The following is a 288,358-nucleotide window of genomic DNA, read 5'->3' on the forward strand; positions in this document are numbered from 1 at the left end:
GATAAGTATTTCTTCTTTTGGGGGTGAGGGAGGGGAGAAATTTGCACTGAACCTGTCTGCCAGAATGTTGGCAATATCTGTGGGTTCAGTGAATTTTTTGTCATTGTGTACTAACTCTGAGCATATCTGAGGGTTTCCGCCCAGGTTTCTAACATAACTGAAGAATGCCTTGTGGTTATCTTTAGTGTCCTTGGCGAGTTTTCTCTCAAAGTTGGCCTTGAATGTTTTTATGAGAGAACATAGCTTTCTACTAGTGCTGATCAGAGATGCCTTCCCTTTATGGGATTTTGCTCTGTCTTGCAGTAGCTTCCTTCTTTTGTTATACAATTTGTTTATGGCTGGGGTCCACCAGACAGGACGCTTTCCCTTGGTGGAGAGGGTCTTGGTTTTATTTGGGATTGCACGATCCATGCACTCTTGGAGATTTCCGTAGAAAGCATTTGTGAAGGATTCAGCATTGTGGGATGTGGTTTCCATTGGCCCAGTGGGCTTAAATGATACCATCTCAGTCTTATGAAGTGTAAAGTCAGCTTTTGAGAAGTTTTTCACTGTAGTCTTTTGTGCTGGAGGTGGAGGTGGAATATGTATATCCAGGGTGATTAGTTTGTGGTCAGATCTCACTAGTGAGGGGAATACTTCCGGTGTGGAACATTTTGTCCCCATGTTTGTGATGATCAGGTCTAGTATATTATCTTCCCTTTTGGGAGAGGTGACTAGCTGTTCCATTGCATTTGAGTTTATGAATTTCAGGAACCTTTGGGCTAGGGTGTTAGGGCTAGAATAGTGCACCCAGTCTATGTTAGGGTAGTTGAAGTCTCCCAATATGATGGTATTTTGTGAGACATTCATATCTTCCAATGTCTTCAGGAAGGCTGAATGGGGTTCTTGAGATTGGGAGGGTGGTCTGTAACATGCAACCAGTTGTATAGCAGTTTTGCCTATGGTTAGTTGCACCTGGATGGTCTCCGATGCTTCATGAGTTGCCACTAACCTGGAGGTGTGCCAGGTATCATTTGCATGATGCCTGGCACTGTGCATCAATGGTAACTTACGGTGAATGACAGTTTTTGTCTTACAGCAAAACTTGGTAAGTTTTTGCCTTTGGCTGCATTAACCTGCTTCCCCTGCACTACTGTGCTTGGCCTTGCTCTGCTATGGAAAGAAACACTGATATTACCGTGAGCAGACAGTTATCATATATTGAACTGGCTGTAGAGCTAACTGTATAACAAATGGGATGTTTCAGTTGTAACTGCAGTTATGAAGTATGCTGCACAAAAACTCCCTTGCTTCATAGTGTTTAAATAGTCCCTTAAATGTGTGCACTTTAGGCCCTGATATTTGCCTTTTTGTGGTGTGATCAACTAATGATCACATGTATAGACTGCCAGTGTGGATTGGCAGGGTAAGAAGCCAACATCAGGTCTAAAATTATGAACATAACCATTTCACATTATATGTTCTCCTATTCATTCATGGATACATCTGCTATTCCACCAGCGGGAATATGCTTGGTCCTTTACATGGTTCATCATCATCCCAAGATGCTCATACCTTCCCAGCAATAAGTGCATAACATTTGACTAAATCTGAGATTTATGGGGTAACAATTATACAACACTAGGCCCAATGAAAAAGTATTTCTGCTACACACACAGAAGGTTGTAGGCTTAATTATTTAGCATTGCCATGCATCTTATGAAGTATCTGAAGTAATACATATGTTTATGTTATCATGTAGTAATTGTAGTACTCGGTGATGTCTTACAAACAAATACAATTGCATAAGGAACAGTATACTATGGTGTAAATACATGGTCACTCACCAGAAATTAGGACAATCAAAGTATGCACCTGTATCATCCACAAAATGAATAGCTTACTATAATGATCCTGGCACATGTGTAAATGATGACATAGAAAACATTAACATGACACACATATGTTTTGAAATGAGTCAGAATCAGATGTGTGTATACATCTGCACTCTTTATTTGCACAAAGCTGTGCATGGAGCTCCAAGACCATTGATAATTCCTGTTCTAAGTTCAAAACCTCAAAAAATAATTATGCATGTGCTAATAATTTGCTTTCGGCCATGTAACCTGGACCAGAACACCAAAGGCGGAGGTGTGTCCATATTCATTAAGGATATCCACAACTCCAGGCTAGTTGCTAAGCATAATGCAGCTGAAGTTATCCAAGTGCAACTAACTCTGGGCAAAACTGCAATCCAAATTGTAGCTTGCTACAGATCACCCAGCATGCCCCAGGATTCCCACTCCTCTTTTCTTGATGTACTGGAAAATAATAGGGTTCAACCAAATACCCTAATAATGGATGATTTCAACTACCCCACTGTTAACTGGGAAAATTACCCATGTACCAACTCCTTCACTCAACGCCTTCTGGAATTCATAAACTCCAATGCCCTGGATCAACTTATCCACACCCCCACCAGGGGCAACAATATCATAGATCTAGTCATTACCAACGTGAGTGACCAGTGTTCTCCGCCTGAAGTCAATGCCTCATTGGTTCGATCCGACCATAAGCCAATTACCCTAGATATCCACATCCTGCCCCCACCCCCCATTAAGGAAACCATGGTAAAAAATTTCTCCAAAGCCAACTTCATGCTTCTTAAGACAGAAGTGGTGAACTTCATGACACCCATGCAGATGGACAATACAGTTATGACTACTGAATCCTACACAATTGCACTTTATAAGCACTTACATGAGTGCATGGATTGTGCTATCCCAAACAGAACCAAGACGCTATCCTCCAAAAAAGGAAGACAATCTGGTGGTCCTCTGCCATAAACAAATTATGCAACAGAAGGAAGAAACTGTTGTAAAAGAGAGTAAAATCACATGAGTGGAGGAGCTCCCTGGTCAGCCTCAGTAAGAAACTGTGATCCCTGATAAAATCCTCCAAAGCTAGTTACGAAAACAAAATCACCACTGATTCTAAAGACAACCACAAAGCATTCTATAGCTATGTCAAGTATCTCAATGGCAACACTAAGATCTGCTCTGAGTTACAGCACAATGGCACTAAATATACAGAAATAACTGATATTGCCAACATCCTGGCAGATAGGTTCAGTGCTAACTTTACCCAACTCTCACCTCCTAAAGAGCCTATCTCTATACTGGAAGAATGCAAAGTTCCTGTAATCACGGCTACACAGGTAAAAACCACACTCTCCAAAGCCAAGAACACAGCATCCATGGGACCAGACAACATCCCAGGCTGCGTTCTACATGAACTACAGAATGAACTGGCACCCCACCTAAGTACCATGTTCAGTCATAGCCTCACCTCAGGCTTTGTGCCTGCTGAATGGCACACAGCGACGGTTACCCCACTCCACAAGGGGGGAGCAATCACGGACCCCGGGAGCTACCGCCCCATTAGCCTGACGAGCCTGGTCTGCAAGGCCATGGAATGTATTATTATGGAACTTATAAACAAAGACATTGGTAATCTCCAAACTCTGGACCCCACCCAGTTCAGGTTTGTAAAAGGCAGATCATGCCTCCTAAACCTGATAGACTTCTTTGAAGCAGTCACCAAAGCCGTTGACAAGGGTAAGGTGGTTCACACAGCCTATCTAGATCTTGCCAAGGATTTCAACACCATCCCCCACTCTGGAATTATAGATAAACTCACTAAACTTGGTATAAATCTCTATGTCACAAGATGGGTTGCCAACTGGCTCACTGACAGAACCCACACTGTGAAAGTAGCAGACTCCAAATCCGACTTCAGACCAGTGACAAGTGGAGTACCACAGGGTTCAGTCCTGGGTCCTCTCCTGTTTGGTATCTACTTCTCTGAAGTACAGGCTAGCACAGAAGGTCTTTGGCTAATGAAGTTCGCAGATGACTGCAAACTAAGAGCCATAATCGAAACTCCTAACGATGTGGACATCCTACAAAAGAGCCTCACTGAGACAGATGCCTGGTGTCAAAGCCATGGCCTCAAGCTCATTACCAAAAAGTGCATCGTCATCCCCTTTGGTAAAAACTCTGTACCCATGAACTACAACATAGGCGGTAGTATACTTAACACCGAAAGTGTGATAAGAGACTTTGATACACAGGCGGACAGTAGTCTCTCCTTTGATAATCACATCGCCACAGTAGTCAGGAAATCCTTCTACATGGCACACCTCATCAGAAAAGGTTCCTCGTCTAGAAAAAAAGAGGTCATTGTTCCCCTCTACTCATCACTCATTAGACCCATTATAGAGTACAATGCCCCTTTTGGTATGTACCTCACAAAACATCTACAACAACTGGAAAGGCCGCAGAAATACCTCACAAAGAGGATTACCGGCCTCAAACAGATGCCCTACGCAGACCATCTAAAAAAACTCCAGCTTTACTCCTTCGCATATCACCTACTCAGAGGTGATCTCTGTCTAACATACAAAGCTATGTCAAACCCAGAGCTGTTGGACATGCTCCACTTAAAGAAATCCCTCCGAGCTACACACTCTAGGGACCTAAACCTTGTCACCACAATAAACAGAACATGCCGGAGGGATAGATTCCTGTCCCAGTGACTTCCCATACTCTGGAATAAACTACCTATCTATATCAAACAAAGCTCCTCATTAGCACTCTTCAAGAAAAATCTTGATGATTGGATGGGAAAAACGAAATTTACCCCGGGGATCACCTCTGTGGGTCTGCTCGACAGTGGCACAGGAAAATAATTTTCTTGGGTGGCAAAAGCCAGGGTACCTTTTTGGCTGGGCTTGTATAGGCCCCAGGGCCGATAACCTAGTACCTACCTATGAACCTATGAACCTATCTCATGCAAATGATCTTGCTAGTGGTGCATTTCATGAATCAAATTTCACCACATAAAAAATACTCCTAGGGATTCATTAACATGCGTGTACACACTGAGCTAAGCCTATACACTTTGTTCAGATTAGAGTGGCAAGTAGCAGTGCTTCCTGTATATGTAAGCTGATACGCAAGCCTATACATTCAGCAGCACATGTTCATGGGCAGAGCACCTTCTAGTGGTCACAAACAGGTTCATAGAGGCACAAGCACACAATGTAAATAACAGGATGTATATACACGCAACCCCCAGTAAGTGAGCATATGCGTGGGCAGCACAATACATGGCAAGGGCAACTTGAATGACATAACAAACAGGCAGAGGAAACTTAACAAGGAAAGTGAAGTTACATATAAGTAGGTTACTGTATAAACAACAGTATTTAAATTTATTTTCATCAATATAAGTAATTCTGTCCACATAAGTTCACATGTACATAACAAGAAGGAATGCTGGCAAAGGATGTGAGAGGGACACATCTACAGTGGAACAAAGAGGAATAAATGTGATGCAAGCAAAATATATTTCAAGCACAGATTTCAGATAACAGCAAGGACAGTAGATACATTATGGGATGTTTCATACACTGGAGATATTACACATCAGGTGTGTATCCAGAAAGTTATATGTTGTAACCAACATTATTCTGTAGTCTCTGTCTATTGTATGTGTCATGTCAGTACACTCATATTATGTTGCCCTTTTCTAGAGTCAATCAGCCACCTATATAAGTCTACAGTCTACAGAACTGGGTATTAACTGCACATGCCACAGAACATATCTGAAGGCATGACATTATTGAGATGCAAAGCAGTTATTTTAGCTAAAAGTAATGGAGAAGCTCTCTTCCACTGTAATTGTACACAGTACAACAGTGGTGGATGTAATTCATGCATAGCAGTATACTGACTCACACTCCTACTATTTAGTTACTGCAGGTTTTGAACCTCTACTTGTGAAAGTATACAAGTTATAAGATAGTGTCTCAACTGCACTCTCCATAGAAGTCTTAACTATAAATGTGAGACAGGGTCTGTTTGAAAGGCATCAAGTCATTTTAATGCTGCAAGGCATATATGTGTCCTTAAATGCATAGAAGGAGTGATGTTGTCCAAAAATATTGCATGATGGTAGGACTATCCAACCAAATGTGTTGAATAATGCAGTCATTCTCCCTGTGATGGTAGAAGCACAATATGTAGATAATGCCAAATTCAATCTCATGGATTACTAAGCCAACAAGTTATAAAACATTGTACTATTTCTTCACACCACAGCAGAAAGATCGCTACCAGGCTGAGATAAGGTACATTTTAACAAATGGCCTCATTAGTGTTTAACAAAGCAATTGCCTGTGCTAAAATGGACAGAAAGTAGTGAATGAGACCTCTATGGCTATACATGCACACTTTGGATATGTGAGTGACAACATTCCTACTAACATGTACATTCACACACACACACACACACACACACACACACACACACACACACACACACACACACACACACACACACACACACACACACACACACACACACCACACTTGTATAAGTTTCACAGTGTTGGTTTTGCACCATCTACCTATCTAGGTACACAATCTAGAATAAAACATTATCAGCAGCAAGCACCACAGAAGAAGTCTGATTACAGCACTGAGATAGTGCATATTTGAATGGATTACCTTATCAGTGTCTTGCACACTATGTGTTTTGGCTAAAAATTCAACAGATCGGTGAGGAGACCTCTGTCATTGTGAATATGTCTTCCAAGTGGAAGTGTACACAATGGATCTTTTAATGAAGCCAAAACAGTACAGACACATACACTCACTCATAATATTTATGCAGTGCCGGATTCAAACTGCCTCCCTATCTAGTTACCCAGTCTAGCGAACACAGTATCAACAGCACAAGTGCTATAAGATAAGTCTGACTACAGTAATGACAGAATGCACTTTTGAAAGGATTACCTCATCCATGTGTTGCGGAGAGGATGTTTGTGATAAAAGTGAAAGAAATTGATGTAGGATCCCTCTCCCAGCTTAAATGTATTGCCTAAGTGGAAATGTACACATCAGTTCTGTTAAGCCATACTTACCTGACACTAGAAACACACACACACAGTATTTCATCAATGTTGGATTTGAACCACCTACCTATTTAGAGTACACAGTACCCACTAGTGCCACAGCAGAAGTCTGGCTACAGTAGTTAGACAGTGCACTTTTGAAAGGATTACCTTATCAGTGTGCTGCACAGAAGATGTTTGTACCATTTGTATGACATCTCTAGCCATGTCTCCTTTTTAGGTGATTGCATGGACACTTTGTTCCTTTATTTTATTTATTTATTTATTTGCAGTTGGTATACCAGGATAGTCCATTGGGCCAAAAAGAACCCGTTTTCAATGGAGTCCTGGGGAGAAAAGCTCCAAATACAAGCAAGGTTACAGTTATGGCTTTAGGTTACATTAAGTACAAATACTACAGAATACTAAAAACAGTTACATTAGAAAGACTTTGTATTATCGAATAATAAAAAAACATTTCATTTTAGAGAACATTGCATTTTAAGGTAATTTTTTCTGAAGAGAAATACACTTTATAGTTTCTAAGTAGTTTGTTGCTCGTGAGTTAGTATACGCTAGGGCTGAGAGTATGAATTAGAGAATGAAGAGAAGCAGATGGTGCAAGTGTAAAGTGGAGAAGAGATTATGTGGGGGTGGGAGCAGGAGCATTCCCACAGGGATATTAGATGTGAGCAAAGTGATTTTTTGAATAAAGAGTGATTTGTGGTGGTGCATATGGAAGGTGGTAGGGAGTTCCAGAGGCGTGCAAGGGTAAAGGATAGGAGATTTTTACCTGGGGGACGAGTTATACAGTTGTATTAGGTTTTGATTGTTAGATCTTAGTAGTCTATCTGGGAGGTGCACTTTGAAGGTAGAGGAGAGGGAGGGACAGAGGGCGGGGTTAAAGATGAGCTTGTGAGCAAGAGTGAGTTGAGTGTAGGTGAGATGATTGGATAGTTCTAACCAATTTAGTTTGTGGAGGGATACACTGTGGTGAGTGGATGACTTATGGCTGGTAGCGAATTTGGCAATTTTGTTGTAACATGAGGAGAGTCGTGTCTTGAGAGAGGATTGTAGGTTAGTTAGGAGTGGGGCACCATAGAGGAGAGAGGGGATGAGAAATGTGGTAGAGAGGTTAAATTTAGTGGAAGGGGTAAGGTAGCAATAGCGGTAGGTTCCTAGTGGATGTTTTATTCTGGAGGTTCTTTTTACATACGTTTGAGTATTTATTAGCTCTTGTACTGTACAGGACTGTTCTATTATTATTTTTTAAAGAATTGTTTTATATTTTGCATATTTATACAATTGTTTTGGAGCTACACTATGTTCCCAGTATATGTGACTTCTGCTTTATACTGCAGCTGTGTCTGTGCCACCCTCTCGTCTTTTTGTTTTTGGACCCTTTTCTAAAGATCACACTTTCTGTTCTTTTATCTGTGTTATAATGGGAAAAAGGGTGGGTGGGTTTGGCATAATGGTTAAAGTCTTCATCTTTTAAACACATATTACAGGATTTGATTCTGACCTCGGGTTATTAGCTGAGCTTAAAATAACCCTTCTGGGCAGTTAGCCTAATATTCATCTATAAACTTCTTTAAGTATGGTTGGTTAAGACTTTGATTTCCATTTTCCAGTAATTGCTTTTTTGGCAGTGACCAGAATTAAACTCAGATTTTACTATGTCTAATCAATTCAGATTAAGTATCCCAGCTCAAAAAGTTATTTCCTTAGATACACTCATTTGCTCACCAAATATTCCTGACAAAGTACTCTGTAGGGATTTTTTAAAGTTGCTCGCTCATTATACACCGAGAACTAATGCTCCCAGGTTTCTCTTTCTTCCCCATTACACCTCCAACATTTGCCATCTATCTGAGGAAAAATTCTTTGGAGTCTGCTTGGAGTATAAAAGTACCTGTGAAAACGCTTCCAGGCAAAATCCTAAATCTTCTAGATATTGTTGCATATTTAGGAGCCATACATATGCCCTCTCATTGTCTCTTTGTGAATTGCTTAGCTAATCTCTCTTCCCAATCTTTTCTGATCTCCTCTGATTAATTCTTATACTTATTGTCAATATCTATATGCTCTACTAATTAATCCTTTTTAACAGCAACCTCTGTTCTAGATTCAGCTAAAATCTCAACCAGTATCGGCCTTTCATTTAGGATTCCCCTGTTCCTTTCTCTTTGCCTATACTTTGATATCAGTCCCTAAAAGGGAAGCCAGTCTGTAGCCTGCAGTCCAAATGTCTTCTTGCCTCTTCCCATTCTATTATCTTTCTCTCTCTAATTATTTGTTCCCAATTCTTGGCTTCTTTGCCTGCTTCCTCCAGTAAATTCCAGCCACCTCTTGTGTATTCTCTGTACCTGATTGCAGTCATCCCTATCGGCAGAATCTCCTTTCTCCATTGCCATGTTGGCTTAGTTGAAAGTATACTTTCTGCTACTTTATGAATATAATATTTAATATGACTGTTGCTATCCTTCTTAAGGATCTATGTCCAAAATTCCACTCTTTCCTTATTTCTTGAGTTACTTCCCTGCTTCATCATCATCCCTTTTCACTTTGAATTGTAGCTTTCTACTAGTGTTATTTATGACAGTCTTAACTGCAAAATCTCTCTTAAAATCTGGTAATCCTAAACCTCTTTTTTCTGTTGGCAGGATCAACTTATCACACTTGACTCTTGCCCTCTTCCCCCGCCCAGATGAAATCCTTCAACTCTTTACCAATTACTATCTACAACTTCTCCTCTGGTTGCTAAAATATGCTTGATGCTGGTAATCATTTCTATCCCTTCATTGCATGTTCACCAGTTGCAATGCTAATGCCACAAATTGTGTCTTCTGGTGTTGACTGTCTGATGCTCACAGAATACAACCATTAGAAGTGTAAGTAAAGTTTGCTAACTTTGCAGGCATCAATATTACTGTTTGTATGTGCTTAGTTTTTAAGGTTTTCACTTATGTATTGAGTGTGTGTGTGTGTGTGTGTGTGTGTGTGTGTGTGTGTGTGTGTGTGTGTGTGTGTGTGTGTGTGTGTGTGTGCGTGCGTGCTATCCTCTGCCTCTTAGCCATGTCCATAGCATACTGTGCACACCTACATCTTCCAGGATTATCCACGACTGCTGATTATTCCTCAAACTCCTCATCTGTATCTTTTGGTCCTGCTGACCCTACCTGGGTTGCTGGGAACTCAGTCCTTGTTGCAGTTGTTTCCTGACAATTATATTGTGCAACATGCCACAGACTATGAATATTTTGCTGAGGTGGCTGTGTCATACAGCAGGACACCACCAGAAGTGTCAAGACATCTAAACCTTGATTTGAGCAAGCAAGCTATACACTCAATAATATTCTTTGAGCGTGGGCATTGTATCCTTGCTCAGTGGATTTGTGTGGGTTTCCCATGGGTGTCATCAGCCATGGTCCCAGTGAATAACCCATGTCCCTACTAGATGCCCCTGTGGAAATTCTCCCCCTAACAAACTTTCCATATGGGTCACAGGTGTGCTTTATATGTGAGTCATGAAAACTGTCAGGGTTACCTGCATACACATTGTAGATGATCCGTTGGGCATTACACACTACCTGACAGTTGAGTGGTATTCTTTTCTATATATTTATCTACTTTTCTGTTCCCCAAGTGGGGCATTTGTTTCAATGTGTATGCAGTCTATGGTCCCCAGAACCTCAGGGACGTGTGCTATGGCAAAGACATTTTGCATAGTTGTAGCTCTCTTCTCTGGGGTATGTGTAAACTAGATGTGATTCCTTACATATTGTAGCATTGCATGTATAAAGTAATATAATATTCTGGAGGTTGAGGCCTGTGACACCTCTAAAATATCCCCTGCAACTCTGTAGAAAGTGTCTGTAGCTAGTATATATAATGTTACACATACCTTGGTTTCCACTGAGGTGGATTCTCCACGATTTCCCTGGCACCTCAGGTGACGATAGCAGAGGTTGCATATTTCCTCTAAGGTATCCCTGTCTACCCTGTAGTGCTCTACATTTTCTCTATAATGAAGTCTATAATAAGTCAAATGGAGTCTCCTGACTGTTCCCTTTCTAGGATGATGTCTGGCAGCAGCACCGTCTATTAATGCCTGTTGCAAATACAGGTTGATAATAGCAGCAACCCCTAACACGTTCTTCTAAGTGTGCATTTGTGGCTGTATTCTAAAGAGTATTGGAATTAAGCCCAGTAGAAAGCATGGTATATACACAGGCATTTCATATGTTACTGAATTGCTTCCTCATGTTGAATTGCTTCATTAGCATTTCACTTACGTATGCCTTCATTAGCATATTCTGCCACTTTGTTTTGAAGGTGGGCATGGCATGCAAAGCTGTTTAATATGAATCAGTTGTTGGTATCTCTGCTTCACGATGTGCACATGCTGGTAGCATGAAGTGTAGGCATTCATCGATCTAGGCCACTGTCTGTGACTTAAAACACTTGTGCATGTCTTAATAGTTTCTTGTATTCAAGATATGATGAGTTCACTGTGATGTTGTCTAAACACTACATTATGTAAATAATACTTGCACTCCAGTACATTATATTTGCAAATGATGCACAGTGACTTGGGACCTTTTCACACATACTTACTGAGTAGTCTTAAATAGTGCACTTTCTTACATTTGACCTGTATGTTTTCTGTTTACATTGCACATTGCCCAAACATTAGGAAATATTGATAATGACACATGAAATAATAAAGATTTGCATACAATGCTCCTGGGCTGAACAGTCAGGAATGTTTGGTTGTTATTCCACTGTGTAACAATTGTGATCGTCATTCATGTTATTGACATGGCCATCTCACACTATCACAATGTCCTTAAATGAAGGGATATGTAACTTATCTGAGCAGTATGTAATTACTTGTCATCAACACATAGCTGTTTTACTATTTGTCAAGTCACATTTCTTTCCTCCCAAACAAGTGACACACACTATCTGCTCTGCACCACACTGATGATGTCATCCTTTCAAATGTGGACTATCTCTCTCTTGTAATTAGGACTTCTTCCATGGCACTTGCAGTTGATGCTGTGTACTTTTGATTGTGTAACTAGATAGGTAAGTGGTTCAAATTCAGCAGTGACTGACTAGTATGTGTGTGTGTGTGTGTGTGTGTGTGTGTGTGTGTGTGTGTGTGTGTGTGTGTGTGTGTGTGTGTGTGTGTGTCTCTAGTCCTAGGTAGGATTGATTTCAACCAAAGATCACATGTGTACCCTGCCACTTAGAAGAAACATTTATCTTGGGGAAGGGATCATTAAACAGTTCTTCCCCATTTAACAGAAGCAATTGTTCTGCAACACACAGACAATGTCATCCTTTCAAATGTGCACTGTCTCAATGCTTTAATCCTCTCCTGTGAATTGTGTAACTAGGTAGGTAGGTGGTTTAAATCCAAAAGTGACTAGTATGATTGTGTATGCCTCTAGTGCTAGGTAGGAATGATTTCATACATTTATCTGATGTTTACACTTAGAATAGGAGACAGCTCTCTCATCACTTTCAGTTCCTTTTAGCACACACACTTCCTTTACCAATACATGGTGATGTCATCCTTAGAAATATACTCTATGTCGCACTTGTAATTAAACATCTCATGTGCTGCGTGTGATTAATGCAATGTCCTCTAGCTTATGGCCCTAGCTAGGCAGGCAATTCAAATGCAAACATTAATTCATGGACTCAGTTGTCTCAGTGTGTGTGTGTAAATGTATATGTAGGTAGGAATGGCATCACCCACATACCTGATGTGTAGATATATAGCCAGAGAGGGCTCTTCCACTACCTTTTGTATATTTTAGCCCAGGCAATTGCTTTATTAATCAACAATGAGCCCATTTTTTGAAATGTGATTTATCTCACCCTTATGGTAAGACTTTTCCTGTGGCGTCAGGAAATGACACAGTGTTCTCTAGCTTGCAGACTTAGTAAGGCATGCGTTTGAATGTGGAATTCTCTTAGTACTGTGCACATGTGTGCTTCTACAGTCAGAGGAATGACTGGATTATGCAACACGTGTTTGTGTACACCTACTGTTGTGCAAGATATTGACTCAAAGAGGCAAATCACAGCACTTTTCAATGAGATTTAAGCACTATATGTCTTGCATTGCTATGATGATGTCACATCTACAAATATGTTCTATGTCACATCTGCAGTAAGACTTCTCCTATGTCCTGTGCAGTCAATACAATAGCCTGTAGCTTGTGTATTTAGGTAGGTGCTCCAAATTAGCTGAGTATGTGTGACTCTAGTGCTAGCGATGAATGACATGCATCACAGTTCGAATCTGTACAGTTATCATGGGAGAGGGTTCATCCATTGCATTCCGTCCCTTTTAGCCCAAGCAACTTCTCTGCAACTTAGTGATGATGTCATGCCTTTAAATATTTTGTCTCACAGTTGTGGTAAAACTTCATCTTTTGCTTGTGCAGTTAATGCACAGTTTTGTGGACTGCGGACTTACATAGGCAACTGTACAAATGCAGCAAAGGACAGCATAATGTGCATAGTGATGTGAAATAGTGACACATAGAACATAGTAGCACAATCATTCTATCCCTTTTAGTTCTAACATCGTCCTTTCAACACATCAGTGATTTCATGCCATTCAAATAGGTGTTCTGTGATTCTTGTGGTGAGAGTTCTCGTGGTGCATGAAGTTAACACTAATCTCAATAGCATGTGTAGCCAGATAGGCATTGGTTCAAATCTGGGAATGTGTATGTGAAAACCAATATGGACCGACAAGAGTGGCTTACCCAACAAACAGTGATATGGCTAAATCACCCTTGTGTAAACAGTGACATTGCTACATCCTTTTTATCCCCAAGAATACGTTGTATTGGATAAATGTACATCAAAAGCCTTTCTTACTATACACATTGAAGTGTGTTCTTTGTGACACATGTCATTACTATATCCTGCTGCAGATTCAGTTAATATATAGCTCTATAGAATGTAGGGCAGGATATGCAGGGATTGTAATCTGTTAAGGTATGTCTGTCAAATAATTGTGACAGGCAAAAGTGACTTAGTCAAAGCATGGTGATATGGTATAGTAAAAGGTCCATATTCTTTTAGCTGTCAGACTCCATGTTAGGGGAGCCATAGATATTCCAAAAGGAAAGTGTATTTCATGAGTCTGCAGATGTGCTTCTTTCTGTGGTGTCACACTGGTTGATACAACGCTTTCTGAGGTCTGACCAAAGGCATGTGTACAAGTCTGGCAAGATGTAACTGCTGAGTATGCCAGATAATGCTTACAGACATTATTTATTTCACCAAAATACTGATCTATATTCCTTGATTTAATGCAAGCATATATATACCTGTTATTACTATATAGTGGTTTAAAGGCAGTTATGGCTTATTCATCATTTCTTGATTTGTGCCATGCTGCAAAGTTGCCAAAAAGTATGAGTGGCCTTGTGTTATGATACTTCATTGTTGTTTTACTGTGTGTCACTGATGTTACTGTAGTCATTGCTGTACTTCTTTATGAGCATGCTCAGTATAATGATGTAGTAGATGCATACTGTTTAGTGCAAAGTGCTTTAAGTAATCAATGTTATGAGATAGTTCTTCTCATTTGTTCTTTGTCAAAAAGTAATAGACTTAGCCTCTAGAAAGTTGGCTTTGCCAGTGTCCGCCCAATGGAGTTATTGACCTACACATAGAGGATAACAAGATTTGTTACAGGCCAGTGTTCAGTTGATGTATGTGAAAAGTAAATGGTCACCAGTTCACTTACTAATACACATTAATGTTTCACCAGGCTGCGATTTATGCTACTGTACTGTCATACTGTCATGCAGGTATTACTAATGTGTTTAACAAGGCTCACTTCAAGGATAAATATGATGTACAAAATTATGCTGTCTTGCATTCAAATGTGTACTTTGATAGACTTTTAGATTTCAATGTTTATGGTGTGGTAGTTGCAACATGAAGGACACATGTAAGATGACTGAGTACACTCACACAAATGCATCATATTCAATTGATTACAAAATGACAGTTGATACTTTTTCCCTATAGCTGATGTCATTATACAATACTGCTGGCACATACGTTTGTTTGGCCTAGTCTTGCATGGCCAATTTATGCATTTGTGTTACGTGTACCACACACATATACATCTTTGCATAATGATATACCAACATTCCTACACACCCAACCCACTTGTCTAGCAACTGAGTACACATGACATTTGACTTGATTTATGTGCATGTTAGTGTATGTCACATGATCACACCCCTCATTTTGCAAGTATGTACATCTCACACCAACTATCGTTAGAAAACTCTCATTATGGATCTCAGAACAGTCTGTTGATATGCTGGCCAAAGTACTGTGTATGTGTCATGTCGTTCTGGATTGCAGTGCATACGTACATACATACATACATACATACATACATACATACATACATACGTACACCACATGAATGAACAGCCACACTTTCTACCATTTACAACATACAGGCTGCTGTCACAAATGCTTATTTTCTGAATTGCTATTATTATTGGAAAGATTTCACAGGTGTCAGTGTTTCTTATTATTATTTCTGCATTGTTATAGGTGTCTACACTGCTATTACATTATTGTTTCCTTTAGACACATAAGGCGATGAAAGGGTTACAATTGTTTAAACTGTATGTCTGTTCTAACACCAGTCATGTGTATGCAAATTATTTCCTTTGATTACTCTCACAGTATACATTACAATGAGAGTGCAGGCTCATACATGTGCACCATGGGTGTAGCTAGGAATACTCAATGTATTCCTGTGAGTGAACATTTTTCTGATCATGTCTCTGAAAATGTATAGTAGGGAAACAGTACATATTTTTTTATGACTTGTCAAAAATATGGTATAATGTATATTCCTATACAATGCACGCTTTCCTAAGACAATTTTACCAATAACATAGCCTTTTATTCCATACAAGTACCAGCAATTGACAATGAATAATCCCTTTTTGAAGTGCATGAGGCAACAGTAAGAGAGTTGAGCACGTTTTTTACATAATAGGTGGGTGGTGGGTGCAACAACATTCTCTTTGTTACAACATATAACTGGGCGGTATATCCAATATCACCTAATGTTTCTGCTTTCCTTGCCAACTGTTATCTCTACATTATCATTGTTTTACACATATCACATTTACTCCCTTTGTTATAGTGTAGCTGTGTCTCTCTCAGGTCATTTTGTCAAGATTTCCTTTTTATTATATAGATGTGTCCCTAAGTTGACAGGATTACTTCTATAGTTACCAATAATTTTAATTAGTGGTGTTTGTACATGAATCTACTTATATTTCACTACATATTCCTCTTAATTATGTATGTCCGTGTCTGCTCACTAACTGAAGTTGAACTTATTTTCAACCTGTTGTTTATACTTTGTGTTCAAGCCTATCTGCATCTCAACATGGCTGCTAGCAGGTGCACTGACCACTAACTGGTGCTGCCTAATGTATACAGTTGCTTAGTAGCTTGCATATTCTATAAACATTGCTGCTCGTCTCACTAACATGAACGAACCATGTAGGCTTAGCATGATATGTGCATGCTTGTTAATGAATCCCATGGCTTGTGAAACTTAATCACAAATCTTCAATGTCTTTGTTACTTGCCTATTATCCTGACCAGTATCCACAAATGACCTAAAATTTAGAGCATGTGGTCTAGTATTTTCTGGCTTAATTCTCTACCAGGAAAATTCCTGTTATGCTCTATCCCATCCCAACTTTCTCATGTTCAGACACAGTATCTTCAGTTTTCCAGGTCTGTAGCCTGACTAAAGACCAGTGTACAGGCCAATTGTTTACATTTTTCTTTGCTATGATCAGGCACGTCACAAAGATTTTTTTTTTATTGCAGTGGGACAAAATACAAAAAAAAGCAGGCATTCATAATATCACTGCACACTGCATTATGGCAACACACCTTTGCAAGAGATGGGTAATTTATTTTACTCATCTTGGGGCATTCATCAAGACACTTCAGTGATCAGTATGCTCCCCCCCTCATTGCAGATAGGGGTCTGAATGGAGAGATGATAAGTCAGCAAGCATAGGAAAGTAGTGTTGTAGAAATTGAATTCATCCTCAATTCAAGTCCTGGTGAGTACCTTCACAAGGTGGACCCTGCTTTTCACAAAATCTCACCAAGAAGACACTGATATATAGACTGTATTTATAGAGCATGTATTGTGGACAGAAGTAGGTCAAAAATTAAAAAAGATAGCTGGGTGCACAAGACCCAGAATAAAAAGTGCACAATCCTGGTAGGTGCACTGGTGCCAGGATTGGAAAAAGTGACAATGTAGAATCCTCAGAATATGGAAACATTCCTGCAATGGGGCCAGGCCCGGGGGAGGATGGCCCCCCTGTTGTAGAAGGAAGTAGCAGTCCACAAAAAAAAAATCACAAAAACTGATAAGCTAAAGAAGAGCCATGAAGACAGTAGAGTGGACTATTGAGGATAAAAAGGAAAGTATGCATTGTTACTATTATGCAAAAAGCCCAGAATTTCCAGACAGAACATAAACAAAAAGATCAAGAGAGAAATTAGAGGAAAGAAAAATTCTTCCACAAGAAAAATTTTAAGAAGCTTCAAATAAAAATCTGTGTTCATTAATACAACAGATTTGTGAAAAACAGTATATAGACCAAGAAAATTTGATCTGTTTGGAAAAAGAAGCATCTGAGGAAGTGTGAAAGTATAAACAACAAAGCCTAGAGATTTTTGAAAAGTATAACAAAGAAATATGGACATGGGAAAGAAAGATTTGATATGGTGCAATACTTATGCAAAGGCGAAAACCAAATTAATCAATATAAAGAAGGCAGCCCAATGATATTCAAAGAGAAATACAGGCAAAGGCATCCAGATGTGGAACATTTCACAATAAAAAATAATATCACAAAGAGGGACTGTAGAAAAGAAGATCAGTAAAGTAGAAGCTAAAAAAACAGAAGTTGAAGTTATGGAGTGCCTGCGAAGTGAAGGATTTGGTGTAGAAGGTCTAACACAGATTGCATCACAGCATGATGGAACAAGTCCCCAGAGTAAGGAGAAACAGGAAGATCAGGATACATCTAAAGTAGAAATATGGACATGGGAAAGAAAAAGAGATTTAATATGGTATAATATCCATGCAAAGGAGAAAGCAAAACTAATCAATACAAAAAGAGCAGCACCAAAGTTATTTGAAGAGAAATACAGGCAAAGGAATACAGACATGGAAAACTTTACAATACAAAAAATAAGACAAAGAGGAAAAGCAGAAAAAGAGATTACTAATGGAGAAGTTAAAGAAATAGAAACTGAGGTTATTGAGTGCCTGCAAAGTGAAGGATTCAGTATAGAAAATCTAATTCAGAAAGCACCACAACAAGATAGAGCAATGGACATCCAAATTAAGGGGAAACCAGTGGAATGAGAAGCAACTGGTCAGATGCCATGTAAAGATATTTTGGAGCCTTCCACAGGAAACTAGTATAAATGTTCACTTGAAGTTGGACAGCAAGAAAAGGAACAGGAAATTGTGGAAACCCTGATGTTGCACAGACAATGTTGAGGAGTGATAGGCCACTGAGTTCCCATATGATAGAACAACGGATGGCATGGGATGAAATTGAAGAGAATGTGCCACAGGAAGATGATATAGAACTTTCTATAGAATACCCACAGGAAATGAAATGGAAAATAAAAAATGTGTCCTAAGTTTAGAAAAAAATGAGCTAAAAAAGAGTTGCTTGATTTGGTAGAGATGGATAGACATGTTAAGATCAAAGAAAGAAATGGACTGCAGAAGGTCAATAAAACCCCAAAAGTTAGAAGTTTGATAAAACAAATGAACTCAGTAATTAAGACTGCCCATAGAGATCCATGCAATATGACAGACAAAGTAAACAGGATATATTACTGTGCAGCTAAGTTGATAACTGATAAAGTTCTACCACAAGAACACAGGGTAGTGAGGGAAAGGAAGGGGAGAAATTGAATACCATCATGGAAGTATCAAACAGAGAAAACTATAAAGCAACTAAGACAAGAAGTGTCACTGTTAGAGGAGTACAGAAGAGGGAACAGATGAACAAAAATACTTAGAAAGATAGATGTGATAAAGGGAATGCGCAGTATTAGAACAGATCAAGATCTATCATGTACTATCTCAAATAAACTAAAAATCTCAGCACAGGCAGAAAAACTTAGAAGATATGCAGATAAATATAAAGGAAAAGTACAAAATAAGCAATTTATTGATAACCCAAAAAGGTTTTATACAGAATTGGGAAACAAGGTAAAAGGAATTGAAAGACCACCAAAAAAAAAGAAAAAAATAGACACATTTTGGAGAAGTATTTATGAAGATCCTGTGGAACATAACAAAGATGTTCAATGGATAGAAGAAGTAAAAGAAAGAATAAGAAGTTTAAAGGTACAGGATATGAAATGGGATGAAGTAACAGCCAGAGAGATTGAAACAAAGTTAAGAAAAGCCTCTAATTGGAAAACCCCAGGCCCAGATGCAATGCCTAACTTCTGCTTAGAAGTATTAACATCTCTGCATGAAGATTTAGCCATGAGTAAGAACTATTTATATGCGCACCCCAAATAGACACCGACCTGGCAAACAACAGGAAAAACAATGCTCCTATTTAAGAATGAAACTGCATGCTACCCTAAAAATTAGAGACCAACAACTTGCCTTCCAATGACGTATAAACTGCACGCTGGAACTGATGCTGACAGAGTTAGTCATTTAGAAGAAAATTCAATTATGGCAGTAGAAAAAAAGGACAGTAAAAGAAAGTCATATGGAACAAATGATCATTTGTTGTTAAATAAAGTCATAGTGGAGAACTGTAAAAAGGGGAAGAATCTAAGCTTGGCATGGATTGACTACAAAAATGCATTTAATAGTATCCCACAATCATGGATAAAAGAATGCTTAACAATGTATAAGATACACTCTACACTGATCGACTACATAACAGTGACCATGAAACAGTGGCAGATCACTTTGCAATTAAGCAATGATAAAGGACAACTTATTATTCCAGGGATAAAAATTCAATGGGGGGTATTCTAGGGTGACTCTCTGTCACAGGTGCTATTCTGCCTTGCCCTTAACCCATTAAGCTGGCTGTCTACTTAACAGCTTAGGCCATGGCTATAATTTGGCTCCTAGAAAGCAACAGAGTGTAAAGACCTCTCATATTCCCTTTGTCAATGATTTAAAACTGTATAGCTCACCAGATGAGGAACTGAAAGCACAACTGCAAGTTGTCAAAACTTTTTTCAGATGATATAAAATGTCATTTGGTCTTGACAAATGTGCAAAAGCAACCTTCAAAGCAGGAAAACTGCAGCATCAAGAAAACATCAGTTTGGGACAAGAATGTGATATAAAAGAACTTGCGCAAGAGGGAGTGCAGGGAGTGCATAAATATTTGGGAATTGATGAAGGATAAACAGTAAAACATGAACAAATGCGAATAAATCTTAGTAAGGAATATTTTAGAATACTTAAATTAATCCTGAAAGCAGCATTGACATCTAGGAACAAAATTCAAGCTATAAACCAGTTTGCTCTTCCTGTCCTAACTTACAGCTTTGGAGTGATTGATTGGCCCCAAAACGTGTTGAATAAATTAGACAGGAAAACTAGAAGGATGCTTCATGCTCACCAAATGATTTATAAAAGTCAGTGCATACCAAGATTATAATAATCCCCATTCTGAAGAAGGTATGGGCCTCATTGAAATTGATTACATACATACATCTGCAATCGTGGGACTGCACACATATCTGCTGACCTCACAAGACCCAAATGTAATGAAAGTTTGAAACATGAGGAGGATAAATCTAAGATGACTTCCCTCCTTAGACTAGCAGAAGCATATCGGCATCAAGCAGGAATGGAAATCAGACCAAAAGTAAATAAAAAACAGGCAGCAAGTGAATGTGCCAAATAACAAAAGAAAGAATATAAGGTGAAGGATCAGATGTGAATGCAAGAAATATGGAAAATGCATAAATATAGTTGCAAGTATAGAAAACTTCTGGAAGAACCTCGTGTTGATCTGGATCAAACATAGGAATGGTTAAGGAGAGGTGAATTCAAACCAAGAGATGAAAGGTTAATACTGGCGGCCCAAGACAGTGGGCTACGGACACGTTGGTTTACAAAGTCCATTGAACATGTGGGAGAAACAGACAAATGTAAGTTTTGTAAAACAGAATTGGAAACAGTCACACACCTCATTGTTGGTTGTGACATACTAATGGCAGAAGGACTGTATACTGAAAGGCATAATAATGTGGCAAGACTGTTGCACTGGGGATTGTGCAAACATTATAATACTGAAGTAGTTGAAAAACACTGGAAACATGAGTCACACAGCATCATAGAAAATTATGAAGTCTACATCACATGGGATCACTCATTACCAACAGTTCAAAAATAAGATGCTAGAAAACTGGATATAGTGGTTCATGAAAAGAAGACAAAAGTAGCATTGATCATTGAAGTTGCCACACCCAGTGACTACAGTGTCTTGCTTACAGAAAAGCATAAAAGTCATAAAATATCAGGATTTGCAGGCAGAAATGAGAGCAATGTGGAAGGAAGATACCCAGACAGTTCCAACAGTAGTAGGAGCAAAGGGTCTTATAAAAAAGAATCTACAAGCTTATTTAGATGTGTTAGCAATACATGTGATGCCATATAAACTGCAGAAGGAGTCATTACTGGGCACATTGTGGCCCTTTGCAGGTGCTGTGTAGAGAAAATTCTGGCTGACATCAAAGATTTAAACAATTTCATGAACTTTTATCATACTATGACTTAGGAATAGAGTCCATTCCCGTCATGGTATTAGAAACCCAAAAGATTTGGAGAAATTAAGAACAGATAAATTTATAAATTATTTACAACCCCACCATAGTGTATTACTATTCTACAGTTACATTATTTGAAAATAATTGTCTATACCTTTTTTAAAGTAATGCCACTGCACAATCTGCATTTCATTCTTCTTTAATTTCTTTCTGCTGGTGTTAGTCAGCAGAGGCAGCTTTAAAATGTACTGTACATGTACGTGCCAGTGAAAAATGACACTGCATTCATAGTGCACTAAGCTATTGGAGTATGTCCTTCTGGAAGTGTTGCAACAAAGAAATGAAAGGGCAAGTTAATAATCCAGTGGATGGATTTGTTTTGAAAAAAAAAAGAAGCAAAATAAACAGCGCTACTATACTAGTAAATTTATCTGAAGTGAGGATTACATTAAAATAAATATTTTAATATGTTTTACTATATAACATTGACAGCAAAAGATGCCAAGAGTTATTTTAAAGGTGTATAATAGTTGCACTGGTCTGTATTTCAGTATGCATTCAGAATTTATTGTGAGGTATATCAGGTTTTATCACGAGAGTAGAGAGCAGTGCACTTCATTGAGAGGAAAAGCTTTGGTAGTTTGTAATTCTCTATTTGGCACACTTAAATTCTCCTCCTAAATGCTTCTTTTTATTTACTGTACATAGATGTCAAACAGCAGGGCAGCCATTAATGACATAAATATCTTGCCATTACTCATCAGATAAGTTGTGCCAGTTTACAAGATAGTAAAATAATTTAAATGGACTTGACTGGTTTTCAGATTCAGTATCACAAAGAAAAATGAACCACAAAATAAGGCACTACCAAGGATCACCAACACTGCTGTGTCACACGAAAACACATTCACGGCAGAGAAAAATAATTTATTCCTGCTTATAATGTCATCGTCACTGTCAAATTAATATTTTTATTTTGTTTATTTGACATTTGTACAGGGAAAGCTAGGGAGAAGACCTCCAGCGGCGAATTTGTATTCTTATAAGTTAAATACAATCCAAACATACACACACACAGGAACACATTTACAAGTTCATAGGTTGGATTTCAAAGGATAAGACATTACATAAAAACAATCACATCAAAAACAGTGCTGTACACATTCACTACGAATAGAAATCCGCATATTCTCTCCACTTTCTATAGAGGTGTAGTAGAGAGCATCCTCACCTGTAACTTCACGTGTGGTTTAGAAGCTGGACAGTTACAGAAAGGAAGGAGCTACAAAGAGTGGTGAGGGCTGCAGAGAAGGTAACAGGTTCCATTCTCACACTGATACATCTTTATTCTGCAAAAAGCATCTGAAAGCCACCAGAATAATACAGGACAACACACATCCAGCGCATGGACTGTTTAAGCATCTGGCATCAGGCAGGAGATATTGCCGCATCTGCTGCAGGGCTACAAGATTCAGTAACATTTTCTACCCTACAGTGATTAGACTTCTGAACTCTGGCACTAGTCCCAGGGGTCTGGACAGATAATAAGTCATTTTTTATTTATTTGTGCAATATATATACCTACATATATTCCAAGAAAATGCAATATTTATTATATTCATAGTCAGTATTATTTAACTCACTCAAGTGCAATATTAGACAAATAAGTTAGGCATTTCAAAAGTTATTTTGTTTTACTTTAAATAGGGTAGTTAATTTAACTCAAGGGAGGGTATTCTTTTCATATATGAGTGTTGTTAAATGTCTTTGCTCTTTCTTGCATGTATTGGGGGTAGTATTGTATTTGTTAGTTATGCTTATTCCTTTACTTGTATGTGTTGTTTCACTTCTTTGTAATCTCAAAAACTGAGCAGATGCACGAAATTTAGTTTAGGCTACACATATGCAGTTCTAAATGAAAATAAAGTTTACTTTGACTTTGAAATCCTGACAACCTGAAATTTATATATAACTTCACTAGGAGAATGAGACAAGTATGCAGGAGAATAATTTTTATGATATAAACAGCCATTTGAGAAAGATGGTTTAAGTCATGCTTATGCATTATAGTTAGCTGAGGGTTTTTAGGATCACAGAAAGAACAATTTAGGGGAAATGTATGGATTAGTAAAGAGTGTGGTTTAAGTTACTGTAGAACAGGAATCTATCACAAGCTTAAAGCCAAACAGAGAAGTAGGTAAGAAGGTATACAACAGATAGCAGTATGAGAGTATAGATAAAATGGAGTTAGATTGGAGGAGATGTACTAATCAGGATGCTGGGTGATAATTTCAGCCAAGAGTGGGTTATATTCTCCCTGTGCCATAAGATGCAGATGGAGAAAATAAATAGTAATGATACACTGCTAAGTATATACAAGCTTCAATCAAATGGTATCTGTGATGGTATAGGCTTTAAATCTGCACTGCTAACATAACAAAAATTTGATGAGCTGAGGCATGGTCTTTCAATATGCAATATTATAAGCTAATTAATATCTCACGGTAGACTGGCCTTAAGGACATACACCAAAGGTGAACTGCTTCCTCAGATAATATCCAATATCTGTCACACTTATATAAGTTTCACCCTGTGCAGCTGCACATCAAAGTTATAATTCCTGACTCCCAGGAATTTCAACCAACATAGACTGTGCCCAGTGCATCCCAGTGTCATTTTATCAATAGCACTTCAAATTTGTCAAAAATTATTTTGTGTACACACACACACACACACACACACACACACACACACACACACACACACACACACACACACACAAAGACAGACAGACAGATACACTTTCCAGAAATGAGGATGAAAATGATAACTTTCCTTTAGTCACAGTCTGGTCACCAATTTATGGGGATACACCAGTTACTTCTTAGTTCGATATATGGCAGCAGAGGGTACTGAGTACCCTTACTTTGGAATACCCTTTGCTTAGATCTTTACCAATAAAGGAAGAAAAGTTAGAAGCAGATGTCACTTGTTAGAGTAGTGTGCAATGTTCAAAAGGCCCTAAGTGATGTCATGTTGTTGGGTGAGGCCATGCTGCTATTCATATATGGTTTGTATGCTGGCTTTTTTGGCCTGATGCACACAATAAACTGCATTAATGCAAACAGCAGTCACTTTTCAGAGTCACACTCCTTCACCTGACTCTTACACATGGTTTGTATGCTATTAGCATAGCTGCAGCAAAGAAGTGTGGGAACAGAGTTATTGTGAACATGGAGGCTCAGTGACACCCTTTCAACTCATGTAAGTATTGAGCAAGAGGTTGCAAATGTGTGGTGTTCATACATCACACAATTAGAGGAATCTTATAATCCACTATAAAAAAACTTATTTCTTTCTCGCTATACAGATATCAATTGATTTTGGGCACTTGTTGACATCCATTAATAGAAACGCCCAATACTAATTTGATTAGCAGAATTTAATATTAGGAAAATTACAAGTGAGTGACATCATAAATCGCAAGGAATCATGCAAAGTTCTAAAGGGGAATTTTGGGTAATTCTGCTGGGGAATCCCAAGGGCTAAGGGAAATTATAAACACAATGTAAAAAATACTCTTGGGATTTAGAATAAGGTTAGATAGTATGTCAAAAACATCCTCCTGAATTGTTCACAGTATGACTGTACTACTGATTATATTAATGTTTTGTATTTAGTTTAGCTGCTGTTTTAATTTTATTAAGATTTATTTTGTTTGAAATTTGGCATGATTCCATGTTGCAATGTGAGTGTGAATGCTTTTTTTTCAGCACTGAGTCCTGAAAGAACTGCAGAACATTTATTGGAAGCCCCCCTTTCAAAGAACTCCAAAGGGCTTAATTAAATGGAAAATGTGATCTAGTTCCTTTCCTCCATTTCTATTTTCTCTCTCTCTCTCTTTTTCACTGAAACAATCTTGAATGCATCAAGTAAAACCATAGCATCTCCTATGCTGTTCTCTCTGTTTTATATTAATGTTACACTGATGGAAATCGTGTATGTGTGCGTATTCGAAAAAAGCTTCATATATGGCCATATGGGTGTAGATTGGCTCTGCATATGTAGTGAGGTTATTTAGTTCTTTATTCACAGAACTGTGCTTTGACATTCGACTTTCTGATTGCTATTAGCCACAACCTTAAAAAGTATCATATCAGAGTTATTTTATCTTAGAAATCTAAAGCATTATATATTTTATTTACAAGGTGGCCGTATGAGTCTAGGTCAGTTGTAGTGTAGATTATTTTCCATTTGGATGTGCAACGGGGATAGGGAAAAATAACATACAGAATATAAACATTGCATTTTTGGTAAGAAAAAAATAAGTGATGACAGTCCTCTTACAGGCATTATTTAGGACGTATTCAGCCTTTAGAGAAATGGAGAAAACAACATCAGCAAAAGGAAAAAAGTATTGCTGGAAGTGAATTCATCCTCAAGTCTTGGTGTGTACTTTCATGAGGCATACTTTCACAAAATCTCAACAAGACGACACTGATATGTAGACTGTATTTTATATAGCATATATCATGGACAGAAGTAGGTTAAAAATAAAGAAGACAGCTGGGTGCACAAGTCCCAGGATAAAAAAGTGCCTGATCTTGGTAGGCGCACTGGTACCAGGACTGGAAAAGATAACAGTGTAGAATCCTCAAGACATGGAAATATTTCTACAATGGGGTTAGACCAGGCCTAGGGGGAGGATGGCTCCCCTGTTGTAGAAGGAAGTAGCAGTCCACAAAAATCACAAAGAATGATAGGCCAAAAAAGAGCCATACAGACGACAGAGTGGACTGTTGAGGATAAGAAAGAAATTATGTATTGCTACTATTATGCAAGAAGCCCAGAATTTCCAGACAAAAGATACATAAAAAGATTAAGAGAGAAATTAGAGGAAAGAAAAATACTTGCACAAGAAAAACTGTCAAAAGCTTCAAATAAAAAATTGTGTTTATTAATACAACAGATCCATGAAAAACACTATACAGACCAAGAAACCTGTGCCATTTAAAAAAGAAGTGACTGAGGAAGTGCAAAAATTTAAAGAACAAAATTTAGAGATGTTTGAAGGGTATAAAAATGAATTATGGACATGGGAAAGAAAGAGAGATCTGATATGATGCAATATTTATGCAAAGGAGAAAGCCAAATTAATCAACACAAAAAAGACAGCCCCAAAGATATTTGAAGAGAAATATAGGCAAAGGCATCCAGATATGGAAAATGTCACAATTAAAAAAATGAGATCACAAAGAGATAATGTAGATCAGAAGATTCGTCAAGTAGAAGTTAAAAAAAATAGATGCTGAAGTTATGGAATATTTGTGAGGTGAAGGATTCAGTGTAGAAAGTCTAACACAGGTCATACCACAGCATGATGAAACAAGAGGAGCAGGAGACATCTGAAGAAGAAATATGGACCTGGGAAAAAAGAGATTTAGTATGGTGCAATAGTTATGCAAAGGGGAAAGCAAAACTAATCAATGCAAAAAGAGGGGCATCAAAGATATTTGAAGAGATCCAGATATGGAACATTTTACCATACAAAAACTAAAAAAAACAAAGAGGAAAAGTAGAAAAGAGGATTAGTAATGGAGAGGTTAAAGAAATAGAAACTGAGGTTATGGATTACCTGCAAAGTGAAGGATTTAGTGTAGAAAATTTAACTCGGATAACAACACAGCAGGATAGAGCAATGGACACCCAAATTAAGGAACAACCAGTGGAGCAGGAAGCATCTAATCAGTTGATATATGAAGATACTTTGGAGCTTCCCATAGGAAACCAGTACAAATGTTCAGTTGGAGCTATACAGCAAGGGAAAGAACAGGAAACTGAGGCAACTCAGACACAGTCAATGTCGTGGAGTGATAGGCCAGTGAGTTCCCCTATGAAAGAGCAACAGATGACACAGGGTGAAACTGAAGAGAACGTGGCACAGGAAGAAGCTCTGGAGCTTTCTACAGAATGCCCGCAGGTAATGGCGGACAAAGAATGTGCCCTTGGTTTGGAAGAAAATCTAAGAAAAGAGTTGCTTGATTTAATAGAGATAGATAGATATATTAAGATCAATGAAAGAACTAGACTGCAGAAAGTCAATAAAACCCCAAAAGGTAGAAGTTTGATAAAACAAATGAACACAGTAATTAGGATTGTCCATTGAGATTCATGAGATATAACAGAAGTAAATAGGATACATTACTGTGTAGCCAAATTAATAACAGATGAAGTCCTACCAAAAGAACACAGGATAGTAAGAGAAAGGACGGTGAAAAATTGAATGCCATCATGGAAGTATCAATTAGAGAAAACTATAAAGCAAATAAGACAAGAAGTGTCACTGTTAGAAGAGTATAGAAGTGCAAACAGATCAATCATCCTTACCATTGATCCCACAGTGAAGGAAATTGTGGGTGATACACCCAGCTTTAGGTTTAAAAATAGGTGTAATTCAAATAGATTATTATGTTCTGATAGAAGTAAGGGAGATGAGTTGACCACGACACAGCCCCTAACTGAGGCTTGTGGACATTGTAACTCTTGCCAATACATTGATCAGACAGGGAGTTTTAAACACCCTGACACAGGGCAACATTTTAGGTTCACCGTTTCTGGAAATTGTGGGTCCCAACACGTGGTTTATTTGGCATCCTGTGTGTCTTGCCAATCATTTTATGTTGGCAAGACAGATAGAACCCTGAGACAAAGGATTAGAGAGCATTATTATAATATTAGGATAGGAAATAATAACAATGCTCTGTCTAAACATGTTAATTCACAGGATGACACACACTATTTTACTTTTATGGTGATAGACCATGGTATACCAAGTTCTAGGGGTGGAGACATTAGAAATAATACAGAAAGCAGAGAAGCAAAATGGATCCGTAGGCTTACAGCAGATAGAGGCAATTCCTCAATGAAAGGGGATCTTTAAAACCTTACTTGAAATCTTGGAGACTAACAATTAAATAAATAACTGAATACATTACTGTCTTGATTTATTATAGTCAGTGTATGCTATTTTATTTGTAGATATGTTGTATGCATTTTTATATTTCATTCTGTTTTAGGACTGATATATAGTTGTTTCTTAAGTTTTAATATATTATTGATTAGCATAAGCTATTAGGAATGCATTTAATTGATTTGGTTGAGAGCCCATATCTGATTGGATGTTTTTTAACTTGTTGGAGTATAAAAAGTTTTTTTATGGATGCATTTTAATGGTCTGATGAAGATCTATGCGGAAGCGCTTACAGATTTTTATTGCAATAATTTATGGTTTATATACTATAGACTGAACATGATTGTTTCACTATCATAGTGATCATTTACATTTGTCTTTGGACTGTCTTTGGTAGTGAAACATTTACTGCATGGATTATCCATATTTTTACAGATCAACAAAAATACTTAGAAAGATAGATATGATTAAAGCAATGCACAGAATTATAATAAATCAGGATTTATCATGCACTATCACAGATAATAAATTAAAAATATCAGTACAGGCAGAAAAACTTAGAAGAGACACAGATAAATATAAAGGAAAGGTACAAATAAAGAAGTTTATTGATGACCCAAAAAAGCTTTACAGAGAATTGGGAAACAAGGTAAAAGGAATTGAAAAACCACAAAAAAAAAAGAAGAAATAGATACATTTTGGAGAAATATTTATGAAGATCCTATGGAACATAACAAAGATGTTAAATGGATAGAAGAAGTAAAAAAAAATTATAAGAAGTTCAAATGTACAGGACATGAAATGGGATGAAGTAATGGACATAGACTAAAAAAAAAACGTTAAGAAAAAGCCTCTAATTGGAAAACCCCAGGCCCAGATGCATTACCTAACTTTTGGCTAAAAGTATTAACATCTTAACAAGAAGATTTATCCATGAGTAAGAATTACTTATATGCACACCTGAAACAGACACCAACCTGGCTAACAACAGGAAAATCAATGCTCCTACTTAAGAGTGAATCTGCAAGCTACCCTAAAAATTATACACCAATAACTTGCCTTCCGACAACATATAAACTATATACTGGAATTGATCCTGACAGAGTTTATAGTCATTTAGAAAAAAACTCAATTATGGCAATAGAATAAAAGGGTAATAAAGGAAAGTCATATGGAACAAAGGATCATTTGTTGTTAAATACCGTCATAGTGGTAGTGGAGAACTGTAAAAGGGGAAGAATCTAAGTATGGCATGGATTGACTACAAAAATGCATTTGACAGTATGCCACATTCATGGATAAAAGAGTGCTTAAAATGTATAAGATACACCCTACATTGATAAACTACATCACAGTGACCATGAAACATTGGCAAACCACTTTCCAGTTAAGCCATGATAAAGGACAAATTATTATTCCAGGGATAAAAATCCAAAGTCGGATATTCCAGGGTGACTCTCTGTCACTGCTGCTCTTTTGTCTTGCCCTTAACCCATTACGCTCTCTGTTTAACATATTAGGTCATGACTATAATTTGGCTCTCAGAAAGCAACAAAATATAAAGACTTATCTTCTCTTTGTTGATGATTTAAACTGTATAATTCATCAGATGAGGAACTGAAAGCACAACTGCAAGTAGTCAAAATGTTTTCAGATGATATAAGAATGTCATTTGGTCTTGATAAATGTGCAAAAGCAACCTTTAAAGCAGGAAAGCTGCAGAACCAAGAAAACATCAGTTTGGAACAAGAATGTGATATAAAAGAAATTGAGCAAGAGGCAATGTATAAATATTTGGGAATTGATGAAGGATCAACAATAAAACATGCACAAGTGTGAATAAAACTCAGTTAGGAATATTTTAGACAACTTAAATTAATCCCGAAAACAGTGTTGACATCTAGGAACAAAGTTCAAGCTATAAACCAATTTGCTCTTCATGTTCTAACTTACAGTTTTGGAGTGATTGACTGGCCCAAAAGGTATTGGATAGATTAGACAGGAAAACAAGAAGGATGCTTCATGCTCATCAAATGATTTATAAAAATCAGTGTATACCAAGATTATATATTCCTCGTTCCAAAGGTATGGGCCTCCATGAAATTCATCACATGTATAGATCTAAATCTAAGATGATGTCCCTGTTTAGTCTAGCAGAAACGGGAGCCGTTTATAATATCAAAATACTGACATTTCGAATTTCAGTATCTCGAGACTATAAACCCAAATGTTTAAAAAAGCGAAAGTTCATAATCGCGAATTCGAATATCTCGAATTCATGGTTATGACCTTAAGCTACGTGATGTCCGGGATTGTGTGTTTATGGTGCGTGGTGCCATGTGTGGATCTAGGTGTTTTGTCAGGTAAGTGAGTGTTTTGTAAGGGATTTGAGTGGGGGTTAGAGTGTGTTTGAGTGTGCTGATATGTTTGATGTGTGTGTGAGGGACTGGAGAATGTGCGTGTGTGAGTTTGCTTTTGTTTCCTGTTTGTGCGATCTCGAAGTTAGTATATATATATATATATATATATATATATATATATATATATATATATATATATAAGTAGGGGGTGTGCAGGGAGCTTGCCCCCCTTCTTATGTGTGTATGAGTTGTGTATGTGTGTAGTTTTTGTTTGTTTATGTTGTGATGTGGGTGTTGTGGTGTATGTATGGTGTAGTGTATGCGGTTTGTTCGGTGTTTTGAATTTTGCGGTTTTGGGCTTGGGTTTTGTAGTTCCAGTGTTTTGTGGATTCGGTTTCATAGTTTCGAAATACTGAAATTCGATGTTTCAGTACTTCAAGACTATGAAGTGAATCCAGCAGAAATATATCAGTGTCAAGTGGGAATGGAAATCAAACCAGAAGTAGATAAAGATCAGGCAGCAAATTAATGTGTCAAAAAACAAAGGAAAGAATATAAGGTGAAGGATCAGATGAGAAGGCAAGAAGTGTGGAAAAATGCATAAATATAGTTGTAAGTATAGAAAACCTTCATACCAACACCACTACGTAAACCAACAAAATAAGAACACTCTCTGTGTTCCTTATGGTTCCCAACAATTCACTCCCTATATCAGTTCAATTAAATCCACAAAATGCATGTATTCTCAAAGCCCTATTCACAAGTGAAGATTAAAAATCCACTTTAATGAGCAAACAGTTTATACATCCAATAAGTGCTTTCCTCTCAAACGTCTGAAACGTCATCAGATAGTATTACATGCTTCACAAGAAGTTTTTAAGCAAAGAACAATCACATGACCACCTTCTGCAATGACATCACTTCCCTTAGACACCCTCCCAGCACTTTGGGCTCCCAGGTAGTGATCTATGCAAGTACTAACCAAGGCAACCCTGCTCAGCTTAAAAAAAAAACTCCATTTCATATAATATGATATCTAATATAAACTAGTGTTTATCTATTTTGACACGTATAAAATACATATAACCCCCACAAAAATATATGTAATTGAATTCATTTAAGATAAATAAATTAAAATTTCAAAAACTTAAATGCATGTTGAAAAATTCCAGCAGTAACATAATAACAGACCACCAAACAATAACAATTAGACAGTTTTTATGAGGTTGAAGCAAAGAGAAAATGTTTTCAGATATAAATAAAATATTTTAAAATATTAAAACTTTTTACAAAGGTGTATGCAATGGAAATAACTAATTTCTAGAGCTTTTAATTTTAATATGCAAGATATAGATAGTTGTTCATTTAATCCAGGCCAGGATGTTGCATTTAGCCACAACTGCCAACTCAATTCACATTTTTCTAGTAGGAGTGTCCAAGCCCCCCCTCTTCTTTCAGAGATGTCTAAAGCCTCTATAACAAAAAAATTTAAGGAATGGGTAACAAATTCAGCACAGTGTTTGGCTAAAGAATTAGTGTATTTTCCCATTCTTAAATCCCTTAAATGTTCATATATATATATATATATATATATATATATATATATATATATATATATATATATATATATATATATATATATATATATATATATATATATATATATATATATATATATATATATATATATATATATATATATATATATATATATATATATATATATATACGATTCTTAAACTTTCTATCCATCTTCCCTATACAGAAGACTAGGCACTGAGTACAGATTGCGCAATAAACTACACTTTCTGTATCACAGTAATATTTACCTACTATCCTAATCCAAGTATTGTTAACATGCATCTCGAACACAGGAATGGTTAAGGAGAGGCAAATTTAAACCATAAGATGAAAAGTTAATACTGGCAGCCCAAGACAGTGCACTACATACATGTTAGTTTACAAATTCCATTGAACATTTGGGAAAAACAGATAATTGTAGGTTTTGTAAAACAGAATTGGAAACAGTTGCACACCTTGTTGCTGGTTGTGACATACTAGTGCCAGAAGGATTGTATACTGAAAGGAAAATAATGTGGCAAGACGGTAGCACTGGGGATTGTGCAAACATTATAATACTGAAGAAGCTGAAAAACACTGGAAACATGAGCCACTAAGCATCATAGAAAATGATGAAGTCTATATCACATGGGATCACCCATTACCAACAGTTCATAAGACAGATGCGAGGAAACCAGATACAGTGGTCCATGAAAAGAAGACAAAAGTAGCATTAATCATTGAAATCACTACACCCAGTGACCACAGTGTCTTGTATACAGGGAGACACAAAGTCTTAAAATACCAGGAGTTATAGGCAGAAATTAGAGCAATATGGAAGAAAGATAGACAGTTCCAATAGTAGTAGGAGCAAAGTGTCTTATGAAAAAGAATATATAATCGTATTTACATATGTTACCAATACATGTAACTCTGTATGAATTGCAGAAGGAGTCATTACTGTGCAGATTGCCGGTGCTGCAAAGAGCACGTCTGGCTGACATTACAGACCGACTTTGACTTAGGAATGGGGTCTTAGGAATGGGGTCCATTCCTGTCATGGTATTAGAAACCCAAAAGATTTGGAGAAATTAAACAAAAAAAGTGGTGCTATGGTTTTACTTGATGCATCTAAGAGAGTTGCAGTGAAAAGAGAGAAACAGAATAGAAAATGGAGGAAAGGAACTAGGTAGCACAAAAAAGGAACTCTTTGTATTAGAGGTATGAAATGCGTGTTGTTGAAGAGATTAAGACTGCAGAATCTTGGCAAGTATATTAATGGGTCGGTGGGCAGAAAGTAGATGATGTGTTTTAGGAAGGACAGTAACAGGAGTGTAGGCAGAAAGAAGGGGAGGAGAAGTAGTGGCTATGAGACAGGAAGCTGCAGGAGTGAAGAAAAGAGTGAATAGGAAGAGTGTGTAGGAACAGTGATAAGAACAGAGGTGGTACTAGCAGTGTTGTGGGTGTGGGTGGGAGCAGTAAGTGGAGTTCAGGAAGAGCTATACAAGAATGAAAGAGACATTTGGCATTTGGGATTGAGAGTAGGTTGGATAGGTTGTAGGTTGTGTCCACAGAGTTAGTATATGGGTGAGACCAGTATGAAGTAGAAAAATAGTTCATTTAGCTGACTCTTAATGTCATCCAGACAGAGACTGAACACAAAGAAAATGAGGGTGGAATTAAAACTATTGTTAGTGGCATCCTTGGCTTCTATTTCTGGGAAGTAATGGCAGTGCCCACTGATTCCATCATTATTTGTATTGAGGAATCAATAAATGTGTCTCTTCACAGACAAAATGGTTATGAAATGTAGAGAACGGACATCTGCAAATTTATGGTTGGGAACAACATCAGAGGGATTCATTAGTGAGTCTTCTAAGGTGTTAGCTGTGCGCCTGACCCACTGGTCTTAGCAGTAGTGAACACGCCTGCAATGAACAGTATATTATGACATTTACTGATTTTGTTACACTGGGCCTTGTAAAAATTGTAGTATCTTGTGTTGCATATAGACTCTTTACTACTCATTTCAAAGTGGAAGTAATTGATACTGTTATATTGTATACAGTCTCAAATCCTAAATAATTTTCCTGGCTGGAAATATAATTTGCCCAACAACTTCTGATGAAGTGCAGGTCCTGGTATGTCTGTTCATCTTGATAGGGCCTTACTTCGCAAAGGAACGTGGTTTCATAGCCATTGTCAATTCTGTCTCATAATATATTCTGGTCTTGAAATCCCACCACAGTATTTCATGTGAAGAAAGTCTATCCATGGATATGCCAAACGAGAGGTCCCACCTTGAGCATTTTGTCATTTTAAATGACCATTTTCATGATTCTATACTAATTTTTACTTGTGGTGAAATGTGGTGAAACTGTTGTATTACTGTGGTATTTGTCACTGTTCTTTGCTTGGGAAAGTATATGAAATGTTAGTATCCTCCTATTCTGTTAAAACTGCTACCATGATTATGCTGGTCGAATTATAGCCGTTTTCGGCTACTTGCTTTATTTTGCCCTAGTAAAGTGTTTAACTGTTACCTTGTTGATATCTGCTCTTACTGCTACCAGTAATGTTTGTTGTCTCAACCGGTGCTATTGGTACTAATTTCCTGGGTGAATCACATTAGCTTATGCAGACAAAGCAGGTCTGGTACTAATTTCCTGGGTGGATTGCATTAGTTAATGCTGACAACGCAAGTCTGCATAGTGTGGTTGGCTTAGTTACCACTCCTACGATATTTTTTCTATTTAGCCATATAAGCTCTTTTAGCTATCCTAAGTGCACTGGTCTAGCTCTTCCCAGCAAGCGACCGTTTGGTTAAGCGTGGACCACGAGGAATTGCTGTACGCTGTCCTAACCTTAGCCACTTTTGTGCTTATTATTTTCTTTCACTAAAACCGTCAATTAGAACTAGTGTTTGTCACATTTAAACTGCCTTTATATCGCTCTACTTTTTCAACCCTCTTTCATGGTGTTTTTCACTCTTTCAGCTACCCTAAGTGCACTAGTCTGGCTCTTCGCAGCAAACGACCATTTGGCTAAGCATGTACCACGAGGAACTGTTGCACGCTGTCCTAACCATAGCCACTTTTGTGCATATTCTTCACTTTCATTCAAACCGCCAAGTAGAACTAGCGACTGTTACTTTTAAACAGCCTTTAACAATGCTCCATTATCTTTTCATTTACTGAACCCTCTTTCATGGTGTTTTACATTCTTATAGCTATCCAAAGTGCACTGGTCTAGCTCTTCATAGCAAGCGACCATTTAGTTAAGCGTGGTCCACCTGGAACTGTTGCACGCTGTCCTACTAAGTTTACTTTCACTAAAACCACCAAGTAGAACTAGCGATTGTAACTTTGAAACAGCCGTTAACAACGCTGTATTTTTACATTTAGTGATCCCTCTTTCATTGTGTTTTACACAGTGAGTTCCTCACGCTACACTAATGAGTCTTATTTGACGCTTAGCGTGCTATAAGAGTTACACTATCTCCCAGTCCTACATTTAAACCACATCAGTCTATGTACAATACAATGCTGTGGTAGTTTATCGGAAAGATTATATAGTTTATTTGGAGGTGCCTCACTTCTTTATTAGCATTCCTGGTGTTAGTATGACATAGTAATTGGCCTAAGAAACTTGTCAAATAAATCACTTGGTTTTGTTTTTAAATTGGTAGAATGCTTTTTTCTAGACTATAACTGTCCAAAGTAAATCACTTTGTTTTGTTTTTAAATTGGTAGAATGCATTTCTCTAGCCTGTAACTGTCATATTTATTTTGTACTTTTGTTAAATTATTAATTGAACTATCTAAAGTATATATGTGCTCACTATCACTTGATTTGAACTTTTGCATTCTAAGTATGTCAGTCCATTTTTGTTCTACTGTTTTTCTCACTAGGACCAGTTTTTACTTGCTTAACTGTTAACTGTATGTTTTCTTCTCTACTTTGTCTTCTCTCTCTCCCTCATCTATCCAGCCTTTCAAACCGCCTGTCCTGCAGTAGAGTTAAGAACCTGCCCTACCTGACGACCTGGACTCTCTATTTTAAAATTTGCACCTGCTGTCTCTTCCTATTCTAGGAATAGAGGCTAACCTCTCCCCAAACTCACCCCCTCAAGGAATCAAGAAAGTATGTTATCTGCTATATGCTAATGTTACTTTGTCTAGATAATTAATGCATATTTTATCTTTCCCTGCCAGGACAACCAGCAGCCTTACACCTCTTCTCTTTACCTCCTCCCCTTCCCCCTTATTGGCTTCACTATTTCTCTCCTGTACTACCAGATCTACTCTTTACCTTCCAAGAACCACTGTAGCTGGATAGTTTTTGCCCTCTAGATGGCACCCTTTTCCCATCTAAATCTTTCCTACTGACTCACATTAGTAATTCTTAGGAAATTGTTTTACACTACTTATTACATTGTAGACCCACTTTAACCTTCCATATTCACTATACCTCACTTAACTACCCTACCTCCTCTCACCATTATTAAACCTATCACCTCCTTTAACTACCTCTACCTAAACTCACTTCTAATAGTAAGCATTCCACAGGTTTTCCTCCTCATTTGGCTCTTCCCGCTCCTTTCGCCCTGCGGGCAAACTCCGCTCCCCTACCCTACTCCCAAATTCCACCCACCCCCAGTGCATCTATCCTTATACCTATCTAACCACTCCCACTTCCTCCATCATTAAATCAAATCCTATAACACATTAAGGTTATACCTGTCTAACCACTCCCACTTCCTCCATCATCAAATCGAATCCCATCCCATAACACATTAAAGTTTTTCCATCTTATTCACCACTCCTCCTTCCACATTATATAAATCTTACCAACCCCCAGTGCATCTATTCTTATACCTCTCTAACCACTCCCACTTCCTCTATAATCAAATCAAATTGCATCCCATCACACATTAAATTTTTCCATCTTATTCATCACTCATCCTGCTAAATTACACTACCTCACCTTCCTACACTCCACTCCCAACTTCTTCAGCATCATGTCTCCTTTACCCATATCACCTTACCTCATATCCCTACTTCTCTTCTCAATTCTTCCTTTCCTTCTCCTTCCCTACTTCTTAACTGCCTATGAACATTTTCATTACTCTAACTCCCACCAACCCTCTAAACAAATATCCCTTCCTGCTCTACCATCCACCTTGAAACACATAAACATAACATCTACCACCAGCTATTTCCTCTCACAGTATCATAGAGTCTCCCATATTACCTATCAACACTATCATGTTAAGAGAACACATAATATACTAAATATTCTCTTATTCACACAGACTACACCTTCACCTCCTACTAGATGGTGGCATTCACCCCAACCCTGGCCCTACCAATAACAGCCTCACCTTCCCAACCATACCCTCTCCCCCTCATACCCCTACAAGGCCTCCTAACTCCCTCTTCCTAGCCCACTTAAACATTCACAGTATTAATAATAAAGTAACACACCTTCATGCCCTATTGGATGTACATAACTTTGATGTTCTATGTTTAACTGAAACATGGTTAAAACCATCTACCCCAGACTACAAAATCACCCCTCCAGGATATAGTATTTTAAGACAAGATCGCCTTCACAAGAAGAGAGGGGGCACAGCCTTAATATACAAAGCAGGGCTCCAAATTACACTACTTGATACATACCCTCCATCTGATACCAATTCTGAAACTATTTTTGCTAAGCTACAACTAAACACTTGTAAGTCCATCTACATTTTATGCTCATATCTTCCCCCAGGAAATAATATCAACTCCCTTGAAAATATCCTAAGCTGGCAGTCCACTAACTTTCCTCAAGAAACCATTGTACTAGGCGACATTAATATCAACTGGAATACCTGCAATTCTGATAACCCTACCAACCACATAAACCTACATGGCTTCTCTCAACCTATCACCTTACCTACTAGAATTCATAAGCCCACTAACAAAGAATCCACCCTAGATTGGATCCTTATAAATACTCACTCCGCAATCTATATGGCAGTCATCCTCCCTGATGACATTAGTGTTCACTCACTAACCTATTTAATTAGACAAAAAACCTACACACCAAGCCTTTCAACCTTCAGAACTACTCGCTCCAATAAACATTTTAACCCTGAACACTTCCAAAATGAACTGAGAGTTTGTAATTGGTCACCCTTAAAATACCTCCAACTAGAGGAAGCAGTGGCATACTTCAATACTAAGTTCCTTGAAATCCTAGACTACCATGCCCCTTCTCGTATCCTTAGGAATAGCACCAAAACTGCATCTTGGCTCACAAAGAAAACTAAACAAAAAATCTTGCTACGAAACAAACTTTGGGCCAAATGGCGCTCTTCCAGAGACCCATCTGAGTGCTTAAAATTTCAACAGCTCAGAAACTCTACTAAAACTTCTATACTACTAGACAAAAAAAAACTTCTTCTTTCGACTTCAACAAGCTAATCAACAAAATCCTCAGAAATTTTGGTCAGGAATCAATAGACTCCTTCATCCAGGCTGCTCTAAGACACCTACCCCATCCGGAATTACTCAAGACACCCCCTAACATATTGCTGACTCCTTTAATAACTTCTTTACTGAAGCTATCCAGTCTCTTGCTAACTCACTACCCCCGGTATCCTCTATTTCACCCCCATCCTCCCATACCTCCCCACCCACTTTCCAACTCCAACCCATCCCTACATCCCTCATCTGTACCCTCCTTCAGAAACTCAAACCCTCTACCCCTTCAGCTGACCTCTTACCTGCTAAGTATCTTCAAATAGCAGCCAGAGCTATTGCTTATCCTATTTCAATCCTAATAAACAAAACCATTAAAGAAAGTACCATCCCATCTATCTGGAAAGTCTCACACATTATCCCCTACATAAGGGTGGCAACTCAACTGAACTTTCCAACTATCATCCTATTGCCCTACTCTCACACATAGCTAAAATCATGGAAAAATGTATCCACCTCCATCTACTAGACCACCTTCTCCTAAATGGCCTACTAGCCAACTCTCAGCATGGCTTTTGACCCTTCCATATCACCACTACTGCCCTCCTGTCATTTTCTGACCACATTAGCAAAAACCGTAACAACTACACACTGTCCTCTGCTATCTTTATTGATCTTTCAAAAGCATTTGACATGGTTAACCATCAACTACTCTTGAATCTTCTCAAGTCCCTCTCACTAGATACTCAAGCACTACAGTGGTTCAAGTCCTACTTAGATAACAGGCAACAAGCAGTGCTTTGGAAAAACACTTTATCTGCCCCTCTTCCTGTCACCCTTGGCGTACCACAAGGATCTATTTTAGGCCCTCTTCTATTTTCCATCTTTATAAACAATCTATCCATTAGTATCCCTCAAGCTGTAACTATACAATACCCTGATGATTCCACATTAATATCCTCAGCTACAGTGCCTTCTAAACTGCAGTCCATTACCCAAAATGTCTTTGAGCTTGCAGAAGATTGTTTTTTACAACATAGTCTCCTCCTCAACGCAAAAAAGACTAAACTTCTAATATTTACTCCTACACAAAAATCTACCTCATTTCACTTCTCTATCAAATCCAAAAATGGCACAGTCATTTCTCCTGATACTTCTACCAAACTCTTAGGAGTCACTATTGATAACAACCTTAATTATGATACTCATATCAACTCCACAATAAAATCAGTTAACCGTAAACTAGGCTCCGTCTACAAAATCAAACCCTTCCTCACTCCCTCAGCCAGAACTACTATTGCCCACACCCACCTTATCTTTACTCTCTTTTATGCCTCTCCTATATACACCAGTCTATCTAAAACTAACCTCAACAAGCTTGCAATCTCCTATAATAGCATAGCCAGATTTGCTACCGGCTCCCTTTTTAGAACCCACCACTGCCAAAATCTGAAACAACTGGGTTGGCTTGAACTGCACAATCAGATTTTATTTCAACAAGTAGTTATAACCCACAAAACTCTTTATTATCCAGGTAAAACACCAATTCTTACAAATCTTATCACCTCATACAACAATCTTAGAAATCTACGCTCAGCCCACAAACTACTGTTTTCTGTACATATACCCTACAATAAAGCAGGTGACTACCCTCTTCTTTAATGCAGTGGGTAAAAGCTGGAACCTACTGTCCTCTGAACTTACCTCTCTCTCCTCTACTACACTTTTCAAAAAGAAACTTAAAGTATTCCTAACTAGCCATTGGCTATGTCCCTGTACTAACCCAGACTAATATTTCTCTCATCCAATTATCTTTATTATATATTTCTTTCTTTGCCTTTCCACCGCTATTTAGTTTTTTTCTTAAAGCCCACTTCCTCTAGGACAGACTTATTCTTCCCAAGATATACAAATGAACTTCTCCCCTGTTGCTCTGAGAATCTACCCCTCAACCAATTTTCTCCCAACTCTCTTCTCTTAAACTACAGTCTCTTGCTGCTCCTTACGTATAACTTTGTCTGGAATCTCCACATCCTTCTAAATACTTCCTTCCCTTAGTGATTTGCTATGGGGGGGGGGGGGGGGGCGCACACACAAAAAAAAAAAAAAATATGTGATATCTTATTTTTTTCCCTACTGTCTTATATCACATATGCTTATTTACTTTGTACCACATGTTTTGTATAATTAGTATCTTTAATTGAAGTTTGTCTTGAAACTGAATTATTAATGTGCTGTATATTTTATGTGGAGCTTTTCTCCCCGGGCCTCTACTGAAAATGGACATATATCCAGTTAGACTAGCCCGGTCAACAAATGTAAAATAAATCAAAAATAAAAAAATAATTCTTTACAGGACCATTTTTTTTACTTTTCTGTGCTCATTCAGGCCTATATACACCCAGGGGCATTAAGGTACTTTTTCACACTCCAGTCACAAACTAAGCTATCTGGCCGTCTATATTCACTCTTTATTTTGACACCACAGTGCCCAATACCTCAGCTTTGTAAGTTAATTCTGAGCTTCCCAACCTCATATTGCATACCTCTCAACTTCTCTGAGCAAGAAACTTGGACAAAGCCAGAAATAATGGGGGGACAAAGGCCCAAAACTAGGGACAGATTTTAAATATTGCTTCTATAAACTTAGAAAGCTGCTAAAATGACAGATTTTGCAATATTATACATTTCCTAAAGGATATGAAGTCTGAAACTCAAATGTCTGTTATTATTTAGTATAATGTAGTGACTCCAATACTTTGCCAGAAAACCACAAATTTTATGAGGAACAGACTAAAAATAAAATTCAAAAATCGGGACATTTGGTGAAAATCTGGACAGTTCAGAGGTAGGTCATGTTGTGTGGTTTAACGCACTGTGACATGCTTACTACCCAAGTTACAGCTGAAGCTGTTAACAGAACCTGGTGCCTCCCTGTAGTGTCAGAAATGGTTGATTTGTGCTGTTTTGCTTCTGTTTGTTGTGGAAGAAAATAGCCCAGAAATGGATGTTAACACCCCAGCACTTTTTTCCTCCAGCTTGTCCCACACCAGTAGATAATAAACCTATAAGCTGTGACATAGATTAATTAATACACCATTTTGTGCAGACTTGTTACATTGATGAACAGAATTTCATGGCATCATATGATAGCAGCAAACAGCTCTTGGAAGCGAAAGGCGTGAGGGTTCTGCAAAATGTTTTGATACACTACATAGTATATCTGCAGTATATGGTATAGTGCAGCAAGATTTTACAAAATGTTTCAACACACTCCCTAGTATATCTGCAGTGTTTGGTATAGTGCAGCAGGGTTTTACAAAATGTTTCAACACACTCCCTAGTATATCTGCAGTGTTTGGTATAGTGCAGCAGGGTTTTACAAAATGTTTTGACACACTCCCTAGTATATCTGCAGTGTTTGGTATAGTGCAGCAGGGTTTTACAAAATGTTTCGACACACTCCCTAGTATATCTGCAGTGTTTGGTATAGTGCAGCAGGGTTTTACAAAATGTTTCAACGCACTCCCTAGTATATCTGCAGTGTTTGGTATAGTGCAGCAGGGTTTTACAAAATGTTTCAACACACTCCCTAGTATATCTGCAGTGTTTGGTATAGTGCAGCAGGGTTTTACAAAATGTTTTGACACACTCCCTAGTATATCTGCAGTGTTTGGTATAGTGCAGCAGGGTTTTACAAAATGTTTTGACACACTCCCTAGTATATCTGCAGTGTTTGGTATAGTGCAGCAGGGTTTTACAAAATGTTTCGACACACTCCCTAGTATATCTGCAGTGTTTGGTATAGTGCAGCAGGGTTTTACAAAATGTTTTGACACACTCCCTAGTATATCTGCAGAGTCTGGCACAGTGCAGCAGGGTTTTACAAAATGTTTCAACACACTCCCTAGTATATCTGCAATGTCTGGTATAGTGCAGCGGGGATTTACAAAATGTTTCAACACACTCCCTAGTATATCTGCAGTGTTTGGTATAGTACAGCAGGGTTTTACAAAATGTTTTGACACACTTCCTAGTATATCTGCAATGTCTGGTATAGTGCAGCGGGGATTTACAAAATGTTTTGACACACTCTCTAGTATATCTGCAGTGTCTGGTATAGAGCAGCAGAAAGGGTTATCATTGTGGGCCTTGAAAATGTGCCCTTATACAGTTACTACAAGGACCAATGACACAGCACTTAAAGATAAACTATGAGGGTTGCAGAAGTGGCTCTCCAAGAGAAGGCACAGCTGTATGTATCAGACAGTTGAAGAGTGCTACTACAGGGTGTTTCTGAAGCTGTGTGACTGCCTGCAACTTCAGTGTATAAAACCACTACAAGATGGAAAGTTGGGTGTATTCAGTCATACTTTAATTTCAGGTGAGGCAATATATGACACTTTAATGGAAATAAATCAGTTGGAATGCATCTTGAAGGAGCTGTACAGTGTATATGCACAGCTAAGTGCTATGTTATGGGCACTCAGTGAAGAAGCTGACTCAATTGGCAGCCATAAAAATATTTTAAAAACATTATGTGGAAAAGCAGCCGGCTGTACTTTATATTTGTGTAGCAGGGAACTTCTGGTGAGGAGTACTGTGGTACCCTGTGATGACTATTAAGATGGGTAGCTTGCTGGTAATGTTATCAATCATTTCCTAAAATCCATAAATAAATGTAAACCTTCTGAAGAATATGAGCTGTGCAGCTTACTGGCAATGCCCTCCAAAACTGACCTAAAATATGCTTTACACAGAGTGCGATGAATGAAAGTAATACAAGTCACACGTGTGCGCGCATATGTGTGTGTGTGTGTGTGTGTGTGTGTGTGTGTGTGTGTGTGTGTGTGTGCAGGTGTGTGTGTGTGTGTCTACTGACCTCGTGTATTAACAGTGATCTATCAGAAATTGTAAAAACTGCTCTGCATTTATTATTTAATGAACCGAACAAATATGGTACAGGGTCATGTACTGGTAGAACTGACATAACTGCTGATATCTGCTGTTACAATTTAAAGCACCAGCCACAAACATATGTTATATATGTGTACTGGACATTGCAGCTATATTTTGGTTATGCAGCATGATAAGGATTATTATTTTTTGTTGTGAAATAAAAAAGTATGTTGTATTGTAAAAAAAAAAAAACATTATGACAAGTTGAGCATATTTTTGTGATGCAGAGCAAGCATATCTTTCTGTAGTCACATTCTTTGATTTCCTGTCCTTGCCTATTTAAGTGGTACAGTGTGAAATATTTTCTGCTTAAAAACCTCAGCTTTGGCCGGCTAAGAACTTGCTGTATTCAACTGGACGTATAAGAGAATTTAAGTACCTTTATCTGCACTTTTTTTTTCAAAAAAAATACAGTATTTAAATTGACTTTAACTGTGTGGAAGGAATATTAACTGAACTGGAAGTTTTGACTCTGCTCTTCAGTTAGTCCCACCCACTCTCCCTGTTTTTGTTTTGGTGTTAATCTTAGTGGCCTTGCAACTGCCCGCCCCTCTTGTAAATTTGTGTTTGGATACTCCTTCTGGGCCCATCTCATTTGCTCACTCAACTGAGTGCAGTGAGATCATATTCTGATTTCAGGCACTCCTACTGTGTACAAAGAAAGCATCTGGGAAACAAAAAAAAAAAAAATTTAAGCTTGTTTCCTGCCTTTCCTGTTAAGTGGTATAGACTATTTGTAGGCTTCTGAGCCCCCAAGCCCTTCTGTGTTGGAGGGAAGCCTTCTAGCTTAGTTTTTTTTTCTTATAACTAGCCAGTTTTCTAGTTTCAGCACTCAAATCTGTTTCTTTGATCTCAGCACTTGTTCAGAAAAAAAAAAAAAAAAATTCATCTGCTTTTACTGTACTTGTGTTACTACCTACTTTTTTTACTTTTGCATCATCTTAAAAGTACTCAATTGTATTCATTACTGATTGGTGTAACTCATTCTAAGCCTTTTGGTTTAAACACTTGGGCTTCGGACCAGTTGTTTTGCACTGAGAGGGTTTGTGGTCTGCACTGTAGTGGCAGAACAGGTAGCTTACATCCTTCTAGGTTGGAAACTGCTGATTGAGGGCTCAGTGTCTGTTATTCTAAAAGTGTATTAATTCTGGTTTAAGCACTTGGGCTTTCAGGCCAGTTATTTTACATTAAGAGGGTTCGTGGTCTGCATTCTTGTGGGAGGAGAGGCTGGACTCTGCCCTTCTGAGCTGGGAATTTCTGGTTAAAGGCTTATAGTGCATGCATATCTGAACTGCTTCTTACTGAAGTTGGTGCGCCTTGTTTGCTGTGGCATAGACTGGATTCGGGCCTGCTGGATCTAGCTTTGTTTGTGTAACTTGAGCACTAATCCAGGCATTCTCTAAAGTATTCAATTGTATTTATTACTGCTTGGTAGTAACTTGATTAAAGTGTAGCTATCATTCTAAGTCTTTTGGATTAAGCACTTGGGCTTCAGACCAGTTGTTTTACATTAGGAAGGATTGTGGCATGCACTGTGGTGGCAGGACAGGTAGCTTTCATCCTTCTAAGTTGGGAACTGCTGATTGAGAGCCCAGTGTCTGTTATTCTTAAAGTGTATTAGTTCTGGTTTAAGCACTTGGGCTTCAGGCCAGTTATTTTACATTAAGAAGGTTTGTGGTCTGCACTCTTGTGGGAGAAGAGGCTGGACTCTGCCCTTCTGAGCTGGGAATTTCTGGTTAAATGTTTATAGTGCCTGAATATTTGAACTGTATCTTACTGAAATTGGTACACCTTGTTTGCTGTAGCATAGACTAGATCCAGGCCTGCTGATTCTAGCTTTGTTTATATGCTTGTTGTTTGTTTGCTTGCTATTTCCCTGGAATGCTAATTCCACCTAATATGCGGCTTCTCAGTGCTTCTGTGGATCACTAGTGATATCTGCATTGCTTACTGCACTTATTTCCTTATTTCACTTGAAAGAAAGTTACTGTTTGTCATTTTTGCATTTAAGTTACCTGTAACACATTGCACTTAAGTTACCTGGCACTTGCTCACTAAAGCAATTATATAAGTCAGCACTAAAAATTAAAAGCACTACACCCTCACTCCCCACTGGCCCTTGTTTTCAATTATTAAGGAATTCCCAGTATTATTCTAGCATGTCCAAAGGTCAGTTGTCAATCTCCTCTCCGGTCCAGCTGGTGAATCTGGGAATCTTGAGGCAATGTTACAACTGCCTCATGTACACAGACAACCCTCTCCTCCTCCCAACAAATTCCAACACATGTGAGAGATGCAACCATATAGCCAAACTGGAGGCTAAGCTCTCTCAACTCAGTACTGGCATAACCAGTCAGGAGGAGAAGGAAACCACACTCACTACAATTCCAGTCTCACATAGACCTACCACGACAACAAACCAAACACATAATCACACAAAAACATACTCGGAGGCTCTAAATAAAGATCTGCCGAAGCAGCAGAGACCTCCAAAGCAGACACCCAAGCAGCCGCTACCCCAAAACAAAACACGTGCAACACATATCTCACAAAGCCAGTGTGCCAAACAGTCACAGCCCTTAAGACTAAACAACACACCTGATACACTTGTAATAGGTGACTCTATCGTCAGGCACACTGACGTCCCGCTCACCAGGCTGAACAAGGAGAGGGTCATGGTGAGCAGCCTGACGGGCGCTAGGATCCACTACATAACACAAGCACTCAGGTCACTCCAAGGCAAGTACAAATATGACTCAGTCATTGTCCATGCTGGTGTGAATGACCTCAGACGTACCTCCCTGGACTACATGAAAATAGACATAAAGGAGCTCTCTGAGCATGTAGCCCAGGCCGGTATGACCCTGACCTTGAGTAGCATCTTACCCTCACCAAGAATGATGCCACAATATGAAGACAAGATGATCAATTTCAACAATTGGCTTAAGTACTGGTGTCATTCAAAGGGGATCCAATGCCTGTCAGCTTGGGATGATATGCTCGACAAGCCACGATGCTTCGCTAGGGACGGCTTGCACCTGTCATCCCTGGGCTTTTGGATATTGGCAAAGGCTCTTGCTACCCCCATAGTGCCTTTTTTAGGCAAGGCTCAAAAGACAAACCCACCTCCATAGGTATCACAAGGGATAAGAAACTAAGAGTAATGCTACTCAATGCCAGAAGTCTAAACCTCAAGATGCACGCACTTGAAACTCTCGTTAGCATGGAGAACATCGATATCTGTGCAGTAACAGAAACCTGGTTCAGGGCTCCCGAGAGCACCCCAGCACTACCAGGTTATACCTCATACCATGCTTTTCGCCCCCAAAACTTGGACTGAACCACAAAAGGAGGGGGAGTATCGATATTCATCAAAGATACCCACACCTCCAGGTTGGTGGCAAAGCAAGAAGCATCAGAGACTATCCATGTGCAACTAACAGTGGGTAAAACTGCCTTCCAGTTTATAGCTTGCTACAGACCACCCTCGCAAATCCAGGAACCCCACTCGGCCTTCCTGAGAACACTGGAAAATATGAAGGTCTCTCCAAACACCATTATATTGGGCGACTTCAACTACCCAAACATAGACTGGGAGCATTACTCTAGCTCCAACACCCTAGCCCAAAGGTTCCTAGAATTTATAAACTCAAATGCTATGGAACAACTTGTTACCACTCCCACAAGAGGGGAAAACATACTGGACCTGATCATCACCAACATGGGGACTCTATGCTCCAGACCAGAAGTGTATCCCTCACTGGTAAGATCAGACCATAAACTAATCTCCCTGGATATTCACATCCCGACCCCACCCCCTGCCCAGAAAACCACAGTGAAAAACTTCTCTAAAGCAAATTTCACACTCCTCAAAACCGAGGTGGAATCCTTCAAAGCCCCCAGGCCTGTGGAAAATACGGCCCAGACCGCAGAATCCTTTATAAACGCATTCTATGAACACCTTCAGGAATGCATGGATCATGCGATCCCAAATAAAACCAAGACCCAATCCTCCAAAGGCAGACGTCCTGTCTGGTGGACCCCAGCCATAAACAAAATATACAATAGAAGGAGGAAGCTACTAAATGATAGAGCAAAATCCCTAAAAGGGAAGGCATCACTGATCAGTATTAGCAAAAAACTACGGGCACACATAAAATTGTCTAAGGCCAGCTTCGAGAGAAATATTGCACAGTACACTAAGGATAATCACAAGGCTTTCTTTAGTTATGTTAGGAACCTGGGTGGTAATTCCCAGATATGCTCAGAATTAGTCCAAAATGACAAAAAATACACTGAACCCACAGACATTGCCAACATCCTAGCTGACAGGTTCAGCGCAAACTTCTCCCCACCCTCCCCACCAAAAGGGCAAATATCTATCCCAGCAGAGTGCTGCCCCCTTGACATCTCAGATGTTCAGGTAAGAGCCGCCCTCTTCAAAGCAAAAAACTCAGCATCAATGGGACCAGACGGTGTCCCGGGCTGCGTCCTACATGAACTCCAAGAAGAGCTAAACCCAAACATAAAACTACTGTTCAATCTCAGCCTTACTACAGGATATGTGCCCAAAGAGTGGCATACAGCAACAGTGGTCCCTCTCCATAAAGGTGGTACCTCAACGGATCCTGGAAACTATCACCCCATAAGCCTGACTAGCTTGGTCTGCAAAGCTATGGAAAGGATCATCATGGACCTCATAAATAAAGATATTGGGGACCTACAAACACTGGATCCTACCCAGTTTGGCTTTGTTAAGGGCAGATCCTGCCTCTTAAACCTGGTTGATTTCTTTGAAACAGTCACCAAGGCCATTGACAAGGGGAAGGTGGTCCACACAGCCTACCTGGACCTCGCAAAAGCCTTCGATACAATACCCCACTCGGGCATTATAGATAAGCTCACCAGTTTAAATATAAACCCCTATGTCACTAGATGGATTGCAAACTGGCTCAAGGACAGAACCCACATGGTTAGAATTGCTGGAGCCATGTCAGACTCCAAACCAGTTACAAGTGGTGTCCCACAAGGCTCAGTCCTGGGACCTCTCTTGTTCGGTGTATATTTCTCGGAGGTACAGGCCAACACAGAAGGACTGTGGCTGACCAAGTTCGCAGATGACTGCAAACTGGGCGCCATAATCGACTCTCCAGCCGACACAAGCATCCTCCAAACGGGCCTCATAGAAACAGACAACTGGTGCCAGAGCCATGGCCTCAAGCTAAATGCCAAAAAGTGTATAGTCATCCCCTTTGGCAAAAACAAAGTGCCCATAAATTACCACATAGGTGGTAATCCATTAAGTACAGAAGAAGTAATTAGGGACCTGGGGACCCAAGTTGATAGCAATCTCTCATTTGACAACCACATGGCCAAAGTGGTTAGAAAAACATTTTATATAGTCCACCTAATCATGAAGGGATTCACATCTAGATCAGGGGAGGTCATTGTGCCTCTTTACTCATCCCTCATCAGGCCCATAATTGAGTACAATGCCCCTTTTGGGATGTACCTTACCAGACACCTGCAGCAACTGGAAAGACCCCAAAAGTACCTCACCAAGAGGATCAAAGGGCTCAAACAGATGCCATATGCTGCCTGGTTAAAGAAACTCCAGCTCTACTCAGTGGCATACCGCCTGTTCAGAGGCGATCTGTGCCTGACATATAAAGCCATGTCCAACCCGGAATTAATGGACATGCTGCACCTCAGAAAATCCAAATCCCATCGAGCCACGCTCGAGAGACTTGAACCTCAGCACTGAAATAAATAGGACATACTGGAGGGACAGATTCATAACTCAGAGGCTCCCTTCACTCTGGAATAAAATCCCAGTCCAGGTTAGGCAGAGTCCCTCATTGACTCTCTTCAAGAGGAATCTTGACGAGTGGATGGGAGATCGTAGGTTTACCCCGGGTATCACTTCTGTGTCACTGTTAGACAGAGGCACAGTATACTAACCTCGAAAAAGGGCATAGCAAAATAAATTTAAAATGGGTGGCGAAAGCCAAACACATTCTGGCTAGGCTTATAAATGCCCTAGGGCAGATAGTCTAGTATGAACCTATGAACCTATGAACCTATATGAGTCAAAATAAAATGTTACACAATTGAAAAGACTTGCATTTTATTCAGTACCGTGTTTAAATCAAGAATTAAAATATGCAGAAAAAATACATTATAACTATAAATACTGGACAGCTTTGGAGGTGTGCAGATTTGATATGATGCTGCCATAAGAATTAGAAAAAATTTATCCACAGTCAGGTATTAATACAGTCATCTTTATAAGATGTTTAAATCATGAACAAACCAATAAGGAAATGTCTTCTTAGAAACAGAGTGGTTGTGAACTCTACTGATGTGCAATGACAGTGATAATTCTTGTCATATCAGATGTTTCAAAGCTCAATGATGGATTTTTGATTTATTTTAAGAGTTATTGACATCCTGTCCAAATGTGAAGGTACTGAGGCATTAAACATGTCTGCTAAAGTGTCACAAAGGCTTTTAAAAATTACGATTTTCAAAGAGTTTCATGGGAGTAGGGTGTTACATGCTCCCCAAAAAATAAAATAAAAAATACAAACAGATCAACTCTGAGTTTCTTAATGCCAGTTTTCAGGCACTTTTAAAAAAAGCAAAATATACAGCATTTTACAACTGTTAATGAAGATAAGGCCTCTGTTATGGAATGATTCAGCAACACCCTAAAATAAGCAAGATTTCACTGCTTTTATGTAATATATATGGGTATACATACATATTACAATTATAAGTATTAACAAAATCCTAAAATGAGAGCCATCAAAATAAGGTCCCATTCATGTGACTGCTTTAAATTTTGTCTGTTTTGGGAAAACATTGTACAGACAGTGGTCTTAAATCCTGAGTAGAAAAGCCCTTTGAATTTTGTGTAGGGGATAACGTAGATGTGTCATGAATAAAGAACATGTATGATAAAGGATATGAACAAAATTTTACAAATTAAATGTTTATTTCTGAATTTGTAGCTAAGCATATATCAATGTACAAATCAGTAGCTTATGATGGTAATGAAATAAGAGTTTAATTTTATGAATAAGAGCTGGTAAAACCCAAATGTTCATTTCCTCCAAAAAAGAAAGGAAATAAACACTGTTATAGTGATATGGCTTGAGTGGCCACTGAAATGTGACAGTTGGGTAGATGTTACACAGCTAAAGACTGTGTGCCAGATTCCAAAAGCTATTTGCAGACAGTGAGGCTCACTGAAGGAAGACTTCAGTGCACCAGCTACAGACACGATTTCATAAAGCACCCTGGAAGCAGTCTGAGTACTTAGCTATTCAGTGCAGGATAATTACAGATTCCATGCACACCTGTCGGATTCCTAAACAGATCATGCATGCCCATTGCAACTTAAATACGACAAACTCTGTTTCCAAAATTCTTGGTGTATGCTATATGGCATCACAAAGAATGGAAGTTACTACTACTCCAGATTCCGTCATATTCCATAATAATACTGTCAAAAAAAACAAATAAATAAAAATGCAACCTGCAGTGAATGAACCGCAACAGGCTGGCTGCAGTACTATAAGGCTTGGATGAGGATGTTACTATGCATCCTAGAAGGCAGCCAGCTAGATTGAGAGCAAGGATGCAACTAAACCAACTGTCAGATCAACAAATAATTGACAGGTATCACCTAGACAGACAGCTGGTGTAGGCTGTGTGCAAAATGTGTGGACATCGAGAGGCAACCCATCCATCTGGAAACCAAAGTGTTTCTCAGCCTGGGCGTACTTGCATCTGGGATATACTAAGGACACATTGGGGATGCTGTATGAATGTCACAGATAGCTGCCAGTCATATCCTAGCAAAATTCCTTACAGCAATGACCAACAAGGTGGACAACTACAGATACTTCCCAACAACCCCCATGCAGAGGAGAATCGTAATGCACCAGTTCTATAACCTTGCAAACTTCTCACATGTACTTGGCACAATAGATTGCGCCCACATCCCTATCAAGACCCCAGTACATCAAGAATAAGATCAATACATTAACAGAAAGGGCTATCCATCCCTGAACTGCCAGTTTGTGTATGCAGCAGATGGTAGCATAACAAACATCATGGCAACACACTCTGGAAGTGTCCATGATGCTGCCATATGGAGGAAAAGTGGCCTGAGGGCCGCATTTCAGCAAGGTGAAATACTTGAAGGACTACTATTGGGTAAGTATAGGAATACAGCTAGGATGTAAGCTAAGGACATCCCTGCCAACAATATCCATGCTAGCAAGATATGTGTTCACTCCCAAAGCTGGTGACTGCTGTTATCTGCTTGAGCTGTGGCTAATGTACAGTAGAGCATACGCAAGAACAAGAAATACCAAAGGACATGTATTCAGTGTACTAAAAGGTAGGTTCAGATGTCTGGATACATCTAGGGTTTAGTGCAATACATACCTGAGAAGGCAGCATAGATAATAACGGTGCGCGCCATGGTAAACAACATGCTAACAAGAGCACATGGAGGTTTTCCAGCTGTAGGTGTGGGTGAAATAAGACCCTCACATGTCTGAAGATGACATTCCACAGGTATCAGACGAGGAGCAGGAGGACATGGGGGCAGAAGGCACAGGTATATGGCTCTTCTACATTTCTTTCCTTCTCATTTCATCTTTGTTTTATTCTTTCTTTTGTTTTTGGCACATTCACTTGCTGTCTGATTTGATTTTCATTCCCGCTTGACACCAAAATGCTTCTACTAAACTAAACTGAGAGGTCATCTTAGACTTCCTCTCCATGTTTTAAAACTTTCACTAGGTTTTGATCTGATGAGTCAGCAGACATGTATGCAGTCCCATGGCTGCGGATCTGTACATGTAATCAGTTTTGAGAAGGCCCATACCTACTTTAGAGTGAGGAATATGTACTATAGGCATACACTGATTTTTTTTTACATTGTTTGATAAGTGTGAAGCATTTTTCTTGTTTTCCTGTCCAAGTGATCCAATACCTTTTGGGGCCAGTCAGTAACACCAAACCTGCAAGTTAGAACAGAAAGATCAAATTGGTTTATAGCTTGGACTTTATTCCTAGATGCCAAGGCTGTTTTCAGAATTAGTTATGGTCTAATGAGGTATTCCTTACTGAGTTTTACTTGCATTTATTCATGTTTTATTGCCAATCATTTATCAGTTACCAAATATTTATACACTCCCTCCTGCCCAAGTTCCTTTATATAAACATTTCTATCCCGCACTGATATTTCCATGATACTGCAAGTTTCCTGCTTTAAATGTTGCATCTTCACATTTATCAAGACCAAATGGCATTCTTATATCATCTGAGAAAGTTTTAACCATTTGCAGTTGGGTTTTTAACTCCTGATATGATGAACTATACAATTTTAAATCATCCACAAAAACTAGATGAGAAGTCTTTAAGCTAGGTTATTTTCTGGGAGTCAAATTTAACCATGACCTAATCTGTTAAATAAACAGCTTAATGGGTTAAGGGCAAGAGAAAAGAGCAGGGGTGACAAAGAGTCATCCTGGAATATCCCCCTTTACATTTTCAGCCCTGGTATAATAATTTTCTCTTTGTCATGGCTTGTCTGTACAGTGGTTTGCCACTATTTCCTGGTCACTGAATTGTAATTGATGAATGCAGGATGTATCTTATACACCCCTTTAGCACTCCGTTATCCCTGAATGTGGGATGCTGTCAAATGCTTTTTTTATACTCCATCCATGTCATACTTAGATTCTTCCCCTTTTTACAATTCTCTATTATGGCTTTATTTAGCAACAAATGTTCCATATGATGTTACCCTTTTGTTCTATTGCCATGATTGAACTCTGTATCAATTTCAGTATATGGTTTGTACATCATCGGAAGGCAAGTTATTGGTCTATAGTTTTTAGGATGGCTTACAGGTTCACACTTAAGGAGGGGTATTGTTTTTCCTGTTGTTAACCAGGCTGGTGTCTGTTTGGGATGTGCATATAAGTAATTCTTACTTGGCTAAATCTTTGTGTGAACATATTAATACTTTTAGCCAGAAATTAGATATTGCATTTGGGCCTGGGCTTTTCCATTTAGGAACTTTTTAAATTTTGTTTCAGTTTCTCTGGCCATTACTTCATCCCATTTATATCCTGTATGTTTGAACTCCTTCTTCTAATTTTTTTCTGTCCATTCAGCATCTTTGTTGTGTGCCACAGGATCTTCATAGATATTTCTCCAAAATCTGCCTGTCTCTTCAATTTTTGGTGGTGATTCTATTCCTTTTGCTTTATTTCCCACTTCGCTATAAAACTTTTTTGAGTCATCAATGAAAATACTTACTCCGTACTTTTCCTTTATATTTATCTGCCTGTCTTCTAAGTTTTTCTGCATGCACTGATATATTTACTGTATTATTTGCAATTGCAATAGTGTATGATAGATCCTAGTCTGTTGTGATACTATGCATTGCTTTTAACATATCTACGTAATTTTGCTGATCTGTTCCTTCTTCTATATTCTTTCTAACAATGACACTTTTGGTCTTAATTGCTTTATAGTTTTCTCTATTCAATACTGCCATGATAGCATTTGATTTCTTTGCCTCCTTTCCCTTATTGCTCTATGCTTTTGTGGTAAGACATTCCCCAGGATTTACTAATCTTCCGTGTAAGACTAGATTAGTCTTACACGGACGTGCCAGTCTAAGAGTATGATGGCAGCGTGGCATGCATATTAATGAGGGCACGCTGCCTCAACTCTAAAGCTTACACAGAGCATGTATGAGTGTAGGGGGCGTGTTGGACTGCCGAGCAGGCCAAAAATCCACACCCCTGCAATGAAGAAATGCCGCAATTTCAAGTTACATGAGCGAGTCCGCTCCCATGTGCACAATGTAACACTACACTCCCCCATATGTTAAACAACTGACAAAATTAATTAAAAATATATTTTTTATTTCATCCGATATAGCTGCCTGTATTTGCATGTGTTTGCACAGGTTTGCCCATTGCTTAGCTACAGTTAGCAGCTTAGACACCAGAAGAGGATAATAAGAAAAATATATGCAAATTAAGCAAAACAGTGATAGCGTAGTGGTTAGAGCCTTCGCACAAAGAGGAGGCATTCCCAGTTCAAGTCCCACTACTGCACGTTCCATTTTCTGTTGGAAATCTGTATACAAAAATATTTCCTGACATTTTTTATGTATAGGTTTTGTAAAAAGCATTGAAAAGTTAAATGTAGTAGTGAACAAATTATATATATATATATATATATATATATATATATGAAGGTGAAATGGTTATGCATTCTGAGGCATGAGTACCCTATTTTAAGCAATATAAAGTACTGCTAAGCACATTTTACCAGTACTGAGCATATCTAAATCCAATTGCTCGTAGCTGCGCATTGCATTAAACAACGCAATGTCTTTGCACGTAGCTGTGCACCACACTAACCAGTGCAACAACAACATATTTGCACATAGCTGCGCACCGCGCTAACCAGCGCAACGTTGGGCAAAGTCGGGCAAAGTAGAGCAAAGTCGGTTAAACACGGCCACACCTCCTTTACTGTACCTTAACCAGTCAGGTCTGCCCAGTAGGAAAATAAAAAGCAGTGACCGGGCTCAAACTCAGGATACTGTGCACTATAGTCACAGTACTTAACCACTAAGCCATGACAGCATTTCCTAAACATGAACTTTCAACAGACACATATCTATCAAAGGAATTTTAAACATTGCCAACATCAGCTAAGCAGGCGTACCTACAGCTGAGTTTCTCCAAAAGTGGCCAATCACAAATAAGTGCGGGAAATTAGGCATATTTAAGCTCCACAGGCGTGAATACTTGCTATAACTGGTTGTAGCTTCCTTCTGCAGTCAGCATGGCCGGTGTTGGAGAAGGCACTCAATTTAGAGCGCAACGCTGGGCCATTAGAAGTCCAAAGTAATGGTTTGGCTCCTTGTCCACAATTATGAGGAAAGACTCCTGCGGGGCCAGTACCAGGGTACCCAATATAAAACGGAGGCCTGGAACAGTCTTGCCCATGATTTCACCAGTGCCACTGGTGTTCCTCAGACTGGTGAGCAGGTCAGGCACCATTATTCTGACCTGAAGTGACGTAGGAAGGATCAACTGGACCAGTGGATCCAGGAATCCCGTGCAATGCCTAATGCCCCAGTACTGAGTAAGTAGCCATTGTATTAAGTAGTTAAGAATTGCTATGCTTGTCTATACTATGGATAGGTATGTCTCAATATCACTGCATTTACTTCACAGCTGCAGGTGTCCGGGCTATGAACCAGCAAGCCCATGAAGATAGGCTGCAAAGGCTGCATCATCAGGCAGGTTAGTAATTATTCTGCATGTAGTGTTATATAAAATAAATGAGAGAGCCTTCAAAAAGTGTTTTAACCCAATAAATAAAGGTGTAATAATCCTTTAATAAATGTATAATTCCTGGAGTGTGTCTGTGTCATTTCCTTTGAAATGTTGTTGTACTGTTGCATTCTACAAATAGTAGTGTTGTATTAAGCAGTGTCAACCCACATTTGGGTAGGCCCATATAACATGGATGAAGGGAGTGTCAGTAGCGTTTATGCATATTTACAGCCCTCAACTGTTGGTTCATGCCCAGCATGTACAGGTTAATCTGGCACATGAGTTGCTTGGTATTGTGTTCTCCAGAAATGTCAGTGTGCTGCCAGAAATGTAGGGAGCTGTTAACATATAACTGATACTTTCACCTGAACATATCTGGATAATTATATGAAAGTAGAGCTGTCAGTGTACCATTTTAGCAGTAGTGTGTGTGAGCAACTCTCAAAATATGTTGCAGTAACATCTGCATCTTGGATAGTTTGTATGTAAGATACAGCTCATATATATATATATATATATACTGATCTAACAAAATCCAATTGCACAATATAAGGACATTGGGTAGTGTAATAATACATTTAAGGGACATATAACTGCAGTTAACAGGAATGTAATGAAAACTAGAAGGATATATAAGTTGTTAATTGAGCTATCTTTTTCCACCCTACTGTATGTGCATAAAAAATGCAATTCCACACCTCAATCGGTATGTCTAATCTCAAAACATTTGTTGGGACATATGTCCTATTGGTTTATAAATATTTGCATTTATTTCTATGCATGTGCCCTGTTAAAATACCACAATATTGGTGGCCTGTTGCCATCAATTCAACCTGCATGCTGTTGTAATGTCCACTATTATTCTATATATGCATGTGTTATGCTTGCTTTTCAACTGTTGAAAATCTGGTGTGTTGGGTTAATGGGAATACTTCTGCATGCTGTTATAACTAATTGGGAATGCTGTTGACTGTTACTAACCCATATCTTTATTAAACTCTCCAAAACATAGTTCGTATGGGAAGGCCAGTCCCAGCGGACCCACCTGTCCCACCTCAGCTGGCCATGGTACCTGGCACCAACAGATCTGGTGCCCAGCCTGGGACCTCCTCCTCCATTGGCCCTGTGCCACCTTCAGGTGGAAGCACTGCAGGGGATGGGGCTCAGCCCCCCATGCAAGCGTGGGTGGAGGAGGGGCACCTATCACCCTTCAAACGGCCTGGGCTGTGGTGCGTAGAAAGATTGAGTGTTCTGTTGCAGAACCTCTACGCCAGCTTGAGGCCTGAGTGGCGCAACTCCTGGGTAAGCCTGCCCCTCCTACACAGCCCCAGCACAGCCACCCTCTGGGCTGTGAAGGTGCAGTGGTGACTGCCCATGGGTGGGGACCTCAGTCCCACTGTTTCCATCTGGGGGCTCATGGGCTTGCGATTTCCAAACATCTCTCCCCGTCAAAGGTGTTCACCCACCACATGTGTCTTGTTTGTCTTGTCTGTTTACCTCCCCAACCTACCTCCCCAAATATACCTACTTCCCCTACCCCACATTCCACTCTCAGCCGAAAAAAAGGGCAATCTGCTCCCAAAAAAATAAATTACGCCCTATACATAGCTGCCCATTTTGCACACATGTCCACTAGACACATGAAATGTTATTTAATTGGCATTACAACATACTTTGTTGTCCTCACCCCCTCTCTCAGGGGTTGAAGGTTTCATATCTACCTCCAAATTTATTGCATATGCACAGCTGTTGCTGTTGAAGAAATGGGCAGCTATGGACCTTCCCTACACCCGTCCTGCACATCCTGAGCTATTTTCCATACTGTCTTTCCCTCTTTCCCCCTTTTTCACCACCTTCCTATCTCCCCATTTTTCTTTTCTTTCAAAGAAATGAGCATGGGGTTAGTGGGAGTAAGCACTATTAAGCAGTAGTTAGTGGGTTTGCGCGAGTTTGCGCTTGGCTAAGCAATGCGCAGCAATGTGCAAACCCATGCAAACCCGCTTACAACTGCTTAAAAGTGCCTTAGTCACTCTGTATGTGAGGGCCCTTGTTCTGCTCAGGAGCAAAATAAAACACTTATGTAAGTCTCAAACCCCGGACCTTGCACACACTACACAACATGAAATACCACTAAGCCATGGTAGATATACATCAAGTTGGTGCTTAAATAAATATATCATGCATCAGAATGAGTGAATGTAAAGGAAAAATAGGAATACCATACCACACAACTTGTTATGTGGATGTTGACCAACAGTTGTTGTGGGATTACATTACATGACTGTGATAAGAGAAGCAGCCATTCTAGCAGGAAATAATGTTACACCATCACTTTACAACCCCACACAGTATCACAGCAGGACAAACACTGGCATATCTGTTTAGGGCAGAGGCCATACCTCCCAACTGTCACTAATTTTCAGGGATGTCTCTGATTTTGAAACAAATTTTAGCTCTGTCCCTCTGAATCCCTACAAAAACTACTGACTTTGGCCAGAAAGGTGGTGAATTATACTTAATGAATAATGACAATAATTAAGAGTTAGACACTTCTTTTACTTCAGAAAAGGTGTATTAATTCATATACTCTGATTCTCTCAATGTCTCAACTTAATGGCACTAATATTTTAAAGGTGTCCCTGACTGTCCCTGACTTTTTCTTTACTTTTCCCTGAGTCTGTTCAAATATGTACCTGAGTGCTTGAGAGGTCTGGCAGAGGCAGAAACACAGAGGCATATCAACCTTTCTGCTGTTACACACTGTGCAAATAGCTTTGGAAGGAGTTTCGGAAGAATACCCTTATGTAGGAATACAACACTGAAATACAAATGGATGTAGCCATGTACTGGTAGCAACCAACTGTAAGAATGCCAGTGCTCTATTGCTGAAAAGACCTGTGTGGTGCACAGACAAAAATAACAGGCTATTCTCTGGCTACCATGTGGATAGGTCCACAGTTGGGAGTTACACAGACAGACTACTTGCCTTAATAAACTAACATGTACACAGAAACCCTGTAAGTCCAGCAAGATAAAATCCACACAGTACTACTTACGCTCTCTGTACTTCTGCACCCCTACCCAAATGTAGAATATACCTGTGTGTGCAGGGTCTACCAAGGATGTAGGTAAGCATACTCACAGAACTGAAATGTGTCCAGTGTTTCTGAGCAGCTTATGCTAATGTCAACACTAAAAAAACACAAACTGTTTAGAACTGAGTAAATGAATATTCACAGTATAGCAGTTCACAAACAATTCTTGTGCCAAAGGAATACATCTCAATAACTAGCTTTGTATGGCAGTTAATTGTAACAGTTGAAAAGAAAATACTTCTTTCCATGTATCTTGGGGTAGCATTTTGAGGGGTGAGTACATTTCTACACTGAGAAGTAGGTATTGGAAGCAGCAACATTAGGTCTGAGTACAAAATGTAAATCTCTGGCTACACCCCTGGCTTCGGATATAAGAACTATACAAACCTTCTGTCTTAATGATGTCCACAGCAAACAATGATGATCTCCATCTTGGAAAGCTGAAAGGGCCACGCCTGCATGAGTCAGCAATTTATAGTACTGGGTTGCTATGACAGTGATTACTGCAATTACTACACAGCAGGCTGCATGCAATTAGCAAGTGGTGGCCACTAACTGGTGCAGAGGCCATCACATGCTCATGTGCAAATTCCTACAAAAGCAGGCTGCAATCTCTGCCAACAAACTCAATCACTCTATTGCAGAAACTGACAAAGAGAGAGACATAGAGAGAGAGAGAGAGAGAGAGACAGAGAAAAGGAAAAATAAATATTACCAAATCATACAAAGGAAAGGTATGTGACACATATGTATTTACTGGCATGTAGTAGTTATTGAAGAATAGTCTACATAATGTGAACCATTCGTATGTGGCAGCAGTACTTCTTTATGCACAGATGTTCTGCTTAACTACTGCTATGGACAATACTGTGTGTACCTGTGGACAGTGGGACATACCTGTGAAATGTGTAGCTCAGCATTAAATGTCAAAGATCTGATCCATGTTATCTGTGTTCTGTACAGTAGTGTGGCCAATGGCTGCTGTGGGGATTAGCACTGATATTATATAAACATGAGTGTGACAGAACAACACATGCATGATAGTCCTATTAAAGGGTAGCTTAGCATTGGCAACTGCTGTAACAGTCTAGTATGCTTATCTAGCATTTGTAGCCATATATATCCCCCTAATGTTAGTATGTGTTCATATGTGACACCTGTTTGTGTTGCAGCAAAGCCCAACAGTTCAGCTGTGAGGTCCAGGGACTTACAACAGTGTGGACCTTGTCTGTGTATCACGAAGTAATAAGGCTCAGGAAAACAGGACCTCTTTAAAATACAAAGGCTGCTCGATCTTGTTTCAAAACTTTTATTGTAGAAACATAAAACTCGACCAAAATCCACCAAGCGCTTTCACTCGGGTAAATCCGAGCTTTATCAAGGAAGTAGTGAGTCTGTGATTTACTACATTAAAGCCGTCACCTGATACTTAATGCTAAAAAAACTAAAATGCTGCTGTTTCTACCTACACAAAGGTCTAGCCCCATCTGCTTTTTGATCCATTCCAAGGATGGGACCATAATCTCACCGGACCTCTCTACTAAATTACTAGGGGTAATTATTGACAACAACCTAAAATTTGATATACATGTAAACCAAATGATCAAAACCATCAATAAGAAATTAGGCTCAAGTATATAGAATAAAAAGGTTTTGACCCCCAAGCCAAAACTGCCATTGCCCAAACTCACCTTCTCTCCACACTCTTGTATTCGTCCCCTCTACTTCACAATATTAGTAAAACTGTCATGAACAAACTTTCCATCTGCTACAATCATATTGCCAGGTTTGTTACTGGGTCACCTTTCAGGACCCATCATTGCACCAATCTAACCCAGCTTAACTGGCTTGAGCTACCAAACCTAATTTCTTATAACCTACTAGTTCTGACACACAAAATAATATACAACCCCGACTACACTCCTTCGCTCAAAAAAACTGGTTACCCCTTGTAATAACCCTCGACCTCTGAGGTCACCCAGCTGACTCCTTATCCAGACATGCAAAACTAAAAATATAGCTGGTGATTCCCTCCTCACCAACTCTGCAGGGAGAACTTGGAACAAACTTCCCCCTGATATTACCTCGCTCTCCTCTTTAAATCAGTTTAAAGCTAAACTTAAACCATACCTGGCATCAATACGGAGTTGCCATTGTCTAAACCCTGGCTAGCTAATTCTCTGTTTCACATAGTTTTTAGGTACCTGGCTGTCACTGCATATTTCTTTATTATGTCTATTCTCGATCATCCTGAACAATAATTATGGAATAAGTAATATTTTTTGTGCTGTGAATTGTAAATGAATCTGTGACTTTATTAAAATGTTGTACTGGTTTGGAGCTTTTCTCCCTGGGCCTCCACTGAAAATGGACATGTATCCAGTCGGACTATCCCGGTTAACAAATGTAAAATAAATAAAATAAAATAAAAATAAATTAAATAGTTTCCATTAAATCACATGACTATTTAAACAATTATGTTATATTTACCTTTTACAAAAATAAAAATGTTTAAAAAACAAATATTTTAAACTGTAGTATTAAATGCTGTTTTTTCAATTGTAAAACTGTATGCCATCCTTGTGTAAAATAACTTTTACAAAGGGCTTGTCCCATAAAATTTTGATGTCCCCATAAGTTTGGGAACTAAATATCAAACCAGGTGTAACCAATAAAAACCTAATGTTGTAAATGGGTTTTAATTATTGAGAGTTCTGCAATGCATATCATTTAAAACCAAAAATATAAAGGTCCTTAGTAAAAAATGTATAAAAACATAGTTGACACACTAACCTACAGTCTAAAATAATAACCCAAGACTTTCTGTTTAAAAAGTCTTTGGTTTAAATAAACCAGAAAATGTTCAGTAAAAACTCTCTAATCAATCTATGATTTAATGAGTGAAAATAGCCTGCACAATCTTCTTTCCTATAGGCGGGCATGCCTCAGTTTTAAAACACTACTAATGTTGAGACTGTCATTCTGTCATTGAACCACTGCAGTGATCTTCTCAGACATGTCTGTCAGCATGCTGCTGATGTGCGTGGACAACAGCTTGCAACAGGAGGTGGTGTTATTATCCATCCCTCCCTTCCTCACCAGAGTGGAGGAGCTGCTCCTGAGCCTGGTGGCACCTGCCCAACAACAACAGCAGCAGACATACACCATGATGGAGGTTGGAGCCACCCAGCAAGCACACATGGAGCATGCAGGTATAATCGCATATCTGTAGACTACTGTTATCTGTATTGGTAGATCATGCATATGTGAGATGTGGAGTTTGTCGTTCAAAGATGTGGAGCCTGTTGTTGTGCAATATTGATAATTTGGAACATAATCTGTAGCCCTGTAAATGTAAACTGTTGTTGTACTGTAAGATTGCAAACACACAGTAGCAATGCCACAGCTGTGGCCACTGACAAACTGTCTCATCTCTATGTAGGTCCCTCTGGGGTGACATCAAGGCAGTGGACAGATGCTGGTGAGTGTGTTCTACATTTATTATTGTAAATAAAAAGTGCATGTCATAGTTAAGGTGTAGGCCATGTACACATGTAACACACCTACCCATAATACATACTGTACATGTTTGGTGTTAGAGCACGCACATCTCACTAATGTGATTAGCTGCCTCAAACACATGCAATACCCAGACCATTTCAAACAAATGTGGCTAGACTGTAGTGACCATTGGATAGGCACAGTTGATACTAAGCATGAACATAACATACACATCTATGTCATACACAGAGCATTTTAACATGCTACACATAAAGGATTCCCAAACCCTCTGTAAAGACACACTCCAGTATCCAAAATCTCATCCACACATTACACATAATATACCTGAGGGGTAGAGGCCTATCATGGGGCATTTAAACACTCTGTAACACACTACACATTCATGTCAGGGAATGCTCCTTATTGGCCTCCTTACAAACTCACGTAACAACTGGTTGTGAAATGGTGAATTTATCCAAGGTAGTACAATTCCGGAACAGCATGATTAGTGCTGGTTTGGGAAACATTTGTAGCCTTGAGTGACACATAATGCTTCATGATGATGGCCTATGGTACTATACCCCATCCAGTTATTGTAACCACAGTACTACACATAGCTTTCATTGTTATACACCTTAATGCTGCGTGTGTGCACACATATGCACCTCTAAACAGTATGCATACCAATCACCATTTGCATAACTGACACATATATGTCTTATGATGCTATTGAGTGGCTAGGTCATATGACACACATTGGGTATGTATAGTGTTTAAATATGCAGTTGTGTTTTAGCATGCCATGTCATGGATGAGATTGGCATGTCCATATTATGATCTACACTCACCATAAGTACCGTACATTGGGTATGTGGCCGAATGGTATTCCATCAATTACCCATGCACTACTGATAATGTTGTGTGAATACTCATCATGCATGTGCTAAAAATGTGTCCACAATTATTTGCTAAAGACACAGATGCTGTAATCAGCATTGGATACCTATCTGACACACAGATACACATCCAGAAATGGTATGTACACCTGTGAGTTATGGTGCACAGTACATTACAGGGTTATGAATACCTGCACAGCAATGTTGTGTCCATGTATGCATTGTGTTCCAGGGGGAGGGCCATCACCTAATAAAAAAACACATGCATCAAAGCCATGTATACTGTTAGTAACAATGACTGACTACACTTGCACTGCATGCTGACATGTGTGATATGACTGTTTTGCTTGTGATACTGTACCTCAGCATCACCTGCTATTGTGTATGTTAGGTGATTGCTGGTGTTGTGTGTGTCTGCTTTAGGGAGGAGTGTGTTTTGTGTGTGTGTGTGCATGTGTGCTTGTGTTGCCAACCGGGTCCCTATGGCTCGAACAAAAACAGGACAGGAAACAGAAAACAGCCAATACTGTCTCCAAAGTTGCACCAATAATCAAAACACAGCCGATAGTAAAAACACAGGTTTAATTCCACAGGAATCCACAGTACAGGTTGAGCGCTTTCATCTACATCAAGTAGACTTCTTCAGAACCAATACATCAGCTTATTTAAAGCAATTTTGGCGCCAAAAATAAATGTAATGCATTAAAATATACATAAAAATACATATAAAAAAACATATACATATAAATACTACTTCTCCCTGCAATATTGAAAATATTTAAATATAATATATTAAAGACAAGTAGATCTAATAATACTTGGAGTAAACCACTAACTTAATTAAAAAATGTATATAAATGTATATAAAAAATGTATATAAAAATACACTTATTCTACTATAAACATATAAGTGAATGTATATATGTGAATATAGAAAATAATAAATAAAAAATAATAATAATAAATAAAAAATAATGTAATTGTGATAACAAATTTTGTTAAAGAGACAATTATATGTGTAATATAAAATGCTAACCAACCACATTTGGGGAAGGGGCAGGGTGGAAAGAAGGTATAATTGTGCGTGAAAATCCTAGCCACGGTCCAAAAGTAAAAAAGGTTTAATGCTAATACTTTCATTTAGACCTGGCCATGATGAAGTCGCACAAAATCTGCCATTTGGTCTCAAGGCATGCCAATCCTACCTTCCAATTACCTCCATGTTCACTCACCCCTATCTGATCTATTATGGAGAATGTAAAGCTGTGGTGGGAACCTTTTTCACTAATATGCTTGCTAAGAGCATTGTTCATATCAACCTTTTTAATTTTGTATAGGTGTTCATATATGCGGGTTTTGAGCTTCCTTTCTGTCTTCCCAATGTAGTATCCTTGACAGCTGGAGCAAGTAGCCAAATAAACCACCCGCATAGAGTTACAATTTCCTTTCTTGCCATAACATATAGTTCTATTTTTATTGCTTAATTTAATGATGTTGCTCTCGTTAATGAATTGGCAGTATCTACATCTACCACATTTGTGAGTGTGTTCGTCTTTGGATTTTTTCGAATCCTTTTTCTTTCCCCCCTCAACAATCCTCTTAATATTTACCGAAGTCTTATATACACTAGTGGGATGTGTACCCACTACTGAGGCAATGTCCTCAGAACTCAAAAAGATGTCCCAATGTCTGTTCAAAATCTCCTTGACCAAATTGGAGAATGGATTAAACATAATAACACACACATTCATTCTGTCACCTATCGCTTGCCTTTGGGTATTCTTCCCTACGAATGAACTTCCTAACAGGGGAATGTATTTGTTACCCCATGATCTAATTACAAATTGCGTCACATCCAATACCATCTCCGGAGGGTATCCTCTGGCCAAAAATATTTTTGAAACAGTGTCCATCTGTTCCTCCATATCCTGTCTCATTGAACACATTCTGGCTACTCGAATGCATTGTCCCTTGAGAACATTGCGGAAAATGTGCGGGGGATGACAACTGCCATATTGTATATAATCATTAGAGAAGGTAGATTTCCTAAAAATTTTTGACTGAAAGCCATCATCCGTGGTACTGATGTAAGTGTCTAAATAGGGAATTCCAACCTTCTCCATCTTGTATGTAAATCTTAAAAAATTGGTCGTACTATTGATGTATGCTATAAAATTGGGTATATCTTCTATTGGCCCCTTCCAGATGATAAATAGGTCGTCCAAAAAACGTGTGTAAAGAGCAATATGTTTAAAAAATTCACTAGATTTGACATAAACATCCTCCCACTCAAGCATGACGAGATTTGAAAAAATGGGGGCACAAGACGCCCCCATTGCAACCCCTCGAATTTGTTTGAAATATTCTCCTTGGAACTGGATGTAATTATGTGAAAGTACCAGTCCCATCATATCCAATATCAAGCAAATTTTATCCCATGTAAGGTCAGAGTATTTCCTTAAGCTATTTTCAAAATATTCAAGACCTGTTGTATAGGGAATGCAGGAGAATAAATCCTGAACATCTATCGTGAGAAATGTTAGGTCACATGACCATATGTCATGTTTTAAAGTACTCAAAAAATCCCAAGAGTCTTTAGTTAAATGAGGGACTTTGTTGTAAATATGTTTACACCAAAAATCAATAGCTACCCCTAAATTGAAAGTTTTTTACCTAGAACCAGAAATAATGGGTCTAAAGGGGGGTTTTCAACACTTTTGTGAATTTTAGGTATCCCAACTATTCTGGCCATTATTGGATATTCAGTTCTAACAAATCCATATTCCTCATTAGTAATACGGTTATCCAAGAGATATTCCTCTATTGCTAGATCTATTCTATGATAACCAATATTGATCTGGTTGAGGGATGTCTGTTCATAGTTACCAGAATTGAATAAAATGTCTTGAATGGCTTTATGATACACATTTGTGTCATATACCACTAAGCCACCCCCTTTGTCCGGTTTCATGATTCGAATATCACTGTTAGTAACAATCTGGTCCAAACATTCCCTTTCGCCCTTGGTTAAATTATCACAAAAACGTGAAAAATGACCAGCATCTCTCCGGATATTTCCGTACAAATGGTGAATGTCCTTACAAACCATACGCTCGTAATTATTAATTTGTACGTTGTTTGTGGGGATGTAGGTACTTTTTCTCACTAATGTTCTAGGTGCTTCAAGTCTAACATTATCTTTAAACTGTAATGCTAATTGAAGTCTTCGGCAATACAGCTTAACTTCTTTGATGGTGTCAACCAAATTGAACTTGGCAGATGGAATAAACTTCATTCCCTTACTAAACAAACTAAAAAAATCTTGAGAAATATACATATCAGTGAAATTGTACACCTTGAAACCTTTAAAAGTGTAAACAAAAACTGTGTTGGTGTTGTCCACCACAGCATTAGACTTATACTCGTCACTTACATTTCCTTCACTAGCTCCATGTTTTTGAATGGAAAATAAATCATATGGGTAAATACAAGGTGAACCATGTAGGTCCCTACCATCTGGCAGAATTTCCTCTAAATTCACTATCTCCTTTTGCGGTGTATGGGGGCCTGATGGAACCTTCCCCCCTGAAAATTTTCATCTTCCTCTATTCTTCTATTTCCACCCCTTTTCCATCCATAATTAGGTTCACTAATTCTCGTCCTGTTCTGGGTAGAATGTGGCCAGATGTATGCCCTGTGGGCCTTATAAGCCTTTAGGTCCCTTTCCAGTTTATCCAGCTTTCTATTGTATATTTCATATGCCTTGGCTTTGGCCACTCTAAACTGTTTCTCATACAGTTTAAGAGGATTGTTGAGGGGGGAAAGAAAAAGGATTCGAAAAAATCCAAAGACGAACACACTCACAAATGTGGTAGATGTAGATACTGCCAATTCATTAACGAGAGCAACATCATTAAATTAAGCAATAAAAATAGAACTATATGTTATGGCAAGAAAGGAAATTGTAACTCTATGCGGGTGGTTTATTTGGCTACTTGCTCCAGCTGTCAAGGATACTACATTGGGAAGACAGAAAGGAAGCTCAAAACCCGCATATATGAACACCTATACAAAATTAAAAAGGTTGATATGAACAATGCTCTTAGCAAGCATATTAGTGAAAAAGGTTCCCACCACAGCTTTACATTCTCCATAATAGATCAGATAGGGGTGAGTGAACATGGAGGTAATTGGAAGGTAGGATTGGCATGCCTTGAGACCAAATGGCAGATTTTGTGCGACGCTACTTCATGGCCAGGTCTAAATGAAAGTATTAGCATTAAACCTTTTTTACTTTTGGACCGTGGCTAGGATTTTCACGCACAATTATACCTTCTTTCCACCCTGCCCCTTCCCCAAATGTGGTTGGTTAGCATTTTATATTACACATATAATTGTCTCTTTAACAAAATTTGTTATCACAATTACATTATTTTTTATTTATTATTATTATTTTTTATTTATTATTTTCTATATTCACATATATACATTCACTTATATGTTTATAGTAGAATAAGTGTATTTTTATATACATTTTTTATATACATTTATATACATTTTTTAATTAAGTTAGTGGTTTACTCCAAGTATTATTAGAGCTACTTGTCTTTAATATATTATATTTAAATATTTTCAATATTGCAGGGAGAAGTAGTATTTATATGTATATGTTTTTTGTATATGTATTTTTATGTATATTTTAATGCATTACATTTATTTTTGGCGCCAAAATTGCTTTAAATAAGCTGATGTAATGGGTTATTATTGGTTCTGAAGAAGTCTACTTGATGTAGATGAAAGCGCTCAACCTGTACTGTGGATTCCTGTGGAATTAAACCTGTGTTTTTACTATCGGCTGTGTTTTGATTATTGGTGCAACTTTGGAGACAGTATTGGCTGTTTTCTGTTTCCTGTCCTGTTTTTGTTCGAGCCATAGGGACCCGGTTGGCAAGACTGTGTTATTTGTTGGTTTTATATTTCGTTCATGTGTGCTTGTGTGCCTGTGTGCATGTGCGCATGTGGTCTGAAGTCATGTTCAGGTCTTAAAGTGTGTTTCCTGTTTTCCTCTCACAGGTGCCGAGGTGGGGTTGGTTCAATAAAGCAGGGAACCTGATATCACTGAGACAGACAGTGATGATAAGGATAGGTGTTCTGAGGCACAGGCAGGTTTGCCAGGGTCTGTTGTTGGGCCACCAATTGACAGTACACAAGTCTCCACCCCATCCATGCACACAGTCATACTGCTTGTATATCCATCATCACCATTGCCCTTAACTGAGAGACAGTGTACGGTCGGCACTGGCCAGGACAGTGTGGTATCTATGACACATGTATCAGGACACAGCAGCCATAGCCAGATGTCTGGAATGGTACCACATAGGCAGTTGCCCAGGGGTTTTCGTCAGAGCACTGCTGGTCATCATGCCCCTGGCAGACATGCCACACCTCTTTCTACCACACACATGTTTCAGGCTGTCACGGAGGCACAGACACGAATGGAGCGGTACACCAGACAGGGACTAAGGGCACAGAGGGCTCATAACACCTCTGTAAATGACAGTATCCATGACCTAGCAGGTGCGATACGTAACTACACTGAGATCATTGATAGACGTTGGGGTGAGGCATTGGATGTCCTCCACAATGTCATGTCCATGTGTCAGGACAGTGCAGGATGGTTGAAACGTCGACGTGGACATATGCCAGCAACATCAGCAGCTGGAGGTTGCCGTGGACATCTAGCAAGTCACAGTAGCTCTCATAGTGCCAGTACCAGCCCCAGCAATATTGGGGGGGCTGTCCATAGACCATCCTATCAGACCACGTGCACGTGGCTCTGGCCAGTCTCAGCAGGGACCTGGAACCCGTGGACATATGTCAACTCTTCGGATAGTACCCAATCTGGATTAGTACCTGATACTGTCTGTAGCACCCCTGCCAGGCACAGGTTCCGTATCTGTGGCCAGAGACAGTGATCTGTCAAGCCTGCCAGGTACAGACTGTAGCTGTCCCCCAAATCCCCATATATGGCAGCCACATGGTGGAACTGTGTGCATGCAGACACACACACACACATAAACCAGAAACCTAGGGCAAACACATACCCGCACACATGACATCAACATTGGCCCATAACAGTACTCATGGCCCTCACACACACACTCACACACACATGTCGATTGTAAGTCTCAGTGTAGGCCTCTGGCAAACCAACAACACACCCTGTGCATATGATGAAACCTGTGCCACCTCCTGTCATCTGTAACATTGATGCAGGAACAGGCTAACATGGTGCTGATGCACAGGGTGACTTTAATAAAGTATAGCAATGGTTGGGTGTGTAGCATGTTGCCAGCAGTAAAGTGTAATGATATCCTTGAAGGTGTAGCTGTGCAGGTATGATGCATTAAAGCTGTAATTAGCAATGTTTTATTGTTTTCACCAGTGTTTATTCCAATTCTGTTTTGTTTGCCCATGTGCCACTTGGCTGATATGTGTAGTTGTGTCAGCATGCGTTATACAGTGGACAGTAAGTGTAGGGTGTGTGCAACACAGGTTTGCAGGTGTCCATTTGTGAACATGGTGGAGGTGCACTGTCTGCATGTCCATGCATATTGGACACATGGGCAGGGTGACATGTCCTGTACTGGCCAGTGTTAACACTCCATAGTTTCTATTGGTGGCCAGTATGCATTGTACTACACACATTTTGGAACTTGAGTACAAATGTGTGTGTATGACATGGGTTGACACTGTGCTGTGGGTGATGCTGTTGTTGCTATCTGTCAGTGGTTTGCATTACTAATGTTAACACTGTCCCAGCTGCATAATACTTTTGTAATGCACACTGTTCACCTACAGGGTTGCATGGACCATGCTATCACAAACACAAGAAATTCTCACTTATACAGTAAAAGTGCATTAGTCTAATGGACCCCTGCCGTAAACTAAATATATAATAGAAGGTGTGAAGCTGTACCAAAAAAGAGTTACATACCAAGAAGGGATAACCACTCTGGTCAGTATCATTGGGAAAATACAATCCCTCAATAAACATACAAGAAAAATACAAAATGGCAAGGATTCCAAAGACAACACTAAAGCTTTCTTTAGTGTTGTTTATAATCTACAGGGGAAATCTCAGATCGGGTCACAGTTAATGTAAATGGTCACAAAGTACACTTATCTGACTGACATTACCAATTTTTTGTCAGACTGTTTAAATGCGGATTTCACCACCCTGTCATTACACAAGGGCCACATTTCCAGACCTGAAGAATGTAAAACCTGATGATTCACAGACACTCTAGTTAAAATATCTCTTTACCAAAGTCCAAACCACAATGGCAATGGTACTGGACAGTGTCCCTGGCTGTGTCATACACAAGCTGACATATGAAGTCACCACTCACCTAAACACTCTGTCCAGATGCAGCCTCTATACAGGTTACATACTTGTGGAATGACGCATGGTAATGGTGTTCATAGTCCACAAGGGTTGAGCTACAATGTCTTCTTCTTCTTCTCCTTTCAGATGCTCCCATTAGGGGTCGCCACAGTAGATCCTCGGTTTCCATTTCTTCCTGCCCTCTGCATCTTGTGCTGTCACACCATTCACCTACATGTCCTCTCTCACCACAGCCATACACCTCATCTTAGGCATTCCTCTTTTCCTGTTACCTGGCAGCTTCATCCTTAGCATCTATTTCACAATATACTCTGTATCCCTCCTCAGCACATGTACAAACCAACTTAATCCTGCCTATCTGGCTTGGTCTACTAACCTTCAAATCTGGGCTGACCCTCTAATATACTTATTCCTAAACCTGTCCACCCTCGTCACACCTAGTGAAAATGTTAACACAAATTGATTAAGGGTAGAACTATAACAGATCCTGGAAACTCTCACTCTATAGGCCAGACAAATGTTATCTGGAAGGCTATGGAGCACAGCATTATGGAACTCATTAACAGAGACATTATGAACCTGTAAACACTGCACCATACCCACTTAGGTTCTCTAAAGGCCAGATCATGGCTCCTACACCTAGTAGACTTCAAGCCAGTTAACAAGGCTATAGGTGAGGGAGGGGAGGTCCACACAGCCAAGCTATAGCTCACCAGCAATTCATACACATCCCACATTCTGGTATTATACATAACCTCAACAGACTGACCATAAACAATTGTTAGATGATAGACTGACAACTGACGCACAGATGTAGGACACACAGTAACATTTGCAGCCTCCATGTACAATTCTATACCAGTAACAAGTGGTATTCACCTGCACTCAGTCCTAGGACCACTCCTGTTTGGCATTTAGCTTTCTTAGGTACAAGCAAACACAGTAGGGATATGTCTGCCCACATTTGATGAAAATGCATACTGTGGGCTATACCTTATTCTCCAGATGACACACACATCCTCCAAAAGGGTATCATAGAGACAGATGCCTGGTGTCAAACTCATGCTGTAAAGCTATAAGCCAAAGAAAGCATAGTTATCCACTTTTAGAAAACAAAGCATCCCCAGAGTACCACATAGGTAGTAGCCCTCAGAATGTGGAACAGGTACTAATGTATACATAGAGCCATGTGTTTAGTCATCTCTCCTTTGATAATCACATTACCAAAGGGTTTTGAAAATCCCTCTGTAGAGCACATAAGCAATAAAGGGTTTGCATGCAGATCCATAGAGGTTGTTGCACACCTATAATGATTAGTCATATTTGCCAGACTTTGCTTGCTTTGGAACAGGATTCAGATATACCTCAAGCATAAATACTCACTCACACTCTTCAAAAGAAACCATGATGAGTGGATGTGAAACAGAAGACGTAGCCCAGGGATCACTGCAGTGGCTAAGCTTGTCACAAGCATACAGAAGTGACCTAAGGTTTGGAAAGTGCCAGCACGCTCTGGCAAAGATAACAGATGTGTTCATGGAGAAAACAGAGTACCCACCTATGAAATAATTGAGGTCACATGTATGTATATGGCTTTGCCCCACAGCTACCTTACATGTGTAATGCACATACAGTTGTCATTGTAATATGTCATACACTAGAAAAATCAAAACCCACTCCACATTGGCCAATGGTGTCACACACCTGGAACACACACACAGTCAGCAAGTGTGAGATTCAAACTCCTTCCTAAGTACATTATTATTACATTACAGCAGTATGCATTTACACGATGCGCTATACACATTACTGGGATTTCATTTTTCCACAGGTATATTTGTAGGATGGTGACATCATCAGACTTGACAAAGATAAGTATACCACTTTTAAGGTGTGTGAGTAGTCTCCAAAAAGGCTGCTCTGCCCCAGGGAGACACACACACTTGGCAATTGCAGGATTCGAACCCCCACTTACATACATTATAATACTACAGCAGTACGCATTTATATGACATGCTATACACATTATTGGGGTATCTCCTTTCCACAGGTATATCTGTAGGATGGTGACATCATCAGACTTGACAAAGATGAGTATACCACTTTTAAGGGGTGTGAGTAGTCTCCGAAAAGCTTGCTTTCTCCCATAGAGACACTCACACGCAGTTGGCATGTGCAGGATTAAAACCCCTTCCTAGCTATATTAGGCTACTACAGCAGTACACATTTACATGACGTGCTATACACATTATTGGGATTTCGCCTTTCCACAGGTATATTTGTAGGATGGTGACATCTTGACAAAGATGAGTATACCACTTTTAAGGGGTGTGAGTAGTCTCCAAAAAGGTTGCTCTCTCCCCAGGGAGAGACAGACACACACACACACACACACACACACACACACACACACACACACACACACACACACACACACACACACACACACACACAGTTGGCAAGTACGGGGTTCTTAATCCAAACTAAGTACATCTTTACACTTCAGCAAGCAATATGGAGTTACAGGGTGCAATACAGACATTACTTGCTGACAGTTTACCCAAAGGTTTTTTTCACATTTGCTATCCTCAGCAGGCTTATCATACTAGGTGTATTGTGAGTGTATTGTATGCATAGGCCATGACCATATCATATATGGGTTGATGCACCACATGCTGGCACACACAGGGTCAAACCGGTGGCTAAGCTCTGTCAACCCAGTACTGGAAAATACAGTCAGGAGGAGTAGGGTCATACAACCACAACACCAACTGTCTCACATAGACCTACAATATAAGCACCAGCAAAACACACACATAAATACACATTACCATACTCGGAGAATACAAATATTAATCTGAAAAAGATAGAGTGTCCTCCTAAGCAGACAAGCAAGCAACATGCACCTCCAAGCACACGCCAGAAAACACACAATACACCAAAGCAGTGTGCCTCACAACAGGCCCTAAGGCAAAACAACATATCCAACACACTAGTAATAGGTGACTTCATAGTCAGGCACACAGATGTTCCACTCACTCGGCTGGACAAGGGGAAGGTTACTGTCAGTTGTCGGTCAGGTGCTATGATCCACCACATAACACAAACACTTACATCACTCCAGAACAGGTACATATATGACGTGTTCTTTGTACATGTCAGTGTGAATGATCTGAGACATACCTCCCAGGACAACATGACAAGAGATATATATTAGCTCTATGATCATGTAGCCCAGGCTGGTATGACCCTGACCTTGAGTAGCATCTTACCTTCACCTACATGATACTTCAATATAACAGAAAGACGATAAACTTCAACAATTGGCTGAGCTTCTGGTGTCATTCAAAGGGGATCCAGTCTCTGTCTGCCTGTGATGGCATGATAGACTAGCCTCTTTGCTTCACTACAGATGGTTTACACCTGTCGCCCCTATGCTTCTGAATACTGGCCAAGGCTCTTGCTGTCCCCATATTACCTTTTTTAGGCAAGGCTCATAGGTTCATAGGTTCATAGGTAGGTACTAGGCTATCGGCCCTGGGGCCTATACAGAGGTGGGCAGATATTCTATTCCAGAGCGAGGGAAGTCTCTGGGACAGCAATCTATCCCTCCAGCACATCCTGTTTATTGCTGTGCTTAGGTTTAATTCACTGGAGCATGTGGCTGTAAGAGATTTTGTTTTCTTGAGGTAGAGCATGTCCATTAATTCCAGGTTGGACATGGCCTTATACGCCAGGCATAGATCACCTCTGAGCCCAGCCAAAAAGGTACCCTGGCTTTTGCCACCCAAGAAATTTATTTTCCTGTGTCACTGTTAAGCAGAGACACAGAAGTGATCCCTGGGGTGAATTTCCTATTTCCCATCCAATCATCAAGATTTTTCTTGAAGAGTGCTAATGAGGAGCTTTGTTTGATATAGATAGGTAGTTTATTCTGGAGTATGGGAAGTCTCTGGGACAGGAATCTATCCTTCCAGCATGTTCTGTTTATTGTGGTGACAAGGTTTAGGTCCCTAGAGTGTGTAGGTTCATAGGTTTATAGGTAGGTACTAGGCTATCTGCCCAAGGGCATTTATAAGCCTAGCCAGAATGTGTTGGCTTTCGCCTCCCTTTTAAATTAGTTTCCTGGGCCTCTGTCTAGCAGGGCCACTGAAGTGATCCCAGGGGTAAATTTATGATTTCCCATCCACTCGTCAAGATTCCTCTTGAAGAGAGTCAGCGAGGGGCTCTGCCTTACATAAACTGGGATTCTATTCCAGAGCGAGGGAAGTCTCTGGGACAGCAATCTATCCCTCCAGCACATCCTGTTTATTGCTGTGCTTAGGTTTAATTCACTGGAGCATGTGGCTGTAAGAGATTTTGTTTTCTTGAGGTAGAGCATGTCCATTAATTCCGGGTTGGACATGGCCTTATACGCCAGGCATAGATCACCTCTGAGCAGGCAGTAAGCAACCGAGTAGAGCTGGAGTTTCTTTAGTCGAGCTGCAAACGGCATCTCTTTGAGGCCCATGATCCTCTTGGTGAGGTACTTCTGTGGTCTTTCCAGCTGTTGCATGTGCCTTAAGGTACATACCAAATGGGACACTGTACTCTATTATGGGCCTAATGAGTGATGAGTAGAGGGGCACAATGACCTCTCTTGATCTAGAGGTGAACCCTTTCGTGATTAGGTGGGCTACATAGAAGGAATTTCTAACCACTTTGGCAATGTGATTATCAAAGGAGAGGTTGCTATCTACCTGGGTCCCCAGGTCCCTAATTACATTTTCCATACCTAGTGGATTACCACCTATGTGGTAATTCATGGGCACTTTGTTTTTTCCAAAGGGGATGACTATGCATTTTTTGGCATTCAGCTTGAGGCCATGGTTTTGACACCAGGTATCTGTCTCTGTAAGACCCTTCTGGAGGATGTCTGTGTCAGCCAGAGAGTCGATTATGGCCCCCAGTTTGCAGTCATCTGTGAATGTGGTAAGCCATAGCCCTCCTGTGCTTGCCTGTACCTCAGAGAAGTATATACTGAACAGGAGAGGTCCCAGGACCGAGCCCTGTGGGACACCACTTGTGATTGGTTTAGAGTCGGACATGGCACCCGCAACGCTGACCATGTGTGTTTTATCTGTGAGCCAGTTGGCCACCCATCTCGTGACATAGGGGTTAATGTTCAAGCTGGTAAGCTTGTCTATGATGCCAAAGTGGGGAATGGTGTTGAAGGCCTTAGCGAGGTCGAGGTAGGCTGTGTGGACTACCTTCCCTTCATCTATGGCCTTGGTAACTGTTTCAAATAAGTCAACTAGGTTTAGGAGGCAGGATCTACCTTTAACAAAGCTGAATTGGGTAGGGTCCAGTGTCTGGAGGTTCCCAATGTCTCTGTTTATGAGTTCCATGATAATTCACTCCATAGCTTTGCAGACCAGGCTGGTCAGGCTTATAGGGCAATAGTTTCCAGGTTCTGTTGTGGCACCACCTTTGTGGAGTGGGATGACTGTTGCTGTACGCCATTCTTTGGGTACATAGCCTGTGGTAAGGCTGAGTCTGAACAGTGAATTTAGGTGAGGGTTTAGTTCCTTTTGGAGCTCGTGTAAGACAAAGCCTGGGACACCATCTAGTCCCATTGATGCTGTGTTCTTAGCTTTGGAGAGGGCTGTTTTTACCTGCATGTCCATGATGTTTGGGGCTCTGAATTCTTCTGGGATGGACACGGGCCCTTTTGGGGGTGAGGGGGGGGGTGAAGTTTGCACTGAACTTGTCCGCCAGGATGTTGGCAATGTCAGTTGTTTCAGTGTATTTTTTTGCCATTTTGCAGTAGCTCAGAGCATACCTGAGAGTTGCCACCTACATTTTTGATATAGCTAAAGAAGGCTTTGTCATTATCTTTAGATTCCTTGGCAATTTTTCTTTAGAAACTGGCCTTGGATGATTTTATGAGCGACCATAGTTTCTTGCTAATAATGATCAGTGATGCCTTTCCTTTTTGGAATTTTGCTCTATCATGTAGTAGTTTCCTCCTTCTGTTCCAGGGACCACCAGACTGGTTTCCTCTTTTTTTTGGAGGAGTGATTCTTGGTTTTACTTGGGATGGCTCGATCCATGCATCCTTGTAGATGCTCATAGAATGCACTTGTAAAAGATTCTGTGAATTGGATAGCATTATCCTGTAGCAAGCGGGCTTTGAAACTTTCCACTTCGGTCTTGAGAAGTGTGAAGTTTGCTTTTGAAAAGTTTTTCACAGTGGTTTACCTGACTGGGGATGGGGTCAGGATGTGGATGTCCAGTGTGATTACTTTATGATCTGATCTTACCAGTGAGGGGTTTAACTCTGGTGTGGAACACTGATCACCCATGTTGGTGATGATCAGGTCCAGTATATTGTCACCTCTAGTGGGCATGGTGACCAGCTGTTCTAGGGCGTTTGAGTTTATAAACTCTAGGAAGTGTCGGGCAAAGGAGTTTGTACTTGCATAATTCTCCCAGTTAATGTTTGGATAGTTGAAATCTCCTAATATCATGGTGTTTGGTAGGACCTTTATATTTTCCAGTGTTCTCAGGAATGCTGAGTGAGGGTCTTGAGACAAGGTAGGTGATCTGTAGCAGGCTACGATCTGATAAGCACCTTTGCCCACTGTTAGTTGCACTTGGATGGTCTCTGAGGCCTCGTGCTGTGCCACTAACCTGGAGGTGTGGGTATCCTTTATGAAAATGGATACACCCCTCCTTTTGTATTTCGGTCCGGGTTTTGGGGCCGAAGCTTGGAGGGATTGGGATTTCTTTAAGTGGAGCATGTCCAACAGCTCTGTGTTTGACATAGCTTTGTATGTTAGGCAGAGATCACCTCTGAGTAGGTGATATGCGACAGAGTAAAGCTGGAGTGTTTTGAGACGGTCTGTGTAGGGCATGTATTTGAGGCTGGTAATCCTTTTTGTGAGGTATTTCTGCGGGCTTTCCAGTTGTTCTTGTGAGGTACATACCAAAAGGGGCATTGTACTCTATAATGGATCTAATGAGTGATGAGTAGAGGGGAACAATGACCTCTTTTTTTCTGCATGAGAAACCTTTTGTGATGTGGTGTGCCACGTAGAAAGATTTCCTGACTACTGTGGCAATGTGATTATCAAAGGAGAAACTACTATCCACCTGTGTCCCAAGGTCTCTTATCACACTTTCAGTGTTAAGTATACTACCGCCTATGTTGTACTTCAAGGGTACAGAGTTTTTACCATTGATGACAATGCACTTTTTAGCATTGAGCTTGAGGCCATGGCTTTGACACTAGGCATCTGTCTCAGTGAGGCCCTTTTGTAGGATGTCCACATTGTTAGTAGTTTCAATTATGGCTCCTAGTTTGCAGTCATCTGGAAACTTCATTAGCCAAAGACCTTCTGTGTTAGCCTGTACTTCAGAGAAGTAGATACTAAACAGGACAGGACACAGGACTGAACCCTGTGGTACTCCACTTGTCACTGGTCTGAAGTCGGATTTAGAGTCTGCTACTTTCACAGTGTGGGTTCTGTCAGTGAGCCAGTTGGCAACCCATCTTGTGACATTGGGATTTATACCTAGTTTAGTGAGTTTATCTATAATTCCAGAGTGGGGGATAGTGTCAAAAGCCTTGGCAAGATCTAGATAGGCTGTGTGAACCACTTTATCCTTGTCTACGGCTTTGGTGACTGCTTCAAAGAAGTCTATCAAGTTTAGGAGACATGATCTGCCTTTTACAAACCTGAACTGGTTGTGGTCCAGAGTTTGGAGATTACCAATGACTTTGTTTATAAGTCCCATGATGATACATTCCATGGTCTTGCAGACCAGGCTCATCAGGCTAATGGGGCACTAGTTCCTGGGGTCCGTGGTGGCTCCCCCCTTGTGTAGTGGGATAACCATCGCTGTGCGCCATTCAGCAGGCACAAAGCCTGAGGTGAGGTTATGATTGAACATGGTAGTTAGGTGTGGTGCCAGTTCATTCTATAGTTCATGTAGAACGCAGCCTGGGATGTTGTCTGGTCCCATGGATGCTGTGTTCCTGGCTTTGGAGAGTGTTTTTTACCTGTGCAACCGTGATGACAGCAACTTTGCATTCTTCCAGTATAGAGATGGGCTCTTTTATGGGTGAGAGGGAGGTAAAGTTAGCACTGATCCTATCTACCAGGATGTTGGCAATATCAGTTGGGTCTGTATATTTAGTGCCATTGTGCTGTAACTCAGAGCAGATCTGAGTGTTGCCATTGAGATTCTTGACATAGCTATAGAATGCTTTGTGGTTGTCTTTAGAATCAGTGGCGATTTTGTTTTCGTAACTAGCTTTGGAGGATTTTATCAGGGATCACAGCTTTTTACTGAGGCTGACCAGGGAGCTCCTCCACTCATGGGATTTTACCCTCTTTTACAACAGTTTCTTCCTTCTGTTGTACAATTTGTTTATGGCAGGGGACCACCAGATTGGCTTCCTTTTCTTGGAGGATAGCATCTTGGTTCTGTTTGGGATAGCACGATCCATGCACTCATGTAAGTGCTTATAAAGTGCAATTGTGTAGGATTCAGTAGTCGTAACTGTATTGTCCATCTGCATGGGTGTCCTGAAGTTCACCACTTCTGTCTTAAGAAGCATGAAGTTGGCTTTGGATACATTTTTTTAACATGGTTTCCTTAATGGGGGGTGGGGGCAGAATGTGGATATGTAGGGTAATTAGCTTATGGTCAGATTGGACCAATGAGGCATTGACTTCAGGTGTGGAACACCGGTCACTCAGGACAAACCAAACCCCGTAACCAACACAAATAACCACAACGTGAGCTAAATGCTACTCATTGCCAGAAGTCTCAGCCTCCAGATGCACACACTCGAGGCACTTCTCGGTATGGAGAATACTGATATCTGAGCAGTAACAGAAACCTAGTTCAAGGCTCGAGAGAGCATACCAGCACTACCAGGATACTACTCATTCCATACCTTCCAGAATCAGAACCTGGATCATAGCACATAAGGTGGGGATGCATCCATATTCATAAAGGATACCTACACCTCTCTCTACATCCTCTCTACAGGATATGTACCCATAGAATGTTGCACAGCAACATTCTTCCAACTCCACAGGGGTGGGGCCACAAAAGACCCTTGGCATTCATGCTCCATGAGCCTGATGAGTCTGATCTGCAAGGCAATGGAGCCAATCATAATGGAAGTCAACAATAAAGACATTGGGAACCTTTACACAGTTGAGCACACCCAGTTTGGCTTAGTCAAATGCAGACCATGCCTCCTGAACTGGGTGGATTTCTTTGAGACAGTTACCCAGGCTACAGATGATTGAAATGAGCTCCACACAGCCTACCTATACCTTGCTAAGGCCTTTGACACCATTCCCCAGTCAGGTATCATAGATGAACTCATCAACCTGGGCACGAATCCATACATCACAAGATGGATTCCAAACTGGCTCACAGATAGATCCCAGAAATTAAGAGTCACTGGCTACATGCCAGACTCTACACCGGTAACAACTGGTGTCCCCCAAGGTTCAGTCCTGGGGTCCCTCCTGTTTGGTATAGACTTCTCAAAAGTACATGCCAACACAGGAGGGTTGTGGTTGACTAAGTTTGCTGGAAACTGTAAAGTGTTTGCCATAATAGATTCCCCGGATGACACAAATATTCTCCAGAAGGGACTCTATGAGACAGATTTGTGGTGTCAGAATCATGGCCTCAAGCTCAATGTGGAAGCATGCATAGTAATCCCCTTTGTTGAACACAAAGTACCCACAAACTACCACATAGGTGTTACCCCCTAAAAACTGACAAGGTAATAAGGGATCTGGGGACACAAGTAGATAGTCATCTTTCCTTTGATTAGGAAATCCTATGTGGCCCATCTAATCAACAAAGGGTTTGCATCAGGATCAAAAGAGGTAGTGGTGGCCCTCTACTCTTAAGTCATCAGACCCATCATTGAGTACAATCCACCATTTTGGATGTACTCAACTAAGCATATCCAGCAGCTGTAGAGATCACAGAGGTACCTCACCAAGAGGATTACTGGCCTCAAACAGTTGTGTTATGCAACACAACTGGTAAAACTAAATATGTTCTCCATTGTGTACCGCCTACTCAAAGGCACACTCTGCCTAACATACAGAGCCATGTTCAACACATAACTGTTGAACATGCTCCATCTACGGATAACAAAATTGAGTCACACTACACACTCCAGGGATATGAATCTCATCATAACAATGAATACAACATGCTGGTGGGATAGAGTACCATCCCAGACACTTGCCTTACTGTGGAACAGAGTCCCAATGTACATCAGACAGAGCCCCTCACTGACACTCTTCAATAGGAACCTTGATGAGTGGATGGGAAACAGACAATTCATGCCATGCATCACATCAGCAGCCCCACTAGAAAGGGGCTTAGGGTACTAACTATTAGAACTAGGGATTTGGGGACTACCAAATGGAGTGGTGAAAGCTGCACAACTTGCCTAGGCTAATATATGCCTTGTGAAGATAGTCTACTACATACCTATGAACCTATGTGACAGGTACATGTCTACAGATAGTAGATGTGTACTTCATTGTACAGTCATGTTGTACAGCAGGCACATGGACCACATACACTGTAATGCTTACAGATACTGGTGGCTGTTATGTACAGTGAGTGAGATGTGCACCTCATGTCTTTTGTGCCATTGGGATGTGTGCTGGGTGGGACAGTCCTGGATGTCTCCCTGTCATGGTCATCCTCTTACACACATCTCTGCAAATCCATCTTTGGCTTATTATACTGTGTTCCCCCTACATATATATAGGTACATAGGTAGGTAATAGGCTACCTGCCTGAAGGCATATATTAGTATGGCCAGAGTGTGCAGCTATCACCACACATGGGGTTAGTTCCCTAGGCCACTGTGTAGTAGAGCTGATGAAGTGATCCATGGTGTGACAGTTCAGTTTCACATACACTCATCAAGGCTCCTCTGGAAGAGTGTTAGTGAGGGACTCAGCTTAATGTAGGTTGGGAGCCTGTTCCAAAGCAAGGGAAGTCTGTGAGTTAGTAATGTATCCCTCCAACATGTTCTATTTATTGTTGTGATGATGATATCCCTAGAACATGTGGTACAGTGAGCTTGGGTTTACTTCAGATAGCGCATGTACATCAGTTCTGCATTGGACATGGACCTGTCTGTTGGGCAGAGATCGCCTGAGTAGACAGTATGCAACAGAGTACAGATTGAGTTAAATTCAGTCTTGTTGCATGGGGCAACTGTTTGAGGCCAGTAATCCTCTTGTTGAGGTACTTCAGTGGTCTTTCCAGCTGCTGAAGGTGCCTAGTCAGATTCATCGCGTGTGCTGTGATACTCTCTGATGGGTCTGATGACTGATGAGTAGAGGGAACCTCCTTTGACCTACATGCAAAGACCTTGGCAATTTGTGGGAACACATAGCATGATTTTCTAACCACTTTGTGAATGTGTTTCTGGAAGTAGAGATGACTATCCACATGTGTCCATAGATCCCTTATTATTACCTCCATATTTAGGGTGTTGGCACCTATGTGGTATTTGTAGGAATGTAGCTCGAGGCCATAATTTTGACACCACATCTGTCTGACTGAGACCCTTTTAAAGGATGTCTCTGTTGTCCCAAACATCGATTATGACAACCTTTTTGCAGTCATCCACAAACTTTACTAACCATAGCCCTCGTGTGTTTGACTGTATTTCTGAAAAGTATACACCTGACAGGAGGGGTCCCAGGACTGAGCCATGGGGGACAGCAGTTGTTACCAGCTTACAGTCCAACAGGGAGACCACAATTCTTACCTTGTGGGATCTATCTGTGCCTCAGTTGGCAATCCATCAGATGACATACGTGTTTATGCACAGGTTGTTGATTTTGTGGATACGACATGTGTGTGGGATGTTGGAAAAGGGCTTTTCAAGGTCTATGTAGGCCGTGTATAGCTCATTTCATTGATGTATGTCCTAGGTAACTGCCTTGAAAACTGTCTAGCAGGTTTAGGAACCATGATCTGCCCCTAACCAAACCAAAATGTGTAGGGTTGGGTGTTTGTAGGCTCCCACTAGCTTTGTTTATGAGTTCCATAATGATGGACTCCATGGCCTTGCAGATCAGGCTTATTAGGCTTATAAGACAATAGTTCCCATGGTCTGTTGTGCACCAACACTTGTGGAGTGTGCCAAATGTTGCTGTAACCCATTCAACAGTTTCATATCCTGTACAGCGGGTGAGTCTCAACAGACTGTTCAGGTGCAGGGTCTGTTTGTTTTGAGCTGTTTAACCATTGTATATGACAATCTCCAGGTATGGTAATGGGCCCTTGAGGGGGGGGGGGTAAATATGTATAAACCTGTCTGACAAGATGTTGGCAATGTCAGTCATGTACATTTGCACTGACTCAGAACATATATGAGTTTACATTGATATTTATGACATAGCGAAAGAAAGCTTCATGGTTCTCTATGGACTCTTTGGCAATATTTTTGCCAGAACATGGCTTGGATAATGTTAGGAGTGTTCATTGTTTCTTGATGATACTGATCAGAGATTTATTGATCTTCTTTGGATTTTCACTTTCTTTGAACAACTTAAGTAGTTGTAGTACATAGTTTGGTTATGACAGGGGTCCAATATATTATATGGGTCTGTTTTCATATCACTGTGTGCGCAAAGCAAGATTGGTGAATAGTGACAAGTGTCTGGAGTAAGAACTGCAACTGCCAGATATGTGTGGCCCACTGCTGTACTCAGACATGGCCTAAGTGTGTGAGCATGCCCAGTATGACCTTTCAGTATGTTGTTGACTGACATTTGCTTCGTTTGTTTGTGTGTGAGCATGCCCAGTATCACCTTTCAGTATGTTGTTGACTGACATTTGCTTCGTTTGTTTGTGTGTGAGCATGCCCAGTATGACCTTTCAGTATGTTTCTGACTGAAATTTTCTAAATTTGTTTAAGTGTGTGAGCATTCCCACTATGGGCATATATACTATATGTGTGTGAAAAATCAAGCTGGTTTTTACTTCAGGGCTCACCTTTGTGTTGTACATCAACAGGAAGCACACTGTGCCTACAGGGCTTCCATGAGTCAATTTGCATAGACTTATCAACATTTCTACATACAGGGGGGACAGCTATTATTTGTACATTTCTACCTGGGGGGGCACACCTGATTGTTACTGTGGGTGTACATAGGATGAGGGATACACCTGACACTTATACACATTTGCTAGGCCTGCACTGCTATGTCAGGTACTCCATTTCAGTCTATACTGTTGCCTATCATACTGGCTTGAGGCATACCACTGTACTACAGACCTTAGCTTCCAATTACACACATATTAGTTTGTGACTTCATAGCCTACCCAACCCACATCACACTGCCTGGCCTGTTGTTATCTGTCTGCAAAGGCCTGGGGGGAGGTTACTCATATGCCTCTTCAGAGGGCATGATACAGAATTTGTTTGTGTTTGTGTTTGTCTACAATTGTCCTGCTGGCTGTGACTGTTAGGTATGTGACCCCCCCAAACTGGTATGTCTGAGTGACTTAAGTTGTGTCTATGCCAGTGAAATGCTGTCATGGCTTAGTGGTTCAGTACTGTGACTATAGTGCACAGTATCCTGAGTTTGAGCCCTGTCACTGCTTTTTATTTTCCTGCTAAGCAGACCTGACTGGTTAAGGAACAGTAAAGCAGGTGTGAGCGTGTTTACTCGACTTTGCTCAAATTTGCCCAATATTGCTCAACTTTGCCCGACGTTGCATGACGTTGCGCTGGTTAGCGTGGTGCGCAGCTACACCCAATTGTATTTAAATATGCTCAATACTGGTAAAATGCACTTAGCAGTGCTTTATATTGTTTAAACTAGGGCACTCATGCCTCAGGTGGTGCTGCAGGGCTGCTTATGTCGGATACACATAGTACACTCTCTATACATGTTTGAAAACAGGTAGTGTCAAGTTAGGCATCCCTTTTACTGTATGTGCGAGTCAGAGAGAGGTGTCATTTCCAGGGTTCCTACTGAGTCAGTGCATGTGCTATGCATTGCCAATTTGCCAAGGCCAGAGCATACTGGGCATGCCTCGTTCTGCCTACTGGGGCAGGCTCAGGTTGTTTCTCCTCCAAGTCATACTGTGCCTGTGCAGGCCTTGGCAATGGTGGGGGGCTGTTTGGCCCTGCCTCATTCTGTTCCTGCTGCAGCTGTTTCCGCAGGATCATACTGTGTAGCATGGCACATACCATAACAATTTGGGTATATGTAGTTGGTGAGTACTGTCCAGGCACAGTAACTGTGACTTGAGCATCCCAAACACACTCTCAATTATGTTTCTTGTTTGTGCATGTGCATCATTATGGAGTTCTTGTTCAGGTGTGTGTGCATTTCTGATGGGTGTCATCAGCCACGGCTCCAGTGCGTATCCAGCATCCCCCACTAGGTGACCATCAGGGATGTCCCCATTGGCAAAACTCTGGTACAGCTGCATCAGATGACAGATGTGGGAATCGTGATAGCTTCCAGGGCAACCAGCACACACATTCATTATTATACCCTGGGCATCGTACACAACCTGGCAGTTGATGGAAGGGAAGCCCTTGTGGTTGATGTAGACCCTACCCCACTCACTGGGTGGTGCTTTGATGCATATGTGCATGCAGTCCATTGCACCCACTACCTCTGGGTATTCTGCTATTTGGTGGAAAAGACACATATTGCTGGCCAATGCCTCATGGGAATTGAGGAAATACACGTGGTCACCAACATGTGCTGACATGGCATCCAGGAACTGGTGGAGTACCCTGGATGCTGATGCCTGTGAAATCCCCATCATATCACCAGTTGGTCTCTGGATGGTACCTGTAGCTAGTATTCTTATGCTAACACATACCTTGGTATCCACTGGGATGGGTTCCTCTCTGTTGGTTCTGTGTGTGAGGCGTGGCTGGCACAGCTCAACAATTTGCTGCAGGAGGTCTCTGTCCACTCTATAGCGCTCCACTATCTCCAGCTCATGTAGACCCTGGTAGGTTACCTTGGGTCAGTACACTCTTCTCCGTCTCCTCACTGTGGGCTGATCAACAGCATTCACAACATCACCACCCTCAGCACATGGCACATGTTGGTTTATGATAGCAAGAACAGCCCCTAACATTTTGTCTGACTTAAGCTTTTTAAGCTTTCCCTCTTTGTATACTGCAGTGTTGCAGAGTTCTTGGGAAAAAAACAGGGGGGAATGCTGTTTGCAGAGTTTAAAGTGCTGGGCTGGGCTGGGATAGTCTGCTGCCTGTGTAATTGCCTGATTCTGATATATTTCACCTGGCAGCTCTGCTAGTTCTCCTTGGTTAACTTCCTACTACTTATTTTCCTTCCTTTTCCCTTGCTGTTTCCACCTGGGGCAGCGCCGCGCAAAGATGTGCACATGTGCGCACACGAGCACACACGAGCGCACACGTTGTGTGCATGTTTGCAAGAAATTTCTGATCTTTTAACAGTGTGCACCTTTGGTTTCAGGTTTTCAAATAGGACAACTGCAGGCACGCCTCTTGCATTCCAGAGCAACTCAGGGCAAACACAAGCCACTGTGCTTCCAATTAGCTTACGCCTTTCTGACATACGCCCTCATGATGTCACCTATATTCTACTCTTCTACTCACCTACACCTACTCTTACACTCTAGGGACATGGCTCAAATGCTGAGGAAAATTGGGATTCACTATCCTTATCCTCATTTGCATAGGATTGCCTACTAATGCATGGTTACATCTCTCACACTGAGCTTCCCCCCTTAGCAACCACTACTCAGTGGCCATGTTGTCTTCAGCCTGCCATTCACCTGCATGGCAGGATAAACTTTTTAGTGAAAATGCCTATTTTTGTCTATTTTTAAATTATTTTCTTGTTTTTTAAAGCGCCGCACGTTTGTGCGGTGCTGCGCTATGCTTAAACATCGGAGATCGGGGGGAAAAAGTTAGATTTTAATAATTTTAAACATTTATAAATGCCAATGGCCTTCTAGTTGGCCATTGGCATGCTTCCTCAACTGTATGCATCGTTTATTTGGAGCTGTCATAGCTCCATTTAGCTATTTGTAGAACGGCACTCCGTTACCAACGGAGTACATTTCTGCAGATAACACTAATCTTCCATGGACAGGTTAGTGTTTCCTGGATTGCAAATTTACCTAATTTGCATAGCTTTCAGCAGCAAATGAGGTAATTTGCATACCATGACGCTGTCCGTGCAAGAGTAGCTTTAGCAGCTCTCGTGCACGCCCCTGCTGGCTGTTCCTGGATCGCACGGCAGACATATTGCCTGTTTGACATCTTACACTACTCTACAACTCCGTGCAAGCTTTCATAAATCCGGCCCATTATCTATTATTAATTTAGTTGTGCAGTAATATGTCCTATTTAATTCTGTTATATCACATGCATTTCTGTTAATAGCCTTGAGTACTGTGTTCATTTGTTTTACCAGACTTAGGTTCATAGGTTCATAGATTAGTACTAAGCTAACTGCCCTTGCGAGCCATTTTAAGCTTAGCCAATTATCCCTTGTGACTGTGTTTGTAAGGCAAACACCTTAACCATTAGGCCACCCTCCCTTCATTTTGGATTGTATTTACTTTTTATAATCTATTTATTTAATCAGTTTTAATATGTCTAAACATCTCTAATAAATCAAATAACACTTCACTTAAATAATTTTCTTCTAAACTGAGAGAACATACAATGCTGTCTGTTTCCTGTGGGCATTTTTACAGTAAATTCCAGAACATCTTCCTGTGACATATCCTCTTTAGCTGCATCCTGCATCATCTGCTGCTCCTTTAAATGGGAACAAATTAACCCATCAATCCACAATATTGCCTGTGTCAGAGCTGCCACTGCTTCCTGCCCCTTCTCTTGCTGTGCAACTCCGAACCAACTTTTGTTCTGCTTTCCAACCTAAGACTCCAGGGCGTCATCATGTGGTAAGTCATTAGATGCTCCTCTTCCACCTGTTTCTCCTTACTCTGGGGACTCACTGTTCCATTATGCTGTGGTATTACTTGTGTTGGACTTCCTACACTAAATCTTTCACTTCACAGGTAGTCCATAACTTCTGTTTATATAACGTGCCCATTACTACTCCTCTTTTCTACTTTTCCACATTGTTTTATTTTTTTTTTTATTGTGAAATTTTCCAAATTTGGTACCTTTGCATGTATTTCTCTGCAAACATTTGATGATGCTTTTTTGTATTGATTAGTTTTGCTTTCTGCATAAATATTGCACCATATCAACTGTCTTTTCTTTGCCATGTCCATATGATAAGGAATAATCAACAAGAGTATCCAGATCCCTTACAACAGTGTCTGATTGGAGGGGTGCATCTCCAATATGGTAAGTGAAAGTGTGTTGTTTACCAAAATGAACTATGCTGCATTTTTTTTTACATTTACATTTGAGACCATTGTTCTTGGAGCAATTGTGCGTCAGTTGAAGACCAAATAACACCACCCAATTTACAGTCATCTGCAAACTTAGTTAATCATAAGCCAAAAGTGCTGGCTTGAAGGTCTGAGAAATATATGACAAATAGGAGAGGGCTCAAAACTGAGCCCAGTGGTATACCACTATTAACTGTTTGGCTTTCAGAAGTGGCACCTGCTACTCTAACCACATAGGTTCTGTCAGACAGCCAGTTAGCTATCCATCTCACAACGTAAGTATTTATATTCAGATTTACATGTCTATCAGTAATGCCTGCATGGGGAATGGTGTCAAAGGCTTGAACCACATCTAGATATACTATATGCACTATATAGCTACTAAACACTGCTTCAGTTACTTTTTCAAAGAAATTAATGGGGTTAAAGAGGCAGGACATTCCTTCGATAAAGTCAAATTGGTGAGGGTCCAGGATTAAGAGATTTTCAATGTCCAGATTAATAAAGTCTGAAATAATGCACTGCATAGCTTTACATAGATGCTATTGAGACTACTAAGTCTATTGTTACCAGTGTGTGTAATGGTATTGCAATGGCTACTTTCCAGGTTTCAGGAAAGCAACCCGAGGATAGACTTAAATTGAAGAGGATAAGTCGGGGTTCAGAAAGGCCATATTTGACACTGATAATCAGGGAATCTTATATGTTGTCACGGCCTATGGATGAAGTATGCTTAGTTTTATTTATTTATTTTTGTTAGCTTAGTCAGTCAGGGAGAGGAGGCAAGGATGTCAGCAGAGGGTTATGGCAAGCTGACATGGAACCAGTTGGTTACGTTGTGCCAAGCCAAAGGACTGGTGCATGCCAACCTGACTAAATGGGAAATGACTGCAGCCTTAATCACAGCTGCAGCACAGACCAGCAACCAGAAAGACAACCAGTCTAGCATTGGGGATGTACAGCTCTCAGAAACTGGACAGTTCAACTTTTCCTCAGAGGACTTAAAATCTGCCTGGAGTTAAACAGACTTGAACTGGAGGCCAAATGTTTGGAACTAGAATCGTCAGGAGAGACTGCGTCATTTGGAGGCTGAAGAAAATGAGAGACTGCGATGTTTGAAGGCTGAAAGAAAAGGAGAATCAGAGTCAACATGAGAGAGAGATGCTGACTCTTCGTCAGGGTCATGGAGGTAATGGGGAGGGGAATAACCGAACCCCAAAAGCAACAAAGGTCAGTAAATTTCTTCCTACAATTTACATAGGGTGATAATTTTGATAGTTGTATTCATATATTTGAAAGGGTATGTAAACAGTATAATGTTGACTAAGGGCTCTTGGTACGGTTCTTGACCCCTTTTCTCCATGGTAAATCTGTAAATACTGTTTCAAAATTGTCTGACACGTATTGCTTAAACCATGATATAGTTAAAAATGTTTATTGGAATGTTTTAAGTTAACACCTGCAGCTTACATGAAAAAAGTTTCATGAGCACAGATGCAAGGCAGATGAAAGTGTGTGTGATTATATTGCTGATTTAAGCACTTATTTTCATAGGTGGGTGAGTGGGTGTCAGGTCGCCACGTTTCAAAGGCTGGCAGACCTTTGGTGAAGAAACAAGCTCTTAGTACTTTGCCTGAGGACATGAGAATCTGGTTGGCAGACAGGGAATGCAGCTCTGAAGATGAGCTGTGGTAAAAAAGGGGATCTCCACTTAGCAAGCAGGCCATCACTGCACAGGAAATGGATACCCAGTGCTGCACATAGACATGAGGGAACCCATGGTGGGCAGACTAAACTGCTCTATCAGAGTCTGCCAGAAAAAAGGGAAGCCACTAGTTCAGGTACATGTTCAGGATAAAGGGTAAAATGTTTTAAATGTAACCAGTTGGGCCTTGTAGAATATAGATGTCCATGGAGGCAAGGTGGGGAAGAAAAGGTGGGGGAGCCAGCACGTGGGAATAACAAAATGCCAGTGGTAAGTTGTCTGGAGAAAACAGGAGTATCAAACTACTAACCTGAGTTTGTTATCCTATCTTGGTGGACTAAAACAGGCCACTGCCAAGAGAAACACAGCCTCTGATATAACCATTGTGAAGCCTGCATTGGTTAATGAGAAGCAGTACTTGCCTGGACAGTCCACTCAAGTCAGAGCTTTAGGAGGGACCCCATTCCAAATGCCTTTGGCCAGGGTTCACCCTGACTGAGAGGGTGGAAAAGAAAGAAAGCAAGTAGGTGTGTCTGATGACATTCCTGCAGATGTCAAGATAGGGAATGATATTGATAATGCAGTACCTTGTGCACCTTCACACAGCATAATTAGATACCCTTTTAAGAGCCTTTAGTAACTGACTGGTGGCAGTGAATCTACCTTAGAGTCTGGTCAAAGTTGGTAGAGCGGGTAATCTGTGCCAGCATTTCCCAGGTGTGTGTGTGTGTGTGTGTGTGTGTGTGTGTGTGTGTGTGTGTGTGTGTGCGTGCGTGCGTGCGTGCGTGTGTGTGTGTGTGTGTGTGTGTGTGTGTGTGTGTGTGTGTGAAAATTAAATCTCAAAGAGTGTGTGTGTCAGTTACTTGGGGCAGGGACACAAAGCACTTGTTTCACAATGCCAGTAGGGAGCCTTATTGGGGATCTGGGGAGAGACAGACAGAGACACTCAGCTAATGGGCTGATTGTGTGCCCTGTATGCTCTTAAGGGAAATTGTGCTTGATGCAGAGAGGTCTGCATCTGAAAGTACCGAGTGTATCCATTTGTATTCTGAGTGCACGTCCCTCTCCAGTGTTAGTGGTGAGGATTCAGGCTCCTTGATTACTGGCCCAGTGTGGGGATGTCACAGGAAACGGGAACTAGTTTTAAAAGAAAAACATCACTAAATTATGGTCTGATTTAACAAGACATGATGGTAAATAAGGAGACGTGCAAGAAGTGGCCATATTTGTGAGGACTAGATTCAGGATATCGAGGCCCCTAATAGGATGGTTGACAATTTATGAAAGAGAGTTAGCACTTATAATATGAAAGAAGCACTGGGCATGCTGACCATTGGCAGTTTAGGTCAACCATTTTATAAATGAATAGTTGAAGTCCCCTAGTAGAAAGGTCTTGGGTTTAATGGGAATTTCAGCTAATTTGTTACAATAGCTACTGTGCTCAAAAGAGGAATAGAAGGTGTTCCATAGCTAGCTATGAAGTGGTAATTAGTTTTATTTATGGCGATTTGGACTTCTATAAGTTCACACGTGGTATCCTAAGGAATATGCTGTGGCATGAGGATATTCTTGACAAATACTGATACTCCTTCACAATTGCCAGTGAGTCTGATAACTTGATAAGCATTATACCTAGGAATAGAGGGAGTGCTTTCATTGCTCTGAAACCATGTTTCTGTAGCTACACATACATGAATGTGTTCAAGTTGCAGGAGACCCTCAAGTTCAGGCATTTGTGTTAAGACTCCTGGCATTGAGTAGAGCCACAATAATGTTCCAAATTAGAATTTACTAGGTTGGAATGTCCATCAGATGGACTCTGCCTAAAAAGGCACTATGGAACAGCAAAAGCTTTAGCCAGAATGATTGGTAAGAGAGGTATAGGCCATCCCTGGCAAAGCAAGAAGACTTGTCAGCCATCACAACCCAAGCTGACACATACTGGATCCCCCTAGAATGACTCCTACTACACAGCCAATTATTAAAGCTAACTGTCTTGTCCTTGAATCTCTGCATCATTCTGATTGATGGCAAAATACCACTCAAGACCTGTGTCTTTCCTGCCTCAGACACATGCACGTGGACCACTATCAAACCTTAATTATATTTGTCAGATGGGAGGGATTGAAGAGCTCTTGTTACATCTTGGATCCTGGCTCCAGAAAGAATGCTAACTATCACCCTATTCTTACTTCACCTGGTGAGCATGGTGTCTGTATGCCTTACAATAGTCACCTATTCCTAAAACATTGCCACAGTTTGAAGTAGTCTCAGTGGGCCATAAGGGATTGGAGTCTGCACCCTTGTGACTCTTAGAGGTATGAGTCTTAGGTGTGGGCATGAAGGGTGAAGGTGGGTGTGTTGCTGTGTATAGTAATGTCTGAGGTTTCTTAGTCTTTAGCCTGGGAGGCTTAGGCAGTGTTCTCTTAACAGCCTCACCATAAGCTGGTTTAGTGGAAGTGCTTTGTGCTGTATGTGTATATGTGTTGGGCTTACTGAATGTGTTCTGATGTGAAAAGGCAGCCTCCAGGTTAAGTAAATACTTACACGTTTCATGTATTGAATCATTGTGAGGTAACAATACTTTTCTGTAAGCATGAGGCAGCTACAACATTGCCTCAAAATACCCAATGCTACCAGGCTGGTTGCAAAATGGAAAACAACTGATTGTGATTCCATACTCTTCTGCACAGATGAAGGTGTATAGGATAGGTTAAGAGGAAAACTGACTGGGCTAGAAAAAGGTAATACACTAGGATATGAGTAACAGATAAAAGAATGAGCTGTGACTACTGTAGTAGTCACAGTGTGAAAAAAAAGAAACGTAAAAGTGACACACTATGTAGGTTCAATAAAGAAATTAATAGTAAGGGCAAATTCAACTAAACAGTTTTATCTAACAGGCTAATGTATTTTTTTTTTACCTAACCAGTAAAAAGAATGAACAATGTGTAGTCTAACTCAATGGGTCTGGATGCAGTGACAGTAACAGCTACAGATAATGTAAATATTTAGTTTCAAGTGCAGTAACAGTGCAGAATCAGACAAGTAACAAATGTTTATCACAAAGGTAACCTTGTCCTCTCTACTGTTGTACTGCATAGCATTAACACTATAGTAATTAGAACAAGCAGAACTTCAACAATACCAGTGATGAAAAAGTACAGTCAGTAACTGAGACAGTAAGTACATTTGTTTATATACCTTGTATGAGCAACAGACAACACTGCAGTATTATCTTAAATAATGCCAGTAGTAACAGTACCAAAGCAACAAGGTGCAATTGTGCAGTATTTAAACTTAATACCACTACAGTCAGCAAATCAAGGAGCAAAAGTGCTATGCTGTTTAAAGCCGACAACATAACTGCAAAACAAAAATTCTAATTTCAGCATGTGTTTACAAGAAGTGCAGTTAGTAAGTTAATGAGAGACAGTGATCTCCCTGCATGAAATAAGGCAGTATAAAAATTAGTTACAGTACTACAAGACTGTGAAAAAGAAGACAATGAAATTTATATCGCATAGAACAAGGATGAGTGGTTCCCTTATCTGTTATAAACTAGGCTTTCTAGTTTGTTACGTAACAGGCACAGCAGTGCACTGAATTGTGTAAACCCCTTGGTATTTAAAACCTGCAGAAGCTGGTCAATCAAACTGCAATCAACATTCCAACAGAAACCGTCCAATCAAAATCAAGCACTCCAATTCCTCATTGGAACCCAAGCTAAGTTAGCTGTTACGTGGAAGCCACTGCTCTCACCAAAGGCTGGAAAATTCCAGACCTAGTACTAGGAAGCTGATGAAGTCTTGGTATATGATAAATCAGCAGGAACCCAGATGGAAAAGGGCTTTGTAGTCTTCTTCTCCTTTTCTGTAGCCTTCTTGTCTTCTGACTAGCCCAGCACTAAAGAGCACTGAACTTAAGAAGTCTTCTGATATGTAAAGCTTGTTAGGCTCCGACCCTGCAGAAACTAGCCAATCAAAATGCAGACAACATCCCCAGAGAAACTGGTCAATCAAAATCAAGCTGTACTATCCCTCCCTGGAAGCAAACTCAGGATAGGGCTAAAGGACATGCCCCTACTCTCACCAAAGACTGGAACACTGCGGACTTGGTCCTAGGAAGCTGATGAAGTCCTTGCAGTGCAATGAATCACCAGAATCCCAGATGGAAAATGGCTTTGTAGTCTTCTCCTCCTTCTCTGTAGTATTCTTGTCTTTGGAGTAACCCAGCACTACAGAGCCCTTTTTCCTTCTTCTGTGGATTCATTCTCTATAGCTGCACAAAGTACATTGTTTTCTGTCTGGCTCTTATTGAAATTCAATTCAAATAACTTATCTGGTGGTCAGCTGGGTCATTATGATTTGCATCAGCATTCTGTTGTGAAGTGGAAACTGTGGCTTCTTCTCCTATAAGTACAGGTACAGACTACTAGTAAACTCTCTGTAAAAGGTAACACATGGAATCATTTCTTTTTCATCAGGTCCTGAGAGATGGCAACTTTTCAACATGGACGGCTTCTACTCCTTTAACTGCCAAGTGGTTTGTAATGCCCAGGGTATTATGTATAATGTATCTGTGTGCCACCTGGACAGTTACCATGGTTCTCAAATCTGATACATAGCTGCAGAGGCATAGCAAATGTGGGGTAAAGGGACCATCCACCTAGGTGCAAAGTCATGGGGTTATGATCTGCTGATATCGATCAGTCTTGAGTGCATGCTGATATTGCATTTGCAGTCAGGACTGAAGCACATCAGCACTTCAGGTGTCATTTTAAACTGTAGGAAGCTGCCTGCTACAAATGTAGCAATCACAGAGTTCTGTGCTGGGAACTGTACTGTATGGTATCTACTTCTCTGAAGTAAAAGCCAATAGCAAAGGTCTCTGGCTGACTACGTTTGCAGATGACTGCAAGCTAGGAGCAGCCATTGAATCTCCAAATGACTCAGCTAACCTGCAGAAAGATTTGCCTCAAATAAATAACTGGTACCAAGATCATAGACTGAAACTAAATGCCAATAAATCCATTACTGTATCTTTTGGGAAGTCATCTACCCCAGGGAACTACCACATTGACAATACTCCCCTAAGAGTTGACCCAGTTCAGGATTTAGGAACTTATGCAGACAGTGACCTAAAATTTTGTCTGTTGCTGTAAGAAAGTCCTTCTATAGTGCATAGCTTATAAACAAAGGGATTGTGTCTTGATATAGGGCTTGGTTCCACAGTTATTTAACCAAATGCCAGCAAGCTGTTAGATGGCAACAGGAGCTATCATCTTTGCTCCCTGTTAACATTAAAAAAACACACACCAAACTAGGCTCTCTTTACCGAATTAATCCTTTCCTAACTAGCCAATCTAGACTCAGCATCGCTAGGACTCATCTCTTATCTACTGTTCTCTGTGCTTCTCCCATCTTTACAAACCTTAACAAAAGTGACCTTACCAGACTTGAATCAGCCTACAATAAAATTGCCAAGTTCGCCATTAGCTCCCCATATAGGTCCCACCACTACTCTGCCCTACAACAAATAAATTGGCTAGAACTCCCACAATAACTAACCTATACCCAACTTGTCTTTACCCACCAACTAATATACTAGCCAAACAGAACCCCAGCCCTACAACAATTACTCCAACCATATGCCAACACTTGGCAACTCTGATTCTCACACAAAACAGTCCTTCAAGTATCCAAAAGCAACAACAAAGCCGGGGATGCCCTCGACTCCAACCACATTTCTAAACTTTGGAACTCAATCCCCCAACACATTCTAAATGCTACCAAACTACACCAATTCAAAACTCTGCTCAAAGACCACCTCACTAACAACTGGCTCTGCTTCTGCACCATGCCAGGCTAATACCACATAATCCCACATCAAATTTCATCCCTTAAATTTTCTAATCTCCACGTATACCCCACTCCCACTTGTTAACAACTATCAGCTACCTACAATAAGAGTATAATTTGATAATTCAGTTTCTTTTGTAAGGGTATACATACGTGCACGTATTAAAGTATACTCAAATGATCAACTAAAGATGGACTCCTGCCCTCAAAAAAAATAGATATATACAACTTTAATATATTGTAATAACCTTCTTTTTTTTCACTAGTGTGCCTATTGTATATTGTACTTTCTTTGTTGTCTCTAAATATTTCTGTTAAATTCTATGTAAAACTGACACTGTACCTGTCAATGTTGTTCTTGTTTTATTGGAGCTTTTCTCCCCAGGCCTCTGCTGAAAATGGGCTCACACCCAGATGGACTATCCCGGTCAACAAATAAAATGAATAAATAAATGTCATTGTCCCCCTTCACTCATCATTGAATATAATGCCTCCTTTGGCATGTATCTGAACAGACACTGCAACAACTGGAATGCCCACAGAGATACCTTATTAAAATGATACAGGGCCTAAACTACATGCCCCACATGGACTAACTAAAAGTCCTGTCACTATACTCAGTATCCTACATACTGCTAAGAGGTGACCTGTGTCTAGCAACCAAGGCATCCTCTGACCCATTACTGATGGATTTATTGCACATCAGCAAGTCACATAGCATCAGAAATATTAGGTCTAGGGATCTAAACCTCTTTTGCAGCATCAACAGAAAGGTTTGGAGGGATAAGTATATCTTGCAGAGGATACAGCTGCTGTGGAACAGACTCCCTGTCCACATAAAACAAAGCTCATCCCTGTCCATTTTCAAGAGCAATTTAGATCTATGGATGGAAACAGAAGCGTTACCCCAGGACCGCCCCTGTACTAATAATGGACAGAGTCAGCTCCCAAATGCTTTATCCCATGCATGGCTCCCCTCAAATTATCTATGGTATGAGCCTAGTTATTCTTCTTAGGGGTAATATATAAGTATTGACCATGGGATTGGTGAGGCCAATCAATAAACAAATAGGATAGGTTATTTCAAATACAAAATGGGAAATTGTCTAGGCTTAAATGGCCTGCAAGGGCAGGTAGCCTAGTACTGATCTGTGAACCTATGAACTTGGTACAGTTTAAAGGAAAGAATTGTTATGTATATCTTTGCAATGCTGACCTACACCAAAGGTTCTGGTAGAGGCATTTTCCACCGGGTCACTTAGTTGCTTGGTGTACACACAGGCTAGATAGGTCTGTACAAACAGGTATCATGCAGAAAGGGTGCAATCCGCATATCATTTATATGGTATTCCCACATATGCATCGCTAGAGGACTAGAAAATGCCTTATTTTTAATAACATGTGCATGTTTTTGAATTCATAAACTTCCGCTTACTCTAACCTGTGATATTTTGCATTCATCTTATTAAGCAGACTCTAGTCATTGCCATCTAACTTAGCTTTGCCTCTGTGTGTTTATTTCTTGCACATGCACTTTGCTGATATTTATTCTGACTGTAAATGATAAAGTAACAAATGACGAAAGGCACTTAGCCATGATTCAATTATAGTCATAGGTGCTAACTCAGACAGCATGTTAAACAATTAACACAGTATATCATACTGATTAAATAGCTATTCTTAGTTACTGAGTAAAATGTTGTCAAAATCAGTAGCAGCTGTACTCACCTCCAGTTTGTTGTTCTTGTGAGGTATAGCAGACTGGGATAACCATGTAAATAAGGTATTGGTAAATATAGGTCCTTCACATACCTCTCAATCTTTTAGTGCAAGAAATCTGGACAAAACATGAAATAATGGCAGGACAAACTCCCAGAAATAGGGACATAGTTTAAACATTGCTCTTATAAACTTAGAAAGTTGTTAAGTTATGGAGACTTGTGTTAGTGTGCATTTTCTAAAGGATACAAAGTCGGAAACTCAAATGTATGTCATTATTTAGTGACTTCTGTCCTCAGTGATTTGACAGAATTAGACCAAATATATGATCCAAATATGTGTACATTCTGTACAGATTTGGACAGTTGAGATGTTTGGTCCTTTATAAGATCTGTATTGCTCATTTCTCAGCAGCTTTTTTTTCTGATTACAGGGACAGAGTACTACTTGGAGAGGAAATGCAAGCAGTGGTTATTTGTTTATACTTCCTTGTCAGGCTGTATTGAAGTTTTAAAAACACAGCTGCTATTCTTTTATTATGAGGGATTAAGGAGCTCATTCAAGGTTAAGATGTGTTTCAGCCAGTTACTTTAATTAAATGTCCTATGTTCTCTCATTCATCATTCATTTTCTTACCTCTCTCTCCTGCAACTTAATTCAGATTTTTTTCTTTCTTTCCTCTATTTCTCTGTCTTCTACATTTGCATTGTATTATTCTTCTTCACTCTGTTCATGCTGTTCATTTTCCTACAATTATTTTACAATGTATTATTTTTCTACACTGACACTGTACCATTCTTCTCTGTTCTTTTTACACACTGCAGTTTTCTCATGTTGCGTCTTATTCTTCCCCAGTCTTTTCACATTATTCATTCTTTCCACCCATTCATTCCACCTTTCTTGCTCTTATCATATGTATTTGTTTTTACGAGTGATTTTTGCTGTTTTTGAAGCTGTCTGTGGTCATAGCTTCATTTCGTTCTCTAGTATATTTTTTACAGTATTTCTGATTTTATTTACTAATTTCTTATCTATCTAACATGTTTTTACTATGAATTTTAGCATACTGTCAGATATATTTAAACGTGGGTATATCAGGATTTTCCCATGGCTGGAGTGGACTGATCACGAGGGCGAAGCACAGTCATGGACTATTGCTTTTATACAATGACATTATTTTAGATATAAATTGTCTACCTTTCTTAAATAATGTCTTTGTATAACAGCACTTCAGTCTTCTTCCACATTGTCTTCTTTGGGCTGAAATACTATGCATGCATATGGGACTTGCATTCCCACGATTACCAGGGGCGGCTCGTCCTATCAGACTGCCGGACTGCAGCCCTCCCACCTAGAAAAAAACAAAAAAATATCTGTTAAACAAAAAATTCACGACTGCCTTACCAGCAGTCCAGATAGGGACAAACAGGTACCCAGCAATCATTGCTGTGAGATACCAGGATTCTGTGTGTTGACAACCGCACCACATAGAGGAGCTCCGGACTGCTTCAGCCGCAGTCAGAGCCAATGAGAGGACTGAGCTGCTATCGCAGGACTTGTGAAACTTTTTCAGTGCGCGGGCTTCGGTCACAGAATTCTGGTAGGTGAAGAAGCATGCAGGAATACTGGGTCACTGATCGGTCATTTGGGCTGATGGATTTAGTAGCATACTAGGTCGCTGAAGGAGCATGCAGGATTACTGTAGTACCGAGGAGCTGATCGTTGGGCTGAATGTAGTAGCAGGTCGCTGAAGGAGCTGACAGGAGTGTGCAGGTCGCTGAAGGAGCTGATCGTTGGGCTGGTAGGAGTGTGCAGGTCGCTGAAGGAGCTGATAGGAGTGTGCAGGTCACTGAAGGAGCTGATCATTGGGCTGGTAGGAGTGTGCAGGTCGCTGAAGGAGCTGATAGGAGTGTGCAGGTTGCTGAAGGAGCTGATTGTTGGGCTGGTAGGAGTGTGCAGATCACTGAAGGAGCTGATTGTTGCGACCTGATCGTTGGGCTGGTAGGAGTGTGCAGGTCACTGAAGGAGCTGATCGTTGGGCTGGTAGGAGTGTGCAGGTCGCTGAAGGTTGTGTGTGTGTGTGTGTGTGTGTGTGTGTGTGTGTGTGTGTGTGTGTGTGTGTGTGTAATGCCCCAGTTACTATATACTGGTGGCTAGAAAGAACAAATGGTGGTGGGTAGAGATACCCAGGCTTGAACCCTGTACCTTGTATGCAGGTGTTAAGGACCTGAATTCCCTACCCACCACCATTTATAAAATAAATTGCAGATTTTTGCCTCATATTTGATCTGATCTGTTCCTCATAATATCTGTGGTTTCTAAATGTTGCAATGCTTGATATTTGATGGTGCAGTGGTAGTATTGTTGCTTCACAGCTGCAGGTTCTCAGGTTTGATTCTTTGCTGGGGTGCCTTTTGTGTGGGGTCTGCATCTTCTCCCTATATTTGTGTGGGTTTGCTTTTGTGTCCTATGTTACTTACAAAGACATGTCTGCATTATTTCTTCCTGGGCCTCTGCTGAAAATTGTTTTTTTGTTCTAAGTCAGATTGTCCTGATTAACAAATGTTAAATAAAATTGACAGGCATTTGAAATTCAGACTTCAGGTTTCTGAATGTTTAATTCTATACATATTTGATGGTGCAGTGGTAGAATTTTTGCCTCACAGCTATAGGTTTTCTGGTTTTATTCTTGGCTGGGGTGCCTTCTGTGTGGAGTCTGCATCTCATCCCTGTGTTTGTGTGGATTTGCTCTGGTGTCCTGCCATTTTACAAAGACATGTGTCTGCAGTATTTCTCCCTGCTCCTCTGCTGAAAATTGTTTTTGTTCCGTCAGAAGTAGAATTCACAGGGATTTGTATTTCAAACTTCATATTCTTCAGAAAATACATAGTAACACAACCTTCTATTCTAGCAGTTTTGTAAGTTTATAAGATGAATATTTAAAATTTGTCCTTATTTCTGGGACTGTATTACCCCATTATTGGCTTTGTCCAGGTTTTTGTGCTAAGGTTGACAGCTATGGCAAGAACTGAATTCACTGAATGTTTGAGGGCTGTATTTCCTCATTACTGAGTTTGTCCAGGTGTTTTGTGCTAAGAGGTTGACAGCTATGGTGAGAACTGAATTCATTAAATGATAGCCATTTAAGTTTCAGTCTTCCTCTCTCACAAAGCAGCTGATTTGGCGTAGTGGTATGCTGCTCTGACTCTTTTGCACAGGGACCTTGGCAGTAAAATGTATGGTGGTAACACAGCATTTTATTCTAGCAACTGTCCAAGATTATACAAGCAATGTTTAATGTGTCCCTGGTTTTTGGGCTTTTGACCCCCCCCCCCCAATAAATTTGACTTTTTCCAGATTTCTTGTGTTGCAAAGTTGAGATGCAGTTGAGTATTGAGTAGATTTTACAAGGAGCTGAGAGCTGCAGGGGAAGAGAAGTTTAGTGCTGCTTACGGTAAGTCAGCTTGCATTGTTAATAGCACAACAGGTTGTGTACTTGCTTTTGATGCAGATGGTTGTTGTTTCTACTCCCACAAGGGGTGAATGCTGCCGTACTGAAAAAGTTAAGATACTAACTATGAGCCTGTTATCGGTTTGCTATCCATTTCCTATTGCAATATTACTAGCTTATTATTTTTAATGTAATATTGGCAATTTATTCCTCAGGTGCATCAGACACTTTATTTTTCAATGAAACCATGAAATATAAAGGTGTTTGCTAGCAGCAACCTCTTCATTAGTTACAGATTTATTTAATGTGGAATTATTTTGATGACTTTTTTACTTCTTCAGAGATTGTGCATATTTACTGATAATGGTGGACTGTAGAACTGTGCATATTTACTGATAATAGTGGACTGTAGAATTGTGCATATTTAATGATAATGGTGGACTGTAGAAGTTTGAGTAGACTTTTATGATGGAAATGTTCTGAACTGGCAGTTTTGTCATTATGGATGCATGCATTTTGTTTCATTGTTTACTGGAAAGATGTTCTGAATTGGGCAGTTCTGCCACTGGTAAAATGTATTTTCTTTGAATGTGGGTTTCAATGCTGTTTCAATGAATGTGAGTTTCAAGGGCAGAGAAGTTTTAATGCTAAGTTTGTTTAGCAGATGTCTTAGTGTTTGTGCTGTAAAATGCAAAATAAAACTTTCAAATGAAGTCCAAATCATCATAGAAGTAAATCAGTATGCACATTAGTGTTTATGGTAAATGGAGTGAAATAGCCAAGTAATGGATCATTGGAATGGCTGCAGGGGGAGGCTCCATTCGACCATGATTTTGTGAGGGGGAAGGGTGGCAAACTTAAAGACAGCCCCAGCTGAACTATACCTCCCAAATGTCCAGTTTTTCAAAGAATGAATAGATTTTTGCTTCTTATTTTTGGTTTGTTCCTCATAAAATTTGTGGTTTTCTGGCAAATCATTTAGGAATTAAGCCACTAAATAATGACACACTGAGTTTCAGACTTCATAACCTTCAGAATAATGCATGCTAAAGTAAGACCTGTTGTTCTATCAACTGTCTCAGTTTATACAAGATCAATTTTTAGTACTGTTTATATGTTCTCCCAATATATTTGGCCTTGTCCAGAATTATTGCATTAACAGGTTGAGAGGTGCATGCAAATAAATTGCTTTATAGAATTAGGCATAGCCAATCCTCTCAACTGTCCCTGATTTTGGCTCAAAATGTTCAAAGATTCGTCAATGCCATATAGTTTCATGACATTTCACACCTTGCCAGTGTTCTCCCTCAGGCTACACCTCCTTCCTCCAGGAGGCTATGTTGGTCAACCCTGGAGAAAATTTATGGATATCTGTCCAGTCATCTAGTTTATTTTTAAATGAAGATAGTAAGTCACACTGCTTAATATGCAGAAGGGATCTTTTCCAGATGTTTTGAAGGCACTGGATTATAAACCTGCCCTTCCACTGTGCCCTATTTATCTGTTGCTCAAGATTTTTGTCCATAATTGTAGTACTGGTAGCAAGACTGGACTTGTGGAAAACAGGAAATTAAGGACAATTGGGTGTCTAATAACATGATAAATGAGGCAGAGATCTCTTTTCAAAAGTCTGTAAGGCACTAAGTATAAAGGATAGAGCTATCAGACTCTTTTGGTAGCTCAGGGACTTTAGACCTGTGATCATTGTGGTTAGGAACCTACTGAAGTCTTTCGAACTGCTTAACATGCTTAATGAAGTACATCCCAAGAAGACCATTGCACTCAGTAACTGACCTGATCAATACTGAGTACAAGGGGGTGATTATCTTTTTAGACTTTAATGATATTCCTTTGGTGAATAGATGGCATAAATAAAACGATTTCCTGACACATGTCACATGATGGTTAAAAGACTGGGAACTATCAATCCAGTGACCTTGGTCCCTAACTAGATTTTCATTTGTAATGGTGTGCTGTATAGACGATATGGTGAGGCGATAGTTGTCTACAAAAATATATAATACTACACTTTTTTAGCATTCAGTTTGAACCCATTTTAGTACACCAGTGTCTCTGTATTTCTCAATAGTATGAGTGTTTTTTTAGTTAAAAGCAAACCATATAAACTCCTATATATTTGAACAAGCTCTCAGTATTTATACAGTCCAAGGTGCTTTTCCTCCTCTGTGCTCACTGCAAACACATAACCAGACTTCTCCAGGTTATTCTACAATGTCTTCTTTGCTAAAAAAAAACATTTCACAAAAATGCTGTTACAACCCCCCACCCCACACACACATTGAGGGCCAACTCTGATTATGAAAGAATTATCTCTTTCTATGCACTACTCTGACAGAATAATTGGCTTATTTGTTTCACTCTCTAACATAACAAGTACATCTGTGCACCTTAAAGGAATATGCCTATTTACAATATTCACAACATATGTACAATGCTTTGGTTATGGCAGTATTGTTACAGCTTTTCAGTTCAGGTTTACTTCATTTTGGCATATCATTCAGTGAGACTACCCCAGCTTGAAATCCTCGGTTTCAGGCCCACTAAATGGGCTGTGAGCCCTAGACAAGCCATATGCACTGTGCTAAGTCAGTCTGACTAATGGTTTACAGTGAACTTAGCTTGATGTAAACAGTGTCTATGTACAAAGCTTAGTATTCCCATTCTCTTGGTTGTGCAGCCATATTGGGGGTGGTGGTCTGCAACCAATATAAAATCCATGCCAAGAAGATAATATTTAGTGGCAACAGCTTATAGTTGATTGCCAAGCATTCCCTCTTCATAGATGAATATCTGGTCTCTACTCTACTTAGCTTGTAGCTTAAAAAGTGTGTAGGGTGTTTTATCCTCTCAACGTCCCATGAAAGCACTACATCTGATGCATTAGTATAAACTATGAAGGGTCTACCAAAATCTGAGGATGCTGAAATAGGCTGTGTAGGTAATACTTCCTTCAACTGTTTAAAAGCATCATCTGTCTGTAGTGTTATCTTACTTTAAGAAGCATCTTCCACCTTTATGAAGTGTGCAAGGCTATTATGGCAAAAAGGGGTACAAATTTTTGCTAACATCCAGCTAATCCCAAGAATGCCTTCACTTGCTTCTTAGTACCTAGTATAGGCCAGTTTCTCACTGCTTCCAACTTTTCCTTTGGGGTGCCTGACAATTACTCTCCCTATTCCATATCCTAAATATTTTACCTCTGTCGTGCCTAACTTGCTTTCGGATGCATTGAATAACAACCTGTTATTTTTAACTAAAAACCTGGCTTGTCTTGGGCAGTCTGTTACAACTTATGCCTTAGTTAGATAGGAGTGTATTATGACAACACTGAGGAAAGTGGCAGCATGGGGCATGGTCTCTGAAAGGTTACTAGGACATCATTTAGACCAAAGGAAGGACAGTATACCAGAACATGCTCTATGCATAAAAAGGCTGTCTTTTCCCTGACTTTATTTGATAGACAGAATTTGTGGTACCTCTTTGTCTGGTCTAGTCTGATTAAGAATCTTGCCTTCCCCAACTGCTCTATGACACTGGGCATTGGGTGGAGGTCAAATTAATGTTCAGCTTCCTAAAGTCATTACAGAATCTGATTGTTTGATTTGACTGACACTGTGAGGCTGTTCTGTTTGCTTTTTACTCCTCTGTCACGCCTCCCATCAGAATTGGCCTGTATTTTTTCCTACACAACTATTCTCTGTGATCCTGGTGTTCTGTGAGGTCTTAAATTAATCTTTTCTCCTGGAATGGTCTCGGTATGGGGTTGAACCATTTTTCTTCTGCCAGGCAGTTCTGAAAATATTTTATTTCTTAAATGGATCTTCCTTATCTCGTGTGTCTATGACTTAAAGAACGTGTCATCTAGCAAGCACTGTGGTTAGTTTTCTTTCTCCACAACTTCCTTCAGTTTCTGCTATTAATCAAACTACAGAAGTCTACACTTCTGTCTATGGTTTCAGAACATTGATATTGTATATCTGTTCTGACCTTCTTTTACCAATCTAACTGTAGAAATCATTTAATTTTTCTGTTATTTCAAATGGATCCTGGCATTCAGTCAAATGATTTTGCAGAAAGGTCTGAAAACTAAGACCTTTCTCCAGCTTACAAATCTTTAGTCTTTGCATTTATGCTATATTCTCTTTGTTATATAGACTGGCTTATTTCCATGTATTCCTGTTTGCTGGGTACCACCATTTTCAGCTTACCTTGTAAGTTAGTATAGTGTTCTATGACTTTTTTTAAAATGCTGTTTTCTTTCTAAGCTTCTCTGACAATATCTAGCAGTTCACAAATGTCATATTATAACTCAAAATAACTTAATCCTGTTGAGAATAGTGGTACTTCTATGTTAGCAAAGGTGAGATGTACTAACTGGTCCAGGTTTTTACCATCATCTTTAATATTTTTTTCAGGATGGATTTTAATGTTTGGTTAACATGTTCCACTAAATCCATATGTATGGGAATGATACATTAAAATTTAAATTGCTTGACCTTAAAGTATCAGCAAGTTTGTACATTATTCTGGGCATAAATAGAGTTCACTGATCAGTGGATATTTTCTTAGGTATCCCTACTATTGAAAATTACCAGACTAAGTCACTAGTTACAGATTTAGAATAGTCTTACATCCAGCTCTGGAGTTTATAGCATCCTTTCCTATCAACAGAGACACTGGGTTCTCAGTGTCTAACTCTTCTCCTAAGAAAGGCATCTTATACCATTAGCCTTTGGTGTCTGTTGCTGTCTCTACATTACTTTTTTTCTAGTCCCCTTCCTTTCAAGACCCGATGCCTAGAACTGCCCTTCTTCTGTTTAGGGTTTTGTATTTTAGTGCAATAGAAATATCATTAGAGATGTATTCAGGTTTGTCCTGATTCTCATTGTACAATACCATTTCAGTTTACTTCTCTTTGTTTTTCTGCTCTGTCAATAGTTTGCCCCAGTTTTACAGTTTTCCTTACTTACTGATACCTGTTGCCTAAATTCTTTCTTTATTTAATATTTCTGGCTTAGACTAAGAGAAATGGAGTTAGAAATCTGATCAGGCACTGTTTCTTACTCCTTAAATAAATTAGAATAGATTTTGTTATTGCTACATTTCTCTTATCAACCTGTTGGTTAGAATTCTTCATTTCTGGGAACTTAGCTTAAAATTCTATTTTGGTTATGTGTCTTCTATATATTCTAACTTTATGGCACTAGAATACATCATTTAAGAGAGTGATTCCTTCTCTTTAGATCTTTTAGTTAGTTATTTCTACTTCATGCTGTGGAACACTTTCAGGCTGCAATGACTCTTTTACTTTCTGCTTTGTAACAGTTTCAGGTTGTAGTATTTTAAAGTGTAACTCCTCTACTTTTACTGTTTCTGGTCTTGTAAGCTGCACTTGTATAGGTGTTGTGCTGACATGCCTCTTTAAATGGCATAAATGATTCCTCTTTCTATCTCCTTAGCCAATTTTTGTACTGTTAGAACTTTCTAACACAATGCGGTTACTCACCATTTTTTAGGTTAGGCAAAACTGAATCTGCAGGCTTATTCACTTGTTGGCGCAGGTTTATTAACTTGTTGGTTTGCCTCCCCCAACTGATAAGGTGGTCTGCCAAAAGGGTCATCATCTTCCCACTGCCTCCACAAATCTTTAAAGTGGGCAAAGGTTTTCTGCTATTGTTATATTGTGTACTAGGCTGGGCACTGCAGAAACAGGATGAGTTACTTTTCAAATAGACTTTGTATTATGAATCATATATTAGGATCTATTTCCTAGCTCCATGAATAGACTACTTCAATTGCTTTTTTTACAAAGGCTCTTCCTTTTACATGTATACTGTGTCTTTATAAGCATAACCATACAGCCTGAGAATAATAGACTTTCCATTTATTTGCTATCAGATAAGACATTGTACTTAATTAATTTTGCAATAGCACAATTGCAGAAGGTTGACTCAATTATTCTGGCAGATAATTTAATACATTATGTAAGCGGTGGTGCTGCGGTAGCGTTGTCGCCTCACAGTAAGACGCTGTCTGGTTCGATTCTCAGCTAGAGTGTCTTCTGTGTAAAGACATGCGCGAATGGGCGTGCCTTCGTTTAAGGTTGTGTGTCAGGGCTGGTAACTCGGCATGTAAAAATCAACTACCAATCATTAGCAGACCGGAGTTCCGCTGTGGCGACCCCTAACTGGGAAAAGTCGAAAGACGCAACATCTAAGTTTAACATTATTAGCAGCATGCATTTTCACTAGTTACAGTGTTCACAGGTAGAACAGTGTTATTATTAGTAAATAAAATCCTGCTATATGACATTTTTCCACACTTAAAACAGGGTATATCTATAGCTTCATAGGTTGTTACTAGGCTAACTACCATTAAGGCCCTTACAAACCTTGCCATGCACCCCAAACCATTTGAGTCCTGAGTATCATGGGGATTTATATGGTGGGGCATGTTAGTAGGGATTTAACTAAGGATTTGTAGAACAGGAGTTAGGATAATACTAACTGGATAACTTAGTTGATGTTTTCTGTTTGATAGTAGAATTTGAAGCACATAGGCTTTACAATAGGTTTAGACTAGTTGGCTTTAGATATAGTTTCATTGCATGACAATCTTTACCAATAAAATAATTTTTTTTGAATCCTTTGTGCAGTTGCAAATTCTTACTTACTTAGAGTAGTAGGCCAAGACTTTTTAAGCTTATTAATGGCTAACAGTTCTAACATTTTATTTTTAGTATGTTGACAGTCAACATCTAACTGTAATTGAGATCTTTCCATTTTGTAAGGAGGAAATGTCTAGTTGTATCATAGTTTGTATGCTCAGTCCTTTCCATGTCTATGAATCACCTGCAGGACAAGACAGTGTTGCATGCTGCTCATTTTTTCCATCTTTTGTTCATGCATCTATTTCCCTGATTATCTTCTATGTTTTCTCTTCCTTCTGACTTCTTCTTCTTCCCCATACCCCTAAACTGCTCCACCTTTAGATGAGTGCTCCCATTTCACTTCCTGATTTAGGTCCACTCCACTGTTCCACTTTGAAATGAGATGGTTGCAGTTTCATCTCTTTCATTTGCTTCATTTAAGAGACAGTGAGAGAAAGACGTCATAAGCTTGCCATGGTGAAAACAGACCAGTAGCAGATAAGGTCACTAGCACTGCATGGTCTTTCTAAAATGAGAAATGGTACAGCACAGTGCAGCAGAGGAGATGTGTGTGTATGGGTCTGGCTGTCAGCTCTCCTTGTTTTTTAGAACTTCCTTTAATTTTGGCTCATTTTTCACTCTGCCCTTCATAAGTTTTATGATAAATTGCTGATGACTACAGCCAGCCAGTAATGCCAGTAATTAACAGCTTCATAGCCTTTACTGTTCAGAAAATGCATGTTGATGCAGCACCTGTTACTCCATTACATTTCAAGTGAATTAGTGTAATATTTAAAAAATGTTGTTTTTTGGACTTTTGTCTCATTATTTGTACAAAGAAGTTGAGAGGTATTTTGGTCTGTTCATCATAAAATATTTCTTTATCTGGCAAGCTGTTGGAGATTGCAATCATTAAATAATGATAGACTTTATAACCTTCAGAAAATGTTAGCTAATGCAAAGCTTGCTATTCTAACAATTTTCTAAGTATGTAAGAACAGTGGTTCAACTGTGTTCCTGAGGTTTGGGTGTTTTTCTGTGATTCTTGAGCTAAGTTGCTGGGGTGGGGTGAGGGGGGCGCTGTATGGTTTCAAAAGGCATAGTTTATGTGGCAGCGTGCCAGGAATGCCTAGGTTTCTATATTGGGAAGTTATTATAACCTTTGTATTTTATACTTTGGGCACACTTTTTTTTAAAACAATAAATATCATTCTTAAATCATCATGTATGACAAAGGCAGTCACAGATTTATATAAATTAAAACAAACCATACTGACATAATTTTAATTGCAAACATTATACATCACTTATAATCTATCCAGTCATTGTCAGGCAAACATTGCATAGCTTATTCAAATCCTGTCTTCTTTTAAAACTCATTCCTCCTCTGCAAGCATTATTCCCACAATTTCCATTTTTTTTCTACGTAATTTACTCCTACCCTTGACCAGTTCCAGTTGTTTTATCTCTGTTGCTATATTCACTACTTCTACTACAGTTGGTTTAGACTTTCATTTCTATTTTCTAGTAATTGCTTTTTTTGGCATTTACTATAATTAGACTCAGCAAAGCCTTGCTGTGACTAGGGAATTCTGGTTCTGTATCTTAGCTCAAAAAAATCATTTCCTTAGTTACTCCAATTTGCTCACCCAGTATATCTGACAGAGAAGTCTACAGGGAATCATTAGAGTCTGCCAGCGTATTACACTCCTAGAAAACATGTTGCCAGTTACCACTTTCGTCCCCATCACACCTCCAACATTTGCTGTCTATCTGAGGAAAAATTCTCTGGAGTCTATTCCAGATTTATAGTCTTTGTGTTCCCAAAATATCTTTTACACTGCTAGCCTACGCATAGGTTACTGTAGTCCTGGTTGAAGTATTTACCCCCTTTATACTGTTTTTCTATTCATTACATCACGATTCCAGTTGCTACTCACCACCAAGCTTGCTTATGTAAAATAAGCTTTTCTGTGTACGTCACTATAACTCTTCAAAATACTCCCAGAAGCTATTCCTGCTTTTAGTAGCTGTAATGCATGCTGTAAAGAACAATTACCATTAATGCCCTTGAGAATGGTCTCATATACTGTTAATTTATGGTCTCATATACTGTCAATTTGCTTTGGGGGCTTTCTGCCCTTGATAGGTCTTGCAGTCTTATATCCACTGACATTACTTTTGGTTGGAGTATCCATAAACATAATGTATAGTCCCATAAGAGAGTTCTATGCAGTGTGTGTCATATATCGACTGTAAGATAGCCTGATACATAAAAGTACATTGTGTTACTATTCCACTATATACTGAAGTATGTGCATTACTTGCACACAGTTATGTGGAATGCAATATTTAACAGATACACGTAACTGTTTTTTCCATGGGAGTGCAGTCTTGCTCACACACTACATCAAGTAGTTTCTGGCTTGTGGAAGTGGGAATGGAGGCCCCTGATATTACAAAATTCTGTTAGGTCCAGTATTTACCACTGCAGTTGTGCATATAGTTATTTTATTGTTTGTTGACATTGGTTGTACTGTAACTGATTGTTAATCACATGTATCAAACTGGTACTACTGGACAGTGGAAACATATTTTTTCATGTGTATATCGCTTTGAAAGTATGAGATCCATTTAAGTGAAACATCAGTCCATTAGCCACTGGGAAAAAGGTGGTTTTATGTTTCCTGCAGATGTACAATCATTGCTTGTAGCAGTGCACATTTCCCCCTTCTTGGCCATGACTGTTGATGACTGCTATATGCTAATGCCAGGACGTGGTTCTGGCTAACTTTCATTGTGGGGTCATTTGATACATCACAGTACTGAGGATGGATGAACTAATATGGTTATTTGCATGGAAATCTGCTACTATGTGCAGCATTGCCCACTGTTATTTTTGTGTATCATTCCCTTTTATGCACTGATATGCTGACGGTGTAGCGCAGCCATGTTGTGGTGAGTGACACATTAGTATTTTAGGTAGACTGGGATATTTATCCGTAGTTATGTGACAGTAATCTGCACTTGCTCTTTCATAAGTGCTTCCTCTTGTGAGGAGCTGGAGGCATATAACTTGTCCTTCTGCACTTTATGAATCATGGGTATGACTGCTCTTCTTTATGTGTACATATATTGTTAATACCAAAACTGTTCCAGATACACAGTGCATTGCATGTGAACACTGATAGACATAGGTCTCATGAATTGCATAGAGCTCTAATATTAGTATTTTCACATGGACCTGGCCTACAGGACTGCGGAGCATGCTTATGAATCCTGGCAACGGTCTCCTGGCTTTAATGTCTTTCTGCACTTAATCCCAATTTCCTTTCTTCCTGATATATCTGCCACATGCTTCCAGAAGCCACAGTCAATTAAATATAATTTAAATGCTAAAAAGCTGTGAAATAAATTGATATATTCTTGTGCTGTTGTGGTAGAAACACCATTCTTTATATAGCAGACCTTTTACCTTCTTTGATGGTTTTAATTACAGCATGGAATGCCTTGCATTTGCTTCATTCTGTTTTGGAATACAGGGTGTGTCATATAGTTGATCTTAATCGAACAGACTTCTTTGGAAGTCAGAGTACAATTCAACAGTAATGGATTGAAAGAAACAGGAAGTTCTGTTTATAGAAAAGGGAAATGAGTAAGTGCCATAGGGTTTGTCAGAAGGCAGAAGAATGGAAAGAAAACAAACATAGAAGATAAAATGGGAAAAACATGTGGTCCGTGTTGGTCAGCTGAATGATACAAAATAACATATTTTCCATTCACATTTATCCTATTGCACATTCAGACTTTGTTGCTTTCTTCTCCAAGAGCATTGGGCGATATCACTAAAGGCACTCATCTGGTAGCTGAAGATATTAATGCACATCTCATTTACGAATAGAGAAAATAGCTACAATGTGCATGAGCTTGTACCAGGAAAATTCTGAAAAGCATGTAGTAAAAGAACTATAAGCAGACTAGAGAATATTTTTACAACAGGATATCTGGCTGTTAGAATCTACATAAGTGGACAAAATATTTGTAAATGGATCAGGGTATGATACTGCAAAACTGATGAAATGTCTGGCAAAAATAGAGGAACAATAACTACACACACACACACACACACACACACACACACACACACACACACACACACACACACACACACATCTCATTTGTTTTTCTGTCTCTCTCTCTCTGTATGTGTATATGTATGTGTGTGTGTGTGTGTATATATATATATATATATATATATATATATATATATATATATATATATATATATATATATATATACACACACACATACATATATACATATATATATATATATATATATATATATATATACACACACACACACACACACACACACACATATATATATATATATATATATATATATATATATATATATATATATATATATTATTTTATTTGTTGGCTTTTGTCAGCAAGTATATGGCTGGAAAAGGTTAATACATAAACAGATATATTAAAAACAGTCAATAGGTGACAACTGGTTGTATGAAATAGCTTGTTTGTCATTTGAACTAAGTTAATAAGATGGCAAAGAGTTCTGAAATGTGATATATACTTTGGTATTTTGAAAAAAAATGTCTACCATATTAGCTATAGTGTTACTATTGTGTTTTGACAGAGCAATCATATTTTCTGGTCATACTGAAAATATACTTTCATTATAACTGTTAAGATCCATTTCTCTGCTTTTTTGCCCACAAAGAATGCATTTAAAAATACGTTTCTGATGAGTCCGAGAAAAATGCAGTATTGTTTAAAGTGATTCAAACTAACCATGGGATCTTTTATATCTTTGATAAAACATCTTAGCATGGCACGCTAAATGTTCTGATATAAAGTTTCCATTTTAGTTCTGGTTTTCCATTTCCTCTTTTACCAATTTTAATGAAAGAATTGAAAACTACTGGCAAAGACTTCAACTGCATATATAGGTATGAGTCTGTGTGTGAATATGTGTGGGTATGAGGTTGTGTGGAATCTGACCTTTCTGATAAAATTAAGTTCTGATTTTTTTAGCTGAGAGAGAAATACTTATTTAAAATAACCTGGTTCCTTATCTAGAAATGTTAAGTATACACTTGCTACACTGATTTGTAGATACATTTAATTTTATTTATATTTATCTGACTAAATGGTCTCACTGGACCCAACAGTTTATTATTATGTTTTCTTTCTATAGTTGCTTGAGAAAATGTGACTACATTATAGTTGCTAGGTGGTAAGATAGGACTGATTGGCATGTTTTAGATATTAATGATATCTAAAGTGCTCAGTTTGATGGCAGCATATTTCTGTGCAAGATTAAAATAAACTATCCCATTCTGTCTGTTTATTTTACTTGTAAGGGTCACACAATAAAGGATGTCATCACATCAGAATAACGTCCTTTTCTTTATTATGTCACAGGAATTAGCCATGTATGCATCCTTTTCCATCTGCGGCATCTACAGGTGCAGATGGATATGCTCTAGTATGCAGTTGGTACTAACTTACCAGTATGATTTACAAAAAATTAAGCACTGACTAATATCTGATATTCAGGACATTGAGGTTATGTTGTGGTTCAGTGAAAAGTAAAGCTTCTTAGTAATTTCTATATCTGTCCTGGAAATGCCTACAAAAGTGTTTTTTTTTAATGTCTGGACAAAGTCCCCTATATCCCTCATGCAGGAAGATATTTAGCCTGTGCCACTGCAATGAACATAATCTACTCCAGGGTGTTGCACATTGGGGGTATGGAGGAATCCCCCTTACAGTGATGCATTTTCAAAGTGCCAAATAAAAGTGATTCAGTAAAGTGATAACTCTCTAAACTGTCTACTCGTAATTCCTGGACTTGTAGAATCTGCCCTCTTAAAAGGGGCTTTATATCTTAGAGGACCAGGGCAACTGTCATCCAGAGACACAATACCTAATCTTATATGCAGCCAAGCTATTGCTAAGCAATTATTATTGTAGAAGGACATGTGACGAAAGCAATATCACTTAGATTGTTTTCAAACTTTGTTTACACACGTATGTTGCAGCTGGATATATACTTTTGTTTGGCATTTGCAAGAGATTAGCAGTTGCATGTGGAATAAGTTTTATTTGTGAACTGAAGAAATTAAATATGCAGCTCATTACCAGTGAGAAACTGTGGAACCTAAGTAAGGGCAGTTACTATCATAACACAGGTAATTCTAAATGAATGCCATGGCTACACAACAATACTTATCAGCTAACAGAGTCACCAGATCAGCATGATCTGATTTTTTTTATAGATGTATATTCATCTGGGAGGGGGCATATGAAGTGGGCTAAGTTCCCTCATCTTGTATGTTGAATTTCTTTTTTTTTTTTTTTTTATATGGTTTGTGAGTTACAAGTCTCTACTGATCTACTTTGTCAATATTTTTTTTTCTATACATTGTTATTCCTTTTGGTTGGACATCATCCATATGACTGTTAATATTTTTGAAAAAAAAAGTTCCCTCATCTTTGTGGGAAATTCTACCTTACCATATCAATTGTAATCCAAATTCCTGCACCTTTTTCTCTCTTTTTAAACAATTATTTTTGCCACTTGCTTTAGAAGACAAGTATTAGCTGTGCAAGAAATGACTCTGCTGACTTACCTTACAAAATAACTTTTAAGATCTTTACCATATAGTTTACCATATGCTGCACCACTCATTATTGTTCTTTATGAAACTAAATTTCAAGATTGAGTTGCTACAACATGAAAGCTGATCATTCAGGCTTCCTGCAGCAACTTGACTTTCCAATATCTTCAGCTCAGTAAACAAATCACTGTTTGTTATCAGGCTGACCTTAAATCTACTCTCTAGGACAGAGAATGTATGCCAGTCACATTCCAGCAGAACATGCCTAACTAACTGCAGTCAGACAATGGTGGATCATTATCCTTTTCCTAAAGAGGATATCTAATTTGTTTTGCTCTTTTCTTTCTTCTTTATGTACATATATATATTTTTTCTAAGGGGCAAGAAAACACTATTTCATGGGGAAGTGAATTATTTGGACTTATTTTCAAACTGGTTCATATGATTTAACATATGATGTAGCAGCCCTGTCTAATGTGTAAGCATTCAAAAACTAAAGTCACTACCTGTATAGGAAACAAATTAATTCTTTCTAGTTGCTAGGCCCTGATGGCCTGTCTAGAATGACAAGGGCATGCTTGTGGCAAAAGGATGGTTGCTGTTATAATGATCCCAGGTATAGCACAGGATATACATAATACTAACCATTCTATAAGAATTTACAAGACACTGCTGATTGGTACACCCCTATGTTAGGATGTGAGGGGACTTTGCTGGGTAATGCTGAGGCATGCCCAAGATTATACTGCTGGGGAGGGTCTAATAGAAAAGTGCGTAACAATTATCTGAGGGATGCATTAATTAGGATGATGTATGAAGAGCCAGAGGAAGAGTTAAGGTGAAAAGATTCTTCTCTGAAAAAATGAGATTGAACAGAGGAGTGAGTAAGGGGTGTCCTCATTCCCCATTTCTTATTTCCTTTATATTTAGAGCCACTGGCAAAGTAATTAAGGGACTCTTAAATTCTAGGATATAGATGGTAGGGTAATCAAGAAATGTTAGCTCTATTTGCAGATGATTTTATTTTATACTTGATCAATCCAGAAAAGGACATTTTGGCAGTTTCATTTTTTTTTCAAAATATTAAATAAATGAAGATAAAAGCAAAAGCTATAGCAGTAAATTATCTACCCACACATCAACCGGTTCATCAATACTCACATTTATGAGGACATGATAAGATTAAGTATTTAGATGTATTGATTAAAAAGGAATCCACCATGGTAGCTAAGGATATGTAGCAAGAGACTAAGCAAAACATTTGAGAAATTGAGACATTGAAAACAATTGATTATGGATATGAACGTGAGATGCAAGCAGTGAAAATGTTAGTCCTTTAGTTTTGTGTATATGTCAGGTGTAGTTTTATTAAGCAGAGGACAATTTGGGGAAGATAATAAAGAGTTAAAGGAATTTATTTGGGAGGAGAAGAGGACAAGAGTTAAGAAGAATAAGTTGATTCTCCCCATAGAGCAAAGTGGTTTAAGATTACCTGATTAGAAGGGATACCTTAAAGCTATGGAGTTAAGGTTTATATACATAGCACAATCAGAAGATTATAAATGAAACTGGAAAAAGACGATGATACAACAGAGGAGGGAATTCAAGAAATAAGGATAGAGTAGGAATTTTGGATACAAGTTCTTAAAGAAAATAGCAGTGGAGACATAGAATATTACATTATATTTGTGACAATTTGAGGTATTGCCAGCTATGCCAGGAGAAGTAGGGCAATGGATGTGTAACATACGCCAGTATAGCTAGCTGGTGTTTTATAAAGAATTATAGTCATTTGTATATCAAGCTGATTTGTACAAATAACAAATCCAATGCAGAAAAGCAGACGTACGGAGGCAAGAACCAGCGTGTAAAAAATATAGTAAATCCCAAAATCCAAAGGCATGCACGCTGTTCAACAGGCTATGAAACGCTAGGTACCTAACAGTCACAGAACAGTCTCCACGAACCAAAGATGAAACTTCTCGATAAAAAATAAAACTTTAATACTCACATTTATGAGGACATGATAAGATTAAGTATTTAGATGTATTGATTAAAAAGGAATCCACCATGGTAGCTAAGGATATGTAGGAAGAGACTAAGCAAAACATTTGAGAAATTGAGACATTGAAAACAATTGATTATGGATATGAACGTGAGATGCAAGCAGTGAAAATGTTAGTCCTTTAGTTTTGTGTATATGTCAGGTGTAGTTTTATTAAGCAGAGGACAAATTGGGGAAGATAATAAAGAGTTAAAGGAATTTATTTGGGAGGAGAAGAGGACAAGAGTTAAGAAGAATAAGTTGATTCTCCCCATAGAGCAAAGTGGTTTAAGATTACCTGATTAGAAGGGATACCTTAAAGCTGTGGAGTTAAGGTTTATATACATAGCACAATCAGAAAATTATAAATGAAACTGGAAAAAGACGATGATACAACAGAGGAGGGAATTCAAGAAATAAGGATAGAGTAGGAATTTTGGATACAAGTTCTTAAAGAAAATAGCAGTGGAGACATAGAATATTACATTATATTTGTGACAATTTGAGGTATTGCCAGCTATGCCAGGAGAAGTAGGGCAATGGATGTGTAACATACGCCAGTATAGCTAGCTGGTGTTTTATAAAGAATTATAGTCATTTGTATATCAAGCTGATTTGTACAAATGCTTGTGTTGAAAAATGTATTTGTAAAGCTGCTTGTGTTAAAAATGTATCAACAGTGTGTCCTGCTGGACAGAAAAGAAATATACATGTGTAGCAGACTATACTGTTGTAACTGTGAAAATGAATACATTGTGACAGGGGATGCTGGAAGAGAAGAGGTTAAGCTTGGCTCCAGCTAACTTTGAAAAAATAATATGAAATTAAATTACTTAATTTAGGCCATAAAGATTGTATCTTACAGTTCTGATTGCAGTCAGGGATGAAATGTCTGTACCAGAGAATGGTTTATTAGCTCCTGTAGGAAGAGTGGAAGTGTTTTATTGTTTTATGATTTCCAGAAGCTGCAAAAGATCTTAGCAAAGCTCCATGTGTGTGTATAATTGACACATGTGTGAGAGATTCTGGGACATTTGCTAGGAAAGGTGGTGGTATGGGAACCAGAAGTCAGAAAACCAGATGTATGTGATGTTATTCTGTAATCCAGGGCAAAATGATGTTTTAATACTAGACAAGACTGAAGTCTCAGAGCAGTCTTTTTTTAACCTGACAAAGAAGGATCTCTCACCCACTTCATTTTTCCTTGCTCTAGTAAGTCACCAGGGAATAGTAATTCTTTAGATCAGTCAGGAAAATATAGTGAGATTAGTTAAGTACTGTTTTTCTGCATCTGTATAAATCTATTCATATGTGTTATTTTATTATTCCCATGATTGAAACTGGTATTTATTGTAGATAGATATTCCATATTTTCATGTTCTTTTATTATTTACTATTAACTATGTTTAAACTTTTCATTGTGGCTGGTCCTTTAGAGAATATTTTAACCTTTGAGGGTACTCATATCAATTTGGTGATTATGTGGCCACTCCTGAAAGCCTTACTGCATTGCTCAAATACTATCATTAGTATTAATATTAATTTAATTCAGTATAATTGGGTACCCTTATAGCAGCCTTAAAGTAGCTGGCTTTGGAGTGTCTGGTGGCAGTGTAACTACCTTATCATCTGAACAGATGGGAGCATAGCTAGTATATCTGTGCCAGCCTTTCCCAGGTGTGTGTGTGTGTGTGTGTGTGTGTGTGTGTGTGTGTGTGTGTGTGTGTGTGTGTGTGTGTGTGTGTGTGTGTGTGTGTGTGTGTGTGTGTGTGTGTGTGTGTGTGTGTGTGTGTGTGTGTTTGCAAATCAAATCTCAAAGAGTGTGTGTGTCAGCTACTTGGAGCAGAGACATGAAGCGCTGGTTTCACAGAGAGAGTGCTGGAGGACTTGGCTTGGACACTCAGCTGAGGACTCAACTCTATACCTGTGCCATTAGGGAGTCCTTACTGGGGGCCAGCAGGGAGACAGAGAGAGAAACCCAGACCCCGGACTGAGTGCGTTCCCTGTGTGCTCTTAATGGAAGTTGTGCTTGTTGCACAGAGCTGCATCTGGAAATAATGTGTCGGTATATTTTTGTTCCAAGTAAACGTCCCTCTCCAGTGTCAGTGGTAAGGATTCAGGCTCTTTGATTATTGGCCCAGAAAGGGGACATCACAATATTCCTAAATTAGCAGAAAGTGTTCTGAGAACATGTGATGATATGGGCTAGTGCCAGCATAGCCATCTGGAGTTCTGTAAAGAATGATATGCCCTTTGAATAACAAATTGATGTATACAATATGCTTATGTTACAAATATATTAGAATTGTATGGCATTTGAATATCAAACTGATTTGCACAAATGCATATGTTACAAATGTATTACAAATGTATGGCATTTGAATATCAAAATGATTTGTACATATGCTTATGCTACAAATGTATTAGAACTGTATGGCATTTGAAAATCTAAATGTGTTTGTAAAGTTTCTAGTGTTAAAAATGCATCACCATTGGGTCCTACTGGACAGAGAAGAAATATACATGTGACACTGTATGTATATATGTTAGCAAAGGGCACTGAAAGAGAAGCGGTTAACCTCAGTCCAGTAAGTTCTGGAAAATTCTTGAAATTAAATTAGCTGTTAAGCTATAAACACAACACCGAACTGTGCTGAATAGGACTGGCGATGGTAGGTTTGGAAGACATCTTTATTCATTAGCTCAGTAAAAAGAGGGGAAGCCCCAGGCACTGCCATAAACATTTAAATGTGTATTGTAGCCATCTATGCTAAATTCCTGTCTCAGCTTCAAAGGGGGATACTGTGAGGAGTTAGAGTCAGGTGACCAGATGAAGTCATTCTACCAGCCATTTTAGAAATTATGTTTTAGATATTACAGAGATTGTTCTCTCAGTGTTGAGTATTCTGTTTGGGAGCCTGACTAGAAAGACTGGTCTCATATTTCATCTTGCCTTGCCCAAGTAAGTTATTAGGGAACAGTAATTTCTTTAGTTCAGTCAGGAATATATAGTAAGCTTAGTTTACTTATTGTTTTCTTTATTTGTCTGTCTGTCCATCAATGTTATTTTCAGTATTTCCTGTGGTTTGAACTTTGTTGATCAACTGTAAATATATACTCAGTATTTTCATGTTCTTTTATTGTTTATTATTGAATATATTTAAAACTTTTATTGTGGCTGAACCTTTTAGAAAGTATTTAACCTTTGAGAGTGCCTATATTTTTTGGTGACACTGTGTGGGTCACTCCTGAAGGCCTAGCTATCTTGGTCAACTACTACCATTTGTATTAGTATTAATATTGCACAGTATAATTGGACACCCTTTGTTAAAGGCCTTTGAGTAGCTGATTGTGGAGGGTCTGGTGGCAGTAATAACTACCTTATACTCAAAAGGGGGCACAGCAGGTAAATCTGTGCCAGCCTTTCCCAGGTGTGTGTGTGTGTGTGTGTGTGTGTGTGTGTGTGTGTGTGTGTGTGTGTGTGTGTGTGTGTGTGAAAAATCAAATCTGACAGTGTGTGTGTATGCCAGCAACTTGGAGGAGGGACACAAAAAAGAAGTTATGTTCTTACCTTAACATTCCATTTGTGTTGCTGATCTTCATTCATTCATGATGAGTGGGTTTCGGTTCCATCCTCGGAACCGACTCGACTGATATGCAAGCTTTTGCCAGCCAAAAACTCTGGGGCTAAGAATACCCATGGTGTCCCTCTCCTTATCTCCTCAGATCGAGTTTGCCCATAAGAAGAAGAAAGGGGAGGCTTTGTCTGAGCAAATTCCCTATTAAGTAACCAGGACCAGGTCCAAACCTCCAGGAGTCTTTTGGAGGGGGTAGGAGGGTGGGATGTCATGAATGAATGAAGGTCAACAACATAGATGGAATGTTATGGTAAGAACATAACTTCTTTATCTGATGTTGTTAATCTTCATTCATTCATGATGAGTGGGACAGAGTACCTAGCTACTATGTCCCTGGAAGACCCAATGGAAGGATATTCCTGAGCACCATTGAGTCAAAGGATGCTCTCCCCCTGGAGACCAAGTTCAATTTGTAATGAATGATAAAGGTATGAGGGCTAGCCCAGGTAGCTGCTGCACAAATATCATCCATATAAGCTCTGGAGTGGAAAGCTACTGAAGTAGTCAATGATCTAGTAGAATGAGCTTTGATTCTAGTGGTTAGATGCATTTTGTTCTGTTGATAAACAAAGGAAATGCAGTCTCTCAGCCATTTTGCCAACATGACTGCAAACAGATTTTCCCAATTTGGGTCCTGAGAAGGACAGGAACAATTGATCAGATTTTCGGAAGGACTTAGTTCTGTCTAAATAAAAATGTAATTGCCTATATACATCCAATAAATGCAAACAATATTCTCCTTTATTAGAAAAATTTGGAAAGAAGACTGGTAGGTCAATGGATTGATTCATATGTAGATAAACTTAGGTAAAAAAGAGGGATTAGTCCGGAGTGGTACTCTCTCTTTATAAACTATATAAGGACGTTTTGCACACAAGGCCTGTAATTCAGAAATCCTTTCCGCTGAGGTAATGGCTACCAGGAATAAAGTTTTCCAAGACAGGAATTTCATACCACAAGTGGCAGAAGGCTCAAAGGGATGATGAGTCAGAGTTTGTAGGACTAGAGTCAAATTCCAAGGTTCAATGTGGTCTTTGAAGGGTGGTTTAATATGTATGACTCCTTTCAAAAAGGTTTTACAGAGGCGGTGGGACATCAAAGAGGAGTCTTCAAAGCCATTGTGGAAATTTGAGATAGCTGGCAAATGAACTCGAATGGTAGGAGCTGATGCTCCCGAATGAAGTAAAGTTGATAAATACTCCAACACTGAATTAACCAGAGTGGGGAAAGGCTCCAGTTCCATTTCTTGAGACCAAAGGACAGACCTATTCCATTTACTATAATAAATATTTCTGGTGGAGGGTTTATGAGAAGCCAGAAGTATTTTATGGACAGGAGAAGATAAATTATTATGCCTGGCAATTACAGGAAGTGGAGGTACCAATCTGTCAGCTTGAGGCTCGGTAGGTTTGTGTGGCTCAACCCTTGAGGGTGCGACAGTAGTCCCAGAGTTGTGAACCAGATGAGGCCAAAGGAAAGGGAACCAGACTTGTTGGGGCCAATACGGTGCAATGAGGAGCACTTTGCTTCTTAACCAAAGTGCTTTCTTTAGGAATTGTGGAATCAGAGGAAAGGAAGGAAAGGTATAAAGCAGTCTCAGGGACCAATTGTGTACTAGAACATCCCTTGGGGACTTCCCCTGGGGGGGGTAGGGCAAAGTAGCTGCTGGATTTGTGGTTGAAGGGAAAGGTGAATAGATCGCGGCAAGGCTGATCCCAGTGGTGGAAAATCTCTGTCACTACTTCTAGGTTGAGGGACCACTCATGAGGCAGGAGAACACATCTGCTCAGTTTGTCTGCAATCATGTTGGAATTTCCAGGAATGTGCATTGCTATCAGAAAATGGTTGGAAGCTATCACCGATTACCAAACTCACATGGCTTCCTGACACAAGGGTAGGATCTGGTTCCCCCGTGTTTGTTGATGTAACAGATGAATGACATGGATAGCAGTTGTCCTGGATGGAAGGACATATTGAAATGCCTGCAATGCCAGAAGCACTGCCTGCAGTTCTAGGACATTGATATGCACATTGGCCTCTAAGGGGGACCAGGTGCCTTGGACTGTCTGTCCCTGAAAATGCCCCCCCCCACTCCATCAGGGATGCATTCATGGTTGCTACAGCCTTGGCCTGAGGGAATAAGAAGGGACAGTTCCATAGCTCCATTTCTGGCCTCATCCACCAGTTCATATCCTGTTTGCAGTGGTTTGTTATGTGAATTAGAAAGGACATGGGGTGTGTCAATAGGGACCACTATGACGCTAGGAGTCACTGTAGTAATCTCATGTGGAGTCTTGCTATAGGGACTATAGTAATCATTGCTGTCATAGAACCCAGTAGTTGCAGGACCAAATGAGCTGGGACTTTGTCTTGAGAAAGTATCACTCGGAGTTGGGATCTGAGTCTCTGAAGCCTGTGAAGAGGGAGGGAGACCAAACAAGAACTTGTGTCGAGTTTTACTCTATTGAATTCTAGACATTGAGTGGGCTCTTGTTTTGATTTCTTTTTGTTTATAGAGATCCTTAGGAGTCGTACTATTTTGGGTCATGTGTTGTAATAGAAACATGATATAGATGTATATATATGTACAGAATAATAATTCTGTCTTCCTATTCAGGCTTAAATGTTTTGTTTAAATAACTATATGTGTGCATGCAGGAGAATTGTAGAGTACATTTCTTGCTAGTTTAAAAAATTAACTTGTTATACCTATGTCAGTAAGTAAAGTACATTGTATATGGACACAATCCTCCAAATGATTAACTTGTTGCATTCCAGCACAAACTGATTCTGTTCTGAAAACTTAACCACTGTAGAAGATGCATACATGGGTGATATTTGTAGATTGTTTTCAGTGACAAACCATACATGTTTGATTAAAATGCAGGTAAAATGCACTTGGCAAAGTACTTGTAGCATGCAACAAGACAAGTAGAAGTCACTGTATAAGATCCCAGTAATTTTTCTTTACATTTTTTGATCTCACTAGTAGATGTTTTCTAGTAAAGTGTGTTTGCTTATGAAGTTAAAATATGGATGCAAGCACATTTAGTAGCCCAGCAGTTCTAAGCTTCTAATTTGCTGGCTATGGAGGGAGACTTCTTACTTTTTACCTGTTTAATTTTTGGATACTGCTCTTTTAAATGTAAGAAATATCTCTTAACTATACAATTCATAGTGTTACAGTTTTCTATTTTTCTGATTGACTCATTTATTTATTTTGGGATTGATAGGTGAAATGTGTTTTTTAAGGTATAGGCATGTCTGTTTCTAGAATCATATTTCATATGTTTAAGCTGTGAGTTAGATTTTTCTGTCATAGTTATTCACAACATCACTAAAGTGAAGCATGATGTATTTTACTGTATGATTATCTGCTTAAATTTATTCATCTTGTTTTGCTATATATATGGTTATTTCTTACACAACCAAAACATTATTTTATGCTTGATATAATCAATATTTATTTATTTTATTTATTTATTTTATTTTACATTTGTTTACCGGGTTAGTCCAACTGGATACATATCCCTTTTCAGCAGAGACCCGGGGAGAAAAGCTCCACAGTACAAAAGGTTTTGAGTTACATTTCAACAATTTCAAAATAACATGGTAAGGTAATCAAAAAGTTTAAACATAACAGTTGCAAGAAAGTTCAAGGAAAAAAAGAAAAACATATTCATAATTGAGACAAGGTTTAGGTTTGCATTACATAGTAACAGTTTTTGGATATCATAGTAAGAAGAGACATCAAGTTAAAAATTAGCTATAACTTAAGTAATTCATATGATAAGTGGATTAATGAAAACATAGGATCTTTGGACACTATTAAAGATGATATTATAGGCTCCAAGAGATAGGTAAAGAAATATCGAGTATAATGCTCATAGGGATTCATAAATAGAGGGGTGTTACAGTGAGCTAGAGATCCTGTACTATAGTTTAGTAGGGCAGTAGTAGAATAAGAGAGAGAAAAATGGCATCGGGAGATAGCATGGATAGTATTGGGATTTTTAGGACTAGTTTTTCAGAAGGTATTATATGTATAGGGTAATGTTAAATTTATCTTCCTTATACTTTTCATACACAGTAATTTATACAAATTTGATTCATTTTAATATTTAGAATGTGATGTTGAGGAAATTCTTTAAATTGCTGTATATTTTACTTAAAATTGGAGTCAGATACTAAAATATGAGTAGGGATTGAGTATGTTGGACATCTTGAATTTAGTTAGTTATGTAAATATGTTTGATATTGTTATAACAAGGTTCTTTTGTGCAGTTAGGTTTTTATACAAAGTTTATTACACTAATTTGATGCAATCGATATTGATAGTGTTAACCAAAATCACTTACTTGATTCACTTATACCTTTCTTCTCTAGCAGGTGGGTGGTTAGGCACCGGGGTATTTGGGAAGGAATATCGATCTTTAAAGCAATCTGAGACATCAAGATACATTATAATAACTATAAGGAACTGAGGTTTATAGTTAATATTACATTTTGTCAAACCTTAGATATACGTTATATATTTATTTTTATTTAATAGTATGACCTTAAATATTGACTCATGGAATGTGAGAGGATTACAAAATAAAAACAAGAGATCCCTACTATTTCATCTTCTATTTAAATCCCAGGCTAATATTTGCTTCCTACAAGAGACACACCTAAACAGAGAAGACCTTGATAAAGAAAAAAATAAGAAATGGATTAAAATGATAGTAGCAGCTGGTAATAGTACAAAATCAGGGTGGCCATTATAATTAAAAACAATTTTCAGGGAACTATTTCGGATGTGAAATATGACGTGAACGGAAGATGGTGTTACATTATCTCCTGTTTCCCTAACATTGATAAACCAATTATATTTTTTAATCTTCCTTGTGAACAACAACATATCTTCTTTATACAAATTTATAATATTCTCTCCTCTTTTAAAGATCATTATTTTATTTTAGGGGGGGACTGGAATGCTATCATTAATCCTGACACTGACCGTACTAGTAGATCCTCCTCGTATAATCTCCAAGCATCCATTGCTCTGGAAGAAATAATAATGGACCTCAACCTCACAGACCCTATTTCTCTCATAACACAAAGACATCTTCACATATTACTCAAAATGTTATAAGTCATGGTCAAGATTAGATTTTTTTCTTATTTCCAACTTCCTTACTCATAGGAAAATTAGCTACTCTCTTGAACCCAGATTTTTTTCTGACCACTCTAGAATAGCTATTGGAATTAGTTTGGCTTCAAATACACTAGATTCATCTTTATACAATAGTTGGACACTGAATAACAATTTACTTTCAAACGAAAATACACATAAACTAATAACTGAAACATTAAAAGAAACATATCTTAATTTAGTCGAATCAGATATTCCTTTAGATATACAATGGGCTGCATGTAAGGCAACCCTTAGAGGTATATTAATTAACAAAGCATCATATTTTAAAAAACAATATAGAAATAAAGAACTACAGTTAAAAACAAAAATTCAGATTTTAGAAAATCAATACAGAATGTGTCCTAATTTCTCTGCATATGATCTATTATTAAGTTCCCAAAAAGAGCTATTGCTTCTACATCAACATAATCTTACCATATCAGAGCAAAGGCTCTTAGCTACATACTCTGAATGGGCACAGGTTCCTTCTAAAGTGCTAGCCAGAATAATTAAAGGTAACCAATCCCTTCCTAGAATTTCGTCACTAAAATATAACAATAAGATTTATAATACTGATTTGGAAATTATGCAGCTCTTTACATCATTGTTCTCAGAGATATACTCAAAGGAAAATAAACCTAGGGGTAAACAGCATATAGTGAACTTTGTGTCCTCTATTAAATTTCCTAGGTTAAACGATCAACAAAAGAATATACTCTCTGCCCCGTTGACTGTTAAAGAAATATCAGAAGCCATTAGTAGACTTAAGACTAGTAAATCTCCGGGACCAGATGGCTTCACACCTGAATTTTTTAAAATTTACTCATCTGAGCTTTCACCCCTTCTTTTTGAAATCTTTAATTACATAATGATCTATGGTATATCCGACCTGTATTGGAACACCTCAAAAAACATCTTAATTTTGAAAAGGGACAAAGAAAAAACTGATCCTAATAATTATAGACCTATTTCTCTGATCAACATTGATATCAAAATCTTAGCTTCTTTACTTGCTTTTAGACTAAAAAATGTCTTACCATTCTTGATTTCTTGGGCTTTATGTCACATAGACATTCATGGGGTAATACCTTGACAATTGATTCTCTTATACACTTTGCTAAAAAAGACTCAAACCCAATGTATGCACTGATCCTTGATGAAGGCTTTTGATAGGGTTAATTGGGATTTTCTTTTTCACATTATGTCTTGCTTTAATATACCATCTTCTTATATAGACTTTATTAAAATTTTATATAAAAATTCCTATACCTTTCTTTATATTAATAGGAAAATATCCAAAAGTATAAAGATCATTAATGGCACAAAGCAAGGATGCCCGTTATCTCCTTTTTTATTTAATCTATATGTAGAGCCTTTATTATTATATATAACACAAATTACCTTCCATAAGATTCCTAGAATTCTTAACACTAAAGTTTGTTTGTTTTTTTTTGCAGATGATCTTGTAATATATTTTCAAACACCTTGCTCAGACCTTTCAAAACTAATTGGTTCTATTGAAAGATTCTCTGAGGCCTCAGGATATCAGATTAACACTCAAAAAACACATATTCTCCCCATAAATCCACTTGCTCACAAATCATATTTGTTTCCAGACTCCGCTTTCCAGATAGTTCAGAATTTTAAATATTTGGGGATTCTTATAAATCATAATGGTCTCTCCACATTTCAAAATAATCTAGCTAAAGTATGGTTGTCTATTATACTTGATTTAAATAGATGGAAATTGCTTAATTTATCACTTCTATCAAAAGCAGCAATAATAAAAATGAATATTCTCCCCAGACTGCTTTTTCAATTCAATGCTGTGGATCAGTTGATTCTGAAATCTTTTTTTTCAAAAATTAATAAAGTCCTGGCTAATTTTTTATGGTTTCCCAAATCAGTGAGAATTTCTTACATTAAGTTAATCTCTCCTAAAAATAAGGGAGGACTTGGTCTTCCGGATTTTCATCTCTATTATTTGATTACCTCGCCAATAAACTATTATCTATTTTGAATATAAACACTGGGAAATATAATCAATACCCTATTTGGACAAAATTATGGTATCAACACATTTTAACTAAAAATATTAATCCATTAGCTCTTCCTTTTCTTTCATTAGATGTCATGAATAAGTTAAAATTCCTAACTCTTTAAAACAAAAATTATTGCTTTTCAAGAACTGTTAAAACTTGTCAATTTAGAAAATATATTTCAATTAATGCAACCTCTCCATTTAAATCCTAATATTAACTTAGATAATGTTTCTATTAATCTTTCAAACTTTCAGGTGACCAAAGATCTCACTGTTTGGGATCTGATACAGTACAAAATGAAACTCTCACTAATATATAAAATTCTTAAGGTTAGTGCTAATTATTTAACCATTTTACGTCAAATGAGAGATATTGTCAATGCTAAGTTTCTATACACCAAAGTAGACAACACAGATATCACTAATTATAAAGTGATTATACAAGTCCTTACTCTTCCAGAGAAAATGTTATCTAAATCTTATAATCTTATAAATCAGATAATTCATAATACAGTTTGTCTCTTTTCTAATTATTGGGACAAACACAATTCTCATATATCTATAAATCAGAAACTCTCAGCTATTAAAAATACACTAGAATACTCGCCTTTCAAAAAACTCTTCTACACCCAACTAATGATTAACAATAATGCATATTTCACTCCTTCTAAACTTAACAAATTTGACGCTAATAAATCGGCCTCATGTTCTTGTTGTTTTCACCCTAACGCAGATCTTCTACATATTTTTTGGTCTTGCTATCATTCACATAAACTTTGGACTTCCCTAAAAGTCCGTTTACAGAAAATGGGTTATCATAAATCCACCCTATCCTGGGAGACTGCATTACTACACATACCAAATATTTATCTTTCCAAATTGGATACACAAGTACTAATATACATATGTTCACTTATAAAACTCTATATCACCCAAAATTGGCTAGATCGTACTAAACTGAATTGGAATAATTTTAAAATTCTAGCCTGTACATATATTAGTGCACAGAAAATGATAGTGAAAAGTCCCAAGAAGTCGGCACATATCAACAAAGCTATAGAAAAGGTGTTACATATTATTAATAGTGTATAGTTGGCCACTCTCCTTTTGGGATTCATAGACCTCAGTCTCCTTTATATCTTCATACCTGCTTTATTTTAGATCTATACCTACTTTGATATATTCTTTGGTTAACATTAGTATATGATGTAAATAGTTATTGTATGTTCTCAGACTGCATTGAGATATAAACATTTATCATACAAAATTGTGTTATCATAAATATCTCCTAACTTTTCATTTTTTTTTTGTCTCAATATGTATTTTAATCTTGTTGTTGTTGTATTTTTATTTCAATGTTTTAAAATTCAATAAAAAGTTTTTTGAAAAAAAAAAAGGAGTCGTACTAGCTGTAAAGTGTAGTGTAAGGCCTGAAGCAGTAGATGCTTGGTGGAGGCGGAAAGGATCCAATCGTCCAGATGTGGAAACACCCAGAATCCATGTAATCTCAAGTGAGTTGTTACTACTGCCATGCATTTGGTGAACACTCTGGGGAGTGTGAAGAGACCAAAGGGCAGCGCACTAAATTGGTAGTGTTTGTCTCCCAGCTGGAAGTGGAGATATCTTCTGGAGTGTTTGTCCATTTTGATGAGGTAATATGCATCCTGAAGCTCTATTGAACACATCCAGTCATCTTTTTCCAAAAATGGAAGGATAGACTGAACCTAACCATCTGGAATTTGGTCTGTTTGACGAATTTGTTTAGGAGGCTGAGGTCTAAAATTGGCCTCCAGTCCCCTGTCTTTTTTTGGCACTAAAAAGAATCTTGAGTAGAATCCGGATTCTATCTGGCCTGGTGGGACTGTCTGGATGATGCCTTTTTGCAGCAGCTTACAGATTTCTTGTGCTACTGTGTCCCTCTGACATGGTGGAACATCAGGAATTTGTTTTTGTAGCCTCCGCTAAAGGTTGAAAGGGATGTGATAACCTCTGGTCATTATCTTCTGCACCCAAGAATCCATTGTTATGGAATGACAGGCTAAATGGTGCAGAGAGAATCTTCCTCCGACTGCTTCCAGAGGTAAGCAATCAAACCACTCTTCAGGAGCCCTGGTAGGGCTTCCCAGAGAAGGATTCCCTGGACCCCAATTTATGCAGGCCCCCCTGCCTCGAGGAGGGTGTCTTCCTGATGAACTCCCCCCTCTGCCCCAGGGGGGGAATCAACATGTGTGTCATAGAAAGGCCCTTGAAACATCTTGAACTACATCCTTCTGCTCCTCTGATTCCTACAGTAGGATAATTGGGGAGTGGAAAAATGTACCCCCATGGCAGAAAGGGTCTTGCCATCCTTCTCACACCTGGCTAGCATGTACTTAACGTTTGGCCCAAAAAGAGAGGAAGTGCCAATGGAAGCACTGACGAAGGAAGACTTAAAGGGGTCCACAGAATTACACAAGTGCATCCAGGTGTGAAGTCTCATAACAATGCCTGCACCTGCTGCTCTGGATGCCCCTTCAATTGTGTGTGCAATCAACTGTCTTGACGAATTAGAAATGGACTCCAGGGTAGCAAGCTGTGAGGCAACTTTGTCATGTACCTTGTCAGACACTGCTCCTGTAATGATCTTGAGAGTTCTGTGATCAGGTCTCTCTGGAGGCAGGTGAAATGTGCCAAATAGTTCAATGACTGTATGGTAAAGGTCATTGAGGCATAAACCCATTTCACTAGTCTGTCCATCATCTGAGACTCCCTGTTTGGAGGATGGACAGCAGGACTCTCCTCTGTGAGTTCTTTCCTTGTTGTTCCCACCGCCACCATATCATCTGCTGCCAAGCCTTTGGACCAATGGGCTTGATCCTCTGGGGTGATAGTATTTTGTCTGGTCTCCAGGAGATAGGCTCAGCAGTGGTGTCAAGGGCCTTCCAAGCACATTGCATGATGGGCTTAACTAGCTCTTCCACAGGCGGGGTCACCCAGGAAGTAGAGGGTCGAGGACGGAATGCCTGCAAAAATAGAGATTCCTCAGTGGAAGGGTTGGTGGCCTTCCAATCACCCCTCTGTTTCAGGATCTCCAATATGTCTCCAAAGGAGACATCTTCAGGGGGTGACCTTGGGGAACCTTCCCCCTCATCGTAATCTGTATCTTCCATGAGGGATTCCTCAGGGGAATCAATGTGCTTCCTCTTTCACAGTCTCTTACTGGGTGGTTCCTCAGGGGGAACATCTGAAGAGGACTCCATAGAGAGGGTGCCCTGCAGTAGGGTATCTTGCTGCTCAAATGCTCGATGTCCTGATATAGTGGAATGTGTCAGCTCTGGCCTAGAGGACATGCATAAGTGACATTCCGTTGCCAAAGGAGCCAGCTGTGAGGCCGCTGAGATGAGTGCCCTCTCCATAACCTGGAAGGCAGGCCCACCTGAAGAGGGATGGGATCCCGGAACCGAGAAGGACAACCTTGGAACCGGGATCACACCCTGCCCTGATGAGCTTACTTCCAGGAGAGGAGCAGCGAGAGGACTCAGAGCCATCAGAGCAACTGGAACCATAGATGGTACCATAGAAAAAAAACTGGCACCATACTAGGGATCATTGTGCCAACAGACCAGTCACAGTCTCGAGGGTGGATCAACTACGACTGAGCTGAGTTCCACAGGGTAGGATCCAGAACCCCGGTAAGATCTATCAGTGGAACCAAGGAAGCTGGTACTGGGATAGATGTCAGTATTGAGGGCTCCAATACCTGTGGAGAGGTTGAAGGAGGAGCATAGTTGGGAGTCTGTGGAGAAAACCCCTCATCTCTGTGTGGGAGGGAGGTTCTAGATGGAGTCGGGATGCCTCTGGCCACTAGGAGCTGATCCACAAGTCTCACTACGTCGAACTCTGAAAGGCATCTGGTGGAATGGGTTGACATCCCCGATGGAAATTCAGGTTGGTCAAGGAATGGACTCAGTTTTTGTCCAGCAAAGGGGTCGACTGAAGGGGAATATCGGGTCCTGGCCAATGTCTTGATCTTCGGCACTGTGGTCGTAAGATCAGATAATGAGGGGAGGGAAGTGATCATTTTTAAGGGGGAGACTATTGTTGGTGCCGAGAAGGTCTGCAGTACTCTGGGAGGTGTCAGTATTGTGGAGGTAGTAGATGTAGTCGATTCTATAGACAAGGACGGCACCATGGTTGGAGTTTTGGACTCTGGTGCTGTAGAAGGAGTAGAAGTCATTTTCATGAGCTTCTCTTTTGGTTCCTTGTGAACTTGGGCCTTAACAGTTTTAGATTCATGGATTTGAGGAGATGAAGGCAAAGAGTGTATCCTCTTCTTTGACTCTTTAGGAGGGTTTGAGACCTCCGCCTCAGATAAAGCCTCCGAAAAAGAGGTTTTCAAGAGATCCTTAAAATTCAATTTATTTTTGCGTTCAGCCAGGGTGCGGGCACTAAAGCCCTTTCAAAGCTCACAAGGTGGTTGAATCTTCAAGTGCGCAACTCCAAGACGATAAACACAGGACATATGTCCATCAGAATTTGGCATTTTCCTCCCACACTTATCACACTGCTTAAATCCTGTAGTGCCCTTTTTATCAGACATTATGGAAAGGCATTCTCAACAGACAGCAAAATATCAACAAAAATATCAGCAATTTTGCAGGAGAATCTATCATAAATAATATGCTGATGCACACCCAACAATAAGGAAACCACACATGTCAAAGAGGGAAAGAAAGTTTTTTTTTCTTTATTTTGTTACCAACAATGGTAAAGGAAGTATACCCAAAGGTTAAAGAAAGGAGGGGAAGATAATTCCAACAATGGTAATAAAAAATACCAAAGGGTAGAAGGGAAGGACCTGTACCAACAATGGAACAAAGAAATACCAAAAGGTAAAGGTAAAAAAGGGGAAGAAATTCACTCACACAGTAAATAAACTATCGCTAACTATAGACTACTATGTTTAAGGGCTAAAAATAGTTTTTGACTGAAAAGGTTAAAGTATTTTTAAATAAAAGGAAGCACTTAGCTTGAGAACTAGCCTGACATGTCTTGAACTCTACATGGCAAATGAGATCTGAGGAGATAAGGAGAGGGGCACTATGGGTATTCTTAGCTCAAGAGTTTTTGGCTGGTGTGAGCTTGTATATCGGCTGAGTCAGTTCCAAGGACGGAACCGAAACCCACTCATCATGAATGAATGAATATTAACAACATCAAATGCACTGGTGTTACAGTGAGGGTACTGGAGGACTTGACTTGGATACTCAGCTGAGAACCTAACCCTACAGCTGTACCAGTAAGGAGTCTTACTGGGGACCTGGAGGGATGCAGACAGAGAGATAAAGCCCCCGGACTGAGTGTGTTCCCTGTGTGCTCTTAAGATAAATTGTGCTTGACGCAGAGAGTTCTGCATCTGGAAATACTGTGTGCATCCATTTGTATTCCAAGTGAACATCCCTCTCCAGTGTCAGTGGTGAGGATGCAGGCTCCGTGATTACTAGCCCAGTGTCAGGATGTCACAGAATGAATCTGATGCAGGAATAGAGAAATGAGACTTTACCAATAGGGATGACTGCAAGTAATGGTACAGATAATGGGCAAGATGGAGTCTGGAATTTAATGGGGAAACTTAATAGAGGAACCAAGATAATGGGAGCAACTAATTGGAGAGGGAAGGTAATAAAGTGGGATGAGGCCAAACAATAGTCTGAATTGCTGGTTAAAGACTACCTTTCCTGCCACAGATTGATAGCAGAGTATAGACAAAGAGAAAGGTATTGGAGAATTCTAAGTGATAGGCCAGCTCTGGTAGAGTTTTAGTTGAATTTAGAACAGAAGCTGCTGTTAAAAAAAATAATTAGTAGGCCATATAAAATATGGGTCTATGTTTAGCCATTGAAAGGAACTTCCATTGAATGGCTGAACAGTGAACCCTATCCATCAAATGTTCATTCTGTGGACATTCATTTCATTGATGGGAAAAGTAACTAGTTGGCCACCACTTCACTGTCTGCCCTTTTTCCTACTGTGTGAGGTCTCAGAGTTGGTATATATAGTTGGGGGTGTGGGGGGTCTGGGGGTGAAGCCCCCCACCTGGGTGAGTTTAAACTACTACTGTGGGGCACACGAGAAACTGGTGACCAACTAGTTACTTTCCCCATTGATGAAATGAATGTTGGCTGAATGAATGTTCGATGGATAAGGTTCGATGTTCAGCTGTTCAATGTAAGTTCCATTTGATGGCTGAACATAGACCCATAAAATATTGGATTACAACTGTAGAAATCAATCAGAGGAGGTCAGAAAAGAATGGGAAGAAAGAATGGCAAGACAGTTTACAAAAGAACAATGGGAGGGCATCTGTATGGTACCTGCGTGTGGCTTCAGTGTTTGCACAGGTATTTGCATAACCCAAGCAGACTTCAAAGAATTTTTCCTCAAGTAGATAAAAATACTGGAGGGGTGATGGGAAAGAGGCAGGTAATTCAGAACATGTTTTTTTTGGAATGGAATGAGTTGGAAGATGCTAAATATTCCCTAGAGAGTACTTTATCAGAAATATGGGGAGAACACATGGACGTAACTAAGGAAATTTTTCTTTAGAGCTGGGATAGAGGATCTGAAATATTCAGACATAGTAAGACCTTACAGAGTTTAATGGTATTGGCTGCCAAAAAATGCAATTACTAGAAAATGGAAATCAAAATCTAAACCAACTGAAATTGAAATACTGAATATTGTAAAAGAAGTAAAAGAACTTGAGGTGGGATCTTTTGAAAAGGAAAGGGGCAAATTACATTGAAAGAAATGGAATTTGTTGGAACAATACATGCAGACTAATGTTCAGAAGGAGGAGTGAGGTTTGAAGGAAGGCAGGAATTGATCAATTTTATGTGAAGTTGGAATGAATGATCATTGTAAAAAGGAAACATGTACAGTGCATGAAAACAATGAAAACTTTTACTATGGTTTGTTTTGTTTTCTGTTAATATATGTGCACCTATATCCTTGTTTAAATTATGAGGATATAATAAATGTGTTTAGAAAAAAAGTGTCTGAGGGTAAGAAATAATACATTTTTTGGTTAACATGGTAGATGTGTTGGCCAACTTATTGCCCATCTGAAGCAAGAATTGCACCAATACATGAATGGTAACACAAGACAAGGTAATGGAAGTGCATATTCAAAGTATTTTTTCAGTTGAGCAAGCATCCTGCTTAATCTTAAGAGTTGCAAATTGAAGTATGGCATGAAAGACATGTCTAGTCATGCTAAAATAAATAAATAATTAGTAAAAGTTCCATTTTGATGGCACTCACTAGAAGTTTTATGTTGTAACATCAATAACATAAACAGTGCAGAGTAAAACCAATTCTAAAACAACCACTGGATTCTCATATTTGTGCATTTCATATGAAAGGCACAGTACTCTGAAATGTTAGATATCCTACATAGATGGACAGTATAGTAGTCATTATATTATATAAGTGAGTTGTTTACATTGAGTTAGATACACACAAACAGGTAAACAGATTTTTTGCTACAAAACAAGTACAACAGATATAACAACTTCAACTAGCTAATACAGGAACAATAACAAAATGACACCATAACAGAACTTACTGACAAAGACTCATGAAGAACTGTATTTGCTGTCAGCATTTAAAGAAATAGGTCCAATTCAGAAATTAATGCACAAAATGTAAACCTGGTGCAGACCTCTCAGTAATCACTTCAAATTAGTGCAGCACTGTGGCAGTCTGCCTCTGCTGCCTACCGCAAATGCTAATAAGACATGGGGGAATGGTTTGTGCTAATTAGTCATATGTACTGACCCCTGGAAATACCTGTGGTAACGCATTTATACAGCCGAGTAAATCACCACCACCGGCCATGATAATGAATGCAGCCAAAAGCTCACATTACGCTTTAGCTTCCAATGGGTGAAATCACATTAGAAGTAAGTGTCAGGGGCTGTGTCCATGTGGGGACGGCTTTGGGACAAAACCAGAAGGAACCCTAGACAACTGTGTACTAAACTACACTGTGTACTAAACTACACTGTTGTCCTGCTGTTGTCTACTTTATTGTGCCTGTTAAATCTAATTTTAATGCTGTTTTCACTGTTTACAAAGCTTTTTTGTTAGTTTCACTGTTGTATTTTTCATTGTTTTTAAGCTATCTGTTCTGCTTGTTCTGGTTTTCCAGTCAAACAAGTGTTTAAATAACTGATCAGTTCACTGTTTAAACCATTCTTTATAGCCTCCTTGCTGATTCTTTGCTGTTTTAAACATTTTTAGTATCTCACTGTTATTTTTCTGCTGTTTTAAACATTCTCTAGTGCTTCCCGCTGAAACTAGGGTAGCTAGTAGCTGTAGCATAGTCCAGATACAGGCTTGCTGCTTCTGGAACTGTTTGTAGTGGTTTGTTTGTTCTGAACATGTACTTTTGTGAGAGAATTGTGCTGATTGGGACCTGTCTGGTAAAGGGAGGCAGGTACAGGTCTAGGAAAAAGCATCCTCATTGGTCCTTTTGAATCTTTTTAAATTTGTTTTTAAAGTTTTTAGCTTCTGGTATTTAGGCCCTCCATTTCAGCAGGTTTCTGCTTGTTTACATGTTGCATAGCACTGTGCACTCTCACACGGTTGTGTGCCAAAGCCAGACAGTTAAATTCAACACATTTTCCCTAAAACCCAGGCAGAAATATCCATCCACTGAGCTCCTTTGTGATCGATTCTGACTAGATACCCCTAGTGACAACAGTCTTCAATCTAGCATTATGGACAGTTGGACTACCCCTGTTTTTCCAGTCAGCCTTGTTGACTTGGGTCTCTTGAGGCAGTGTATCAATTGCCTCATGTACACAGAGAATCCTATACTGATGAAACACACTAGTACAGACTGCGAGAAATGTATTTACACAAAGACTCTAGAATCTATCCTCTCTCTTACTCAAAACAGTAACACAGAGAAGGTTGTCAATTCACCCACTACTACATATGCTCATAGTACCATTACTCATACACATAATATACATCAAACACATAAATCCACATATGCAGAGGTTCTCTTGAAAAACTTACCAAAACACCAGACACCTCCAAAACACAAGACTGCTATAACTAACACAGTTCCCACAGCACCCATGACAAATAGCAACACCAGTGTCTCACTCACCAAGCCAGTAAGGCGTAACACTCAAAAAACAAATTTTCTTGTCATTGGAGACTCAGTAGTGAGACACACAGATGTCCCATTCACCAGGTTGGACAAGGAAAAGTCAAGGACATCTGTCTGTCTGGTTCCAGGATCCGTCAGATCACGCATGCACTCAGGTCTCTCAGCAACAAGTACTATTATGACTCTGATATAGTTCATGTTGATGTGAATAACTTGAGATGTACCTCACCGGATTATATGAAGACAGACATGGTTGAGCTCTCTGAGTATGTGTTCCAGGCAGGTATGTTCCTAGCCTTGAGCAGCATACTACCCTCACCTAGCCTGATGCCACAATATAAAGAAAAAATATTGATTTCAACAACTGGCTCAGTTTTTGATGTCATTCAAAGGGGATCCAGTTCCTGTCAACCTGGGAAGCCATGGTTGACAAACCTTGCTGCTTTTCCAGAGATGGTTTGCACCTGGCACCTCTAGGCTTTTGGCTGCTGACAAAGGCTCTTGCCTCCTCATAGTGCCTTTTTTAGGCAAGGTCTTGAAAACAACATTACAGATGTGAAATTAAACATTCAGGACAAAATAAGGGTAATGCTCCAAAAAACTCCACTGCCTGGAAGCATTTCTATCACTAGAAGATGTAGATGTCTCTGCAGTCACAGAAACCTGGTTCAAGGCCTCAGAGAGTACCCCAACATTGGAAGGCTACAATGCCTTCCACACCTTTAGACTGCAAAATGAACATGTGAAAACCAAAAGAGGCAGTGTTTCAGTCTATATTAGAGATAAATTCACCTCCCGTCTAGTTAGACAGGACAACTCCATGGAGTTATTCCAGGTCCAGGTTATGGTGGGTAAGACCCCCATTCAAGCCATAGCCTTTTATAAATCCCCTTACATGGGTCATGATGCCCATGAAGCCTACTTGACCAAATTGGAGACAATCCAAATTTTACTGACCACACTGGTTATGGCGGATTTCAATTATCGACCATTAACCGGGAAACCTATGCTAGCCCTAATTCACTTGGGCAAAAGTTCCTTGACTTTGTTAATTCAAATGCAATGGAACAAACTGTCCATACCCTGACAATGGGAACAAACATTCTGGATCTGCTCCTCACCAACATGTCAAACAGATGCAGTACTGCAACTGTTGGACCCCCATTAGTTAGAACTGACCACAAATCAGTCACCCTTGAGCTTTCACTAATACCAGAACTCACAAAGGGTGAAATCAGACTAAAAAACTTCACCAAGGCAAACTATACCCTTCTAGATGAAGGTATAAATGCATTCCAAGCCCCACCCCAAGCTGGAAGGGATAACTACACCGAAGCTTACAATAAAGCCTTGTACAATCGCTTGCATAAGTGTATAAACTCAACTGTGCTAGAAAAAACATACCCAGAGCCCCAGGCAAAACCAAGCTGCCATGGTGGACATGCAGTATCAAGAAACTTTACAATAAATGCAAAAAGTTGCTGTCCAAGAAAACAAAGGCAAGGCCCAAACAATGGAAAAGCACCCTCCCCAACCTCAACAGGCAAATAAAATAAGTTGTCAAATGCTCCAAGGGCTCCTTTTGGAGAAACTTAGCAAGTACAGACAAAGATAACCATAGGGCCTTTTACAGCTATGTACATAACCAAAAGGGTAGGACCCAAGCATATGCAGAACTAGTGGCCAACCATATCACACACACTGACCCCATATAGGTAGTAAACCTGCTAGCAGATAGGTTTGGCAAACATTTCACTCCCGTATCCCCTCTTAACTTACAACAAACCTTCCCCCAAACTCCCCCCTCCACCCTAAATATCTAAAGAGCAAGCCCTCAAAGCTTTGTCCAGGGCAAAAAAAACACAGCCTCTATGGTACCAGATGACATCCCTGGCTGTCTTCTAAACTGGATAAAACATGAACTAGCATCACCTCTAAGTACCCTTTTCAATAATAGCCTAACAACAGGCTTTGTTCCTGTGGAATGGAGAACAGCAACAGTTATTCCCCTCCACAAAGGTGGCCTAACAACAGACCTGGGCAATTACAGACCCATAAGCCTGTCCAGCCACATCTGTAAGGCCATGGCACGGATCATTATAGACTTCATAAATAAAGATGTAGGTGATCTCCAAACACTGGATCCTACCCAATTCGGCTTCATGAAGGGCATATCCTGCCTATTAAATCTGGTGGATTTCTTTGAAAATGTGACCAAGGTCATTGACGAGGGCAAATCTGTGCACACAGCATATCTCAACCTGGCAAAGGCTTTTGACACAATCCCACATTCAGGCATTACCGATAATTAGCAAACTGAATATAAATCTTTTCATTGTAAGATGGGTTGCCAACTGGCTCACAAACCGGACACACCCTATCAAAGTGGGTGACTCCACATCAACCAGCAGACCTGTTACCAGTGGGGTGCCACAGGTGGTCAGTGCTGTCCACCCTATTCTTTGGTATATACTTTTCAGACGTTCAGGTCAAAAATAAGGGGTTGTGAATGACCAAGTTTGCAGATGACTGCAAACTAGGTGCAATCACTGAATCCCCAAATGATGTCAGTATACTCCAGGAGGTTCTCACACAGACCAACGACTGGTGTATTAGTCATGGTCTCAAACTGAATGCAAAGAAATGCATCATCATTCCCTTTGGCACAAACAATGTCCCCTCGCACTATTAAATCAACAACAATACCCTAAGTACCCCTGAAATGGTAAGGGACCTGTGATCACAAGTTGACTGCAACCTTAACTTTGACCACCATGTGTGTACTGTAGTAAGGAAAACTTTCTATGTAGCACACTTGATTAGTAAAGGCATCACCTCGAGAGTAAAAGAAGTTATAACCCCCCTATATTTTGCAGTTATCCATCCCATAACTGAGTATAATGCCCCATTTGGCATGTACCATGCTAAGTACCTGCATCAATTAGAGGAACCTCAGAGGTTTCTAACAAAGAAGATTAAGGGGCTCCAGCATGTGCCTTACACAGACAGACTAAAGTCCCTGTCACTATACTCTGTATCATATAGACTTCTTAGGGGAGACTTACGCCTGGCCTACAGTACAATCCAAGACCCAAACCTAATGAACTTGCTGCATATCTGTAAATCAAATGGAATTAGGGCAACCCATTCCAGGGACCTAAATATGTATTGTGACTTAAATAGGACATGCTGGAGGGACACATTTATCTCCCAGTGACTGCCACATTTTTGGATTAGGCTACCAATTCATGTGAAACAAAGTACCTCTATGACACTGTTCAAGAGGAACCTGGATGAGTGGATGAGGCAATGTAAATTGTTATTGGGTGTAGAGCCCATAACCATTCTGGACATGGGCAGTCATCACTAAATGCAATCTTGAGTATTGACTAGCATTTCTATGGTATTACATTGGGATGCCAGGCTTAAAATGACCTCTGGGAAGATAGCCTAGTAATCTCCTGTCATCCTATGATCATATGAATTGCAAACCATTAGTTGGACTCACTGAGAAAGTGAAGAGAGCAACAGATCTAGCATCATAATGCACTTTACCAACATTAAGAAGAAGGAAACTCTAATGTCTGGTATTACTGACTGACTAAAAGGATTTGTCATTTATGAGGGCTTGGACAAAAAAAATGAGATACATTAGGGGTGTTCTGTCAACTCTGAGGTAAGAGGTAAGTCAGTGAGTGTTTGAAAATGTCCATGTGTGTGGGAGACTGAATGAGAGGTGCCTGTGCCAACACGATTCTTGGGCCTCCAGTAATGACTCCTGCAAGAAAGTGATGATGTGCACTTGCAGTAGTTACAGGCGATTGTGAGACATGCAAATTAGCCGATAATGAGGTCTTACCTCATTGCAGCTAACATGTCTTGGACTTGCATTTTCCTGCAGTCCCTTTTGATTGCAGTTTTTACCACATACAGTGGCATTCTTTTGAATCACTGGGATAGAGTTTATTTGTTAAAGATCACATCTAAAAGTGCATGTGTCACATTGCATATGAAATGGAGTAGATATGTAAGCCCAAAACTTGGCACACATTGCATATACGTGATGAGGGTGCTTTTTAAATATGAATTTACTGTCAGTCTTTCCAAAGTCTTACAAAACTTAAGAACTTATGAGTACTCCCTCAGTGGTCCTAAAATTAACACTAACAGTATAACTTTGAGCTTAGTAAGCTGGGATACCCAAAGCAAATCTGTGTTACGCTGTTCAAGACAGATCGTTTGTGGCTTTTCCAATCCAGCACAATATGATAACACTTGACAACTGTAATAACCAAATGCCTTGGTTTTAATACATTAACATCTGGAAAATCCAAAAGAATTCAGCTAACAGGGTCCACTGAAAAATCAACACAATGCAGCCTGCTGGCAGTCATGGTTATGAAACTCCATACTGGTCTAACCTGTACACAGTCCAAAATGTATGAAAACATTTTGATATGAGAGTGACACAGCTGATGCAGATGACATTATCACTGTAACCTACTTAACATCTTCCCTTTGTGTGAAGTTTGATTAAGGAAATTTTTTTAACTGATGGTACAATAGCTTGGAAGTAAAACTTGTTGATCTGAAATGTTGAAGCTGCCTTCCTATTAAAGTTATAAAATTATTGTTACTGAACACAGAAGATTGGTTAACAGAAATGATCTGGTTACTTTGAAGTGCATTTCAAAGAGCAAGTTGTAAAACTAAGAAGTTTTACATTCCAAATATCCTGATTTAGATAAATTGCTCTTCATATATGAGTGCATGACAAATATCAGATTTATTTGAGCAATTGTTTGTAGATGATGGGACATGATCACATGGCATAACTGATAATGCTTCCAGCAGTCTATAGGTGGTATATAATCCACCCATTTTTGAATTAACTGAATCGGTGATAGTATCATTTTAGCTTTCTATGTTGGTCACCACAAGGGTTTGTTGTTTATCTTTAAACTCAGGCACTACTAGACTGACATATCTACAATGCAGATAAATGGATTGTTTTGTATTTTTCAGAGCTAACCAAACAAGAAGAGTAATAAAAATATACTTCCATAGTTTAAGATGAGCTAGAATGCTTTAATTCTGGGAAGGAGGGAAGATTATACTAATCAACAGTCTAATCTGTTATGTGATGATCCACTGGCCATTGAGAAAATATATACTAGATCTTTAAAGCTTAATAACCTCTAAGGACCATGCTTTGCTGTGCTGCATGCTGTCTTTCAGGATATTCTGTGTTCTAATGTGTTTTTCTGTCTTTGGGTTCAGTCTGTCAAGAAGACATTCTTGCCAGGACAGAGAGGTTTTTATTTTTTGTTAAAACTGCAAAATTTGTAAAAAGAATTTGACAAAGATTGTTGTGCTGTGATTATTGGGGCCATATAGAGCACTGGTTATTATCATAATTCATTGTTCATTGCCAATATACACTATTGATTACATTGCACAACCTGGTGTTCCATTCTATCTTATCATTTAGAAATATGCCATCTCCTCCTCTATTAGGGAATACAATGAAGTTGCAGTATACCAGAGGGGCAAAAATCTGTTTAGTACATCTTCTGTGTTTTTTTATTGTTGTCTTTAATTCCTGCAGCAAAATCACATGCTTCTAAATATAATTTTAAATCTTTATGCTTCATGTTACAATTTATATCTCTGTCATTATACTGAACAATTGCTTCTCATTCTTTTGATAATAAAGCCCATGGAGAGACTTTGTCAGTGAATTCTTTTCCAATGCTCCAAAGGAAAATGCTTGAGAAACAGAAAAAACAAAAAACTCAGGAGTTGACTAGAAGACTCAGGAGTACCTTAGACCTGAAACAGAGATGGGAGATGGAGATGAACAGGAAGACCAGCAGCACTGAAATTAGGGAATCAATGTGAGACTATAAAGCATCGGTCAAATATATGAAATACGGTTTTACAAGAAAAAGTGGCAGAGAAAGATTGGAGTTTTCTAACTTTGTTAATCATGTGGAGGACTGCAAGTCATATATGCTACTTCATATCCTTAATGTTTGGAAGGGCACTAAGAGGAAAAAAGAAGAAACAATGAGAAAATATAAATAAAACAATTCTTGTTTTTAACAGTATTTATATAAAACATTTCATGGTATAAACTGTATGTTATGTAGTAAAGCATTTTCAGTGATTATTGTATGTGATAAAGATACTAAAGTAAACAAATACCATTTATATAGTTTTAAAAAAATGTAGGCATTACAATGTAGAAAGAGAAGAAAGGCTGGACAAAAGCATGTTCAAGTTAATGTGCTGTGAACTTGGGATGGGGGATGGGGTGTAAAATGCACTGATTATAATATCTGTAGAGCTGAGATGTTTTCTCTTACTTTTGCTTAGGCGAATGTCTGGACTAATGACCTTGGGTTAATCTAATAATTTTTTGTGTAAGCATGTGTGCTAATAAAATAAAAGAACAACTTGACTGTAATGAAATTCTTTCCTTTAACAAATAAATGTTCAGGAGGATTTGAGAAGCCTGAATCTGGGGACAGCTGTATATTCTGTTCCTATGTTTCCATATAGACAAACTAATTACAGGTCCAGGTAATAAATTTCAAAAGCTCTGGATATTGTTTGCTGAGAGAAATCTGAAATTAAAAGGTACAAGGGTAACCAGCTTAGTAAAAAATAGAATTTGAAATTATTGTAAGTGAATAAGAGATAGCAGTTTTCTTGGTACCTAAATACCTCAGTGCATTTACTAGAACAGTGTAAAATTTTGTTTTATTTAAAGATAGCCAATGCTCTTTTTCCTTAAGGCTAAAAGTTAATGTTTTCTGAAACCATATATCTGGGAAGGGAATAGAAGTAAGACAAGAACAGCCAGCAATTAGTGTAAGTAGGAGCACAGGCTGTAACACGCACTTTAGCATGGATAACCTTAATTTTAGGTTAGATAATGCCTGTTGGTATAGCTGTCAATCTGAGACAATTCTTCCTTTTATGAGGGTTAAACTTCATTATTTGAAGATACACATAATTGTTTTGTGTCTTTGTTTTTAGCTAAAAGGTTATAGGGGTATTTTGTTTTTTTTTTATTTGACAGTTTTCATTAAAACGAAAGTCTAGTACAATGTGATATAGGTTCAAATGGAGATGACAAGAAACAACTGTATAAGGGATCAACTGTCAAACATCAGTGGGTGAATATAACACAAAAGCTGGAAACAGACATTTAAAATAATATAAATAATAGGTGGGTATAATAACTTCTTATTAGGATACTTTCACCATGCATATTATTTTGAAGCATGAATGGCCTCACAGGTATTGACAAACAGTAAGAGTATTAAATTATATGAAGAAATGCAGAGTGCAAATAGCAGTGCTACAGTTAACACATTTAGAAAGAAGTGAGCATGTGAATATCACAAAGAAAAGAAATAAAATTTCAAGTTTCATTTATTTATGGGCTACCGAAAATACATAAATCTGTGACCCATCCCCCTATGAGACCGATTTTCTTGGGTAGGGGATGGGGTCACAGAACCTTTGTCAATTTATCTTCAGAATTTTTTTAAGTAAATATTTGAAACTTTGTTGTAGCTTTATTAAGGACACAGGTGACTTTTTATCTAAATTATATGAGTGGCATGATGGGAATACAAGTGGTGACTATTGGTCACATTAGATATTAATTCTCTTTACACTGTTATTCCCAATGACTATGGGATAAATGTTATTCATCAATTTCTCCACTCAAATGCTAGTATGGGAGGCAGAGATATTGAAGATATTGAAAATATATGTCAATTGATTGAAGCAGTCCAAATTAACAATATGTTTATTTTTGAAAAACAAACTTTTCTTCAGGTGTCAGGTGCTGCCATAAGTACTCCCATGGCAAACACTTATGCAACTTTGGTGTTAAATCAATGAAAAAATGAGTTTGTTTTCAGTACTAATTATTGCCTGAATGTGGATGTTTTATGGTATAAATGCTTCGTGAATGACTGCTTTTAAATTTGGAAGGGGAATGAGGAAACAATAAATCAACATGTTGAAAATTTAAATAATACCACAGATTTTTTAAAGTTTAAAATGAGCTGTTCCATTGATCAAATTAACTTCTTGGATGTTACGTTAACCAAGTACGTATATAGTATATAGGAAGCCAGTGCATGCAAATAAATATATACATAGAAGTAGCATGCACGTCCCACGTATTTTTAAGAAAATTATGAAAAGTCAATTTCTTAGGGTTAGTAGATTGAATACTGAGATATTTCAGTGTGAAGAGAAGATGAGAGAAATGGCTTTGGAATTTAAAGAAAGAGGGTATAATGAAAAAATAATAGCTGAAGTAATAAAAGAAGTTTTGGATGCAAGAAGTCAAACAACAAAATCCTTGCTTGCTGAAACTGTGGATGGTGAGGTATATATTGGTAAGCAACAAAAGGATGGTAAAAATAAAAATAAAATTAGATATGTGACCACGTAAAATAGGAGAATGAATGATGTTAAGAAAATTATTCAAAAAAATTGGGGTATTTTAACCGCAATCCCTGAATTAAAATCTTTGTTAGATGACAAGCCTAGTTTTGCATACAGAAATTGTAAAAAAATTAAAAAGAAGGTTATGCTATAAAGACTTTCAGATGGCAGTCAATAATAGGATAAGTAATAAGCATGGCACTTTTTCATGCCATGGGCGCAGTTGCTGTAGAGATATTTTTAATGATATTACCTTTACACATCCACTAAAGAAAAAGATATATTATTTTAAATGTTATACTAATTGCAACACTGCCTACATTGTATATCTAGCTACATGTTGTAAATGCTCATGCTTCTATGTTGGCAAATGCAGTCGGAAATTTAAAGAGAGTGTCACTGAGCACAAGTCTTACATACATAGAAATCTTTGGACGAATGCCTTAGCTAAACATATCATAGATACTGATTCTGCACATTTTTTTAAGTTTAGAGTTATTGATGTAATAAGTAGTAGTATCAGAGGTGGTGATATGAATAATCTTTTACAGTTGTGGGAATATAATTGGATATTAAGGATTGAAGCAGATGTTTGCCCTGGTTTGCATAGCGCAATTAGTATTAACCTTGCTTTAGTTAGAAAACAAATGCAATATTGTTAATTGTTTGTATGTCTTTATTGAATGGCTGTCATATGACTGAATTAGGTTTGATATAATTATTTTTAAATTACAAAGTAAAATTAAAAATTCACACAGAAAAACACTGCTGTATAGTAACGAACCAAGAGAATGACAGCAAAAACCACTTCCAGCAGCTCATGGCAAAGTCTCCAAATATACAAAATCTAAAGTATTTCTTAAAAACGTTTATTAGGTAAGCGCTTTCACAAACAATAAGTTTGCTTCCTCAGACCTTAATAAAAACAGCGATAACAATCATGCTTTTAACCCCCCCTGCATACATTTTAAACCAGCCTATCACTAGTCATTCCTTATTAACAGCAAGTAACCCATTCATTACCAAATTGCATAGAGAAAATACAAGCAGTAAAAGTTATATCAAATACAGACATAATAAAAAATTGGTTTATAAGCAACTCCAAATTATTTCATTAGTCTTCTATTTTTCAGCTTAGATGTAATAGTTATGTGATCATTAAGCCCCTTCCCTAGATGTGCACTACATTTTATTATCCATTTTGGTTCTCTCTCTTCAGTAATGTTAGTGATACTCCCTAACCTAATGTTTTCATGCAAAATCTCTAAGACACTGAACTTAAAATAGTGACGACTGCCTGACTCCAAAATATGTTTGGCTACAGCACTGTATACATGCCCCCTCCTCAGACAATACATGTGGTCCCTAATCCTCTCTCTTAATCTTCTGTTTGTCTTCCCAATGTAAAAAGATGCACAAATGCAACAGCGGGCGAGGTATACCAAATTCTTGGAGTTACAGTTAGCATCTACCTCTAGCACATAAGATCTTCCAGTGTCAGGGTGTATAAACTCTGTCCCTTCATGAATATATTCACAGAAATTACATTGACCACATTTAACTGTATCTATACACTTCAGTATGGTAACTAACTGTGAGTCCATCTTAGGATAGCATAACCTACGCCTCAAGTTCTACGTGTTTTTATATACCATCCATGGTTTATTCCCCACGCTGCTTTGCGTTGGTATATGCTTTTATAATAAATTTTAGTGTGAATTACATCATTTTTTATTTTTGTCTCTTTACATCGGTGGTGTAGAAGTTAGCGTTGTCACCTCACAGCAAGAGGTTCTCCGGTTCGATTCTCGGCTGGGGTGACTTCTATGCAAAGTCAGCATGTCCTCCCTGAGGTTGCGTGGGTTTCCTTCGGGTGCTCCGTTTTCCTCCCACATCCCAAAGACATGTAGTAGGTAGATTGGACACTCTAAATTGGCCCTAGGTGTGAGTGTGTGTGTGTGTGTGTGTGTGTGTGTGTGTGTGTGTGTGTGTGTGTGTGTGTGTGTGTGTGTGTGTGTGTGTGTGTGTGTGTGTGTGTGTGCCTTCTGTGGAAGGTTGGGTGCTGAGCTGGCAACTCAACACCATTAAACTCCACTGCCAATCATGAGCGGACAGATGATCCATTGTGGCGACCCCTAACCGGGAATAGCCAAAAGAAGAAGAAGAAGAAGACATATCCATCATTTCCTTATTAACCTTCCCGTCAATATCTGTATTTGAAACATCAAATATAGATATTACAGTCCTTGTAGAAAATTTGATAGTCAAGTTTATTTTATTGCAATACTTCAACTTATATCTGGGATTTGGATATAGAATTATGCTACCATCTTCTCCTTGGATGGCTTTTCATCCTCAACAGGAAAAAAGCAAAATAATTTAGGAGAAACATGAATGATTGTGGTGGGACAGGGAGAAAAGGAAAATGAGCTGCAATTGTTGGTATTTGGAAATACTATGATGTGTGGGTTGCTTTGGCTGATTGTCACTGAACTGCTGCGGTGGTGCTGCGGTAGCGTTGTTGCCTCACAGTAAGATGCTGTCCGGTTCAATTCTCAGCTAGAGCGTCTTCTGCGTGGAGACATGCGTGAATGGGCGTACCTTCATTGAAGGTTGTGCGCCAGGCCTGGCAAGCCAGTACGTAAAAATCAACTGCCAATCATTAGCAGACTGGAGTTCCGCTGTGGCGACCCCTAACCAGGAAAAGCCAAAAGACACAAACAATTAAAAATATGGCTTTATGATCTAAGCATCAGGTTGGTATATTCTCAAAAATGTTTCAAAATTCCATGCCAAGATTATATCAGAGAAAAGGTGCCAAAACTATTTCTACCTTCCACTCCATAGATAATTAAATTGCGTTGATATTATACAACATTTGCACAGACATTGAACTGGCTAGACAGGAACTGTTAATTTGTGTTGCTGGTATTTTCCCCTGCAGTCTGTCTAAAAGGTGTAAAGTGTGCACAAATTCCTTGTAATCTAAAATCAACTGACATAAAGGAAACCAGAATAAGATAGGGTGCATATTTTATGTCCTGAGACTTGTGCCTTCTTTCATCAAATTGCAATAACAACATCCCTCAACATTGGATAGGAATTCAAAACACACCATTTTAAAATTGCCCAAGATGTAAATCTGCAAACAATATGTCTTGAGAGGTCTTTGTGGGGAGCCTATGAAAAGAAAGTAAGTAAGGAAAACAATTCACAGCCAAGTTAAGCTGCGTGATAATACATGTGTTCTGCAGAGACATCATTTCATAGAGCACTGTTTAAGAAAGTTTATAATGGTTTTATGTTATACTATGTTTAGGGAATCTCACAGAGGAATACCTTGCCCCCTGGTACCCTTGCTTTTATTACCTTTTCAGTGCTAGCACTTAAAAAAGTTGGGCAATGTAGATGTATTGCAAAACTAGGATCATAGGTTCATAGGCTTGGTGATCAAGCTCAAGGTCTACTGCCTGTTGTGGAGATGGATGCCCTTCATTCCATGGAGGAACTTGAAGGTGCTCATATAGTCATCCAGTTTCTTCTTGAGGATATGGATTAATAGGGGAGTCTAGCCAAAAGGAAGAACTTATTATGTAGGTATAGAATTCTTTGAGATTTTAAATTGTCATGGCTGTGAATAGAATGATGGCCTGCCATGAGATAATTCCATATATTTGACCTGCTCTGCCACAAAACTTAGTCTGAAAAGTGAACTATTACGGACACAAGTCACTCTTTTGTTAACTCTCTTATCTTAAAACTATGACAATATAGGATAGTAGACCAAAAATTCTACTGAAACTAAGATCTTTTCTACATACAAACCTACCAAACACAGACCCAATGATTTGAAGAGACTGACTGACTCCTAAAGCTGTTGGTCATAACTGAATTACACTAATTGATGCTGTTAGCTTGCATGCATTCCTGATATCAGGTTAGGTACATAATACTTTTTTGCTACAGTCATTCTTTTTTGTTTATTGTTTGTAGTGTTTTCAAATACTTAGTTAGTGGACGTGCTGGTATTAGTTTATTGGAAAATAATAGCCTTAGTTCATTTTGTGTGTATATATATATATATATATATATATATATATATATATATATATATATATATATATATATATATATATATATATATATATATATATATATATATATACACACATATGGGTCTATATAATTTTCTCAAAGTGACAGTTCAGCAAACAGCGCTTCATCGGAAATGCTGTTTATCGAAATCTGCTCTTGTGGTGGCTGTTCTCCCCACACCCCCACTAATTATATATACCAACTCTGAGATCGCACTACAGTGGGGAAAGAGCAAATGTTCTAATCCTAGCTGTACCGCAATCTCAATATGAACAGTTTGACGAATAGCATGTTCGATGTAAATGAATCGAAAATGCCATTCACTGAACTGAATTTTCGCTGAACTGATCTAGATCATATATATATATCAGTCTGAAGCTGTGTATGTATATATATATATATATATATATATATATATATATATATATATATATATATGTGAATATGTATATATATATATATATATATATATATGTATATATATATATATATATATATATATATATATATATATATATATGAATATGTATATATATATATATATATATATGTATATATATATATAGGTTCCTATTGCGTTATCGAATTGCTGAAACTTCGAACCTGAAAACATTGAACACAAATGTTGGAAGTTGCAGCAATTCGAATTAAAAACAAAAAAAACCCCCAAAAAAACCCCAGCTCAATAACTGTTGTAAGCAGGGGGCAAGCCCCCCTGCACCCCCCATGTGGGGAGCTGCACCCCCATGCCCTTTTAATATACCAACTCCGAGATAGCACTACAGTGCAGTAAAGGGAAATATTTCCTTTCCACACTGTAGTGCGATCTTGGAGTTGGTGTAATTAAAGTGCGGGGGGTGTGGGGGGGTTCAGCTTATGACAGTTGCTTACTGTCCGTTGTTTTTTTTTTTTTTTTTTGTGTTTGAAATTATAAAACTTCGAACATACAAGTTTGATCTTGTGGTATTCAAAGTTTTATTATTTCGATCACACAATAGGAACCCTATATATATATATATATATATATATATATATATATATATATATATATACATATATATATATATATATATATATATATATATATATATATATATATAATATATATATATCAGTCTGAAACTGTGCAGACTATGACCTATTTTTAAATAACAGTGGCAAAGCACTCCGAAACTGCTTACCACTTAAAACTTTGTAAACAGTAAACCAGAAATTGTGATTGGAAGGTTTTAGGTTATACTGCTGTTTGTAAATGTATAGCTATGCTTACATCTTATCCAGTGAGCGGTTTAGTTTATGTTATTCTATTAGCAACATTTTGCTAGGTTTAGGAATAATTTAATTAGAGGAATGTGACTATTTCAATATCTAGGTATCTGCTCAGAAAACTACTCTATAAACTAGCATATTATAATACGAATGAAAGGAACAGTGAATTAGCACTGGATAGAAGCACAACAGGAAAGGTAGAAAGTACTCTAATAATACACTTATGTTTTACCTTGGCTTTGGGAGAAACATGAACATTTGTCTTTCTCTGCATAGGCCATTGGCTATATGTTTCAGAAAAAAATTCAGTGCTGTTAAACTTCAGGTTTATTCACAAGTGTAAAGCATGTTGCACACTGTGGACCTAAAATTTATAACTGAAACCTGGCAAGGTGAACATTTTGGGACTCACTTACTGCCAGCAATTCCACCTGAGTTCTTCTTCAGACTGCTAGATATGAAATGAAGTAGATGGACAGCAGAACTACCATCACCTCTGAGTGTCACTGGGGCAGGACTGCATTGCATATTTTTCTAGATTCACAATACACTCAGTTATCTTGTGACTCTTTTTTAAGAGATCACATATTTTCCTAAACAATGCAGTGCTTCAGCATTCAAGCTATAACACTTTTATGCCTGGTTCTTTGATGATTCCAAGTGGGTGGCAGGAACTGTTCTAGATTTTGGAGACGTTCTGCTTTGCTCAGGTGGTTTCCATTGCTTCCCATATTTATGGACACTCATTAGACTTGATATACTAGCTTGGTATGGTTATCACTGGACTAGTGGTAGACCCAATCTCTTGGACTACCACTAAATGGTCCATTTTTCTGGAAATCCAAGTGTGTTTGTCATGTAATATTGAGCTGGTCTGATACAGGGATCTAGGAAATATCACTGGTGGGGGTGACACAATGCCTGTGTTGTAGGATAATACATATATTCTTGGATTCTTTGGCCCCATTTATAACTGAGCAGTTATTGTGGCTCTAAATTATATCATTGCACTGTCTATATGCCCTAGATCTATCTTAACCAGAGACAGCTGGAATCAGTGGCTGTGTGAATGGTGTAGACTAAGGTGGAGGTTGAACATATTTGGAGAAGGCTGCACATGCTTGAATACAGACATATAGTGTAAAATCATGAAGCTATGTACCACACTTAGGTTTCCCATAAGAAGGTGGTATTCTTAAATAGTGAAATCTCTATTGCATTGAATGAACCCCATCCCCTTCACTCTTCTACACAGTGAACATATGATGCAGCTCATCTTGTCCTACTGTTCAGAGATCATTAACCTCCTCTAGGTCTGAGGAACTTGCATACTTCTTTGCAGATATGAAGTCCTCAATCAGGAGCTACTTTCTTTATGATATATCCAATAAGCTTAGTAGAATAGTGAATATAATGCAAACTGTCCTGATTTTTTTGTGGATAGAATATAAATATCCTGACCATAAATGTATCATTAATCTAGTTTTAATCTAATGCAGAATTAATCCGAGTTCTGTTAGGCTAATTAAATCTTTTCTGAAATTACTGGTTCTGATTATTTTAGGTTTTACAGACATCTTTGATGCTGGGGAGTTTTTCTGACCTAATTTATGAAGCTGTAATAATCAACAGCCTTAGGAATTCATGGATAATTTCCACACTGTATTTAACCTTTCATTGTGATGGAGTTAACAAAAAAGTAATTTATGTACAGCTGTATTTCTAACTTGTACTTCAAAATATTGTTGGTTAATGTCAGCTCAATTTTTAATCAGGACATAGCACTAATACTCTATTGTGAAGGTGATAAATTACATTCTCATGGTGGGAGATTAATGACTGTATTGATCTCCATGCTGCATTTGACACCCCTAATTATAGAATCTTGTTTGACCACCTTCATACCTACTGTAGTTTGCCTACTGCTGTACTTGAGTGGTTTGCCTCTTACCTCTCAAGTCATTCTAAGTGGGTTACCTCCTGGATTAATACCACTGAGAGTCACCCCCTGGAGTGGATGCCGCAGGGTTCCATTCATTGTTAACAAAGGCTGGTCATGCACGCCAGAGGGGTCTGCTATCATTGTCATTTAGAGAATATCTAACTGTACTTTTCTTTTTCTCAGGACAAGCTGTCCAACTTTAACAACTCAAAGGACTCTTTGAATTCCTTCCTTTCTTTGATGAATATTAATTAGCTTGAACATCCTGTAAAACAGAGGCAGTATCAATACATTTCACTTTTGCAAAAGTCTTAATTAACTCCCATTATTTTTATGTGGCTAATAAGGTATATTTCATAATGAAGATAAAAGTCTGAGTGCATTGCTTAACAATGCACTGACAATTAAAGACTGTTTTGGCTTCAGTCATTCATGTAGTGAGGCTATCTTGCATGGATCAGTGCATGGGACTTTAACCAGTGTCTTTTATCCATCTCTTGCCTGCTTAGAGTGAGTCCAAATTTTGCAGCACTGGTACTGACAACATCTTTCAGGTTTATCACATTATCTCAAGGGTACTTGTAATGGTTTATTCTGTTTTATAAGATCATTATTTTTATTATCAAGCAATATATAATCACTGTAAAGCTTATTTAAAGAAACTTTTAGACCTTATGTTCCAGTGGGCCTACCTACATCACCAAGTGAAGGGCTTCTTGGTGGGTCTTCATCAAGAACGGATGCACTAGGCAGATGTTGTTTTGCCTACTTTCCACAGTTATGTACAATAAACTATCATCCCTGAGTCAAGAAAGTGGCTCAGGAAGCCTCTATTAGTTGGCCCCTCAATAATCATCTCTTTAGGTGGGTATTTTAATTCCTAGAAAAATGTTAATGCTTCTTTTATTAATGTTCAATTTTAATATTTATTGTAATGATTTTAAGTGATAATAGTATCTGCTACTATTTATGTTCATTGCATATTGTTTGCTTATTTGTTTTTATATACAATGTTTAGAAGGTAAGGAATCTATTGATTTGCTGTATCTAACATTACTTAAGCATATCATGCTTAAACAATAATACATTAACCATACCCAATATTTAAGATGTACTGTTCTAAGCTGTGATACTGAAGTACCAAAGCTTCTCATTTTTACAAGACTATTTTCCTTCACGGGGACAATTTAAAAAACATATGCAAAATATGCAGATTGAAACTGTTGCATAATGAGCAAGTAGGGAGGAAATCTGGGTAAAAGAAGCTTTTTTGGAATAAATTAAAACTGAGTATTTTCCTTAAATGTAGCAATACTTTGTCATTCTTCAGTGAGAAATCATTATCAGTCCAATAAGACAAAAGAAAAGCTTAGTTTTTAGAATTTAAGTCTAGTATCAACTTATACGTAGAAGCAACTATTTTGGGAAATAGTAATTTCACTTTAAAAGATAAAGAAAAAACAGACTTTTGATTATTAAGTTACAAATGAGTAAACAAAACATTTAAAATTCATCAAATAATGTTAACATTAGCCACATCGTTTTTGGGAAGAGATAATATTAACAAATTTCAAATGTAGGCATAATGTTCCTGACAGATAGCCTACCAAAAATATATTAAAAAGTGAGATGTCTGATTTTGGTATCGTATAACCCCTTATTAAAATACTAGGATTGTTCAGTTTTGGTTTGGTGAAAACAGAAATTAGAACACTTCAATTTTATGAAGCAAAATATGTAAAGTTTCAATTAACTGCACCTGAATAGCAGATAGTTAAATGTGTTTTAATTAAGATTTAGACATGAAAATATTGCCAGATAGTTAGACTGTATTTCTAGTATCAGTTTTCTCAATATTTTACACTAAACTGGACACCTGGGATGATAAGCAGTATTAAGGTAAAGTGAATGGAAAAGTTGCGAGGATGTCTGTAGTGCAGTACTCCCTTTCCTGTGTTCACAGTACACCTCAATCAATCAGTTTACTCATCTGATACCAAGATCTCAGTTACTCTTCACTCTTTGACTGAGCCAATGAACATTAAATTATAATACAAATAAATCTGTAGAGACCAGGCTCCAGTTTCCAGCAACCAGTTTTATATAGTCATACTAACCAAAGCGCTTTCACAATTAGCTTCTTCAGGTGAATGAACTGCAACAAAATAAAACACCTGTTTTATACCATTTAGACATATCACATGACTTGTAGTATATCATTTACAGAAACATCAACATTTCATAAGTGGATACCATTTGTAAAATGCATATGCAGTATGCATAAATATAAATACTAACATAAATTCATGTGAAAGACACTAAGGACAATCACATGAATGTATGTTAGCATTTATATTTATTGCTACTGCATATGCATTTTACAAATGATATCCACTTATGAAATGTTGATGTTTCTTTAAAATGATATACTACAAGTCATGTGATATGTCTAAATGGTATAAAACAGGTGTTTTATTTAATTCCAGTTCATTCACCTGAGGAAGCTAATTGCGAAAGCGCTTGTGTTAGTCTGACTATATTAAAAGTGGTTGCTGGAAACTGGAGCCTGGTCTCTACAGATTTATTTGTTTCATTGGCCTTTTTGGATTTATCTATCATTATTGCAGAGATGCCTGGATTTCGTTAGTTTTGGTTGTTGTTGCTATTAAATTATAATAGCTGATGGCCAAACAGTCATCCTTCAAAAAGTTCAGTTATCAACAGTCGTAACAAGCTGTGAGGTTACCCTTAATAAGTAAACATGAGATTGTCTACAATATTTTAGCAGTGAAAAATAGTAATACTAATAAAAACCTTTTTCTTTTAAAAATATCTGCTTATCCTTACAAGACTGTATTGCAGTTGCACAAAGAAAGAAAATAAAATATTTAATATGTCTAGATTGATTAAAAACTCTTAACTACATCTGTTGATTTCTTACTGTAGATGCCTTAGGATGAAAGTAAAGTACAGGAAGTCTGTGATCAAGAAATATTTGGCCTGTCTTATTCCACAATTTATAACTTTGAAAGTTCAAATAACAGTTTTGGGAATTATTTCCATATGTTCTGAAATTCATACCTGTCTTTGAAAGAGCAGAGGCAGTATGCTGTACAGTGTTTACTTGGTGATCTTATTAGTCAGCTTTATATTGGAAGAATCAACTTAGGGCTTCTCAAAGGAACTGCACAAATGAACATTAGCATCAGTGTTTAATTTGATTCCCCTATTTTACATAGACAGGAAAACAAATTAACAATACTAGTTAAAAATATCCATATTTGCATACAGCAAAAAAATACATGCATATAGAAAAGCACAACAGTGCCTTGATTATTTTATTAGATTTTCAGTTTACATATGTAAATGCAATAATACATTTTCAATAGTGCATATTTAAATATGTACAAATGCAATAGTACTTTAATTATTTTTATACATTTACATATATATATATATATATATATATATATATATATATATAGATATATATATATATATATATATATATATATATATAGATATGGGTGCATGCAATAGGACTTTGGAATATTTTTGATTTTTCTTAAATATGTATAAAGGGAAAAACTACTTAAATTTATTTTCATTCAAAAACTGCTTTGTTTTCTTTAAATTCCATCTATAATTTCCCCTTTCCCAGTTTTCTTCAATGAGGGCACCTTCTCTGGTGCTCAAAATCTATCTCTTCACCTTTGTTGACCATAAGTCTGTGCTTTCAGTAAATTCATCAGATAAATCTACCTGTGTAATACATCATTCACTTGGGACTCTGTGATACTTGTACTGAAGGCTTCCTTACTTTGGGTACAGTAATGGCCATGCATCCTTCTTAGGGTCTAGCATTAGTCATCCGTTCATAAGATAGGGCATTAATTCATGCATTATTCTTATGGTCTCATATTGTTTATACAGTCTTCTTAGAATATGGGATTGTTATCTGTCATTCTTGGAATATGACCTGGAACTTTCCTTTTTGATATACTGATCTGATTGTTTATCATTCTTGAAGAGCATCACTGATCATCCACCACTCTGTTAGAATCCAACTTCCTTTCAATGTGCAATAGATATCACAGGATCAAACACTTTGAATATGGCCTACATGTTTTCTCCAGCTGCGATGTCTCACATCAACTGTGTATAGCAATGGCTCCATTCTTAAGTCAATTTCACCTTGTTGCCATTTTTCAGTTCTACAGTCATGTAGGTGGCTTCTCATTTTGATATCTAAAGTATTTTTTCTGAACTTCCCCAAATCTTAAGCTTCAATAGGTGTAATTTCAGATTTTACTTTAGAAATGATATTGTTGGTGCTCTATTAATGGCCATGAGATACATTTCAATAGCCAGAAAAGGAGTTTGCCTTTCTTGCACTGCAGTAGTTTATTACTGGGGCCCTTGCCTTAAATAGCTTTATTGAATGCTTGAATAAATCTTCCTACTTTTGGCCGGAAGATGCATTTTGCTATCTGCAAGTTATCAAATCCTCTGATGTAAACTGGGGTTTATTATGGCTGCATATCTTTTCTGGCATACCATTTCTTTAAACATTGTACATAACACTGAAATACCCTTTTCAGAGGTAGTGCAATGATTCCATGCAGGCACCCTTTAGCCACTTGGAATACAGCTCTATAGGTTCATAGGTATATACTAGGCTAATGACCACCAGAGCCTTTATAAGCCTAGCCATGCAACCCAGCCCAGTTGTTTTCCTGTGAAACATGGGCATTTATTAGAAGGGGTATGATACTTTGGAAGTTTATATAGGTTATGTGGGGAAGTATGTTAGTTTGGGCATGACTAACTACCTCTGTCTATCAAAGAAATGGGGGCCAGACCCAGAGTGAATTTCTAATTTCCCATCTATTGGTCAAGTTTATGCTTAAATAGGGTTAGGGATGGACCCTGCTCCACATGGATGGGCAGCCTGTTCCAGAGCATGCGGATTTGAGACATCTACAGTGAACTTAAATACAGAGACTACGAATTATCCTGAAAAGGTAATGTGGATATCCTGTCCTTTTGATGAAGCCATTCCCAGGATATAATGGTGACTGCAGCAGTATTTTTGGGACCATATTCTATCCAGTACACCTCTGGACAGATATGTCAGTCTGATTGTCTGCACCCAGCTAACATATGAACTTCACACCACAAGTATGCTCAATGATGGAGATACACCCTTCTTGGGATTAAAAATGGGCACTAAAGGCCAGTAGTCCATGTTGAATCTTTTTCAATAAAGTTACTGATTAAGCTTCTTAACTTAATCAAGATTGGACTAATGGCTTACTGGTCAGTCTTTACATAATTGTATTCAACTGTCATTGTAGCAAATGTAGAAGATCTGTCAATTTCACCCAGAAACTTGTGTGACAATATGGCACCTCCCCCATAATGAAAGCCTCACACGACAGTCTGATGGGTAAGGAAGGAAGGGTTAAACTGTCTTTGTACCTCATACAGTTTTATTGTTTTCTTGGTTACCAGGAAAACTATCCACAGTTAACTGTCTGTTTATGGGTAGCTTTGTCTTAGTCAATGGATATTATTCCATCAAGATACTGAGTAGGAATTCAGTTATTCCTAGGTACAGCTTCATAAGCAACACATTCTGGGCCTTGGAATTCTTTAATACAATCTCGGTTTTGTCTTGTAACTCAATTAAACTATTTTTGTAAGTCAAATGCCCAAAAAACAGCTCACAACTGATTCTATTAACCTGACACCAACACTCCTTTAGCTTGCGTGACACTTTCTTTAATTATTTGTATGGCTGTTATTATGCTTGCAAGTCATTAGGCTACTGAGACAGAAGTGCATATTAGGAATTCCCTGAACAACTTTATCAATTACTTTCTGACAAAAGGCTTTTAAAGATACCGGACTAGAAGCAAAAGAATTACACTAAAATAAACAGGTAAATGTATTAATAATTAAACACCACTTGGAGCACTGCTTCAGTCTGATTTGAGGTAAGTTTGTTTTAAGTCAGTGCTTCCCCTTGTTAAGGACGCAGCAGTGTATTTAATTCATGGTAAAGTGCAAGGTTATGACAACTTTGAAATCCCCAGGATATCCTCAGCTACAGACAATATTGGCACAGCTCACTCTTTCCATTTTGCCCTTGGAAATATTTTAGCACTTTCTAAAATTTCTAATGCTTGCTCTATTGGGACTAGCATTCATGGCACCATGATATGATCCCCATGAAATTTTTGACAAACATTTTTATCTAGCTCGTTTCTACTTTTTACACACTTCAGTGCCCCCATTACAATAGCATAAACATGCATCGGCATCTGCCATCAGCTGCAGTCATGGTGTCTTACTGGAATACAAGAATACCAGTTCAACTGTTCTTATCAGTTCTCTGGCAAACAATGCTAGCTCACTTGTTTAGAATTACAGAGTCTAATGTGTCTTTTACCCTTATGTCACTGGCACATTAATTTTACCAACAGGGGATGGTGTTTATCTTAATTAATATCACTGCCTTTGTATTCATAGCCTGAAAATGAAAGCATTTTATTGTAACAGAGAGCAGAAATGATAAACAATGTTGCCTTCATTTTTAATATAAACCCTGACACTTTGGAAGTGACCCATGTAAGTTTTGCAGTTATTTATAGCAATGTTGTTGAGTTCACAATACAACAATAATGTCTTAGTTTAGACCATGCATCACTTTGCACGTTCAGTATCAGTGTGTGTCTGTACCACAATATTCACATTAGTAGTTTTACATTTGTCTTTATGCACCCTTTCTTTGCCACTTGCACACTTTTTGTTACTCATCTGTTTGAATATTCATTTAGCATGGTCTGCCTTATGGCATTTTCCATAATTTTTTAAAAATTAACAATCAGTGTATGATGCTTTCCCGCAGTGAAAACAATCTCATGTGTTAGTGGGCCTAGCAGGCACTTCACTAATTGCACAAACAATCACTTTTTGTTGAAGTTCAGTTGCATTTCTTGCAGCTGTTTCCAAGGATGCAGCAATACATACTGCCTTGTCTAGATACAATTCTTTTTCACAAAACAGCCACCTTTATATACTTAAGAATACTTATATAATGAAAGCATAACATCCTATACCTGGTCATTGCCAATATGGGAAATCGATGCTCCACACCTATGGCCACTCCCTCGTTGGTTAGGTCAGACCATAAGCTAATCACCCTTAACATCCACATTCCACCCCCACCCCCCAGTAAGTAAACCTCCATAAAAAACTTCTCCAAAGCCAACTTCATGCTACTCAAGTCAGAAGTTACAAACTTCATGACACCCATGCAGACGGGGAACTGAAAGTTCGACTGCTGAGTCCTACACTAAGGCACTGTACGAGCACATCCACTAATGCATGAATCGTGCCATCCCAAGTAGAAGCAAGATGCATTCCTCCAATAAAAGGAAGCCAATATGGTGGTTCCCTGCCATAAACAAACTTTACAACAAAAGGAAGAAACTGTTGCAGAAAAGAGGAAAATCCCAGGATGCAAAAAAACTCCCTTACCAGCCTCAGTAAGAAGCTGAGATCCCTCTTAAAATCCTCCAAAGCTAGTTACGAAAATAAAATTGCCAAAGATTCCAAAGACAACTACAAGGCATTCTATAACTAAGTCAAGAATCTAAATGGCAATGCTCAGATCTGCTCTGAGCTACAACAGAATGGCATTAAATATACTGATCCCAAGGATATTGTCAATATCCTGGCAGATTGATTCAGTGCCAACTTCACCCTCCTCTCACCCCCTAAATGGCCCATCTCAATACTGGAAGATTACCAAATTCCAGTAATAACGGCCGCACAGGTAAAAAACACACTCTCCAAAGCTAAGAATACAGCATCCATGGGACCAGATGACATCCCAGGCTGTGTACTACATGAACTACAAAATGAACTGGCACCTCACCTAAGTGTCATGTTTAATCATACCCTCACCTCAGGCTTCATGCCCACTGAGTGGCGCACAGCTACAGTTATCCCACTCCACAAGAGGGGATCCACCTTGGATCCCAGGAACTACCGTCCCATCAGTCTGATAAGCCTGATCTGCAAGGCCATGGAATGTATTATCATGAACTTATAAACAAAGACATTGGCAACCTTAAAACACTGGACCCCACCCAGTTTGGGTTTGTGAAGGGCCGATCTTGTCTCCTGAACCTGATTGACTTCTTTGAATCAGTCTCCAGAGCCGTGGACGATGGTAAGGCAGTCCACATAGTCTATCTGGACCTTGCCAAGGCCTTTGACACCATCCCCCACTCTGGAATCATAGATAAACTTACTAAGCTGGGCATTAATCCCTACATCACTCGATGGGTTGCCAACTGGCTTACTGACAGAACCCACACTGTAAAAGTAGCTGATTCCAAATCCAGCTCTAGACAAGTGACAAGTGGAGTACCTCAGGGTTCAGTCCTGAGACCTCTCTTGTTTGGCATCTACTTCTCTGAAGTACAGGCCGACACTAAGGGACTCTGGCTAACAAAGCTCACAGATGACTGCAAACTGGGAGCCATTATTGAATCCCCAAATGATGTCGATACTCTACAAAAGGGCCTTACAGAAACAGATGCTTGGTGCCAGAGCCATGGGCTCAAGCTCAATGCCAAGAAATGTATAGTTATCCCCTTTGGGAAAAAACATGTACCCATGAATTATCACATAGGTGGCAGTACACTAAACACCGAAAGTGTGATAAGAGACTTAGGGACACAGGTGGACAGTGGTCTCACCTTCAATAACCACATCGCCACAACAGTCAGGAACTCCTTCTATATGGCACACCTCGTCACTAGGGGCTTTTCATCCAGAAAAAAGGAGGTCATTGTCCCACTGTACTCATCCCTCTTTAGACTCATTATACAATGCAATGCCCCATTTGGTATGTACCACTCAAGACAGCTGCAACAACTGGAAAGGCCGCAGAAATACCTCACTAAAAGAATCACAGGCCTAAAGCAGATGCCCTATGCTGACCACCTTAAAAAACTCCAGCTATACTCTGTTGCATATCGTCCACTCCAAGGCGATCTCTGCTTAACATACAAGGCCATGTCAAACCCAGAGCTGTTGGACATGCTACACTTAAAGAAATCCCAATCCCTCAGAGCCACATGCTCCAGGGATCTAAACCTTGTCATCACAATAAACAAAACCTGCTGTAGGGATAGGTTCCTGACCCAGAGACTCCCCAGACTCTGGAATAGACTGCTCATACATGTCAAGCAGAGCACCTCTTTGGCCCTCTTCAAAAGGAACCTTGATGACTGGATGGGAGAAAGGAAATTCACTCCAGGGATCATGTCAGTCATCCTGCTAGACAGGGGTCCAGGGAAGTAAATAGTGTGGGAAAAAATAGCCAGGGAATTGTTATGGCTAGGCTTGTATAGGCCCTAGGGACGATAGCCTAGTACCAACCTGTGAACCTATGAACCTATAAGAAATCGGACAAATCCAAAAATAAAATGCATGTTTAAGAGTAATCAATCCGCTGTAAAGGTGTTTTTTCAGTACATAGTAAATTAGTCTGAATGGCAGCTAAGTAGTGACAGTCGTATGGCACACACTGAATACTAAAATAAAGAACACTAGTATTAAACAGCAAAGTAACACAAAATGAAATGTCTCTATGTGCCATGGAGAAGTCATGTGCTTGGCCATATGTTCTAGGATTGCAACTATGAGTGTTGTAATTGCAGTTAATTTATTGTGAATGTGACTATGGGAGATTGTACTGACAAATGCAGTCCAGTGAACTGTACACATTTAAAGTGACTGTGTGATAGTTATAAGTTTTGTCCTTAATTTGACGTACTGCAGGCTCAGTGTTTGCATATTTAGTTAGTTAAGGTCTGAAATGTGCAGCCCCACATGTGGCCTGCAGGGATTGAATTCCTCCTCATAAACATATTCATATTAATTAAGTAGTGGTTTGTGTTCAGTAGTGTTGCAATTTGTACACTCTTTTGCTTGCAGTTGGCTATTGATGTTTTTGTAGTTGTACATATGTAATGAATAGGTATTGCTGTTGTGATCCATACTGCTCTGATAGGAATCAAAACAGAGTAATACAAAACACTACATGTAAAGGAGAAAAGGCTGACATATAAAACTGATAGCCATGCTCACCAGGTAGCCTGCTTTCAATGTTTATTTTCATAACATGAAAATCAAATTGATCCAATTAATATTATTTGGCAAGAATCCATATTTGTTTTTCCAGTCTTGCCAGACAAATATGAAAGGACAAGTATTATACATACGTTTGCATCTCCCTGTTATTTCAACAAGGACTGCAGCACATTTCTACTGTTTATGCAACACAACCGAAGAGCTAGGAGGCCATTGAGGAGCCTGGTCTACTTCTTCCGGAGCACCGTCTGGTTAAGTGGCTTGTCAGAGTCACATAGTGGACAAATGGAAGTTCAGAAAATTTAACCCTGGACTATAGAAAGTAGGTTAAGAGCTCAGAGCCTTAATCCTTTATGCTAACTGCCACACTAATGAAACTTCATCAGAAATATTTCCTCATATTAAATTGAAAACTGACACAGAGTGTACTTATACCTATCTGCTACTGAAAAATCTGACAACAGATGGCCAGCATAACACTGTGGTATATCCATATTAATAAATTCTGACATTGCACTGATTTGTTTAATTTTTTATGCTTGCGATTCACCCACAAAACCCAAGAGATACAGATAACAGCAATAGCTAGCTTTCTGATCCTATGTCACAAGCATTTTAAATAGGAAACAATTATTTGTGCCATTGCATGTGAAACAGGATGCTACATACTTCCTAATATATGACAGTCAGGAACTTTGGAATTCAGCATTCCCATTCTATTACTTATATGCAACACGAGACTATGATTCCAGTATCTCTTGTAACAAATAGCTGACAATGAGAGGCTTCATTTATGTGAAACTACATGTTGTTTTAGTTTTTCTGGTGCAATCTGTGAGTCAGAGATCTCCTATCAGCTAACAATAACAGCCCAAACAAAGACCTACTAAATCAATTGATTTTGACATTGCCACAGTAGGAATAAAAACATAACACTACTCAAGATTTTATTTTATGGAACAATAATATTTTTATGTAACTGAACAATAATGAAATGTTCCACAAAAAATAACTTTTCTTGTGAGGGTCACTGATAACAAAAACAGAAAGCGTGCTGGAAAACAAGTTCACAGACTACGTTTCAGTCAGTAATTTATATTTTGTTCAGATTAAGAAAAGCAAAAAAGCCAGAATAGAATAACTTTTTCTTAACTGATTTTGTCATCAGTCTGAAGACATTTATTCCACTTGTATTTTCCCTTACATAGTCATGTATTCTCATTTACAGAACTCCATTACTTAATTACAAAACAGTGTTGATACCCTTTTTGTTCACATATTAGTAAAATAAATTACAAAACATTTTTGAAAACATAGCACAAAATCGATCTTATTAAAAGTGTGTTAAGGTACTAGAGGGTGATGATTTGGCCTGTGACCTGATGCCTTATGATCTGGCTACACATACAGTTATCACATAACAACCAACAGTTCTTACATACTCCACAGCAATCTTTCGTACAATGTAACATATTATAAATTCTACTGATCTGCCCACTTTAACCTCATAGCTGTAAACACTTACACATCTTAAGTGAGCTCTGTTACAAAAATCACCATTGTTCTACTATTATTTATTTTATTTATTTTTATTTATTTTATTTATTTTTATTTTACATTTGATAACCGGGAAAATCCGACTGAACTAGGTCCACTTACAGCGGAGACCCGTGGAGAAAGGCTCCACATTATTAAGCAAAAGAAAAATATTTTTATGCAGAGTAGTACAAGTTAAACAAGAGAGAAATAGTTTTATACAGAGTAGTACAACAAACGTACATTATACAACAAAGCAATCAGATATTCACATTAAAAATGCAAGCAGACAAGACACTTTTCAGCAGTCAGAGAAGTTACAAAACAGTAGGGATTAGGAGCTACTAACAGGCTTGGCTAATGGCTGTTAGGGTTTTAGTCCCTTAGAGGATTACAGCGACTAACTTGGTATTGGAGAATGGATGTCTGTTAAGGTTTTAGTCCCATAGAGGATTACAGCGACTAGCTTGGTATTGGTGAATGGATGGCTGTTAGGGTTTTAGTCCCATACAGGATTACAGCGACTAACCTGGTATTGGTGAATGAATGGCTGTTAGGGTTTTAGTCCCATAGAGGATTACAGCGACTAACTTGGTATTGGTGAATGGATGGCTGTTAGGGTTTTAGTCCCATAGAGGATTACAGTGACTAATTTGGTATCGGTGAATGGGTTTTAGTCCCATAGAGGATTACAGCGACTAACTTGGTATTGGTGAATGGATGGCTGTTAGGGTTTTAGTCCCATAGAGGATTACAGTGACTAATTTGGTATCGGTGAATGGGTTTTAGTCCCATAGAGGATTACAGTGACTAACTTGGTATTGGTGAATGGATATGAGAGGAAAAGGTAGGAAAGCTTAAGTTTAAGTAATACAAGGACATAGCCCGGTATTCATCAGATGTGATTTGAGGGAGTTTTTGAAGTGGGAGGTGATGAAGGCAGTGGTCAGCGAAGGTGGAAGGCAATTCCAGTTTCTAGTAATGGTATGGGAATATAGCACTTTTCCTGCAGTATTGTTTGCACTAGTGATATAGAGGAGAGATTTGTCACTAGATCGGAGAGGGTGATTTGCTGTTTAGTGGGTAAGCAGTTGGGTTAGTGATGGGGTTTTTATCAGGGTATTTAAGAATATTGTAGACAGTAACTAGCTGTAGGTAATTAAGTAGTTGAGGTAGTTCTAGCCAATTTAGGTCCCTTAGAGCAACACATTGATGTGTTCTGAAGGTGGTGTTTTTAGCACACTTGGCGATCTTATTGTAACATGATTCTAGTTTGTCTAGATCTATTTTTCTGATGTGGGTAAAAATTGGTGCTGCATACATTAGTATGGACAATAGGTGAGTCTGGGCTAGGGTGGTTCTTACTTGGTCTGAGAGAAAGTTTTTGAGTCTATATAGTGTGCCCATTTTTTGTGAACCTTTTTGATGGTTTGTGAGATGTGGACATTGAAGTGAAGATTATTGTCAATTTCAATGCCGAGCAATTTGGTATGGTCAGAAGGGGAAATGGTAGCGCCAGTTTTAGAGGTGATGGTGAAGGAGAGGGGGGCAGTTTTTGATTTGTTAGTGGTAAATAGTAGTAATTTAGTCTTACTGGGGTTTAGGATGAGTTTGATATCAGAAATCCATTTTTCAACAGAGTTAAATGTTTCCTGGGTGAGTTGTTGCAGAATGGCTGGAGATGGGGCTGTGCAGATTAAAATCGAATTATCTGCATATTGAGTAAGTGTAGTATGCTGGGTTGAGCTATGTAGATTATTAGTAAAGCTAGAAAAAAGAATTGGGCCCAGTACTGAGGACACCTATGATGGTGGTAGGAAGTTGAGGGGACAGTACACCTTGCCATTGGACAGATTGTTGCCTGTCAGATAGGTAGTTTCTGAACCAGGCTATAGTAGATGGGGCAAAGTATAGCAAGGCTAGAGAATCTAGCAGAATGGTGTGTGACACCATGTCAAATGCTTTGGAGAGATCCAAAAAAATGGCAGCTGTAAAGTTATTGTTGTTCCTGTGTTGGTTAACTAGATTAGTGAAAGAGGGAGGAGCAGTGGTTGTGCTATGATGTGGGCAGAAGCCATGTTGTGTGGTGGCCAGGAGTTGATGTGTGCTCAGGAATTTAATGACTTGGAAGTGGATACACTTTTCTAGAAGTTTAGATAAGGGGGATAGAATGGCGATGGGTCGGTAATTTGAAAAAATCATAAGAGTTCCCACCTTTATGAAGAGGAATGATATATGAGACTTTCCAGAGATTTGGGATATGGGATTCCTGTATGGAATGGTTGATAAGGATGGAGACAGGGTAAGATATAGATTCAGCAGCCATTTTTAGGAAGTTAGCAGGTAAGTTATCAGCTGCAAGGGTGATGGGTTTCAGTTTTAGAAGGAGCTTTTTAATTGTATAGGTGGGGACTGATGACAGAATAAAGGAGGGAATGCTTTCTGGATGATTGGATGGGGTGCATGAAGGGCTATTTTTGGATAATTGGCTGGATAATGCCTGGATGGATTCTGTAAAGTGGTGATTAAATTGAGTGGCTATGCCCATGGTATTGTTGGCAGAGTTTGGGGCTGGAGTAGTGGTATTCCCTGGTTTTAGTAAGGAGTTGATAGACTGCCAGAATTTTTGTGAGTTTTTTGAGTATTTGCTTTGGGTCCCTTGGAGGTAGTTTTGTTTATCCTGTTTGATTTGTTCTTTGACCTGATTTCAAAGCTGTTGTTAGTTTTGTTTAGAATAGGTGGTATTTTCCTTTTTCCACATTTTCCAGGCTTTATATCTGCATTTTAGTAGGGCTCTAGTGTCTCTACTTAGCCATGCAGCATAGTTAGGTTTCACTCTAACTTTCCTAGTAGGGGCAAGTCTGTTAAGGATGTTGAGAAAAGTAGTATTAAAGTAGTCCACTGCCTGATCTAATCCAAAGGTTTGATGTGGTTCCCAGTTACAATGGCTTAGGACAGTGTTGAGATCATAAGGGTTTAGGCTGCAAACATCTCGTATTAGTCTATAAACTATAGGCTTGGGTAAGTTAGTGTGTTTAAGTAGTAGGAAAGTGGGGAGGTGGTCACTGAGACCATCGGGTAGGCAACCTGACTGGTAGTTTTGTTTGGGGTAATTGACCAGTACCCAATCCAGTATGGATTGTTTTTGTGATGTTTTATCTGTTCTAGTGGGTTCTTGAATGAGTTTAGAGAACCCATAGAGATTAATGTGATTAGTGGGGTTTTTGGACTTACAGGTTGTCCAGTCACTATTTAGGTCACCTAGTAGGATAGTTTCTTGTGGCAGGTTATCTTTTGCCCATTGTATGATTTCCTCTATTATGGGAGAGTTATTTCCTGGAGGAATGTAGCAGCAGAGAATGTTGACTTTTTTTGTCTCGTTTAAGCATAGGACTGAAAAAAGGGTTTTGGCGTTATGAAATTTAGGTAGAGGGGTTTGAAGGAGTTGGAGGTTTAATGTGTTTTTAAAGAGAATGACTACCCCATCTCCTTTTCTGCCTACTCTATCCAGTCTTAGGATATTATATTCTGGGGGAGGAATTCTTCATTCTGGATGCTAGGCTTTAGCCATGTCTCTGTGATGGTCAGTATGTCAGGTGTGTAATAGGTTATAAATACATGCAGTTCAGGTGTCTTATTAGAAACACGTCTTATGTTGATATTAAGAATTAATAGGTCAGATATATGTTTAGCTTTGAGTGGACCTGGGTTTGGGTGTATGTCACCAGAGATTAGTAGTCTCTTTATGGTTAATGGTATGTATTTGGTTATGTGTGTTATTTCAATGTTGGATCTATGTGAGGTTTTTCTAGTGTTGCATCTTGGTATGCTAAAGTTGTGAATATAAAGTGTAGAATTTGACACCTAGAGGAGCAGTAGGAGGTAACTGCAGAAAGGCCTGGAGACGTCACTCAGCTGTAATGAGTTAAGATTAAGAATTGTGGGGCTGATAGAGAAGTTTTTGTGAGTGTGGAAATATGTGTTGTATGGAACATGGTGTTGTCTAGAGATAAGTTAGTTTGTATGGATGTGATATAGGCTAGTGTTGTGAGGGCTAACGAGAGATATGCTAGTGTAGTTTGCATGCTGTAAGGTAGAGATGCTAGAATGATGACTGTTAGGTGATTGAGGTGATGAGGCTGAAAGGTATTTGAGGTAGTGTGGCTAGTAGATATTGTGTGTAAGTTGATGTTGGGAGTGGTGTATAGATTGTTGATTAATATATGATGTTGAGTAGGTGATAGGTGTAGGTGAAGGTCAGGTGATATGGTGCCAGACCAGGTCACGAGATTGCAGAAACAATCAGGATTCACTTTTCAGGGAAGGTAATGGCCAAGGATTATCTATAAAGGTTTTATTTAACAATATTCCTTAAATATAGCTACATGTGTAGTTGGGGGAGGCCTACTGTGAACTACCAGTGCTGCGGAATCCCCAAGTGATGTAAATACCAAAACCTAGGAACAACATACAAAAAATAAATGTATGTCTTTTACACAGTATAGAATCAGCATAAATACTGTTAGTATCATCCAACTAACTCAAAAGTTGCTGTTAAATATTCATATAAATACAGTACTAGAGAACAATCATTCTCAGTCAGACAAACTATGAATGTCCACAGATATTAGCGAACACTGGTAAAAAAATATCATAACCTAGTTGTCTGAAAATATATCCCAATAAAGTGATCAATAGAGAATGTGTTCAAAACCATTTGATGCCAAAATGCCCAACATCAAATGTACATAAGAACAGTTCCATACCATGTATTAGCTGGTTATAGATGTTCACCCAAAAAAAAAAAAAAAACATCTTTTTATATGTCTTACAATGTCTCTACAATAGTTTTTAATGATTTTTCTACTGATTCGACTAGTGCTAATAAACTGTGCAGCAGTCCATATGTTAGACATCCGCATCCCACCACCACCCCCCATTAGGGAAACCACCGTAAAAAAATTCTCCAAAGCCAACTACACGCTTCTTAATACAGAAGTGGCAAACTTCACAACACCCATGGTGATGGAAAATAGAGGTACAACTGCTGAATCCTATACAAATGCACTTTATAAGTACTTACACGAGTGCATGGATCATGCAATCCCTAACAGAACCAAGATGGTATCCTCCAAAAAAAGAAAGCCAATCTGGTGGTCCCCTGCCATAAACAAACTCTACAACAGAAGAAAGAAACTGTTGCAAAAAAGAGTAAAATCCCATGATTGGAGGAACTCCCTGGTCAGCCTCAGTAAGAAGCTGAGATCCCTCATAAAATCCTCCAAAGCTAGTTACGAAAAGAAAATCGACACTGATTCTAAAGACAACCACAAAGAATTCTATAGCTATGTCAAGAATCTCAATGGCAACACTCAGATATGCTCTGAGTTACAGCACAATGGCACTAAATATACAGAACCAACTGATATTGCCAACATCCTGGTAGATAGGTTCAGTGCTAACTTTACCCCTCTCTCACCCCCTAAAGGGCACATCTCTATACCGGAAAAATGCAAAGTTCCTGTAATCATGGCTGCACAGGTAAAAAACACACTCTCCAAAGCCAAGAACACAGCATCCATGGGACCTGACAACATCCCAGGCTGTTTTCTACATGAACTACAGAATGAACTGGCACCCCACCTAAGTGCCATGTTCAATCATAGCCTCACCTCAGGCTTTGTGCTCACTGAATGGCTCACAGCAATGGTTATCACACTCCTCAAAGGGGGAGCCACCACTGACCCCGGGAACTACCGCCCCATTAGCCTGATGAGCCTGGTCTGCAAGGCTATGGACATATCATCATGGAACTTATAAACAATGACATTGATAATCTCCAAACTCTGGACCCTATCCAGTTCAGGTTTGCAAAAGGCAGATCATGTCTCCTAAACCCGATAGACTTCTTTGAAGCCATCACCAAAGCCGTAGATGAGGGTAAAGTGGTTTACACAGCCTATCTACTTCTCACCAAGGCTTTCAACACCATCCCCCACTCTGGAATTATAGATAAACACACTAAACTAGGTATAAATCCCTTTGTCACAACATGGGTCGCCAACTGGCTCACTGACAGAACCCACACTGTGAAAGTAGCAGACTCTAAATCCAACTTCAAACCAGTGACAAGTGGAGTACCACAGGGTTCAGTCATGGGTCCTCTCCTGTTTGGTATATACTTCTCTGAAGTACAAGCTAACACAGAAGGTCTTTGGTTAACAAAGTTTGCAGATGATTGCAAACTAGGAGCCATAATCAAAACTCCTAATGATGTGGCCATCCTACAAAAGGCCCTCACTAAGACAGATGCCTGTTGTCAAAGCCATGGCCTCAAGCTCAATGCCAAAAAGTGCATTGTCATCCCTTTCGGTAAAAACTCTGTACCCATGAACTACCACATAGGCAGTAGTCTACTTAACACCGAAAGCATGATAAGAGACCTTGGGACACAGGTAGACAGTAGTCTCTCCTTTGATAATCACATCACCACAGTAGTCAGGAAATCCTTCTACATGACACACCTCATCACAAAAGGTTTCTCATCCAGGAAAAAAGAGGTCATTGTTCCCCTCTACTCATCACTCATTAGATCCATTATAGAGTACAATGCCCCTTTTGGTATGTACCTCACAAGACATCTACAACAACTGGAAAGGCCGCAGAAATACCTCACAAAGATGATTACTGGCCTCAAACAGATGCCCTAAGCAGACCATCTCAAAAAACTCCAGCTTTACTCCGTCGCATATCGCCTACTCAGAGGCAGTCTCTGCCTAACATACAAAGCTATGTCAACCACAGAGCTGTTGGACATGCTCCACCTAAAGAAATCCTAATCCCCCCGAGCTACATGCTCTAGGGACCTAAACCTTGTCACCACAATAAACAGAAATAAATCCAAATCTCCGTACAACAACGTAATCACAACAATGAGACTGGAAATAGTCTCTGCTAGGTTAGCAACCAAAGCGTGAATGGACTCGGAACAAGGAATAGAAAAACACAATTTATTGAAGTACTCTGTACAATGTGGTAAGCGCTTTCATCTGCAAAGCAGACTTCTTCAGACCACTAAACATCAAAATAAGGAACATATTTAAAAACCTTTTGGCGCCAGAATTCATTGATAATTGAATAATCACTTCCTATTTAATGTGCCAATGCAAGTAATATTTAAACACCATAATAAAATACTTTTCCTCCGATAATTAAAAATTTTATACACAATAAAAATACAATAATTAATAATAACATTAAATACCAAAATTGTAATAAATGAATTGACTGTACTAATATATAAAAACTGTAAAATGTAAAAGCTATAAAATATACATAATATATTTGATGTATACATAATGTATTAGCTATAAATACAACTCTGCCTGGAAAAATACTAAAAATCAAACTGCACTGAATAAATACTGCTCAAAGTGAGAATAATAATGTCATACACAATATGTATATAAAATTTGATATAAACACATACAAAATAGTATGACTAAGAAATTAAATATTTTGCTAACTTTCCATATCACACAAACTACAAGTAATATTATATCTATTCAAAATTGATATATCAATACATCTTATAATAACTGCAAAAAAGGTTTAATAGAGATGAATTCATTAATACCAGGGAATTTTGTGGCATTAGTCATCATCTGCCACATACTTTCCCTTTTCGCAAGGAGTGCTTTAAAATTACCACCCCGTGGTGTAATAACTACCTGATCAATTATAGCAAATCTAAATGTATGGGTATCACCATGTTCCTTTAAATGTCTATATAAGGCATTTTTGGTGTCATGCACCTTAATCCTATACAAATGCTCATAAATCCACTTTCTAAATTGCCTTTCAGTTTTCCCAATATAGAAGGCTGTACAGGACATACATTTAGCAAGATATACTATGTTGGTACTACAACAATTCCCTTTCTTAAACCTGATGTAAGTCTTATTGATGTCATTCAACTTGCATCCCTTGCTCTCGTTTATAGCAAAGCATTGTCGACATGAGCCACATTTTTGGTAGATGCATCCAATTTCTTGTAATTCAAGTTTTTTGCACTCTCCAATATTCTTTTTACATTAAACCCCATTTTGTATACACAACAAGGTCTTTCACCTACTATATTTCTCACTTCAACATCAACAGTTAAGGTGTACCAATGTCTAAACAATATATTTTTAATTTCATTGACATGCGGAGAAAACATTAAGACACAAACTTTGTTAGTCTCAAGCCTATCAATATTACATGACTGGATGTCAGTGTTGTAATTGTATACTGTTCCTAATATCAGAGGGTATTTTTTACCCCATTCATTAGTAACATAAAGAGCAACATCATTCAATAGAGATATAGGATAATCCCTACTGATGAACATATTCTTAATAAAATTTATTTCTTTGACCGTTGTCTCATAATTGGAGGACATCCTAGCCGCCCGTATACATTGTCCTTTAAAAATGTTTCTTAATATGTGTTTGGGGTGATTACTTGAATATTCCAAATACCCATTGGAAAAAGTTTCCTTTCTAAAAATTTCTGACTGAAACCCAGAATCCGTGTGTCTTATAAAAGTGTCCAAATAGGCAATGCCTTCGTTGTTAACATTGAGTAAATTTCAAAAAACTATTGGACTGGTTAAGATATACCATGAATTCATCCAAAAGTTCACTTGGTCCGTCCCATAACAGGAACATATCATCCAGGAACCTTGTGTAGTATACTACATGTTGAAAATATGTACAGTTAAATAAACACTGGTTCTCCCATTCCAACATTACTAAATTCACAAAAAAGGGAGCACATGAGGCCCCCATAGCCACACCTTGTGTCTGTTTAAAATACTCCCCTTCAAAATAAATGAAGTTATTATCCAATACCAATTCCATCATGTCAATGATCAAATTGATACGGTCCCAACTAAGATTGGAAAATCTTCTGACTCTCACTAAAAAATTCTAGTCCTTCTGTTTTAGGTATACAGGAGAATAAGTCTATGACGTCTATAGTGATATATAACAAATTCTTTTTCCATTTTTCTGGGGTAAGGTGAGATAAAAACATCCATGAGCCCTTTATAAGGTGCGGAGTTCTCCCATATATGTGTTTGACCCATCTGTCTATAGCTACTCCTATGTTGTAAGTTTTGGACTTACTGCCCAAAATAATAGGACGAAATGGTGGATCAACAATATCCTTGTGGATTTTTGGTATGCCTACTATTGTAGCTAACACAGGGAAATCAACCTTTAAAAAATTGTAAGTAACCACAGTAATCCTATTGTCAATAAGATACTCTTCCAAAGCTAGGTCAATCTTGTGATATCCTAAGTTAACTTCATTGAGAGACACTATGTCATAATTGCCTGTCTCATTTAAGATGCTATGTATCTTATTGTTGTAATCCATGGTGTGAAACAAAACTATCCCAGCCCCTTTATCTGGTTTCATAACCCGTATGTCTTTATCACTGACCAACTCATTTAAACACTTTCTCTCCTTATAAGACAAATTGTCATAAAAAGTAAGGGTCTTACTTTGCTGTTTATATCTGTATATATCTAAACAGGTAAGATCCTCAAAGTTTAACACGTTTCTATGTGCCGTAGGTATGTAAGTGCTTTTTTTCTTAAGTGTTTTTAAAGGTAACTGCTCAGCATTCTTTTGCATGGTAAGTGCCAAATTGAGCCTACGACAGAATAACTTTACCTCTGCTATCATGTCAGTCAGATTAAATTTAACAGTTGGAATATATTTCATACCCTTCATGAATAAAGAAAAATGTTCTTCCTGTATCTTTAAACTTGTATAATTAAATATTTTCATATCTTTGTGTACAATAACTACTTCATCATCTAAATTATTATGTGGCAACACAGCTTCTATAATGGGCACAACTTCCAATTGTGATGTTAAATCATAAATGTTAACAACATCATTACCTACCATCTGTTCTGATGGTTCTTTTGTCGATAATTCCTTTTGTGTGGAGGCGTGAAAAATCGTCCCCCCTGAAAATTTGATTCAGATTCCTTGTGAGTCCCCCATCTATCTTGGGCTTCAAACAGAGATTCCCTGTTGGTCTGTGATTTCCATAAATATGCCCTGTGGTGGTGATATTGTTCTATATCACGTAACAATTTTTTGTTCTTTCTATCAAATGTATTAGCTGCTCTATTTTCTGCTAATTTAAATTGTTTTTCATATAGCTCCTTCCATTGGGGAAACACAAGATCAGTTACAATGTCATTATTCAACTTCTCTACCTCACTAACTAACACACTTAGTTTCTCATCGTTCTTTTTTATAATTAAATTCATAAAACTAGTACCAAAGCCATCAAACATTTTATTAAGCTCCTTCTTAGTGTCTATATCCAAGTCAATTCCAATAGGCATCTTAAAAAACCTTAAACCCATAGGTACAATACCTAAATTAATACATTTCAGTAGATAAGCGTTGTCTATTTTAATGCTTTTAACAGCTGAAAGTAATTTCCCTAAACCAAAAATCATATCTTTCAAAGTACCCTTATGGTTGGCAGAGTTGTCTTTATATATATGTTTTTGATTGTTATTAATTTTAAAATCATATTCACCAGTAAAAAATTGATCTAAATTACCAAGTTCATGAGTAATTGCATTAACATTAACATTGACAGTCCTGCCCCTTGGGCTGGAAGAATTAGCAACAGTACCTTTAACCAAATCCATTTTAGGTTTGGTATATGTTCTAACAGGTTGCATACGCTTTGGACGAGCTCCTAAATGATCAAAATCCTCATCAACCTGAAAAAGTGAAAAATCGAAAGTAAACTCCTTGTCAGATGTATATTCCTTGTCAAACACTTGGCTAGTGTTGCGGACACTATTCCCCAACAGTCTCGATCTGGTCACCTCACTGAAATCCTTATTAGGTTCACCCTGACCATTCTGGATATCCACTTGTGTAGAAACGTGTGAAGCACCCGGCGAGCAGCTTGTTATAGCATCGGAAGTGGCGTTTTTCATGTCCCACAGCGTTTTCTGTAGCTGCCCGACTACATCTGTCAGGCGGGTAACGTTTTCACGTAAAATGTTCATATCCGCCTTCAAGGTGCTCAGCATGTCCTTGTCCAATGAAGTCTCGATCACCATACTTGTGTTTGTCCATAGCAAAAGAACTGAAATAAATCCAAAGCTCCGTACAACAACGTAATCACAACAATGAGACTGGAAATAGTCTCTGCTAGGTTAGCAACCAAAGCGTGAATGGACTCGGAACAAGGAATAGAAAAACACAATTTATTGAAGTACTCTGTACAATGTGGTAAGCACTTTCATCTGCAAAGCAGACTTCTTCAGACCACTAAACATCAAAATAAGGAACATATTTAAAAACTTTGGCCTCAACCATGGCCTCAAGCTCGATGCCAAAAAGTGCATTGTCATCCCTTTCGGTAAAAACTCTGTACCCATGAACTACCACATAGGCAGTAGTCTACTTAACACCGAAAGCGTGATAAAAGACCTTGGAACACAGGTAGACAGTAGTCTCTCCTTTGATAATCACATCACCACAGTAGTCAGGAAATCCTTCTACGTGACACACCTCATCACAAAAGGTTTCTCATCCAGGAAAAAAGAGGTCATTGTTCCCCTCTACTCATCACTCATTAGATCCATTATAGAGTACAATGCCCCTTTTGGTATGTACCTCACAAGACATCTAAAACAACTGGAAAGGCCGCAGAAATACCTCACAAAGATGATTACCGGCCTCAAACAGATGCCCTAAGCAGACCATCTCAAAAAACTCCAGCTTTACTCCATCGCATATCGCCTACTCAGATGCAATCTCTGCCTAACATACAAAGCTTTGTCAACCACAGAGCTGTTGGACATGCTCCACCTAAAGAAATCCTAATCCCCCCGAGCTACATGCTCTAGGGACCTAAACCTTGTCACCACAATAAACAGAACATGCTGGAGAGATAGATTCCTGTTCCAGAGACTTCCCATATTCTGGAACAAACTACCTATCTATATCAAACAAAGCTCCTCATTAGTACGCTTCAAGAAAAATCTTGATGATTGGATGGGAGATAGGAAATTCACCCCGAGGATCACTTCTGTGGCTCTGCTAGAAAGGGGCACAGGAAAATATTTTTCTTAGGTGGCAAAAGCCAGGGTTCCATTTGGCTAGGCTTATATAGGCCCTAGGGCCAATAGCCTAGTACCTACCTATGAACCTATAAGTACAATAAAGCGTCACTGTCTCAGTATAAGCTGACCAGTCTTCTAAAGTTGAATCTAATCTTTCCAGGTCTGCTAGTGTACCAATTCTGGTTTGTTTCAACACTCACGTTCTTGTATCATATTCACTGTTAGGCTCTTATAGTATGCAAAGTAACTTCATATATATTGTTTTCCGAAATGCAATCAAATTTATTGTTGTCATATCTGAAGTTATCTTGTACAAATTGTTGAACAACTTGGTAATTAGCCCCTTGAGTTATGAAAAGAAAGACATCTTGTACTGCATTTAGATAAATTTCATTATCAGAATTATTCCATATAAACCATTTCTCCATTCACTTATTAGCTCCTTGGATTGTGAAAATTTCCTTTAAATAATTTATTATGCTTTTGGCCAGTATGTATAAAATTTCCTATCATATAGTCACTGATTAGATCCTTTCCAATGCAAAACATTGCAGTATATTGCCTTAGTTCATAACTTGTATATTACTCACAAAGCCTGTTTCTAGAGCTGTCTTTTCAGCAACACAAAGTTTACATCTCAAATACTATGCTGTTTTTGTTTTCTTTAGGATGTCTCTTTTTCCAGTTATATTGTAACCTGAAGTCATTCAACTATTTCTACTCATACTGGCAAAACCTTATCACAGGTTTCTGTATCTTTAAAAATTATTTTGCACGCCTATTCAATAACTACATAAAACAGAAGCTATAGCTGATGCCTCCAGATTTGTGCTTTGTGAATATTACATAGGTGAGCTGTCAGGGATATACCCACATACAAAAAAGTGTCTAGTTAATGCTATCATGGTGAAAATCACTGTTTTGTAAAGACATATTAGTAAGAAAGATATACTTGTTCAGCAAGTACTATTTTAAACACAAGTTTATTAATAAATCATTACAAACAATTTAACAACTAACAGAAACGCAAATACTTCCTGGTCTAGCTGTGTACACAATCTTATCAGCACAAGGAAAGAAAAACATGAATCATGCTTGCTGTCATAAATAGTGTTAAAGGCTCTTTATTCACTTAATAGATAACTAAATGATGCAGAACATAAGTACACTCTCAGTCTATGATTACTCTAACTCTCAGTATAAAGAAACCCACAAAGATCCAGTTTATTGCACCCAACAGCGTACAGAGGATTCTGAGCATATTTCACATTCTGTTTTCTGAGCCATGGAAGCTATTTGCCAACTGATAAATGAGAGACGCATAGCTGTGTTTAGAACACCTCCAATTATTTATGGGTATTAATTGATGAAGCAGGTCTATGTTAGTTGGCATTGTTGATTTCTACTTTTAAGTAATGGACTTCTCCGCTGCCATGATATTTAAAGTTAATAACTGAATTTAATATGTCTAACCATATCCTTCTTTCCCAAAGAGATTGGTAAAATGACTCTTGTGTTAGTATTACCCTTGAGTATCATAACTGCTGTATTAAGTTTTTTAACCCAGACAAGAACAGCTGAAGCATGCAGGAACTCCAACAAAGAGTTACTTTTTTCGGGTCTACTTTATTCCCGCGAAAGCTGAATCGGTCGAATACAATTTGCTTGACACATAACGAGCGAAACGCGAATACCTTAACCCCTCCCTAATCCTAAGGTCTTTAACTACCGCACACTTACCCTACTGAGCTATATCCAAACTAAATATTCCACACACATACACTTAACAAAACCGTACACTAAACCTTACATACATTACCTATCTATGCACTTACCTTAACCCGCACTCTAACCTTAAGGTCCGTAACTATCGAACACTTACCTTACGGAGCTATTCCTCAGATGGGCCAACTATGCAAATTCGATATTTCCACTTTCGTGGTTTAGTGCATTCGACGTACTCACATTTCGCTCGTTATGTGTTGAGCGAATTGTATTTGACCGATTCAGCTTTCGCGGGAATAAAGTCAACCCACTTTTTTCCTACCTCCACATTTTGGAGTTCCATACTGCACTGGAACACTTGCAGTTATCCTTGCTATCTTACTAGCGGCATGAAATATGAAAGAACCTACAAAGGGACTGCCATCCAAAATTCTTCCATGCAAGGAATATACTGACCTTATAAGTGAGCGAATAGCTGACATGCCTTCTAACACTGCCATATGAATAATCATTGGTCAAGGCTGTTGGACTGTGCAGCATTATTTAATTAGACATGAAAACTTTTCTAGAAGGGACAGCTAAAAATGGCAGTCTAAGATAAGTCACAATTAGATTACTAGGATAACTTTTAAACTGTAAATATCAAAAACATGAATGGTACCCACTCATGCTGCAGACAGCAAAGGGTATGGACAGGTCGAAAGCAATCATTGCCTAGGCCCCAGTCTATTGGTTGAACCTTTTATCATGTTTAAATGCAGGAAATACATGGTGGCTACTAAAAGAAAGAAAAACAGAAGCTAGTTACGTGTTTTCTTTCTTTCTTTATTTATTTATTTTTTTTGCTGGAGTGTCAAATACTATTTTATGAGAATTTCTGGAGGAGGAGGACTAAAGAGTATTGCAAAATGGTGGCCTGCCAGGAGTGGCTGGAAGAACAAGCAATAAGATGATCAAAGATTCAGTAGAAAACATTTCCAAACTGCCTGCTGTGCAGGAATGAGTACATAATATACGGATCTCATTTGTAGTGCTTTCTGACAGAGTCATACTCACTTAAATTTTTTTGTGAACCAAGTTTCCTGGCAGATATCCATGGCTTGGCTCCCACTCAAATGCACTCATGTGTGAAGTAATTTGGTGTAAATGCCTTAATGTAAGGTGGAATGGTCTAAGCTAGAGTACAATGAGCAAAATGGGCATTAAATGCCTTGATCCTCTGAAACAGAAGCAGATGTAAAAAGGACAAAACTTTAATAAAGGAAAAAAATCTCTGCACCAAACATACCTCTCAACTGTCCAAATTTTAGCAGAATGTCTAGATTTTTGCCTCATACTTTTGGTCTGTTTCTCATAAAATTTGTGTTTTTTCTGGCAAATTAGCAAGGACTGATGTCACTGAATAATGATATACATTTCAGTTTCACACTTCATATTATTAAGGAAATGCATGCTAACACAATTCTGCTATTCTAGAAACATTTTAATTTTATAAGAGTAGTATTTAAAATCTTTCTCAGTTTTTTGGCCTTTGTTCCCTCATGATTATAGGCTTTGTCCAGATGTTTTGCCCTAACAGGTTTAGAGGTAATGGACTAAAACATTTGTATTATTATTTAGAAATGTGTCAATAGCTTTCAAAAATGTCTAATGCCAAGGCACTTAACAGATCAGCTTTATAACTTAAAGGGAAAATGAGTAAGATTAATAGTAAACTGGCCATAGTTATCTTAAAATATTCATGCTGGCCCTATTACTGTATACTTCATGATTTCCTAAAGCCCAGTGAGAAATAAAAAAAAATCAGTATGCTTCCTGCAGTGTTGAAAAGGTATATAAGTAAATTGTTCACACACATAGAAAATGTAACCTCAGATGGGGGACCCTATCCTTCCCTCAAACTACTCTGCTGAATCTGATGAGTGAAAAGTTCTAGATAGAACAAAAAATGTATGAGAGAGTATGACTATTTGTTGAAAATTTTTTTGGGGGGAGGGCAACACTTTCTGTACATCATAAAATAAAGAGAAAATTAAAGTAGCACAGATGAGATAGAACTACTTATAAAATGAAGTAACTCATTTTAGCTCACTTCACTAGTGAAGATTTCTAATAATCTATAGGAAATAATTGAATGCTTCCAGGGCCTGAGGCCATTAATCCCCTAGAAGGCACAGGGTTTTAGATGCTCTGTGCAAAATTCTATAGTATTATCCAACATTTTGATTCATAAATGTGTAGCTCTCACTGTATTTCATTGCAGAAGTAATAGACTGTAGTTTTTCATTACACCACAAGGTGGAGCTCTTTTCAAGAATATAAAAGACAATTTTGAAAGTGAAAGAGGAGACTGAGACACTAGCTAAAGGAGGGAAGACTAAAAGAGGGAGCTGAAGGGAAAAAGGGCCTTGCAGCATGACTAGATTTTCTTTTCTAGTGCTTTGGGACAGGGAAGTGAAGTAGCAGATTGTGTCTGTCTTTTGCTGAAATCCTGGATAATGGTATTTTGTGGAATCAGGAGAGAAGTCTAAGACCAGTAGTTCCATGCCTGCATATGATTCAGCAAGAAAAGGAGTTCCTTTGGGCCTAGTACAGAGAAGCCATAGATGATTACCAGAGTTCTGGCAGGTGATTTTTCTACTTTTCTCATCAGAGGAACCACGGTGCCTGGTCACTAGGATATTCTTGATGGAGTGGTGAGAGGCTCTGGTCATCATTTTATATTTTTATAAGATTGTGGATCCCCCCCAAATGTTTTGTGGATTACAAATAACTAGGATCCATATGAGCTCCAACTAGGGCCCCATTAAGCCAGCAGCAAGACTGTAAGTAGTCACTGGCCAGTGAACAGGGTTTTATAGAGTGTTTCGTAGTTGGTCTGTTTAGAATTGATAACAGGGGTTGAGGGTGTTAGTACTGCTCAATGACATTGCATTTTCTCATATTTGTATTGTTGCATTATACATTTTCATTGTTCAATGACATTGCATTTTGCTTGTGTAAGGACTGCTGCCTTCAAGAATTTTACTGCTCAATGACATTGCATTTTCTCATATCTGTATTGTTGTATTATAACTCTTTTATTGCTTAATGACATTGCATTTTTTCTCGTGTTTGTATTGCTGCATTATAAAGCTTTACTGCTAATTGATATTGCCTCCTTTGTGCATGTTTGAATGTCAAGACCTTTTTCTGTTGAGTGCTAGGGAAGAGGGTGAATGTATGTTTTCATTGCATGCATATCTCACCTTGCCTTATTGCTAACTAGTGCGCCGTTGAAATAATTTGTTTGTGGTTGTGCCATTGCCTTTTAAACTAGATGTGTCACCTAGAATATAATCTGTCATTCTTGCCACCTTGGTGTGTTGGGCCTATAGGGGTGTCACCAGAGTCAGGTAGGAAGGAACCCATATCTACTTCAGCTACACCTGCGAGTACGCTACATTTGGGGGCTCATCCGGGATTGCCTGTACTGCCTTGGACTCCACCCTATTCCCCTGTATATGTGGAAAGCAAATCCAGCAGAAACATGAACCCAGAAGTAGCCGCTAAGTGGGGCAAACAGCACATGCTCAGTCAGAGCATTACTTATTTCTGGTGTTGCCAGGGGTCACATGGACTGATATGCAAATACATCAAGTCACAGGATCCTTACCAGTTGTAGGGTGTGGCTTTTTATTAGACAGCACTATGGACCCTACCAAGCAGAGCACATTGGCCTTATTAGAATGGAAAAGTCCTTTAGTGTATGAGCATATACCTTTGAGTGTACAAATTTCAGGTGAGAGTGCAGTCCGTGTGGTAATCCCTGAGAAGTGCGCTACCTCAGCAGCAGAGAAAATACCTGCGGAAGCTATCCAGGTAGGTCAGAACCCTACACCAGAAGCTGCAGCTTCACTGCCCATAAATACTATAGGGCCTGAAGTTTTGAATGCTTTGGGAAGTATTGTAGAAAAATGCTTAAAGCCTACACAGCTGTTCACTGGGTTTGGCTACCACAAATTGCATTTCTTTTCTGGCAAACAACCCACACCTCAGGGAGAGGAAGATTTTGAATCCTGGATGGATCAGGCTTCACAAGCCCAAGAGGAATGAGATATCCCAGAATCTCAGTATACGCAGAGGATAGCTGAAAGTCTAAATGGATTAGCTGTGGATACCATACGCAACCTAAGGATGGGTAAGCAAGATTGCATGGCCAAGGACTATTTAGGAGTACTGCAGGATGTGTTTGGAAGGACCGAGAGGGCTGATGACCTACTGTATCAGTTTGAACATACATACCAAGAAGTTGGTGAGAAACTATCTGATTACATTAAGGGATTAGATACAATGCTCCACCAGATCATCCTAAAGAAGGGGGTGGATCTGAAAGTGGCTGACCAAGTACAGATCGGACAAATTTTACAGAGAGCTCAAGCTATTGACCCCATCGTGTGGAAAATGAGGATGAGAAATAGGGAAGAGACTCTAACTTATTCTCAGTTGGTTAAAGAGGTGAGGGAAGAGGAAGCCCTGTTGGAAGCCAAATCTCAGTGTTCAACAGCAACTAAAACAGTGAGTGAACACCAGCAGGAGCCTATAGCCATGCTCACTACTCAACCAGGAGTCATGGCCCAGAGTGTCCGCAATGTAGAGGTGTCACAGTTGCAGATGCAGGTGTCTTCCCTGACCGAAGCCATAGCTCAAGTCACCAAGACAGTTGCAGAATTGCAGAAAGCCATGGTAACTTTAGCTGAAGGGAGGAATACATCAGCTAGAATCTCCATGAAAGGACTCAGGGAAGAACTGAATCAGCCAATGTTCAGAGTCCCTACTGGATTTTGTTTTCGCTGTGGGTATGGAGGGCATATAATTTGACATTGTCCTAATGCAGAGAACTTGAAAAAAGTGAACGGACTATTACTGGGTAGTGCAATGCAGGGAAACTTCAAAGGGCTTCAGTGAAGGAGCCAGCTGAGTGCCCGGTTACAAAGAGCTCCATAAAATCTAACATCAAGATACAGCATCCTGGATCTCCTTTCTACACAAACCCTTGTAATAGGGGAGAGAAACTACCTACTATGCACACTTCTAGCTTATCTGAGGTGAACAACTGAATTGGAAAGCCATCTCAGCCAAAATCTAAGCATCTGAGACTGCAAAGCATTACTAAGCAAGAGTCTTATCCGTTAAAATGGCAAGGTCAACCGGTGGTACCTCAACCACATGCTGGCTGCCATACAGCTGAACAGCACCGGAAACAGAAACTACCCAATGTTCTAATGGGACTGTCCCCTGTCGGGTCAGTAAAAATAGAAGGAGTGTATAGTAAAGCACTGTTGGATACTGGTGCACAAATCACCATTCTGTACAGAGACTTCTACCAAAAATACTTAAAGCATTTGCCACTTGAAAAGGTAGAAGATTTGGAGATCTTTGGGCTAAGTGACATGAAGTTCCCTTATGATGGTTATATCTCACTCAGGTTAGAATTTTCCACTTCAGTTGTTGGGTCAACAGAAGTTTTTGAAACACTCACTGTTGTGTGCCCCAGGCCAAAAGGAAAGGATTCAGCATCTATTTTAGTGGGGACAAATACTGACCTCATCAGAAGAATGCTAATCCCTCAGGTGACCCAGAAACACCCAACACTACATCCTCTCCTGAGACCAGTTTTCTGTGCCCTTCAAAGGGAGAAGGATAGTAAGAAAGATGAAATTGGTCATGTGTGGACACTGTCTGGTAAAGAGCATATAATTCATCCTGGTCAGGTCACCTGCTTGAGAGCCAAAGTGAGGATGTATGGACAAACAGTTTCTTCTCATCTCATAATGGAAAAGGATCCAGAAAGTAACTTGCCACCGGGGATGGAACTAGTCCCAGAAGTTTGGCCTGCGAACAAGTTAAAGCATCCTTATGACATTTTGTCTGTGGGGTTAAAGAATAAAGCAAGTACTCCCATTGTCCTGCGTTCACAAGTGCATTTGGGAAATGTTTATACTGCCACTCCCTTACCTGCTCCTGTGCTGACAAGGAATGACAGCAGGGCCAACGAGTTGAAGCTGGAAGATATTGATATAAGAGGTGGTCTCTTGCCTCCTGAGTAGCTAACCAGAGTTAAAGAGCTACTAATGAAAAAGAAAAATTATTTTTCTACTAGTGAACTAAATGTGGGCTGTGCAAAAAGTACAGAACACTGAATAAGAGAGGACCGGCCTTTCAGGGAACGTTCCAGAAGAGTAGCTCCAGGAGACCTGGAGGGCTTAAGAAAACATTTGGAAGAACTAAAAGCTGCAGGGATAATTCGAGAGTCAAGAAGTCCATATGCCTCTCTCATTGTCATTGTCAGGAAAAAGAATGGGTCAATTTGTATGTGTGTTGACTATCATACTCTGAATCAGTGAACCATTCCAGAACAGTACACAACTCCCCAGATTGAAGATGCTCTAAATTTCTTGGTGGGCAGTAAGTGGTTTAGTGTGCTAGACTTAAGGAGTGGATACTATCAAATCTCTATGCACCCAGAAGATAAAGAGAAGACTGCCTTCATCACCCCTTTGGGATTTTTTGAGTTTGATCGCCTATCTCAAGGTTTATCAAATGCACTGGCAACTTTCCAGAGAATCATGGAAAGAAGAGTTGGGGGCATGCATCTCCTGGATGTCTTAGTCTACCTGGATGACTTCATTGTCTTTGGAAGGACTCTAGAGAAGCATGAGGAAAGACAGATGAAGGTATTGGACAGGATTGAGAAGGAAGGCCTTGAAGTTGTCACTGGACAAATGCAGGTTCTTCCAACCTTCAGTGATCTATGTGGGACATGTAGTGGCATGCATCTCCTGGATGTCTTAGTCTACCTGGATGACTTCATTGTCTTTGGAAGGACTCTAGAGAAGCATGAGGAAAGACAGATGAAGGTATTGGACAGGATTGAGAAGGAAGGCCTTGAAGTTGTCACTGGACAAATGCAGGTTCTTCCAACCTTCAGTGACCTATGTGGGACATGTAGTGTCTGCAAATGGAATATTCACTGATCCCAGTAAAGTTGAAGTGGTGACATCTTAACCCAGACCCAAAACTATCACAGAGCTTCGATCTTTCCTGGAGTTCTGCAGTTACTATAGAAGGTTTGTGGAAGGATTTTCAAAGATAGAAAGACCCCTCAACCATTTGCTCCAAAATGATGAGAAAGCAGATGAAGATATCCTTGTGAAAAAACCTAAGGGACCAAGAGGTTCTAAAGAACTCATTGGGCTCCTGATTGAGAAGAGTCATTTGAACAGCTTAAGTATTGTCTCACACATGCCCCTGTGCTGGCATATGCTGACTCAACAAAGCCATACCCTTTACATGTGGATGCTAGCAGTGATGGCTTAGGAGTCCTTTACCAGGAGTATGACAAGAAGTTGAGACCTGTGGCTTTTATCAGTCGGAATTTATCCCCCACAGAAAGAAACTGCCCTGCACACAAGTTGGAATTCCTTGCCTTAAAGTGGGCGGTAGTGGACAAGCTGCATGACTATCTCTATGGTGCTGAATTTGAAGTGTAGACTGACAACAGTCCTCTGACATACATCCAGACCACTACAAAGCTAGATGCTACTGGCCACAGATGGATGGCAGCTCTATGCAACTATAATTGCAGTTTGAAATATCACCGAGGACATGAAAATAGAGATGCTGATGGTCTGTCCAGAAGACCTCAGGGAGATTTACACCCTGATGACGAATGAGTGGAAATTCCATCGCCAGGGGTGAGAGCTATGTGTCGATTGCAAACTGCTATCAACACACTGAATGTTGGGCCCAGAACTTGGGTCTGTCTACAGGAAGCATACCCCAAGCTTACTGTAATCTGGTCACTTTCAAGGCTTCATCACTACCAGCTTTGAGTAACAGTGACCTCAGGAGAGATCAAAGAGAAGACCCCTTAGGTCAGCTTGTAGTATCTGCTTTAGAGAAGAAACAAGTTAATATGCTTTGCATGGATATTCATCCCCTGGCAAGACTTTTGGCCAAAGAATGGAACAGACTCCAGATACAGAATGGACTAGTGTATAGGAGATCTCCTAGTGTACTTGGCAGTGAAAAATGGCAATTGTTGCTTCCTCAGAAGTATAGAGAAGTAGTACTCCGGTCATTGCATGATGAGCATTGTCATCTTGGTTATGACAGAACTATGGGTCTGGTATGAGACAGGTTCTACTGGCCATGCATGAAGCAAGATGTTGAGGATTATTGTCTTACATGTCTTCATTGCATTCAGAGAAAGACTCTGCCGACCAGAGCTGCCTCATTGGGTCAAATGGAGAGCAGTAGACCCATGGAATTGGTCTGTATAGATTTTCTGTGCACTGAACCGGATGAAGGTGGGATCAGTAATGTGCTGGTGGTGACTGACCACTTTACCAGATATGCTCAAGCATTTCCCACTCGCAATCAGAAAGCTATTACAGTGGCAAAACTACTAGTTGAGAAGTTCTTTGTACACTATGGCCTGCTCAAGGATGTGATTTTGAGAACACGCTTGTCCATGAACTACTCACTCTGTTGGGAGTCCAAAAAAGCCGCACCACTCCTTATCATCCTCAAGGGGATCCTCAGCCTGAGCGTTTCAACAGAACTTTACTAGATGTGTTGGGGACATGCTGAAAAGAAGAGTCAATGGAGTAGACATGTAGCCACAGTGGTGCATGCCTACAACAGTACTAAAAATTATGCTACAGGATTCTCGCCTTACTTCCTAATGTTTGGAAGAGAAGCTTGTCTTCCTGTTGACGTCACCTTTGGAGTCCCAGCTGATGATAGACCAGTGCAATCTCATGGCAGTTATGTGGAGAGACTCAACAAGAACCTCAGACAGGCTTATGAGCTTGCTGAAAAATCAAAAGGACAAAGACAACAGCGAAGCAAGGCTCACTAAGACAAAAAAGTAAAGATGCATGATTTGCAGCCAGGGGACAGAGTTCTTTTGAGAAATTTGGGACTACAAGGAAAGCATAAACAAGCTGACCGCTGGGGATCTGAGATTTACCTAATTTGTTCTCAGCTACGTAATATCCCTGTCTACCAAGTTTGCCCTGAGGGGAAAGAAGGACCCATTAAAACCTGGCACTGCAACAATTTAATGCCTTTGGCAAAATCAGTGAGACTCATGAATCCAAAACCCAGAATGGCTCAGCGGAAGCCTAACTCAAGGCAATCCAGAAAGCTAAGGTGGAGAAGAACTATCCTTTCCAATGTTCAAGAGCCTATGCTTCCTCCTGCTGAAGGAGAGGAGGACAATGATGATGACTGGGGTGTCAGTGGACTTTTTTATGAGGATGTTCAAGACCCCATGGACTGTAATCTCAGTGTAAATGCACCGGAATTCGTTCCTTGTCATTTTGAGCAGCCCAGACCTACAATAGACTAAGCAATGTTTCTGTGCCTCTTACAGAACCTGATACTGATGGAGGCCCTGCTATGCAAACTTCAGAAAATAGTGCTGAGGACAGTCATACTGTTATGGAAAACAAAAGTGAAGTTATACAAGAGGAGATCTTAGAAGTAGACAATATGCCTACTGAAGAACTGGACAATGAATGTGATGTGAGTGACAAACCTTCTGAGCAAAATTCCTTAGCTGGCTCTTCGGAACCAAAACTGCAGAGACTGATTCGGCCTCCCACTGAGACTTACATATAGCAGTTTACGCCACTCGCTATGTAGTCTTGGGAAACTGATAAACTCCTCCAAGAATGACCAAGGTACCAAAAACTCACTTTGCACAAACAATACCAGCAGCACGCTTTAAACATAAAAATCCACAATTTATTGTAAAACATGATACAGCCATCAAATAGTTTAGCGCTTTCACCTGTTCACATTGCAGGCTTCATCAGAACTGAATTCCATCTTTGATTAAACCCAGTTTAAAAAACTTTTTTGGCACCAAACAATACGCACAGATTTAAAGTCATACTGCACCAAAAAAAAGGCAACCTACATAAACATACTAAGAATGCCTAATGATAATGATATATTAAAATAACTTGTGAATAAATCTAATCTATTAAATACATACATTTTTAAAAATACATCTAATTTATGAAATACATATAAAATTAGAAGTTATGTACCTACCATAACGTTCCATGTTAGTTGTCTTCTTCTCACCTTCTTTCTTGCTGGATGGGTTCGGAGCCGACCCTCGGCTCTGACTCAGCCACTCTAAAAGCTCGAGAGCTAGTTCCACTGGCTCGAGGCTCCCCTATATCCCACAATGCTAGGTGGTAACTCCTCAGATCTCGTTTGTAAGCTAGGCCCAGCTAGGAAAAAGTTCCATGAAATGGAAGAAAATGGATAACCCACCTCTATAGGATGCCTAAAGGGTGTCCTAAACCTGACTGAAGATATAAATATATATATATATATATATATATATATATATATATATATATATATATATATATATATACATATAAATAGAGGTGGTAGAAAAATAAAGGTCACAAACAAACTCCTCTAGGTCTGTCCAGGCTAGGGGGAAGGAGGGTGGGACGCAAGAAAGAAGGCGAGAAGAAGACAACTAACATGGAACGTTATGGTAGGTACATAACTTCTAAATGTTAAGTTGTCTATCTCGCCTTCATTCTTGCTGGATGGGACCGCGTCCCTAGCACCTTGTCCCGGGTGGCCTATCGGAACAGACTCTTGAGTACAGTGGAACCAAAGTTGGCTTGGCCTCTAGAGGCTAAGTCCAACTTATAATGAGAAATGAAGGTATGGGGAGAAGCCCAAGTAGCTGCTGCACAAATGGAATCAATAGGCAGTCTGTCTTGGAAAGCTATAGATGTAGCTAAAGCTCTAGTTGAATGAGCCCTGGGTTTGGTTGGCAATTGTTGATGTCTGATCTCATACACAAAAGTAATCAATGAAGTAAGCCATCTAGAAAGAGATACTTTAAAAACTGGAAGGCCCATTCTGCCTTCTGCATAGGAAACAAAGAGTTGATCAGACTTCCTACATTGTTTGGTCCTGTCCAAATAGTACCTAAGTTGGCGATGAACGTCTAACCAATGTAACTTTTGTTCTGATCTGTTGGAATAATTAGGGAAGAACACAGGAAGATCAATGGCTTGATTCAAATTTGCCGGAGAAACTACCTTAGGCAAAAAGGATGGGTTGGTACGTAAGGATACCCTATCCTTATGAAACAAAAGATAAGGGATCGATTACACAGAGCATGAATTTCAGAGACTCTTCTGGCTGAAGTAATAGCTACCAAAAAGAGAGTCTTCCAAGATAGCAATTTCATTGAGCATGAAGTCGCAGGTTCAAAGGGGGGGAGAATCAAGGATGTCAGAACTAAGTTGAGATCCCATAGAGGAGGAGGATCCCTGATAGGAGGTTTGAGGAGAAAAACTCCCTTTAAAAAGGCCTTGCAGAGTTTGTGAGACATAATGGAGGACTCTGAGATTCCAACATGAAAGTTAGATATAGCTGCCAATTGAACCTTGATGGTAGAAGGAGACGAACCTGAGTGGAAAAGTTTGGCTAGAAAATCTAGAACTGAATGAATGGAAGCAGTGAAAGGATCTATATCCTTTGAATGCGCCCAATAGGAAAAACGTTTCCATTTACTATGATAAATCTTCCTAGTGGAAGATTTATGAGAGGCTATTAAAATATCTTGGACTGAGTGAGATATTAGGGGAAGCCTGGCTAGAGTTGGAATTGGAGAAACCATGCCGTGAGGTTCAGAGAAGGGAGGGAGGGAGCGCTGACCCGACTGGTGGGTCAAGAGGTCTGGAACTGGGTCCAGATGCCAGGGTTGCTCCAGCAGATAACGGTGAAGAAATGGGAACCAAATCTGTCGAGGCCAGTAAGGGGCAATGAGGATCATGGAAGCTTTCTGAGCGATGGCTTTCTGTATTAGTTGAGATATCAGCGGAAAGGGAGGGAAGGCATACAAAAGTCCCCGGGGCCAAACGTGGACTAGAGCGTCTCTGCTGGGATGGCCTGGTTGGGGAAAGAGGGTGAAATAATCATCGCACTTGCTGTTTTGGGGAGTAGCAAAAAGGACGCAGCAAGGCCGGCCCCACTTTCGAAAGATTTTGTCCAACACTGAATTTTTCAGAGACCACTCGTGAGACATGAGAATAGCTCTGCTCAATTTGTCCGCAATTACATTGGACTTCCTGGGAATGTGCGTTGCTAACAGAAACTGCTGAGAAGAAATCGCCCATTGCCATAGTCTGAGTGCCTCTCGACATAGGGGGTAGGATCTGGTTCCGCCCTGTTTGTTGATGTACCACATTACAGACATATTGTCCGTCTGAATTGCTATAGTCCCTTTGGGAAGAGAGTCTTGTAGGGCTTGCAGCGCTAGAAGCACTGCTCTCATCTCTAGGACATTTATGTGCAAGTGGCGTTCGAAAGGTTGCCATATGCCCTGGACCATCCAGCCCTGGTAATGCCCCCCCCACTCGATCAGGGAGGCGTCCGTTGTCAGTGTAGCAACCGGTGGGGGAGGAACAAAAGGTCTTCCTAGGAAGAGCTGGGGGGAAGTGATCCACCAAGAAAGATGATTCCTGCACGATTGTGTTATCGCAATGGCATGGGACATTGGAAGTTGTTGGTATGACCATTGAGTGAAGAGCATCCATTGTAAAATCCTCATATGGAACCTGGCTAAAAGAAGAAGAGGGATAGCAGCCGCCATTAACCCTAAGACCTTCAGGACTAGTCTGACTCTGATTTTGCTGCTTTGCAAGACAAGAGAGACTTGTCTGTGTATGTCCACTATTCTCTGCTCTGTGAGTCTGGCTGACATGCTGACTGTGTCTAGATTTGCGCCTATGAAGGTAATAACACGACAAGGCGACAAAACATACTTTTCATAATTTATTGAAATGCCTAATGTCTGACATGTGTGAAACGTATAGTCTCTGGCGAGAAGCAGAAGATGCTTGGTGGGGGCTGTAAGGAGCTAGTTGTCTAGATATGGAAACACCTGGAATCCTTGATGTCTCAGATGAGAGGCGACCACTGCCATACATTTGGTGAATACTTGGGGGGCTGTAGTGAGACCAAAGGGCAGGGCCCTGAATTGAAAATGACTGGTTCCCAGCCTGAAGCGGAGAAAACTCCTGGAGCGTCTGCTCATTTTTATGTGGTAGTACGCATCCTGGAGATCTATAGAGCACATCCAGTTGTCCCGCCCCAAAAGGGGTAGAATGGACTGCAGCGTGATCATCCGAAATTTTGTTTTCTTGACAGACTTGTTCAAGTTGCTGAGATCCAAAATGGGTCTCCAGTCCCCTGTTTTCTTTGGAACCAAAAAGAATTTGGAGTAGATTCTGGATCCTTGTTGGTCTGCTGGAACTGGCTGAATGGCTCTTTTTGCAAGCAGCTTTGATATTTCTAAAGCTGCTTGCCCCCTTTGACTGGGTGGAATGTCTGGAAGGGATTTTTTTGCTTGGTTTGGAAAGCGAAAGAACGGGATTGTATAGCCTTCGGAAATTATAGTCTGTACCCACTTGTCTTGAGTTAGGGATTGCCAGGCTTCTGGGTACAGAGATAATCTTCCCCCGACTGCCTCCGAAGGTGGACAGTCGGGCAACATCTCAGGGATGCTGAAAGGGCTTGTCAGAAAAGGTTTCTCAACTGCCCTGATTCTGCGGGCCCCCTCTGCCTCTAGGGCGGCGTCTACCATTATTGTTCCCCCCTCTGCCTCTAGAGGGGAACCGACTCTGTGCATCAGGCAATGCTCCTTGAGAGTGTTTGCAGAACCACATCTTTCCCCCCTTCTGGCCTTTGGGGTAAGGCCTAGAAGGGGTAGAAAAACGGACTCCAGTGGCAGGGTTTCCTTCACTTGAGGACCAAAGAGGGATGATCCATCAAATGGGGAGTTAGTGAAGGATGCCTTGAAAGGGTCCGCAAAATTACATAGCCGCATCCAGGTGTGCCGACATAAGGCCACACCTGTACCTGCCACTCTACTCACTCCATCAGCCGCGTACGAAAGGAGGCGCATGGAGGAGTTAACTATTGAATTGAGGGTAGCCAGCTGAGAGTTCATCCTGTCCTGAAAACCCGCAGCTGTTGGGTCCTTTAACATTTCACTCGCTTCCTTGATCAAATCTCTCTGGAGACGAGTGAAATGACACAGGTAGTGCAGCGAGCGCATAGAAAAGGTCGCTGATGAGAACATCTGCTTCCCGTACTTGTCCATAGTCCTAGACTCCTTGTTAGGAGGATGGACAGGCACTGAAGGATCTGCTAGCTCCTTCTTGGTGGCTGCAGCCACCACCATAGCATCCACAGAGACACCTTTGGTCAAAAACTCTTTGTCCTTGGGGGCGGGATCCACAGAGTCAGGAGCCGTCCAGGCCTTCTTTGCCACCACCTGCATAAGGAGGTCAAAAGGAGGGGACACCCAGGAGGTGGAAGGGCGAGAGCCAAACACCTCAAGATACACAGATTCATACTCTGAAGGGTTGAGGGCTGGCCAATTCCCCCTCTGTTTTAAGATCTCGAGGATGTCTGCAAAAGAGACATCTTCAGAGGGGGAACGAGGGGAACCTTCAGAATCCTCTAAATCTGTGTCAGAGGTGACAGACTCAGGGGAGTCGATGTGCTTCCTCTTGCACTGCCTCTTCCTAGGAGGCTCTCCTACCGGGTCAGGAGAGGCCTCAGAAGAGGAGGAGATCCCCACTGGGGATACTTGAGGAGCTGGCTCTCTGCGATCCGGGATGAGAGAGTGAGCAGAAATCACCTGAGGCACCGTGGAGGGGGGGCAGATGGAGCCAACTGTGGGGTTGAACCAGGTTCTAACACGCTCCTCATGACCTCGAAGGCACCCCTGTCAGGCAGGGCCGGAGGTCTCTGCTCCGAAAAGCTGAATACCTCCCCCGGCACCGACAGTGATGGCTCCGAGGCCGATGTCAGAGCCGAACTCACCAGCGCCGAAGCACCGAGAGGGAGACTGGGGTCGGACAAGGGTTCGATGCCACTCGCCCCCTCGGAGCCGACAAGGGAAATCCGGCGCCGAGATTCCTCCAAGGAAGAAATCGGAGCAGACGACGGTACCGAAGACAAAGGTATCGGTTCTGACGCAGCCACAGTCTCGGGTCCGAGCCGCCCCGGCTCCAAACTCACAGGAGTCGGAGGAGGAATATTTTGAATGATGGGATTAGCCATCGACTGTTGAGTCGGGCTTTGAAGCATCTGGGCCAGTGCCTCGGACTTAAGAAGTCGATTCACTACTCTCTGAAGGTCATGATCAGAAAGTCTCAACGACCTAGAGGAGTGAGATCTATGGCTCCGTTCAGACAGCAATGGAGATGATGGAGCCGAATGAACGGAGCCGATAGATGGTGACCGGGACCTTTTTCTTGTGGTCGGTTCCGACAACCTGATCGGAGCCAACTTACCAATGTCTGCCTCGGCTCCAGCCGGGCCGAGGAAATAGCAGGTACAAGAGTTCGAGAGTCATCGGCTCCGGCTGGAGCTGATGTTCGAACAGCCTTCGAAGCCCCAGAAGACGACTCAGAGACCGGAGCCGACAGTCTGGTAGGCTTCGAGGGTTTCCCCGAAGACTGAGTCGGGGGACCCTCAGGCTTCAATAAACCCCTCAGAATGAGCTTATTTTTGTGCTCCTGCAGGACTCTAGGGCTGAAGCCATGGCAAACAGCACATGAGTCCTGCAGGTGCAAAGGTCCCAGGCAGTACACACAAGAAGTGTGACCTTCTGTCAGAGACATCTTCTGACAGCACGAGTCACACTTCTTAAAGCCTGAGACCTTTGAGTCCTTAGACATGTCTAAGAAAGAAGTGTAACCACACAAACACACACACACACCGATTACACTTAGAAATTAATTTAAACTAAATTAAATTAAGTTAGACAAATAAATCCCTATAAACACAGTCACTCACTACTAGGATGGGAGGGACTGGGCCTAAGGCCCAAGGGAAAATTTTTTGGTGAGTTTTAGGAAAAGGGGAAAAAAATTTACTGGGAATGGGATGGGACTACTCACAGTATAAAACTATTTAGAAAAACTAACTTAAAACGGGGAAAAAAGCTAAGAAAAAACTAGTTTTTTTTCAAAAACTAACCTGAGCCGGTAGGAACGCACCTTGATCGCTGTAGCGGCAAACAAGATCTGAGGAGTTACCGCCTAGCATTGTGGGATATAGGGGAGCCTCGAGCCGGTGGAACTAGCTCTCGAGCTTTTAGAGTGGCCGAGTCGGAGCCGAGGGTCGGCTCCGAACCCATCCAGCAAGAAAGAAGGCGAGATAGACAACTTAACTTTATAGGAATTAATAAAATTAGAATAAAATAAAATAAAATGCATACCATTGAGCAATTCTCAGAAAAACTATATAAAGAACAGGTGTTAAAATGATGTTTATATGACAAATATATATATGTTTAAAATATTAAAAATACACATATTAAAAATACCTTAACTAAGCAGAGGTTTAATTGAAATATTATAATATGCACTGTTACTACCTGAAAAAGGTCAGATTAAGCAATGTGAAACATAATAAAACAATTAGCCTTTTTGCTAATCATCAAAGATAAACTAACTGTGCTTTCTGTTTTTTTTCCATTTCATTCCCCCTCAGTGAACAGCACATATAAACCCATCCTGTATGTTCATTTAGGCAGCTGGATAACTATTTCATGGCAGCAAGAACAGTTTATATAATTTGTGAGAGGTTTGTTTAAGTTAGCAGGTGGGCAGGGACTAATTGTAAAGCAGAAGACTCATGAAATGGAGAAAAACTGAACATTAATTAATTGTTTTGTCAAAGTACAGGCATCAATATTTAAAAAAACTGCAACCTAGCTTTCTGTGGGTAGAAGGATGCCATGCTCCCCCCTCTGGTGAACACTCATGTGAGAGTGTGGCACTGCTAAGTATGATTTCCTTTGGATGAGATGATAAACAGAGGTCCTATCTGCTTGAGTAGGTGATAGATCAGGGGCATGTAAAAGATTCCATGGCACCAATTGAAAAGATTAAGGGTCCTTTATTTGTATACAAAAAATTGTATTTACATCATATTTATATATTTACAAATATATACATATGTACAAATATATAGATACACAAATCTAATTATACATATTCATAATTTCCTTTACCATAATACTAGATCTTCATCCCTATTAGACCCCCATTCTTTTTTCCATAACCACCATCTGATTTTACTTAATATTGTTGCTAAAATACATTTACCATTAAACATATTTCATGTATTATTTTGTTCCATATAACCCATATGACATAATGTAACTTTTTATATATTCTTTTAACATATTATTTAGGTCTATTCCTATAATATCCACATTTATATTCTGCCCAACTCGATTGGATAAACATTCCAAAAGGGAAGCTACAGTTGATTGGATACAAACAAGCCCAACCTAGGTTACCTAGCCGTCTGCCTCCCAGACTCCCTCAGTGACCACTCACTGACCTTCCTGTACAGGAAATGAGCACAGACCCAAACCAACATAATATATAAAGTCATCCTTAACAAGAAAAATGTCTCCCCCTCCACTTTTAACTTACTACTTCAACAAAGCACCCGCAGTGGTGGTGCTGCGGTAGTGTTGTTGCCTCACAGTAAGACGCTGTCTGGTTCGATTCTCAGCTAGAGCGTCTTCTGCGTGGAGACATGCATGAATGGGCGTACCTTCGTCAAAGGTTGTGCGTCAGGGCTGGTAACACGGCACGCAAAAATCAACTACCAATCATTAGCGGATCGGAGTTCCGCTGTGGCGACCCCTAACTGGGAAAAGCCGAAAGAAACAACAACTTCAACAAAGCAACTGGTCACCTCGTAAAAACCTCCCACTGGATCAGGCTGTACAGTACTTCAACAATACCTTTCTCAATATACTAAATAACCTCACACCCACAAAAAAAATAAGACTAAAACCTAATCACATACCCTGGCTAACAAAAGACACCAAATCACTACTTAAACAAAGAGACAAAGTATGGTTAGCATATCACACCACCAAGGATAAAACAAACCTTATCACATATTGACAACTCCAGAATCTAGCTAAGAAGCATATAATATCAGACAAACAAACTTACTTCCAAACATGCCAAAACCTCCACTAAAACAACCCCCACAAATTCTGGCAAAACATTAACAACCTTCTCAACCCAGGCTACGTCCCAACCCTTTCACCAGTCACCTCAAACACAAAGGACCCCATAGCCACACAATTCAACACTCATTTCATTAACACAATCATATCTCTCCTAGGTAACCAACCAGAGCAACCTCTAACCCTACCCACTCCCTCTTCAGCTTTCCTCAACCCCTTTATATTTACCCCTAACCAAACTAGCTACATAAAAACACTCCATTCCAAACTCAAACCCTGCTGTCTAGCAGCTGACCTACTACCTACTGAATTCCTCAAAATAGCTGCCCCCTCTGTTGCCTATCCCATATCAGTCCTGGTAAACCATTTGACTGCAGAGCAACACATCCACTGTCTATGGAAAATATCTCACATTATTCCCCTACACAAAGGTGGAACCTCTAAAGAACTAACTAACTACCGTCCCATAGTCATCCTTTCCCCCCTAGCTAAAATCTTGGAAAAATGCATTCACAACGAACTTCTCAACCATTTCCTCCATCACAACCTCCTTTTCCCCACTCAACATTGCTTTAGGTCTAAACATAGCACCACCACTGCCCTAATATATTATCCAAAGTCTAAAAATGAAGGCAAAATAGTCTCACCCATTTTTCTTGATATGTCAAAAGCATTTCATACCATTTCCCACCACATTCTACTCAACAAACTGTCATCCTATGGCCTTGGCTCATCTGCCCTGTCCTGGTTCTATAGCTATCTCTGTACCTGTCAGCAAGCTACCAAATGGGAAAATACCCTTTCCCCCTTCTTCCCATCTCTACTGGAGTGCCTCAAGGTTCCATTCTTGGCCTCCTTCTCTTTACAATGTTTACAAATAACCTCAGCTCTCCAACCTTACTAGCTTCCATAGTCCAATATGTGGATGATTCTACACTTATTTGCTCATCACCCACTCCCCAGAAACTACAAACAAAAATGCAAACTTCTTTCCAAGATATAGAAAAATGCCTCACTGATCACCAACTCATATTAAACTAACAGAACCAAGTTAATAGTTTTCAGAAATAACAAACCAAAAACATGACAGTCCCCTCTAACAATACTATCCTCAAACAAAACCAATACAGAACCCACAAGCCAAACCAAACTTCTAGGAGTCACAATAGATGATAACCTAAGATTTGATAACCACATCACCCTCACCATCAAAAAGGTCCACATCAAACTAGGTACCCTATATAGAGCTAAACCTTACCTTATTGAAAGTGCCTAACTAGCCACTGCCCACTCACAACTACTTTCCACCCTCCTCTATGGATCCTAAATATTTACCAATCTATGTAAATCAGACCTGAATGGTCTAGAATCCTGCTGCAACAAAATTACCAAGTTCACCACATCCCACCCATATAGAACTCACCACTGCTCAGCGCTGGTGGCTAGAACTCCCTAACCTGTTAACTCTCAATCAACTGCCCATAGCCCACAAAATAATTCACCAACCCAATGAATAACTAACCTAATACAACCTAACATAAATGACATATTGCTTAGGTCTCAAACAAAATTATGTTAAAGGTTTCCCAACCCCAACAACTCACTAGGCACCTCCCTCTACTCTTGCAAATTAGCCAAGCTCTGGAACAATCTTTCCCAGCCCATAGCAAAAAACCCTAACTATCATGAGTTCAAATACCTCTTAAGACAATATCTAGCAAATCATTGGCTCTGCTCATGCCATACTCCTGGTTAAGGCTACCCACTCCGTAGCTATATCTCTCATTATAACAACACCCAATCCATATCTTACAACCTCATAACTACTGCTTATCTTCTCATAACTAACATCTACCCTACATTTCTCCTATTAGTCACTACAGTGGTCTTAAATCCTAGGCAAGCTTACCTAGCCTACATGGTACCATTCCTGGCACTGTTAAAATACATCTCCTATTTTACAAATATATGGTCAAGCACATTGTTTTGAAACTGTATTTCATGTCTGTACCATAAGTGATTGTTTGCTTTTGAAGTTATTGCTATGTTATTGTTTTTAACAAACAATATTAATATTGTTATATTTTTTAGTATTCGTTAGAATTCTCTACTGTATGTCAGCAACTTTTCTCCCCAGGTCTCCACTTAAAATAGTCTGCTGGCCCAGTCGGACATTACCTGGTATACAAATGTAATAAATAAATAAATGTAATCATATCCATGTTTAATTTATCCACTTATTTTATTATCTTTGAAAACAATCTTTTTTACATAGTTTTCCTCATAACTTTTTTACTCTTTTACAATTTGAAAACACATTACATAATTTCTTCTTGACAATGTAAACAATACTCTATCACTTTTCTTTTTATATGACATATTTCCATTACTGGCAATTTATCTATTACCAGTCTCCACAAATTATCTTGCCATTCTGCTTTCTGATTACACCACTTGCTTCTCATTTTTATAACTTTAATTTTTTCATCTGTTAGATTTTCCAGTGGTTTTACATAGTAATGTTTTATCATTGCATTCTTATACTATACATTTCCATCTTTCTTATATCATCCCTTTTTATTTTCCACAAAAATATTTTTTTTCTTGGTAACATTTTATTTTCTGTTTTTGTACTCTTGTTTTACCATACCCCCAAATTTAACATATTATTTTTATACAGTTTTACTAATGCTCTCTTATCTTTTTCATTTATCCACTTTAACACTTTGTACAATTTTATGAAGCAGCATATACCACTGGATTAATTAATCCTAGACCTCCTTCCACTTTATTTATATAAAAACTCCTCTTTTACTGGGTTTAATTTAGAGCCCCATTAATAGAAAAAAAATTGTAATAATTTCTTTTCAAATACTGAGGGCAGCATAAATACATTTGATAGGTATGCTAATTTCCCATCAGTACTGAATTTATTAAATAAGCTTGTTTATGAATGATAATTTATATGTTCTATAGAAAAGACAGGTTTGCTTTATTTCTTCTATTATTTTTTGATTGAATTCTACTTGCATCTTTATTCCCAAATTTTATACTTAACACAGAAATTTCATTCATTGCAAAATATATGCCACTTATCTTTACTACATCACCTAAACTTTTACTTTTCTCTTTATTTAAAGCCAACTCTATCACCTCTAGACACTCATTTGTGCAAATTATTACTTATTTTATCCAATTTTTGTTTTTTGCAATTACTGTCATCTGAATATGTTAACACAACTGGAATTCCTAACCCTTCAGGTGTTCTATACCTTGCCTCGTTCATTTTGTGATTTATTTCACATGCTATCACATTCATAACTAGTGCAAAGAGCATATAACTCAATGGACAGCCCTGTCTTACACTACTGTTCATATGTACCTCTTGGCTTAATCAGCCATTTACAAATATTTTTACTTTATCATTGCTATATGCTGACATACATAATTTCCTAACTTTCACACTTATATTCTTTCATTATTACACTTAAGATTTCATGTTTAATTGTATCAAATGTCTCAGTAAGATATCCTATCATGATTTTTGCTTTTTCTTTTCTATTCATAATATCATCCACGATTTCTCTATCATTAATAATTTTTGACAATCCTTTCCTTTTATTTTATATATGCTATCTTCCATAAAAGTTTCCATTTTAGTTTCAAATTCCTTTTGTATTATTTTCATAAAGATCTTATAATCATTATTATTCAATACAATTGGCCTCCTTTTTTAATCATCTTCCATCATCCTTATTCCATATGAATTTAAGTATTCCAGTACATAATTCTTTATATATAAAACCTTCATTTAACCATTCATTCAAAATTCTTAAGAATATTTTTTCTGCCAATCCTTTAATTTTTGTATGCATTTCATACCCCACACCATCTGGTCCAACAGCCAAATCTGTACTTACTTGTCCTAATATTTTATCTAGCTCATTTAGGAAATCTCCTTTTTTAACTATTTATTATCTTTTAATGATCGTTACTTTCCATGTTTTTTCACTACCTTATTTTTTCTTTAAACATTTCTTGTATATATTGTACTACACCATCATAATCTTTTTCTGAGTTATTTATATCTCTCCTTTTACATTTTTATGTCATTACACCACCATCTTCATTTACCAATCTGCTTAAGTAATGCAATAACTCTTCTCTTTTTCCTTGGAAAAAATTCTTTGCTTATGCAACAATTTTTGTATTTTTTTATTTCTTTCATATATATTTTTTTCTTTGTCAAAGTACTTTCTATCATTATGTTCTAAATCTTTCAATACATCATTCATCTTTATAAGTTCTTTTATATTTTTCGTTTTCTACTTTTCAAACCATATTGCTACTGTAAAAACATTTTTTATATTTTCTCTTAAATATCATCCACCGTTCAGACCAATTTTTATAAAATGTTTTTAAAGTAATATGATCTTTACATAACTGTTTTACTAGTATTTTTCTTTCTCATTTATCCTTTTTATTCATTTGCATATTTTTACATAATCGCTGTTTTCCTTTATCTCTAGCCATATTGCAAGATGATCAGAAAATCCAATTTCAACTAGCCCCGTCTCCTATAACTAAACCTGGTGATACTATAAGATAATTTATTTCACTTCTATACATATTCCTTTTGTAAGTACATGAATTTTCATGCCAGTGTTTTAACTTGCCACATTTTATATTTTCTCACATTTTTTTATATCATTTATTTTTTTATGCTTGCCTCTTAAATCACAGTTAAAGTCTCCTGTTATTATAATAGTCATATGTATCACTACATAGTCTAAAATCTGATGAAATAAGCTTTCTTAATCTTCCCACTTTTGCTAAAGTTGCATCTAATAGCCTCACTGTATTTTTACAAAATATGGCTATTCCAAAACATCTCTCATTTCCTAAATTCCAGATTATCTTTCCTCCCCATATTTTCTCTGTTTATAATCTTCGTTCTTTTATTAAAAATCTTGTGTCTTGTAATATAATTCTATCTGCAACTAAAATTTTAATTTTCCCTTTTCCTTAGCTTCATTGTTTCATAAGTTCATAGCTAGTTACTAGACTAGCTTTCCTACTAGGCCACTCTAAGCAGAGACAATTTCCTGTCCAAAAGTGAGAATCAAACACTGTACTTTATGTCTATGAGTCAAGCACCTTAACCATTATACCAACCCCCAATTATTATCTGTATGTATTCTATTTATCCATTTGCTTACTTTGTTTATTTTGTACTTAATTCTTTAAATTTTCTTTTTTCGTCTTTTACCAACAGAATTTTTTCTTTTGCTAGTTCCCAGTTAATATCTTCTTCATCACTTATTTCAGAACCTTCTTCTATGTCTTCTTTATTACTTTTGCTCATTCTATTTTTCTTTTATTTTTCATTCTAAAATGTCTTCTTTTTGTTCATTTTCTTCTATTTCTTTTTCTTTTTTCTTACTCTTATTTTCATTTTTGCAATCAATGCATAAAGGTCCATTTTTTACATTTATAACACTTTGATTCACATTTTTTGCATCATGTCCCATTTCCTGACAAATATAACATTTTCTTTTGTCACAGTTACTTATCAAATATCCTTCTTTTCCACACACATACAAAAAAACATGTTTTGGGTTGTCCCCAGTATTTTACCACATCATTATTCCCCTCCATATTTATCATGCTTGGTATATGTATAATTCTTTCTTTCTATTTTTAAAACAATATTACAGTTGCAGCCATCAGTTCATAACCCCTTTTGTCATAAACTTTTGGAATGTCTAGTACTTCTTTACATAAAGTTTTCAAATACCCTTTCAAAGTCTCAATTTCTAACTCTGAAATTGTACATTATTTTTTTCCCTGTTAAATGCTTTTATCACATAAAGATTCCATGGGTTACAGGCTTTCTTTTTTCCATACTCTTCAAGAGAATTTTTCATTGAAAAAACAGTATCAAATATAATGTCACAAAATCTCTATTTGTTAATAAGAATAAATGCTCTTACCTCATGTGCTTTTACAGCCAAAGCAGGTATTAAATTGTTCCATACTTCATACCTGTCCACTTTACTTTGAATCCTTACCATGTATGTAAGTTTTTCATTATATTCTGCCTTCTTTTCTGCTGTTCTCCTTCTGTCTTCTTCTACTTTCTCTGTATTTGCTTTCTTTTTTATCTCACCAGTATTCTTCAGGATTGTTTCTGCATCACCCTATTGTTATTTTTCTCCATAATGTGCCCCCCAGGAAACATCTTCATAATTTTCTGGCTCATTCTGCATCGCCATTTCTTTAATTAAATCAATCCATAAGGCTGCCAATTGTAGGATTGTAATTGTAAATCTATCTTTTTCTAACTCATGTCCATCAAACAGATTTCTTTGAAACATCTCCAAAGAATCCTTCATGCATTTTGTGGTCTTGATATTTGCTTTCTCCTCCATTTCTTTCATCTCCTTCTGTCCTGTCTGCCTTCCTGTTTATCCAGGCCACCTCTGCATCTGGAAGAGAAACAGGATGTGCTCCTGCAAAATGGGTCCCACTTGCAACAGTGATGAGTAGGGAAAGACCCCCTATGCCATGGAGAATTTTCCCCTAGTAGTATAAGCACTACCTTATGTCAGCCCTGAAAACAGGCCAGTAGCCTACTGGGACCAACCTAGTCAACCTTTTTCCTGGTAAATCACTGAGGATTACTGTCAGTAAATAATGCTAGTCATTGCAGTTTTGTAGTTTTTGTTGTTCAGACAATGTATATGCATGCAACACTTATTATTCTGTTAACACTTTAAGTAATTTGGAGAAACCTGGTGCTTATGTTAATGAACTGCTTCCTGTTAAAGGTATAGAGTTTGAATCATTTTGTGTTCATTTACCTACTTTGTGAATTTGAACATTCCACTTAGCCAGACAGTGCTCCTGGGTCACCCCTGATAAGGGACACTTTTCCCATTGGGCTTACCTTCCTGAAAATTTGTCCCTTTTCATCCTCCATTATTTTTAGCTTTGTCCAGAATTCTTAAAGTATATGAGAGATATGTTAGTCTATTCCTTGTAAAATGTGTTGCTTCTGGCAAACTGTTGTGGCTTAAAGTCAGTAAATGTCAATCATTTGGGATTCAGATTTATCATCCAGAAAATACTTGATAAAGCAAAGTTTGTTATTTTATCAACTTTTTAAATATATAAGAGAAAGTATTTAAAAGACTTTTAAATATAACAGAAGATGGAAGAAAAGCTAAAGTAGTTTGTCAATGCAAATTTGTAACTAGAGATGCTAGGTGAGAATTTGCTTATTTTTTCTGTGCATATGTGTTGGAAGTGGGGAATCTTGGACTTTTTCAATTTACTCTTAAGTCTCTAATGTTTGAAGAGCTGGCTGTGTAGTAAAACACAATATATTACAAGTTCTGTATAACTTTTTTGTCTTATAAATAGTATTAAAAGAAAGAGATGTGTTGTAACCAAGTGATTGTTCCAGCAAGTAAAGAGAGACTGGGGTACCAAACACATTTTTATAAGTGTAAAATACACAGTTTAACCATAGTGTAAGGTTCCTTCATAGATGCAGAGTTTGATTTTCAGCTTTGAAAGGGAGACTGGCTAGGCTTAAAATGGTCCACAAAGACATCTATCCTAGTACTTACTTATAAATTTATCAGTTGTTAGTAAATGTGTCATGTTTACCCATCTGTTCCGCATTGTGCAAGATAGTAAGGCACTTCATTTTTTCTTGCTGAAGTTATGCATAGCGTAATATTCATGGTGGTGTAAGACTGCTCTTACCTGTACTGCTTGATGCTGGTTGCAGTTGCTTGTAAGTTTTTTTTTGGGGGGGGGGGGTTCTTGGCTTGCTCATCTGGGGCCTAGGACATTTGCAACTTGAGTTGTTACTCTTCAGAATCTGTAATGGCTGAAGAATGGAGTATGTGGTAAAGCATGTATAAAGTGATATTTTAACGATGCTGTGAGATGCCTCCCTAGTTAGGAAATGTTCCACCTGATGAGAGGTAGTATAGTGTTTCATATTTTGAAGATGGAAAGTTGACGATGGCTACAGTTTCTTTAATTCTTTTGCTTGTACTGTGGATGTTTTGTAATGTTAAACCATTACAAGGGTGGGGCAAGAGGGGCAACTGCCCTGGATGCAAAGTGCCAGGGGTGTAGTCAGCTGAACCTGATCACTCTTTAATAGAATATGACTTTTAAAAGTCAATATTGCATTTATGGTCAAACCTGAGTGCTTAAGAGCTTTGTGCATGGTCTAAACTGCTAGCACTGTAGTGCCCTATGCAGCCAGGGTATAAACTGTAGTAACTATTTGTTACATTTGTAGCAAGAAGTTTTTTAAAAATATTATTTTAAACTAAAACATGAATGCTGAAATTTTCTGTGCAGGCAGGTAGCAATTGTTGCAAACTGTTTTCTACTTTTGTAGCAAACAGTTTGCTACAGTTTAAAAGAAGAAATGCTTTTTCTTTTAATAAACTGTTAAAGGAGGGTTGGGGCAAGGCACAGAAGTGGAGTTGGAGGGAGGGAGGGAGAGTGTATTATGCATCTGACCACCTGGTTGGTGTCAGTAGAAAGGAGATCTATTATTTTTTTTTTTTGCTGGGGGTGTGTGTAGATCTAATTATATTTGTAATAAGCTGATCGCTTACAGTGAAATGCTTTTTTTGAGGGGGTGGTCAATGGTTCATAGTACTAGGCCCGGCTGCTAAGTGAACCAGCGATGCTTCTGTGTCAAACCAAATGAAGACTCCTCAGCTTCAGAATTTAAGGATATGTACTTTTAATTATCTCAATTTTTTTAAACTATAAATTCTTAAATTCTTCTGCTGAGACTTGTTCACATGCAATTATAATAACATTTTTTTTCAGTATATCATAACTGCATCATATTTAAGCGAATTAGTGTAACTAAAAATTGTTCCTGATTTTATTCCTCCATTATTTTTGGTTTTGTTCAGAATTCTTGACCAAATACATTGAGAGGTAGGGTGGCAAACATTCAGATCTAAATTATTTCTATTGGTGTTATTTTTAAAAAGGAATAAACATAGTACTAGGCATTTAATGTTGTATTTGCTTGGTACAGTTTTTGTATTTATCAGTGCTGTTTCCCTTGAAGGAGGCTGGAAAACTAAAATGTCTATTTGTAGTCTCAGTATTTCAACAGGTAATACTCTCACCATTGGCATATAAGGCTGTGGGCTCTATTCCCATTCCAGCTGCTCAGATACATTTTCCAATACTGACTCTACAGAGGAGAATATTGAGGGTCCTGTAATCCTGGGTGTGCCATCCTTCAGATAAGATGTTTTATTGTAATCCAGGAACTGTTAACGGACCACTCTTGCTTTTACCTCAAAGAACATTCAACAGACATATAAACTACTTTGCTGTTAAACAGCATGTGTAGTGGGAACATATGCTTTATGCTGAATACTGGCAAATTGTAGTCTTATTTATTTTAAAAATATTTCCTTTCTGTGCAGCAGGGAACAAATAAGTCTGACTTTCTGTTCTTTAATTTGGGTTAGTGATATTTTTTCTGTTTCTACTGATCAAAAACAATGAGTAAAAAGGTCACACAGGAAAACCAATTGGTTAAAAAGCACAAAAAGAAAAATCTAGCAAAGCGAGACTTTCCACTGTATGATACCTTAAACCTCTTTTATCAGAGGCAACATGGGGTGTATGCAAATTACCCTTTAAGGATATCAAGTTTTTCACTAAATGGCTATTCTGAATGTCCATGACTTTTTCTTTTACTTTTAAGTCTATTTATGGACAATTTCAGACCAATAAAGCCAACCCCCTAGCTGTGGACATGCATGTTTCTGCCTTCTTATGGCATCATCAGCATAGCATAAGAGGAATGTTTGACTTTTGGAAACACAGGGCTGTAGTGCCCAATTGATATCCATAAACATTAGGGTATCTACAAAATTAGTTTGGATAGTTTGTAGATACCCTAATGTCTTAAGTGCAAAGGATTAGAATGTGCAGGTCATGCTTTAAATCTTAGGAGGAAGGAACATTATATGGTGATAAATCCTTTAGAACATCAAAAAGAAAAAAAAATCTTTCATAGTCATTAATCACTATTTGGGAGCTAAATGAAATATCATGATACCTTATTTTGAAATTTGCCTCCTTTGCTCATATGCTAGTTTGCCTATCACATTTTAAAGTTTCTTGTTATGGAAAACACACATAGCAAGGTATCTGCATTTTTTTTTATTTCATATATGCTGGGGTCATAAAGCTACTTGAGTTAATAATTCAGTTTTTATTGCAGAGGATTATGGCTATGAACTGTTAATGATTTGTTTTCTGTAGTTCAGAATTTGAGTTTCATCAGTCTTAATTTGCTTACAATATGACTTTGAGGAAGTCACTTAACAAGACAATGTTCTGGAGCAATTTAACTGGGCTGCACATCTCAAAGGTCTCCTGAAGTGCATGCCTTATAACTACTTATGAACCTATGATGTTGTTTATAGCTACATTCTTTCCTTCCCACGAGGCCATAAGCTTACCAAGTCTTTTATAATTCTGAAGGTAAAGAAACTGATTAAGCACTAACTTCACTAACTACCTGAGTTTTGTAAGCCAAGAAATATACTTTGGTTGAGTCAGGGATTGAAGGTAGATGTATCCTGGGTATTTTTTTATATTTATGCAAGCACTTTTCAAAAATGATGTAAAACATGTGCAGGATAGAAGTATGTCACAGTCACTGCAAACCAGGCAGTGCTACTTCTTCATTCAATTCTGAAACGTAAATGTATTCCTCACTGCTTCCATTCTAGTTGAATCGGATTGCATTCTTACTGGAGGGACTAGGGTGAATTAATTTCATTAACTGTATCCTCATACTTCATTGTAGACATAATATAGCTTTCTAAGAAAGCAAGTTCATGACAAGATGCCTGTCCCCATGATGACATTCAAGTTTAGAAAAAAAATGAAAATTAAGAATAAACATTTATTGTGTTACAGGCAGGTCTGGATTGCATAGAATGTCATGATAAGATAAAAAATACATAGTTTGTTTCAGTCTTTGCTTGTAAGTGGTCCAGATCTTTATACGTGGCATATAGTTAATCAGGTGTTTTAGACATGATACATAATGCTTAATATTATTCTGTAAATATGCAATAGAATTTTAATGACATTTTCAATGTCAGGGTAATTATACAGCAACAAAATACATTTTAGTCAATGTGAGCAGCCATAAAAACAGTGACTGAACATTAGAGGGAGTGTGGTTAGAGAACAATACAACAGGGTCATTTTATATTATTAAAGTAAGTTTATATTAATGCACATAGCAACAGCACATATTGATACTAAAAAATACAGCATTAATATGGAATTATCTAAAGACCTATCTGCCAAATTATAACCCTCTGACATCACGTGGCATTGATTATCTCTCTGTCCTCCTTATCCCCTTGTTCATCATGAACAAGACTTCCTGTTCCAACATTTGTCATTTGAATTTATAGCCAGCCCTCTGTAAGTCAACACCCCTCACTACTGTGAACCCCCGTTCTGCTTGATTTTCATGAGAAGGTAAGAAAGGTATAACTCAAAGTGGAAAGGGATGATGGTGAAGCAATAATGAAGAAATAAGGAGAGAGCGGGATTTTGGATGCAGACCCTTCAGGAGAATAACGACAGCCATACAGAATATTATATTCACAAAGTAGCAGAAAGTATTCTAAGAACTAAGCCAACATGAAAATGAAGAAAGGAGATTTTGCTGAAAGAGATGACTGCAATTAGGGATACAGAAAACAGGCAATATGAGGCCGAAATTTACTGGAGAAACATGGCAAAAGAACAAATGTATTGGGAGCAAATAATTAGACAGGGAAAAGTAACAGAATGGGAAAAGACCAAGAAGACATTTGGACTGCAGGCTAGAGAATGCCTTCCCTGACAGAGACTGCTATCAGAGTATAGGGAAAGTGAAAGGGATAGGAGAATCCTAAGTGAAAGACCTGCTCTGAGTTTTTAGTTGAATTAAGAACAGGAACTGTTGTTAAAAAGGGATAATTAGAAGGGCATATAAAATACTGGGCAATAACCATTGGAATCAGACAGAGAAAATTATAAAACATTGGGGAGAGAGACTGGATAAGAAATTAACAGGGAAACAATGAGAGGACATATGTATAGTTGCCAAATATGTAACAAGGTCTAAAATATTTAGGATTTTTGCTTGGAAGTGTTTGCATAGGAATTTTTATACCACAAACAGTCTCCAAAGAATTTTTCTTCTGGTAGATGGCAAATGTTGCAGATGTGATATGGAAGAAAGAGATAACTGGGAACATATGTTCTGGGAATGTAATGACTTGGTAGACTTTAATAATTCTACATGGAATACTCTGGTAGATATACTGGGTGAACAAATGGGTGTAACTTAGGAAATTGTTTTTTGAGCTGGGATACAGGATCTGAATTGTCTAGACATAGTAAAGCCTCGTAAAGTTTCATACTGGTGGCTGCAAAAAAACAATGATTAGAAAATGAAAATCAAAGTTTAAACTAACTGTGCTTGAAATAGTCAATATTGTAACAGAGATAAAGTCACTGGAAGTGGGATTTTTAAAAGATGGTAGGACATAGTTATATAGAAAAATGGAAATTGTGGGAACGATACATGCAGAATAATTTTTGGAGGAGGAGTGAGTTTTAATGGAAGGCAGGAATTTATCAGTTTATGCAATGTTGTATTTATAATTGAACAAATGAATATATGCGATGTATAATATTTGCAACTAGGAGTAGGTTAATATTTTGTTTTATATAAATGTATGTTTGCCTGTGTCTTACTTTGTAATTCAATAAAGATGTTAAAAAAGAGTTTCCTGTGAAGGTACTTTTTGTCACTGGACCACTGAAAGAGAGTTACTTGACTTCCTTGACAAGTGATGCATTTCTGACAAATGTTCAAAAAGAATCTCAATATGTACCTGTCTTTTCCAAGTATACATCCTGGTAGGCAGAGGGACAGAATCATAAACACAATTAGTTCCCTTCCTCAGAACCTCTGAAATATCTCCTACACTGATTTCCAGAATTCTAAGAGTCCTATCCAAAAAGTGTGGCCTCTATCACCAAGAACTATGCCATTGCACCATCAGCAGTTTGAACTGGAAACATATTATTTAATTAAGTTGGAGTGAAAAAATACAGAAGCAATACTTTTCCAGAGCTTTCACTTCTATGCTCTGTCTTTGTCCGCTAAGCTAGCTGCTAAGGTGCTTTCCCAATGAGTCCAGAAATTGTCTCAGTTATATACATATGTACAAAGGGGCCATAGATTATACTCTGAGACTGGGATAGAAATAATCTTGTTACACCAATGTTTATTCATAACAGTGTAGATGTACCAAGTTTGCAGTACCTGGAGTACTGCAATTACACCCCAAACTTGAGAAAAATATAACTTTGTTAAGCACATTTCCCATGTAAGAAAAGTATTTAACAAAGTTTGTTAAGCACCTTTCTGCATTGTTATGTATTAGTCTTGTATTACAGTGTAAAAGCCCCCAAAGGAAATAGCATTGGAAAGCTGATACAGCTTTAGAAGGTGTAACAAACTTCATGCTACCACACTTCACTTTTGTGTGTGACAACACAAAGTGGATTACATTTTTAAATTGTTAAAAGGATCTGGTAAACACTTCTCTTTTGGTCACTATCTGTGAGGCATCGCTAAATACGTTACAGCGTTTGGTGCTGTACAACACTGTCAGCAACAAAAGTTAATTTTTTTCACTGTGTTTCATATTACATTGGGGCAGCTAAAGTTCCACAGACCTGGAGGTCTGTGACAGTTATAAACATATTTATTGTTTTCAAAGCTGTAAAGCATTTACTGCTCTTGCCCTGTTTTGTTTTCTTCATCTGTTTGTGACTGATTATGCATGAAGCAGGCAACGTTCCATGTACTACAGTCATAATAGTCTGGGCATATTTTCTCAGAATTAATGTCAAGGTTCAGCTCCTGAGCTTTCCTTTACTCTAAAGTGAAGGTGAGTTTCCTGGCATTCATTTTTGAACCTAAAACAGTTTAGTAATGATCATAGATCTCTTTGTTTTAGAGGGCTTGTCTTGTGTGAACCTTTCTGTTATAGTCAAACCTTACAATGCCACATAGATAGCGGTTACTACCATAGCTCTCAACCTCTTGGCACATAAAATCTGGACAAAGCCAAAGATAACAGGGGAAAAGCTCCAAATATGGACGCATTTTAAATATTGCTATTATAAACTTAAAATGTTGCTAGAATAAAAGGTCTTGTGTTACCATGGACATTCTGAAGGATATGAAGTCTGAAACTCAGATGCATGTCATTATTTATTGAATTCACTCCTCACTGATTGCCACAAAAATCCAGAAAAGTACAAATTTTATGAGGAACAAACCAAAAATATGAGTCAGAAATCTGAACATTCTGTGAAAATCTGAACAGTTGAAAGGTATGGTTACCACAATACTGCAATTGAAACTATCAAACAGTTTTAAAAGCTGCAACTCACCTTCTGCTATTATACAAATGGTGGATTGAAGGGAAGCAGATCTCATATCAACATGAGATACACAGAGTTCTCAGCTGTCACTTATTTCCAAGGTTGTCCTTGATTTCACCTCAGTATTTTGCTCTGTCTCTTTTACAAATGCCTACTTTTATGAATGTTTGGTGCTTTCACTCAACATGTAATTGAAATCATCAGATCGCTTAGTGTAGAAGGATAAAGGAAATGTAAAATCACTATTGGAATGGACAGTGTTATGCACTTTCACCTCTCAGACAGAAACTGTTACTTCTTCAGAATAATACAACAATCTAATGAACCACTTTAAATACATTCCCATAAAGCAACCAATAAAAACTTATATAAATACAGCAAGTCAAAACAATTGAAAATATTAAAAAATTATAATGAATTACCACAACAGTAAGGTGAATAAATGAATATGTAGAGAAAAAGTAGGCATTGTCTCATATCTGAGCTTCAACATTCTTTTAAGACTAAGTGATCATTGAGACCTGGCTCATAATCTGCATTAAGGCAGATTTGTCATTCCATTTCTTTATGTTCTAACAGTCTATCAAAGTCTCTTCCATGAATATCCAATTCACCACTGTTGGTCACATAAAACAATCATTTCTTTAAATTAGTACTAGTTACACTATGTGTATACAGTGCAGGTTTACCATCCTGTATCCTAGTAGCATGACTATGTTTGAAAATACACTCTGAAAAGCTACTCATGGTTTTACCCACATAGAGGCTGTTGCCACCTGAGCATATGCTAATTTGCTCATTGCCGTCCCTGTTGAATGTTACTTCTCATTAGTTCTGACAGATTTATCCAAATGCTTAGTGTCCATAAATGGTCCCTCATATAATGTATACATATACCTAAAACATCTGCGTATGCCACATCTGAATGTGTCAAACAGTCTGATGGAATACACAGTTAACAAAACATTAAAATCACCTCTACATTCTTTATTTACCATTTGTTAACTGGGGTAGAGTGCTGGTTCACATAGACCATTTTTAGGCTCCTTCCAGGAAATGTGAGTACAAAGTAAAAGTAGACAAGGAAGTAGTTTACAGTACAGGTGTAGAGTACAGATGCAATATTAAGCATGCAAAAACATAACAACATCATACAAGTCTGTCTAATATAATTTGTTTCTGATAGATAAAAATAAGCATAGCGCATATTCCTGTGATGACATCATTACTGTTGTATTCTTCTGACTGATTTTACAACATATCAAAAAGGAAGTGGCACATGAGAGATTAGTAATGCATGATGGGAAGAGGAGAGGGTTCTGACAGGCTGGGAATTTTTTATCTGATGAGTGGTTTTAATATCTGCAACATAAGTACTGAATGTGATAGTAGATTGGTGTCTGTTTACCAGATGAACAAATCAGAAATTAAATCTGCAAAGTCTGCATATCTAAATCACTGTATAATCAACTACTTTAAAATATCTGAAACTAAAAAGCAAACTAACATCTGTAAACAGTTGTAAGCCAACAAATCTAAATGAAAAAGCCAGCAAGTTATAAATAAGTAATTCAAAGGTAAGGAAGTAAATATAAAAATAAAAGGCCTAAAATAACATGCCTTAAATAGATTTCAGATTTCAGATGTGCAGTAACTATAAATTAGAAATTAAATCTGCATATTCTATATATGAATTGCTACATAATCTACTAGTTTATTTTATCAGCATGCACCAGAAACTGAATTACAGTCCAACAGATATAAATCAATACATCTATCTTATAAATCAACATATTCTTAATAGCAAGACACAATTAATTCAAAAGTCAACAAACACAGCATAAAACATATGCAGTAAATGAAAAGTCAAGCAACGAATAAACTCATCTTAGGCTACAACCGCTGGAGAAGGAAGAACACTGCATGCATTTTTAAAATCACATTGCAATGGCAAACATCAGTTTAGAAAGCTCTAACACATGCAAAAGTGCCATACCAAGACACAGTACCTTTCTGGACAGAAGTAATGAAAGATGAATAGAAACGTTCCAATGGTCACTGAAAAACAGGCCTCTGAGATCAGGTTGCTATACTCAGCATCACTACTCTGAGCTTCACTTCATACTCCTCCCCTACCATCAATTCCTACCCACCTCATGCTCCAAAGATTACTGAAAAACAGGCCTATGAGTTTAGGTGAACCCTGCTGCTGTACCCCCAATTCTCACATACCCCATGTTCCAATGGCCACTGAAAAACAGGCCTCTGATGTTTGGTGAGCTCCTCTATGCTCAGCCTCACTACTCTTGGCTTCAGTTGCTGCTTCTACCCTAACCTAAAATTCCCACCTACCCATCCTATGTTCCAATGGTCACTGAAAAACAGGCCTCTGAGGTCAGGCAAGTCATACTATGTTTAGCCACTCTATGCTTGGCTTTGCTTTGCTCCCCTACTCCTACCCCCAGTTCCCAACCACCCTAACGTCCTCAAGCACTGTACTATACCAGTGATACCCAATCCTTCCATCTACACAAAGTACTTTATTACTATCATATTACTATCATAGAATTACTCTTCTTTCTATTCTCCTGTTCCCAATTTTGATATAAACACCCTTTATCCTTTCCTACTCAACTCCCTCACTCACAGTAACTCTAAGTAAATCATTAGCAAAACTTCTTTCTAGACAACAGTGTCAATCTATTCAGTGCCAGTTTCCTCAATATTCTAAATGTACATGCCCATATAATAACCCCCAAAAATCAAAGCAACTTCAACAAACTGGCTTGCCAGGTGAACCAAACAACTTATGTAATTGAGAGACAAAGCAAGGGAAGCCAGGTGAAAAGAGATAAGACAACATCTAACCCACAAAAATATAAATACTTCAGAAATAGCACCCGGCAAAGGATTATATTTGACAAAACATCATATTACACTAATCTCCAAACTTTAAACCAAAAAAACCCTAAAACCTTTCTGGTCTTCAGCCAACCAATTACTAAATCCTGGCCAAGTCACCCAGCCTAGCCTCTCTGTTGTCCCTCAGTCAAATGACTTGGCCTCACAATTCAATGTACACTTCATCAACCCTTTAACTTTTCCCCTAAATCTCTCAACATCCACAACCACAACCTTCCTCTAAATCAATACTCTACCACAAAGCATTTTCCTGCTCTAGATAACCTAGCAAAAGAATATGTTAAAACAGCAGTAGATGCTCTGGCCTACACAGTTTCTTTATTAATTAGCCAATCCACTAAAGAAAGTTACATCCCAAACTTTAAAAAAATCTTGCATCTTAGCCTTACAAAAAGGTGGCACCTTCACAGATCTTATCAACTATAGATCAATAGACATTCTATCTCCACTCTCAAAAGTCCTTTAGAAATGTATATCCAAACATAATTACTCTTCTTCATTGCAGAAAATAATTTGCTGTCTCTAGCACAGCACAGCTTTAGACCTATCCTTAAATTCATAACCACTATAAACCAAAGAAATGTGGAAAACCTAGTCACTGCAGTCTTTCTTGACCTGCCAAAGGCTTTTGATAACATTTTGCACAAAAAGATATTACAAAATGTCCTCCCTAGGCCTAGATATTGCCCCACTCACTTGATTCGACAGTTACCTGTCCTCCAGAAAACAGGCTGTTAAATGGCAAAATAATATTTTCCCCTTTTTTCCCACAGTAGTGGGAGCTTCCTAGTTCTCTGTTCTATTCTCTTATTCAACATATTTGTGAATGGCTTCCACTCAGTAAGCAAACTTGCAAAATCATCCAAAATGCAGATGACTTCAGTATGATCTATGCTGCTAAAAATGGATACTTTGCAACAACTAACCCAGGATTCCCTTACCTGTGTTGAAATTGTAGCCTACAAAAAATCTTCATGCCTCACAAATGGAGAATAGCAGCAGTCATTCCTCTGCACAAATGCGTGCCATATTTATACCCTAGAAACTACAGATTCCTAAGCCTATTCTGATCCTGGAAAATATCTCCCTTTCTCTTGAGACCAGCTAGAGCTCTATAGGCAAAGGAGTCCTCCTTGCTCAGCTTGAATACAAGCTCTCTATCATAGCCACAGCCTCTAAAAAACTCATCTGCTCTACAGTCCATTGAAAATAAAATCTGCTGATTTATTTCAAATCTTCCACCTTCAGAAACACCAGTGTGTCATCCTCTCAAAAGCCAAATGGCTACCAGTCTGCTACAGAGTTGAGCTACTCCTAAAAAGATCTCTCTTTTTCAGAGTACTTCATCCAGGTGCCTTCTCACCACTTGCAGCCAAACCCTATAATAAAACCAACCCTACAACCTTCCCAACCTCTCTCAATTAACTCCCTCACTCCAGACACCCCAAACCAAACTGCACTATATCAACCATTCCTTCTCCATTCTTGCAGCCAAACTCTGGCAATCCCCTCCCCCACACTTTAAATAAGTATCCTCTTTCCCCACGTTCAGAGCTCAACGCAAAAGACACCTCCATCAAAAATTTGACAGCAAGCGCTTTTCTACTGGACACATAACCTAACTACTTCCTCTTCCCTGCTGTCTCTCTAACCATGACCCCCTGTTTTCACTGGCTGCTTCTCTCTTATATTTACTACTAAAATTAATTCATGTTTGGTTTTCTACTGTTGATAATATTTACATATTGGTTCAATTGTCTATGGGATTATTTACCTTTTGTAATTACTCTGTGAATTGGTTCTGTTTATTTTTTTGTGAATTTCTGCACCTGAGCTGTGCCTGCAAATAGCCAATTGTGATCAGTGTACTACCCCAGTAAACAAGCTAACTAAATAAATAAAAATAAACATGCTGTGTAAGTGGATATGTGAGATGTCTGGTTGTGTAGCTTGGAAGATGATCACGGAGAGAGCCTGAAATTGTACCTGTGGTGGTGAATTTACTATGGTCTGATACTAGGATTTGGTTTAATAAGGAGTTTGATGTCTAGCTACAATGTGTGGGGCCATTAGTTAGTTGTGTGAAACCAAATAAGTTCACACGAGATGTAGGGTAGTTAGAGTTTGTGTCCAACCAATTGACATTGACATCACATAGTAGTATTTTTCTTGTGGAACTGTTGTGGATAGCCAATGAAGGATATATTTTAGTGTAGCTGTATTGTCACTAGGAGGAAAGTAAAGGACATTACTGCATATTTATTTATATTTCTTTATTTTGAGGAAAGTAGAAAGTAGCACTGCTGGGCTGAATTATGGTATAGGTTTGTTGTAGGGGGAAATACGGTGGTTGTTGGGAAATATCACATTTCCTTGTTATACACTCATTATGTATGATATTATAGCAAGGGTATAATTTTGAAATTGTTTATACCAAATTTCAGATATAGCTAGAATATCAGGATTGTGTTGGGTAATCCAGGCACATAGTTTAGTAGTTCTATTTCTTATGTTTCTAATATTTATGGCAGTAAAAGTTAGATTACTGGGGTGGAGGAGTAGAATGTTGTCAGGTTTGAGTAGTGTGTGTAAGGGAATTACTGTCTTGATGTTGTTGTGATAGTGGGCCAGGATTAGTGTGAATGTCTCCTCCTAGGAGGATTTTAGTATATTGGAGTATTGCCATTTTTTGTTTTAGGAGAGTAATTTCTACTTAATTCTATTTTGATTTGAGTTGAAATGGAGTTAATCAGTCTATATTTGGGGTAACAGTGAAAGGTGTTATTAAACAGGTGTGCAATGTGTGGAAAGTTCAGGGAGGAAGTAAGGATATGTGGTTGGGACAAAGTTATTGAGATATTGAGACCTATTATTGAGTCATGCTAGGGTATGACATGGCTCAGTAACAGAAAAAGAATACAGAATAAGCTGAAAAGTGGCATGATTAATTAAACTGATCTATTTTATTGATGGCAGACAGTTTGGAAGTAGGAATCTGGAAGGAAGCAAGAAGTTACAGGACTGCAGGATATTAAGTGATGGTAGAGTCTAAAAGTTGGTAGATGGTAGGTGGGATAGAAATATTTTCTATAAAAGAAGCAAGTTAGCAAGTCGACCACATAGGCAAGCTCATATAGAAACATTCATGGAATGCACTGTATAAGGGCATTTCATTAGACTATTGTTGTGCAAGTCAGAGCATAGCGTTTTTACTGTTCTGTTTATTCCCATTTGCAGCATTTCTAAAATGAATTGTCTTCTTCAAGGTTAAATTAATGTATGATGGCCCCTAACACAGCCACACTGATTTCACCTAACAAGAAGGGTACAAAACTAAACATGGAATGGTTCTTTTATGACATATTCTCCAAGCTGGTAAGTCGTGTTTATTTATTGACACCATATCTTCAGATATCAAGGTGCAGTATGGTTCAATCTGTCTTTATATAACAGGTAAAATTGTGAGAGGAGGATTTCTAACAAAAGACTCTCTCTGCCATAAACAAAACACTGAAGAATTGCAACCTTAAGGCTTCTCTGCAGACTTGAGGAAGCCATAGATTCAGACAGCTACAGCTGCACTAAAAAAATAGAAAAGTAGAATTTGTATATTTCGGGTCCTCTGTACTATCCTGGGCAGTAAGTTAATAGCAACCGAGCCATTGGCTATTTTATGCCAAAAATGTTGCCATAGACACAGTATCAGACAGGTCCTAAATGTGGCAACATTTTCTGCTCTCTAAATTCCAGCTAATGACTTTGTACGTGTCAGTTAGGGAGGTAATTATCTTGATGAAGAATGTTTGAACTATTATAACCAATAGCTTGGCAACTACTTTAATACCAATTGCACAACACAGCTTTGTTTGTTTTTTTTAAGTAAATACTGTTCCTGTGTCATATTGTTCCATTTATGAATGGGCTAGTATCAATGGTAAACAGAACTATGTAACTGGAATAGGGCAACACCCTAGTCTAGTCACACCTATTTCTAAATTATACAATTAGGTAGCAAAAAGACCAAGTGTCTAAACTGCCTGTCTTTGCATATACTAATTTCTTTACTGAACTATTTCTCTGCCCACACTTTAATTACATCTCCATTTAAACACTTATTCACCTCAGCTGTTTGCTACAAGTCAATTACTCTGTTCTAAGCATGCTTAAATTTATCAATAAATAATTCTTCTTAAGATTTTTACTAACAACCTGACCCGGTTGCTATACTAAATTTGTCTTAAAGATATGTAGTGACATCATCAAACAATGGATGACTGCATCTTAAAACTTCTCTAAAACTCTCAAAAAGGAGCCACCATATCTCACATGCAACATTTCAGTGCCCAATAATGCAATTATGTCGCCAACAGATATGAATTTGAGATGTCCAGGCATGTGCACTGCTATTAACAGTTAATTTTGTACAAGGATCCTAATCTGGTCAAAATATAATTTTATTTAGTCAAACTAGCTTTTTTCTCTTAAAGGTATTTTACATATTATTATTATTATTAATATTATGTCAAATAGTTGAATAACTACTAGAAAATCTTCACCACAAGTTATGACTTCCTAAGTAAACACTTTTTTAAAATATTTCTTCATTAGAATTGGAAACACAGATGTATATGAAAAAGAAAGGCCTCAGTCTTTCCATTATTCTTGAACAGACTGCGTTATCTGTAAGTATAAAGCAGTACAATAAGTTTGAATGAAATTTCAAAACCAATTAATTTTGTTCAAGAAACATCATTATGTCCATCTGAAGTCAATAATAACCACCGAATCCATGAAAATGGGGCCTTAGAAACTGCTGTGTGGAATTCAGATAACATTTGCAGTAGCTGAAGACAGAGTTTAAGAATTACAGTACCACAAAAAAAAAAAAGGAAAACTTTATTACAGCAATTGGATGACTGTGACATCCAAAGAAGAAGAAATATAAGACTGGACTACCAGCGGGAGAGGAAGGAAAACTATTATTCTTACTTATGAGAATATACAAACAGAATTACTAAAAATTTAACACAGTGGGTTTATTTTCTTATATTGTATACCTCTATAATATATATTTGTCTTGTATATCTACTTCAGTTTGTATTATGTAAAAACTTTCTTTAAAATTAAGCTGATGTTATGCAAAAATTTCAGTGATTGTATGGAGCTTTTCTCTCCGGACCTCCACTGAAACTGGGCCGTTGGGCCCAGTGGACTTTCCCGTCAACAAATGCCAATAAATAAATAAATAATTCTCATGACATCAAGATTTGTGTTGGGATTCATAAACTTTACTATTAGGTGTGCACAGTTTATACACCATGAGATAACCTTTCTGAATTCACAGACAACCCTATCATGGTGCTTTTGCTGTCTATTAATTCAGAAGGGTTACTCAAGATAGACACATCATAAACATCTTGTGGTAACTATCATGAAACTCCACCCTGTATTTAAAGAGGACTTTATAGCAGCTGAGAAGATAGAAAGAACACAGAACACTGTGGTACAGTGACGTGGAAAACAGCAAGAAAGCTTGTCATTGACATCTCCTATGCTTAGATTTTAAAAGTACAGAAATAATCACGATCTTATTATGAGAGAAGTGAATAAATGTCAGATTTTTATAAACAGAAATTAGCTAGATTTGACCTTGACTATTCTATGAAAGTAACTAGGAAAAGAAAAGTTTTTACCTTTACTAAAATAGTTCAAGACAGAAGAAGAATATCTCCTTTAGATGTCTTACCAGACTACAGATTACGTTTTCCAATGAATTATTACCTGCAGAGACTGTTCAGGAAATTACTCAGATTTTTATTTTGAGAATCGTTACAGAAATGAACAGAAAACTGCTACTAAGTCATCGTATACCTCAGAGATGAAATGGAATAAACTATCAAAAAAAAGAAAAACTAGTAAGGACTTATCGGTTTGTTTCTAAGATGTGAGAAGAATCCTAAAATAAGGGCAATATCTGGATGATTACTGCTAAATTACATTTTACTATTTTTAAAATATTATCTTGTTGCATTCATGTTCTTGGAGACTAACATTATCACTGTTATTTGATCATGCACGCTGTCAGAGTAAATGGATCACAGTTGTTTCTCCCATGTGGGATTAGACCATATTAGACCATACAGCTCACTGACAACATTTTACTGATGTTGAATTCAGCCTTCTGTCATATTACAATTTATATTGCATATAAAATGAATAACAATATCATAAGCATACTCTTATGATTGTCGACTTTTGCTTGAAATTTGATATACAATTACTTTTATTTATATTAATACTGAATGAACATTGTACATGAAGTGAAGGTTTATAGGTGCATACTTCTGTATGCCAACTAAACTCATTTACTGATTTCAACTTACTGATGTTTTTTTTTTCTTTCTTTCATTATCCTAGCTTCAAAATGTCTTTTTCTTTTTTCTCCCCTTCTTTTTTCTGCCCCCTTTCTTTCTTTAAACTATTCCTACATTATAGATATCCTTAAAAAATCTAACTCACTAAACAGGTATTTTTTTAATAAAAGTATAAAGCTGAGAGTACTTGTACATTTATTACGGACATCCTTACTTTACTTAGATATATGGTTATCAAATGTTAGAGCTCAGACAAATATTTTTCTTTTATAGGTTCAAAGGTGCTTACTAGGCCGTCGATCAGAGATGATCTTAAGAAGCCTAGCCTTATACTGTTGTTGCAGTTTTTAGCTCTTTTATGTTGCATATGAATAACCCAGAGATGGACTGAACAAGGATATGTTTGGATATTTACATACTTCTTATATCTGTGAGAGACATGGATGCTAAACTGGAGGTGTGGATACATTTACAGTTTCCTCTTAGTAAACTGTATGACACTGAGGAAAGAGAATAGGCTTTGCGATGGTCAGTATAGTTTTTAAATCTTAGGCCCTTCATTTTTTGCTGAGAAAGCACTGTAGTCATGATAGCTGTGACACATCATTTATTGATTTTAGTTCTCAGTAATCTGCCTAAAAAACACAAATTTTATGAGGAATGTACAAAAAATATGATGCCAAAATCTGGACATTCTGCAAAAATCTGGACAGTTGTGAGATATGGCTGAGTACAGTGGAATGATTACATCCCTAGGTCTGGATGCAATACCTTCAGATATAAGCTATGCAATGAAAAACTCTTCCTTACAGCAGTGGATATGTGGTGGTCAAAGGACTGTTTGTTGCAGACATAGGTTTCCTGATCTCTAGCTATGGGATCAATTTTCAGAGGTATGTTGTCAATGTGATAGTTACAAGGGGAATCATGCTTGCCAAAGGATACAGTTATGCACTTCATGGAATTTAATTTTAGTCCATGGTTTTGACAGCAGCTATTTGTTTGGAGCAGACCCTCTTGGAGGATCTTGGTATCCTCTGGTGGGTTTATGATAGTACCTGGTTCAAGGCTCCTTAGAGCACCCCAGCGCTACCACGCTATACCTCGTATCATGCTTTTCGGCCCCAAAACCCGGGCCGAACCACAAAGGGAGGGGAAGTGTCCATATTCATCAAGGACACACACACCTCCAGGTTAGTAGCAACACATGAAGCATCAGAGACCATACAGGTGCAACTAACCATAGGCAAAACTGCTATACAACTGGTAGCATGTTACAGACCACCCTCCCAATCTCAGGAACCCCACTCAGCCTTCCTAAAGACATTGGAGGATATGAATGTATCACAAAATACCATCATACTGGGAGACTTCAACTACCCAAACATAGATTGGGTACATTATTCTAGCCCTAACACCCTAGCCCAAAGGTTCTTGGAATTCATAAATTCAAATGCACTGGAACAACTAGTCACCTCTCCCACTAGGGGAGATAATATACTAGACCTGATCATCACAAACATGGGGACAAAATGCTCCACACCGGAGGTATACCCCTCATTAGTGAGATCTGACCACAAACTAATCACCCTGGATATACATATCCCATCTCCACCCCCAGCACAAAAGACCACAGTGAAAAACTTCTCAAAAGCAGACTTCACTCTTCTTAAGACTGAGATGGTATTCTTTAAGCCCACTGGGCCAGTGGATACCATATCCCACAATGCCGAATCCTTCACAAATGCTTTCTATGGACATCTCCAAGAATGCATGGATCATGCAATCCCAAATAAATCCAAGTCCCTCTCCACCAAAGGCAAGCGTCCTGTCTGGTGGACCTCAGCCATTAACAAATTGTATAACAAAAGAAGGAAGCTACTGCACGTCAGAGCAAAATCCCATAAAGGGAAGACATCTCTGATCAACATTAGCAGAAAACAACGTTCTCTCATAAAAACATCCAAGGCCAACTTTGAGAGAAAAATCGCTAAGGACACTAAAGATAACCACAAAGCCTTTTTCAGCTATGTTAGAAACCTGGGCGGAAACCCTCAGATATGCTCAGAGTTAGTTCACAACAACAAAAAATACACTGAACCCACAGATATTGCCAACATTCTGGCTGACAGGTTCAGTGCAAATTTCTCCCGTCCCTCACCCCCAAAAGAGGAAATACTTATCCCAGCTGAATGTAATCTCCCTGTCATCTCAGATGTCCAAGTGAGAACCGCCCTCAACAAAGCTAAAAACACAGCATCAATGGGACCTGACGGTATCCCGGGTTGCGTGCTACGTGAACTCCAAGAGGAGCTAAACCCGCACATAAAAATGCTATTTAACCTTAGCCTTACTACAGGATATGTACCTGAACACTGGCGTACAGCAACAGTGGTCCCACTCCACAAAGGGGGTACCTCTACAGACCCTGGGAACTACCGCCCCATAAGCTTAACCAGCCTGGTCTGCAAAGCTATGGAAAGAATCATTATGGAACTCATAAACAGAGACATAGGGGACCTACAGACACTTGACCCCACCCAGTTCGGCTTTGTAAAGGGCAGATCCTGCCTTTTGAACCTGGTTGACTTTTTCAAAACAGTCACTAGAGCCATTGATGAAGGTAAAGCAGTCCATACAACCTACCTGGACTTGGCTAAGGCCTTCAACACAATACCCCACTCAGGCATCATAGATAAGCTCAACAGCTTAAACGTAACCCTTATGTCACTAGATGGGTTGCAAACTGGCTAAAGGATGGAACCCACAAAGTTAAAATCTCTGGAGCAATGTCAGACTCAAAGCCAGTCACAAGTGGTGTCCCACAGGGATCTGTCCTGGGACCCCTCTTGTTCGGCATTTATTTCTCAGATGTTAAAGCAAACATGGGAGGGCTGTGGCTGACAAAGTTCACAGATGACTGCAAACTAGGTGCCATAGTCGATACACCAGCGGACACATACATCCTACAAAAAGGCCTCACAGAAACGGACAACTGGTGCCGGAGTCATGGCCTTAAACTAAATACCAAAAAATGTATAGTCATCCCCTTTGGGAAAAACAAAGTACCCACAAATTATCACATAGACAGCAACCCACTAAGTATGGAAAAATTAATCAGAGACCTAGGGACCCAAGTCGACAGCGACCTCTCATTTGACACCCACTTTGCCAAAGTGGTTAGAAAAACATTCTACTTTGCACACCTCATCATGAAGGGATTCACATCCAGATCCAAGGATGTCATTGTACCCCTATACTCCTCCTTCATCAGACCCATGATTGAGTACAATGCCCCATTTGGTATGTACCTCACCCGGCATTTGCAACAGCTGGAGAGACCACAAAAGTACCTCACCAAGAGGATCAAGGGTCTCCAACATATGTCTTATTCTGCCAGACTAAAGAAGCTTCAGCTCTATTCAGTAGCATACCGCCTGCTCAGAGGTGATCTCTGCCTGACGTACAAGGCCATGTCCAATCAGGATCTGATGGACATGCTCCATCTCAAAAAATCCAAATCCATCAGGACCACGAGAGCTAAAGACTTAAACCTCGGCACAAGTATGAACAGGACATGCTGGAGGGATAGATTCATAACCCAGAGGCTTCCCATGCTTTGGAACAAGATCCCAGTTCATATTAGGCAGAGCCCCTCACTGACTCTCTTCAAGAGAAATCTTGATGAGTAGATGGGAGATCATAAGTTTACCCCAGGGGTCACATCTGTGTCACTGCTAGACAGGGGCACAGTAAACTAATTCTATTATATAAGGGGACCTTCATTGTGTCACTACTAGACAGAGGCACAGTATTCTAAATTTATTCTGTACATATTTGTACCATTTCATGGGGTGGCAAAAGCCACATCACTATGGCTAGGCTTACAAATGCCCCAGGGCAGATAGCCTAGTACTAAACTATGAAACTAAACTATGAAACTATGAAGTTTGCGGTCATCTGCCCACTTGGTCATCTACAAACTCTTAACATTAACTTTGAGCTCCAAGCATCAAATGCTAAAAAAGAGTGGCCCAAAAACTGAACCATGGGATACAGCATTAGCGACAGGTCTCTTGGAGGAGGTAGAGCTGTATACCCTAACTGCCTGGGTTATATCTGTGTACCAATTTTCTATTCAATAAGTTACATATGCATTGACATTTAGAACACTTCTCTCTAATTTCTCCAAATCTTATGGGTTTCTAATACCATGACGGGAATAGACCCCATTCCTAAATTAAAGTATGATGAAAATTAATGAAATTAGTAGTGCTTCAGTCTTTGATTTCAGCTAGAAGTGCTCTTCACAGCACCCACAATGTGCCCAGTAATGACTCCTTCACTGAGAGAATGTATCTATGATATCTAAGTATGGAATTGTGCCGAACACAATTATGAGGTCTAGATATGTGCTGAGCACTGTTTTGCCATCATATATTGCTTCAATAACTTTTTTGAAGAAGCCAACCAAGTTAAATAGGCAGGACCTGCTCTTGATGAATCTGAACTGGGTTGAGTGTCTGTAGTAGGTTACCTATAGCCTTATTTTTTAATTCCCTAATGATCTATTCATATCATTACAGATTAGACTGGTCAGGCTTATGAGATATATAATTACCCAGGTCTATTGAAGCACCACCTTATGTTGCTGACTTCCATTCATCTGGCATGATGCCTGTATAGTGGCTGACATTGAATAGCTTCTATAGGGGATCAGACAAGTCATGTTTCAAGCTGACTGGTAGGCAAGCTGGTATGTTATCTGTACCCATAAATGCAGTGTTCTGGGCCTTAAACAGCAGCTTGAGAATGGGGGTGAAGGTGTGGGTATGTGATCTGAGAATATTGGAGGGGAGAATGGGGTGAAATTTAAGCTAAATTTCTACTACTAGATTGGCTATGTCCCCTGGGTCAGAGTATACGATATTTACAATTATGTCTGCATGGTGCCAGTTATTGTTCCTGAGATTTTTTAATATAATTAAAGAAGGCTTTGTGTTTACCTTCACCTGGGTGTTTATTTTTATCTCATATCTGGCTTTAGTTAATCAGTTTTGTTTAGCAAGAGCATTTTTGGCATCTTGAGAGTTAGATTTATTTTTGTGGGTAATGATGTTTTTTCTTTTATTATAGAAACTGTTTATATTTGGGTTCCACTATAGGGGTTTATTTTTAATTTGGGTTGTATCTATTTCTGAGGAGTCATCAGAGACATCTCTGCAACTATTTACATGTGTACAGAATCTGACAGTGAAGTTTTCCACATAAACAGTAGGGTCATCAAGATGGAAGGGACGTTTGAATTTAGCCAGGTCATCAATCAGTTTTATTAGGTTAGCTTTCGCATAATCTCTTAATATTGATATTGGAAGATGTTTCAGGCTTCAGTCTTACAGTCAATGTGATTATTTGTGGTCTGATTTGACCAGGTAGGAAGTTACAACTGTTGGGGAGCAAAGCTGCCCCACATTGGTAAGGATTAAGTCCACAAGTTTTCACCTGGGTTAGGGTAGTACACATTAACTGGTCCAGGTAGTTTGCATTGATGAAGTTCATAAATTGCTAGGCATATGTGTATAATAATGTATGTCTCTCCATTTATGGAAGAGTCGTTGAAGTCTCCTAGAAGAATTGTGTTTAGCTTAATACATACGGACATCTTATTACTTTTCTAGGAGGTATTGTTTTAGTAGTGTTTTAGGGCAACAAAGAGGAATTCTAGAGTTAGCTGTGATATGAAAAAGGGTTTTGTTTCATATTTACTTTATATGTTTATTCTGTTGATTATATTAATAACTGTATTACTTAATGATTGATATTGGTTAAAATATAAATAGTTAATGGAAGTTGTTTTAACTGATTTAAATTAAATATTCTCTCTATGGGCATTTAAATATTCAGTTACTTTTTCAGGAAATTTTAGTAATTACATTCATGTCATACATTTACTTATTCTTGTTATTGTCACTTTTAAAAACTTTTATTTTTAAATCTGTTTTATGTTATAAGTATGCATTTATTTGTTTATTAGAAATAGCTGACTTAGAAATTATTGATTTGATATATTCTTACCATCTTCTTTATGATATGTGGTTTGATTAAGTCATACCTTTGCACGGTTTTTATGAAATTAGCAAATAAAGATATCTGTATTTAGAAGGCATTTTTAAAGGAGAGTAAAAGCTGATTTGGGCAGTACTGTGGCAAAAGAACACTAGCAGAATTATTGTAGACATTGCAAAAAGGACGCAATGGCACAAGTATGTGCTGCATTCAGACTCACAGAGAGTCCCAGAAGGAGTGGTTGTGCATTGGGGTTCAGCTCTGAGCCCACTCCTGTTCATACAGGTGATGGACTACTACAGCTAGAAGGTCAGAGGGAACAGATCAAAAAAGCAGCTGCATGAAGATGATGAGGTACTACAAGCAGATTCTGAACTGGGAATTCAGAAAATGATAGGAGGCTGCAATGTAAAACTGAAGGTACATGGAATGAAGCTGAGTAAGTAAAAGACAGTGGTCATAGCAGCAAATGGGGAAATTGGAAAAAGCTGAAAACTGAAATAGGAGTGAAAGTGTGAAACAGATTAAAAGTTTCAAGTACTGGGTGGTATGGCTGAAGGGAAAGGAAGCCTGAATGAGGTGGTTAAAGCTAAAATCAGAGGTGCTACAGTCAACTGACACAAAGTGCTAGGGGTAGTGTATGGCAGAAGAATGTCAAAGAAGCTGAAAAAACAATGTGCAAAATATAGTATGAATGCTTCTGTATGGCACAGAAACAAGAGCAGCTGAGGAAGCCTGAGCTGATGGAAATGAAGTGTCTAAGAATGGCAGTAGGATACACACTGTGCGGTAGTCAAAGAAATGAGAACATTACAGTAGAAGCCAAAGTAGCCCTGTTGCAGTGGCAAACAGACCAGATTAAGATATTTCCATGACATATGCAGGAAAGCAAACGATGATTTTATAAAGCATATTTGAGAGAAACAAGAATAAGGCAAGGGGAGGGGAGAATACAGAGTGATGGATGGCTGGATGGATTGCATAAGGTAAGACCTGTGACAGTCAGCCATGACTGCTAAAGAAGATAGGATAGTGACTCTGAATTGGGAGAGATTGTGACAGTTGAGGCAACACCTTGAGCCCATCTAAAAATGAGAAAAAGGAAGATTATAATAATGATGGTGATGATTCAGAGGACCATGAATGTTTATACAATTCATATTTATATTAGGCTGATGCATACAATGTGACTTAAAAAGATCAGGTTTCATGAAGGAACTTTCTTCTGAAGCCACTTTCAGGGACATGCTTTTTTATCTCTATTCCCATACTTCCTTTTCCCATGAACTGAAGTTTTGGTAAATTGGTCTTTTGTCAGAAGGCCATAGGAAATCTACAACGTATATAGTATACAGTTGTTCTATAGTTAAAATTGTGTTGAGGGGATTGTTGAAATTCTGTTTTAAATTATTTATGCCTCAGCTCGGCATTTTATGAATTTTGTTAAGTTTTGCATCCTTCATTTTAATACAATTTGAGTGTACAAGATTTTAAGATGATCTCTTTGGAGTTGTCAGAGTTTAAAAATTCCCTGCAGACTACTACTCTGTCAGAAATACAGGTGGACAAATTGGTGTAACTAAAGAAATTATTTTTTTTGTTAAGCTGTGTTACAGAATCTGAATTACCTTGACAAAGTAAGGCTTGGCTGAGTTTAATTCTAGTAGCTGGCAAACAAAAAAAATAGAAATCAAAGTCCAAACCAACCATACCAGAAGTAGTGAATACAGTGACAGAAATAAAAGAACTGTAAGTGGATCTTTGGAAAGGGATAGCAGCAAATTACATAGAAAAAATGGGAATTATGGGAACAATACATGCAGAATAATGTTTAGATGAGCAATGAAGTTTGAGTGGAGAGGGAAGGCAGGGATTGAATGAGCTATGTAATGTTTGATTGACAATGACTGTATAGAAAAGTATATGTGATGTATAATGTTTGCAGCTGAACATCTGTCAATATTGTTTGTTTTAATTTATCTAAATGTATGATTGTCTATGTCATAAGAGAAAATTCAATACAGATGTTTCCTGTTTAAAAAAGATGTTCTCAAAACAGATGTTCTCTTAGGACATTAATGGGTTTTGTAATGCAGTTAAGAGAAATAACTTACTTAAATATTTAAGGTTATTCAACCCAATATAAAATAATTCAACCTAGTATTGTAATGATTGAAGAAATCCACTCACATTCGTCAGTCAAATTACAAACACACATGCACAAAACAGAGAAAGTCCTCTGCTTAGATGCTAATAAAATCATAGAAGGGCTGAAGTACAGGAATTTCTGTGTATTTTTGTGTGTGTGATTGTAATTTGGCCTTGAGCACCATATTGCTTTATGTAGCTGAATGTATAAAGCTCTTAAGGGAAAACTCAACACTTATATATCCAGAGGCTGCTGTGGGTGCACCTGCACTGACACCAACATGGTATGCTGGAGGTCTTGGGTTTGAATCCCATATGAGAGCTGATATTATTCTTTCACTTTTATGATTCTCACCTTCATCAGAATATTTGACGTTGGGAAGGAACTGAGCTCTTCATATTTTATTTATTTATTTATTTATTTTTGTCATAAGAAAGGTATTGCTACTTTGGGATACTCACATTAAAACAGTGTATGGACCTATCTTCATTAGCACTCTTCAAGAAAAATCTTGATGAGTGGATGGGAAATAGGAAATACACCCCGGGGATCACTTCTGTGTCTCTGCTCGGTAGTGGCACAGGAAAATAACTTTCTTGGGTGGCGTAAGCCAGGGAACCTTGTTGGCTAGGCTTACGTAGGCCCTTGGGCTGATAGCCTAGTACCTACCTATGAATCTATGAACCTACTAGGGCCACAAGCTCTTTTAATGAAGCTGCTAGTCTTTTACTTACTGCTAACATCTCATGGGTGTTGCATCAATTTACTTACATCCCGATATAACAGTCTCTAAAAATTATATTATATGATGTTATGTTTTTTTATTCAGATGGTTTTAATGGCTATACTCAAAGTAACCATAATGAACGTAATAAAATTTTATTTATACCACTTCCAAAAGCTATTAATAAAAACACGTCTAGCATTAGTCTGGTTGATACTGGTTTGCCAGATTATACTATTCTAGTTAAGTGTTCACATATTTCATCCTTTTATAAAATTTCAACAGAAATCAAATATGTTCAAAGATTTAGCAAGAAATTGCAATGTTCATAAAATTTTCAAACAAATGTCAACTTCTGTGTCATATTGAAGGAGTCGGCAGCCTTATTTAGACATTTAACTTAATTGTCTGATAAATTTAAAGGAATATGGAATGAATTTATTCAGCTCACAGTTGCTTAGATTTCACAATTCAGTTAATTTAGGATATGTTTAAATATTTTGTATATGCTATTTATTTGACTTAATTCAGTCAATAAAATTGTTGATAATGAGTATTTAGTTATAGTAGATCAACTCACAATACTTCAGTTTAATTGACTTTTAAATGGGCTTGAATTTACATAAATGCATTTTTGATTCACTAAGCGTATTAATTCAGTCATTATTACAATTTAAAAATGGAATATATGAAAAAAGATGTAAAATTACTGTCAGTGTCGTCACTCCTAAAAGATTAAAAAATGCTTGCAGGAAAAGCACAAGTAAAGATTAAATTAATAATAAAAAGGATTTGCTTCTTATCTGACTGATCTATTTTCTAATATAAAGTATATATATCCTTCAGTTGAAATAACATTATTTGAAAAACATTTTTTTGTTTCTTTTGAGGGAATTGATGAAATTCAAAACACTTTCCCTACATGAATTGTAAAATTTATGGAATGTCACCATCAAAAGAATGGAAAATATACATTCTTTAATTTGTCTGGATCCATTTGCTTTTAATTCAGGCAGAAACCTATATCATTCTCTCTCTTCCCCTCACCCTACTTACCATACCTGCATCTTAACTATGCTCCCTTTCCACTTATCCCTTAACTTATCACTCTGTTTCTACTCAACTAACCTAACCTCTTATTCCTTCCTCTTGCTTCTTCCCATACATACCCACACATTACTCTCTACTAAGTTTCTATCACCCCTTTCCCTCCTCTGCAATTCCTCTCTTCTTGTCTCTCTTCCCTATCCCACATGACCTACAAAATAAACACACCATAATAACATTACCATTTTACTTTCCTCTAGCATATATCTGAATAATATAATTTGTCAAGTCCACTTTGTTCAAATCAGTCATTTTACATAATTTAAAATGTATTCTGACTATTCACTTTTAACATTACTATTTTTAGCACTTGGATTTTGTATGCAATTATTAACATGATTTGCTTTATTTCTGCATGTTCAGTTTTATTCCTCACACCATTCATTTATAGGTTCATTGGTAAGTACTAGGCTAGCTGTGCTTGTGGGACATTTAAGCCTAGACAATTTCTCTTTTTTTGCACTTGAAATAACCTATCCCAATTGTTACAGATTAGCCTTACCCATCCCATGGTTGATAATTATATATTGTCTCTAATGAGAATAATTGGGAAAATTTGAGGGGACACATGCATGGGATAAAGCATTTAGGATTAGTGCTACATTTCCAACATTATGTACATGTTCCTAATGTACTACATTAGTAGTACAAGGGGCAGTCCTGGCATAAATATACTAGGATATAATGCATTCCACACATTCAGACCAGAAAATGAATGCATGAAAACTAAAGGAGGAGGAGTATCCATATTCAGCAAAGATATTAACCCTTTTTAAGTGTAACTTGGACAATTGAATGGGAAACTGCAAATTCGCTCCAGTGGTTTCATCTGCATCCCTCTTGTATAGGGGCAGTTGGTGCTGATTCAGATCTGCTTATAACATACAGCATATATCTAGACCCTTAAGGGAACAAGGGTTGAACTTGCCTAGGCTTGTAAGGGCACTAAGGCTATTAGCCTAGTAACCTCCTATGAAGCTATGCTTCCCACCCATAGAGCTAAGTTTCACTTGAATATGGACAGGGATAAAATTTGTTTTATGTGGCATCTGTTCCACAGCAGCAGTATCTTCTGGGAGATATACCTGTCCCTTCAAACTGTTCTGCTGATGTTGCAGAAGAGGTTTAGATCCCTAGACTGAATATTTCTGATGTCATTTTATTTGCTGATCTGCAGTAAATACATCAGTAATGGGTCAGAGGATGCAGGTCACCTTGTAGCTATCTGTAGGATACCAAGTATAGTAACAGGGCTCTGAGTCTGTCCATGTATTCTTTTAGCAGGGTATCTCTGTGGCCATTCTAGTTTTTGGTTGTTTCTGGACAGATATATACCAAAGGTGGTACTATATTCAATGACTGACCTAATGACAGCTGAGGAAAGGAGGACAATGACATCCCTAGATCTTGACCCAATCACTTTGTTATAAGCTGTGCAATATAGAAGGGCAATAGACACATGTTGGTCAAAATTTAGTTCATTGTTCATATAAGTTTCTAAATTTTGAACAACTGGGTCAACTTTTAGAGGCATATTGTCAATGCAGTAGCTCCTTGGGATATATGACTTTCCTAAGGATACAATAATGCATTTTTTGGTATTCATTTTCAGTCCATTATTTTAGCACCAGGTATTTATTTGGGACAAACCTTCCTGCAGGATGGCTAAGTCATTTGGGGATTCAATGACTGCTCCTAACTTGCAGTCATTTGCAACCTTAGTCTGAAAGAGCCCTTTGGTTTTGCTTTAACTTCAGAAAAGTAGATGCCAAACAGGAGAGGTCCCAGCGCAGGATACTGGGGGACTCAAATGGTGAGTAGTCTCTTGGTCTCTTTGAACATGACTAGATTTTAAAATAATCTTCAAATCACATACATAATAAATTAATTACTTGCAGATTTCCTGTCAAGATGGAGGCTGGGCAGGTTTAATTCTACCATCTCACACCTCCCCTCCCCATTTGCAGTGGTTATTTCACTTGAAATAGAATTTACAATTTCCATCTTTGCAAGGTTGATTGAGTAGGGCAACATAGATGAGAAATATGATATCTAGGAGGGTAAAAGGTATGTCTTCTCTTGATCATTCATATGGCTTAGATGCAACTCTGTCACATGTTGTGATGACTTCCCTTTCCCAAAGCTCTTTTTTATTGGTAATGTCCTATCTACTTATATTGACAGATCAGGAAACTCTCTGAGTTTGAAGGGACACTAGCCTTGCAGTAATATAATTTGCAAAAGATGGATGACTCTTTCATGCAAGTAGATCATCAGCTAACATGTTGGGAGGCCCGAGTGGAGTTGATGAAAGCTTTGGTATTAAAATGGAAGACAGGAGTCAAAGAAAGAACATTTGTTTATGTGGTATATCCAAGAGACATTGAATGGGGACTGCTCTGTATATGTTCTGGCAGTATTGGCTGAGTAGACAGATATTTATTTCATTTGATGAAATTTGTATCAAAAAGCCCACTGGGTGTTTTTCCTCAAGGGCTGTCAGCTGTAGTGTCACATTAGGTATAGGTGAGGTTGGCTTCCTATAGCTTGAATGAATTGATATTTTTTGCTTTTGGTTAAAACAGCTTATAGTGAGACCATGACTTCTCAGCCGAAACTTGGAGGAGTAGAAGAGATGAACTTCATTCACATCCATGTCAGAAAATGCCAGGAGAATCATTGGAGATACAAGATATTGTACCATGTGATCCTTAAAGTCTATCTGCCAGGAGTAGTGCCATCATTTACAGTGCTGAAAGATGTGGAAGATAATTTGAAAAAGTCAGGGATAGTGGAGGGCTCATTTGAGTCCTCCTTGAAAGTTCAGAGAAGGAGATCATCACTACCATCCCACAGGCAATTGGTGGAAGCAGCTGAGCAATTTCTGTTATTTAGGAAATGCATGCAGGAAAAGACAGCTTTGTAGGCAGCTAAGGCCACTTCTGTAGTAAACCACTGATCTTTTGTTTTCTCATGGATTTGGTATGAGTTGGGATTCCTTGACCCTTTTTTGGCTTATATGTTATTGTGATGTTGGAGGTACTATGTGGAGTGGGCCATTGGGATTCCTTGACCCTTTTTTGGCTTATATGTTACTGTGATGTTGGAGGTAGTGTGTGGAGTGGGCCATGTTTGTTACTTGTGAGACAACTGAGTGGCCTATGTTTGTATTTATTTTTTTTTCCTTAGCAGTTAGATTTCTTATTTCATGTTGGAAGGGAGCATTTGATCTTTTGCCACTATTCCTGCCTTGGATTTTAAACTGGATGCAGCGCAGCCTGCTTACAGGGATGATTCTAAACTTTTATTGGCTGGAGACATTAACATGTTTTTTTCTCTATGGGTGGATGACTGCTCACTGTGTAAAGGCAGACCTCTCTAATTAGAGGTCTGTGTTTCCTTTATTTTACATTGGAAAGCATTTTTACTTGGGAAAGGACATCCTCACACCAGATTAGGTCAGATGATCTATGTAACTATCAGAATATCCCCTCATTGGATGATGTTTGAGTAGCTAGTTCCCTAGCTTAAGCTTGGGGATTAGCTGTGGGTCATGCTGAAGAATGATTTGTGGGCATGGACCTCTGCATGTTAGTATATTCATTTTGTTATTCAATAAAATGAAAATATCATAAACTTTTCATAAAAAATGGAGTTTGCAGATTGGGAATTTGTCATGATAATTTGCTATGGTGGGGGTGGGTTGGGCCAGTGAAGAAGACATCCTTATGTTTTTAGTATCTGTTTTTGTCTATTACAAATCTCTGAGGTGCACCCTTAGGGTTATGCATTTTTTCTTTGCTATCCTCCATTCAAAAAAATGGCTTGCTACTGTCTCCCTATGAACATTTTGGTATTTTTTAAATGGCTATGGATGATAATTAGCTGCTTTTTTTTTTGGTTCTGTTGGGCATAGTTTTTTCCTTTAGTTGGGGTGTGCTAGATTGTTTAGAGAGTTGTATTTCTGAATTTGATAAAAAAGTTAATATGCTAGCTCAGTGGTTCAGTTTATCTGATAGCTTTTCTTGAAATAATTATACAGTCAAGGATAGTTGTTAGGTAGAAGGGTTTTGTATGTTGGCTGCTATTTGTGTGTGTTAGATTATGCCCAATGAACATTTTGGTATTTAGAGTATACCCCAGGCACTGGAAGTTTAGCATCTTTTTTGTATGGAGTAAGCCTTTTAGAATACCTTGGAATATTTTCATGTCTGCTGAAGAGGACTGGGGTATATGCAGCCTGAATGTTCTGAGTAATTGTAGCAAGATTTTAAAAGCTCTCTTGCCACTTATATCAAAAGGCTTGCGGTATTGAATCAGACAAAATTTAACTTGGGATTTAGGTCACTACAAGGGGACCAAACAAAAGAGGATAGGCACCCAAAAGAAACACCTGTAATCCACACAAAAAGGTATCTCTGAGCCAAAGATAGTATGAGGTGCTGAATTTATTCAATAAGCACAAACGTAGAAAACACAAACATTAAGGAAGTGTCATTAACGCAATTAACAACACAAGCGTTTTCGTCTCTCCAATGCAAGACTTCATCAAATGACCAGTGTAAACTAAATTAAAGAATATATACCTCAATTAATTAATTATAAACCAATAGGAATAGAACATGAACTCTTAAAATATCCAGCGACTACAAGGGGACATACTTCAAATACAAAATGATTATTTGCATGGTTGCCCATGGGGTGGAGGGCCAGCTATACTCTCTTCTGTGTAAAATGGATGAGTATTTGAGTGCAAGGCAGAGCAGATGAAAGGGTCTCTAAGGTTAGCTCAGTTAGAAGTCACTCCTAAATCTCAGACATACCCCTCACTTAAACTGAAGGAGCATGTGATGGAAAGAAAGATAAGTAGGACCAAGAATCCAATGGATGATTGAGTGGCTATATCTCTGGGTGAGATTGCAAATGTTTTTCCTCCTTACTTTGTGCACGTGTATATAGTGGAGCCCTATTAGGACACTGAGCTAAGTCCAGTTGTTCCTAGAGTCTTGTACTTTTGGGTTATCTGATAGCAGCTCAGAATTTAGATTTAATGAAGCCAATTACAGCCGAGGTGGTAACCGTTGATACTTGCTGTACAAGTTAGAGGAAATGCTGGAGACTGATGGATTGATATTCTAAATACCTGCTTTTGTAGGAGACAGGTTTATAGGGAATTTTACTAGGTTGACCGATGAAGTTCTTTCAATAGTATTTTCCCCATCCTGGAAAATGATTGTGATCTCTCTGATACCAAAGACTGTGAAATGTCCCCTCCAGGAACTCTTATAGTTCCATTTCAATACTGAACCATGATTATAAATTATTTATGGTGATCCTGGCTAGAAGACTTGCACCTCATGTATCCCATTTAGTTCAATTAAATCAAAATGGGTTTGTACTTGGTAGGACTAGAGGATGAAATGTTGCTTGAAACAAGAATTTGTTTTAGCAAACTAGCCAGAAATTTATATGAACTTGATCATAGCTCTCAACTGTCCAGATTTTTGCCTCATATTTTGGGGTCTGTTCCTCATAAAAGTTTTGGTTTTCTGGCAAATAATTAAAGATTGAAATAAAAAAATATTGACAGACATTTGAGCTTCAGACTTCATCTTCTCCAAAAATGCATGTTAATAGAATATCTGTTATTCTATCGACTTTCTAAGTTTATAAGAGCAATATCTAAAAATTTTCCCTATTTTGAGGTTTTTCCCCTCCATTATTTATGGCTTTATCCAGATTTCTTGCTCTAAGAGGTTGGGCGGTATGGACTTGATGCCTTCTGAACATAGCTTGAGTTTTTTGACCCAATTAATAAATCTGAAGCATATAAAGACATGATTTCTGTTGAGCACTAACTAGAGATGAAAATTTGACTGACTCTCAAGAGTCTAAATTTAAAAACACAGTCAGCTAGAGTGATAATCTACTTTATCCTGCAAATAAGATGGTCTGAGTCAGACCCTGCTTTTTATTTATTTATTCAGTTTCATCATCATCGCCTTCTTCCCACTTTCTACACAGGGTCAGGGTGTTGTGTCAACTGTTGCCATCTTTCTCTATTCACTGACACTCTCCTGCCTTTTTCAACACTTGGGTCTGACTTTCACAGATCTTCTGTCACTTAACCCATCCTCATCTTTGCTGGATACCCTAATTTCTTCTTGTCTTCCTCCTGTCTATCCCAAATCTTCTTCACCAGATTCTCTTCTTTTTTTGCATATGTGTCTGAACTACCATAATCTGTTCTCTTTGACCTTTTTGGCAATTGGACCTAGTTTGGCTTCTGCAGTTATGTCCTCATTTCTTTGCCTGTTCCACAGTGTGCATCTTATCACCCATCTCAGGCACTTCATATCGAACACCTCTAGCTTTCTCAACTGCTCTGCCTTTACTGCCCAGGTTTCTGTACTATACAGTAGTACAGGTCATACCACTATTTCGTATCCCTTGCTTTTCAACTTATTTGGTACTTCTATGTTACACACTACACCTGACATTCTGTGCCAGCTGGCTGCAGCCCCTCTGATTCTAGCTTTGACCTCCTCATTCAGACTTCCCTTCTCCACAACCACACCTCCCAGATACTTGCAGGTGTTAATCTGTTCCACTATTTTCCCTTCTATTTCAATTCTTAGCTTCTTCTGATTTCCTCAATTTGCTGCCATTACAACTGCCTTATCTCTACTCAGTATTATCCCATGTGCCTTCAGTTTTGCATTCCATTCTCCTATCCTTTGTTGAAGTTCTTGCTCAGAGTCTGCTTGTAATGCAACATAGTCTGCATACAGCAACTTTGTTGATCGGTCTCCTCTGACTTGTTTGCTAATGTAGTCCCTCACCAGTATGAACAGCAGTGGACTCAGAGCTGAACCCTGATGCACACCCAGTCCTACTGGCAACTCCTCTGTGAGACTGAATGCTATTTGTACTTGAGTCATTGGGTCCTTGTACATACTCTGCACTAATCCTACCAATGTTTCTGGGATTTCAAACCACCACAGTACTGCCCAAATCAGCTTTCTTGGGACCTTGTTATATGCTTTATCTAAGTCTAAGGATGCCCAGTTGGATTCTTTCCTCATCTCTATCTTCTTCTCAGGTATCTGCCTCACTGCAAACATCAGGTCAGTTATGCTACACCCTGATCTGAATCCAAATGGCTAATTTCCCATCTTACTTTCTACTACCCTGTGTTTTCATTTCTCAGTTACCCTCTCCAAAACATTCATGCAGTGCAACAGGAGTTTGATCCCTTCATACTGCCCACAGTTGTGGATGTCCAGTCATCTGGGATACACTTTTCTCTCCAAATTGCTATGAGTACCCTCAGGAGTCATTTCTCTCCTGTCTCACACAGCATCTTTATTGTATCTACTGTGATCTCATCTAAGCCTGCTGCTTTCCCTGACTTCAGTTTCCTTAATGTTGTTGTTCTCCTTCTAAGGTGGACTCCTCTTCTTCTTTCATTGTAGGCCATATTTCAAGAAGTACAGCTTCTGTGGTGTTTTCTTCATTTAGAAGCTGCTGGAAGTACTCTTTCCATCTCCCTTTGATGTTCTGTGGTTGTTGCTGGTATCCCTTATGAAGGGTGTATGACTATCTTTTTTATCTTTCAGTCTTAGCCTTGTAACCTGATATACTTTCTTTGTGCTATCTACTTTATTCAGTTTGTTAACTAGGTAAGTGGGCTGGTCCAAAGACCTTTTACACCCTTATTCAGGTCTACATGCAATAACAGAACATCTACATTACTTATATAGTGTTCTTTTTAACATACAAAATACACAGAATCACAAAATATACAAATGTACACGGATATTAATAGTTGAAATAATTATACTGAAATACCACTGTAGAACTGGTTAACAAAGTGCTAGTTTGAAAGAAATGCAATAACTGCTAGAATTGCATTTGATATTATCATGTGCAAGCGGCAAAATTGTTAGACTGCATCTTCAAAACATTTGTATGTATACTATGCTTTGAAATGTGCTTTTAGCTGTCTTTTGAACTTCTGCATCTGAATTATATTTATCACTACAGTTCTGAAAATGTCTCAATAGCAAGAAAAATCCTGGTTCTTGTCCAGGACATATGTGATGATGAAAAGAAAGTAAAACTGTTCTGTTCAGGATGAAAAATATGGTAAGGGTCAAGAAATAATGAAACCTAATTAGTTTGGATTGAATTATACACCTCTGTTTTGATATAGTGAACTGGAACTAATTTTGTGTAGTCCCCATCAATTATTACGTTTGATGGCATTACTAGGCAATAATTAAATTAATAAATGTGAACTTAGAAAATTAAATAAAAACTTATAAGTCAAAACAAGGATTGTGTCTTCGCTATATTTCTAAAATGCAGCAAGCACTAGTGATATTCTTGTCCCAACCAATATCATATTTTTGAAACTGGCTAACATTTGAAACAAAGGAGAAAGCTGATTCTATCTTGTCAAGGTGAATAGACTAAGACTGTAACTAAAAGATGAGGGAAGACATTCACATTCAACTGCAACAAACTCCCTTTATTTTTGTTATTTTAAACTTTATAATATTTGAGGTAAGAGCCCTTCTAACCAAGATATCCAGACCACAACTACTTACTAAGTACCTGTAGCAAAGCTGTAGAGTACCCATTTTTTTTCTTAAGGCCTAATTTGAGGTACACAAATATGTGTTTCTTGAATAAATCATCCTTTGGTCTTCATGTTATAAAATAAATGCCAGAATAGTTTTCTCTTAGTTGCCACCTGGATGCCATGTATAATCTAATTCTAGCATCCCTTTTAAGAAGCACATCAAAACATATGCTTACCTGACTCCAGAAGAAGGTGGAGACTTTGTGAAACAAAAATGGTAATAAGATATCCATGCTGCTGTACTAAAGAAGAGACAACTGTTAACTCCAGATAGCAGCTTTAGGATATTGACATCAGCACTATTGGTTTATAAAAAATGACCACACTCTGGATCTGATCCTGCAAAAACCTCACTTGGCAAGCTGAAGAAGTACAATCACAAAACACAATCTAATCCTAACTAAACAAAATAAAATAGAGTATTCACAAGTGTAAACATGATCTTCAAGAAGAAAAAAAAACATTCATTGACAACAACTGCTCCATTTCACACAGCATTCAGCAAAGAAAACTCAAGTATTCTTGTGGTAGGAACACCAAAGCTTTACATCATAACATAAACACATTTCAAACAGAATACAGCATCATTCACTGTGGCTATTAACACTAGAGACCCATAATTACACAGACAGTTTTACTTGAGCAGCTGAAATAATATTAATACATAATATAACAAGCACTCCTCAGTTTGAGGAACACTGCAAAAACGTGCAAATTATTAGACAAAGGAACTGTGTTAAAAGACTGCTTTCTAAATAGTAACAGGATCCCACAGGTAACCTTTAACTAACTGTTAATAGTTCTAGTCCTCAGAAATCTTTACTCACAGATAGGAAGCTTAGTGTAACAATTCTGATACAGGAAGTGTCATCTGAAAACGAGCAATTGACTCCAGATAGTGAAGATATAGAAATGGGGAAGCCATCCCTGCTCCATAGGTGCAGGTACTATAAAGGTTGTTACAGATAAATGAATAATAACAACACAATGAGTAATCAGTATGCAATTATTCAACTGGTTTATTTAACAACAGATTCTAGAGAAATCAAGGGCAGAGCAATAATGACACTGCTGTATATAAATTTAAAGCCAGCTTGGTATATATTAAAGTTAACATATGGAAGGGGTTAACTGACTCTAATAGTGACATTAATTGACAGGTGATAAACCCAATATGCTTAAAAAATAGAGTATAGTAGTACAGAGTAATCATTTCACACCAAAACAGTGCAGAGCACTAAAATATCTGAGTTATACTTGTAGTAAATGGTAATAAAAGTAAAGTGTCTATAATATATTCAAAAAACAGAGAATAGAAATTGGTGTCTAGTCCAGCTAGGCATATCAACCTTATTTGACATGACATGATTGAAAGGACACATTTGATATTTTCAGCAATCAGAGCCCATGAAGTGGAAAGCCTGCAGTATAATATAAATGTGCATAATATGGATTGCTTCCCTATCTTAGGCTATTTCTTTTAAACAGGTGGCAAGAGTCAGCATCCATAAATATGAGAGTATTGCTACAATAAATTGTTAGGGGAAAGGGGATGTGAATTCTAGCTTTAGCAAATTTACACTTAAATTATAACATAGAAGCATGAACATGGTTAGGGAGCATGGCAAGAAGGTTCAACAACCCAGCATTTACAATACTGTCATAGTGGGTAGATAAAACCACTTGACACCTGACAAAAAGGCCAATAAATTTATAGAGCACAAAACAAAGCATCACCATATATAACAACCTGAAGGTTTTGCTGCTAAATGCTAGGAGCCTAAACATGAAACTGCATTCAGTGGAAGCAGTCCTCACCTTGGAAGACATTGACATTTGTGCAGTCATGGAGAACCGGTTCAAGGTTGCGGAGAGCACCCCAGCCATACTGGGTTACACCTCCTTCCACAGCTTCAGACAACAAACTGAAGACGTGAAAACTAAAGGAAGTGGTGCATCAATATTCATTAAAGATAAATACACCTCCAGATTGGTTAAACAGTATGATTCCCTCGAGACACTTCAGGTGCAGTTAACTCTTGATAGGATATCTATTCAAGTCATTGCCACCTACAGGACCCCCTCCATGAATCATGACACCCACTCTTCCTATTTGGATCTACTTGAGTCTATCAAGATACATGTTATCACCATGGTTTTGGGTGTCTTTGACTACTCATTCATTGATTAGGGAAGTTAGTCATGCAGAAAGTCACATGCCCAAAGGTTCTTCAACTTCATTAACTCCAATGCCCTGGACCGGCTAGCTGTCACCTCCACAAGGGGTGCCAAAATCCTGGATGTGGTACTTACCAATATGGTGGTCCACCACTGTAGCACCCCCATTGTGAGGTCTTCCCTGGTGAGATCGGACTATAAATCACTGTCATTCAAAGTTGCTGTCACACCTGGCCCCCATAGCACAAACTAAACTAAAAAACTTCTCCAAAGCAGATTATGACCTCTTAAGGGATGGTATTAATAGCTTCACTGCACCTCCATTCCCTCAGATGGAACTGACAGCTATGCTGAGTTCTACACAAATGTTTTATACAAACACCTGAACAACTGCATTGACTCAGCCGTACCTGACAGGACCAAAACAAGCTCCTCAAGGAAGAGCAAACATGTCTGGTGCACAACTGCCATTAACAGGCTTTACAATAAGAGGGAAAAATTGCTGTCTAAGAGTAAGAGGGAGTGAGCCGCAAACTGGAAACGCTCACTCCTCAGCTTAAAGAAGTAAATAAGATGCCTTGTGAAGTCCTCAAAAGCTAACTATGAAATGAAATTAGCTTCCTCAATTAAGGACAACCATAAGGCATTCTTTAGTTACATCCGTAACCTAAAAGGAAAGGCTCAGATATGTGCCAAACATGTAGTTAATGATATCACATATACTGAGCCTGTGGACATTGCTAACCTGTTAGCTGACAGGTTCTGTGAAAACTTCACTCCCTTTTCCCTGCCACACATACCCCAAGACAGCCCTACCACCTGTTCTCTACCCCATATCTCTAAAGAGCAGGTCGTGAATGCCCTATCTAAGGCCAAAAACACAGCATCCATGGGACGTGACAACATCCCAGGATGTGTTTTACATGGGGTCATACAAGAATTAGCAATGCCATTGGTACTCTTTTCAGTCATAGTCTAAGCACTGGATTCATCCTGGCTGAATGTAAAAAGGCCACTGTTATCCCTTGTACAAAGGTGGTGCTTCCACTGACCCCGGGAACTATAGACCTATTAGCCTAACTTGCCTTATATGCAAGGCCATAGAGAGAATCATCATGGACTTTATCAAAAAAGAATTGGTAACCTCCAAACACTTTACCCTACTCAGTTTGGATTTGTCAAAGGGAGATCTTGCCTGTTAAATCTGGTAGACTTCTTCGAGATAGTCATCAAGGCCCTTGATGAAGGGAAATCTGTGCATACAACCTACCTAGACTTAGCCAAGGCTTTTGACACTATCCCACATTCAGGCATAATTGACAAACTCACCCAGGTAGGTATCAACCTGTATATCATTAGATGTGTCACTAAATGGCTTACCGATAGAACCCATATAGTCAAAATAGGGGAATCCACCTCCAACAGCAGACCCGTAACCACTGGTGTTCTACAGGATCAGTCCTGGGACAGATACTCTTTGGAATCTATTTCTCTGAAGTGCATGCAAGGTAAAACTAAAGGTCTGTGCCTGACAAAGTTTGCTAATGACTGTAAACTGTGAGAGGTCATTAAATTTCCAAACTATGTCAACATCCTACAAGAGAGTCTTACACAAACAAATGACTGGTGCCAAAAACTCAATGCAAAAAAAATATGTATTATCATCCCTTTCTGTAAGAGTGATGTTCCTGCTAACTACCACATCAATAACGACACCCTAAGTACACACTCAGTGGTGAGAGACCTGGGCACACAGGTTGACAGCAACCTTACCTTTGATCATCATGTCTCCACAGTGGTAAGAAGGGCATTCTATATTGCTCATCTCATAAGTAAGGGCATTGCCTCCAGAATAAAAGAAGTTGTAACCTCCCTGCACTCTTCCCTCATCAGGCCAATAATTGAGTACAATGCCCCTTTTGGTATGTACCTTTCCAAGCACCTGCAGCAATTGGAGAGACCACAGAGGTTCCTCACAAGGAAAATTCAAGGTCTGCAGCATCTTTCCTATGAGGATCATTTGAAATCACTGCAACTTTATTCTGTTTCATATAGACTACACAGAGGCAATTTCTGCCTTGCATATAAGGCAATCTGTGACCCTGCTTTATTGGAAATGCTGCATATTTGTAAGTCAAATTTTACCTGCTCTAATGGACTTAAACTGGCATGCGACATTAATAGAACCTGCTAGAGGGACAGATTTGTCTCCCAGAGTGGCCACACCTTTGGAGCAGACTGCCGCTTCATGTCAAGCAGAGCATCTCATTAGCCCTCTTCAAACGCAATCTGGATGGTTGGATGGGTAACTGTAAATTCACCCCAGGGGTCCCACCTATGTCCCTTTTGAACAGGGTCGATAGGTGCTGATTGTGGAAATAAAGGTAAAACTTGGCTAGGCTTGTAAGGGCCCTAGGGTCAGTAGCCTAGTAACCTCCTATGATCCTATGATGAGTAAGCAATAATATCAGGAGAAGACAACAGAAGAGCCGTATATATCATTTTTGAATAGTTTTACCTGCTCATTTTAAAAGCAAATACAGCTAACACATTTTCCCACCCATCTGTTAAATAACCAGGAAGAAGTCAAAGTTTGGTTTGCCACCATTAGGGAGGGTGGTTGTGTGATACAGTTTTGAACCAGCAATTGAGTTCTAGTTGTTATATTAGTTCTTTCTGCCATGATCTGTTTGGGAAAGAATGTTGATATTTTCAGGCTGTAAACTTACACATGACAACCTTTAGTTTCTTAGCACCTGAAAAAAATGGAAAGTATCTACTGCATTTAATATTTTTTCTTATACCACCTTTGGAGGATGAATGGGGGGGGGTTCTGTAATCTATTTACAAAATAAGCTGAAAGAACCTTAGAGGAACCGGCTATATGGTTAAAAATTTCTTGATCTGCCTTTACCAGTTTATCACTTGGATAGTTTTCCCTCAAACCTATAATAATGAGATTACTTCACATTGATATACTTTCTAGTGAAGACATATCAAAGGGAAGAACATTTCTGTAATTGGTTAAGTTTAGACAGTAATTTGTTATGTCACTCTTCAAGATTTGAAACTTATTTTTGTATTCGGGTATAGAAAACTCCTGGGTCTGCAATGAATTTTTAAAGACGGGAGTTCTTGTTTGTTAAGCGGAGATACATAAGAGAATTTAATTCTTTTTTTTTAATGCTGTTGCAGTCATGGCAGTAAGGTTCTAATAAGGTATATGGGAGTTACCTGTATTGATAATATTATCTTGAGTTATACTAAAAGACTGAATTGCCAGGTTGCAGAAATTTTCAACATCAGCAATGAAATTACTCTGTCCTTCCTTGTGTGTTCTTACTTGCCACTGTTGCGGAGGTCGGTCTGTTAAAATTTTCTCTTTATTCTTTTTTCATCAGTTGAAAAAAGAAAATATTTGGGAGATTAATGATTGGTCTTGCATACCTCCATGATTCTGTTAACCCTCTTGTTCTTAGATATCATACAGAACACTCTTGAGGTGCTGTTCTGAAGTCAACATATTAATTCCAAGAAAAATATTTGTACACCATATTCATTTTACTGAACTTGTAAATGTCTACAGATGCACAGTATACAACACTTTTGAGTAACAACGGTTACACAGTCCCCTCATAAATGTGCATAAATTGAAACAGATAAAAAGTTAGATATTTAATGTTTCAAATTTTAGTTATGATAAAATACTTCAAAGTTTGCCACAAGCCAGTGGGGAGGTAAAATAAGCAGTTCTTTTGTGTGATGAGATCAAATTACAGATCAATGTGTTGTGCATAGTGGAGTGATATACAAACATGACCACTTATACTGGCACCATTTTCTAGACTCTCCACTTTTATCTTACACCTTCCTTACTGCAGTTTTCTGCCCTCTAATCCTTGATTTACCTCCTGAAATGTTAGGCCTCTGTCTTGTTCCTCTTCATCCCGACTTCTATCTTATGTTCTCCCTCTACCTCTCTCCTCTTTCCTTCCCACTCTTCTTTTCTCTCTCCCTTGTTCATAAAATTCTCAGGACTTTCATCCCTCACTCTGCAATCTAGGTCTCAGGACATAATCCCTCATCCTACGGGGATAAATCTGCTTACAAAGACATTCTCACGTGATCTTGAACAGTTAAGTGTTATAAGCTTTACAGTACCATCTTGCCAAATAAAGAACTTGCTTTCCTGCATGGAAACATAGTATAATTTAGTACTATATTACCAAATAAGTCCTTGTTTTAATTTGTTTTTCAACTCCCTTATTTTGCCATGATCTGTTGTTCCAATGTGTATGAATGAAAACAAGTGATGTGCCTTGATGTGACTCAAAATCTATTTCTCCTTGTAGGAGAGGTATGTTAGAGATGCAGTTGGCCATCACCAGTGAAGAACATAATCTAATGTTGATGTTACGAAACCTTTTTCAATAGATATTCTGGACTATGTAATTAGAAATCTATTGTTGTCTATAGAAGGTTCCCAGTAGTGCAGGCACCTTCACTAGAACTTTACTCTTTTCTAGTGGGAAAAGTCAGAGCAGGCTCACATTATATTCAGTATTAAAATGTAAATAACATTACAACTGAAATGCCTTTCCTTGAGTCAGTTATCCAGTTCTTAGAAGCATGGCTAAGTCATCTCTACTTGCATACGCATATGGATTTGATGTTGTTATGGTTGATTTCTAAGTCTACACAAATGACATGCTCCTGTACTTTATTTTATTTATTTTATTTTACATTTGTTGACCGGGCTAGTCTAGCTGGAGATATTTCCATTTTCAGTAGAGGCCCGGGGAGAAAAGCTCCACACAGAATACAATAAAGAAAAGTATCATAGTGTTTGTAAGAAAGTTCGTAAAAGACAAAAAACTATAACTCTACAGCTTCCTATCATTACTAAATGAGTTAGTTTACCAGTTCATACAGTTACAGTCCAAAAAAACTTATACAAACATAAAATACTTAGTATGATAAAGATACTAAATGATACTATATAAAATAATTACTACCACACACAGTCATAGTTGAAAAACTTTGAATAAAGATAAAAATACTTTGTAAGCTAAAGATACAGGGTAGGAAGTGAGCGAGAAGAGAGCTGAGAATAAGGGAAGTAGGAAGGGATAAGTTATGGAAAGGAGAGCAAGTAAGACAGTCAACAAGCAAAGAAGTAATTTAGAAGACAAGTGGGAGTAGAAGAAGAAAGCCAGGTGGAGGGTAGAGTCAGTGAGAAGTAGGAGGTAGTTCAAAGTAGAGTATAAGTAGTGGAAAGTTAATCAGGTTTGCATAAATCATATTAAGTGTGGATTTTACTACTGCTTCTAAGTGATCAGAGGTATAGATGACCAAGTCATTAACATGTTAAGTCAAGGTTAGAGTTTGGACCAGTTTATTTGTGTACAGATAGGACAATAATGACTCAGTTCTGGCAAAAAAGAATGTGTGAGACTGAATGAAAGGATGGTTAAGGTTTACATAAACTACTCCTGCTCTGTGAAAACAAAGGATAGTAGCTTGGACACTGGAAGAGCCAATCAGGCAATGATGGGGGTGAGTGGTGTTTGCCAGCCCATTCTAAGGGAGATAGTGATCTTGTTGGGGCCACTTGCATGTTACTGTTGGCTGCTGGAACAGATGACATGTGCTTGGTGATTATGAGCTGGTGATGGTAGTCCCCCTAGTTATTTGTGTGGGAGCAGTGCTTGGTGATCCTGAGCTGGTGATGGTAGTCCCCCTAGTTATTTGTGTGGGAGCAGTGCTTGGGGATGCAGAGCTGGTGACAGAAATCCCCCTAATTATTTGTGTGGGAGCAGTGCTTGGTGATTCTGAGCTGGTGATGGTAGTCCCCCTAGTTATTTGTCTGGGAGCAGTGCTTGGTGATGCTTAGCTGGTGATGGTAGTCCCCCTAGTTATTTGTGTGGGAGCAGTGCTTGGTGATCCTGATCTGCTAACAGTAGCTCCTCTAGTTATTTGTGTGGGAGCAGTGCTTGGTGACCTTGATCTGGTGTGGGTAGTCCCCTTAGTTATTTGAGTGGGAGCAGTGCTCTTGTGATTCTGAGCGGGTGACGGTAGTCCCCCTTGTTATTTCTGTGGGAGCAGTGCTTGGTGATCCTCAGCTGGTAACAGCAGTCCCCCTAGTTATTTGTGTGGGAGCAGTGCTTGGTGATCCTGAGCTAGTGATGGTAGTCCCCCTAGTTATTTGTGTGGGAGCAGTGCTTGGTGATCCTGAGCTGTCAACAGTAGTCCCCCTAGTTACTTGTGTTGGAACAGCGCTTGGTGATTCTGAGTTGGTGACAGTAGTACCCATAGTTATTTGTGTGACATCTGTGCTTGTTGATGCTGAGCTGGAGATGGTAGTCCCTCTAGTTATTTATGTAGAAGCAGTGCTTGGTGACATTGAGCTGGTGATAGTAGTTACCCTAGTTATTTGTGTGGGAGCAGTGCTTGGTGACCTTGAGCTGGTGATGGTAGTCCCCCTAGTTATATGAGTGGGAGCAGTGCTGGGTGATTCTGAGCTGATGATGGTAGTTCCCCTAGTTATTTGTGTGGGACCAGTGCTTGGCGATGCTGAGCTGGTGATGGTAGTCCCCCTACCTATTTGTGTGGGAGCAGTGCTTGGTGATCCTGAGCTGGTGACAGTAGTCCCCCTAGTTATTTGTGTAAGAGCAGTGTTTGGTGACCCTGAGCTGATGATGGTAGCCCCCTAGTTATTTGTGTGGGAGCAGTGCTTTGTGATTCTGAGCTGGGCTGGTGATGGTAGTCCCCCTACTTATTTGTGTGGGAGCAGTGCTTGGTGATCCTGAGTTGGTGATGGTGGTCCCCCTAGTAATTTGTGTGGGAGCAGTGCTTGGTGATGCTGAGCTGGTGATGGTAGTCCCCCTACTTATTTGTGTGGGAGCAGTGCTTGGTTATCCTGAGCTGGTGAGAGTAGTCCCCCTAGTTATTTGTGTGGGAGCAGTGCTTGGTGACCTTGAGATGGTGATGGGAGTCCCCCTAGTTGTATGTGTAGGAGCAGTGCTTCGTGGTTTTGAGCTGGTGATGGTAGTCCCCCTAGTTATTTGTGTGGGAGCAGTGCTTGGTGATCCTAAGCTGGTAACAATAGTACCTCTAGTTATTTGTGTGGAGCAGTGCTTTGTGATGCTGAGCTGGTGATGGTAGTCCCCCTACTTATTTGTGTGGGAGCAGTGCTTGGTGATCCTGAGCTGGTGACAGTAGTCCCCCTTGTTATTTGTGTGGGAGCAGTGCTTGGTGACCTTGAGCTGGTGATGGTAGTCCCCCTAGTTGTATGTGTAGGAGCAGAGCTTGGTGGTTCAGAGCTGGTGATAGTAGTCCCCCTAGTTATCTGTGTGGGAGCAGTGCTTGGTGATCCTGAGCTGGTAACAGTAGTCGCTCAAGTTATTTGTGTGGAGCAGTGCTTGGTGACCTTCAGCTGGTGTAGTTAGTCCACCTAGTTATTTGTGTGGGAGCAGTGTTCTCTTGATTCCGAGCTGGTGACGGTAGTCCCCCAATTTATTTGTGTGGGAGCAGTGCTTGGTCATCCTGAGCTGGTAACAGTAGTCCACCTAGTTATTTGTGTGGGAGCAGTGATTGGTGATGCTGAGCTGGTGATGGTAGTTCCCCTAGTTTTTTTGTGGGAGCAGTGCTTGGTGATGCTGAGCTGGTGATGGTTGTCCCCCTAGTTATTTGTGTGGGAGCAGTGCTTGGTGACCTTGGGCTGGTGATGGCAGTTCCCCTAGTTATTTGTGTGGAGCAGTGCTTGGTTACCTTTAGCTGGTGTGGGTAGTCCCCCTACTTATTTGTGTGGGAGCAGTGCTCTCATGATTCTCAGCTGGTGACGGTAGTCCCCCAAGTTATTTATTTGCGGGAGCAGTGCTTGGTGATGCTGAGCTGGAGATTGTAGTCCCCCTAGTTATTTGTGTGGGAGCAGTGCTTGGTGATGTTGAGCTGGTGATAGTAGTCACCCTAGTTATTTGTGTGGGAACAGTGCTTGTGACCTTGAGCTGGTGATGGTAGTCCCCCTAGTTATTTGCATGGGAGCAGTGCTGGGTGATTCTGAGCTGATGATGGTAGCCCCCTAGTTATTTGTGTGGGAGCAGTGCTTGGTGATCCTGAGCTGGTGACGGTAGTCCCCCTAGTTATTTGTGTGGGAGCAGTGCTTGGTGACCTTGAGTTGATGATGGTAGTCCCCCTAGTTATTTGTGTGGGAGCAGTGCTTTGTGATTCTGAGCTGGTGATGGTAGTCCCCCTAGTTATTTGTGTGGGAGCAGTGCTCTCATGATTCTGAGCTGGTGATGGTAGTCCCCCTAGTTATTTCTGTGGGAGCAGTGGTTGGTGATCCTGAGCTGGTAACAGTAGTCCCCCAAGTTACTTATGTGGGAGCAGTGCTTGGTGACCTTGAGCTGGTGATGGTAGATCCCCTAGTTATTTGTGTGGGAGCAGTGCTTCGTGATGCTGAGCTAGTATTGGTAGTCCCCCTAGTTATTTGTGTGGTAGCAGTGCTTGGTGATCCTGAGCTGTCCACAGTAGTCACCCTAATTATTTGTGTGGGCGTGGTGCTTGGTGATCCTGAGCTGGTGACGGTAGTCCCCTAGTTATTTGTGTGACAGCTGTGCTTGGTGATGCTGAGCTGGTGATGGTAGTCCCCCTAGTTATTTGTGTGGGAGCAGTGCTTGGTGACCTTGAGCTGGTGATGGTAGTCCCCCAGTTATTTGCGTGGGAGCAGTGCTGGGTGATTCTGAGCTGGTGATGGTAGTCCTTCTAGTTATTTGTGTGGGAGCAGTGCTTGGTGATCCTGAGCTGGTGACAGTAGTCCCCCTAGTTATTTGTGTGGGAGCAGTGTTTTGTGATTCTGAGCTGGTGATGGTAGTCCCCCTAGTTATTTGTGTGGGATCAGTGCTTGGTGATGCTGAGCTGGTGATGGTAGTCCCCCTACTTATTTGTGTGGGAGCAGTGCTTGGTGATTCTGAGCTGGTGACAGTAGTCCCCTTAGTTATTTGTGTGGGAGCAGTGCTTGGTGACCTTGAGCTGGTGATGGTAGTCCCCCTAGTTGTATGTGTAGGAGCAGTGCTTGGTGGTTCTGCGCTGGTGATGGTAGTCCCCCTAGTTATTTGTGTGGGAGCAGTGCTTGGTGATCCTGAGCTGGTAACAGTAGTCCCCCTAGTTATGGGAGCAGTAATTGGTGATCCTGAGCTGGTGATGGTAGTTCCCCTAGTTTTTTTGTGGGAGCAGTGCTTGGTGATGCTGAGCTGGTGATGGCAGTCCCCCTAGTTATTTGTGTGGGAGCAGTGCTTGGTGACCTTGGGCTGGTGATGGCAGTCCCCCTAGTTATTTGTGTGGAGCAGTGCTTGGTGACCTTTAGCTGGTGTGGGTAGTCCCCCTAGTTGTTTGTGTGGGAGCAGTGTTCTTGTGATTCTGAGCTGGTGATGGTAGTCCCCCAATTTATTTCTGTGGGAGCAGTGCTTGGTGATCCTGAGCTGGTAACAGTAGTCCCCCTAGTTTTTTGTGTGGGAGCAGTGATTGGTGATCCTGAGCTGGTGATGGTAGTTCCCCTAGTTTTTTTGTGGGAGCAGTGCTTGGTGATGCTGAGCTGGTGATGGTAGTCCCCCTAGTTATTTGTGTGGGAGCAGTGACTGGTGACCTTGGGCTGGTGATGGCAGTTCCCCTAGTTATTTGTGTGGAGCAGTGCTTGGTGACCTTTAGCTGGTGTGGGTAGTCCCCCTACTTATTTGTGTGGGAGCAGTGTTCTCGTGATTCTCAGCTGGTGACGGTAGTCCCCCAAGTTATTTCTGTGTGGGAGCAGTGCTTGGTGATACTGAGCTGGTAACAGTAGCCCCCTAGTTATTTGTATGGGAGCAGTGCTTGGTGATCCTAAGCTGGTGATGGCTGTTCCCCTAGTTATTTGTGGGAGCAGTGCTTGGTGATGCTGAGCTGGTGATGGTTGTCCCACTAGTTATTTGTGTGGGAGCAGTGCTTGGTGACCTTGAGCTGATGATGGTAGTTCCCCTAGTTATTTGTGTGGGAGCAGTGCTTGGTGATTCTGAGCTGGTGATGGTAGTCCCCCTAGTTATTTGTCTGACATCTGTGCTTGGTGATGCTGAGCTGAAGATTGTAGTCCCCCTAGTTATTTGTGTTTGAGCAGTGCTTGGTGATGTTGAGCTGGTGATAGTAGTCACCCTAGTTATTTGTGTGGGAACAGTGCTTGTGACCTTGAGCTGGTGATGGTAGTCCCCCTAGTTATTTGTGTGGGAGCAGTGCTTTGTGATTCCGAGCTGATGATGGTAGCCCCCCCTAGTTATTTGTATGTAAGCATTGCTTGGTGATCCTAAGCTGGTGATGGTTGTCCCACTACTTATTTGTGTGGGAGCAGTGCTTGGTGACCTTGAGCTGATGATGGTAGTTCCCCTAGTTATTTGTGTGATAGCAGTGTTTTGTGATTTTGAGCTGGTGATGGTAGTCCCCCTAGTTATTTGTGTGGGAGCAGTGCTTGGTGATCCTGAGCTGGTGATGGTAGTCCCCTAGTTATTTGTGTGGGAGCAGTGCTTGGTGATGCTGAGCTGGTGATGGTAGTCCCCCTAGTTATTTGTGTGGGAGCAGTGCTTGGTGATCCTGAGCTGGTGACAGTAGTCCCCCTAGTTATTTGTGTGGGAGCAGTGCTTGGTGACCTTGAGCTGGTGATGGTAGTCCCCTAGTTATTTGTGTGGGAGCAGTGCTTGGTGATTCTGAGCTGGTGACAGTAGTCCCCCTAGTTATTTGTGTGGGAGCAGTGCTTGGTGACCTTGAGCTGGTGATGGTAGTTCCCCTAGTTATTTGTGTGGGAGCAGTGCTTGGTGATGCTGAGCTGGTGATGGTAGTCCCCTAGTTATTTGTGTGGGAGCAGTGCTTGGTGATCCTGAGCTGGTGATGGTAGTCCCCCTAGTTATTTGTGTGGGAGCAGTGCTTGGTGACCTTGAGCTAATGATGGTAGTTCCCCTAGTTATTTGTGTGGGAGCAGTGCTTGGTGATCCTGAGCTGGTGACAGTAGTCCCCTAGTTATTTGTGTGGGAGCAGTGCTGGGTGATTCTGAGCTGGTGATGGTAGTCACCCTAGTTATTTGTGTGGGAGCAGTGCTTGGTGATCCTGAGCTGGTGACAGTAGTCCCCTAGTTATTTGTGTGGGAGCAGTGCTTGGTGATGCTGAGCTGGTGATGGTAGTCCCCTAGTTATTTGTGTGGGAGCAGTGCTTGGTGACCTTGAGCTGATGATGGTAGTTCCCCTAGTTATTTGTGTGGGAGCAGTGCTTGGTGAGGTTGAGCTATTGATGGTAGTCCCCCTAGTTATTTGTGTGGGAGCAGTGCTTGGTGATCCTGAGCTTTCAACAGTAGTCCCCTAGTTATTTGTGTGGGAACAGTGCTTGGTGATTCTGAGCTGGTGATGGTAGTGCCCCTAGTTATTTGTGTGACATCTGTGCTTGGTGATGCTGAGCTGGAGATTATAGTCCCCCTAGTTATTTGTGTGGGAGCAGTGCTTGGTGATGTTGAGCTGGTGATAGCAGTCACCCTAGTTATTTGTGTGGGAACAGTGCTTGTGACCTTGAGCTGGTGATGGTAGTCCCCCTAGGTATTTACATGGGAGCAGTGCTGGGTGATTCTGAGCTGATGATGGTTGCCCCCCCTAGTTATTTGTGTGGGAGCAATGCTTGGTGATCCTGAGCTGGTGATGGTAGTCCCCCTATTTATTTGTGTGGGAGTAGTGCTTGGTGACCTTGAGTTGATGATGGTAGTCCCCCTAGTTATTTGTGTGGGAGCAGTGCTTTGTGATTCCGAGCTGGTAGTTATTTGTGTGGGAGCAGTGCTTGGTGATCCTGAGCTGGTAGCAGTAGTCCCTCTAGTTATTTGTGTGGAGCAGTGCTTGGTGACCTTGAGCTGGTGTGGGTAGTCCCCCTAGTTATTTGTGTGGGAGCAGTGCTCTCATGATTCTGAGCTGGTGATGGTAGTCCCCCTAGTTATTTCTGTGGGAGCAGTGCTTGGTGACCTTGAGCTGGTGATGGTAGATCCCCTAGTTATTTGTGTGGGAGCAGTGCTTGGTGATGCTGAGCTAGTGATGGTAGTCCCCCTAGTTATTTGTGTGGGAGCAGTGCTTGGTGATCCTGAGCTGGCCACAGTAGTCACCCTAGTTATTTGTGTGGGAGTGGTGCTTGGTGATTCTGAGCTGGTGATTGTAGTCCCCCTAGTTATTTGTGTGGGAGCAGTGCTTGGTGATCCTGAGCTGGTGACGGTAGTCCCCTAGTTATTTGTGTGACAGCTGTGCTTGGTGATGCTGAGCTGGTGATGGTAGTCCCCCTAGTTATTTGTGTGGGAGCAGTGCTTGGTGATGTTGAGCTGGTGATGGTAATCCCCCTAGTTATTTGTGTGGGAGCAGTGCTTGGTGACCTTGAGCTGGTGATGGTAGTCCCCCAGTTATTTGCGTGGGAGCAGTGCTGGGTGATTCTGAGCTGGTGATGGTAGTCCCCCTAGTTATTTGTGTGGGAGCAGTGCTTGGTGATCCTGAGCTGGTGATGGTAGTCCCCTAGTTATTTGTGTGGGAGCAGTGCTTGGTGATTCTGAGCTGGTGATGGTAGTCCCCCTAGTTATTTGTGTGGGATCAGTGCTTGGTGATGCTGAGCTGGTGATGGTAGTCCCCCTACTTATGTGTGTGGGAGCAGTGCTTGGTGATTCTGAGCTGGTGAGAGTAGTCCCCTTAGTTATTTGTGTGGGAGCAGTGCTTGGTGACCTTGAGCTGGTGATGGTAGTCCCCCTAGTTGTATGTATAGGAGCAGTGCTTGGTGGTTCTACGCTGGTGATGGTAGTCCCCCTAGTTATTTGTGTGGGAGTAGTGCTTGGTGATCCTGAGCTGGTAACAGTAGTCCCTCTAGTTATTTGTGTGGAGCAGTGCTTGGTGACCTTTAGCTGGTGTGGGTAGTTCCCCTAGTTGTTTGTGTGAGAGCAGTGTTCTTGTGATTTTGAGCTGGTGATGGCAGTCCCCCAATTTATTTCTGTGGGAGCAGTGCTTGGTGATCCTGAGCTGGTAACAGTAGTTCCCCTAGTTTTTTGTGTGGGAGCAGTGATTGGTGACCTTGGGCTGGTGATGGCAGTTCCCCTAGTTATTTGTGTGGAGCAGTGCTTGGCGACCTTTAGCTGGTGTGGGTAGTCCCCCTACTTATTTGTGTGGGAGCAGTGCTCTCATGATTCTCAGCTGGTGACGGTAGTCCCCAAAGTTATTTCTGTGTGGGAGCAGTGCTTGGTGATACTGAGCTGGTAACAGTAGCCCCCTAGTTATTTCTATGGGAGCAGTGCTTGGTGATCCTAAGCTGGTGATGGTTGTCCCACTACTTATTTGTGTGGGAGCAGTGCTTGGTGACCTTGAGCTGATGATGGTAGTTCCCCTAGTTATTTGTGTGGGAGCAGTGCTTGGTGAGGTTGAGCTAGTGATGGTAGTCCCCCTAGTTATTTGTGTGGGAGCAGTGCTTGGTGATGCTGAGCTGGTGATGGTAGTCCCCTAGTTATTTGTGTGGGAGCAGTGCTTGGTGATGCTGAGCTGGTGATGGTAGTCCCCCTAGTTATTTGTGTGGGAGCAGTGCTTGGTGATGCTGAGCTGGTGATGGTAGTCCCCCTAGTTATTTGTGTGGGAGCAGTGCTTGGTGATCCTGAGCTGGTGATGGTAGTCCACCATCTTATTTGTGTGGGTGCAGTTCTTTGTGATGCTGAGCTGGTGATGGTGGTCCCCTTAGTTATTTGTGTGGGAGCAGTGCTTTGTGATATGGAGCTGGTGATGGTAGTCCTCCTACTTATTTGTGTGGGAGCAGTGCTTGGTGATCTTGAACTGGTGACAGTAGTCCCCCTAGTTAATTGTGTGGGAGCAGTGCTTGTTGATCCTGAGGTGGTGCCGGTAGTCCCCCTAGTTATTTTTGTGGGAGCAGTGCTTTGTGATACTGAGCTGGTGACGGTAGTCCCCCTACTTATTTGTGTGGGAGCAGTGCTTGGGGATGCTGAGCATTTCTATATGGCTGGAATGTTTATTAAGACCATGTACCACAGCCTTTACATAGGTACTTAGAGACTCAGGGCATTTTCTAACTGCACTGAAAGAAACAGTAAATGCTGAAGAGGTTAAGCTGTATATTATGGCAATGTTGGATGTTCAGAGTCTGTTTACTATGATTAATAATATATATGGTATACAGGCTATTATTAATTTGTTGAAGAAATTGAATATGATGAAGGAAGGTAGACTTGAGTTATTGGAGGAAATGCTGTGTCTGGTCCTGGTATTTAACGTGAAGGAAGTCATTATAGGCAGGTACGGGGGTAGCTATGGGCTCCCCCGTGCCAATTCCTATGCCAATCTGGTTTTGGTAAGCTGGGAGAGGCAATTCATATTAGGACATAACAATTGGAGAGATAAGATGCAACAATACATACGCTTTGTGGATGATATTTATTTGTTATGGGGGGGTAATGAGGTAGAATTGGCAGAGTTTGTTAAATATTTAGAAACATCCACTACCTTTTTGAAATTTTTATGAAATTTTCTACCAAGGAGATAGATTTTCTGGATGTCAGATTGATTCAAGATGCTGAAGGTTTAAAAACGACACTCTATAAAAAGGAGTGTTGGAAAAATAGCCTGTTAGTGAGAGATAGTATGCACCCCCAATTTACCTTTAACATTATAGTTAAAGGACAATTAGATAGGGTATCGAGGTTGTGCACAGAGGAGATGGACTTTGAAACAAAAATACAGGAGCTACAGGTTAATTTTGTTGACAGAGTCTATAAAAGAAAGGAAGTGGAGCAGATTTTAGTAAAACAGAAGCCATATAGAAAAACCAAAATGAGACCCTGGTTTAGTCTAGGAGGTGGTGATGGACAAACACCCATTAGAGGTAATTCACAAGGTAAAGGTCCTAGGTTTATGTTGACCTATAGTAGTAACATATATAGTGTTTGTGATATCATCAGGAATAACTGGAAAATACCTGTTTCAGATTAGAAAATGTCAGACATAGTAGGGGCTACACCATCATTTGGATTTAGAGGAAAAAGGAATTTAAAGGATTTGTTTAACAAAGAGGGAGCTTATATCCCCAGACAGACCATGATAAGGAATGGTACTAGACCATGTGGCTCCTGCAAGGCTTGTAAATATATTAGTTCAGCCACTACCTTTATTCACCCCAACACTAAGAAAGTTTATCATTTTCCAACGAATGCTAATTGTAGGTCCATGAATGTTATATATTTATCTACGGGCCAACTTTGCAGTAGTTACTATATTGGTAAAACCAACTGTATGTTAAAAACCAGGATTTTAAATCATCTATCAGCCATTAGGCTCAAGAATGAGCATAATGCACTTTATAGATATGCCTCAGCTCTTTCAGGACGTGAATTTAAATTTCAGGTCATCAGTCTTATATCACAGGGAAATGGGGGGTGGGGGCACGGTTAATAGAACAGAATGTGAAGAAGCTAAATGGATAATTTAATTGACAGCCCATAGACATCCTGGTCTTAATGAGGTCATTCCCATTAAGCCAGCCTTAAAGAAAAGGCAGGTCCAATATTGAATGTTGATTGGTCTGTTATTAGTTTAAATGTATTGGTTGATTGTGTTTGTATTTGTCTGAAGAAGGGTAATGACCCGAAAGCGCTTACACTGTTTTGGGATTTGCATTTGGATTTGCATATCTGTTTTCCTGCTGTCATTTTTAGAATAAACTTTTTCCATATTAATGGTATCTGCTTTTTTCATTTGGATTGTGGTTTATATAAGCAGTTTACCTTGAGGGTGACCTTCTGTTTTATTTCTTTGTCTACTTATTTGTGTGGGAGCAGTGCTTGGTGATCCTGAACTGGTGACGGTAGTCCCCCTAGTTATTTGTGTGGGAGCATACACACATAAAAGGATAGCACAAGATCCACCTGCTATGATGCAGGCACATATATCAGCCACCAGGAATGGGGTTACTGATAAAATAAAAATGCCCTTATTTCCAGGATGCTGAAGAGGGCACACATTTGCCATGGCTGCCTGTAGGATAGTCCCCGGCCTTCTTGTCTCTTCCTCACTGGAAATACTCAGAATGGGATAACAAACTAGGTGGGCTGATAGGGAAGAGACTTGAAGGTCAGCAGACACACCAGGATAAACACATAGAAAAAAGTCTACGAATACTGACTCTGTGTAATCACTTTGGTCAATGTTACTGAATATGCTGATGAGAAAAAATAGTGCAGTGATAATACTGTATGCCCTACATGTTGCCCTGCAAACTGCTCAGTACTTTGCATAGTGGTTGCAGGAAAGACTAGTCCTGAAGAATGGATGGAATTTGTTGGACCTGATTTATGGAAGGATTTTTTGAAGGATATGACAGCAGGGTGACTTTCATATATCAAAAATCATAAAAAAGGTTCTTCCGATACATTCATTTGCCTGTAAATCTGAGCTGCAGCCCATTTGCTCTTATTTCTGATGGCTTATACTTTTCTTCACTGTTTTTCTTCAGTGCACCTAAAGTATTTTTTAGTGAAAATGATGAAGATACACCAATGTGTTGGAAATCTGTAGTGCACAAGCAGTAAAGGCAGTGGGTCTGGATAATGAAAATAATGATAAATTATTCAGTCCGAGACCAAGAACGGGATCACTGCTTTTCAGAAGAGCCACTTTGGATCAAACACTTTCTCCTCTGGGTTCAAATAATTAATGAGGAAACAAGAAGGAACTTGCTCAGCAGAGGAAGAAATCCCTCTCTTGCTTAAACAATCAAATTAGAGATCTTGTCCTCCAAAGCTAATTATGAAGGAAAAATAGCCTCCCTAGCTAAGGATAATCACAGCGTATTCTTTAATAACGTCTGATATCTAAAAGGGCATACCCAGCTATTCACTGAACTGGTTGAGGAAGGCATTACCCATACTCAATCAGAGATAATAGCCAACCTGCTATCTGACAGATTTGGTGCAAATGTCACGCCCCCCCCCCCCCTCCAGTCAACTCCCAATATATACCTCACTATTCCTCAGCCTACTATCTCAAGAGAGCAGATTATCTCAGCACTTCCAAGAACAAAAACACGTCATCAATGGAACCAGACAACATCCCAGGTTGCCTTTTAAACAACTTAAATCATGACTTAGCAGACCCACTTGGATCTGTGTTTAACCACAGCCTACCAACTGGCTATGTTGTGGTGGAATGGAGGACAACAACAGTAATCTCTCTGTATAAATGGGAACCATCAACTGGCTCTAGGAATTATAGGCCCATAAACTTGACTAGCCTCATAGGATCATAGGAGGTTACTAGGCTAATGACCCTAGGGCCCTTATAAGCCTACTCAAGTTTTACCCTTATTTCCACAATCAGCACCTATCACCCCTGTCAAAGAGGGATATAGGTGAGACCCCTGGGGTAAACTTATGGTTACCCATCCAATCATCCAGATTGGGTTTGAAGAGGGCCAATGAGGTGCTCTACCTGACATGTTACAAAGGTGTGGCAACCTCCACAAGGCAAATCTTTCCCTCCAGCAGGTTCTATTAATGTCACATACCAGGTTAAGGCCATTAGAGTGAGTAACCTGTGTACCATTTGACTTACAGATATGCAGCTTTTCCAATAAAGCAGGGTCAAAGACTGCCTTAGATTCAAGGCAGAAATCACCATTGAGCAGTCTGTATGAAACAGAATAAAGTGACAGTGATTTCAGATGGTCCTCATAAGACAGATGCTGAAGACCTTGAATTTTCCTTGTGAGGAACCTCTGTGGTCTCTCCAACTGCTGCACATGCTTGAAAAGGTACATACTAAAAATAGCATTGTACTCAGTTATTGGCCTGATGAGGGAAGAGTACAGGGAGGTTATAACTTCTTTTTTTCTGGAGGCAATGCACTTACCTATGAGATGAGCAATATAGAATGCCCTTCTTACCACTGTGGAGACATGGTGATCAAAGGTAAGATAGCTCTCAACCTGTGTGCCAGGTTTCTCACCACTGAGTGCGTACTTAGGGTGTTGTTATTTATGTGGTAGTTAGCAGGAACATCACTCTTACCGAAAGGGATGATAATGCATTTTTTTGCATTGAGTTTAAGGCCATGACTTTGGCACTAGTCATTTGTTTGTGTAAAACCCTCTTGTAGGATGCTAACATTGTTTGGAGAATCAATGACCACTCCCAGTTTCCAGTCATCAACAAACATTGTCAGACACAGACCTTTAGTTTTAGCTTGGACTTCAGAGATATAGATTCCAAACAGTATCGGTCCCAGGACTGTTCCCTGTGGGACGCCACTGGCTACAAGTCTGCTGTTGGACGTGGATTCTCCTATTTTGACTATATAGGTTCTATCAGTGAGCCAATTAGTGACCCATCTAATGATATTGGGTTGATACCTAGCTGGGTGAATTTGTCAATTATGCCTGAATGGGGGATAGTTTCAAAAGCCTTGGCTAATTCTAGGTAGGCTGTATGCACAGATTTCCCCTCATCAAGGGCCTTGGTGACTATCTCAAAGAAGTCCACCAGTTTTAACAGGCATGATCTCTCTTTGACAAATCCAAATTGAGTAGGGTCAAGTGTTTGGAGGTTACCAATGCCTTTGTTGAAGGTCCATGATGAGTCTCTCCATGGCCTTGCAGATAAGGCTAGTCAGGCTAATATGTCTATAGTTCCTTGGGTCAGTAGAAGCACCACCTTTGTACAAGGGAAGCCAGTGCTTAGACTATGATTGAAAAGAGTACCCAATAGCATTGCTAATTCCTGTTTGAGCCCATGTAGGACGCAGCCTGGGATGTTATCAGGTCCCATGGATGCTGTGTTTATGACCTTAGAGAGGGCATTCATGACCTGCTCTTTAGACATACAAGGTAAAAGACAGGTGGTAGGGATGTCTTGGGGTAAGTGTGGTGGGGAAAGGGGAGTGAAGTATTCACAGAACCTGTCAGCTATCAGGTTAGCAATGTCCAAAGGATCATTATATGTGGCATCATCAACTAGCAGTTCGGCACACATCTGAGGCTTTCCTTTTAGGTTACAGATGTAACTAAAGAATGCCTTATCATTGTCCTTAGTTGAGGAAGCTAATTTGGATTCATAGTTAGCTTTGGAGGACTTCACAAGGAGTCTTAAAAGCAGAGAGTGTTTCCAGTTTGGGGCTCACTCCTTCTTACTCTTAGACAGCAATTTCTTCATCTGCAAGACCATGGAAAGAATCCTTATGGATCTTATTAACAAGGACATAGGTAATCTCCAAACTCTGGACCCAAACCAGTTTGGATTCGTTAAAGGTAGCTCATGCCTATTAAAAATGGTTGACTTCTTAGCGAAAGTCACCAAGACCAAGACCACAGAGGTTCCTTACCAGGAGAATCCAAGGCCTCAAACACCTACCCTATACAGACAGGCTATAAGCCCTGTCCCTCTACTCAGTGTCATACAGACTCCTCAGAGGTGACCTCTGTCTAGCATACAAAGCAATCTCAGACCCCACCTTGATGGGACTGCTGCATATCTGCAAGTCAAGCGCCACTCAAGCAACCCATACGTGTGACGTCAACCTGGTCTGTGATATCAATAAGACTTGTTGGTGGGACAGATTTGTGTCCCAGGGACTCCCCCATCTGTGGAATAGACTCCCTCTCCATGTCAAGCAGAGTACATCATTATCCCTTTTTAAGCATAACCTGGATAACTGGATGGGAAACAGAAAATACACTCCTGGGATTCCACTTATGATCCTGCTGGTCAGGGGCTGTGGGTGCTGAGTAGTCTAAACATGGGCTAAACTCTTGTTTAGGCTTATAAGAGCCTTGGGGCCAATAGCCTTGTAACTTCCTATGATCCTATAACCCTGGATGAAGGAAAGACAGTGCATACCACCTGTCTTGACATAGACAAGGCATTTGACACAATCCCCTACTCAGGTATTATAGAGAGAGAGACTTTCCCACTTACGAACTGACCCCCTACATTACAAGATGGGTAGCCAACTGGTTCATCAACAGGACACATACTGTCAAAGTGGGTGATGTCACCTCTTGCAAAATAACAGTCACCAGTGATGTACCACAGGGTTTTGTGCTGGGCCCCTTACTGTTGAGAATTTATTTCACAGAAGTCTAGACAAACATGGATGGCCTGTGGCTGATGACTGCAAACTGGGAGCAATCACTGAGTCCCCCAACGATGTTGATATACTGCAGACAGGGTTAACACAGACAAATGACTGGTGCCAAAGCCATGGTTTAAAGCTAAATGCAAAAAAAAATCCATTATTATTCCCTTTGGGAAAGCTGATATCCCTGCTAATTACATTATAGGCCGCAACCCCGTAAGTGTAGACCCCGTGGTACATGATCAAGGTTTAATAGTAATCTAAACTTTGACCACTACATATCCACAGCAATAAGGACATTTTTCTATGTGGCATTTCTTATAAGTAAAATCTAGATCTAAGGATATTATAATTCCATTATACTTGGCCCTCATCAGACCAGTAATTGAATACAATGCTCCCTTTTGCATGTACCTCACCAGACACCTACAAAAATTGAAGAGACCACAGAAGCTTCTCACCAAGAAATTATAGGGGTGACCTGTGCCTGGCTTACAGGGCACTCTCTGACCCAGCCCTGATGGAAATGCTACACATTTGTAAATCAAACTGCATGAGGGTCATTCTCACCAGGGATCTTAACCTAGCCTCTGACATGAAACAGTCATGCTTTAGAGGCAGATACATTTCCCAGAAACTGACACTTCTCTGGAACAAGCCTCCAATTCATGTGAAAAAGAGGCATTTCCTGACCCTCTTCAAACACAACCTGGATCAATGGATGGATCACTGCAAATTCACTACTGGTGGTGTCCATGTCCCTCCTGGACAGAGGAAGTTAGCATTAACTACCATAGACCCTTACCTCTGTGAACTTCACTCACCTAACCACTGACAATTGGAGCAACTCAGGATAAATATGACTAGGCCTGTAAGGGCTGTAGGGCCATTAGCCTAGTAACCTTTTGTGAACTGGATGTTTATCACATTGAACACTGCTGCACTAGCCTTAGCAATATGGGTTATACCCTGCCAAGGATATAATAGCTGGCCAGCTTCCAAAGATTCAGAACACCTTCCATGAGTCCAAACCATCAGTCATCTCAAGCTGAGTTGACTAAAATGACAGGTTTGAGTACCAAGCCCTTTAAAGCTTTCCTGCTTTTCTTTTGAAAAAAGCACTCCTCTGCATGCTTTTGAAAATCAACAGTCAGCTTGTGCTGTTCCTTTGTTGGGCAGATAAGTTCCCTTTGGGGAAAAACCTTCCACATTAAAAAAATCCTTTGTTTTATTGTACTTTTCTGTTTAGGAAAGTTATTTTTAAGCCAGGAGTTTGAGTTTTAATGGACTATTATGCGACTTAACTGAACTTTAAAAATAGGAGTACACTTTTTTCCTGTCTGGTTTAAAGTAAATGAAAAACATTTTTTATGGAGAAATTGTGTTTATTTTTCTTTTTGGGACTGACAAAATTGTTTTAAAGTGCTTTGTGCTGTGTTTCTATATGAAAAAGTGACTTTTAAAGACTTTTAAACTTTACCAGCTCTTGCTGCTTGTTTTCCCCTGGGAAAGAGGCACTATTCTTGGCTTGATTATGGAACAGACTACCAGTTTCATGATCAGCCCTCTCAGCCACAAAAAGAAAAAAGTTAGAAAAATAGCCTTTGCCACGACAGCTGACTAGCAATTTGCCTCAGCTGCAGTTGGGTGACTGTGCTGTAGCCATAGCGTTTTCCTCAGGCCACTTATCTTTTACTCTGTATCCCTCTGGTGTTGTATCTACAGCCCCTGTGGGCTCGGAGTTAGCCACATCCTCTGTGGCTGTTGGGATCCCCTCAGTGAGCAAGGGAGAGACACTCTTGTTTATCCTGCCAGAGGGAATGGAGAAGGCTTCCCTCTTTAGTCAGAATGCTGTCCTCATTCCAGGGGAAGCTGCTGCTGCTATTAGTAACACGGTTGGCCCCATTCTTCCTAATAAAGAGAAACAGAAAACAAAGCATCTACTCATCCTCCAATTTCCTTAGACATGAGTATTTTACTGGATCTGGCTCGGGGTTTAATTCAGGCTATTTAGCCTGCTTATAAGATGGTTTATGATAAAAGAAAGAGGGATACCTCTTTTCCTGAAGAGATTCAAAATGTTGAATTTAGACAGGAAGATGAAGAGACAAATACAGTGTTTTCTCCTCAGTTTTCTAATTCAGGCAAAGAGGAGATCTCATTTTCTCATTCTCCTTGTGGGGGGGGGGGGGTCTCATTCTCTTAGACTGTTTCCAAGATGTGCTAGTGTTTTCTGTGAAGTAACACTGAGGTTTCACAATCCCTCAGAAAGTACTATGAGCTGTTGCAGAAGGAATTTCTACAATCTGCACCCATTCCCCTGGTCTGTCAACTTTGGAGGATGTGTGTGTCATTGCCTGAAATTTTCCTGATAGGCTGCTGTCCCCTAAAAATGGCAGATAGAATGTATAAAATTCCACAGTCTTTTAAATATTTATAAATGTACCAAACCTGTCTCAGAAGCTATATTTTTAGTTAATCATACTGCTGTTAAACACTTGGTTAATTCTAACCCTACTGTTTCTGAAACAGATGGAAAGATTAATAAGTACTGGAAAACATGTATGATTATGCAACTCTGATTTTCAGAATTTTGAATTGTCAGGCTCATATTTTAATGTTTGTTCTAATTGTGAAAGCATGAGGAATTGTTTCATCTGTAGTTTTTTCTTCTGCTTTAAATAATTTAGTTTCTTCATTGTAGAAGTCATTACTCATTGTTTATAGTCTGTGCTTGACTCAGCTGATACTTCTCCAGAGCTATGGCCACTGGTACCATTTTGAGGGGGTTTCCTGGCAGTGTTCTCAGAACCTCCAAGATGATACGAAAAATGATACTTTAAATTCTCCTTGGATAGAGATTTAGTTTTTTGTTCTTTTGCTGCAGAGGTTATCAAAAAGTATGATAACCTCTGCAGGAAAGGAAAGTGTAATGAAAGAGGTAAGATGATACAATTTTCTAAAGGATTCTCCAACTCTTCATCCAAACTCTTATTTCTCAATGTCCTTCAACACTTGCTGCACCAGTGAGTGATAGAACTAGTTCCTCCTTCACAGTTTGGGAAAGGTTTTTATTTTATTTATTATTTTATTTTATTTTACATTTGTTGACCGGGCTAGTCTAGCTGGATATATGTCCATTTTCAGTAGAGGCCCGGGGAGAAAAGCTCCAAACAGGAAATTGACAAAGTTAAACTAAGCAATTTTACAGAATTAAAACTAGGCAACACTAAATAAATTGAACTAAGCATTTCTATACAGAAAATGTAAAATAAGCAAAATTAATTTTTTTTTTTTTTACAAAATCACACTAGAAAGTTATGAGCAATTATTAGATAAAGGGAATAATAAATGTATCTTATTCTCATTATAGGAGAGTAGGAGTAGAGTTGAAGGCAGTGGATACAGGTGTAGGAATAGAGTTAAGATTAAAGAATGGAAGAGAAAAGATATCAATGGGGGTTAGTACATGGACAAAGCCAGTGTGCTTTCAGATGTTTTTTAAGATGTTTCTTGAAAAGAAAAGTAGAATTAATGGTAGATAATGCAGCAGGAAGTTGATTCCAGACTTTACCTATGGTGTTAGCGAAAAGAGAATCACCAGCTTTGTTATTAGCTTTGCTGGATAAAACTAGGAGCTTGTTAGCAGAGCGTAATGTAGGTAGATTATTGTAAGGAGTAATACGATTAGACAAGATAGGAGTGTTGTTAGGGAGGTGTAGAATCTTTTGTGTTATAAGCAATTGTTGAAAGAGTATATGGTTTTGCAGTTCTAGCCACCCTAGTTGTTTGATGTTAAGACAGTGGTGAGTTTTAAAGGCGGAACTTGTGATAAATCTAGTTATGCTATTATAACATATGGAGAGCTTAGTGAGGTTGCTTTTGGATAGATTGGTATATATGACAGAGGCATATTCAAGGATGTTTTTAGTGCTGAAGAGAGAAAGAATATGCTTGGAGACCACTTCTGGATCTTTCTTTCCTAAACCTGTTTGTGATAGTGCCCAAGTTCAAAATTATATAATTTCACAACCTGTTACCTCTTTTTCCTCATTCAAGATTACTGATAACACTAGATTTAAAAGATGCTTAACATCACATCCCTGTTTATCTAGACTTCAGGCATTTCTTTAGGTTTTGTGTGCTTGGATCACATTATCAGTTCTGTGTCTTACCCTTTGAATTATTCACTGCACCTGGAGTGCTCACAAAGTTTCTATCTCTTGTTATAGCTCATTGTAGGCTGCAGGGTATGCACATTGCTTATCTTGGCAGCCTTTTTCAAAGTTTCTGGAAACTCTCACTTGGGTGTGAAATCTCTTACACAAGCTGGAATTCCAAGAGAACATTCAAAGTGTTTTTTTTTTTTTACTCTTTCACACAGGATAGTGTTCCTGGGGTGTCAGCTAGACACCTCAGTTTAAAGAGTTTTTCTTCCACAGGAAAAAATAGATCTATATCTAGATCTATTTATAAGGTCTTCCACTCAGACTTTGGTCCCTGCTTGAGAATACCTCAGGATTTTGGATTTCATTGAATCAATGATTCTCATGATGCTCGTGGAAAGACTGCACATGGGGAAGATACAATGGTATCTGAAGTGTCTTTTATCCCATTATCAACATCCTTTGTCTTTTCAAATTCAAGTGCTGGGATTTATCAGAAGAGAAATCACTTGCTGGAGACAGCAAATTCTCCTAAATCCAAGTCTCTCCTTCTCCATCCCTACTCCAAAGCAGTCAATTAGCACAGAAGCCTCAGACCTTCCTTGAGAAGCACTTTCAGGAGAGATAAAGAGCGGGGGGTGTGGGACACCAAGGACAGATGCAAGCAGATAAATATAAGACATGTTTGCCCTGGTCAAGGTACTCAACTCTCTGAATCATTTTTGGTTCCCTGGGCCTCTTCAAGTTTTTACAGACAATACCAGAGTCATGTGGTACATCAACAAGCAAGGGAAACCAGGATGTATCACTTTGCAGTCAAGGAAATGTTATTTTTGGGTATAGCTTCACAGCACAGTCTCATTTTTCAGGCATCCTACATTCCATTTGAGCAAAATTGTGTGGCAGACAAGTTGAGCAGGTCAAGGCAGATCGTCATGAATGGAAACTAGCTCGGGGGGGGGGGGGTCTTCCAAAATTTGGAGCATTTGTGAGAGTTCCTGAAGAAGACCTAGTTTATAGGTTCATAGGTGTCTACTAGGCTAATTGCCCTGGAGCCTTTACAAACCTAGCCCATAGGATTACCCTGGCATCATGCCACCTGACCTTAATTCCAAGTGCCTCTGTCGAGTAAAGCCACTGGAGTGATCTCTGAGGTGAATTTTCTATTTCCCATGCACTCATCAAGATTTCTCTTCAAGAGAACCAGTGAGGTGCTCTGCTTGCTTAACATGTATGGGAAGTCTATTCCATAGCATGGGCAGTCTCTGGTTTATGAACCTGTCCCTCCAGCATGTTCTGTTGATTGTGGTAATGAGGTTGAGGTCTCTGGAGCATGTGGTGCAGAGGGATTGAGATTTCTTTACATGTAGCATTTCTAACAGAGCTGGGTCAGACATGGCTTTGTAAGTCAAACAGAGATCGCCTCTAAGTAGGCGATATGAGACAGAGAATAGTTGGAGTTTTTTGAGTCTGTCCATACAGGACAAATGTTTAAGGCCTAAGATCTTCTTTTTGAGGTACTTTTGCAGCCTCTCCAGTTGTTGCAGGTGTTTAGTGAGGTACATGCCAATTGGGCCATTGTACTCAATGATTGGCCTAATGAGGGAAAAGTAGAGGGAGACAATGACCTCTTTCTTCCTGGATGCAAACCCTTAGTAATGAGATGTGCCACATAGAAGGACATTCTGACCACAGTATCAATGTGGTGGTCAAAGGAGAGGTTGCTATCAACCTGTGTTCCCAGATCTCTTATAACGCCTTCTGTGTTCAGTGGACTGCCGTCAATGTGGCAATTCATGGGAACCATGTTTTTCCCAAAGGGGATGATGACACATTTTTTGGCATTGCACTTAAGGCCATGGTTCTGACCAGTTGTTGGTCTCAGTGAGGCCTTTCTGTAGGATGACAGCATCACTTGGGGAGTTAATAATAGCTCCCAACTTGCAATCATCTGCAAACTTTGTCAGCCAGAGTCCCTTTGTGTGGCCTGGACTTCAAAGAAGTAGATTCCAAACAGGAGAGAACCCAGGACCAAACCCTGTGGAACTCCACTAGTGACTGGTCGGCAGTCTGACTTGGAGGCAGCTACTTTCACACTGTTGGTTCTACCTGTGAGCCAGTTTACAACCCACCTAGTGATATAGGGGTTGATGCCTAGCTTAGTGAGTTTTTCTATGATTCCTGAGTGGGGAATGGTATCAAAGGCCTTGGGCAGATCAAGATAGGCTGTATGAACCACCTTGCCTTCATCCACAGCTCTGGTGACAGACTCAAAGAAGTCAACCAAGTTGAGCAGGCATGAGCTACCTTCACAAAACCAAACGGTGTGGGATCCAGAGTTTGGAGAGTCCCTATATCCTTGTTTATTAGGTCCATGGTGATGTGTTCCATAGCTTTGCATATCAGACTCATCAGGCTAATGGGGCGATAGTTCCCAGGGTCTGTAGTCGCTCTTCCTTTGTGGAGAGGGATGACTGTAGCAGTGCACACCATTTGGTAGGGATAAAGCCTGAGGTGAGGCTGTGATTGAACAGGGCACACAGATGAGGTGCCAGTTCACTCTGTAGTTCATGTAGAACACAGCCAGGGATATTGTCAGGTCCCATAGAAGCTGTATTTTTGGCACTGGACAGTGCTGTTTTAACCTGTGCAGCAGTAATACTGGGTGCCTGGCAATCTACTGGTATTGTGACTGGTCCCTTGGGGGGGGGGGGTGAGAGGGGTAAAGTTGGCACTGAATCTGTCAGCCAGTATATTGGCAATATCTGTTGGCTTGGTATAGGAGGTACCATTGTGCAGTAGCTCAGAGCAAATCTGGGTATTACCGTGGAGATTCTTTACATAACTACAGAAAGTCTTGTGGTTGTCTTTACTATCTGCTGCAATTCTGTTTTCATAGCTAGCTTTAGAGGATTTGATGAGGGATCTCAACTTTTTGTTGAGGCTGATAAGGGAATTTTTCCAGTCTTTGACTTCACCTTATTCCATATTAGTTTCCTCCTTCTGTTGTAGAGTTTGTTTATGGCAGAGGATCACCAGACGGGCTTCCTTTTTTTGTAGGAGAGCATCTTGGGTCTATTGGGTATGGCGAGATCCATGCATTTGTGTACGTATTCGTACAGTGCATTGGTGTATGATTCGGTGGTCATGCAACTGATCTCCATTTGCATGGGTGCCATGAAGTTAGCCACCTCTGTTTTTAGAAGCCCCAAATTAGCTTTGGAGAAGTTTTTCATGGTGGTTACCTTTGCAGGGGTGTTGGGAGGGATGTGGCAGTTCTCTCCTCTCTGAACAATCAGCTGGCAAGATTCTGTTCTAGGACTCCATGTAAGAAGGCCTGGAAGACAGATGTTTTTCACTTTTGTTCCTGCATGCTTTCCCACCCTTTGAACTGATATCCAGGGTACTTTTGAAGATTCAGAAGAAATCATCCAAGATCATTATTGTGACTCCCTTCTGGTGCAGGCAACAGGTGTTTATCTTTCTTTTGAAAATGGCCAGGGGTAATTACCACAAGCTTCCTCACAGCATGGATCTACTCACACAAGATCAGGGGTGTTTTGTATACCCCATCCCCAATCAACTTCAATTGACTGCATGGATGATAGGGTCTTAATTTCTTTTATACACCTGCTTACAGAGGAAGTATAGAAGATAATAATGGAGGTATGAAAGCCTGCTACTAAAAAAACATATTCACAAATTGAAAAGGTTTTCTAGTTGATGCCAACAGCACATCCAGCACCCATTCAGGACTAGTTGTTATTGGTCTTACAGTATTTGTGTGAGTTACTATCCTATGTTTCATAGGTTCATAGGTATATACTAGGCTACCGACCATTTGTGCCTATATAAACCTAGTCATGCAACCTAACCCAATTGTGTCCCTATGTATCATGGGTGTTTATTAGGAGGTGGTCTGTTAGGATGTTTCTAAAGGTTATGTAGGGTGGGGAGACAGTATATTAGTTTGGGTATATTTACTGTTTGCCCCTGTCTATCAAAGACATGGGGGGGGGGGCAGACCTGGGGAGAATTTTTGATTTCCCATCCATTGATCAAGGTTACACTTAAACAGGGTTAGTGATGGATTCTGCTTAATATAGATAGAGACCTTGTTCTAGAGCATGAGAGTCCCCTGAGATGGCCTTTCTTATTCCTCTATCGAGGTTCATTTATCAGCCATTTCAGCATGTCTACCCATGGATTCGCCTCTTTCCATGCATTTTCATATCAAAATGTTTTTGAAAGGGGTTTTGCATAAGATGCCTCCAAGAAAACCAGTGGCCCCTCCTTGGGACCTAAATTTGGTGTTAGAGAAGCCAACATCTGCTCCATCTGAACGAGCCAATCTGACTGACTTCAGGTTCTTAAAATGAAAAATTGTTTTATTGATTGCACTGACCTCTTCAAGAAGAGTATCGGAGCTGCAAGCTCCTATGCTGTGTCAACCCTCTATTATTTTCCATAGAGACTAGGTTTCTTCATGAACCAATCCTTCTTTTATGTCTAAAGTGGTATCTGAGTTTACTTTAAGCCAAACTCTCCATCTCCCTGTTATCTTTCCTGAACCTAAAAGTGAGGGAGAATGAATACTGCCTACCTTGGATGTCTATAGACAACTCAGGTAATATATTGACAGTACAACATTTTTCAGATGTTTGGATCAGGTTCTCATTTCTTGTACAGGTATGAAGAAGGGACAACCTGTGTCAAAATGAACTATTTCAAAATGGTTGTCTCAGGCTGTTACCTTTTGTTATACTCCCCACACTAAAAATATTCTAGGCTGGGCCATTGACTTCATCTGTGGCTTTTTGCAAATGGCTGGATTCTAGGAGTATTTTAGAAACAACTTGGTCCTCTATACATATATTTTCAAGGCATAAAAGCTTGATTCCTCTTCTAGGTCTTGAACAGACTTTGCTAGGACCATCCTCCTGTGGCTTTTGTGCCCTTCCCCTTCCACCTCATTAATGTAGTAAACTAGGATAATCTACCCATAGAGCTAAGGCTATTGCAACAATGATCAACATGATGAACATAGTACAGTTGTATAAGTAAACTTACTATGCCTCTCAACCTCTTAGAGTAAGAAATCTGGACAAAGCCACAAATCATGGGGGGGGGGGGCAAAGGCCCAAAAATAGGGACACTTTTTAAATATTGGTCTTATAAACATAGAAAGTTGATAGAATAACAGGTGTTACATTAGCATGACTTTTCTGAAGGATATGAAGTCTGAAATTTAGATGTCTGCCATTCTTTTCTGACTTCATTTCTCAGTGATTTCACATTGTTTTTCCAGAAAACCACAGTTTTGTGAGAAACAGACCAAAAATATGAGTATAAAATCTGGACATTCTGTGAAAATCTGGACAATTGAGAGGTATGACACCTTAACAACAGATATTTGAATGATCACTGCTGCAATAACTGCTCCTTCCATCCTCGCCCCTTGTTTTTGGTGTGTTGGTTATACCAGAGTCTGAATACATACTTGTTTATTGTTTCTAACATTGTCCTTTCAGGGCTCAGGATCCCTCTCTCTGTTGGCATGAAAGCTCTGATGGTGCCCTAACCTGTCTTTTCAGTCAACTCAGCTTGAGCTAACTGATGGTTTGGGTGCATGGATGGTGCCTTGAAGCTTTGCAAGCTGGCCGGCTGATGTATCCTTGGCAGGATATAAACTATATAGTTAAGGCTACAAGTGATTTCTCTAGGAAGCACCATACAGATCATAAATTAGGGTCTATAATAGAACACCAAACTTTCAAAATTTCGAGTGTTCTAATATCAAACCCTATGAATCGAAAATTTAAAACATTGAACATACAGAACAGCAAATCTTTTCCTAGGGCAAACATTTGCTGTTCCAAAACACATACACACAACACAAGCACACCAAACAAACAGCAATCCACACACATACACCTAAACTCTTACACCTAACCCTACACTAAACTATACATACACCACTAACTATCCACTTACCTTAACCCAAACCCTAACCCTAAGGTCCGTCACTATCGCACAGTCACCTCACCCATGCCCTAACCCTAACTCACCTACCCCGCCCTAACCCTCACGTCCACACAATCGCACACTTACCTGACCCGCGCCCTAACCCTAACTCACCTAACCCGCCCTAACCCTCACGTCCACACAATCGCACTTTTACCTGAACCCAGACCGTAACTTTCCACCACAGCGCTGAAAAGACTGAAGCAACAGAAATGGACAACCAAATTCTTTCCCTAGGAAAAAATTCGGTTTTCTGTTTCTTCGATATTTTCAGCATTCGCTGAAAATGGATCGATATTAGAACACTCGAAATTTTGAGAGTTCGGTGTTCTAATATAGAGCCATAAATTACAAGTAGACAAAAACACACCTTGAGATAACCCACTGGCCCATGTATCGAATAGGTTCGACAGTCAGACTGAAGGATCATGCAAATAAAGTGAAGTATAGTGCTAGAGGGAGAAGCAGTGCTAGGCTCTTCAATGGCTACAGCAGCCTTACAATAGGGCATGTGACTAATGAAACATATGTCACAAGAAAAGCAGGTTAGTGCGACCGAATCAGTGCAGCTCATGTGTTAAATGTAGTGTTCTACAGCTATATATTCCACTCATCTGGCACCAGACAGGCAGCATAGTGGTTATCAGTTAGACCACTCTGGGACTGCCCCTCAAAGTACCAACCCTGTTCTTCACATACATGGACAGAAGATGGGGGGTAAATGGGAAAGTGGGAAAGGAGAGAACAGCAAATACAGTGAAACACACAAAGACAGCCATAAGGTATGAAAGGGAGGGAAAATGGCAATTTTTATTCTCTGAGGGAAAGAGACACTATTTTACGTATAGAAAAGAAATGTAGGTGAGAAGGTTGTGGAATGGACACAGGAAGAACTGCATTTAGAGTGAGATAGATAAGCATAAAACATAGACTCAGACTGGGGCAGTGGATATGCAAAAGGTTGGGAGGACAGTGGATGGACACAGACATACAGAAGGTAGACATAAATGGTAATGGGGAGGGGGACTGGGAATGACAAATATGGAAGAGAAACACAAGAATGGGGATAAAGCAGGGTCCAAGCATAGGAAGATAAAGGCCATGAGGGAAACGTACCCAGGCATCACACATCTGAGTGGTTGATGCAGTGGGTGGTTGGTTCTCCTTTGAATGAATGGGTAGGGTTTGACATCCAAATACCATGCTAGAAAGTGCTCCTTTGGTGGGCATCCAGTTGCCAATATATCTCAAACAGCCACTGTCTTCCTAACTACTACTGGGAGACCAAGGCAGACCCCCTCTTAACTACTCTTCAAAGAGTCTTCAATTACCACTCTTTGGAAATGACCATGGAGGGTATCAGTAACTCTTTGAGGTTCAAGGAGAACCATCATGCCTTGGCTGGAATGCAGCACTGTCCTCTGTCGGTGGCCTAGAACAAGGAGCTTTGACCAGCACAGGTTATGGTAAGTGTGGCCCCCTCTCTTTGTCTCTCTCTGCCACAAGTGGAACAGCAGAAGGACACCTCAATGGGAAAAAAATGATTGCGCACACATGGTAACAGCACAGCTGCAGTTGTACAATGGACTGGTATAGATGCCATATACACATCCTACTGCTGGGAAAGTCACCCCCCACATGACATCCAACACTGTTCAGTTCATGCTACTCTGCTGCTGCTAAACAAAGTATGTGTTTCTCAGTGTATATGTAAAACAGGTACTATATCAGAAAATAATGCCACTGGGAAAAATGTTTAGAGTACATCTCTTCCCGCTTTCTCTAATATCTGTCTTCCAATCTTGAAGCAGGTCATGGTGGTGCCACCTCAGCTCAAAGTAACAATGCCAACACTCCTCATCCTCACCAAAATGATTGATGCCTGTGGCATTACTCACCATTCTGACAAACTGTTTCCAGGCATCCATCTTCTGCAACGGCCCGTTATGATGCCCTAACAGGTGCTCCTGGAAGTCCTATTGCAGGAAATGAAAAAAAAATCTTTATGAAATTCTTTATTTTACTGTGCCTGAAATAGTTATAATCACTCAGCCAGATCAACCTGAGGAGTGAAATGGTCACCTCTGTGCATACAGATGTGTGCTTGTAGATCATGTGTTTGGCTCAACTGTAGCATTATGGGACTGCGTGAAGAATGCCCTCTGCATCTGTGCATCCATCAACGTACACACCTGCTAGAGTCCTTTAAATAAGCAAAATGTTCCAATGTTCCTGCTTCTTTTTCATTTCTGCAAATGGAATTTGAACACAATGCCTGTTTCCTGCTTCCTTTTGATAAGGAGCCTCCACTGGTTCTATCCGGAGGATAAAGTGAAGTGAACCATCAGTATAGTGTGTGTGTGTGTGTGTGTGTGTGTGTGTGTGTGTGTGTGTGTGTGTGTGTGTGTGTGTGTGTGTGTGTGTGTGTATAAAATTCCCTAGTTAGGATGGCAGGTTAGTTAATTTGCCCAGGCTGAAACCCTGTACCTTAATTATAGAAGACAAGAGCTTGAATCCTCCACATCAACTACCAAACTACTCAAAATGAGTTTTGGTGCAGTTTTAAAGAATTGAGAGCTTCCATGCATTTTCAGAGATTTTTGAGCTTCGAGAGAACAGAAGTTTACTGCCACTCATGCTAAGTCTATTTTCAATGTGCAACTGTTTTGTTTAGGAAATGGTCATCAGTTTTTTGGCTATAAACACCTGAAAGCAGTGTTAGTAGCACAACAGGTAGCATACTTACTTTTTGATTCAAATGGTTGTGGGTTCTACTCACACAAAATGTAGTTAAATTGCTGATACTGTATTGTACTTTAAAGGGTAGGGTGGGGGTGGGGTGCTGCAGTTCTGAAAGAGTCCTCCCTTTGGATGACATGCCTATTAACTATAAACCTGTTGTTGGTTTGCCATCCATTCCCTATTGCAAAATTGCCAGCTTACCATTTTTTAAATTTATTCTTCATGGGCAGCAGGCACTGAATTTATAAATGAAACACCAAAATGTAAAGTTGTTTGCTAACAGCAACATCTTCATTAGTTACTGATCTCATTAATGTGGAATTATTCAGATTACTTTTACTTCTGCAGATATTGTGCATATTGACTTTAATGGTGGATTGTAATGACAGAAATTTGAGTGGCCTTTTATGATTGAAATGTTCTGAAATGGACAGTTTTGTCATTATTAGTTCATAACATTTTGTTTCATTGCTTACTGGAAAAATGCTCAAAATTACAAAGTTAAAACCCACTCTAACAAGTTGTATTGTATTATATAAGAAATATAATTAGTACAGTGAGGAAAATGAATCAAAGAACAGACTCATGTATGCATGGTCTTAAAAATGTGTGCAACGTTCTTATGGTTTGAAATCAGCCCAAAGGTAAACTTAATCCGTCACTGGCCAGATGCATTTTCTTTGAATGCGGACTTCAATGCCTTTTTTTTTAATGAATGTGAGCTTCAAGGCCAGAGAGGTTTACTGTTAATGTTAAGTCTGTTTTAATTGCGAGACTGTATTGTTTTGTTTAGCAAATGTTTATCAGTATTTGTGCTATAAAATTTGAAATATAAGTTTTAAATTAAATCTAAATACCTATTATCAGATGACTGCAAGCTGGAGCCATTATTAACTCCCCAAGTGATGTAGACATCCTACAGAAAGGCCTCACTGAAACCAATGACTGGTGTTGAAACCATGGCCTTAAGATTAATATCAAAAAATGTGTTGTCATTCCCTTTGGGAAAAACTCAGTTCCCACTAATTACCACATCGATGGGAGCTCACTGAACACTGAAGGGGACATAGGTTGACAGCAACCTCTCCTTTGACCACCACATTGCCACTGCGGTCAGAAAGTCCTTCTATGTGGCACATCTCATTACTAAGGGTTTTGCATCCAGGAAGAAGGCAGTCATCATCTCTCTCTACTCTTCCCTCATTAGGCCAATCATCGAATATAATGCCCAATTTGGCATGTACCTCACTAGACATATGCAACAGCTGGAAAGGCCACAAACGTACTTCATGAAGAGGATCCTAGGCCTTAAACATATGTCCTACATGGACAGACTCAAAAAACTCCAGCTATTCTGTCTCATATCATCTACTAAGAGGCGATCTCTGCTTGACTTACAAAGCCATGTTTGACCCAGCTCTGTTAGAAATGCTACATGTAAAGAAATCCCAATCCCTCTGCACCACATGCTCCAGAGACCTCATCCTCATTATCACAATCAGCAGAACATGCTGGAGGGACAGGTTCATAACCCAGAGACTACCCATGCTCTGGAATAGACTTCCCATACATGTCAAGAAGAGCACCTCACTGGCCCTCTTCAAGAGAAATTTTGATGAGTGGATGGGAAATAATAGAAAATTCACCCCAGGGAATCACTCCAGTGGCTCTACTTGACAGAGGCACTGGGAACTAAGGTCAGGTGCATGGGCTAGTCTTGTGAAGGCTCCAGAGCCATTAGCCTAGTACACTCCTATGAACATATGACCCTAAGTAAACAAGAAACCAGTATGCACCCTAACAGGTTTGAACAGTGTTTATGGTAACTGTGAAGAAATAGCCAAGTAATGGGACACTGGAATGGCTGGGTGGGGTGGGTCTGGGTCTGAGGGGATGCTGTTGCATAGGTCCCAATCCATTACCTTGCCTAGGACCCCATTTGACCATGATTCAGCTCTGACAAAGAGTCTTTAGACTTATAACTTTATAGAGTCAAGGAAGAAGTTACAGAGTTTAGGAAGTGGTCCTGCTTTGTAAGGTACATTAGGAAGAACAATAAACTTGGTTGTGGATGTCAGTCACACTAAAGAAGAAACAAAACACTGGCATGAGACTGCACCATTTGCCTGCTTTTGGTTTGTTTTTTTGGGGAGGTGGGGGAGCAATCTTGCTATTGTGGCCTCACCTGGTCCACTGTGAAGGACATACTGGAGGGGTTTAGGCTTCAAGACCCACATGCTGAGGCATGCCTTCAGTCTGTAATGGGGAGGGAAGCCTATGCATACCCCTTACTGTGGCTGATAAAGAGGTGTATATAGGGATGCAGTAGCCTGTGGTCATAGGTATAGTGCAGAGTTGGAAGGGGGGGTGTTGTGCAAAGCATCAGTTATGGCATACAAACAGGTGGATAAGGGAGATGGCCATAAATATGCCATGCCACATCATATCACACACACACACACACACACACACACACACACACACACACACACACACACACACACACACACACACACACACACACACACACACACTCACACACACACACACACACACACACACACACACACACACACACACACACACACACACACACACACCTACATGCACTGAGGCCATCTGAGGAAAGAAACAGATAGAAAAGTTCACAGCCCAAAAGAGTGCCACTGCAGGCCATCTGCATACACGGCATGTGCTTCCTGGACAAAGTTGCTTCAGGCAAACAGTATCAGGACCAGAAATTACAGAGTTATGCAGGATGTGAATTTTGTGGGTGCTCATATTAGGTCTCTGCAACATATTTGGTGAAGAGTTAATGATATGATGTTTCATTCAAAGGAAAAGACATTTGACATTTCAATATTTGGGTTGATTACAAGGGATGGACCGACAGGAAACATGTATCCTATTGAAGCAGAAGAATATTTTTTGACACTTGTCAAACAGACAGTGGCATCTGTTACCCAGGGATGGCTTATATGTAAGAGATGGCTGGCACAAAGCACCTTTGTGTGAGCTGGGGCACACCAGTTTAGTAACATCTATTGTAGTACACTATTATCATGTTCCACTTCCTTTGAAAGAAAATATTGACAAGACCCAACTGCATAACTGCCTTTCCAGGCAATTCTGGTTAGCACTGAAATTAACCTGCATGACAAAGTATGTATGTCCCACATTGCTATACCTATATTTTCGTATACAGTAAATTGCATGCCTGGGGGTTATAGGGCCATATGTGTGGGCAGACAGAGGTGTGATATGTGTTCTTGCTTGCATATTTTCCACTGATGGGGGGGGGGGGAGTTCCAGCACAACAGATTAGCATAGGGCAGACTGTGCTTGACAATGATGATAAATTGCAAATGGCATGCTCTGAAGACACAGTTGCAGTATCTGTAATACTAAATGGGGAGGGGTCACCAACATCCACTATAACAGTATCCCATGTAGAGGTACAGGCTCAGCACAGAGACTCATCAGGGCTTGAAGGACATCTCCTACACAAGCATCCCTTGCAGGTTTCACCTGTGTCCCCATTACACACATACTTATCAGTGGAGATTCACACTTGGGGGAGGGGGTGGAGTGAGATGCAATCATGATTCCAGGTCTTTCTTTTGTAAGGGTGTGATACTTAATATTAATATGCAGATATACATGACAATAATCCAGGCACAAGTGGCTTTTACTCACAGCATTGTGGTATGGTTAATGTGCCCCACAGATTCCAGAACGGTGTGCAACAAATACACTGCCATGGAGTACAGGGACAGGGGACAGAGTGTTGCTTCCATCATTACCTCCATGTCATACACTTCAACTGTTCTCTAATTTTCCAACAGAACTGTGCCTTCTATATCCATGGGCGGGGGGGGGGGGCAAAATGTTGGGAAGTTGGACACAAACTGTCTCAAGTCAGACTGCTGAGGTCAATGAAGTGACAGCCTCATTGTTACCTATGGGGACACAGCCTGCCACATCCATTTGGGGGGTGTCTTCCAAGTTGTGTCTGGAAGCACTGCTCTGGCTCAAATGTAAAATGCCTCAACAGGCATGCAGGTGCATGTTTACATAGTTCTAACCACCCCTTCCCTGTCCCTGTTGACACAAGCTGCCATTTCAGCGATGATGAATGACCAGTTTTTCAACAATTGCGTTTATCAAGATCAACACAGTATACTCCCAATTAGGGCAAAGGTTTATGGCCCCTTAGTTTTACCCCTTCACTGCCATGAACCACATCAAACCCTGATACCACAAGCCGACACAGTGGACACCAACAATGATCATATGACTTTAGCTTGATCACTGGAGGATGTGATCCTTGACTCCTACAACCTTAAAAGAGTATATGGCTAATGTGTGCACTTCACATGACCATACCCCATTTCATACACTGTGTTCCCCACCTAACCACCTGTCCAAGCAATTACTTTTCCTTAACACTCCATAAACTGTATGTGTATGGTTATGTATAATGCACAGAACATTCAGTCCATGAACAGCCTTACATAGCCTGTATGTGATAATGCATACAGTACCTTATTCTGTGTTATCTGTGTCATGACCCATAGTTTGGATCAAACACCACCTTGCAGTGCTGCAGTATACTGTGCCCACTGCGACACCTGTGCCCTGGCCCAGCAATCAAGGAGCCTCAGTCCTCACCACTAACACCAGTGAGGGGCATCCATATAGGGGAAAGGATAATAAATACCCACACAGCAAAGTATAATTTCCCTTAAGAGCACACAGAGATCACAGTCAGTCTGGGGCTGGTTTCTCCCTTTCTCTCCAGGTCCCCAATAAGACTTCCCACTGGCACAGCTACAGGGTCCAGATCTCAGCCTAGTGGGCAAGCTAAATCCTCCAGCACCCACTCTATCCAACCAGTGCTTTGTGTCCCTGCCCAAGTGGCTGACACACACACACACACACACACACACACACACACACACACACACACACACACACACACACACACTTTGAGATAAGAGTTTTATACAACCACACAGACACTCCTGGGGAAGACTGGCACAGGCTCTCCAGCTCTGCCCCCTTTACCCAGACTATACAGTAGTACAAGCTGCCACCACCCACTAATATCAGCTACTCAAAGGCCCTTCTGAAAGCGTGTCCAATTATTACTGTGTAATATTATTATCCAAATGGTAAGTGTGACTGAACAGTCAAGACTTTATATTAGAGGGACTTGGTACAGTATCACTATATATATGCAAAGTACTCTAGAGCTTAAATTAACTCTACATAAAACAGCCACAGTTGAAAGGTTTAAAAATATTTAATAGTAAGTAATAAAAACACAAGACAATACTTCTTACTACACAGTGCTAGTCAAGAGTTCAGAGATCACAGAGAAATACTTAAAATAATACAGTAGAAAAGTTCTAACATCAACGCAGAAGAACACTTAGTCTAATCGTCCTAATTCCTAGTTATTTCTAAGAGAAAACACAGTTCTAAATAACTTACATCTACAGCAAGACAGTGCTGGTGATGTTGGATGTTCTAAAGACAAAATGAACCAAAAAGTGAAGCACTACTGTTGCGAGTCCCAAACACTCTTTTATTAGTACAAATAATTAAGCGCTTTCGTCGAAAGCGCTTAATTATTTGTACTAATAAAAGAGTGTTTGGGACTCGCAACAGTAGTGCTTCACTTTTTGGTTTATTTGTTTTTCAAGAGCACTGTTACACCACTATTTTTTTGGTTTACTAAAGACAAAATGCCCAGAGCTCTCTGATTCTCTTTCTTTAAATTGATAATACAGAGCTGCTTCACATGACATTATTCCTCACACTTCTCTGATGTTCCCAGGCTAACAGAAACTACAATTACATTCTTTACACCTGGTCAGAAACCAGAGCAATAAAGGACATTTATACATGCAAATTCTAGCCATTAACTCTGGCCTCAAAACAATAGGCAGAATTCCTTCATCTCGCCTCCGAATTTTGACATCAAAGACAGTCATAAAATGTTTGACTTAGCTTTCTTACAGCAGAGTGCACTGTTGTTACATTTTTGCAGTTCAATATCCAATGCAGTCTTTTCACATTTAAGAGAACAACACCGTGGCTTAGATTAATATTTGCAAATGACAGAATTATCTACAAAATTCTATCTGGCTAGGCCGGCAGCCTTCACTTATCTTCACACTCACCTCTACTTTGGCTGTGGTACTGCTACTACTGTGCCTTACCCACCTGACTCGCCATCCTGCCCTTCCAGTGCTGGAACAACTGGTATGGAAGGCCCTGTCAGGATGGTATTGTGACATTCCAGCTGGTACCCCAATGCCATGTTGTGTAGCATTGCATGTACAACAAAAATGTTGCTGCAGACATCTGGACTATATTGCAGCACCCCCCTCCACAAAATTACTAGCCAGTGGAAATTTCCCTTTATTAAGCCAAATACTCAGTGCACTATATTATGTATTTTGGCATGTGCTACATTATAGGTAATTTCTTGTATTGTCTCAGGGTTGCAGATAGAGGTCATCAACCAAAGCTCCATGGTATATCTGATACTGAATAAAAAACACAACACAACATATTATATGTCACCTTCTCCCCATTTGCATAGTAGCTGTGTGTATAGAGCTGTTTATCTTGCCTGTATGTGCACATATCAACTCAATGACCCTGTGGGAAATCCCCCCCCCCTCACAGAAATCTTTGGTATAGTTTGGATATGTGCCAGATGTGAGAGCAATAGGAACTGCCTGGTTGGTGCAGGGACATATTTTAAATAATGTCCTGGCATTAAAAATCACCTGGCAGTTAAAGAAGAGAAAATCCCTTCCTGTTGATAGGTCACAGTCCCTTTAGAAGTAGGTGGGCCCTTGATACTATCTCTTGGTGTCAGTGGCTGCCAGGACTTTGGACAATGTCATAAAAAGCCCACAAGGTGGTGGTTCTTTCCTCTGCACTCCTGGGCAATTAGATGTGTTTCCCCACATGCTGCAGCTTAATATTGCTGAACCACTGTCTGTGATATCCTAATGTGTCACCAGTAGTTTGCTGAAACATCCCCTGCAGTTAATATGCTTAAAGCTACATATAGCTTAGTATCCACAGGAATGGCATATGACATATTTCCCACAATTCTCCTTGTGGATGTCACAGTCAACAAGTTCCAGTACAGCCTCCTGGTACAAATGAAAATGGCCACACTTTGGTGGTCATTTAACTGGTGGTACATCAGGTGTTGTCTGTACTACCTCCACTGACGTGGTTGGTTCTGTTGTGCAACACTTGGTGCACTGACTTAAATAATGACTGTTAACACATTTATTTTTTACTGACATTTGGTTATCTGGAAAGTGCGACTGGGTAGGAGCCCATTTTCACTGGAAACCAGGGAGAAAAGCTCCAAAGTATTACAAAACAGTTTTAGAACAATACTTTTACAGTCTTTAAAAATAATGCAAAAAAACAACTTTCAGTTTAAATAATTATAACAAATTGGACATAATATGAAAATATTGGTTAAGAATAGACACAAGTTATATAATAATGATTTAACAATTAGAGAAATTTTAGGTAGTTTGTAGAAAAATTATGGGTAGGTTAGTATAATACAAACAGTAATTGTAATACAAAGTGAGAGAAAAGCAGGCTTATGGTATATTTAGAGAAAGCCAAGGGAGAGAACTTGTAGAGGTAAGTTAATGGGTGAAGACAAGAGAATCAGGAGATGTAAGGTATGAAAATGTATTTCTTCACATTTAGGGATATTGAGCTAGAGCAAAGCCAGCTTTTGCCTAGGAAGTCTTTCAGAATGGTTTTGAAGAATGAAAGAGAGAGTACTGACCTGATGGATAGAGACAAGGAGTTCCAGGCCTTAGCAACATGGCAATAGTACAGGCAATCCCCAGCAGATTTGATAGTTTTGTGGACAGACAGAAGTTTTTGGTCACTGGATCATAATGACTGACTGGGAACATAGTTGTGTAGAATGTTATTTAGTGCTGGAACAACATATGGATTCTGGATAGTTTTATAGGTGGTAGGAAGCTGTGTATATGTTAGTTGATGGGGTACTTATAAACAATTTAGGCTTTTTAGTGCTATATAGTAGAGAGGGTTCTGAAAAGGGTGTTTGCTGCTGAACTACTATAAACATCACACTCCTTGAGTACACCACAAATCCCAGTTAAAAATGGGTGTTGTTATGTGCTGTGGTGCAGTGCACCTTTTTTGTATATTTCTGAATCTGTCCATCATTTTGGATTTCTTCATTTGCATACATCTTGTGGCTTATTTAGATGGAGTTCCTTTTTTCATGTCATTATGCACTCATTAACATGAGCTATGTTAATCTGTGTAATCATGTTATCTGTGTCTGGGAATCACCCACAACCTGCACTTTACCACTACCTCTGCATATTTGACTGCACAATTCACTAAATTATGTTATTTCTAGCTAGGTTCTCTCCATTTAACCTGTTCCTCTGCAGTTGACTGAGGCTGATTACCTTTATTGTCATACTTGACTTATCTGGCTGCCTGCCTGAATACAGGAATATATCACAATGACAAAGTGACTATTTTCCTTTGGAACCATTTCTCATTCAATTTGATACACTTGTTTTGTAGATAGTAACTTGCCCTTTGTGCCATCTGCTGTCCCACTGACATTTTTGTATTCCTCTTAGGCAGCTAGTGCCTTCTAGGAAAGGTAGAGCAGTAAGGAGCAACTGAATAGAAGGGGCTAAGTGGAATGAGATGGGATTACATTAACATGAGTTCAACTTAAAAAAAATACACGTATATAATTTTAAATAAATAAGGGGTCACACTCTGCCAAGCATATTAAGTAGCCTTTCACCACCGAGAGTAGGAGTATAAACTATATGCTAGACCTAGTCTGAAAAGAGTACATTTCTGACATATGAGATAGTTCGACAGGTTCCACTAGAATACCAAGAAATCTCACTTCTAACAACAGACTTGCCTGACCCTGACTGCATGAAACTAGTTACTGAAGCATGCATATGATCTAAACATATGTGCTTGCACACTAGTGAGTTTTGTGAAATGGCAACACATTAAAGCTAAATAAACAGAATAGCCCCCCTGTATCCACCTTACTTTATTATTTTCAGTCTAAGGTTATGTTATCTTTGAGAAAGAGCAATTGTTTATAACACCAAACAAATGTGTTGCTCTTTCTCTGAGACACTGTGGTATGTTTACATTTTGAGCCCATACACATCACTGCAGCAACGTGTGTGCATCAAAACCTATTTTCAGAGGTTCAGAATGACAACAGGTATGAACACTGAGTAGAAGTCCATATACCCACATGTCATACCTAATAAAACTGAATAAAATACAGGCTGGTAGCCTGCAACATTCTAATGTCCTCTAGGCTTATTGGCAGACACTAAAATGCAAACTCTTAAAGAGTTTGATAATTTCCGGTAATTGTTTGGATGACAAATCTAGATATTCTATAATTAGCTCAGAGGTTTACGTGCAGATGTGGCAGAACACATGTAAGTTGAATGTTTGAATGCAAAAGCAGAAGTCATTAATTCTTTACTTATAATGGCCCTATTGTGCACACACGCACAAAGTATCATTATGACATGTCATGTCAACAGCATTATCTCGAATTGTATTCCTCCTGCTCTGACGTAACGTGATCATGGAGTTAGTATATATAATTAGAATGGGCATTGCGGCATAGCCTCTGTGTCAGGAGTTGCAGGGGGTGGGGTGAAGTCATCCTGCAAAAATGCTTTAACAACATTACAATGAGTTTCTGATAAGCCTAGTTCTAATACATAAAGCAGTTATTTATTTACAAGCAATTAGTTTACTACTGTCAATTTATTACTTAAACACAGTCAATGCCTTTATTTGCTTGCAAATAATCGGGGCCATGCTGTGTGTTACCGTAATTACAGATGCCATGTGGATGGGTCAGTACAAGCAACAACTGCCCACTATTCTTAGTAATGCTTTCCTTTTCCTGTACTAAGATTTCCAATGCTGTGAGACATCACTTTCATGAATAAATAAATAGTTTTAGAACTTATGTTATAAAAGCAAAATATATTTATAATGGCATGTTATATATTCTTTTTATTAAACAAACGACTGTTGCGACCAGGAAATAAACGCTCCTATAGCAAATGCTGATGAATAAAATTAAAACGAAAATGTAAAGGAACAGACCAGGACTGTACTGCAATACCCACATAGGCTAGATGTTCAATAAGAACAATATCAGTTCTGAGCTATTCATATAAAATCCAAAATGGTGAAAGCGCTTACCTCATTTTTACTATGAAATAAACTATTTGGACTTTTTAGAGCTTCGTGAGTGCATTTCCTGATTTTTGGATTATATATGAATAGCTCAGAACTGCTATTGTTTTCACTGAACATCTAGTCTATGTGGGTATTGCAGTACAGGCCTGGTCTGCTCCTTTGCATATTCTTTTTATTATTCTACAGGGTGTGAGCTCTTTACTCACACTGTGTAGCTAAACTCTGGTATTCGCCTTCATTATCTGTTTGTGAAGTCTCCAACCATAGTTTACTCAAACTCCATTTAAAATCATACCTTCTCTACAACTGGCTATATAAATCCACTTCCCTCTCCCATTTAATCTCTTTTCAAATTCAAGGATTCATGCCGATATTTACTTTTGATTCTCATCCATCATTTAACCATCACTTAAATATCTCTCCATCAATTACACCAGGATGACTACATCTCAGTGGTTTTTCCCATTGCCCTTTCTCCTGTAGAGGTTTCTCCCAAGCACTATCTTATCTACTAATAGTATTCTCTGTAATATCAACCCAGACCTTCTCTTGCCAATTTTATTTATCTCTTTGGAAATAAATAGAAAAACAAAATAACTAACCCTACATTATTCCACTCTGTAAATATAAAGGTTTCCACTTGTTTCCAGTTGACTTTTATAGCTGTATAATTTGTATTTGTGTTTTGTCCTTTTCTTCATTTTGATGCTTGTTTACTCTGTAGTCTCTACTATCAAAATGTTATGCATAGTACTACGTAATTTGATTATTTTTGCTTGCTATTGCCGCTAACATGTTAGAGTTTTCTCCCTCAGACTCAAAGGAAAAAGGGTATTTTAGGCCCAGTCAGGCTTTCCCAGTAAATAAATAAATAGGTAATAAATATTCATCCCTATGAGAAAAAGGAAAAGTTTGCATGTTTGTTGTGAACTGCATCTAAAGATATTTGCATTATGGATGAAGAACATTATGATAATAAAGTAACAGCTTGAAAACCAGGAAATGGGCTACGTCTTCATTGTTCTTTTTAAACTAAAGCAAGCACTAGTTTCATCTCTTTTCACACACACACACACACACACACACACACACACACACACATATATATATATATATATATATATATATATATATATATATATATGTATGGGTCTACTTCATAACATTGAAATGTTATAATGTTGAATTTCATAACATTGAGACCAAAACATCTAAATCCCAAAACACTGAAAACCCAAAACATTGAAAACTCAGAACATTGAGAGTGAACTTCATAACATTGAAAACTACAGGGCATTTGTAAATGGTTTACTATTGTTTGTGCAAACTACATTCTGTCGGCAGCAGTGTGCCAAAACTCAGAATGTTGCGCGCACAAACAATAGTTGATGAGATAGTCGAAAACACTTATGCAAATGCACTACTGCAAACCGTGATATGTCGTATAGGAGTCTGATTTACATCAGCTCCTATACGGCTATCATGTGCTGCTTTCGGCAACAATGTCGAATCAAATGTGTCGGGCATTTAGTTCGACATTGCCACTGTTCAGTTTTTTATTTTCGGTGTTACTATTTGTTGTTTCGAATGGCAAGTGTTTTGCCGTTCGAAGAAACAATAGTAAACCTATGTAAATAACATCCTATCCACCTATAACACCACCTAGCTAAGAAACACACTTTCTACTATGTTTCTGCAGGGTGACAAGCTCCCCTGCACCCCCATGTAGGGGCTGTGCCCCCACATCCCCCGTAAATGAACTATACCAACTCCATGTTATTAATTTCCTATCCTCACATCACACTGAGGTTAGGAAATTAACTTTTTCCACTGTAGCATGGTCTTGGAGTGGGTATATTTAATTTACGGAGGGTGTGGTGGGCATAGCTCCCCACATGGGGGTGTAGGGGGACTTGCCTCCCTGCAGAAATATAGTAGAAAATATGTTTGTTAGTTAGGTGGTGGTGTAGGTGGAGAGGACCTTATTTACTTGTGAAATGTCTTTTTCAATGTTATGAAGCACACTTTCAATGTTCTTAGTTTTCAATGTTTTGGGTTTTCAGTGTTTTGAATTTTTGATGTTATGATCTCAATGTTATGAAATTCAACATTATGAAATTTCAATGTTATGAAGTAGACTCATACATACATATATATATATATATATATATATATATATATATATATATATATATATATATGTATATATAAAATGAGTTGGATAAAGCACACCAGAATCCACAAAAGTAAATTTATTTAGCGCTTTCGTTTTTTATGTAAAAAACTTCATCAGAATAAAATGCATCAAGCCTCTGACCCAACTTATATATCTACACTTAATTAACATAATTGAATAATTCATTAACAATAATTACCTAAAAGGTATAAAGCCCTTGAAAACCATTACAGTTCCACAAAATCATACATTCCCTATGTACATAAATACAAATGTAAACTAATATGACAGACAAATAAATACATATAAAAATGACTAAAAGCACTCAACCTGTACCACATAATAAATACTATTTACATATACCCTTCAGCTTTGAGCCTAAGGATGGAACTTATAGACATACTACTGTTTAAACCTGGTTGTTCGGTTGCATTGGATCTCATTTTCCACCTTAGTTCCCTCAATTCTAAGAAATCATTGAGCGGGCCACCTCTGTGCCCCAATGTCAGTTGCTCTAGGACTGTAAACTTAAAACTGTGACCCTCAATTTTAAGAACATGTACTGCCAAAACATTTTTCAAATCTTGTTTTTTAATATCCTAAAAATGTTGGTAGACCCTACTTCTAAGGGCATTAATGGTCTTCTCTATGTAAAAACGTGGACAGATTTTAATTGTGTATCTATAAATTTTGCAATAAAGTAGGTTTTAGAAACCTTTGCATCAATTGGTCTGGGGGGGGGTGGCTAAATCCTTATGTAACTTTGGTATGCCAAAAATTGTCGGTATTTTAGTACTCAGTTCAAGGCATGGAATAAGACTCGATCCTCCTATGGACCTTCAGAAGGGGATGCTCTTCCCTTAAAAATCAGTATACATCGGCATCCTCCAAGAATTCAGCAATATCCTTTTACTGATTCTTGGAAAAGAGCTACTTGTGAATGACTGGAAAGGGGATATCTTCTTGGGAAAAAAAATGACAGCAGTGGTATCACACAGGGGCTTTGTTCTAGGCCCTCTTCTCTGACATGAATGTTGATATCAAGGGACTGTGGAGCTTGCTGATGATTATCAGATCCAATTCTGATACTTGAATTCTCCAGCAAACATTATAGGTCTTAGTACCTTTAGCTATTCTATCAGACTAATTGCCATATCCCTTTACTCAATGTTGTAGAGACTCCTGAGGGGTGATCTCAGCTTAACCTTCTGCACAATGAATGATCCAACCCTCTTTGAACTCATTCATCTAAATAAAACTGTGGTAAAGTAAATACCCATTCTAGAGCCCTAGACCCACACTATCACATGAACACCAGGTGTCAGGACAGGTACATAACCTACTGTATCTCCTGTGTTTGGAATAGATTGCTGTTACAAATCGAGAAGAGTACTTCCCTTGAAACCTTTACAATTAATCTGGATCACTGGATGAATGATCACACATTTTCATTTTAGATATGTGGGGAAAATCTACTTAATGGGAGACATTATTAGCCTCCCTCCAGTATTATGTGATGTCGCTGAGATTCGTGATGATCTCATTGGCAGCAATCTTAGCAAGATCCTGTGAACTATTAACTGCAACTGATTTGTGCCT

This window comes from Protopterus annectens, chromosome 1.part2 (assembly GCF_019279795.1).
Source record: "Protopterus annectens isolate FY-2018-M chromosome 1.part2, PAN1.0, whole genome shotgun sequence".
In the NCBI taxonomy this organism is placed as follows: domain Eukaryota; kingdom Metazoa; phylum Chordata; order Ceratodontiformes; family Protopteridae; genus Protopterus; species Protopterus annectens.